The 234,810-nt window shown below is 39.6% G+C and overlaps 6 protein-coding genes across 15 annotated transcripts; 3 read left to right on the forward strand and 3 right to left on the reverse strand.

Annotated features, from left to right (window-relative positions):
* Nucleotides 1–276: 276 nt before the first annotated feature.
* OCIAD2 (OCIA domain containing 2) lies at nucleotides 277–14,777 on the reverse strand. Of its 4 annotated transcripts, none has more exons than XM_066185723.1 (8): nucleotides 14,671–14,777; nucleotides 10,974–11,108; nucleotides 8,544–8,634; nucleotides 7,681–7,734; nucleotides 5,825–5,872; nucleotides 5,053–5,158; nucleotides 3,759–3,846; nucleotides 277–1,348 (listed from the first exon to the last, which is right to left on the reverse strand). In XM_066185723.1, exons 2-7 carry the CDS (start codon nucleotides 11,031–11,033, stop codon nucleotides 3,765–3,767), a joined length of 441 nt encoding a protein of 146 aa, XP_066041820.1. In that variant the 5' UTR covers nucleotides 11,034–11,108; nucleotides 14,671–14,777; the 3' UTR covers nucleotides 277–1,348; nucleotides 3,759–3,764. The 4 variants fall into 4 exon arrangements, with proteins under 4 accessions (XP_066041820.1, XP_066041819.1, XP_066041822.1 ...); XM_066185722.1 differs by having other exon boundaries at nucleotides 10,974–11,111; nucleotides 14,671–14,773; XM_066185725.1 differs by lacking the exon at nucleotides 14,671–14,777 and adding an exon at nucleotides 14,326–14,416.
* Nucleotides 14,778–19,877: 5,100 nt separating this feature from the next.
* CWH43 (cell wall biogenesis 43 C-terminal homolog) lies at nucleotides 19,878–46,930 on the forward strand. 3 transcript variants are annotated; one of them, XM_066185728.1, is made up of 17 exons: nucleotides 19,878–19,984; nucleotides 20,809–21,000; nucleotides 24,114–24,234; nucleotides 24,330–24,484; nucleotides 25,827–26,028; nucleotides 27,018–27,106; nucleotides 28,404–28,658; nucleotides 31,416–31,541; nucleotides 33,645–33,724; nucleotides 34,677–34,782; nucleotides 37,524–37,659; nucleotides 38,851–39,000; nucleotides 41,255–41,399; nucleotides 42,015–42,076; nucleotides 43,124–43,279; nucleotides 44,772–44,896; nucleotides 45,356–46,930. In XM_066185728.1, the coding sequence occupies exons 1-16, from the start codon at nucleotides 19,942–19,944 to the stop codon at nucleotides 44,857–44,859; spliced, it is 2,106 nt and encodes a 701-aa protein (XP_066041825.1). In that variant the 5' UTR covers nucleotides 19,878–19,941; the 3' UTR covers nucleotides 44,860–44,896; nucleotides 45,356–46,930. The 3 variants fall into 3 exon arrangements, 2 of the variants coding, with proteins under 2 accessions (XP_066041825.1, XP_066041823.1); XR_010721426.1 differs by lacking the exons at nucleotides 44,772–44,896; nucleotides 45,356–46,930 and adding an exon at nucleotides 42,922–43,013 and having other exon boundaries at nucleotides 43,124–43,208; XM_066185726.1 differs by having other exon boundaries at nucleotides 44,772–46,906.
* A 5,791-nt stretch (nucleotides 46,931–52,721) lies between these two features.
* Nucleotides 52,722–94,611, forward strand: DCUN1D4 (defective in cullin neddylation 1 domain containing 4). Of its 5 annotated transcripts, XM_066185730.1 has the most exons (12): nucleotides 52,722–52,821; nucleotides 62,435–62,505; nucleotides 63,443–63,482; nucleotides 69,359–69,388; nucleotides 70,700–70,814; nucleotides 80,151–80,245; nucleotides 82,573–82,643; nucleotides 84,104–84,195; nucleotides 85,077–85,185; nucleotides 89,511–89,615; nucleotides 90,071–90,173; nucleotides 90,284–94,611. In XM_066185730.1, the coding sequence occupies exons 1-12, from the start codon at nucleotides 52,797–52,799 to the stop codon at nucleotides 90,337–90,339; spliced, it is 912 nt and encodes a 303-aa protein (XP_066041827.1). In that variant the 5' UTR covers nucleotides 52,722–52,796; the 3' UTR covers nucleotides 90,340–94,611. The 5 variants fall into 5 exon arrangements, with proteins under 5 accessions (XP_066041827.1, XP_066041828.1, XP_066041830.1 ...); XM_066185731.1 differs by lacking the exon at nucleotides 69,359–69,388; XM_066185733.1 differs by lacking the exons at nucleotides 52,722–52,821; nucleotides 69,359–69,388; nucleotides 70,700–70,814.
* Nucleotides 94,612–98,497: 3,886 nt separating this feature from the next.
* Nucleotides 98,498–106,603, reverse strand: LRRC66 (leucine rich repeat containing 66). The gene is made up of 4 exons (XM_066185735.1): nucleotides 106,108–106,603; nucleotides 103,563–103,732; nucleotides 102,705–103,035; nucleotides 98,498–101,300 (listed from the first exon to the last, which is right to left on the reverse strand). Exons 1-4 carry the CDS (start codon nucleotides 106,601–106,603, stop codon nucleotides 98,533–98,535), a joined length of 3,765 nt encoding a protein of 1,254 aa, XP_066041832.1. The 3' UTR covers nucleotides 98,498–98,532.
* Nucleotides 106,604–107,044: 441 nt separating this feature from the next.
* SGCB (sarcoglycan beta) lies at nucleotides 107,045–114,359 on the reverse strand. Its single transcript, XM_066185729.1, has 6 exons — nucleotides 114,311–114,359; nucleotides 112,627–112,836; nucleotides 111,659–111,844; nucleotides 111,366–111,557; nucleotides 110,724–110,855; nucleotides 107,045–109,855 (listed from the first exon to the last, which is right to left on the reverse strand). The coding sequence occupies exons 1-6, from the start codon at nucleotides 114,332–114,334 to the stop codon at nucleotides 109,652–109,654; spliced, it is 948 nt and encodes a 315-aa protein (XP_066041826.1). The 5' UTR covers nucleotides 114,335–114,359; the 3' UTR covers nucleotides 107,045–109,651.
* A 304-nt stretch (nucleotides 114,360–114,663) lies between these two features.
* SPATA18 (spermatogenesis associated 18) lies at nucleotides 114,664–126,539 on the forward strand. Its single transcript, XM_066185076.1, has 11 exons — nucleotides 114,664–114,750; nucleotides 116,678–116,783; nucleotides 116,896–116,957; nucleotides 118,381–118,499; nucleotides 120,328–120,462; nucleotides 121,102–121,522; nucleotides 122,514–122,675; nucleotides 123,030–123,205; nucleotides 125,071–125,194; nucleotides 125,545–125,610; nucleotides 126,432–126,539. The coding sequence occupies exons 1-11, from the start codon at nucleotides 114,664–114,666 to the stop codon at nucleotides 126,537–126,539; spliced, it is 1,566 nt and encodes a 521-aa protein (XP_066041173.1).
* The last annotated feature ends 108,271 nt before the right edge of the window (nucleotides 126,540–234,810 follow it).

The following is a 234,810-nucleotide window of genomic DNA, read 5'->3' on the forward strand; positions in this document are numbered from 1 at the left end:
CACAGCACTGCTGTGTATCCCTGACTCCAACTGAAAGCGCTGTGGAAAAGTACTGTAGAAAAGTAACAAGTGTAAAATTGAAGCCCCTTTTGAGACAGGGGTTCTTAGTAGCTCAAGAATTCAAGAGGCTAAACACCAAGAAGAAAAGTATAAAATCTTATAGAAAAGAATAGAGAGGCTCATCAGTCTAACCCTTCTCCTTCTGCCTGGTGGCTGCTTGGCTAAGAAAGGCCATCCAAGTGCTTTATCAGGGAATTGAGTATTCAGTCAAATCACTTTGTCAAATCCAGAATGTCTTTTGTGTTTATTAACCAATTAATAGTTACATGATACTTTTCCACACTATATATATTGCTTACAGAATTTCTTTGTGTCCAGGTAAAGATGCCCACAGAAGCTAATTCAAAAGAGGGGCACTAACCATAGGCATAGTATAAAAGCAAACAGAAAAAGCTCACGTAAGACAGTCTTCATCAACTGACAGCAAAGCCCAAACTTTTCAGTAGCTGTGCATTTATTTCCATGTGAAAGCCATCACTGTGTTCAGGGGAAGTGCCTGCTTTCGATTTCCTGACATGTTTCACGGAATATTGTGTGTTCTGCTGTTTGTAGAGAGCTTGTGCCATCTAGGTTTGGGGTTTTTTCAGCATCTGGTGGCCTCAGATTTCATGCAACCATAAACTGCTCCAAAATATTGTGTGTTCTTGTTCACACATTTTTGGTATCCCTGGCAAAGTGGACCTTTGTGTAAAACTGGCTTATGGGAAGTTGGTTCAGCACAGTAACTGCAATCTGACAAATACCCTGAATTTGGTACTTTTAAAGTACTCACTCCATAACCAAAGGGGTCAGCTCAGAGACTGAACAGCTCCTTCACTGTGCAAACCATTTCACAGCATTCACAGAAGGACTAGGTTGGAAGAGACCTTCAAGATCATCAAGTCCAACCCATGCCCTAACACCTCAACTAAACCATTTAAACATCCTCACACCCTTTGCATTTGGCATGGACACACATTCCAACATAAACCACTTTGTCTGCTACACAAAGTATTTCCAGCATCTAAATACACTAGACAAATGTAATTTTTCAGCACTAAGAGCTAAATTGCATTGAAGAGAAGAAAATAAACCAACATGTGCTGGAAAGAGAGGTGCATTTCAAAAATTACATTTCAAAAAACTGGTATTTATTACAAACAGAACTAAGTAATAATATGCAACTATTTCAAATAAGTGAACTTGTACCAAATCTAAGAAATAGTATCACAAAATTATTATTTCTAGTCTACAGGAAAGTGCCTTGAAAGAAGATGATCCATAAGGTTTTTATCATGTTCACCACATCCTGTAAACAGAATAAAAGAACCTGTTATTTATGTGAGTGCCACCTTGCTTTCCAGGCGAAACGTGGAGCTTCTTGGTGACCTCTCTGAGAACATTCCAGGGTCCCTGAGGATAAAAGACATTACCTTTGGACTCCTAAACATGAATACAATTTTATCTTGGTGGTCTTCCAAGGTACTGCCAGAGCTTGCACCATATGCTTCACATGGATAGTAGCAAGATGTGCTCAGCAGGGGCCTGCACATTTTTAGAGCACAGCATGCTAAATTAAGAATTTTTATTGAAACAGAAGAGGTTTAACAATACAGAAAACAACATAATGCTTACAGTACTTCTTTTCCTAAATTTCTAAAACCTGCCCATCATCAAAATTGATTTCTGGTAAATTCAAAATACTACACTGACCCAAATATAATGGCTTTTTCATTGCAGCAATTAAAACTTGAAAGAAATACACATATCTTACATTTGTTTTCAAACTAAGTTTCTGACTAAGCTTTCAAGCCCTTTTAAAAACCGAACAAGAAGACCTAAGCTGCTGGTAAAATGTGCAGCAATCAAGGTCTTCGATGAACATGTGAGCTGGAGGAGGGAACAGGTTCCACAACAGAAATTTTGGGACCCCTTACAGGGAAAAAGCAAGGAGAGGGGCCTGTGGCATCCTGTGTTCTTCCCCTCAAAAAGCTGCAAGGCTCCTTTGTATTTGAGACAATCTGGAATTTATTTAAAAGCTAATTAGTACTTGCACACCAGAAAACATATTGTCAGTTGACAGAGGAAGGCTGGAAAATAAAATGTGTTTGGATTGAAGGTTCAGCAAGCTGCAGCTCTGACAAACAGCAGAGGTAAATCCCACAATAAATATTTGATTCCCCTACACAGGTAATTGCTAGTAAGTGACCATTCTCAGTTAAATATGCTTTGGGGTCCTCATTTGAAATAAGTGAACCTACATAAGCATTTATTTAAGACAAAACCTTCAAAAGCAGTTAATCAGCACAGTATTGCAAGAGTTTAACTAAGCCCATAGGTGCTAATGGATTTAGAGTGTTATTCATTCAGAGTTATCTAAGTCTGGCTCACTCCCTCCTTCATGCTGTCACTAGCAAGAAACCCTTCAGAAACTTTTGGGGTTTTTTTTACCCCTGTCCTCGTACCAAACTAGAGCAGAGAGCTGGTCTGGAGAGCCAGCTCACCTCACAACCTCTATAGCTGGCACAAGAGAAGCACTGCTTCTTTTCGCACAACCCTATTAGGTGAGCCTAAGCCAAAGTGCATTTTCTGCCAGTGGCTGAGCACATAAAATGCTGAACCAGTGGCAAAGCTGATTAAAATCAGGACTTCATTCTAATGGCTTCTTTAGGGCTCTGAAAACTCTTTTCAATCCTCACTGCCACAATGTATTATTGCACAATAAAAGTCCATCAAAATCTCTCTTCTAAGCAAGTAAACAGGTTCTGATAGGATATTCCTCCTTATGGACTGGCTGTGGGCATGCACTTTAGAGTAAGAAAGGCACCATTACCAATATCCTTGTCTAAATTCCTACTTAATATATACTAGACTCAATCCAACAATTTCTGCATCAGACTTCTGTTCTTAGCTGTTTAAACTCCCATGGCAGGGTTTCAAACAGGCCCTCTGCTCTCCTCTCTTGCAGGCAGCCAAGCTATTTGCAAACACTTTCACACGTTCTCCTGCCTGTGAGAAATGTAGGCCAGCTTACCACAAGCAGAAAGTGTGAAAGCATTCTTAAAAAACCCAGCTGCTGGCCCATTTTTCATAGAGTGCAAGCCCTTTTAAACACTCCCCTACCTTCTACCCTGTAAACCCCCCTTTTTCACAGAGGGAACTTCCCCCTTTCTGGGGTGAGAACACCACATGAGCCCTGTCCCCCTGCCCCACCATGGCAGACTGCTCTTGCACCACTATTATGCTTCCCCACTAAGGCTCTACTCAAATTGTAGCACTGAATGCAAAAACCCACACCCAGCTGTGTCTGCTTTTAGTTCTCAATATTTCAATGCATTTCTAAATATCAACATAATCCCTAATTATTTTATTCTTAAGTAAAACAAGCTGGAAATTGAAAGAAGTTATATCTGTTTTAATCCAAGCAGTTGATCCAAATTAATTCCACTTAGGTCAACCAGCAATACTCAGCTACAGGTAAAGGAAAAATTCCTCAGAGATGGGGGATTTAAAATTAGCATGAAAGGTATGTAATGTAAAATTTATGAAATAAAATTAATCAGAAATTACAGATACAGAATATTTCCTTGAGTAATGACTGGATTTTAATCCATTATTAAAATCTGTGATTTTCACTATATTGTTCAAAAGAATACCATCCAACATGGAAAATAACATGAGATTTAAAAAAAAAACCCCAAAACTACAAGGTTGCCTACCTGGGACTAAGATGCTGAAGGAACTGAACCTTCTTTCTCATTCGATCCCAGTTTTGCTTTACATTCTTTGCAAACATGATGACAATGCCTACAGTATTGAAAGCAAATAAAACACTGAAGAATTTTGCTGGATTTCTTCTAATACAACCATATAGCATGATGGCAAAAGTTCTCGAAGAAGTAATCTCTTGCCTATATTCCCAAATGTTTTTAATATGGGATATAAACTGTAAAATATGACATCTAAATGTCTCAGCCAATAATGTCCGTTAATTAGTATTAAGTACTCCTTCTAGCAATTGACAAAATATAACAGCAGCAAAAGACAGTGCTTGCCATTGTACCTATGAGCAAACTGAGCTAGGAGTAAGATGTTTAACATTTTGTGTAATACCAAGTCTATACCTTGTTATGTGGGGGAAGAAAACAAGAGGAGAAATAGATGGACAACAAAGAAGCTTCCTATTATCAGTCAGGTATTTTTATAGGCAAAAAAACTCATGCTGGTCTTGGGGAAAGATGTGGAAAGACAAAGGAGAATGATTTTTTGGATAGGATTTTTGGAAATGTGTTTTGTGACTGAAAGGTTTATACTTTATTGAGTATAAAGCCATATTGAGAATGGAGAATATAAGAGACAGCTGAAGGAGGAGATGGGAAGCAAGTCAGAGTCTGACTGGATGTGAAGGAGTACTTTATGTGAAGTTGAGAAAACAATGACTAAAACATGGAGGTGCCAGGTGACAGAAGTCAACCATTGAGATCTTATGCTTACAGGTGCAAGGTGGAAAAAGCACCCTCTCAGTTTCTGCTCTTCATGGTTTGGTATGACAGCATGAGGTTGGGCAAAGCCATAGAGGAGAGGGAGGTTGGAATATGGGCTGAGATTGATGTTGTTGTTAAAACATGAGAACATTATAAAAAAAATCTGTAGCATATTTGCCCTGAGGTATGTTCCAAAGGAAGACTCAAAGGATCAAAGTGATAGCATGGACAATCTTAGCAGTATGATACTAGATGAAAAAAGAATGAGTAACTGTTGTTACATCACACCTAGAAGTAGAATAATTTCATTCAAATCATGGATATCCCAGTAACAGGTATTACAATGAGTTTAATTTGCATTTTCTGAAGAATGTGCAGTAGTTTCTAATACTACAATATATAGCCCAAGACCATGATTAGTACCGCAGGATCTAATCAAAGAATATAAATTCATAGTTTCGCTGCATATAATTTTTAGTGTGTTTTAGACTATTTTGACCTAGGCTTGATAATTTAAATAAGCACAGACCTTTTTCGCTGTGGAGCAAACGGTGCAATGCCAATTTTCTCAAACTTTTTCTGGCATTCTCCCATGTATGACATCTTTCCAATGGCAAAACCCAAGATACCAGCAACTATAGAGAAAGATAACAACATTGTTAATACAACAGCTTAAATCAGGAGTGTGCTATTGGCTCCATTTTAATCTTACAACAAATTGTGTACCACATCTTCCCAGAACAAACACGTGTGAAGTTATACAGAGTTTACAGGAGTGAATTCAATAACTACTGAAAACTGGTTACCTATCATGAGTGAGAGAGTAACTGGTCCAAAATATTTGACACAGAAAAAGGATATAATATTCCTGTGTACAGGAAAAGGATATAATATCAAGAGGAACAGATTATAGAAAATAAAATTAATTCACAATGCCAGCACTAATTGTTCTTGCCTTTGATTGCACACCATCATTTACTTCTAATGATTACACTTTTAACACAAACTTCTCTGGCCCTCTAAGAAGCTAGAACATCAGCCTGCCATACTGTTGCACTGTGGCTTTCATCCACTAGGGTCAGAATAGAAATTGCTACTGAAAATATTTACATTAGAAGAATCTTGTTTCATACATTTATTTTTAAACACATCAGAAATCCGATTTCCTAATCTGCTGGGTAACATAAATTCAAAAAAAAAAGGAGATTTTGGGAAGAAATTCAGAGAGATGCATCTAAGGTCTGCCTGTATATTGCCTGTAAAGAACCTTTTCTTCCCTTTTAGAATTGGGTACAACTTACTTGCCATCTTGGGGTATGGACCAAATCTTGGGCTTGCTGAGAAAATGCCTACAATAAAAGGAAACAGTCAGAAAGCTTATTCACTTGAGGAACTCACCAGCACTCAAAACCAGGGCACTAATTTTCCTACAGCTTTTGCATTTTTTAAGGTGAGGATGGTATGAAGTCCCCTAACTCAGATTTCAGTACATTAGGCTACTTTTTATTCCACTAGTTCTTAGTGCATGTGTTTTGGGGCAGTCCTAGAGTCATTGGAGGAAGAGAATGTGGACTTAGAAGAATTCAGCTTGGGCAGGAGTTCAGAGTGTAAACCAAAATGAAAGCAGCATGTCTGCCACTGGTGACACCTGCAGCACTGCAGAGGAAGTGATGGTGGCTTATGTTTCAGCACAAACCAACCCTGCATGTAAAATAGCAAAATTAAATCTCTTACACAGGAACCAGCTCCTTGTGCTGTGATAAGTAGGATGAAACAGCTCTTCGGGAGCTTTCTGAGGCTATTGATTAAAACTGTACCACTGGTATGTAGTCTTCTCCTCTGGAGAGGAAAGATCACACATTTTGGCCTTTAAGAGGAGAACGCAGCGTGGTAAAGAATAAAAGCAAAATATTATCTTTAGCTTTTCCACCACATTCTCCCAGTGAATCTCAGGAGGTGAAACCAGTATTCCTCTGAGAACTATGTGTCTGGCACAGGAATGCCATGCTGTGGAGGAGGGCTCCACACAGCAAGATTACCGTGGCAAAGGGAAGTGAACTCTGATTGCACTGTTACGTGCATTCAGACAGTAGTAATGAGGCTTAGAAGCTCCAGCATCTTCTAGAGGCAGGGTACTGTGTGCAGCCATCAGAAGAAAGTATTTCGACAGAGGAGTATTCAGCCTATGCTAAGCACCAGGGCCTTTGCCCACTGTTATCTATGCAATCTTACACTGGGTGTCTCAGGGGAAGGGAGGAACAAAATGTTGTTTGTTTCTAATCACCCCCTTCCAACTGTTGACACACAGTAATGATTATTTAATAAGGGCATTTTTTATTTCACAGCTGATCAGAAACATCCAAGTAGAATGAACAGAAACTGAGAAGAGTACCTGGTGCCAGCTGGTACCATGTCAGCTAAGGAGACAGCCCCAGTGCCCTTCCTATCACTGCTCACCATTTTTTGAATATGTAATCCTTCTCTGACACACTCCTTCCCTCCCTGTCTCCCTGCAAGCTCACAGGTCAAGGATGGAATAGGGAACACACATCAGCCTCTTGTGATATGGCTTAGCCAGCTTCAGGGTAGATGCCCCTCAGTCTTTCCCCAAAACACCATCCTCAACCTTATACATAGTCAAGACCCCCAGCAGGGAAACTGAAGGTGCCATGTGCAGAATCAGGCTCATCCACCACATAAACAGAATACAATTCTCTTTTGTGTTAGCCTGCAGACTGTGAGCCATCTCTACAGAAAGCTGTCTGTCTCCTCACTTTGGCAGTACTCCTTGTCCCTTTGCACCAAAGCTGTGGTCATACTGATACATGGTCACTGTAAAAACATTGCCAGCATTTTCAAATAAAACCACAGTTAGAGCTACAGTACCCAATTCTAATGCCCCTGCTCGGGTTGTACAATGCTCTGCCCTACGAGCTGCCCCAGTGAAGACCCTGCTCAAATACATGTGATCATGGTGACAAAATCCAGCCACCAGCCTTTGGATTTGAGAATTCTCTTTTCAGTTCATGTTCTTGCAAAAGGATGACTGTGGCAAGGCACACGTAATAATCAAATCACCACGGTGATGATGGTCATGAACGAGGAGAATATTGATCCTGCAAAATAGTACTTAATTGATGTATTTTTTTATCCTTACCTTTTGAGATTAGCCCCTGGGTGACAAGCATGCTCCCAAGAGATAAAGGAAGAGCTGTGAAAATGAAAAGGAGAATAGCTGGTATCAGCCAAAATTTTTAATGTATTTGGTAAATACTCTCTTATACTTTAAATGTTTTCTGTTTCTAATGTTAAACACATTATTTCTAAACATTACCTTTGCCTACTGTCTTAATCACCTATTACATCCACTCATTCAGATTACGTTCTCTTCAAGGCAAAGATGTCCTCACAAAGTGCCAGACATCAGCCATGCCATAACATCTGGAGCTAATGCAATACATATATATATTTATTAAATAATAACTTCCACAATCTGAATATGTCCTTTAACTACTGCAACACTTGTAATGACAGCAGCTCCAATGAAATGCTGAAACCCTTTTCAATCTTCTCCATTAAGGAAACATGTAATTTAGATACAAACTGAGAGGTACTAAGTAAAGGCACTAAAACACCAAGCACTAACCTTTTAGATGTCCTAACATATGAAGAATTTCACAAATCAAAGACACATAGCCATGCCTGGCTTCCATTCAAAGACAAGGATAAGTACATAACAAAGCAAAACATTCCTAAGGTGGTTGTAATAATGGACCTCAAGAATAGAACCAATTCTACAACAGCTAAAGTTCATATTAAACAAGACCTCAATTTAACCACCTTTACCTACAACAATTAAGCAAATAATTCAATTAAACCATTAAGAATACAAAGCTTAACATGACAGAGTTAACCCACAACAGTGATCCAACAAAAAAGCATTTTGCAGACAGTTTGTGCACATACATCAAGAAATCATTCCCTGTGTAAGTCTAGTAAGAATGACTTTGGATCACTCACCTCTGTACCAGAAACTTTCCTGTCTGCATTCTCTACGGATCCTTGCAATGTTTTTGTCTTGAATTTGGGAGATGGGACAAAATAACATTGGCTGAAAGCATAAACCTGGATTAGTTTACTGAATTTAATCCCACAGAAAGAAAAAGAATCAATTAAAAAAGATAGATTATTTTAAAAAAAACCCCAAATAAAATACAAAAAACTTTCAAGCAAAACTCTTTATTCTGTTGTTAGCAGTGTGATGAAATCTTGATAGCCCAATACAGAAACAGAAAGAACTACATAGGTTTTAAGCCACCCATCTTGCTTGTCTTTACTTTCCTAAAATTGCTCAGCTGCTGCTTACTCCAGAAGCATATTGCTTTATATTTGTTAGTCATTTCATTCTCATGAGCTACATTATATCTCCCAGAAAGAAATGACAGGAAATAAAGGCAGAGAGGGTGTTTTCAAGAATCAAGTTCTGCTCTGTACAGAAGTCAACTGAAGTTCAGTAAGAGCAGATTTTGCAAGTATTTAGAAGAGGGTCAACATAAACTCTGACAGATTCCCCACTAGAACTTTCTGAGCAATTTAAATATATCCATGGCATTAACTGAACTCAACGTACTGGCTTCACCCCAATACAAATCAGGCCTCCAACAGACTTCTTTAAGGTAGCTCTTTTTTCACCCACTGTGATTGTGAGGAAAAAGTGACAGTATTCTCCCTTGCATTCTACTATCCAGGGTATTGATATGTTAACGTAAGAAGATTATTTTTCGTCCTTTAAGAAAAGACTCAGTGTTAGCATTTGAAGTGTCAATTGTCTCAGACATCTGAGATAAATGGGTGTACTGGTTTCGACTAGACAAGAGTTTATTTTCTCCACAGTAACTGATATGGTGCTAGGTTTTGGATTCACGACCAAACCAGTCTACACAATACAGGGATATTTAACTACTGCTGAGTAGATGTTACACAGAGTCAAGGCCTTTTCTGTTTCTCAGGCTGCCCCACCAGCAGATCAGCTGGAGCTGCAGTAGAATGTGGTAGGGGACACAGCTGGGACAGCTGATCCAAGGGACATTCCAAGTCCATATGTGACATTGTGCTCAGCAAAAAAAGCCAAGGGAAAGGAGTTGTCGTTAAGTTAAAATTAATTGAAATTTTAACATTTTTTCTGTAAAAACACAACATCCAAACATATGTATTCTTGAAAGAAAACCCAGATATCACAGAACAAGCAATGCCTTGGAAAAAACAGTACATTCATCTATTACAGGATTCTATCTCCTTTTATGCCTGACTGATCCATGATTTTATAGCCATAAGAAGGAAATGTGGCCATAGCCACATATTTCACATTATAGGTAATTAATATCTCAGCCCTTCTTCAAGCACTGCTCCCACAGCAGTTAATGGTGGTGCTGCTTGGGTGAACAATACAGGATTGGCTCCACTCCTGACCACAGAGAACCACATCAAACTGGTTTCTGAGCAAGGTCATAGCAAATACAGTAAAATACAAACAGGCTGACTGAAAGATAAGGAAATTAGTGTCAGAGCCCCAAGTGCACCAACAGGCTTTGCAACCTTTCTGCCTTCAGACACACTCTGCCAGGTGTTTAGTTGCTTGGGCTCAGAGTCAGCTCTATCATGGCACAGTTGTGTAACACCGAGTTACACTGCTGTGAAAACATAAAAGCTCGGAGAAAGCATCAAGAAGCTCTGCCCAGGGCAAATGCTCCTGCCCTTCAGCTCAGGAGCCGTACATGAGCTCAGGCCCTTGCCTTAACTGTTGTAGGTATACCATGGAGATCCCTACCTTGCCTTGCTAAGCTGATTGCCTGGCTTAGCATCAGACTTGCCTGGCAATCACTGAAGTGACTGTAGGCTGACCAAGGTTAACATCACTGGATCTGCTCTGCTCCTCTTTTGTGGTACTGTGCTCCCTGTACCTGAGGCCTCAGCCCCTGCCACCTTGCTGTCACTTGTGCCCCTTTCTTGCAGATCAGCCCAATACTGCTGCCCTCTGATGGGGACTGTTTAGCAAAAAGTCATACCACATTTAAATTCCTCAATTTCTCCATCAGAGGAGAATGTTCATCTTCTGGAGAGTGCAGACCAGATTCTTGTGTCGTACTGTTCCCTTCTCCCCTTCTGAACGTGTGCATGCAGAACACGATGGGGACAGGTTGTACTGGACTTGTACTCAGACACCATGGCTATGCCAGTCTGTAACTCAGGACATAAATCAGAGCTTTAAGATTCACAATTCCTAGCCCTCTGAGCACAGTGAACCAGGAAAAATAACACACCGTCCTTCCCTCTCTTCATCTATATGCTTAAGCTAACAGACACCTATTTCTCTCTTCAATAAGAACAACTGAGACAAAATCCCAGTTATTCATTAGCAACAGCAAATATAAGGGAGGAAACCCAGCTTACCCATCCAGGTTGCCTGATTGGAGGTGTCTGACTTTCCTGTTGGACTGTTTCAGAAGACATTGTCTCTTTCCTTGTAGCCTCCTCTTGCTCTCGTTCAGCAGAAGCTATGCGCTTTATGCTTGGCTACGCCTCTTTCTGCTAGGTACAAAAGTAAAAAGTCAAGATATCTTACTGATACTCCCAGGTCCAATGTTCACCTAGAAAGGAAAATTACCAGGTAGAAAGCAGTGTCCAGTCCAACTGACACTCAGTTTACAGCACAGTTAGTCACTTATCAGCAACACAGGTAAGTGTTAAACAGGTAAGTCACTAACTACAATTAAATGCTGAACCATGACTTAGTACAGTGTGCTCAATCATAAAGGAAGGAAAATAGATATGAGCAAGTAATTGAAAACCTTTCTAATTTTCTAATATATTGCAGGTCCAAGAAATAGCCACTTTAGTGTGCTGTCCAGAATTACTGCACTGCTTCTACCCTCACTGCCAACCATCTGAAGCTTGGATTCCATGGGACCCACCAGGCATGCCTATCACAAACCACATCTGTATCTCCAAAAACCCAATTCAGTTACAAACATCCTTTAAAAATTAAACACCCCAAAGAACAAATAGATTCCAAAGAGTTTTACAGTTACAATCTTCCATGCTTGAGGGCTGTGCTGCTAGGGAAAAGCAAGAAGGAAACTCAGTTATTTCTAGAGTAATTCAAACACCTAAATTGTGATTTTTACCTAGCACTTTGCTGCATGCTCTGCCACTTTATTAACATAGAGGGCACCTCTGCTTTTCCAAAAGTACCCCCTGAGAATGGTGACACTGAGCATGGCCAAAGTGACTGCAAAGGGCAGAATTAAATAGAAAAGATATGCAACAATTTATTGACCTAAACTTTTTTTGGCATTCATAATATTACTGAATAAACCACTTCCTGCACTAATTTTGGGGTCAGTTACACAGCTATGAAGTTCAAGCAGTGTCTGCTTCACACACACTAGATATTCAGACAGCATATATTTTAAGTAATAGAAGCAACATAACCTCCTCTCCCCTTAGTACAAAAACTTAAATAAAACACTGCATTCACACCAATCTGCAATTTATTCTCAGACACTCGCAAAAATGACAATGATCACTGTGTCTTTGAAAAAATGTAAGTTTGAAAACAGTTCAGGAAAGGGAATGAAATCTTGAAATCAAGAGAAAAAGTCTAACAAACCCTCTGGAAAGGAGATATGATCAAATAAAATGCAATTGGAAAAAACCCAGAAAATTTGGAAATGGAGTGAGTATAACCAAATGGACTGAGATGAAATGAGGGGCAGTGAAAAGGACCAAAACTTGCCAAAGTTATTCCAATTGAAATTCTGAAATCAGTGAAGAAGGTAACCAAATAGAGAGGAGAAGAAACTAAAGAAATTAAATGTTCAGAAAAACAGGAAAAATTCTGAAACCAAGTGAAAACAGTAAAAGTGAATGGGATGACAAGAAGTGCAGGGAAATGGACCAAAGCTTGCCCAATTAATCCTCATGGAAACTGAAAGATTTGATTCCCATATAAGGAAAGCTCACAGCTTTACACCATCTTCCTCAACCTGAAAGCAATTTAATTTTCATCAGTCTCTTGTCACTTAATGCAAAAAAAGGACATAAAATATGAGAAAGATGCATAAAACTTTAAAGAGGTTTGTGTCAATCAAAAATGAATCAAATTTTCCTATTTTTATCTGCTTTCTTATTCTTATCTACTCATAAAGCCTACTTGTGCAGACGGCTGCATAAAAATAATCACTGGAAACAGTCTCTAACTGCTGCAACAGATTTAAAGTCCTTGTCTTTTTCATGATGATAAAACAGCTGAGTCACAGGAGGAAAACAAATAAAATAAAATGAAGGGAAAAGAATGGGTATAAATTAGGGTTATAAAGATTTGCCATTTGCCATTGGCCTCCTATATTGTCCTAAGTACACATTTCTCCTGAATTATAAGTTATTCAGCTATGCTACAACTTCAACATCATGAAGAAACCCAAAAATATTTAGTCATTTAAGCAGCCTCATGGTACATCTCCCACACGAGATGAAAGCTGAAAGCTACACCGGCAAAAATGAAACAAAGAGACAAAGTTGATGTCATCAAAATATTATGCAACTGAATTATTAATATTCATACCTAGCAGACATGCTGTCTCCTGTCTGAAGAATGTAAAAGTGTTCCTATATTTTAAGGCCCTGTGACTTGGAAAGACAACTATCATCCCAAAAAATAACTTTATTTCCATTAGCTGACTAGAGAAATGTAACTTTCTTGTAATGTTCTGTAATACCCATTGCTGTTTTCTCAACCTTACATGTAATTCTTAGTGTAACAATTAAGTGTATATTCTGGGAAGAATTCCCCAATTGTATTATTCTGTTTAAATGAAATACCTATATAATACAAGGTTAAATCAATGTGCTTTGCAAGGATCAAACATTCAAAAAACTTATTCATCTTCTAGAAGAAATGGTCTGGATAATTTATTTATCTACAGAAGAAAATACTAGTATTAGGCTCCTGCAAAAATCTCATGGTTTGAATACCTCTAACGGGATGATAAAGAAGTAGCATGCAAGAAGATAGGTAAGTTCTTCAAGTATGAGAGTTGTCAACTTCATATACTGTGTTTTCAATAAAAATCCTCCTTCTGAATAGGAATGGTGACCCCATAATTTCTAGGATTCCTTCGGGGAAGAAAGGGGGAGTCAAAAAGACATGTTTTAACTGGTCCACGCAGCCCAGGGCAGGCACCACTCATCAAAGACTTCAGAGAGGCACTTCAAGGACCATTTCGAGGAAGGTGGAAGGTGAGAAAACTCAACATGATGTTTCACATCCATCTGAACTGGATCTTTGTTTTAAACTCAGGCTCTTATTTCAAAGGTGGGTCTAAAGAGTAGCTGCACTAGATAGTCAATGAAAAGGTTCCCACCAACAACCTGACAGCAAGGGGCGGGGAAATGCCCCATGCCTGCTCAGCCCTGCAGCAGCTGCTCAGTGCCCCCACCCAGGGCAGTGCATGCCCGGCCAGCACTGAGTAATTCTCGCATAGAATCACAGAACCGATTAGGCTGGAAAAGGCCTCTAAGATCACCGAGTCCAACCTATGACCGAACACAACCACGTCAACTGAACCATGGCAAGAAGTGTCACGTCCGCTCCACTACCTCCCCTCCTGGGCGGTCCGTTCTAATGTCTAATCACCCTCTTGTGAAGAAATTCTTCCTGATGTTCAACCTGAACCTTCTCTGGCACAGCTTGAGCCTATGTCTTCTTGTCCTGTTATCAGTCGTCTGCGAAACCAATCCTCACCTCAACCTCCTTCCAGGCGGCTGCAGAGGGCAATAAGGTCTCCCCGAGCCTCCTTTTCTCCACGCTAAACACCCCCACCTCCCTCAGCCGCACCTAACAGGACTAATACGCCAGTTCTCGGGACACGCTCGAGCACCTCCGTGTGCTTCCTGAACTGACGGGCGACGGCCTCGTCGGGCTGTGGCAGCATACGCCCCACAGCAGCCGCCTGCGCCGGGCCGGCTGCCGGGAGCCGCGGCCCGACCCCCGCCTGGCCCCGCCGTGACGCCGGAGAAACGCGGCCCCGCGGAGCCCCTTGGCACGGAGGGGAGGAGTCTGACACTCACGGCCCCCAGCCGCCCTTACCTTCCGTGGGCGGCCCGAAGAAACGCAACGGGCCGCGCTGACCCGGCCGGCCCCGGAAGCGCACGCGTGGGCCAGCCCGCGCCGGGGCCGTGACTGGGCGGGGAGCGGCTGCGGCCCGTGCCCGCCCGCCGGGCTGAGCCGCGCTGGGGCGGGGCCGCCGGGCTCCATCGCCACCTGCCGGCCGCCGGGCGCACGGGCACCGGCGCAGCCGGCCCGCAGTGCCCGCCCGGTTCCCCTCGTGCCCCGGCTCCTCGCTCTTACGAGGACCACTGGAGCGGTCCTCGCCTCCCGGTGAGCTGGTGCGCTAGAAGAACAGCGAGCACGCCAAGAAAATTCCGCCCTCTCGGATTTCCCCACTGAAATTCAGAAGGCTTTTTTAGCAAGGGTATGTGTTAATGAAGGTAACAGGATTACAGAATCATTAGGGTTGGAAGGGCCCTCTGAAGGTCGTCTGGTCCAACCTCCCCTGCCAAGGCAGGGTCGCCTGGTGATACAGGTGACACAGAAACTCGTCCAGGTGGGTTTGGAATGCCCAGAGGAAGGGAGGCTTCATGCCCTCCCTGGGCAGCCTGTTCAGTGGTCTGCCACCCTCAATGGAAATATCGTCCTCAGGTTGAGGCTGAACTTCTTGTGTTTTATTTATGGCCACTGCTCCTCGTCCTGTCACTGGGCACCACCAAAAAGGGTCTGGCACCATCCTCTGACCTTCGAGATATTTATATGCACTCATGAGACCCCCTCTCAGTCTTCTCTTCCCTAGACTAAACAGGCCCAGCTCCTGCAGTCTGTCCTCAGAAGAGATGCTCCAGACCTCTGATCATCTTCGTGGCCTCCACTGGACCCTCTCCAGTAACTTCTTGTCTTTCTTATAGTGAGGAGCCCAGCATACAACATATGAGGTCTGCCCTGCAAATTGAAAATATTTTTTTCAGGAAATGAAATCTTGTTCTTTAAAAAAGAAACAACAAATTCTACTTTGACCATTTTGGAATGAAAAGCATTGCTTATCTACTTTGATTTTAATGCTACAATGCTTATGTAAGTAAATAAATACATTTTAGTATTAACAAGAATTAAACAAATAAGAAAGGCACTTTCATCAAGCAAAAATAATTTTGCAAGAAAAAGTTATCCTGAAAATGTCAGTTGGGTGTGGGAGGGGTTGTTCTAGGAATATTGAAAGAAATTGTTCCACTTTCTCTGAAATGATAAATGCAATGCCTTTCTTTAAGAATAAGTTTTCTAAAACAAAAAATATAAACATGATTCCTATTTTGCATTTTATTTTAATAAAAAAGGTCTCAGTTTCTATTTTGTTTTGCTTTGTTTTTTTCACAGCAAGACAATAGTTTTCAGTAGAGTGTCCTAAATGGTGATATGACACTTCAGTGCTTATCATAAAATGAATAGCCTGTGAGATCACCATTAAACTTCCTCTTTTTGCATGACCTTGGCATCTCAGTTTCATAAGAAACATGAATAGTAGTTAATTTTCTTAAGTCTAAAAAAAGCTTTCAGATTCCCTGAGTCTTGGCTACTTGGAGCCCCTTTCACCAGACTATTCTTCCACTCTTTCCTGCCAAAGCAGAGGATCAGACTTTGCTGCTGCAAAATGTGCTTTTCACGTGGAGGCTGGGCAAGGGTGTTGTCCAAAAACAAGTCTTGAAAGTGTATCTAATACCTCCTGGGATCTAAAATGTATTCTTGAAAAAATACATGGAAACTATTTAATAGCTACATGCTATTCTGAAAAATACAATACACAAGAGAATCCCGTGTGGAGTGAGTACTTAATAACCAATAACTTCTTAACTGGTCCAGCTAAAACTGAACACAAAATGAAAGGGCACTGGAATGACAATTTTCTCCTGGGGCACATGTGTGTCTGGGGATAGTGATTACCTAGAGATAGGACTGTTTGGATTCTTGCACCTTTCTGTGCAAAAGTGCCGATTAAAAATCAGTTTAAGCTTCTTTTAAATTGTAACTTTAAATGTAAAGTTGATTATCACAATTGCATATATTCTTCAAACACTCTTTCTTTCCAGGATTTACCTGAAAGTTCTTCACAGTTATAAAAATGGAGAGAAGGTAATAGACAGAAACCAGTAAATGTTAGTGATTTGGAAGGGTAAACACAAAGCAAAAGAGATTCTTACCCCTCCCGGAACAAAATGAACTGTACACGTCAAAGAAAAAGAAAAAACCAAACCCTGAGTGATGCCAAAAATAAAACAATCAATATGGAATTGAATGTTTGGCTAAGGAATTATCTGTTGTCAGAGTAGAAGGAGATCAAGGACTGAGATTTCACAAACTCAGGGAAGGTTTACATGCTCAGGCTGGTTGACTGAAGAACCTCTTAGAAAACACTGAAGGGTTGCCAGGGCCCTGAGGTTCACCACATTCACCAAAGCAAAGCCTTTCTGGTGTGCACATTTAACAGAAACACTCCACATATGTATGCAGTGCGTGCCAGAAGGAGGAACTATTACCACTTAGGATAAACATGGTTTATTTGTCTGTTACAAAATCAAACCCTGGTCATTGCTTAAAAATTCCCTGAGAAACAAAGCTCGACTCCCTTGCTTTGTTACCATAACAGAGCATGGAAAATGAAGTAAGAATTTCACGACAGGGTATTGTTCTTATGCTGATGAGAGTAGGAGTTAAAGGCAAATGAAAAGACATGAAAAGTCACAGCAGGAAACAGTCAACATACTTCTGACTAAAACACTAAACTGTCCTCACTACTTGCAAAGAATCATGTAAGTTCTCTGTGTCTTGGCTGATTCTTGGATGCACTTCTATTTTATACTTGGTCTGGGATATCTTTTAGAAGTGAATAGTTGGTAATTGTGAAATGTTCAAGATATAGGATTTCCTCTTTTCAGTGTGAAGAACCCAGTAAAGTGCTTGCAGAGAGCTGCACGTGTTCATGCTTCCGCTGAGGCTGTGACAGGTGCTTGACTGTAAACTCATCCACTCCTGCTTTTCTCCAGAGCTGCGGTTTTAATCCTAATCTGTGCTCATACCTTCATGCTTTTTTCCCCCATTTCTCTGGCACTTTCTTCTGCTTCTTCATCATTCCCATTCAGGCATCTCAGGCAATATGCAAGGACAACTTCTCATAGGGCTCTGATAGTTCTTTTAAATGCTGTGTGTTTACTTGGGTTTCAAAACACACTTGTGTTACAGTTTGAACCCAAATGAAGCATTGTTTTTTACAGTCACTAGCTTTAGGAAAGTTTACCCCTGTCAACCAATGTAATTATGGGGCTTTTAAATACAGATAATTTTTAATGTCTGCCTTAGGGTAGGAGTGTCTTAAATACTATTCTAGAATGAAAAGGCTTCCTGTTTTGTGAGTGGAAGCTCCTACTGTAGTGTTTTCTTGACTTTGCTGGTTTGACGTCATTGTATTCCTATAAAGATCAAATGCTTTTGCTTTGTTTTTTGTCAAGGATGCCTGTGGCACTCCAGGAATAAAAAAAAAAAAAAAAAAATCCAGTGAAAGGCATTGCTACACATATATATGTAACTAAGCACCTTGCAAGCATTGACTTTTGTATTTAAGGCATTACTTCTGAAAACTCTCTCCTCTTTTGCTCTGATGCCCATACATATATCAGCCTTATGGAGAGCACTAGAATGTAATTTTGTGACATGTGAAGCCAAACTTAATAGTTACTAAGAATCTCAGAGACAGTTCCCAGAATACAGTTGCTAAATTTGTCAGGATTTGCATTATTTTCATTGCATTATGACTTTGATGGAAGCCACACGAGTATATCAGGTTCACAATTCCAGTCATGCCTAGTTTTACTGGAACTCCACCTCTGAACCATAAAGCAAGATACTATAATTACAAAAAGTATCACAATTTTTTTTTCAAATATTTATTGGCTGAATACAAGCTGTGAGCCTCAAACTCCCGAAAACACAGCTCCAAAAGCAGCCATGTTCTGGGTTTATTCTGGCCAAAGATCTTGTCTTCCATTTGCATCACACCACAGCAAGATGAAATGGTGTCATCACTTACATAATCCTGATATCCAGTGATAAGTGAGCTTGGTGACTATTCTGGTGTGACTTTTCTTTAATGAAGAAAAAGAAAGATGCCTTTAATGACATGGAACTTGGAGAAAACACAAAAGCTCGTTAGATCTATGAGTCTCATTCTTCCCTCCCTAGTGAGGTCAACTTTTCCATCAAAATACTTTAATTCTTTTGTGGATGTTTAAAACACATTTCAGAATTTTAAAACACATTTTCAAATAGCAGATAAAATTAAACAGGTTTTTTTTTAATAGCCAAACCCCATCATAATGAAAGGTAAATGAATCACTTAACTTTGAGACTTCTAGGGCAAAATTTAGTACCATGTCGACTCAAATGTCTAGACCATACTTTATTGCTAATAATAGGTCATAGAGATGTTAGGTGTTATAAACACCTAACTTTTTTTTTTTTCTCCTATGGATTTAGAGTTTCACATACCATAAGGTTTATTTAGAATGGGACAGTAGTTTTAATGTAAATGAGAAGATACTGATGGCAGTGCTGTAGAATGCTGTATGAAGATTAATAAAACTTAAGATGATGATACATTCCAACAGCAAAATTACTTCTTAGTTTTTAGCTCATATTTACAATTTTACTTTTCATACCCATCAAAAAATTCTAAAATTAAGATTTTGCTTGTTTAATCCTTTTGCCAGAACTTGGCAGCTGTGATCACGGCTGGGTCGATTTAACTCATGATTTCTTCTAAAATTAACAAACGTGGTTACTCAAGAATCTCAGCAAACGAAATGCTTCTTTTGGTGCTTTTTGTAGACAGCATTGCTTATCGCAAGTCCTTACTCCGCTATAAAACAACACACATTTCACAAAGGTGAGCACATTACTAATCCGGACATCCCCGAACCCTGCCTAGTCAACCGTGCGTTTGTACAAGCTGCCAAACGGGTAAGCTCCTCTTTTCCCTCCAGCTTGTGCTATGACAACCTTTTGCGTTTCTTTTTCTGGCTGGCGGGACCGCTCAGGGGACAAACGCTCCTTTGCCGACACCCGAGTGGCGTGGCGAGCTCTCCTGGCCGTTCAGCGCGGCGGGGCTGTGGAGAACACGGAGAACACGGTCCGGCCGTGCGGGCTGCCCGCCCCTCCGTGAGGCGGGACGGGCGGTGGCGCCGCGCCCTCCCGGGCACTCGGGACTCGGCTCCCGGTGAGAGGGACGCAGCCGGCGCCGAGCCGGGCAGCGCCGGGGCGATGTTTCCCCTGTGGAAGGCCGTTCTCTCGGAGAGTCTCCTGGGTAGGTGGAGGCGGTGCCGCCCGACGGGGCTGGGGGCGAGGGCCCGCGGTTAAGGGCTCCGGGGGGCTCAGCCGGGACCGGCCGTAGCAGGGCAGGGTGTCGCGGGGCTCACCGTACGTGCAGGCGTGTCGCCGATGAACAGCTCCCCTCTGGAATGAGTAAATACCGCTCACATCTGAGTGCTCTTCTTTGGGTTCTTTTTTACCTCTAGTGCTGGAATGCTTTTTGTCTCCTGGATCGGCCTGGAATTTATTGCTGCTCCCGGCCAAGTGTTTGTGCAGGTGTTGCAGAGCCGGAGCTGTGCTGCCCTGCTCAAGGCAGGGCGGTCGCCAGACCCAGCACCCAGCATCTGCTCGGTGCATCTCCTGCAAAGCATGGAAACTCACGGCGCAGTGCTGCTGTGCCTGGATAAGGTGTCTCCAGGGGAGAACAGCACACGGATTTACTAGAATAATTCCTTTAGCCACCAGTCTGCCTTTGAGGAGCCCTGAGAATGTGGGTGGATAGCCTATTTAGCCAGCCCTCTGAACACTAATCCTTTCCGAAGTTGAGCACTTCACTGAGGTTCAAAGTAGGAACTGCTGTCTGAGTGGGGGAAGAGTTGTTTTATTCTCATTATTGTAATTCCTCAGAAAATGTGTTCATTTAACCCGAAATAACAAACATTTCTTCACAGAAGGTGGCTGTTTTTGCTTGAATTGCTTTCAAATACATTTGATAGTGTATATGCAAAAGTATTAAATGGTACTTTTAAAGTAATCTCCAGGAAATGTTGTTGGAAATATATGATGGGGTTTTCTTTTTCTGGTTTCTTCTTGTTCTAGGTTACATTTCTTGGTCTCTTTACCATGCACTGCCACCAATGATCTACTACTTCCCACTTCAGACACTGGCACTCACAGGCCTAGAAGTTTTTGCTGTTGCCTTCTTTTCCCCGATATTCTTGACAATTGGCTCTTTTTGGAGGTTGGCTAACAATGAGTATGTCCTAGCCTTTCTGAGGTTGGCTACGGTTGGTAAGTACACACTGCAGCGAGTTATAGGTTCCTTTTTGGTATCAATGCATAAGAATAAACATTCCAAATTGCCTTAAAATTCAAGGCAATTATAGAACAAGACAGGAATAAGAAGTTCTTGCTCTCCCCATACTCATGTTTTGTTGGGTTTTTTTCTCTCAAGCTTTTAGATATAGTCAGAGAAATATTGTTTGCAGCCATTGTATTGCTGCCATTGTATATAAATACAGAAAAATTTCATTTCACTTTAATTTCTAGGATCTTTTAATTTAGTAAGAGTGTTGTTCGATAGGAAAGGTGTTTTCAGTATCACTCAAATATCAGCTGAGCAGGTGTTTCTTGTATTGTGACAATGGATAGGGATGAGACATTACAGAACAGCTTGGGGATATTATAAAAGTAGTCTTCTATGGGTGAAACATTCTTTTTAGTTTCCGAGGCAGTTTTTTCTTCTAAGAATGTATTTTTTAGATTAAATTTATCTATCTACATGCTTGTAGAGGGGTTATAGGCTCATCCTAAATATGAAATAACTCTTATATGGTCAGTTGCACAGGATGAAAATTTGATCTTAAACTCAGGAAATAGACGCCCCGTTTCCCATTCCACAGGCTCCTCCTTAAATCAAGATTTGCTGTGATTCCCACTTTGGTCTTCAGCTAACTGGTGCAAATCTTTGCTCTTGTTGATTTTTTAAAAGTTTTTGGGGGAAGATCTAGAAGTTACAGCCACATTCAGAAGCAAGTTAATACTAAAGAGTTTGCCACACAAGATGAACTCAGAGGAGACAAGGTTCTCCATCTTGTATCCATCTCCATCGCCTCTGTAGAGGTGAAACTGCTGCTGCTGAGTGATGTGTTCCAGAAGCAGCAGATCCTAGCTCCTCATTTGTCAATATAAGAGAGATAATAACTTTCCTTATGGTTTTCCTCTTTTACTGTTAGAAGACAGAGTAAGATCATCTTATTTACTTTGGCTGTGTAGTTTTTAAAAAACGAACTCTTGTTCTTTATCTCTAGAAAAATACTAGAACTGAGCAATTTGTTGGTGTCATTGATTTTCATGAAGAATTATCTTACCATGTTCTTTTCTTTCTCATTATATCCATCCTCATACTTTTCTTGTTGTTTTGTAATAACCTTCTCAGTGAGCAGAATCTTCAGCTTCTTGCAGCAGTGCCTAGTGTATTGCTTTTTGCAAGATCTTCTAGTTTAGAAATTAGTAAGCATTTAAAATTGCACCTTACCTTCCTTCAGATGTGACAGTAACCCAAAATTTGCCATGTTTATTTAGGATTAGTCCTTCAGATCACCTTGCTGTGTTTACTAGTTCACTTTACCAAAAGAGATGGAAATCACTTTAAAGTGTGTAATTTTTGTTCTGCTAGATAAAAAGCAGTGACATAAAAGGCCTATGATAGTCTTTTATGTTAGTTCTGTCCCATCATACTGTGCTGCTCATTCTCCTGTTTCTCAGTTCTTCCTGCTTTTTTCCTCTTTCATACTGAGAGAATTTTATTCATTCTCCTTTTGATCATTTTTCCTTTTCAAAAAGGCCATGGCCTTCCTCTGGGACTTGTTGAACTGTCAGGCAGAACAATCTACCCCATGCACGCTCCACCCCATTCTACTCAGTCTTCAATTTCACGACCAAAAAAAAAAAAGACAATTCTTCCTGTTTCGCTAAGACCAGAATTATTTACGGGGAGGATATTTTTTTCTGTTCTGTTTCTTTCTGCCTTTTCAGGAAGCATTATTTTCCTTGCAACTTCTAATTTTTGTATCCTTTCATATTACTTGATTTTGTGTTCTATTCAAAAACAAACAAACAACAACAAAGTATCCTGTGATAACGTCTATTTGCGTCTGTGTCTTCAGACAACGTACGTTAAATTTGGATTGATATATTTAAGTCTTGGGTGTACTTGCCCAGCAACAAAAGGTGTGTCTGCTCTAACTTGGCAAACCCATGCTACCTTTAATCAGGGTAGTGCACATGATGAAATATTTAAAGAGGCAGGTTTATGGATTGCCAGCACAATTTAGTGACAGAAATCTGTGTGTACTGTACATGGAACCTCTGTTGAAGTCCATGCAAGTACACCTTCACTGCACATTGATCTTGTTTATCCTCTTGGCTCTAAGCTTAGCATCTTTTACTCTGAGCAGAATGAGCAGGTAAAAAGTTGGAGGATTCCTAGCATGTGTTGCCAGAATCTGCAGCTCCATTTCTGACATTACTTGCTTAACATCTCTTCAAGTTTGACTCATGCTCAGCAAATGGCTGGTATCATAACAGTGTTGCAGCTTGTCCTGCTGTTTGTCATTGGTCCTGGGCCAGACTTTGCCACACTGACTGAAGTTACGAGAATATATGTGGTCTATAGTCACTTGAATTGGAAACCTGTTAGCAGAGTTTAAAACTGCTGGTAATGTGGGGTCACTGTACCCTGGGAAATGGCAAAGATGGGTGCATGTGCTCTCCTTCAGTGGCTGGAAAAGTGGTAGTTTTCAGTAATAAAATGGTGCAGGCTGGTAGTGACCACTTCTGAGACCAGATACTGAGCCACAGAAAGCCTTGTTCACCCCTACTGAGGCAGTTAATTACTAATCCCTGTGCTATGTGTGGTGACTGCTCCTGTCTAATAAAGAACATGGCTTTTGCCATAGTGTACTTTTATAAGTGCACTGAGGCAAAAGCATATCCTTTTTAGAAAGGAGCAGTCACAGTACATAAAACTTTATGGCTTTTGAGTTATCTGAGTACATGGTTGAGGAATATCTGTATGCTTAGATATCTTATCCATATATCTTCTCTATGGAATCAATCACCGTAAGTACTTAAATAAAGGTAATCACTTGAATTGTTGGATAATTGCTTCATATAGTTTTTTTTTCCTTGGAAACTGTAACTGCTGTGAAGTCATGTATACCCAGTTTCTCTGCATACCTGCATTTCTTTGGTTTGTTTTAAAGTGCATAGTGTCACATGTTTTCAGATAAGTGGTATAGCCATTCAAATTACAGGCAACGTTGAACTAATGCACAGGAAATCCTTGTTACCTGGTCTCTATTGATCATTAGAGTAATGTCTGTGTGTGTATTTGTTTGTAGGAAGCTTAGCATCATACCATTCACCAAATGCTACAATTAGACTACTCATCTTGGCTGCTGGTGTTTCTTCTTCCTTGCTGGTTCAAACAGTAACATGGTGGTCAGGAAACGGTTTACAAAGGTATTTTCTTAAGCTGATGTTTCTTTATATTAAAAGCTGTTTTCTTTTTTTTAATGCCCCAAACGCCTCACTGTTTCAAAAACTGATTCTTACAGGTTCATCAGGATATGGGGCTTCATGCTAGGCAAGATAATGCTCCTTGTTCTTCGTATCCTGTACACATCACTTAATCCAGTCTGGAGCTCACAAGTTGCCAATACTGTCATACTGACAATTGGTTTTGTAGCAGCAGTGGAGCGAATTTATTCAGGTAAGCATATTACAGCAAAGATGGTGGTTATGAAAAGAACCTAAAGTATACCTAAAGAACCTAAGCTATGTGTCATTGGGTTTTGGTCCTTTGATTTTTTTTCCCCAACACAGTCTGGTTTTAGACGTGCTGCATGAGCATTGCAGGCTTTAGAAGTCATGGGGTACTTCCATCTGCCCATAATATGGCAGAACCGGTGTCACAATTCATATAAGCTGTAGTAAGTTGGTGCTGGAACTGCATCTTTTTCCTTATTGCAGTGGCAACCATATGACAGTAAGACAAAAAAAGGCATAAGATAGACCAATAAAACCAGAATGGATTATTGTTTCTCCAGCATGAAACACTTGTGGTGTTTTTGTTCTTATGTTAACTCAGTTTCCACTTTGAGTTTCTCTGCCAGTGCATATCTTTTAACAGAGAAGAGGAGACAGGACAAAGTTGGGGAACAGCTGATATGTGAAAATAAACAGAAAGAATTGGAGAAGTGGACAAATTGTCCTGGTTAAACTTTGCTGAAATTTTTGGAGTGTTTGCACAGAGTACACAACAGTGGGGGCTGGCATAGGCTAAACTGTGGAGGTGGTATTGCCAAGGAAGACAGTGAGGTTGGGTTGGTTAGTTAAGGCAGCTCATGTTAAATCCTCAGAATGTCCTTCCTTCTCAGTATAACCTTAATGAATTAATTGAAAGATAAAACCTTATCTATGTGTAAGTGGGTATAAATTAGCATCATGCATATTGTCTGTAAGCTTGCATTACATGATCTAAATTAAACCTGAACTTTCATCAGAATTTAGAAAGGGAATCTGCTGCAGGAGATTAGTAAGGAAATCTGTCTTGTTTGTGGATGACAAAATGATGTGTCTATGCAATTAAGGGTGCTGCTTTCTCCTTAGATGAGAGAGGTTCTAAAGGGCATGGAAAAAAGGAGAAGGAAGGGAGTTTATTTTTGGCTTATATGGAAGTATCAGGTTTTGTTCTTCTCAGAGTTTAGAGTTTCAGAGAACAGAAGCCTCTGAACAAATTCTAATAACTTTTCTGCTGATTTTCAAAGCCAATTTAAATATTTAAATTCCAGTATTGTGGAAAATAATCAGATGGGCAGGTTGGCATTTTGAACACTTATGGTGAGTATATTTTCTTGACAGCCCTAGGGTTGTTGGTAAAGATTTTTTTTTTTGCGTTATCAATTTCTGACAACACAATCCTAATCAGATAAATGCTTTTGTGCATGTAGTTTGTTCTAATAAATTTGTGATTTTGGCTATTTCTTTTTCTCAGTTACTCTTGCTAATAGGATTTGACAGTTTGCTCAGCTGTATTTCTATTCTTATTCTAGGTGGAGATAAGAGGAAACAAGAAACAAACAAAACTGGTAATGTGGTTAGAGAGACTGCTTCCAATCCTCATTGGTTTTTATCAGGGACTGCTTTTGGCAGCCTCATGTTCCTCACTCTATGGATATTTGGAGAGGTTTCATTAATTTCTAGATGGGCAGTAAGTGGACATCCCCATACAGGTCCAGATCCTAATCCATATGGGTAAGTGCATAATTCTTATTATCGTTACAAAATTGTAATAAAAATCCAGTGTTGTAGTGGGTGACGAATTAAAACTCAGGCTGATGATGGTATAAGAATTTAGACAGAAAAAAGTGGGTACAAGGTACTTCGCACAGAGGATTCATTCTCCCTTTGAGATATCTCTGAGCATTTTGTCCAGACCTTAAATTTTTCTGATACAGAATTATTTTTATGTCAACACTAAAATCTTGGTTTGACACATTTCAAAACAATTTTTAGATGAGGACTGAGATTCAAGGACTTACAAATGCAGTGCATCTATAATACGCAGTGAATTAGTCTAGCTGTTGGCTTCAGAGAAATGATCCGAGATGCATTCACAAAGTATAAATAAAGTAAACTGTGTGCAATATTAAAAGATATACTTCAGTAGAAGTTTTGATTAGTTAGAATGCAGTCTTAATGCTGTGTGTGGTTCATTTGGGTTCCAAAATCTAGAACAAGACCAAATTAGTTGGTCTGAGTTATATGTGATAGCAGGTGATAGAGTTTATAATTTGGAATTGGTATACGAGAGAACTCCCCAAAACTGAGAGCAAGATACTGTACACTGTACTGTAACACTCAAGACTGAGTGTTAGATACTGTAGGATTCCTTACTTGACATGAAGAAAATACTTCTGTTCGGGGCAAATTCTTCCCTCTTGTTTTCTCTGAGATGTCTTTCTTTTTGAACCAAGATTTCAGTGGACTGCTTTTGCTGCTGAACACAGCTCACTTATACATTACAGTAAATTGCCATTATTTTCAATTGGATGTTTTTTACATTCAATAAAGGGAAGGAAAATGTAGCCAGGTGTGAGCAAAATTTGGCTTTGTTTGACATAAAAGAATTATGATATATTACCAAGGACCCTCGTCTGTATATCTAGAAGTTTCTTTTTCAATGTCAGGTGTTTTTAAAACCATATTAGTGCATGTTTTCTGTTTTCTTATTGTTGTATCAGAGGTACAGTTCTGTTGGGCCTTGCTCATGGACTGATGCTTTCATTTTGGAGCTGGTCTTCTGTCATCAGTTTTGCCTTGTTTCTCATAGGTAGGTGCAAATCCTGAGGAGAATTTTTGTCTGTTACCTTATTCCCTTTACTGAAGTTCTCTGACCTGACACCACATCTCAAAAAAGTGTGGCTAAGCAAAGCCACACTCTTCTCTGCCACTGACCGTAGTACACATATGTCTGACCAGTTGACTAAGGGTTACAGGACAAATCTCCAGGCCATCGCTGAGCAGTGTTATTATCTTCAGAAGCCCTGTTCCTTTGAGCAGCATCTCAGTTCTGACCACCTGCATTGTCTAAGAGTTGGACTAGATGATCTTAGAGGTCTGTTCCAACCTTGGTGATTCCATGATAAGGTCACATCTAGAGTTATGGGGTTGAGATGACACAAGCCTCTCAATTTCACTGGAGGCAAAATAACTTGTAATTTAACAAGCAGTCTACCTAGAGAAAAGCTTATCTCTTGTCTCTTCATTTGCCAAGTTCTGCAGGCAGTAAAATAGTATGAGCAGGCAGGTTTTAGTGTTAAGAAATGTGTGGGCAGATTGTAATGTAAGCATGAACCTTTGATTTTTGAGGTGCACACATTGCTTATTTGAAACAAGCGCAGGAAGGTTCTTTAGTTGATTCAAGCGTTGTATTCTAAAATGCTCAGAACCTTGATGTATAAGAGTTAAATATTGAAAGTGTTTCTATACATTGGCTTTCATGGTGTTACAGTAAATATTCGTACCTACAATAATGTTTTAAAATGAAGTTATAGAGAGGTTCTGTGGTTGTTAATGTTCTGCTTAGGGTCAAATCTCCAAATCAAAGATAGCATGGTAAGTCAAGGATCTTGCAGTTAGTAAAAGATTTAATAGTTGCTTTCTTGCCCATTCTATGGTTATCTACAGGGAAAGATCAGGAAAAGATGTTTTCTCTTCATATTACTCTATTTGATTCCTTCTGTGTTATAGTAGAAGACTGACCTGTTACTAACTAAGAACTTAAGAACTCCTAAGAACTGCATCATTCCTCTGTTGTGCTGAAGAACTCTGTAAGAAAAACTGTTCAGTTTTGGCTCTTGATGATGTTTCTCTGTCCTCTTTTCACTGTACTGTTTTCAGCTGAATAGGCAATGATTAAAAGAATGAGATGTTGGGAAAAATAGAAGACTGTCTTTGACTGCTGTGAATAACTGTCCTTCTAGTGATACAGTTTTCATGGCTGGAAAGCACAGTTATATTTCCCAGACTCTACTTTTTTTTTTTTTTGCCAGCCAGGATACGAAAATGAATGTGGTGCATAATATACCTGACTGAGACTTATTCTATTCTTTTCTATCCCTTCACAGGTTTGGCATCTTCAGCTGGTCTCCTTTATTTACATACCTGGAGTGCTGCTGTTGCAGGCAACATTCTTGGTATCTTTACTATGTGTGTGTGGCCTCAACTAGCTGGACGCTTTGTTAGCTGTCTGCATCCTGGGAAAGCCATGAGTACAGCCATGTTTATCTATGTTCTTGAATTATTCTTCTGTGTGTGGTGTACAGCTTATAAATTTGTACCTGGAGGAGTTTACATTAGAGAAAGTTCCCATCTTCTTCTAGGTATGTTTGTGATAATGGACAAATACAAATATGCTTGCTTTAGCCTCAGGCAGATATGTGAAATGTATCTAGTGTATAGAGAGTCTTTTCAAATGCTCAGTTATTGTTTACTTACTTACTGTGGTAAGAGTTTCAGTGCAAAAATTAATGAGACATGCAAAAAATAATCCACTTGTTTCTTTACTGTTAGAAATAGTCTAAAATGTGGACAGAAAATGGAATTCAGGTAAGGGAAAATGACAAAGTGGAAAAATGTCTGATAACTAAAGGACACAGTGGAGGAAAAGATCTATTAGTCAGTCTAAAAATATGGCTGCAATCCAGGGTGTGAATGCTGGCTACCTAAGGTAGCAGTGCCTCAGGTAACAGGGTAGCTACTGGGACTGTAATGCAATTCAGTGCATTATTTAGCCCTGCTCTGCAGAGCAAAGCGCAGCATCCTGCTGATCTAGCTAGTCTGTATTGGAGACCTGAGCTTCTTTCCCATGTGGCTCTACCTTATGTTTTGTGGACACAGCAGCATGTTTGGGGGAATTCAGATGAGACTGAAGCGTCAGAAACAGGTGAACAGGACAGGCAAAAAAGAAATTGTCAAGTATTTGCAAATAAGGAAGAACTGAGTTGAGCAAATATAAAGGCTTCAGCAGGATGATCACTTGATGAGGGTGGAGAGATGGAAAGGAAACCAACCCTTCCTGGTTTTGTCTCCAGAAATATTTTCACAATAGGTACTAACATGTTTCATGGCATATTTCACTAACTGTATTTAAACAATGCCAAACATTGTCTTGGGCTAATTGTGTGGGGCATTTTTTAAAAATGTGACGCATTGGCCTATATTTTATTTGGAAAGGATTAATGAATGCTGTGCTTAACTTGTTGCTCCAAAGGTTTCAGATTTCATAAATGTCTTTGCCACCAGTTTGTGTCACACCAGTTTCTTACTCTCCACGTGTGTTTCTTAAATTACGGCATTCACGTGAGGGATTTCAGTTCATTATGTTTCGAGGAGAATTTCATTCCATTATTGCATTATTTTCTTTGTTCTGAAAGCACTCTGAGGAGTCTTTAGAAACAGTTACCTTAGCTAATTAAATTTAATTTTTTGAAGTTCTATGAAGAAAGCATGTGGTAGAGGAGTGTCAAATGCTTTCTTGAGTAATGCTTTCACAAAAGAAATATTTTTATTCCAAATTCCTCTCTGTTACTTCCCTTGAAATGCACACTTGTGATTAATTTACCTGGCATGATCACTGGGTAGTAATAGAGAAATGGCCTTAAATTTCTCTTTGGTAAAGAAAACTGTAAATGGAACACATCTCAGCTGATGGCACTTCATGAGTTTAAATTCCGTCTGAGAATCCAGTTTCTATCTTTTTTGATGCAGTCCCATAGCTTATCAAAGATTATACCGTGAGACTTTGTATTTGTTGCAGTGCTTTTACCCTCACAACTTGGTTTTCTGGCAAACTGCTTGTTTTCTTCTGGTTTCTTCCAGGTGCAAGTGCTATTTCTTGCTTTCTTCTCCTGTCCAATATCCTGCCTTTCTCTTGCTGCAGTTTGGGTAGGGAACTGCACCAGGAAAAGTGACAATGAAAGTAAGATCATTATATTCAAAACTTCTGTGCTGCTTCATTGTGATGTGATATAATGCTGAGGAGTCAGATTTCTGATCTGCAACTTTAACTGAGTCAGTCACCCTTTGAGAAAGGTTTTGTGTGTGCCCCTTCATTGCACACACACAATATGCAGTGTCCTGGTTTGCAAACTTTCACTACAACTAATGTAACAAGTAAGAGAAATAAAAAAATACTGAGTAATTGTTAGCTATTACTCTGCAGTAAACTATGGCTTCTATAATTAATTAACTATGTCACAAAGATATTAAGGGCATATATCTTCTCCAGCAGAGCTCTTATCCAGTTCATTATCCTCCCATGCTTTCTTTGAAAGTAATTGGATTCTTTATCTCTTTAGGGATTGGAAAAGACCTTGTGCCATTAGTCTGAGCTTTATTGAAAAGATACCATCCCCACGCATTGCAACAGTTAGCGCACTGAAGTTGCTTACTAGCTTTTAAAACATATCTGTAGGTGTGCTTAGTGTTCTGATCTTAAAAAGCAGAACTATTTCTGTTGGCTCTGGAGTTCCAGAATACAAGCTGCTGCCATGTTAATTTGTCCTTCCAACCTGCTGCAGTCTGCTTACGCTGTTTTATAACAAAGTGTTGAGAAATTGCTTTTGTAGTTCCTATATGAAAAATGTGTTACTTGTATCTTGGTGACAGAGCAGTTCATTGTCAAAGATAATTGATATGTGCAATCATCAATGTGCTTTTTTCATCATGCTGTTATTTTAAGGTTCTGCAATATGTAGGTGTAACTCAGTTGCTCTTGTCCAGGTTAATTTCAGTAAACTTTGAAAACAGTGGGCCTAGCTGAGAATTGCAGCCATCAGTAGGGCCTGGAAGGATTTTAGCATAATTTATCTGCTATGTGTTAGCCTTTTTGACATAATACCCTGGAACTGTACTGCAAATCAGACTTTACTTGAGAGTACTGTCAATAAATCTCATAGTTCCTGCATTGCTTCATTTGGCATAGCATTTTTCTGCATTTTGCTTTGAATCATCCTTGTTCTTGGAACCATAAGGTTGTGTTGTGGTACCACAGCTGAGAGTTTATAAAAGATGTGTTTATGAACAATGTTTAATATGTTAAATGTCTATGAAGAAACTAATTAATTATATTTTTACAGGTTTTATAATGTTATGTATTGGGGTAGATTTTCTAACAGGACCCAAGAAAGACCTTAGCTCTGTCTTTGAAGTGAAAAGCAATCAAAAACCATTCTTCAAAACGAGTAAAAACTGTATTAAACTACGTAAGTATAATTTTAGTTCCTTTTCTCCATGACTCTTGGAATACTGTCTGAGGAAAAAAAAAAGAACACTGTGGAGTATTTCCTCAGATGTTTTTCTGTACTAGTTTTAGAGATAGACTGGTAGTTGGTATTTCCCTGGTTCCAGGTTAATGATGACATAAACTACTGGAAGAGTTGGCTCACTGTTATTATGACTGACAGAGGCTATTCCTAATGGAATATGTTAAACAGGCAAGAAACTGGGCAAAAAACAAAATGTGAATATAGATTCAGCATCATTTGTGGTTTCATTTTAGTGGTTGAGGAGGAGGCCTCTCTGGATCTCGGGGTTTACACTGTGTGTACAAAAGCTTTGGATGATTTCCCAGCCGTTTGGTATGGCGATTTTGAGGTGGTTCAGTGTGGCAGCGCTGCTAGGGCTGTGTGAGCTGCCTGGCAGTGTGGTGGCACTTGGCTGGCCCAGAGCTGCTGTGCAGTGTGACACTCCTGCAAGGCCTGCTGTGGCTGCCATCACAGCACAAGGCTTGGGCCTGGCTGTGTGTCCAGCCCAGGCCTGTCCTCAGGAAGCCATTGTCATCTCCTGCCTGTCAGCTATGCCCAGGGATCACAGGTTTCTAGATTATATGTATGGAGTCTGCTTTTTGCCTTAGGTTTTGAAGAGAAATGAAAGTCAAATGTTTGAGGTTTTATCACTTTTTGGTTTTTAAACTGTACGAACATTTTCAACTATTTCTCTACAATCATTTGAGTCCCTGATTTGTTTTCATTGTCAACTTACTGTTTCTAAAGAAAAACGTCTGCAATAGCGTGAAGTTTGGTAGAGGAACAAAATGCTAGACATGAGGGTATGGTAACCCTACAGAGATCAGGGCGCTGAAGATTCCAATTCCTGCATCTTTTCTCCTGTGACTTTGGATCAAATCACTTGCCATTTTGCCTTTTGGCAAAAGGAGACAATAGTGCTTCACAGTTTTTCGGGGCTGTTTCTGGAATCTTTATGGAGGTCTTTACCCAGTATACTCAGGGGCCAAAAGAGTGTGGCCTGTGAGAGTTTGTGTCTCAGAGGCAACATGAGCACCATTTCAAGTGTTTTGAATATTACTGCTAAGAAACATTTCACAAAGGTAAATTAATATTTCAAAATACTACCTGTCACAAAGCACAGCCCTTTCTCAGCTGACCTTGTTATGTTGTAACAGTACCTCTTGTACTTCCTCATCATGCTCAGACTTATTCTGTTTCTCAGCTTCCACTCTAAGGACCTCTGTGTCTTACAGAGTATGAAATTGCTTGACACGTGCTAATATAAGTAGCATGTCTTTCTTTCTGACATCTTCCATTAGAAAATGTGTTTAAATTTTACACAAAACTATTCCAGAAAACTTGCATTGAAATAATTTCATATCTGTTTAAATATATAAAAGAATAAACTGGAGTTACTGAAATCATTGTAGACAGCACATGCCACTGTGTAAATGAAATAACTGCAGAGGGCTTTGCTCATCAAATTACATTGTGCTGAATGGTGAGAGCTCTTAAGCGCACACTGTGGTTATTTGTTATGCTACAGGAGCAAATAGAAAGCTCTGAATATGCTTTCTATGAAGCTGCACTGTCTTTCCAAGAGCGTGTCAAACAAATGGTCAGTCTGTAAGTCTGGCAGGAGTCACATCTTTCTGACATCTAAAGGCTTGCAAAGTAAACTAAATTTTATTCCACAATTGTATTAATACAAGACAAAAACTGTGTACTACAAATGCATACTTGCACACAGAGAGGAAAACACTGAAGGGTTTACATGATGCTCTTACTCATGTCCTATAATGCATTCTTCAGTAGGTGTAATTTCTACATAACTATTCCAAGGAGTTTTAATACATTTTATATGCTTAGCATGTTGTGTTTTGGAGACTGTATTTGCACAAATACACATATTCTGCATGCATAGATACTGCCTTGATCTGATGGTGTCATTTAAATGGACACATTTCTCATTCTGTGAATAGCACACCTTAGAATAACAGTGTCCTGTTTAACAGCAATAATAACATTATTTTTTCTTGAATTAAAAACGGGTTTTTTTCTGTGTTTTTCTATTTCAAGTATTGTGGCTGTTTGTTGGTGTTGGTTTGCTTGGATTGGGTTTACGTTATAGAACTTACCAGAAGAAGCTGGGCCAAGGGGTGAGTAGAGTGCTGGTGAGAATGGTAACTTTTAAATCTACAGTAAAATGTGTGTGTGATAGCTTAGGTGTGTTAATTGTTGCCGAAGAAATCTTTGTAACTGAGTATTCAGAAAAACTAATGCATAAATGAAGACGCAAAAGTTTAATTTGTAAATTCATGTCAAATTGAAATATCTGGGTCTTTGGAGATTTACAGTGATGCTATGAAGAAAAATATTTTGAAAATTTGAGATATTCTTGTTTTATATGTTCAGTTTGAACCTTACTTTTAGAAATTAGCTTATTTGGCCTATCCTCAAACTGGACAATGCTCTTAGCAGCCTGATCTCATGCAGGGGGAGTTTGAACAGATAACTTCCTGAGGTTTCCTCCAGGTGAAGGAGTTCTGTGGTTCTATATTGTATCATAACTCTGAACTGAAGCTCTCTGAAAAGTTGGTTGACATAGATTAGACTTAGACTAGCTATGGAAATTGGATAAAAATTTGGAGATTGCAGTTTTCTATCTTGCAAGAAAATAAGTATTGCAAAAGTAATAAATAACAAGATGGTTAACACTCATGGAGTTCAATGTTAGATTCACAAATGCACACAGATTTATATGGTTGGCCTTCTTTTTTCAATTAATTCAGGTTTGTAGTACCTTATTGTGTGGCAAAAAGTGGTCAGCTAACTATGTTCCTCTTAGTAAGATGAAAAAATGCATTGTCTCGTACCTCTTCATTTGTTTACTATTACTTGTAAAAATTCCTTTTAAGTATGATGACTTTTATTCCCTTGTTAATAGCAGATTTAGTCTTTTGTAATTCTGAGAGCTTTACTAGGAAAATCTATTGATTTAAACATCTCTTATATGTCTTTTATGGCACCGTGTGTCTGGTGTTGTTTACTGCAAAGCTATAATATGTAAAATTCAAATTTTATTTTATTTTTTCCCATTTATTTTTTGAGCTTCCAAAAAGAGATTTCTCTGCTATGATCTGGCCTTTTAGATTTGGATATGACAATGAAGGATGGTCTAATTTGGAAGGATCAGCTAATTTGCTTAATCAGACAGGTAACTTTTTTTTCCCTACTTCATTTATATTAGGGAGGATTCATCTGAAGAGGCAGAAGTGAAAACACCTGCTTGGTAACTGAGGCCATTTTTGCATTAACACAAGAACCTGTGTTTAGTGGTTTTCTCCTAAATTTATGAACTGTTCCAATACAATCACTTCAGTCAAAAATCCATTTGCAGAGGTGATAATTTGTTTAATATGTTTTAAAGAGGTTTCTGGTCAGAGGAAACATTTCATTTCTTTTTTTGATTTTTCTTCTCACATTGCAGATAAGTTACTTGTCTATAGAGAAATTCTTGCATAAATGAAATAATATGACTTTAGATAAAATATAATGGTATTTACAAAGGTAAATATACTTTTAGATAAAATAAATTTTTTAATAACTTCTCTGTGGGTTTTTTCAGATGTGAAGCATTATATAATTCCTAAAGGGTGTGAAATTCAAATGCCCTAAGCAGTGAATACAGAGAAGAAGCAGACAAGTCTGTTTCCATCACTGAACCAATGTATACAAGAAAAGTAGCTATTGTAGCTTGGTTGTCGTGATTTTATTGTAAAGAAGAGTGTCTAAACTGTTGTTCATGGGCAGGATTTTGGTTGGAAAATTACCTATAGGAAATGAAGAATTTGGAATAAAGATGAGTGCTGTTGCAGCGGGCATTGAAAGGAATTGGCCAGTAGTGCTTTTAGGTATTACTTTTTTCCTGAAATACCCATGAGATAGGGTAGACAGGGGACTGACAGTTCAAAATCTAAAGCAGTTCAGGGAATTAGGGAATGTCTATGCTGCCATTCGAGCATTTGTTGTTCTCCAGTCCACCACAGGATTTTCCTGAGCACCTCAGGCTTTGCAGACCCAAGCAATGAAAGGGCACTGACAGGTGCTCCTGTGCAAGTCTTGCTTTTGTGGCAGAGATACACAGGAGTTAGTGAAGAGTGAAGAGACTGATTTTAACCTTGTTTACTCCATTGTCCCACGACCAAAGGTTCAGAGAGCTGGGCTATGTTGAGTGTCTGGTGATATGAGAAAAAAAACAGGACATTTAATCAATTGAAATTTGGAGCATTCTTCTACACAAATGATTCCATAATTCATGTCTGGGTGGTTATTTAATCTTTGCAGATTTATTTGTGAATTTTAATGAATGTATTCATTTCTGGTACCTGTAGTTTAAATTAATGAATATTAGAAAAAGTGATTACCAGGTTGTGTCCATTGGCATTCCTTTAGAGTAAATGAAATATCACTTCTAAAAACGACAATTGGTAAGTCAAAAAGACAGAAAATTCCCAAATATAAATTAATGAATTGTAATTTCTAATAGGTGGAAACGGTATTCTGGAGTTTTATGTTACATATATATTGTTATATAAAGTACTGCATTAACATTGTCAATAAATGCATTCAGAGTTTGGCTAGAAATTTCTATAAGAAGAGTTCCTGATTTTGAGAGCCATAGAGGAATGAGTGGCTGTCTGCTTTAAGATAAGGGTTGTCTTTAAAGATGTCATGGTGTGTGTTCCTTGGGCTCACCTCTCTGTTGGAATAGTGAAGATGCAACATGTAATGGCTTTTGTGACTGGAATTTCTGTATGCCCTGGAGGGATCCAACATCAACTCTTAATGGTTTCAGTTACTGTTTCTGTGATCAGCATGTATGCTAATGATGTAGATGGAAAAACCTGGGAATCCACTTAAGAACTCTTGAGCTCCCATTTTCCCTGCTGACAAGGCTTTACACTGCTGCATATGATATTTTGAAAGCAAAAAATCTTCTGTGGTGCTGGATGATCATAATTCCTTGTGGAAGGGCTGTGGATGATTCAGTTTGCCTTCCTGTGTAGAACTCTGAAAGGAGCATGATTGCAGCAAGAAGGGAGCACTTGGAGCACTTGTTGCTGCTGCAGCTGTACTGACCTGCTGCTCAAACTGAGTCTGAGTGGTTCACCCATCCTGAGGGCAGCTTGCATAATCCCACCATCCTTCAAGCATGGGCAGGTGTTTCTTAGATGCCAATTCCTCAAGGGACTGTATAGTTCTTCCTCTATCCTGCAGTTAAAATATAAGGGGAACCCACAATGTTCCCCTGGCAAAACCATACCTCTGCATGTAAACAGGGAGGGACCACAGTGCTATGAGAAAGTGAGGTGGCTGCAGATGGTCAGCAATTCACTGGAGCTGCGAACCCTTCTGTTACCATGCCTTGGGGCTGATGCAAGGTTGCCCTGGGCTGAATAATTATTTTGGCAACAGCATCCAGCTGTGTCTCGCACAGGACCCTTTGAAGCACAATAGGATTTGGCAGATGAAGGGAAGTGCAGATGTGCTATGTAGTGTTTATTCATCAAATTGAAAGCAGTAGACTTGCTACTGTGCTGTTAACTTGTGCATGCACAGTATCTCTAATGCTTTTGAAATGGCACAAGGTCTGCACAGAATACAACTGTATTCTGTAGTCTCATGTATCTCTGGTTATGCACCAGGGATGAGCTATGGCAAGCAGACACTAAGTGCATCTTTATCAGAGTTTGTGTGGCCTGCAGTAGCCAAAAGTTTGGCCCTGACTTTGTTGCCAACATTGATTTATTTGCTTTGACTGATCCTTGAAGGGCTTGTGTCCATCCTCTTGTAATCAAAAGGGAAATAATGACATTATGTAGTTATTTATAAGTCCCATTTATAGGTAAAAGTTGTAATTGTGAAAATATTTTCTTTTTTGCCCTCCGATCTTAGAAGCAGATTTTATTACTATTATAGAGAGTGATGCCTCTAAACCATTCATTGGAAACCATGATCCAACAATGTGGCTGGGAGAAAGACTGGGATTTTATACAGATTTTGGTCCAAGCACAAGAGATCACACTTGGGGGTGAGTCATCTTTACATGCACAGTTACAGGAAATAGATGTAAATATATTGCCCAATACAAACTGCACTAATACAGAAGCAAAGAATAGTTGGAATAGTAATCACTATAATCACTTGTTGAAGCTTGTCCTTTAGGAACAGGCTTTGATTCATTAGCATTACCATGCAATGTGGATGGAGTTTTCTCATTGCTGAACCTGATCAGATTTGGTGCCTGCCCCTGTAAGCTACTTCCATTTTGGTGATGTAGAGAATAGCATCCTGCCCTTTAATGTACAGATTTGGAAGTTTAGCATTCCAAGTACTGTATCTGATGCCCTTTTCACGTTATTTTGTTTTGGGCTATGAGAATTTTGTATTTTAGACTTAAAACATGATAGCAGTTGGAAAATGTAGTGCATCAGGAGGTACGAGAAATTTTGAATTCATTAAATCTAGATTGGGCTGTATGATGGGAAATGGGAATAGAAAGATGCATGTCTGTTTGACCAGATATTTTCTGTCTACTTTTACCTTAATGCTTGACCACCTACCAATTGCATATCATTAAATATCTTTGTCCTCTTCAAAAATACTGGCATATAATGTGGCCTTTTTTTTTCAGGGGGATATACACATCTCTATGGCAGATGGAACTTCCTACTGATGTTGCAATGGCTGTTTAATTTTTTCCATATGTGAGGGGCATTTGGTAACTTTCTTCTTCCAGACCCTGACTGTTTAAGTCAGAATGGGGTAGAGAAGGCATTTTCTGAGAATTTACTAATGAAATACATTGAAAAACCTGATGCAAAATGTCCAAACAGTAGCCAAAAAAAGAAAAACCTCCCATTTTAAAGATGTATTTCTACCTACTTCTACTTTTAGTAAAATACCTTTTAATTTCTGGTAGTATAAAATTCTGTTTTGTCTGAAATACAGATCATGAAAAGCTCAGTGAAAGAATTCATATTTATGGAATGATATTTCTTAGTGTAGGAATTGATAATATATTTTTAGTCATGTAGTTAAGCAGTATTTTAGAGGGAAACTTTCTACATTCAGAAGAATCCCCTAGAGATGGTTTGTATTCTTGTCTTACAGTGTTTTTCAGTGACTGTTAGTCGTCTGCTCACATTTTCTGCTTTGTTCACTTTGATGTTTGTGATGCTTGTGAATCACAAAATGTAACTTTTTGCCTCTCCTCATGTAGGATTATGGCACTATCCAGGTATCCAATTGTAAAATCGACCCATCACCTCCTTCCATCTCCAGAGGGAGAGATTGCACCTGCCATCTCCCTGACTGTCAACTTCACAGGGAAGCTGGTTGATTTTGTTGTCGCTCACTTCGGGAATGAAGAGTGTGTATTTTACTTATTTTTACATAGAGTGTACAAAGTCATGTAATGTAATTTGAAAACTTCTAGGATTTCTTTTGTACCCTTTAAAATCTGCTGCTGTAATACTGGTTCTAGCAGGGCACATTTGAAGAAACACTGTGACAGCTTAAAATTGGTTAAACTACTGGTTTAAAATTTGGAAGCATTTTTTAAAGTAGTGCAAATCTGTCTTGCAAAACTCAGCTGAACCTACCATCTGAATTACTAGAGATTTAAAGATACAGTTCTCCAAAGTCACAACAAATGATAGAGCTACAGATGCATCTCAGTGCAGGATAGCATCCTTCTGACTTTTTGCATGTGGAATAGATGTATTGTATTCCACAAGGAGTGCAGATAGCTACTGTTAGAGACAGATAGCATTACTGGGAAAATGTTATTTTTTTAAAAAGTAACAAGTCTGAAACCTCCAAGAAAAGCCAGTGTTGAAACAGCAGCAAAAATATTCATCAGTGTCCTTCTGAGAGGATGCAAGTGGAAGTCTGATCTCTGAATTCAGAAAAGCAATATTATACCAATGAATCAAATGAGTGATGGAAAAGAATAAGGTATATATGTCCGTTCTTGAAAACAATGTTTTGATTACTTGTGTGTAATGAATATTAATCAGAGCTGGTTTTGTGAATGCTCCACATAGCTGTAATTTCTGTTATGTTTAATGGGATATCTAGTATGTTTGTGGCCATGTAGTAAGATTTGGAATAAAAAAAAAAAATGTTACAATTCATGGAGAGGCAAATTTATGGATAGGGTACAGAATATTATAATACAAAGAAGCTGCTCAGAAAGCCATAGAAATTCTCTGTATCCCGTTTCCTTCCCCTGAGTAGAAACTGCACCAAACCTGCAAATTGTTTATAGATTTCCCATATATTATACAAATACAGTTGTCAGAAATCACTCCCCATTTTTTAACTCTTGAAAGGAATTTAATTCTGTGCCTCACACCAATGATTAGACTTGCCTATCTGAGAAACTGTTTGTCAAAGTAGAAGAAAATAACACTGTATTATCCCCTCGCAAAGAAATGAGATAAAGATGAAGGGAAGAAAAGATGAGGAGACATATGGGAAATGAGTGCAAAGTAGATTGTGTTTTAGAGGGGAATGAATTTGTAACTAAATATGACACATAACTGCTTATTTTTAACGTTTTTTCTTCTGCTGCTTAGGTTGACATAGACTATAGAATACTGGATAACTAGGGTTGCTTTTAAATACAATTTTTTAAAATGTGGGACTATAACTGTGCCTGTGCCTTTAAAAGATCCCATCTTCTGGAGAGGTGCACTCTGGAAAGAGCAGCTAGCTGACCAGGCAACTTCACATATACCTAGGTCAGACTTCTACTTAAGTGTTTGGGGTTTTTTTGGTCTCCTGTCTGTGTGCTCCTTCTCCCTAATACAGTTGCTTCAGCCAGAAGTACCACTATTTGGAAAGCATAGCTGCACTTAAATTGTTGTCTTCTTTTGGGTTTACAGGTTCCAAAATCAGCTCTCTCTGTCAATGGTATTTAGTCCTGACTACCAAAATCTTGAAGACAACATCATTTACAAAACTGTTTAAAGTTGTTAACATGAAGAACCATAGAAAGAGAACTGCTTTTGCATTATTTTATGACAAATCCAAAGACAGGGAATGGGATCCGATGAAGTATTTTACCAGGCTCCACTCATGCTATCGCTTTTGATCATGTTGAAACTCTTGTGTAAATCTTGTTAAAGAGATGTGAAATACATGCCAAATATAATTAAGTAATGCTAATGGGATGATGTAACTCTAGTTACATTCCATAAATTATGGGACCCAGACTTTAAGACTTTATTTACTGTGATCTATCCATAAAAACATTTTTTTAGCTTGTAATTTCTTTGTCATGCATCACATCATGCTAGCACAGTTAAATTTTAAGTGCAAGCAGAGACAAAGCCTTAGATAATCAAAGCACTAACATTCACATTTCCTAGTGATCGTATCAGTATTAAAAACAAAACAGTAATAGAAAATGTTGTTCCTATAATGGATAGAAAGAGAATGTGGATTACATCTACCATGATCATGTGGCTTTTATCAAATGTAGTGATAATTTTGAATCAATGAGCTTTCTATGAGCTTTCATACTCTCTAATACTGAGCAACAGAAATGGTACCAGATTGATTTGTGGTTTACTAGGTCATTAGCTCACAAAGATTAAAGTCTTTTCCATTTCTTTCAGAGAGGACTTGGACAGAAAACTCCAAGCAATAGCTGTTTCAAACCTATTGAAGACTAGCTCTAAGCAAGTTGTATTTCTAGGATATGTCACTTCAGCTCCTGGATCCAGAGACTATACTGAATTAATAAAAAATGGAAATGTGCAGGTAATATAAAAATACTGCATCTTTAGAGAAAATATATATTGGAAACACTCAGCTTAATATTTCAAACTGGCAACTCAAATATAGACAGAGAAGAAAATGTATGCCCATTTTCAAGTACAATCTTTAGGTACCTCATGATATCTTGCAGAGAAGGTGGAGTCACAGTGAAAGAAAAGAGTCAATGGACAGCAGCTGCCTCAAGGGAAATGTCAGATAGAAGAAATAAAAAGTCGCAGGGTTGTCAAGGGTTAGAACAGGGGCCTGGTGAAGTTGTGAAACCTTCATCCTTGGAGATATTGAAAATTTAGCTGCATAAGGCCCTGAGCAATCTGTCTGAAGTGACTTTGACCAGGGTTAGGAGTAGGTGACCTCCAGACAGCCTCTAATTCTGTGATTCTTTTGTTTTAAAAGCAAGCTCTGTGTCAGGAGATATGAAAAAGTTGTCAGATTTGTCCATGTCTAACAGTGAGCTTTTTTTCTTTCTACCTCATTATAATGTTTTAGGCAAAATATTTTTCTGCAATGAGTTTACACATTGGTCCTGTTAGTGATTTAAAACTTACCCAGATGAACACTTACAGTATTTGTTTGACTTTTTTTCCCTTTTGCTTCTAGGATATTGACAGCACAGATCGGGACAGATGGTGTAGCTATATTATGTATCGCGGAGTAATAAGGTATGTTAAAGTGAATCACTTATTTGTAGGTTTAAATATCTTTATGGTTATCAGTTTTATAATCTTTTGTAAGTGATTGTGGAAGAGTCTTACATCCCTAAACAATTATTATGAGTAGTTGGAGCTATCATAAAATTATGTGAAACATTGATCTTAGGATCACAACAATTGGTGTATCTCTGAATATAATTTGCAAAGACACTATTACAGGTTTCATCATTCTGTGTCAAAAGCCTTCAGATCTACTCTGCTTTGGTAGCATAAAACTACATTTTTCCAAGGCTCTGGCCTTGCAACTTCATTCTAAAGTGTGAATGCTAAGACCTAATTTGTATGTGACACAGAAGATACAAATTTTGAACTATGATGTAGGGTTTGTTGAAGCAAAATGCTGATTTAATCCAGCCAGTCTTTGTGCTGGATTTAGTGGAAACTTGAACTGTGTAAGCCAATATTGAGGCACAGGACCAATGCACTCCTTATCTTTTAATACCAAATTGCTTGCAAATCATTCTCTTGGTGATGTTTGCACCAGAATGAAATGCAGCTTATTCTGAATAAACTATGCAAATTCTGCAGTGTTCACAAGTTGTAATCTTGTTAACATTATTGAGTAAAAAAGAAAAAAAGGCCACTATAAAAACTCAACTAAAAATCTATTTGCAATTTGAATTTTTCTCATTATTCATTCAATTGATGCTTGAGTTTCTTTCCTGGATATTGAAATCTTTTCAGTGAAAATTTGGTGAGCTTATACCTGCACTCATATTCTAAAGCTGTAATTTTAAAAAAAGGTTTTTAGATATAGAACTTATTTTTATTGTCAAACACTTATGGTTTTTCAGTTTTTATGCTTGTGATATGGTGTTATGATCCTGTTTATGGAGCACTTCCAGTTTTTTGAAGCTGAGATTCACAGAAATGGAAAATTGTGTTGGTAAGGTAAAGCGTAACTCTTGGAAAAAAAAAAAAAAGATGCATTCATTAAGCATGTGGTGAAATTATCTTGAGTTATTTTTTCAAACTAACTCTTCTCGTATTTGATAGGCTGGGTTATGCCCGCATATCTCATGCTGGTTTAAGTGATTCAGAAGTCCAGATGGCCAAATTTAGAATCCCAGATGACGTGAATAGCTATGTTGACAATGACAGAATTGTCACTGATCCCAGCCAAGTTCCTGAGGACATCCATTTCAATCCCAGGTCAGTGTGTCTCATACGAAATGAAGGGGATGATATACCTGGCATCTTGTAAAAGAGAAGTCTAGGAACAAAATTATTTCTAAAGTGAGAGGTACTGATTAGTACCCAACTGAGCAGAGGAATAGGAGTCAAGAACTTCTGATTTGTAATTCCATTTTTTTCAATTGATTTGGCATGTACCCTGGGAAAATCAGGCTGTTGTGTCATAGCATAAATTGCCAGTAATGCTCATTTCACCCAGGCAGTTTCTGAGATTGTTTGATAGGTATATTTGCCAAGTGGTGTGGTGACTCATTTGATAGATGATGTTTCTCAGCCCACTTCAGAGACTGGGCTTTTAATATACTGTTACTTAGAATATCAAATACAATATATACATTAAATACATTTTTCATGAGCATCTTAAAATGTACCATATAATTGGAGCAAAAATTAAAGAGAATACCTGAGGCAGTATGTTGCATGTGTCAAGAAGAGAAAAAAAGGACTAGGTTTAATGTAAAAGAGTTATTTATTTCTAAATTGATGTAATTTTTCCACTGGTATTTCATAAGGAAGAGATATATGGAGAAAGATATTTAGTCTAGTATTAATATCAGTGAGAGTCATGAAGTTCATGATAGATGTTGCCACAGAGAGATAATTCCCAGTAATGCCAGGTTTACTACTCGTAACATGCATAATGCAGAATATATTGCTTTCTCATATACATCTGACAGTTGAGCTTACTCACTTTTTATGTCCCACTCAGCCACTGGCTTCTTGTCTAAGCAGGAGTTTGCCCAGACTTTTCCACATGATGGAACATGCCTACAATTAGCATTTACGTTCAGATTTTTCTCAGTTGACTTCAGCACAGAATCTTGTCCTAATTTCTTTTGTCTGCCTATAACCAGAAAATGTTTACCCTATGGAACAGATTTAGCTTTTTCTGATTAATTGTACTTCTTTAGAAATACAATGGCAGTGCTCTTAAATATCACTTAGCACTGATATTTTGAATATGTACTCCATTTTAATTTTGCAAGTCTGTCTACCATAATAGTCAGTTGTCAAAAGTTTCATATTTAAATTTGGCATGAAGAATTACAATTTTCACCATAATTTTCAAAAGAAAGATGTACAATATTAATAACAAGATTGACTGTTTTGATACTATGAGTGTTTAAATTGTATCTCCACTGAAATCAGGACTAAAAACTTCACTTAGAATTTAGGTAGATAAATGCAATACTCAGCTTTTTCAGCTGGAGTTCCAATTATAGACTGCCTATACCATCAGCGGAATCAATGTAATTAATTGTCTCCGCTGCACTCAAAGACCTTTAGTAGGAGAAGGGTACATAGAACCTGATTTACGTTTAATAGAGTTGGGGCCTGTTTCTGAAATAAGTTGCCTAGAACATTCAGAAGTAGGGTAGTAATTGTATAATTTAATTGCATGGGTTAAATAATGTTGTAATAGTATTGCTCTGTTGAATATTTTTCTTAGGTTTGGATCTTACAAAGATGGACATAATTACATGCCTATTCATCACTTTCATATGAGCACACCTAAATATTTTAAACGGACAAATTAGAGCAAGAAAATAAAAATTATTGAGACCAACAAGAAAGGTTTGTAGCTTGAAACTGAATTGGCAGCTAATGTTTAAGGACGGGCAGCTCCCATGCTGCACAACACTGTGAATGTCTATGTAATTGGTGACTTTCTTCTTTAATGAGCTGTTATCACTGTGAGGGAGGGAAGATGCATGTATTTTGGTAAACTGGTATATACCTTGGCCAGAGACCTGCTTTGTATGCAACAAAGCAAGGGTGGGAACTTGCTTTGGCAACGACTTCTTCAGCTTTTGTGGAGGTATCATATATCATGAAGTTTCAGAGTGCTATTGCTGCTATTGCAATAAAAAGCTTGGCCTTAGGTTTTTCAAAATAGGAATGGAAGTAGTGTATTTTTTAATTGGGAGATATGCAGAAAGTATGTGTTTGAAGTGTGCGTGTTTTCGACTCAAACATTTACATCTGCTGCTATTCTACATTTTATTCTTATATGAGTTTTACAATAATTAGCAGATAATTGATGTTCATAATACTGCAGAAAAAAGAGGTTACTTTATAGACATCATTTTATTAACTGGACATTAGACACTTCGATGCTTTTACAAAGGGAAGAGTAGACTACCTCTGAATGAAGACAGTTATGAGACACCTACATGAACGCATTGATGAAGAATTAAAAACAATCATGCTCAACATAACAAGGTTTCTGAGAAGGGAGATAAGTTAGTTGTAATTTTTTAAAGGAACTATAATAAAGGAAAAAAAAAAAAAGCTTTGTTTCTTTGCTAGCCCTACACTTCAGTAGGACTAAATAGAGGTGTTACTTTTTTGACCTGGTCAGTGAGTTCGCTGTTAATGCAATGCACATGTGACACAATGTAAAATGTTGTGTCCTCTTGGGGTCTCTTGGCAACGTCTTTAATATTTAGCTCCTGATCCTTCAGTATACATTCAGACCTTCCCTTTAACAATGAGGACATCTTCATTGTTGTCCAAAGGATGTTTCCTACTTGTGAGAAACATGTTAGATCATCTAAGTGATGCATTCCGCTTGGAATCCACATTTGTGATGTTGATATTTAATACTGTGTGTTTTTCCAGTAATATCTAAGCATACCATAACTGAAAGGAATAGGATATGTTGCAGGAAAGAGGGTGGATGTTTTTTCTCCCTCTAATTCTTCATCATATACTTTTGAGAACAGCTTGAGTGTACTCAATTTTATTGTTTCTCTATGTAAGCAAATACAGGATGCATTTTTACCCAGTGTTTCTTGTTCTATGGAGTCAGGTAATTGTTGCCAGCACCATGTTTGTTGCTTTATTCTGGTCACCTATCATTTTGCTCCCTTTTTTTAAGAACTGTGTTTCTGAGAGTGAAACTTATCTCTGGTTTTTGTGGACAGAGGTATCTGAAAGGCATTTAAAAGTCTCAGTGGTTATGTATTCATCATCTCAGGTGTAACTGACAACGAGCCATTGTTGAACTAATTTCTCACCTATGGGTGCTTTGTGTGTCTTTACAAGCCCTCTGAACGTGTTCTTTGTGCGACTCTCCAGCAAGACAGGATAAATTAGGTTGTGGAGTGATACAAATTATTTTCTTGCACTTTTAGCAGTTTTCTTCTGCAAACACCAGTTGCCCTCATCTCTTCTATTCCCAGTTTGCAAAAGCAGCTGGCACTGGTACCAGCGTTGCACAGTGCTCTGAGTATCCTCATTTATTTTCAGCACACTCTCATGCTAGCTCTGAGGCACGTCCAGCCACAGGTTTGCCTTTTCAATCTGTAGAACATGTAACATTATCTTGCCACATTACTTAACATTCTCCACAGGCTGACTCTGCAAATACCTTGTAATGTGAGCCGTTTATTAACGTGAAATGCAAGAAATGATACGTATAAGTACAAAAAGCTTGAAAACTCCTAATTTTTTAACAATTAAAAAATAGGAAGAGGTTATTTTTTCAAGAAGCCAGACAGCATAACATGACTTGCATAACAGATCAGATTATAAATCGTATCTGCATGTAATCTTCAAAGTCTCTGAGCATATTTTGATGGATTTTTTTACAGGATTTAGACATGCTCACCCCATTAGAAAGGTTCATGTTGACCACATGTAGTGAAAAAATCTAAAGTTTGAATATTCTCTTCCTCTGAGTAGTTGTACAAAAGTAAACTGTTTGTCTACTACTTCTACTGCTGTGGTTAGAATTGGGAAACTAAAGCTAAACTTTATTTGTCCTTACATCTACACACTGATCTAATCCTTTGTTTCTCAGTGGTTTAGGAAAATGTGCATTCATATATCTAAGTCACAATCACTGCTTCAAACTATGACAGAAATGTGCTAGAACAGGTCCTGCTGCAGGGGTGTGTGACTAAACTTTTAGTTTTCTAATCGTACTCTCTTCTTCTCAGCTTTCATAAGAAAGCATGTTATGAAAGAAAACGTTTGTGGATATCTTTATGCATTCAGAGATGGAATGCAAAGAAAAATAGATAAAACAAGCAGTACTTACTAAAGGTTTGAAGTTTTGCTTCTGGTAAAAGGTCTAGATTACATATGTCTGATTTCTAAATAGTATGTATTCTGTTGTACTCCAAATCCCATCCTCTGAAATTCTCTGCAGGTCAGTTGAAATTTATAGGAATGTACAGGAAGAGACAGCAGTACCTCAGGGGCCTACCAGTGTGTATCTTGGAATAAAAAAGAACTCCAGGTAACAAAGATGAGAGCAACTTCTGAGAGTAATTGTACTGGATTCTTCAGCAGGGTGGAGACTCCAGTTTCCTCTTACATATATATTCCTGCCTCGACTCAGGCACAGTGACTCCGGTGTTGTTACAGAGCACTCTAAAACCTGGGAGCTGCAGTTCAAACCTCTTGGGCTAAGCAAAACCTGAAATTGTTATCTTCCATTTTCAAAAACAGTGTTGCAGCTACAAGCTGAGCAAAAGTTGGACACACCATTTGGTTTTGAACCAGAGTTGATGTTATTGAAACAAGTCATTGCAGCTTAAGTTTACAGGTAACCAGTTCCCACCCGTCTCATTCACACAGAACACTGAGAATGTTCATGGTACTCTGCTGATAGTGAGGGAGCTATGTGGCCCCAGAGAGAGAGGTGCTAGCTGTTTTGATGCACCCCCAGGGTTCAGGAAGAAATTCTTAGCTGCTCTCTAACTTGGCTGCTTGGAGTTGCCTCATGATGAATGAAGAGAATGTAAAATTTTAAGCTGAAGCTGAAAAAAACCCCTATAACTGGAATGCAAGAATTTAAGTATCAACAGCCCTGAAACATGATTTTTCTCATGTATGTAAAATGACATTTGTTTGCAGGATGTACAGAAGGACCTTTGGACCAAAGTAATATAGCCGTGGAGCAAGTGTTAGAGAACAGACCTTTTCACTTCAACAGGGAACATAGTATGGGTCCATGGGACCGGGAGATTAAAATGAGCTGAACTGTTTAATGAATAGTGCTTTGAAGCAGTTCGCATAATCTGCAGCTGCTGCTTTCTGCCACTTGAGGTCCTCTTTTTTCCCTTGGTATTAGTTTGCTAATACCAAGCAGGAATAACTCACAGGTGTTAGGTATTTTCACTGTAACTCTGAGAATGAAAAATCTTTTCAGAAGCATTACACAAAGTTCTGTTGACTTGGGTATCCGTTACCTCTTCATGTCTGCAAATGATTTAGAACTGTGATTGCTGGGCTTCTTGTAGGCACTTCGTTAATTTTCTTACCATACCCTGCACTGTGCTTTGTTGCTGCTCTAGCTGCTTTCTTAATGTTCAGCAAATTCTTCTTTGTAATGTTTTTCTTTTCAATACAATTCTCTTTCCCCTCCGACTTGTAAAACACATCATGGCTTGTGATTCTGGTGCCTAAAATTAACTTTCAAGCTTGTTTCTAAGCAAAGCAAGATGAATAAAAGTATTCAAAAGATACACTGGCTACAGCAATCTGCAGTCTTATATCCTTTGGAAATAGAGTTTCTTTTGGAAATTCTTTCACAAAGACGCATCTGCACTGTTTCTGATAGTGAAGAACATACAACTAAGTAAATGGCTCCCCTTTCTCATGTTATCCAGTATTTTTCACAGTCTATAATTCAGGGTTTTTAATGTGGTTGCCGTTTTAGCTATCAATTTAAAAAAGCAACGCAAACATTAAAAGAATAAACAATGGCAGTCTTTCTTCAGAAAAAAAGAAAAAAAGTCTGCAGTTTCAAGTTTGTTCTAACAGTGTGTAAACAGGCAGATGCATTTACTGCCACTCTCCACTTCCATGCTTTGTTATTCCTCTCCTTTCCATGCTTTGTTATTCCTCTCCTGTGCCACTGATGGGAGCACTTGCACATATGTGTAGTAAGCCAGATCTGGATATTCAGCTGGCTGGGAAAACAAGTAAATAAACAAAACTAAAAGAAGTGTCGAGGGGTTTGTTTTGTTTAGGGATTTTTTTGCTTTTTGGGAGCATTGAGGACAGACGTGCTCTTTGACCTACCTTGCTGTTTAGCTGTCCAAGTGATTAGACTGGCACAAAAGAAAGAATGCCAGGAGCGTTAATATTAAGACACTAATGGTGGAACGCCATTAGCTTAAATTGTCTCTGTCCATGTGGTGGTTCCACCCTGGCTAGATGCCAGATGCCCACCAAAGCCACTCTATCACTCCTCTGTGCAACTGGACAGGGGAGAGAAAATGTAATGAGATAAGAACAGGGAGAGATCACTCACCCGTTAGTGTCATGGGCAAAACAGACTTGACTTGAGGAGATTAACTGAATTTATTGCCAATCAAAATCAGAGCAGGACAATGAGAAGTAAAACAAATCTTAGGAGCACCTTTCCCCTACCCTTCCCTTGTTTCTGGGCTTAACTTTATTCCCGGTTTTCTACTCCTCCCACACAGTGGTGCAGGGAGATGGGGAATGGGGGTTATGGTCAGTTCGTCATATGTTGTTTCTGCTTCTGCTTCCTCCTCCGGGAGAGGAGTTCTTCAGCTGCTCCAGTGTGGGGTCCCTCCCATGGGAGACAGTCCTACACAAACTACTCCAACCTGAGTTCTTCCCATGAGTCGCAGTTCTTCATGAACTGCTCCAGCATGGGCCACTCTTCCAAAGGGTTCAGTCATTTTAGGAACAGGCTGCTCCAGCATGGATCTCCCTCAGGGCCACGAGTCCTGTCAGGACCCTGCTCCAGTGGGGGCTTCCCATGGGGCCACACCTCTCTTTTGGGCATCCACCTGCTGCAATGTGGGGTCCTCCACAGGCTGTGTAGGTGAACCCTGTGGAGCTCCACGGGCTTCACCAGAGTCTGCAGGGGAATATCAGTTCTGCCACCTGGAGCACCTCCTCCCCTTCCTTTACTGACCCTGGTGTCTGCAGAGCTGTTTCTCTCACCCTGGCGATGATTACATCTGTGCATTCCCTTTTTTCCTTCTTAAATATGTTACCATGAAGGCATTTTCCCCATCATTGATTTGCCTGTCTTGGAGCTGTCTGGCCTTGGCTCTGTCAGACATAGGGGAAGTTTCTGGCAGCTTCTCACAGAAGCCACTCCTGTAGTCCTTCTGCTATCAGAACCTTGCCAAGCGACCCAATACAATGATTGATCAGCCATGACCTGATTGATCTGCTCTATGTAAAATGAAGCATTTCTGCATTTTATAAACTTGGGCTTCGGAAAGGAAACACAGGCCTGACTTTGTAGCATCTGTTGGCTTGTTGTCCATAGTGGTTTACAGCTAGTGATAACAAAGGGGATTGTTTATAACTTCTTGAGGTTGGAATGGAAGTGCATGTTTTAATGGGCCTTGTTCTCCTGGGGCAGGGCTTTTCTGGCTGATGCATGAATCCCCTACTTAGCAGGCAGAAGCTAAGAAAACACAGTTTCTTTTATGTGTCCCTATGGATTTCTTTGCAGATCTCACTTTTAACGGTTAGGGATTATACTTGTGCATTCAAAAATAAATTGAAGTTTTGCTTGTCAAACCTATTTGCTTTACAATTTAGAATGGAAGTAGTTATAGAAGCTGTAGTCTAAGGAAATATTTTTAAGGCCAAGTAGTATCTTTAATTTCAGATTAATATAAATGGGGGGAAAGTACAAACCTTTCTGTTTTCAGATACAACCAAAATGGGCTTTTCTGTGCCCCCTTCCTTTATATCTGTATTAATTTACAACTTTGTAAGGCATGGAAGAAGTTCTCTTTTTGAACACATTTTTGTTTTGAACTAGCAGCCTGCATGCTTTTTATGGTCAAGTGAACAAACAGATACCCCTAAAGGAATTGTTCCTCTTAAACCAGAATTAGATCAGATGAACTGCTACTCAATGGTGCCCCTATTGGGTATAAGAACTTGGGATGACACATACTGATGTGAATGTCTGGCATGTGGGAGGTTATAGAACTACTAAAGAAGTGAAACCAAACCTAGTTTGCATTGCTTCATGATTTTTTTTTTTTTTCCTGTGTAAGTTTCACAGAATCACAGAATGTTCTGAACTGGAAGGGACTCACAAGAATCACCAGTCCCGGTCTCAAGTAAATGGTTCATACAGGGACTGGACTCCAACCTTAGGGTTATTAACACCAACCAACTGAGCTAAAGAAAAGATGGTGAAAATAGGAAAATATCCTGAGACAGAGGCAGGAAGTTCTATAGAAATGATTTCAACGAGTTCATGAGTATGGAAGAATTTCAAATAATGCAAGCTTTCATTGCTCTGATGTGAGTTTTAGTATATGACTTGAAAAGTGGATTCATTTTCTTGTGGACTGCATCATCTTGTCTGTAAAACAGGCAGTGGAAAACATAAGCAAAATAAATCATCAGTTAATTCGGGACTGTATGTTAATGCATTACTCCAAAGGGGCAATTATCTTAAATCTGGCACTACTTCAGTTTCATAATCCTTGACTTTCTTTTAACTTAACCTCTTAGCAGAAGGGTTTTTTTCATTACTCAGTTCTGTCTTTTTAATCCTTCACTGTGCACAGACGCTGCTCTAGCAGTCTCTTCGCATCTGTGTTTCAGCACCGAGTAGTGCCAGGGATGGAATTTATCCCCGAAACGACACGGGATGCTGAGCTCGCATGCTAAGCAGCAATGACCTGCAGGGTGTCTTCCTCTCCCTGCTCAGGGATGGCGACCTCTTTATGCAAGGAGGGGGAAAGGAGGGTGGCTCCCGCGCTAGATTTCTAGGATCGAGAACAATACCGAGGGACATGAACCGCTGTCATCGTCCCGCAAGGAGCACTCTTGGCCCCACGTTTCCCCACCGCTCATCCTGCCGCTGCTCTAACATTGACCTGACACTTGTGTGCTTTCGGCTGGCGTTGGCAGCTTGCTATTTGTTCTCCTTTGGAAGAGGGGGATGGAAGAAATAAGGACGGAAGAATAACTCTAGACTAGCCGGAGATTTGGCCACACCGCGTGGGGACCACGGAACAAGAAAGTGCCGCAATCCGGCCCCCCCCCCCGCCCCGGGCACTCCCCGCCCGCCCGCCCGTGGCCCCTGCAGGGCGGGGCAGCCCGGGGGCCACGCCCACTTCCCCAGCTCAGCCAATCTCATCAGTGCGTAGGCGCGGCCCTTGGTGCCCATAGCCAATCAGCGCCGCGGGTGACACAAAGTGGTATTCTTTGCACGCGCTTTAAAGGCCGGGAAAAACTGGCAGCGTCAGAGCCCATTCAGAGCGGAGGGAGGCGTGGCCGGCTCGGCCTTCTGCCCAATGGGAGACCGGGGAGATGGTGTGGGGCGGGCGGGGGGAGAGTGGCAGGAGTCTCACCCAGTAAGAGGGCGGGACTTGCCGCGTCCCCCGGCAGCCCGGACCAATGGGCGCGGGAGGTGGGCGGGGCGGGGGTGTCCGTGCCCAGGCTCTGGATTGGGAGCAGGGCAGGAGCCGGGCCGGGTCGGCAGCGTGTGCAGCGCTGCACGAAAATGCACTCGGATGCCGCCGCTGTCAGTGAGTAGCGCCGTGGCCGGGCCCGCCGCCCGCCGCACTGCCCGCCCGAAAGAACCGCCCGTCTGGGGGCGGCTTCTCTTGACCCTGACCCGTGAGGCTTGGCCGAAAGCGCCACCGGGACTCCCGATGCCGGGGAAGGGTTCAGGCCCGCGGGTGTGGGACTGCCGCGGAGCGGGGCGGTGTGCGCGCCTGGCGGTGGGGCCCCTGCGCGGACAGCGGGAGCTCCGCCGCCCTCGGCGCGCTCCCCCGGGGGTGGGGGCGGCAGCGGGCGGGGGCAGCCGCACCGGAGAGGGCCGGGGGCGCTCGGAGGGTGTGACGCAGTTTGCCCGACCCAGCTGGCGAGCGGGTGAGGCTGCGGCCGGGCCTCGTGGCCGGCTGTGAGAGAGCCGGGACTGCCGAGGGCAGCGTGGGCTGCGGAGCTGCGTGTGGAGGGGAAGACGAGCGGAGGTGAATTCGGGGGTTCCGCCGGGCCGGTGCGGGAGAACCAGGCTTCTTGTGCGGGGGACTTGAGCCGCGGCGCATGGTGGGAGGTGGAGTCCTTGCGATGGCGGCCCCGCGCAACGAGACGGCGGGAGGCGGCGTGGCGGACTACAACTCCCAGTGGGCCCTGCGGCGGCGCGGCGCGCTGCCCCCGCCCCGCGGACCCCCGGCCGGACCCGCCGTCCCTGCCCGCCCTGGGCAGCACAGGAGGATCGCGCCTCCTGTTTTGGAGGAGCGTAGCGAGGGCTTTGTCTTCGCAATAGGCTTCCTGGCTGTGCGTTCCGAGACCGCCTGCTGTAGACGGGTTGCGTGGTGCGGGGTGTCGCACATCTGCGTGGCCGTGGGGTGGCCGGGGTTCAGGGACAGGCACCGTCCGCTGGAGAGACCAAGCTGTCGTCCCGAGCACAACGCTGCCCTGCCACAACGACGTCCCTGTGAAATCTCCCAGGGACATGTTCTCACTGCGAAAGGAGTTGCAGCTCTGAGATGCTTTATTACTGTTGAACTCGCTTGTGGTAAAGATAATGAAAATTGAAGCTTTGGTCATGCCTTAATGAAGGCTGGTCCGACTTTTGGACAAAGTCCTGAAAGCAGTGGTGGAAAGAAATGCTGCATAATGCCTGGATTTTCTTGAATCCTTCTGTGTCTCTCTAAAATGAGATGTCGTACAGGGGCAGTCTGGTAAAGGCTCTAGCTCATAAGGTTATATCATTTTTTTAGTGTTTCTGGTTTATTTTACCTTTATATTTAGGGATCATTATGTGTTGGTGGTGAAGGCTGCCACTGAAGCAGAAATAATTGCCTCATATTAGAAATGGAAGGGTGATTATTCTAGAAAATGCCTTCTGTTCAGTGTCTTTTGTCATGTGCCCTATCCAAAAAAATGCAGGTCCTCATTATATACACATGTGAGTTACAGTTAAGATATTCCAGGGCCCCCTCACGTAGGATGTTTAGACTACACAGTAGTTTTAAATTGTTTTTAATTTTAACTTGTTTGCAGAAAATAGGAAAAGTACTCTTCCTTAGCCTTCAGCTGTTACTAGCTTTTCATTAAAAATGTGCTGTGGAGTGTTCAAATCTTACGCCTCAGTTTTTGTTTGTTTTTTTTTTTTTTTTGCTTGTAAATGTGTTATTTTAAATAGATATGGTTTCCTAAATCAGCTAATTTAACTATCTGTAGCTTCATAGTGGTTGGGTTTTTTTCATTCATCTAAATGCCTGAAGCAGGAAGTGTTCATAGCATAGCTTTGCACATACAGAAGCTAGCTTTTGGTAGTCTCTTGACCCAAAGTTCGTTTTGAGCCACCTTTTGATCCTTCTTAGATCCTTATTTAGTCTTATGATATAAACTTCATTAATACAATTTGCTCAGTTTTACTTTCTGAATACACACCTTTCATGTTATGTGAGGAAACCAGCTTTCCCTTTTTCTATTGAGGATGTTTGCTTAAAAGTTTCTTGTAGTTCCTGTAGCTATAATTGGAAAAGCCTCCTCTGTACGAGACCATGCAGTAGGTTGAATTAGGCAGGTAAAGTTTTGGTGTTTTTTTTTTTTTTTTTTACTGCTTCTCTTAATTCTGTTGCATCAGGGTGAGCTCTTATTTGTGTAATTGCAGCACTTAATTTAAATTTATTTTTGTCTGAGTACTTTTTGTGCTGTTAGTGAATTATTAATCCTGTGTTTTCTTTAATTCCCCTCCTCCCACACTTTCTTTGCAGGTATTGAAAGCAAAGACTTTGGGCTTTTTCAAAGCATTAGTTCCTAGTTTTGTGTCTTCAGACAAAAGAAGATAACTTGCTTAGTTTGTCTGTCTTGTGCTTGCCAAAAAGCATAGCACCAGGAGATACCGTACATCCTGTGAAAGTGTTCAAGTCTTGTATCCAATTTAAATATTAGAGCATTTAGTAATTGATTATTTCTTCTACAATAAGTGAGACTACTAACGGGGGCTTGAAGCAGAACCCTTAATTTAAATGTGCCAGCATTTTTGTTGTACTCACCAATTAAATTGTTTTATTCAGAATCGTGGTCTGATGTTAAACAGTATTTTTACTTTTGGCTCATAAAGAGATAGAAACAACTATCAATTCATTCAGTGGGGGGCGTGTGTATATACATAAAAAATTGTGTGTATATATATACATATATATATTTATACACTATATATATATAGTTAGAGCTGCAAGGCTTTAGCTTGTCCTGGGAACTGCCTGGTGTGAAACACTTGATGCAGATGTGTGTCTGCTAGACTGTGGGACTGGGTCTGCTGCAGCTGCTCATTACTGCTCATTAGCTGTAGATTACTGCTTCCCTTGTTCTGTTGGTAAAGTGGTTTGTAGGAGCACTCTCTAACCCACTCAGTCAAATGTATCTGGGTTAGCTCTTGCCACTTACTTAAGCTGTCTAAAGTGACAGGTTGATTTCTTGCCTGAAGTGGGTTAGAGAATGTGCCCGTAGCCTGTGCTGCTGGCAGAGCTGTGGGGTCAGTAAATTTTGGCAGGGAGGAAGAAGCAAGCAGCTGGGACAGTAATGATTTTGACTGGTATAGCTGTTCCTATGCAGTTGCAGCTCCATCGTGATGCATACCACATGTGCATAGTGCTGGATACTCTAGTAGTGTGTACTTGACAGGGTTGCATTTCTGCTGAATTAGCTAGAGCACAAGATACAGAGTTGGTATTAGCTGTATGCCCTTTGTAGGATGCCAGATGACACCTAGTATGAACTTAAGAGTAATGCTTGCAAACAGCTCTCAGGTCATGGCAGCCAGTGATGCAAAAGTAGCTCACTGACACTTGTTTGAGTTAATCTGATGGTGGAATAAGTGTTAGACTGGAAGAACACTTGTCATCAACAGAAGCAGATGTTTTGCAGCAGAAACCTACTTAGTGTTAGATCTCTGCCGTATAGCACAAAACACCCAACCAAAATCACCCCTTCCCAAGCAAACCCAAATTCTGCCATGGGCAAATTGTGCAGAGTATTTTATTCTATATGTTAGTATAGCAGAATTAGCCTAGCTCTTATTTGTTCAATCAATTTAAAGTAAATGGAAATGTATTCCAATTAAACTAGCACTTACACAAATTTTACACTGTTTAAATTGCTCTAAAATTCTCAATTAACTTTGAACTGCCGTAGTTCTTTTTGTAAACAAGCCCTCAGATTAGGGTCCTCCAAAAACAGATAGGTAGAATAAAGATTTGTTCCTGTGGGGACAAAAAGGAATTGCACTTTTTCCTATCCATGTAGCACATAATGATCTTAAAATACTTTGTTGCAGTGGTTGTTCTGAGTGGTAACACCAAATGTTAAGAGTTCAATGTGAATGTTTACCTTTTAATGATTTTTGTGTGTGTAGTAACTCCTACCATATTTTATTGCTTGGGTTTGGGTTTTCTGTAGGGTTTTTTATTTATTAGCTTAAGTCAGTCTGTGTTTTGCTTCAGAACATTTTAGGCTGTTCTGTTTGGAAAACGTGCAGAAATTTGCAGCTGTGGGTTTTGGATACCGCTGGTGTCAGCAGTAGCTCTGAGCTTGGTGCAGTTCTGGGTGCAGGCGGGCAGGAGAAACATTCTGCAGTATCGTGTCTTTAGCTTCAATGGCCAGGTCCTGATGCTCCTTAAGATAGGTTGAATCATCCCATCTAATTGCATGTCCTTACTTTCCAAGCTGGAATTCACTTCTGTTTTCCTTATTTCTGAATCATGCCCTTTATTTGACCACACCAAATCAAAGGAGACCCTGCTTTTCATGCCTGTTCTCTGCCTCCCTTGACCCAAGGCTTGTTGTCACATGGTGGACTGGGAGAAAGGATTCTTCTTCAGTTTGGCCCTGGTGTAGGGTGTCACTGCCTTCAAGGATACAGCTACAGACACATGAGAAATACATTCTTAATCCTGTCTTTGACAGGAATGCAGAGTCAGCTCCTAACTTCTCCCTGCTGCAGTTTGAGATTCTTAGTCTTCAGGTGTGTTGTTAAGTTTTAACACTTAACTACTTTAACTTAAGTTTTAAGTTGTAAATAAGACTGATGTACATTTTTCTTTTGCCTTCTGTATTTAGTAATGAATACAAAAATTTTGGTACCTGAACATGAGTGTTGAGGGCTTTCACCAAATGTAGGTGTCAGATCTGAACTTCTAAGTTCATTAATCAATTCATCATTCATCAATATAAATTGTATTGCTGTTTGGATAATTCTTTAAGTAGACTACAGAGCATAAAGTGATATATTTCACAGAAGATTAAATTATTCTTTTTTAAATGTGTAAAGTTTATTTAAAGCTAAGTAAGGCAACAGAACTTTGAACTATTACTGCCAGTACTACTACAAATTTTTTTCTAGTTCTATTAGTTGAAAGCAAGGAAAGTAATTAAATAAAAGCCTAAGCATGCTATTTTAATTTTTAGGAGTGAGTTTGCCTGATGTGTGTGTTCTGTTAATTTTTTTTCAGAGAAGTTTACAGGTGTGTCTTAGCAGTAATAAGAATTACTACCATGTTTTTACTACTGCTATTTCTGTATTTAAATTTTGTATATATGGTATCAATTAAGGATGAATATTTTTAGGCTTACTGTTGAAGTGAAATTTTGTTTAGGTGTTCTATTTGCTTAAAAAATTAGAAGCTTTTAAAGGAAAATTGGAGTCAGCTGATCACTTTTTTTTTTTACTACTATTGTTAATTTTTTACCAGGTTTTTAATAGATTGTACTGCACCCTGTAGTTGTGTTTTGTCCAAGCTTTAAATTTCCACAGCAGGAACTAAGTTAAAGGTTTTGTTTGGGCAGGTATGTTTGTTTTGTTTGGTTTTTTTTTTTAATAGTTGGGCAACACATTGCTCCTTCTTATAAATATTGGGATTTGGCCTTTAAAGTTTTTTCATTTCAGATAGGAAAGTAGAGGTTTTGAGTTCAGTTTACCTGTATGATTTGCTTTTATTTAAGATACATTGAAATTTTTGGTTTTCTTTATTGTATTTGATGTGTGCATTAATGGGAGGGTGTAGAATGTTTTTTCTCGACTTAGTTATGGAAGCAAGCCCAGCTAGCTCTTGTTTCTTTTACCTCTCTGTAACTCTCAGGTCTACAGCTTAAACCTTAATCTAAAATGTTCTAAAAATATTTTTAAAATATTTTCTTTTTAATTTTAAATTGTATATGATTGTAACTAACACTTTAACACTTAACTTTAGCCTTTAACACTTAACCTTGTGTTAATGACAAACTGCAGACAAGGTTTAAATTCCATGAAACTAGGTTGGCTCTGTCATTTCTTTCCATTCTGGGTTCTGGATTTGCAATTATTTTACTCAGATTTTTTTTTAAGCCATGACATTCTGAATTGCTGCAAAGTATTTAATACTATTTGGAATTTTCATTGCTTCAGACCTCACTGAAGATCTGCTACTTTCTGCATGAAAAATAATTTAATCAACAAAATACATATGCTTGTTTGACATACACCCCTAAAGGCATAGCAAGCTTTCCACATATCGTCTTTCACTATTTACAAAGCAAGCGGGTTTCCTTCTTCTGATTTGAGCTCAATAAACTGTGTGGTATGTCAGAATCTTAGAATGGCTTGAATTGGAAGGGACCTGAAAGATAATCTAGTTCCAGTGCCCCTGCCATGGGCACAGATACCTTGCACCAAGACCAGGCTGCTCAGAGCCCCATCCAGCCTCACTCTTCAGGCTTGTGGTGTCCACAGCTTCTTTGGAAAACCTGTGCCAAGGTCTCACCTTCTTTCTCACAGTAAAAAATTTCTTACTAATATCTAGTCTAAACCTACTCTCAGTTTGAAGCCATTCCTCCTTGTCCTGTCACTGTGCACTTCTGGAAAGTCCCTCTCCAGCTTTCTTGAAAGTTCCCTTAAAGTACTCTAAGTGCGCTTAAAGTGCTGTAAGATCTCCCTGGAGTCTTCTGTTCTCCCCACTGAACAACTCTATCTCTCAGCCTTTCTTCATAGGAGAGATGTTCCGTTCTTCCAGTTGTGTTTGTGATCTTGCTCCAACAGGTCGGTGTCTTTTGTCTGCTGAGGACCCCAGAGTTGGATACAGTTTCTGTAAGGGGAAAAAAAAAAACCAGGCCAGTTCATGTGCTTTGAAACTCTTGTCTTCAGGTGAAAAATCACACAAGATGGCATTATTTGTGTAAAGTTCGTACAGTAAGCTGTTGAGTGTGTAGCTTCACGTGATGCACTGCTCCTCTCACAGTGGCGCTGGGATGGATGGGTGGAGTAACCTAGCACATGGCTGCTGCCACAGGGGTCTGTCGTGCTCCCGCTTCAGAAGACCTTTCCTGTTTCTTCCTCTAACTCAACTGGTGTTGCAGCTCCTTGGTGATCTGATTCAGATCATTGGGCTGGCAAGGGTTTGTTTATTTATTTTGTGGATAAGATTCCAAGTGTAGTGGGCTGACCAAGGCCCAATTTGGAGGCTGCATCAGCACTTGTGGAAAGTTTGGGAGGTGGAGGGGATAGAGTGTGTTCCTGAAGAATACAGTTGCAGCCAGCTGTCCAATTGCTTGCCATCTTGACCACTGTTGATCATTGCTATTTTTGCTAATTTCCCAGATTGTGTTATTTGAGCATGGGAGTTGCTATTTTTTGGATTTTGTTTCTTAAAACTCCCCCCTTTTTTTTTTTTTTAATAGACTTTTTCACAGTGGCATAGGATACTTTGTGTATCATTCTTGAAATACAGATAAAGCAAACACTGACCCACTGACCAAGTAAGAGAATGACCTGAGCTGTAATTTAACTTCCCTAATTTAATGGGTGCTGCTTGTATTTGCTTTTGTAACTGTAAAAGAAACCTGTTTTCAGTTTTAGATAATATCCCTACACTGTGCAAGCTTCTCCTGTGAAAGAAAAAAAACTTTGGACTCTGGTTCTCCATATTCATATAATGTATGGTGTGATATTTCTTTTGTAAAAACTAGAAAATATATTGTATAACCCTGCTAAGTCCATCATAATTTATGTAATCTATTTTTGAAGCAGCAGCTTAAAACTGTATGGATATTTCCAGTGGACATGTAAAACATTCAGGCATGAACTATGTTTTGAAGTGCCTAGGAATGTTTTGTTTCAAAGGTAATACCTTTTTATATAATCCTAATTTTAGAATATCTTTTCAACCATTTTTAAGAGTGCTATCTAACGTTCATATTAGACTAGAATAAATAAATATTTGCTTAGTGTTCTCAGCTTCTTACCTCGAGATCTAGCTGGTTTCTCTAATGACTCATGTTCTTTGTAGATTTTAGGCTAAGCAGCAAGGGAAACTGTAAAATTCATATTCCAGAAAGTTTAGTCTGATCTGTCAGTTAACAAATCTAATCTTATCTTTTAATCTTGCCTTCCTCAGAATGGCTTTTATGTTCCCTGTCGTCCTCATCCCAGCTTGTCCCCCTTTCCTTTTGTTATTTCTTACTGCTTTACTTGAATTGAGGGTTGACTAAGAAACTCAGGATTATTTTTTTCTTGTGGAATGGTTCTGCTTAGTATTGTTTGACTAGCAAAAACAAGCACTTAATGCAGGAAAAACTCTAGCACCCTGTTCAAGGTTCAACACTTTCCTGTTGTAGCTTGGTAAGAAGATCTGGATTGTCTTTGACTTCGTATGGATAAGGTTAACTAAAGTTGGAAATTCTGCCTCTGGTACTTCTGACTTAGAGCAGTTGTATTGCTGTGGTGGATTGGGGACAGCATGTTAAGAAATAGGTAGCAATTAATTAAATGATACTCTGGCTAACATAATGAATGAAATATATGATTCCTAAAAGTATCTTTTGATTTTTTTTTTAACTTACTGTGACAAGAGAATTCCACAGTTGTTGATGTCTGTAACAACTACACTTAGAGCAGGCAGTTTCTTCAGTTCCACTTGGTAGCTTCATAGCAGTGTGGTTCACTGACTTGGCAGTCGGATGTTTAATGATGACTCTTGTTTATCTGGGTCATCTTAAATGTATCTTGAGAGCATTCCTTTGAAATGCTCTGGATGGAAATAAGAGAATCATGTTTTTTGACCTTACTTGCATCTTGCATCAGTTGCTGGGCAGGCAAAGCCAAATTGAATGTCTCATATTTGAAATGCTTTATTGCATTAGCTGGGTAGTGACAGTAGGCACATACAGAAGCTTTTCACTTATAGAAGAAGTTTGCTTGGAATACTTTGCTTATCATACAGTACATTTCTCTAGAGTGTTTTGGCACATGAGTTCTATTGGGGTAGCTAATTTATTTTTAGTTTAAATGGAGATACTCTATAGTAGTTGGCTGTCTTTAAGCCCTCCTGGCTGGTTTGTATTCAGCTTCTGAGATTCTTCTTGGTTTGCCTGCTGTCTGGCTGGATCTCAGCTGTTTTTTTGTAAATTACTTACTTTCCAGTTTTGTTCTTGCCACATTCCCAGCAAAAATAGGGAATTCAAAAGAATAGGGAAAAATTAATTTGTTGCTCTTTAGCAACTGAGCAAACTCAAGTGTTTTATATTTGTAGCATGGAAGCAAAATTAACTTATATGCTATGGCTTCTTCCAAGAAGTGTCAGAATATTTTATTATCACGTTTTTTGGCTCTTGTATTAACAGCTGCTGCATTGTGACCTTTGGTTTGTTATTAAAAAAGCCGTGTTTCAACTGTGCAAGTGTATTCTAGTCACTTGTTTTTGCAACGGAATTAGTATAAAGGCAAGCACATGAGTATTAATAAAATCAGTTTTTTAAAAAACTTAGATTTATATTAATGATTTTAGAATGTTACATGGTGCTTAACTTGGTTTGGGAATAGATGAAACAAAAGGACTGGGTAACGTGAAAGTTATAATGATTCCCAATGGAAAGGAAAAAAGGGTGTAATTTTTTTTAAATTCAGCCATGGTTAGCTGTACTTCTGTTCTGCTGAGGGTCATCCATGCCTTAAGAAAAATGCATATGTAGGATATTTTTTGCAGATTTCAGTTATTCTACTCAAGTGTCGAAAATGTCAGTGCTGAAAGTGTTGAGATGACTTTTATTTTATAGTTCTGTGATGATTTTATTTAATAGCCATAACATAGGATGATTGTGACTGCTGCATCTGGAAACCAGAAGTTAAAAACCATTTTTTTTTCCTCCCTCTAGATTTTCAACTGAATTCTCATCTATCAACTCTGGCAAATATTCACAAGATTTACCACACCCTCAATAGGCTGGTAATGACTTGCCATTTTCTCTTAGCAGAATAGCTAGGGCTTTGGTCCAGAATATTTCATGATTGAAATCATAAAGTGATTACACTTCTAGAAATTATAACTGCCTTGTTGTATGAAAAGCTGTTGGGTTTGAATTGGTGAAGAGATAAACAGTATTAGTAAAAGGTGAAACAATATACTCCAGAGGTCAGAGTGGAGTTTGAGCTTTGTTTGGACATTGGATTTAGATATTGCCTCCACACAAGAAGCTTTCTTGGATACATTAAGTGATGGTAATCATCATAGTTATCCAATTTCCTACAGTTCTTCTGGAAAACATACTGAATGAGCAAGCTGTCCTCTCATCCATGCAAAAAGTGAAACAAGGTTTTTTTGAAGGCTCTCCCTGCTTACATGTTCCGTATTTACGTTTGTTTTATTGCAACCATAGCTGGAAATGATGATACAGCTTCTGTGTGTACACTGAAAATTCAGTGGAAAAGACCCTGCCTGCAGAAGGGTAACTTGTTTCCAAGATTTCAGTTGTTTTTTAATCAGTTTCCTTTGGAACACATATGTATGTTTATCCTTAAGCAAAGACACTTCTGTGCTAAAGGGTAAATTCAGTCTTTCTAATGCTGCATTTATTGGTGGAATTGTTCAATACAATAATGCCAATTCCCCACCTAATGGGTGGTTATTTCTACTCTTGAAATAATTTGATAGTTTTTGACTGAAAAAAAATCAAAAGAATTTATCAAATTCAATTTACTTGAACTTTTTAGATAAATTTGTGAGGGTAACTTTAGGTAAATATGAGTGAAAACACAAAGACTACAGTCTTAGGTAGATGATCTTTAAGTAGTTAGGTTGAATGTTAATATCAAGTAAAAGTTAAAAATAGTACAGAAGAATGAAGATCACCATCGTTTAACTGCATCATTCCCGTTTCTTGCAGAATCTGACAGAGGACGTTGGTCAAGACGATCACCAGACAGGTATTTAATAGGGATGGAGTAAAAATAAATTGAAGCAATTTAAACACATGTTATTAAACAAGTCTCTCTGACACAACTAAAAACTGTTTTAGAGGGCTAAAGGAGTTTTGGGGAGCAAGTGCTAGGGTTCCTTAGGTTTTTTTTCAAAATAGGTGTTTGTGCTTTTAACTTATTGAATTGTGAGGGACTTGAAGAGGTTTCAGCAGTATCTGTAATTTTAGTATCTCTTAGTTTTTGAAAATTTAATGAAAAATTTCTCTCACTCCTGGGACTCAACCTTTTGGGCCACAGAATATCCATGTTCTCACAGTGTTTTGACTCTTGAAAGAGCATTAGTGAGAACAGAGCAGAAGCAAGACCTCTTCTGGCTGTTGTGATTCTTGTGACCGAGTTTAAATGCTGTGCTCCAAACAAACAGCTTTTTTCTTGACTGGTTCTGATGCAGGTTATTTCTGTTTCTTGTGCAGATTTTCAGTCAGTGCCTGAGTACTATCTATTTATAAGCTCATATCTGTGTTTTGTTTGATGAAATATCATTATTTTTGAGGCCTTCTTTTCAGTTGCCTGGTGCCAGCTTCCTGCCATTCTTGATTTGTCAGCATTTGAGCTTTGTGACTTGATGTTTTTGCAAGAGTTGTTACCTCCTTTTGCACTTTCTACTTGTGAGCTTGCAGTTTCCTTGATTTTTTTCTTTCCTTTCTGTGTTTCAGGTGTGATACCTGAGGAGGGAGGGAAATAACTTACTGGCTTCAAGCCCTGATCACTCACTCAGCAGAACTGTTCTTTAAAACTGGTCATGTCTGTCCCACCATCTAACTCAAAGCTTTTTCACTATCCTGAGGTTATGGCTATATTTGCTGATGTTACCTTGAGCATTTAGGAAAGTGGAGAGAGCTGTCAGCTCCTCCTGGAGATTTCTGGCACACACTTAGAAATTTAGCACAGTCATAGCCTAGAGCAATGAGAAAAGATGCACAGGACTGCATTGCTTGGGTTGGGCAGAGCTCACTTAGGGATTATGCACCCTCCTCTGTACAGCAGCAGGTGACTTTGTTTCATACTTGAGCTGGGTAAGACCCCAGCCACAAAAGGCTTCTCTGAAACACTTTCCTTCAGTGTGGTTAGTGATTTGGTACTTGAAATTAGCTCATCATGTAAAGGAAAAACGTCTGAAAAAGAGGTTGTGACAGATAGTTCAAGATAGTTAGACATTTTAATGTCCATATTTTAGAACTGATGTCCTCTCCCATCTCATGATGGAGACCTGGAATTTTCTCCTATGTGACCCGGGTGCTCTAAACAAAACAGCTGCATACTGATTTCATGTATGAAAGTGTGTTCTATAATCTTTATTTACTCTTGATCACCAAGACCTGTTGTAAAGCATTGAGGTAGTTCCCTTCTGTCACTAATCAGTAAGTGTTGATGTATTTGAGGTATTTGGAATTTGTCATACTTTGTGCCTCTCACTTCTGTCATAAAGTATAAGAAATTAGTCTTGGCACTCTCATTACCTCTATTAGAAAGTGCTTGAGCATGTTACTGGCTTTGATGAACAGTTTTATATTGACACTGATGGTATCCTATTGGCTGCATCGTGTTGTTTGAATTAAGTTGTTTCAAAAGTTTAAATGTGCCCGTTGAATGAGTTTGGGGCACAAAATCCCACTAATAAGGGTAATTTTTTACAATAGTTGTAAAAGAACCTTTTAAACCACAAATATGAAATGATAACCAAAGTAGAGGTTCATAATGCCAAGTTCCCCCCTTATCTTCAGATATTATTTCCACTATTTCTTATGCTTTTGCCATATTTTATGTCTCCTTGTAGGAAGAGATGAAGCCTAAATGTTTGCACAAGTTCCAGGCATGTTCACTTGAAATGTGTGTTTGATTTGACTCATGAGGACAAATACACATGCAAGGAGCTGTTTTGGCCATCGTGAATGTAGTACAGTGAGGTCTCCTGTTTCTGTTTTGTATGGGACTTAACACTTCTGAAACATTTACTTGGAGAGATTCATGTGAATCTATAAAGAGCTACTTTTGCAAATTGTTTGACTTCGAAGTGCCTGAACTATTGGAACTTCTGTTTCCCAGTAAGAAGTTGTCAAGACCTATTAATTTTGTTATACAATTTATAGAACTGCATAGGTGCTGTGAAATTAAGATTTTGTGTCTAGAACTCATTTGAAAGTAAGATCAAGAATTGTTGCAGAAGGTTTGAGTGTTACCCAACCCATATCAAGTTTTTTTATAGTTCTGACATTAACACCAAATCTTCTGGCCCAGGCCTTAGACTTAAATATTGCTGTTCGTTTTCTGCCATAAGTATCATGGTTGTTGTCATTACATTGTGGACTTTTTTTTGGGGATGACTTAATACATGCATATCTAAATTTGGTTGAGATTTCTAAAAGCTATTTAAAAAAAATCTTAGGTTAATATTTATTAGTAATAATAATATTAACTTTTAAATGCATATTACAGTTACTTCAAAGCGGTTGTTTCTAAGCTAACAAAAATGTATTTGACACTTAAATTGCTTGAAACAAATTGTATCTTTTCTAAGTGTTAGCCAGATTTCCTTTCTGAAACCAGGCCTTAAAACATCAATTCCTTCAGTGATTTGAGAGTTATGATGGATCTTGTTTCAAAATTCCAGTCCTCTACAATGATTAGTCTCATGTGCTATCGTTCAGTATGCATATCTATCTGAAAAATAACAGAGACTTCAAATGTCATGGGCCTTTGCCTTTTCACCTGTTTGTAGATGTAAGAAAGTAGGCGTTCAGATTCTGTAAACAATTTCTTTTTTTTTTTTTGTATGTATATGCATTAACTTGGAAAACTTGCATTTGAAATAATAGTTGTTTTTATGTTATAACTACAAATCCAGCAGCTTGTTAGTAGCTTAAAGTCATGATTTGATAATTAAATTGTGACTTACTTACCTAGACTAAAAGGTCCTTAAAAATTTGCTTCCTGTTGTCACCTGGCTTGTTTAAAACAGTGAGGAATTATCTTCAACAAAAAAGAAGGCTTCATTGCTGTTTTTGAAGCATTGGAGGGGGAGAAATTCCTTTGCCTCTGCTGGTTTTTTCTTTTGTTATATTAGAGAAGAAACCCCTCTTGAGTCCGGAGCAATTCTGTAGTGGGGAATTCAAGACAGAGAAGATGATTTTTCCTTTTGCAACAGGGTTGCAAGTTGTTTAATGTTTTAATGAGTATCTTAGTTTTCTCATCTTGTGTCTGAAAATTGATGGTTGTTAACTGTGCTTGTGATTACATTATTAAGTAAGCAGCTATATCTTCCCAATTGCTTCAGCATTCACAGTTTCTAATTATTTTTCCTCTGAAGCATCCTTCTACTGAAGCATCAGAAGAGCAGGATTCCTCACAGGCTTTATCTAGAGAAGGTGAAAATTCCATGCCTGTAAATCATTTCTGTAGGGACACAGCTTGTAGAGTTCTTCTTCATTGACTTTTTTTTTTTTTTTTTTTGTTTATTCTGGTTTTGTTGCTATTCTAGGACCATCCCTCCCTTGTGGGTTTTATTTTGTATATTGTTTTAAAGTTCCTAGGGTGAATTTTAGCTCTTGAATTGATACTTCCTTTTGGAAGCTTTGTCTCCTGTGAATTTGGAAGTATTGAACAGGATATTTGGCAAACAGCATTTAAACTCGGCAAGCTTTTGGCTGGTGGTGGTCTATTCAGCAGCCATTTGGAGGCTCTACCTTGCAAATGCTAGCTTCAAGTGTCAAAAAACCAGTGAGAACTAGGAGGGTTCTGCAAGTCTTGAGTTGAGGCCTAGGAGTGAGAAACTTTGAAGATAATCACATCAGTGAAGCTGCACTTGGTAAGTAAAATTCTGTCAAATTTGCATGTAGTCAGGGGAAGCTGCATGTTTGTTTGCAGGTGGTCAGACCTTTGGGAAGTAAAGTTAGTTGTGCACTGCTAGACCTAGAAATTACATTTAGAATTACAAAGCTCGCTATAGAAAAGGTTAATTTTGCAACTTAGTGAGCTGTATTGTAAATTAAGAAATTGCAGGAATTCAAACTAAAAAACCCAAACTGATAAGTTTTAGATTTATAAGAAATGAAAGAAATACTCTTCTGCTATTACAGAGAAATTCTAACTGCACTTCAAATTTAATACACCAATTTTAGCAGCTAAAGATATGCTTTGAAAGTAAAATCCTTACACTGTGTGTTTTAGTAGTTTAGAGATTATTCAACAGCTGAAGCCTAGTGAAGACTTGCTCCAAACCTCAGTTATTAAGATGTAAAGTCTCTGAAAGCATTTACAATGTGTTTGTCCACCTGCTGTCTGTGTGCTGTCAGTGTGTGAGGGCAGTGTATGTGTGCATTTAATAGCCACCTACCAATTTCTGAGCTGTCTCTTTTCTTCCCTTTTCTGTCAGTTTGAGAGCTGCAACTAGATACATTCAAACCAAAAAGGGTACAAGTTTTTCATGGGAGTCATTGGAGAAATAGGGTTGTGGTGAATTCTGTGATCAGTTTAAGCCTTTAAAACAAGTTCGCCAATCTTCTTAAAAATATCCTGTAGTTTAAGGAGGCGAAGAGTCCAAGCAGGAATTCTTGAGTTAAATTCTTTGGTTTGTATGGGGTTGCAGGTCTGACAAAATGATTTCTCTGTTCTATAACTGTTTTATTTTACTTCTGTTTATTTTATTTTTATCTTTTGCTGTGCTTCTTTTTTCATAGAGGCCTTGCATATTTCTTTTCACAAACAACTGACCAGTAAACTGCGTGAATTTGTGTGGGGTGAGGGGGATGTATTTTTTTTCTTGCATTTTACCAGCATCCAATGCCTGTTGCCATCACAAATGGATTTTTACTTTTTTAAAAGAAGGGTGCTTAGAAACAATCCATTTGCTCTCAAAGGAATGATAGCTACAGGTTATAGTCAAGTAAATGCATATTTTTCCAAAATATCTGTTCACTATGACATTTTCATTTTTTAAGTTCAATGTGTGTCTTAAGTCTGTTGACTCTTTCTAGCCATCTGTTAAGTCCTGCTGTCATCTTAAGTGTTTTAGTCTGTGTAGGCTTTCACTAATACTTACTGGCAGAGTCTTTAGAAAATTGATCTAAAAGATCAAGTATCACAGGTTCAATAACTTAGAATACAGTTTTTCAGTATCATTAATGTGCAGGCATAATCAGGTGGAACAAATGACATTCGGCAGGCCAGGTTCCTTAGTTTGTTTAATTTGTAAAATGCATTGGGTGTACTGTGAGTTTTTTATGGTCTCTGGCTTACCTGTTTCAAATATATCTGATATTGTTGAGAAGAAAATAAATACTGTTGTCATTAATTTCCTTTTGTAATGCATTCTGGACTGAGCTTCTAGAAGTATGTTCTTTTGACACAGCCATTGTTATTTTTGTGGTAATAGTTTATGGAGTATAATACTTGAAAGTTTTTTTGATGACTAGTTAAATTGTAATTTGAATTTACAATTCTCTTAATTCTCTTTCAAAAAGACAGTGTATGGCTATATTTTCCTGGGGCAATAATGGGATGGGAGCTTTAGGGTTAAAAAAAAAAAAAGACTATATAGGATGAATTTTTTGAATTGGAGAGTATTTCTTGAACTAGAGAGATGAATTTTCTTCTTAAGAGATAGAAATGAATGTAAAGACCAAAGAAGGCATGTTTAGTGCAAAAGCTTTATTAGTTGAAACCAGATTCATCTTGATGTAAAAATTGGGTTGAGCATCTTACATAATACTAGAGAAATACGTACTTTCTTACACGTAAGAGTTTCCATGCATGTTTGAAATAACGTACGTGTAGCAAAGCCTGTGAGGCTGTAAGGTTCCTTACATGTGTTTCTCCTATAACAGGAGAGAGCCTTTCAAAGATTCGAAGAATAGGTAAGCAAAAGATTGCTGTCAGTATTTGTTGGGAATTGGGCCTCTGATTTCAGTCTGTTCCCTTGGTGTCAAAAAGCAGTCAAAATGTCATTGCTTGCTTCTGTGCTGTGATGTAAGATAAAAGATTTTGCGGACATCTTAATTGAGCATAGCTAAACTTGGATGCTGTTGTAGCAAAGAGAAAGGTAGCTTAGAAATGCTGGAGTTCTTAATATTTTCTTGCAAATTTCTTTGGCATTGCTTTATGTCTGGATTTTTATACCTCACTTCTCTCTTCCTTTCCTTTTCAAATTCTCTTTGTAACACTTAGAGCTGTGAGAGCTCTTCAAGCTGCTCTTACACACACCTTTCTCAGGTGTTAGTGTGGTCTTCAGCATATGAAAGTAGGACAAAATTTTGCCTGGAGTGTTAGCCTACTGTTTTCATGAGACAGCAAAAGCAATTTGATGACATGCTGTGATCAGAAGGGTAGGTCCTGTGCTCTTTCTTGTGCTAATGTACAGAAAGTTGTTATTCTTTTTTTCTTTGGTTAATTATCTACAGGTTTGGTGAGCTGGATTGGTGCACTGAAGAGTTACCAGAGACATAGGAGCATGTAGCTGAGAGAAGGGGATGGAAAGACTTCTACCTTATTGGCATCAGTGTCTTGAATTGGCTATTTCCTACATGGGGACCCTCTTTTTTTTGAGAACCATTCAGTCCGAATAACACAGCCAGACACGCATTTTTTTCCCTGGTGGTTGCTGAATGTCTTTTCCTGTCCCTGCAAAACAACAACAACAACAACAAAAAAAAAAACTAACTCCCAAAAAAACAGATAAAAAACCTCTCACCAATAACAAACAAAACCTTTCCTACCTCTTGCTCTCTGTATCACAAAAAATTTGGGGCTTAAAAAGAAAGGGTTCTGTTTTCTAGAGGTAGGTGTTCACTCACATCTGTATTTCAAAAAGCAATGATCAAGTCTTAGAAGCTGAGATTTGAATAAATGACTAAAAATAAGGATGACCTTTTGAGGACTTAAATACTTCTTTAGAATAGTGTCAGTTCTTGACTGCTGTTAGACTGAAGTAATGCTAGTGCTACTGTACATTTTGGTATAGTACTTTTTACCTTAATGGAAATCTGGTCATAGGATACCATGTAAAAGTGAGATGGATTTTGCTATTGAAAGGAGACCATTTCTTTTATGATTTTTAAATCCCCTAATTTCCTTCCCTTTCCTTTTTAATATGCCTATTAGTGGACACAGTTTAACTGGTCTGCAACAGTTTCATTTCTTTGTGCTGGTGTTTTTAATTCCCTCTGTAGGAAGTCTTCGGTCTTGCAGTTCATCAGACTGCTTTAGTAAAGTGATGCCTCCAAGGAAAAAGAGGAGACCTGCAGCAGGAGATGATTTATCTGCTAAGAAAAGTAGACATGATGGGTATGTCATCTTACCATGGGCTAAGACTGATGGAATATCTAAAGTTGAATAGCTGATATATCGTGTGTTTAAATACTAATGGAAATTATATTGACATTTGCTTGGTTTCTCAATGTGGAACCACAGCTGATGATTGAACTGTGGGATATTGATAAGTATATGTAGGTTCAGTTTGCATCTCACCATTCTCTAGATGTACAAGAAACATGTAGAGAGCTTCTACTTGCTCTAGTTGCCAGCTGTCAAAATACATACTGCTTTGCTCAAAAACAACTTCTAAGAGATACAGTAGTAATTTCCCATATACATGCATAAGATCTGGATTGGGTATTAATCAATCTCTAGCCTGTCAAAAAAGTGAATGTAGTTATAGTCCACTCAGCTCTTGAAATCCTGCTAGTCTCTCCCTGTTATGTTGTGATTTGATAGTGAACATATAAGGGGGAGTGGCCCAGGTAGTGTGATAGCCAGTGGTTATTGAGTTATTGAGTGGTTCAGTGGTTATTGAGGTGCTTCTCACTGGAAAACAGAAGCCAAATAAGCTATAGAGTGTGCATGAGCAGTGTGTTCTTTTGGCATAGGTATTGGATAGCTGAGACCTCTGCAAGTGTTGGATTTCAGTATGTCTAGTGTGTTAAGTGAGTCATTTAGAAACCATTGAATGTTTTCCCCGTGTGCAAGAATCACTTTGTGGACTAAATTCAGAATTTGAGGCAGTACAGAACTGTACACTCCTGCATGATAGATGCAGGACTGTTCTAATGTTGAAAAGTGGCTGATACAGCTAGAAAGTTTGCTTGGCGCTGCATCAATCAGTAGAATTTGAGCTCTATTATATATTCATTTATTACTGGTGTCTCAGAAAACACATGCTTCCATAGCAAGTACCTTCAGGGAGGTTAAAAGAGGCATTTTTCTCCTAACTGTCAGCCTGAAATCATGCTGGGTACTCTCCTTTTTATACTCTAGCATGAGTAAGAAAAATACTGGTAGCCAAATTAAGCCTCTGGTCATGCCCCTATAACTCCATTGTGTTTAATGGGGTTGCACAACTGTAACTGCACTGGAATTTATTAAATGATCTGTTGGTGCAGAAGAAAGAGAGAGAGTTGAAATCTCTTTCATTGCTTTGTAACGCTAACTAGAACAAAAATGCAGTTCATGTTCCTAATATTTTTGTTGCTTTTCAGAAACAATGAAATATAAAAGCTAAATAGTTGATAGAGAACATTACAGCTTATTCAAAGATAGGTATACAGTGTGGAAACAATATGAGGACAGACCATTTCTAGAATATAGGGAGGTTCATAAAACTGAACTCCACCTACCTTAGCCAAGACACTGATGACAGAAAAAAAAGCAACCTCCTAAAAAGTAAGCTTGCCTGTAAGTAAGGAATACTGGTTTGTGTAATTACATAAGAAAATGATAAAAATCTGATTTTTTTTTGCTCTGTGAATACTAGATAGTTGTTTTTAAGAGCTTGTTGAAAATGTAACTTGGAGGATTTTTTTTATATCTGCCTCAGTTTATAAACCAATGGATATAGACTTCATTTGACTGCCATATGAGTGCTTATTGAAAGGAAGACCTCAGCCTGCTTTTAGAATTGGAGGAGAAAGCAGATCTGCTAGTCATGAACCACGGGGAAATATCCTCTGACTTCCTGTAAAGGTTTTTGAGCTTTCTCTGCTTCCTAGACCGTTTCTTTTGTTTTGGTCTTCAAGAAAACAGTTTTTTATTTCAGCATGACTGGCAATATGAAATTATATGCTGGATATTCAGCCCGGTCTTGAAGCTTTGTTTTCTTTCAAGGAAGGATTTTTACTCCTGTAATCTTCTGTGAACAGGTTAGTCAAAAACCTGTCTCCTACTTCCATGCTTGTTTTTGTCAGGTGGAGCTCATACCTGTCAAGCTTGGTTTTTGAATCAGACATCTCAGTTAGTCAAGCAGAAATTGGTGTGAAATTGGGAAACTCTACAGCAGTGTGCTGTAGCATACCTAGTTTGTAAAGCCAGTTCTACTTACACTGTGTGCAGGGAACGCCACATACGGTAAAAACAGTAGGGATAGTGGAATGCCAGTTTATAGAATAAGGGGCTCCTAGCCCCAGTTCTCAGCTTCTGGTTTAGAGACAGACTTCCTAGAAGCTGCATTCTTATTAACTCAGGATAAGCCTTCACACAGGGCTTTAATCTGTGTGCATTCTGTATGAAGTGAAGAAAGGCAGTCAGTGTTTGAAAACTTACACAGTCCTCTCCAGAAGAGACTGTATTTCCTAACAGAAGTGATTTGTCACCTCAAATACTTCATGGAATGACATAAATTTTTGTATGTTTCTCAGTTACAGTGGCATATTTATCGGGTTAACATTAACAAATTCAGTAATTGCAAGTCTCGTGTTCTCAGTGTGAAAATACTGGGTAGTAGTCCAAAGATTTTCAAGGGATGTCGTCGTTAATGGTGTTACTGCAGCTGAGACTGAATGTTGATGATTTCACCTGGTTGGTCCATTAAAAAATGTATTTTTTAAAATCTGTAATGGAGTATTTTGTTGGCTGATATTTTCAGTCTTCACTATTTTTGATTAATTCCTATAATCTCTTCAAATCTGATAGTAATATTTTTAGATATGCTTTCTTCCATAAAGTTTCTTTCAGCAGGTCTCTATGCTGAAAGAGAAGATTGTTTAAGTTTATGACTTCAAGAGCCTTAAGAAACTATGTCTTATACCCTTAATTCCAGGCTGTTAGGAATACAGCTTCATCCCAGAAGCATTAGTGAAATGCACAGGCAGTTGAGGAGAAACATTTATAGGAACAATTCTAGTTGTGGTGGAATTATTTGGAAATGCTGGTCTAGTGCATAGACTGATTATGGAAGACTCCAAACATGTTCATTAGTATTCCACCCTTACATAGTAAGAACTTGAATTCTCTTAATTAATCTGCATAGCATCACCATGGACCATGCATGAATGCAGTGTTTCAGTGGGAGGGAATTTTTGTACCAGATGATGTATGATAAAAAGAACTCAGTGTTTTATAGATAACAGTAAGATTTATCTTGCCTTAAAGAATTGCTATTGGAACTAAGCAGTTGAGCACTTGCTAACCTGAACGTAATGACTTGAAGATTTAGTTTGTATTTTCATCTCAGTATTACAGTCTTGACTTTATTGTACTTAAAACTGTCAAAGTATAGGGTATTCTCAAATTGGAGTTGAAATTATATTTTCTGTATGTTGTTCTTCCATCACTGTGTTAAGCATCTTCAGAAAGGAAACGCAAGATCTTTTAAAGATACTTGCGAGGTAAAATAGTCCTCACTGGGTAATTGCCTTATGCTGCTTATCTGTTACACAATATCTAGCCAAATAAGGAAAAATGAGCTGTATAATATAATGTCTTATATTTTGACAGTCTTATTTAAAAAATAATTCTACTCCTTATTCCAGAATGACACTGAGGGCAAAAGTCTTGCAGTAATGGGTATTGTCACCTTAGGAGGATAAAAACTAGGAATACTTAGCTGCTTCCCTGAAATTTGTTTTCAAACAATTAAAAAAAATGTTTTCAATAAATTTGCCCTCATGTGTGTAGGAACCACAAAAGGTCCTACTAACATGAAAAATAGATTTTCTTTATTGAGTAGTAAACTCCATACTCTGGATGGGAAAAATGTAATTTTTTGAAAACACAGTGTCATTAACATGGGGTGTACTAACTTTCAAAGTTTTCAAAACCTTTGGTGTTGAGACTTGGTTTGGTTTTTGTTCTGTTGTTGCTTACTAACTGGTTTGGTCGTGTCCCATGCAGACTGCCTGTGTTCCTGGCTGTCACAGATATGTAGATCTTTTGCCTTGAAGTAGGGATTTTCAGCTACACACAAGTATAATTTTTCATTTTTTTACAGCTTTTCAGTGCACTTCACTTAAACTGGACATGTGACTATCAGCATGTGTGTTGTTACACATGCTTGTTAAGTTAGGCTGATAAAGTTCCAAACATTTAACAGTTTAGAAATTATTGTAAGTCTTTAAACAGGGAGACATAAGGTATATTCATGCAAAAAATTTAACAGTCAAGTAAGTTGGTCCTGATGGTTGCTTTAAATGGTTTTTGTCATGTCTTGCAAATTACAAGACATGTCTTCTCCCACCCTTCTGTTTCTACCATAGTTTTCATGAAACTATTGCTAGAACCGTAATTATGAGTGAATAGATAAGGCTTTATTAAAATACTTTCATTGTGCTGCATTGATGAAAATTCTCAGCCAAAATTTTAAATTAATTTGTATTTATGGAAATAGTATGAGGCATCTTCTTCAATCAACAATTGGCATGTTTTGAAATACAAATAATCTGGAAGCAGTTAGTTACTCAGTTCAAAACTCAAACAAAATTCAGTAAAGATTTTGACTAAGTTCTGGTTGCTTAGAAACAAAGCTTCTGTTGATGAATTTCTTCATGTCTTCAATTCAGTAAGCACTGACCATCTGAAATAACCAGGCTGTAAATCTTCATGAGAGGTTGACTTTTGACTTACCATAATAAAATGTAGTTTTTTTACCCTTGACTTTTTCTTTTCTTTTTCCTCTTCAATGGATTGTTACCATCTTCCATCATGAAGAGAATGTTTTGTGTGACCTAACCTCCATATTTTCACTGATCTTGGTTTGAGTATTCTGGAACTACACAGCCCAAAGTTGCTGCAGTGGGAAGGGGTTGTTGGTGGAGCTTTAACCAACTCCAATACAGGTGAAACATGCTCAGAGCAGTAGATAACCCAGCTTTGAAGACTGCAGTGGGTTGAAGAGAATTGCCCTTACCTTGTTCTTTTTGCTGGCAGCAGCTATCAACTCCTACAATGACTTGCCTAGTCATCCCACAATAGCGGGATGGGATTTTCATGTTTGTGCTTTCCCACCAAATCAGTTAGGAAGAGAAGAAAATAATCGGGAAAAGATGTGGATGACCATGTATTCAGAGAAGCATGACATGCCTGGACCTTCCATTTTAATTTTTGTTCTTGTTGATGGTTGCCTATGGCACTTCCAGTTATATTTACATTATCTTACCTTTTTCCTGGTATATGACAATTCCCTAGCTCACATGAATATTTCAAATATAAGTTTAAACACGGATGTTATGAGTCACCTATTAGGTCATGATGGAGGTGCAAGCATCTCTGAGAAATTTATTACATTTTGATGTGGTTAAGTAACTGAAATCACTTTTACAGAATTTAGACAGGTTATCTCATGTTGCTTTTGCCCTGCCCTGTCCCACATTCTTTCCTGTCTCTAGCTGACGAAATGGCTGTTAGAAAGAGATAATTAAAAAAAAAAAAAAAAAAAACCAAACTAAATGCTCCTTACAGGGATATTTGTTACAAATAACTTGTATATTGCTGTCACTGTCCTGACAGTGTCATGCTAAACCAGAAGAATACAATTTTTCAAGTGAAGATTTTTCTGAGTTATAATACCTTCATGTGTTTCATCTGAGAGGCAAATACATACTTAGGCCTGTAGGTAATACTGTTTGTTTTTTTTCTTGCTGTTCCTGATGGATATCATGTCATGATTCAGAAATTGAAGGATAATTCTAAAAGCAAAAGTTCTGAGTTTGGTATTGTCTGGTAGTGACAGGCATGGCAGACACTCTGGGATAAAATTGTGCATGCACCTTTCTAACTGATGATGGAGAAAATGCCCTTTAGCAATCTTGTTTCAGTACCAACATTCCTTGACGTCATGCAAATTCTGGTACCAAAAATATCATATATATTAATTTGCTCTTCCTTTATGGAAGGCATCTTTTTGAGTTTTTTACTTTCCTCCTGTGGCCTTGCCCCCCACTGGCCCCTCCCCCCCCCCCTTTTATTTTTTTTTTCTTGAGCAGTGTGTTCTTTCACATCTGGGGTGTGACTGACACTGCAGTTTCCTCTTACATACCATCAGTATAGAAGCAAATTACCAAGCAGGACTTGGTTAGCATAATGGTTTTGCATCTGTTTGAAAGTACTGAAAGTACTGGTCATCTTGAGGAAGCTGTGAGCCATTGGGGACATGCTGTTCAAAACTCAGATCTATTTAGTACATGTTTGGTACTCCCAAAGTATTCAGATACCTACCCTGTGCACTCTGGCAGTGTGTTTTTCTGCATAGCAAGAGCTGCTGTCATTAGAACAAAGACGAGGCACATCATCTTGCAGTATACACTAAGAAATTCCACAGAGATGAGGAATACTGCAAGATATAAAATGGATGCCAGATGAGTCTGGAAGTTTGTGTTTTTCTCCTCTGCAAATACGGTTCTTGAGATAATCAAATCCGTATTAATCATAGTTCAGTGGATGTAGTTCTTGAAAATACCTTTACTCTGTCTCACCAGATTGAACCAAGTTGTCCTAGGCTGAGTAATCTCAGGTGCTTGTCTACTTACTTGTTTGCATCTCCCCATTCATCTTGATTCACTAGGCACTTCAGAAATTAGGAGTCTCTTGCTAATAGAAATAGCTGGCTTGGCTAAGCCAGGGTGAAAAACTCATTTAATATTTGGAGTAAGCAGGGAGAGAATAAAGTTTGTCTTTATACATGAGATCACTAATTTTGGCTGTGCATAGTCTGTTTTCATTATAAATGTGATACTGTGTCACCTGCACTGCTAATGCACGTCTGACAAATAAGCTTGTCAGCAAAGAGTGGGATAGTTCAAGATTATATCCCTTTTGACTTTATTTTCTGAATTTGTGAACTGGCACAAGCTGGAATGTCTGTAATCAGTTCCGATTTCTCAAAAATCAAACTCCAATGGTCAGCTTTTTGAACAATCATAAGTTTGAGGTGAGAGTATTTTCATCGGAGTTACCTTGGCCATATGTGGGGCGTGTGGGCTTAATAATTAGTATTGTTATTTCCTGCAGTTCCTAAACTGTGACCTTACCTTTAAACATAGGTGACTTTCCATCTCATATCAGTTGTCTGAAATTCTTCTGCTATGTGCAGATGCAGAGAATGTATAAAAATGGCTGTTTTTTTCTATTCTTGCTCACCATTCCTATTACACATACTGCTGGCACTGGTATCTAGTTTCAGGCGGCAGTATTTAGCTCTGCCATTTGTAGATGCAGGAAACCTTTTTTTGCTGAAATACCTGAATGACTTACTGCTCTGTCAATAAGTCTGTTTCTTGAGAGTTTCTTCTTGAATGCACTGTTCACATACTGAAAGCTTAACATGTTGATGGTTTACATGAACAAGCAGGGCAAGGCAATTGGTTTTCATCCCTTTGTTAGAAAAAGCATTGAGTCTTGTGATAAATATTTTTCTTTGTGAACCTCATTAGCTTTGCCATATCCTCAGTTCCAGGAGACTTCTTGAATAAAGAGAATAGAATAAAGATGTTGACTAGCTCCTGCTACAGTTTCCAACTTGGTATTCTACTTGGTGTTTGTCAAGTTTGTGACAAAAAAGGGGATACTGAATAATTAAGACTTTTGCCAAAGTGGCAGAATGCTTCCTTTCTTTGTCTTGATTGCTCTGAATTCAGAATAGCCTAAACCTTACTGGATAGTCTTTCATAATCACAATTCATTCTGCAGGTATGAAAATGTTATCAGACCTATTAAAAAAAGCTATTCCAACTCAGACTTATACCTTCTAGATTAGCTCTTTACGTACTGAGGAATGCTGTCAGCCTTTTCCTTTGCAACTTCAGTAAAGCTTATGCAAAATAGGTAATTCAAATAGGAAATGAGTGTTTTCAAAATGAAAAAAGAACCAAACCTAAAATTGTGGGTATATGAATGTGTTTGTCACACACATATGCCTGATATTTCTATGCAGTGTTCCAGTTTGTTGCAGATCAGTGTGTTTCAGTACAGTGTCAGTTTTTTGTAAGAAATTTCTTAAGAGCCTCATTTGTATTTGTCTTCCAATTAGCAATTTATCATTTTGTTCTGACTAGTATTACTTTTCTAAAGGTTAGCTGCTTTAAAGGAACTATGACAGTAAACATGAAATATTTCTTTGAATTCTTGTTGGAGTGATCTGTGTGCCATTAACTTCTAGCTACAGTTCCTCACAGCTCATTGCTGAGTTAGGTGGAGGATAGTGGGATCAGTGTACTCTAAGCTCATAAATCTAGGTTTCTTTTACATGTCTTTCTAAGAGTATGAAACAGTGATGAAATCAACTCCAAATTAATTTCATTATTCAAATGGTTTCAAAATTCTCCCTGAACCAGTTAGCCGCTTCATTGTCTTCCCCCAGCAGGATTTGACATTGTGAGAGGAAGCTCTGCACGCTTGGAAAACTTACAGAGCCGTTCTTGGCTACCTCCTCTAGACTAAACCATTTATTTGTTGCTCTTTTCAGCCTTTATGAGCCCAGGCTACTGAAGAGTGGTGGAAACGGATCAGAGAATGCATATGCAGCAGTGGATAACTACTTGGACTGCTGAGTCTCTTTCCTCTAACAGGCACAAATGACATTGTCCCTGTTTCAGGAGGTCTAACTGGGAGAGTAACCCTTCAAATTCTGTCATGTTTTCTGTGCTTTAGGTGTTTCAGATACTGAATTTGTTTCCATACAGTAGTTAAAATTCCTTATACTTCTTGTTGAAGGAGAAGAGCATTACCCTGCTGGTAGTCTCCGTGGAAGGGGGCCAGCATTTCAGATAGTTCTTTACTCCATGATGAATGACATTCCTTGAGTTACTGTCAATGAGGACTTCTAACCTTTTTTCCGTGGTTCTTTCGTGTTACCAACTTACTGGCTTTAGAATAATACAAGTGTAGATTTTGTCTCTTTTGGTCTTTATGCCTTTTCTAGAATCTTTTCAAGGTGACAAAAGGAGTATTTGCAGTTTTCTTTAGTTAATAATTCAAAGAGCACAAAGTAGGGGTGCACCTAGAGGCAGGACCTGTGTTTACTGTGACATGGAATTATTCTGGCCTTAGACCCACAGCTGGATTGCAGCCCAGTAATATTCATCAATTGACTGTGGTAACTGGTGGGGTAGGGCAAGGATTTACTGTGAACTTGCACAGAACAGTTTGGGGTTGAATTTGAACTAACCTGTATTCGTTTTAGGGGAAGGTCATTTACATGGGTAATGATTACAAATCAGTGGAAGTATGACAGAGTGAGCAAACAAAATATTTAGCTTCAGTGATGCTTAAGCAGTGTTCAGAATGACTGGATATGAGGACAGAATGTTGAGTAAACTGAAAGGAATAATGTTTCTGCTATGAGTGGCTGTTGACAAAGAGATTGCTTTTAAAAAATAGTGATGAAATAATTACTTGTTTCTCTTTCTTTTTTCTAAGTATGTATAGAAAATATGATTCAACTAGAATAAAAGCAGAGGAAGAAGAAGTCTTTTCAAGTAAGAGATGCTTAGAATGGTTCTATGAATATGCAGGTAAGTGTGAAATGCAAATTTCCTACCAATAACAATTTTATTTATATTGGAATATGAAATTGCATTAACTGAGTTTTCAAAAGACTGAATATAAAGGATTATTTGTAAAAGTCTTAGAGAAACTTTCCTTTATCCTGTGTGATGTGAGGTTGAAGAGTTCAAGGATAAGTTTTGTCTTTGTCTACATCCTATCAAAAGAATACAGAAGGTGTGTAATGTGAAATGTTTTGGAACATGTGTACTTTACTATTTAAATCTACATTTAAAGTTGTACTTCTGTTGAAAATGTTACCTCTCTGTCATCTGCCATGTTAGTGCTGCATAGTACAGAATTAGCCTCAGAAGTGGTGTGTCTTTAATTAAAAAAACCCACAGGGAGAGGGAGGTAGTAACACTACTTTTGTTCCTGCTGAATCTGGTGCTTAGCATTTCAAGCAAAAAAGTGAATGAATTCAAGTATCCCGTAGTAGTTTTACCAGATAGTTTGCCATCACAAGGTATAGGGAAGCTAGCCTGTATTATTTATTTTTGCCCTTGTATATGAGAACTTCCTTCAGTACTTTTAGGAATGTTAATTATGGTCTGTGGTCACAGAAGATGATCCTTTGTTAGTGAAGTTGGTTATTGTCTTTGTTTTACTGCACATGTTTTCTGAAAGGAAGAATTTGACCTATGGGGGCAAATGATCTCATGATGGTAAAGACCAAAGAGAAATGAAATAGATGTTTAATGTCATCTTGCAGTTTTCTGGTGCTGTCTTGGATAACATGTCTAACAGCTTGTTCTGTTTTGTCTACTTTTTAAACATAATGAACAGTGACTTAATTTGATGTAATAAACCATTTTTTTTCTCCTAATAAAATTATATAAATGAAATTAAGTACTTTGAGATCTCGCTTGTCTGTGGCAGTCTGTGAGAGGAGATTCAGACAAATTCAAGCCAAATCTAACCTGTTAGATTGTCTGCCTTTCTGACCAGCTTGATTTATTTTTTTACTCTAGCAACAGGCATGACTCATTTTTGTCAAGACTTTCATGGAAAGAAAGGATGAAAGGAAGGCTGTTTGTGAAAGAACTTTGGGGTTTCCACTGGATGCACACACCAAGATAAAACACAGAAAAGTGGAGAGTACGATTCTGTTCACAGTATTGAGTAACATTCTAAAAGTTGAATTTTCAAGGAATAATCTCTTGTGTTCTTGCTTCATAAGTCTTCTTTATGTATGCAGAGAGTTGACAACTGCATTTGGGGTTTTTTTCCCTCCCTTGGTGTGTTTTTTGCATTACAGAATGAGTCTTTTTAAAGGATGTTGTGTACACTCTTGAGAACAGAGAGGCTGTTATGAGAAGATGGGAAAAGACAGAATTAAACCTTGTTGTTTTTAGAATAGATCACCTAATAATAAAATACGTATTGATCTTCCCTTTATAAACCCTGTTTTTCTTAAACATGTGATCTTTAAATTGGAGGAAAGTAGGCATTTAAGCCTGTATTTTTTTTTTCAAACGGGCCCTTTTAAAGATGAGTTAAATAATTCTAACAAAATAGTTCAAGTACTTAAAGTGTATTTAAAAATAGAATAGCACAGTACCGTTTGTAATGCCTGTATAATTTTTTCAGGAGTATTATAGGAGTTACAGATATCTTGATTTAAGACTGTGTTTTATTGGTAGTGCATTTTAATAGCATTTATATTTTGAATCTTTTTCTCCATTTAAGTAGGCAAAGAAATAACTGTAATTCATTATTTCCTTCCCGTTGTAGTTACTATTAGTCAGATGATGTATGGCCATGGTGCAGCATGGTCATGGTGTATGAAAAAGCAAGATAACATTATATAAAGACAGTAAATGAGACAATGAGGAATGAGACTCTGGGAATGAGAATGTCCTGTGTCCTGTGGAGCTGTACATCATGTTTTTGTATGATTTGATCTTGTGATAACAGTAGAGGTTCCAGCCAGGGAATGAGTTTCACTAACCATTGTCCAGTCAGTTAAGTGTGGTAATATTATGTGGGTGTTCTGTTAGTCTTAAATGCATTATTAAAACTCTGACTAATTTAGACTTCCAAGATTATCTCAGTGAACAAGCAGAAAGATTGGCAGGAATGAAAAGTTGTTTTACAGTTTCTCTGTTTTCAAAGGTGATATAAAGATTTAAGTGTATTCTGTATTACTGGTAGCAAGTGTGAAAATATTTATTTCATGTCAAAACAAACAAACTGTATGAAAGTTAGGTTGCACTGTGTGATTGCACTTCTTTTGTGCTGTGAAGGACAGGCTATTTTAATTTTTAGAGATAAGTAAAATACATTTTGTTTGCAGGCACGGATGACATTGTAGGGCCAGAAGGTATGGAGAAATTTTGTGAAGACATTGGAGTTGAACCAGAAAATGTAAGTTCAGAATGCATTTGGAAAATGCCTCATTTGCTATGGTGTACATGAGTTAGTCTTACAGTTTTTGCTTTTACACCAAAAATTAAAAAATTCTTGAGAGTTCAAAAAAATTCAAGAAATATAAACCAGGGAGGTTTTGAAACACATTTGGGAACAGCTTGCCATTAGTTTAGACCCCAGACTGTCAACCTGTAAAACCTCAATTTGTTTTCACTGCTACCACTTCTCTTTCGCTTGAACACCACCAGCCTTCAGTCTTGGCAGTTAACTAACAAACAAGTCGTGTTTCCTTTGGGATTTCTAGGGCAAAGAGATTTCAAATATTATGGGCAGTAGTGCATTATACCATTTCAAAAAACAAATAAGGAATATAAATATATTTACAGATACATATTCGATATGTGAGGTGTGTATATTTATATAAATAAATAAATAAAATCTAAAAAATTATTGTGCATTTTACAGGCTTTTTCCTAGTGCCTATTTTTTTTCTTTAAACGCATTTGGAAGTCCTGTCTTTTGCAGAATTCATGGAGCATCATATAAGTAACTGAGAATTGTGGCTTTGAAAGATGTACTGGAAAATGAGATGTAATTTGCTAATTTCAGAGTTTAGGAGGATAATAAGTGTCGTGTTTTACGCAGATATTTGGATGTATAAGCTGGTATTCTGATTTGGCATTATAAGCTGTACAGAGCTGCACTAACCTTAGCTAGTTAATGGCTGAGTTGCACATGTAAATGTCTCGATTGTTTTCTCTTCAGGTTGGCAGGGTCAGTTATCCTGCAAGTTTTTCTTTCATGTATTTGTCAAAAGTGGTTTCTTAAGTTGATGAATAAGATAATAATCTTACGATATTGCTTTATCTAAACTCATTTTTTGCTTTGATCTTCTGTGTGAGATGTGAAAAATACTGTTTCCTTTTGGGCAAAACTGAAGTATTTATGTATCAGTCTATGTTTTGATGTGTATTGATATTAGTTCATCTAGGTTTACTTATCATCTGCTTGAATTGTGGGATCATTATTAGCTTTCAAATAATTGAATTTTATGGATTGCAACTGATGTTCGTTGAGATGAGGGTTTAACAAATGTCAGGTATAACTTGTCAAACTGATACTGAAATTTTGTAGTTCCTTCAGGAAACCTTTCCTGTAGCTTTTGCACCAACTAATCTTCTCCCCATTGTACTGCTCATGAGATGACTGATAACTTGGGTAGATGTTCACTCTATATATTTGCACTGTTACCTTCTCTTTGTTTGGATTGTGTACAAGTTTCTCACTTACAGGGTTTTTTTTAAGTTCTAAAATAATGTATCCTGTTTTCAGTTCAGGTCTGAACTTTGCACTCACACAAGTAAAAGCATTTGTAGCCTACTGAACCATGGTTATTTGTAAAATACATGGATCTCTTTGTTAAATTCTCAGTCTCCATTTTTTTCTCTTTAAAACAGGTAGTTATGCTTGTGCTAGCATGGAAGTTGGATGCACAAAACATGGGCTACTTTACATTACAGGAATGGTTAAAAGGAATGACATCACTACAGTAAGTGCCTTGAAAATTCTCTTAAGTTTGTTATAGTAAACACAGCTTTTCAGAAAAAACACACTTTACTGTTTCGACTCACAGCACCTAAAGCAAAGAGCTCTGCCATGGAGTAGAAGTCACAAGTTTTTGGTCTGATTTATGATGGTATGGTCACTTAGCAGCAACTTGAAACCTGACATTGCGCATTTAAATGCAGTTGGATTAAAAAGTCTGCAGTCTCAATAAGTGAGAAACGTCATGAGGTTTGACACACTTTTCTGTCCCCAAGGACACATATCCTTATTGCTGGATTGCATGTATCTTTTAGATATTGGTATGTTTGTTAGAGTGATTTAAAATGCTAAATAATTCAAACCCTTTCTGTAACTCAGCATTGTTCTTTCTAAGAGTGGCTTTCTCCAGTTAAGAGCTTTATTTTATGGCAAAATTAACATAAGTAAGAGTGAATAGTCATGTTCCATAGAGAGTTGGAGGAAGAAGGAAAGAACTGTTTTAACTTACCTTCCAGAAGAGAATTATTAAAATTGTTTAGGAAATTCTATAGTTTCAGCATGACTTTAGAAGTATTTTTCACTACTTTGATTTGCTGTTTGTTTGCCATGCATGGACAAGCTCTTAGTTTTGTCTGCTGGAGAGTGCATTTTTACAAAGCCAGTCAGTCCCGGTGTAAGCCTTTACTATTTTATCTAAATTTGTTTCATGTTATGGGTTTAATAATGCGTTTTATACAGAAATACTCAAAACCAAAAACATACCTCTGTACAGAGTGATGTGTTTTGAACAGGTTAATGGGGATACATGTTAGAGATTCTTTCCTAGAACATCAGACATCTCAATAAGAATGCAGACTCTAAACTTACTTGGTGCTTGTTTTGTAGGTGTGATACTACAGAAAAATTGAGAAATTCTCTGGATTACTTGAGATCTTTATTAAATGAGCCTACCAATTTTAAACTTATTTATAGATATGCCTTTGACTTTGCACGGGTAAGTACTGTGCATTTGAAATTACAAACTTTACTGTCATAAATAATAATTGAAAGACCTTATACTTCTAAGTTTGTTTCTTTGATGATCGCTTCAAGATTGCTTCTAACAAATGGAACCATTTGTGTTCTAAAACAGTGTATGCAAGATGTCAAAACTGGAAAAGAAAAGTATATAGGATGTGTAATGCTTAGTTGTTTAGTGACATTTTTTTTTTTCTCTGCTTCAAGCTATTTTATGACTTCAGGGAAATCATTTAGGCTGCATTCTGTTGTATGTTGGAGCTTTATTACTGTGTTCCCCTAACTTTATAATTACTGTGGCTTTTCTTACTCTTTCTAACTTTTCTTATTTTGTGAGCATAAACATATTTAAAACAGGAAGACACTTGACACATTTTAATAGCTGGTAATGGGTAACATGATAAAAGCTGGACATGATATCAGTACTAATTCAGAAGATTGTTGGAATGGCTTTAATGACGTTTTCAATATTTATGAAAGAATATCCTGATATCAATCTTCCTGCTATAAAACATGCTTTGCTGAATGGAACCTATATACATAAGACTATTCTTACTTAAAGGGAGTAATAAGAGACCTTTATCTTCTGAAATAACATTTTGAAATAGAATTTGGTCATCCATTTTGCTAATGTGATGGAATGTACAGAAGATTTAACATATAAAGGTAAAACTGAACCTCAGATTTCAGTGCAAAAGAACTAAAAACAATAAGAAAATTTGCACCAAGAAAAGTAGCCTGAGAAAATGAGAAAAATAAGAAGAAATTGAACTGATAGCAGTTCTGATAGTCTCTCATTAGCAACTCAGATTTTTGGTACCTCAGTGGTTTCTTCATCTCAGCATTCAGATTTCTGCTAGTTCACTTTTAAACAAGGAAACTTGCAGCTGAATATTGAAAAAAGCATGGGATTAGTTAGTGTGAGAGGAAAAGAAAAGCTGTATCAGCCTCTGAATTCCTTTTTTGCTGTATGAAGCGTTTTTCTGCCAGTTTTGCTCAATGTAAAATGCAAAGGCATTGCCTAAGAAGTTCAAGATACTGATGAAATATTTGGGATAGAGAGCAAACCTGTGCCAGCTGATGGCCTGTCAAAAGTAAGTGCAAATACTTAAAAGGTATACAGTGTGTGTGTTCTTTTCAAGAGGTACCAAAATGGTGTGGCAAACAGTGGTCTCAAAAAAGAATTTAAACATTGAGACACAGGTGCTGTGACTTCATTTGTGACAAAAAGCCCCTGCAGATTATAGAACTTGAAGTCATTGACATATAAACTGGGGAATATTTGGCTAATACGATTTTTGAACTTTCAATACTACAGACTTGGGGAAAGTCTACAGGAGAATGGCATCCATTAAGAATAGAAAAGAACAAAGGCAGATATATTTGTAGATGCCAGATTAAACTGGGCGTAATTTTTTTTCAGGATCATTGAAATGATTGATAGAAAAAAGCTGATGGTTTCACATTCTGGAGCTTGTATAATTTCTGCCTTAAGGATAATTCTTTCAGGGAAGTGCTCCGTGGCAAAAACCCACTTGTCTAAACTTCCTGAGTTTTAAGAGAAATTTCTTTGAAAAAGTCTGTTGATTTGGCATTTAAAGTTAGTTTGTGAATAAAAATGTGTCATCAAGGTTTTATGTGGCATGCACAATTTAAGTCAGCATAGATTTAAGGAAATAATTTAAAACACCATATGTTGATATTAAGCACAAATACATTCCTCAATCTATGTTTGCCCTTGTTATTGCCAAGTTTGAGAACATACAGATGCATGTATTACATGGCTTAAATAGATCTTTAATGTGAAATATTAGGGGGCAAAATCTCAGGAAGGCTGTCCATCATTAGTGTAAAACAAATACTCAGATAGAACAGAGTTTGTTAATAAATTCCTTCAACTGTGTCCAAGGAATGTAAGTGTCTAGAATGTATGCTAAGAATGCAGTTACATCATCTATCATGGCAGATGCGCCGTTCGGTGGTTGGAGGTGGGTAGAAAGGGCTTATCTGAACAATGTGTTCTGATCAGTAGTCAGAGAGAGAGAATGTAGAAATGTAATGATATAAGGCACGAAAAACCAGCATGGCCAAAGTAAAGGCAATAGAGCCTGATTTCATTAATACTTGAGTGTGTGGGAAGAATTCAGTGTATAAACAGTAGGTAAAATAAAATGTATTCTGACAGCAACATTATTTCTGCTTAGAGCTATTTGTGACAGAAGTGTAGATGGGCTTTGGAAAGAGAATTAGTTTTTAGAACTTTTTGAGTTTGGAAATAAGTGAAAGATTTATATCACACTAGTACAAAAATGCCTTTTCAGATTTGTTTTTCATCTTTATTACTAATTGAAAAGCTTTGTTCATCATGGAATTCACTTTCTTTTCTCTAAATCCCTCTTGGATATAATGCCCAGAATGCAAAATGGTTTCTCATGTTTTCAGAATTGCTGGTCTCCCCACTTTACCTTCAAAAAAAAAATCTGCATTAAATTCTGTCTACACAATTTTAGAAATGAAAAGTGTTTAGAATGAGATGAACATAACTTTGTGACTAGGACATTCAGTTGTTGACTGAGAACTGGGATCTTGCTGTGTCACATCCTTCCTGTGGGATAGAAGACAATTCAGTTATGATTAGAGCTTGGTTTTTAATAAAGATGTGTATTCTGTGACACACAGAACTGCATTTGTTCAGGTGAGACATAGGGTTCAATTCCCTTTGTTGTAGGCTGCTAGCTGTCTTGCAGTGATCTCTTAGACACTCCCTCCATCCAGAATATCCCTGTGTTGGATATGTCCTGGTGGACAACAAGCTCTCCATCAGTCAGCAGTGTGCTCCTGTGGCCAGGAAGGCCAATGGGATCCTGGGATGCATTAAGAAGAGCATTGCCAGGAGTTTGAGGGAGGTAATCCTGCCCCTCTACTCAGATGGGGTGAGGCCACATCAGGAGTGCTGTGTCCAGCTCTGGGCTCCTCAGAACAAGAGGGGCATGGGCTTCTGGAAGAGATCCAGTGGAGGGCAATGAGGTTGGTTAAAGGAGCAGGAAGGGTGTCAGAGAAAGGATCCAGGATCTTCTCAGTGGTGCCACAATAGGACAAGAGGCAGTGAGTTGAAAGTCATGCATAGGAAGTTCCACCTGAATATGGGGAAGAACTCCTTTGCTGTGCAGGTGACCACTGGAACAGAGTGCCCAGAGAGGTTGTGGAGTCTCCCTCACAGGAGATATTTAAGACCCATTTGGGTGCAATCCTGTGCCATATTCTTTAGGGTGACCCTGCTTGAGCAGGGGGGTTGGACCTGATGACCCACTGTGGTCCCTTCCACTTACCCATTCCATGATTCTGTGATACCCTGTGTTTTCTTAGTTTAGACTTTGCAGTTTGCTGTCATGAATACATATAGAGAACAAGGTCTATATTAACTAATATTGAAATGTATTTTTTGTGATTTCACTAACTTGTGAATTTGTAGCTGAGTGCTCTAACCAAGGCATAAAAGCGTGGGGGTTTGTCTCATCTGTCAGCAAAATTGGTTTCATTTTGTGATAACAAATGTAGATGAATCAACTACTTTAAAAAATGGAATCATACACATTTGTGTTACTCTGAGATGTGCAGAGGTTATGTTACTAAATATTTGCCACTGATTAACAAACCTGCTGAGTACAGATGCTGCTGCTTTTACTTAGCAGAAAAAAAAAAAAACCATGCAGCCCTTAAGCTTAAATATACTGTTACTACATTGAACTTTAACTGTACAGTCCAGAGAGGAGTCTCAATGTGCTAGTGTATTATGTTCTGTCTGCTCATTTGATAATTTAATCTGAATTTCGTGTAATCAGAATAACAGACCAAAGTTCCTCCCTTGGCTCAGTCTCACGTAGTGAAGGAGGTGTAAAGTAGCACTGAGTGTCTATTGACAGTCCAGGTAGTTGTAATGCTATGGCAGAGCATTGCTATTCTGAGAGGTGTGCCTGTGCAGAGGATATTTGCCAACATGGCTGGGGACCTGATGGCCATTGCTTGCTAGGGAGGTCAGAAGCCAAAAATGACCTTATGCCTCATTTGCCGTAACAGTGGTGTTTTATTGGGAACATCTATAAAAAACAGCATCTCTGTATAACAAGCCATTACCTATAAGGAAGGAAATGTTACTGGCAAGTTGTGTTTTATTAAAAAACACTATTAGATACTGTTGTGTATTATTTATTTGTTAATTTATTTTGTCCATGGGTGAGCTGAGAGGGAAATGGAAAAATCTGGAATTCATGTTCTGTTTTCCTTTTTGACCTTTTCATACAGGAAAAGGACCAGCGCAGCCTAGATATCAATACTGCCAAGTGTATGTTGGGCCTTCTTTTAGGAAAAGCATGGTCCCTTTTTCCAGTATTTCATCAGTTTCTAGAGGTATGAAATTTGAAACAGAATGATGGGGGTTTTTTAATCTGTCTTCCCTGATACTTTTAACTCGAGGTAGAATAAACAGCTAAGAATGCTGTGGTCTGATTAGGAAATAGTAACCACCAAAGCAGCACATGCAACTGGTTATCTCTCTTTTCTTCCTTTTTCCCAAATTCCTATGCTGTTAAGATTTGTGTAATGCAGAACAAACTATAGAATGTTATTTATTTGCTGCTGGACTTTATTTTATTGCTGTATGTTTGGCCTGTAAAAGATGTCTTAATCAGAAGCATGATTCAACACTGGTTTAAATACTTGCTGGTTTAATCCTTTTTAGTTTTAGATGGCATGTACAGATTAAAACAACAATGCATCACAAAGTTTAAAATTTTTGTAAGAAAATCTGAGTTTGAGACAGTTGAAAATACATTTCAGTAATTTCTGTTTCTTGCCTCAAGCAGCAATCAAAATACAAAGTTATCAATAAGGACCAATGGTGTAACGTTCTTGAATTCAGCAGAACAATTAACCTTGACCTCAGTAACTATGATGAAGATGGAGCCTGTAAGTACTACCATATGTTGATGTTCTAAAATAATTTATTTCTCTGAGCTTAATCATTCAGTGTCCTTTTACAAAATTTTGTAAAATACAGTTATTTGATCTCTCCACAGGGCCAGTGTTGTTGGATGAGTTTGTGGAATGGTATAAAGGAAAACAGATGACATAGGAGTTTAACTATGCACAGCCACTCGAGAGTCACTGTTACCACAGTTATGTCAACCATTAGCCATAAACTGCTATTTGTATCAAAGTGCATGCTGCTTTTCTTGCACTGCATCCCTTTGGCAGGGAACTTTCGATGTTTGCTATTTAACAAGCTAGCTATGCTTGCTGTTTAGCATTGTTCTCTTTGAAGGCTGCTTTGCATTTTGTATTTACACTACGAATTGGTGAACTTGCCAGAGTCTTCACTGTGATTATGTGTATATCGCTGTCTAAATTTTGTATATGTGTATAAACAAAGGCTTCACCTAGGAATTATTTCTGCAGAAATGTATTGTAAAAATAATTTTGTGGCATATTTCTAATCATCACTTACATGTCTATTGAAACTTTAGTTGTTTTGTTTTTCTTTTGGTCTCAAATGTAGCATTTCAGACTTTCTGGACATAATTATGTGAAGAACTATTTACAGTTTCAATGTTACTATCTGAGATGCCAATTTCTGAGAAGACGTGCTGTGATTTCCTTCACCAGAATTCGCCAAACCTGACCTAATGCTTTATAGGAATGAGACATTGGTGTCTTAAAAAAAAGATATATATACGTATAAATATTTAAACACTGTAATAGTTGTACATGCCACAGATGATTTCCATTCGAAGAAAAAAGTACTGACTTTCTAATGTTAAAACTGCAGTAGTCATTACAGGTACAAATGAACACATTAAAGTACCTTTTAAAAATGGGTTTTAGACTTTTGTAAATTGCCTTTGGCATACTCCTTTTAATTTTTGGTGTACCAAGAGTGTTTGGTCTATGTTGGGATCTAGTGACCCAATGACATTGAAAATTCTAGCTGAAATTAGTGGTTTGGGGAATGAAGTGTGCTAAGCCTTAGAACAGACATAATAAAGGTTTTGGGGATTTTTTTTTGTTTGTAAAACTACTCTTTCCAAGGGCCTCCAGCTTCGGGTTTCTAAGTACTTACAGCTACGATATTGAATAGTCAAAATACAATGTTTTCTTTCCTGTTGGGGATTAAAGTTTCCTGGCAGAATGTCCATTGCAGGCAATGGACATGTAAGACACCAGCATTAAATGACAGTACTTTTTAGTAGGGACCGCTGCCTGTTTCACTCATCTGTTTATTTGTATGGGATGGTTCTAGTGATTATTTTGGGGAAAAATGAGTGGATGGAATAATTTTTAAGTTCTGTAATTTTGTCACGTTGTCTTTGCCTTACCTTTCTTTATTAAGTAATGTTAGTGTTTATATTTATAAATAGGTCCTTAAAGTATCTGGTGCTATTAAACTTTGATCCCTAAGGATTTGCTAAAATGTCATCGGTTCATGGAGCATTTAACAACAAAGGGCCAACGGGTGTTTTGGAACAACAGATTTTCTGTAGAAATATTTTACAAAGTATTGGCAGTTTTGTTATTTCCCTAGAATGAGATCCAGAGGAACAGGAGGAAAGCATTTTATGTTAAAAGTGAAATTTTTTTCTGTGTTGAAGGTTCTATCCTTGCCATCAAGTCAGGAACAACTGTCATTGACTTTACTCCTTTCAGGATTAAGCCTCGTTTAGCAAAAGCTCATTAGTTTGCTGCCCTGGGCCAGGAGATTATAATTGTGGTGCTACAGGTGGTCAGTTGTGTTCAGATCTGTTTGTTGTTGTTCTTGGTTTTTGTTTTTCAAGCTCAGCTGCCAAAGACAAAAACTGCATGTCTGTTTGTGTATATTTGTATATACGTAAATATACAATATACATGCATATACAAAACCTAGAATTTCATGATACTAAGAAAAAAATACTACCTTTCCTGTGAAATAACTACTTTTGGATTTCTGTAAAACTAAATAGTGCATTTTAAAGTTAGTAGTGGTAAAATATACACAGTACTTTCTCATGTACTAATGCACATAACCTTAATTCCATGTTTGATGCCAGTTTGCACAAGAAACTAATTGAGTGGAGTGTGGTATTTAATGTTTACACTAAGCCTCTTAAGAAAACACACCTTTTATTAAGACTTCTGATATAAATGTGTATATTGCAATAGTATTACTGTAATGAAATACCGGTGGAGCTGCTGGTTTAGTTCTTCAAAGAATGAACTTAGAAGCAATATAACTTTTAACATTAGGCCAAATTGTGATTGCCAAGATTTTAAGTGAGATAGGTGTAATTGTTCTTTAAGCTAGCTGTTGACTCTAGGAAACTGTTCAGCACAAATTAGTGTGAATCTTGCAACAAATACAAGTTTATATAAAAGGTTTTGTATGTCACAAATAACTGAGCTTCCAATAATGGAAGCAAAAGCCAAAGACACTTTTAATCTCTTACTGTTACAGGTATAGCTTTCATATAACAGGGTTGACAGAAATCGGTTCAGCCAGGTGTTGGCAGTTTTGTAAATGTTTATCAAAATAAAAAGTTTAATTAAATGCAAAGAAACAGGGAAAGAAAGCTCAGAAAGTACTTGTGTTGTGTAAGCAAACAAACTTGTTTTTTTTTTTTTTTTAATTTGGGCAAAAGTAGTTGGGAGTGATGGGAAGGAAGAATGTGTTTGGAAATGAATCAGATGCTGCAAATTTTTTCTTCCATTTGAAACAGTATCAATTTGTAGCCATCAGCAGGTTTATAAACATGCATCTTCATAAAGTAAATCACAGATTCAATTACAGCTTGTAGAGACAGCTTTACTGACATTTATAGTGAACAAATAGACTAAATTGGACCTGTGTGGTTTGATGAGCTTCCCTGTGCTACCCATCCTGCTGGTTTTGCTATAAATGCTGATAAGCAGATCCTAACATTGCCTGCTCCTGTATACTGGAGAAACTTTTAATAGTTGTGAAAACTTAGCTAACCTAGTCAGTTAATCTTGTATTTAGTACAAGTGTAGCATTTGCTTTTTTTTGTTTATTGTGCCATGAAGTAGCTGATGTAGTTTTTTTGTTGTTGTTGTTTGATTGCGGGCTTCCCCGCCCTAACCCTTATGAAAAGTAATGTACTAAATATGCTGTTTTATGGGACAAGACACTAAGAGGTCATTCCTGAAAAAGTGTCATGGGTCTTGTGCTAATGTTTCTGGTGTACCGCTATTGAACTTTTAGCAGAAACTTGATGATCAATCTACAGTTCATTTTTGGTATTTGGGAGATGTAAATTGGGAAGACAGTTAGTGAAAGGAAAACAGTGTCCAGAGACTATAGCAGTTGATGTTGTTTGATAGATGACAAACATTTGGAGCTCTTTGAACTCAGTAATCTTAAGGATCTTTTCAACCTAAATGATTCTATTAATATTAGTAGCCAAAACAGTCCATGAATTAATTTCCTTCTAAAGCAAAGTGATACTAAGTATTTAAAGTACTAATATAATTCTCTATTACTGTTGTTTCTTCACTTTTTATCTTTTCCAAGGAAAGCAGGATGAAGAACATAGAAATTACTGAAATAATTTATGTACTTGACTTTTCAGTTAAAACCTCTTTAAGGTTATCTTTAAGCTACAATAAATACTTGGGTTACCTTTGTGTAGCCATTTCTAATTCTGTAGAGACTTCTCCTGTTTTACCAGAAACACGTGTGTTTTATTTTATCAGAAATAGGCTCACACAATCAAAAATAGCTACAGCTTATTGCTGCTTCATTAATGTTCCTAAGTTACTATTTTGAAGGACAAGAAATGGACTTCAGTTGTGTTAAGGTTTTCCCACATGTCCGTTGAGCTTTAGTCACAAGTCCAACAAATTGTGTGATACTCTTGCAATTTATATAGGCAGCTTTAAAGGTTAGCTTATGCCCTGGTTTTATTTATAGCTGCTAACACACCTCTTTCTAGGCCTTATATTTTGTCTTTTCATATTGCTCTAAAAGTATACAGAATCCATCCACAAACTGAATAGGTTGTTTTCTGTAAATGAGACCAAAATTCTGCACTTTGTTATTCGTTTGCTAGCTTTTATTTTTTAAATCTTCACCCACTCCCCCACTGTGTGTGTGTATGTGTACATGTGTCAAAATAGCACCTATTGACACTGCTGTTGCAGGAACAGCAGTTAACTTGTAACTGTGAATGCTTTATGTCTTAGTTATTTGGATATTACATAAATAAGGTGTGCAAAACTTCTGTAGCTCACAATATGATGAAAATACTATTATGCCACCTAACATGAGTTAATCCAGTTGATTTTTTTAGGTCTTTTCATGGTGTTGTAAAATGGTATCCCACAAATAAACAGTATTTGTGTTGGTTTCAGAATCTGACTTCAGATTTTTCTGTGATTTGTACTTCAGAAGTTCTCATATCTGAACATACATCAGCAGGCAGCCTTTATCAAATATCAGCAGAGAATTTGTGCATAGGATCTTGTCCCCCTTGTTTCTAATAGTAGAGCAAATCAGTATTTAACACTGTTGGGAACAGGTACTTGTTTCAAAAAGGTTATTGTTCAAATGCAATGTGTCAGTGTAAAACAGTACTGTAATACAAAAGTTTTCAACAATAAGTCAATTTGAGCAGAAATGTCTCAAGACAAAATTTTACAGAAGCGTAATTGTTACCCACTCATATTGGTCCAGCCTTTTGACCCACAAGGTCCTCCTAGAAAAGCTGTTGGTGTGTGGACTGAAAACTGAAAATTGTAGGGCCCAGAGAGTGGTGTTCTGCAGAACAGTCTGTTTGGAGACCAGTAACTAGTCCTGTACCCCCAGGATCAGAGCTGGGTCCAGTCCTGTTCAACAGCTTCATTACTGACCTGGGGGATGGGGCACAGTGTCTCCTCAGCAAGTTTGCTGATACGACAGAGCTGGAAGTAAAGGATGGTAAGCCAGAGGATCATACTGCCTTCCAGAGGGACTTCAGCATGCTTGAGAAATGGCTGACAGGAACTATGTGAGCTTCATCCAGGAGAAATGGAAAGTCCTGCAGCCAGGGAGGAACAACACCCTGCACCAGCATCTGCTGAGGGCCACCCAGCTGGAAAGCAGATTGGCAGTAAAGGAACTGGGGGTCCTGGTGGACACCAAGTCAGAGACGAGCCAGCAGCAAGTCCTTGCTGTGAAGAAGGTGAGTGGTTCCTGGTCTGGCTCAGACAAAGTATTGCCAGCAGGCTGAGTGATGATTATTCCCTCCTGCACAGCACTGGTGAGGCCACACTGAAGTACTGTGTCCAGTTCCGGGCTCCCCAGTACCAGAGACACTGTGACATTCTAGAGAGGGTCCAGTAAAGGGCTGTGAAGATAACGAAGGACTGGGAACTTCTCTCCTCTGAGGAGGGGCTTACAGCTGTTTCGCCTGGAGAAGAGAAGGTGCTGTGGAAAGTCTTACTAAAGTATTTAAATATCTGAAGGGAGGGTGTAAAGAAGACTAAGACTCTTCAGCTAGTGCCCAGTGACAGGATCAGAGGCAAGTGGGCATAAACTGAAACATAAGAGGCTCCATCTGAACATCAGGAAGTGCTCTATTTTTCTGTGAGGGTTGCCATGCATTGTTACAGAGTCAATCCTTAGAGATACTCAAAAGCCATCCAAACGTGGTCCTGAACAACGGGCTCTAGGTGGCTCTGCTTGATCAGGATCATTGGACTGGGTGACCTCCAGATATTGCTTCCAACTTTGACTTAAAATTACTTGAAATTAATGTATTTACATTGCAATTAGAATATTGTAATGCAGAACCCATCCTGAAGAAGTTTTTCATTGTGCTTATGTTTCTGATGAAGGTTGGGATTGGCTTTGCCAATTCTCCAAATGTAGGCTGTTGCTTTTCTGTATTTATCAGAGGGGGTGAGTCACAGTACCATGAAAAAATTTACTGCTACTATCCAAAAAAGTTTCTTTTGTTGATTATGCGTAGGTTAAATGTGCAAGTCTTCTCCCTATATTTTAGGGTTATTTTCCAGCCCAATTTTCAGTATATTCAGGAAAGATTGAAATGCTTTGTACCTACAGCAAATAACTTGATAATTATCAAACTGCTATAAGTATGTGTTTGAAAATGAGACTTTTGTTTCATTCTGATTACTGTATTTGAAGTTCTTGGTCTGCTTTTCTCTATTTTTCTCCTGTCCTGATTCACTGTATGAGAGATTCTGTGTCCTGTTGATTGTGAAGCTTGGCAGGCCATTGCCATGTGAGAAGAGTGTGTCCAGACTATTGCCAACATCCTCTTGGCTGATTCCTCATGCTTCATTTACAAATTCATACAGCGTACACTCAGGCACCTTTTTATTGAGCTTATTTTGTGACTTTGTCTGATTACCCACAGTCAACTGGGATAGTAGCAGCTGTGGGATTCCTACTAGTATAGGTGTCCTAGAAAATTCTTAGTGGCCAAATAAGCTAAATCAGTTTTCAGGGTGAACAAGAATGCAGTGGATGAATGTAAAGAAAAGTGAGGATACAATCTTAGGGTTGGTGTGTGTGGGACTGTGTAACTAATTATTTACAGAAGAGCATGCTAACATGGGGTGGGTAGGGAGGAGCAGAGTATGATGAATACTCTGTGGAAGTCACAGAAAATACAAAGGTTTTGTATTAATGAGCAATTGCTAATGAAATGAACTGATGTGAAGGAGAAGCAGCTGAGTGTTTGGATTTGAATGAAGATGTGATAGTAAGAATGGAGAGATGAGTAGCGAAGGACAGTGGCAAGATAAGGCACAGATACAAATGCATACTTCGCCACATGTTAAAATCCCACTATAAACGAGTGAATTTACTTTCTGACAAGGACAGAAACTTTTCCACAACTTTATGGCATAAAGGGAATCTTAGAAATCCTGCAGCATCTCACAAGTGGTGTACTGTCTGCCTCACCTCTGAAGCATTCTCATGGTCAGAAAAAAAAAGATGAGAAAATAATATTCCAGTATATATTTTGAAATCCTGAAATCCTGTTGGACTGTTGCACAAGCAAATGGCAAAACATTTCAGTAGATGAGATATCAATAGAGCACTAGAGTGGATTTTTTTGCCCATGATTCACTAAATTGCCTTGTCTGTATAGTTAGATTTCTTAACATGTTAACAGCTGCAACACCCAAAAGGTGATAGGCCTTGGAGAAGTGTTAATAGTGTTTGAAAATTCATAGATACCAAAAATACCAATGCTTTTTTCAGGCATTGCATTTTTAAAGCTGTTTTGACCACAAACTACTTGTGTGGATAATGAGCTTTACTGAAAGCTGGCAGTGGCTCTTGGTTCTTAGTTTTTTCTTTAAAGGTAGTTTCAGTGATGCAGTGTGCCATTGGACTTGCTTCTCTTGTGATGGAATTGAAATGTGTTCCTTGTGTTTGGAGTTTAGGAGTAAACTGTGTGTTTGAAAGAGTTTTCCCAGAGTTGTAGCCAGCTGCCTGCATTTTCCTAGAACTGGGTCTGCTCCCTTTCGTGATGACATTTCCCTTCAAGGACTGCTTCAGTGGTACTGAGTCTGTTGAAAGGGCCTTGGGCTAGATTCAGAGGTCATTTTACCTTACATTTCCTATCTTTTGGCTACTGATGTTCTAAAATAGCAGTTTTGAACTGCTCTTGATTTTCCCCCTTAATTAAAATTCTCAAGTGGGTGTAGGATCCTTTGTCTTTTTGTAAATTACCCTGCCTATGTTACGACATCTCCAAACTTCGGGTGATGTCCCATTATAGCTACATTTCTATAACTGATGTTTCTGCAAGAATTGAATTCTATTCTGTTTCTTTGAGAAAGGTGGTTTTCTCTCTTCTGCCAAGTTAAAAAGTAATTTTTGAAATGTAATTGGATACTGCTTGGACTTAACTTATCTTTGCAACACTGGGAATTCAGAGATAATCCACAAATCTGGCTCAAAAAGCAGAAGACAGTAGTATGTGCCATTTCACTGTAGAGGTTGAGTCCCACAAGAAAACACAATAATAGTATATAACGTAAATTTCCGTGTTGCATTTATTTTAGACAAAAAGTCAAAATAGTGAGCATCTGAAACAAATTCCAAGGGAAATTATACACTAATATCAACTGCCAATAATGAGAAAGTAAATATAATTCAGCAACAGCTTTATTAATATTCTAGAGTAGCTTTTTGTAAAGTCTGTTATTGGGTTTTTTACGAGCACCCTTCTAAACAGAAGTAATTTCACTTTTAAAATAATGTTTGCACATGCTGTAATGACACAAACACTGTGGGAGCTTAGTATTACCGTTTTGTCTTCTAACTGTTGAAGTTTGTTCTCCTGCTTTGCAAAATATTAACAAATCCATCAAATGCTCTTTTCTTCTTAACAAAAAACTGGTCCTGTCCTGAATTTGTCTGACTTTTTTGGCTGAGATTTTCAGTGGAATTTTGGAGGTGTTCTACAGTTGTATCAGAATGGTTCTCCAGTTCTGTCAAAGTAGTATGATCCTTCATCTTGCTGGAATCAGTGCTTTCAGAGATTGTATTTCCTGTAGGCTTTTGTGGGAAGGAACATGAACTGTATGGTGTACTTTCATTGAAGAAACCGTGTGGGATTGAGAAGGAATATCCATCCTCATCATCACTCTGATCCAACTGGAAGTGATCATCTGTTGTGAATTCTGACTGTGTTTTTCCAGAACTATGAAGATGCAGCAGAACTCCTGTAGGATTACAGGACTGCATTTCATCAGGCAGACTGCAATTGCTGGTATCCTGTAATTCTGTGAATCCATCAGAATTCTCATCAGAACCTCCTTGCATTTTATCTGCACGAGCCTGCTTCCCCTGTGGTAGCAAGTCATCTTGCTGTGTAACAGACATGAAATGTTTTTCAGCTGTGTGTTCAGGCAGCAATTGAAGAGATGATTCTTTGCTGGAATGCAGCAGTGATGTTTTTTTTACAACTTCATTCAAACCAGTATCAATGGGAACAAAAATAAAGCCATTGTCCTCAGGTGTACTCATGTTTCTTCTTAATGTAATGTCTGCTTCACCATGATTCTTTTCAGGGGAGTTCCTGGCTATGTCCTCATCTGTACTTTCTACTGGTGCATTTTCTTCTCTACTTTCTGCTGGTGCATTTTCTTCTCTACTTTCTACTGGTGCATTTTCTTCTCTACTTTCTGCTGGTGCATTTTCTTCTCTACTTTCTACTGGTGCATTTTCTTCTCTACTTTCTGCTGGTGCATTTTCTTCTCTACTTTCTGCTGGTGCATTTTCTTCTCTACTTTCTGCTGGTGCATTTTCTTCTCTACTTTCTGCTGGTGCATTTTCTTCTCTACTTTCTACTGGTGCATTTTCTTCTCTACTTTCTGCTGGTGCTTCTTCTTCTCTACTTTCTGCTGGTGCTTTTTCTTTCTGTTCTGTGTGACTGAAGCCGAGGGAATGCTGTGGTTCTCTAGGAAGTGGAGACAGCTGCAGTTCATCCTCTTCAGAAGTTTTCTCTGTGTCACGTGTGGGAAAATGTTTTAACTTAAGTACCGTGTTACTAAAATCTGTACTTTGACTGTGGATAGAATCAGAAATAGAGTTTTGTGCTGTTGACTCTACATTAGTAAAATAATCAAATGTATCTGGAATTTCTTGACTTGAAGAACTAACTGTATCTGGATCTGACACACTTTTGTGGCCAATGCGTTTATCTGAATAAGGGGATGCTGTTTCACGCATGGTGGTGTCTGATCCATAATTAATAGTGGTTTCAAAATAGGCACTGTTCTCTTCTTGATTTTTCCAAATCTGCTGAAGTTCAGCAGTAATGGTTGGAGACTCTGGTGGTGTTGCAAACTTCTCAGTTCCACTGTCTGTATTGGTTTCATCTAGCGACGACTGATAGACTGGCAGGTTGTCACTAACATCAGGTTGTTCCAGTTCAAAGTCTGCTAAAGAACTACAGTCACTCATTGTGAATGGAGTCCCTTCAGCTGAAGAGCTGTCACCAAATATATCAGCTGAAACATCTTTTTCATCTGAATGTATCCTTTTACAGTAATGCTTCGTAAGGGGAGAGTTTTCTATTATTTCATAGATGCTTAAATTCTCAATATCTGTATCTCTTCTGGAGCTTCTGGGTGAAATAAAATGTACAACATCACTAGGTAGATTTTCGTTGCCATTTAAACCAAGTTCTTCACAGCTTTGCATTCCCTGCCTAAATTTTCTAGTGTGCATGGGTTCATTATGTGGAACAGTACCTTTTCTTTCTGGAGAAGCTGGTGTAGCTTTTGTGATCTCAGACCGCAGCAGACCAGAGTTGTTTCTTACTTTCCTGTTTGGTGTTATTTCATTGCTGTTCTGGTAATCTGTCTTTACAAAAAATAGTCCAGTATCATAAATATTTGTACTTTCATTGTTGTCAGTATTAGTTCGGACTTTTGGAAACGCTGGTATTTTCTTCATGTTGATCTCAGTACTGCTTTTTTTCTGGTACTCTGCTTTGGGATTTGGTGAATGTACACCACTGCCAGTAAAATTTTGATACACAGTAGAAGTTTCTGTGGGAAAAATCTCTGTGTTTCTTAAAAAATTCTTATCACAAAGCAACGTATTACGCTGCGTATTTGTTGGCTTGCTTGCAGAAGGCTCTCTGCTCAAGGTTTCATCTGAAAAAGCTTGATTAGAATATGTCTGTTCTGAACCTGAATTTTTGTTCCTGCGCATGTATCTCCACAGTCTTTCCAAGTAGGGTCTAGCAAAAGCACCCAGACAAAATGCACAAACAAATGTAATGACCACAGAGAGGGAGACAGCCAGTGCAAAGTTTGGCTGTGTTTCTTCCTGTCTGAAGCCAGTGTTAATGTCCCTGGCTTTTCTAACCAAAAATGCTGAAACACCTTCCTTCACCTCTGTATTGTAAAGGAGATATTTCTCTTTTGTTGCGTTAAAAAGACACAAATATAATCCTTCTGCAGTTTTCTCAGCGTCATGTATCACTAAATTATTCATTTTATCCAGTGTCATATGAGGAAGACTGTGATTTTTTGAAATTCTGCCCTTAGGTGTCCACCAAGTGATTCCATTGCCTGAAATGAAGGAAAATACAAACTCAGTCTTTGTTAAAAGCACAGTATACTTGTTTTGCAGGGTCCAGTGATGTTATTTAGAATATACTCTGGACTATCTCTCATAATTTTACCAGTTTATTATATACCCCATTTTCCTTTTATCCATCCTAAGTAATTTTACATGGTACAAAGTCTGTTAAACTATATTGCAGGCCTTACCCCACTGCCTGCCATCTAAAAACACAGTACATGTGGGGTCTTAATTGCAGACTTTACAAGAAAAATGGTAGTGTGAGGGAGGAGGTCACTGAAACAATCTAAGCAAGTTCAGGGTTGTACTAGAAACATCTGCTGATCTTCCTTGTGGAAGAGATGTCTACAGCCAGCTGCTCTCCAGCCTGGGCATGGTCAGTGTGCAGCTCTGGGATAAAACATCACCTCTTACCTGTCAGTGTTTCAACCACTGTGATTTTCCCGTAGTTGCTGATCTGACTGCAGCAAAAAGTCTGTAAATCAAAGGTATTTGTACAGACTAAGCAATTGTTCCAAACTTGAACTAGTGTCGGCCATGGCTGGTTGTTGGCTTTTAGCAGTTTGTTTCAAGGTTGTATTTTTGGCTTTGTCTTTGGAAGAGCTCTTGTTCCCAGCTAAGTTTTGCTGCAATCCAGTGTGTTGATTTTTATCCAGGTTTTTGTGACTCTTCTTGTAAATAAACAAAGCAGGTGGCATTTCTGGTATGTCCTGCATATTTTCATTTGGGGATGAAGTATTCCCAGGGGAGAGCCTTACCACCTCCAAGTGGTATTAGTTATTTAGAGTGAAACCATTTTGCCTTATGGAACATGACAAATACATCTTCTGGTCTAAGTTTGGTCTTAGTTTTCTATCTGTATGGTAAGTCTTGGCTCTATAGGTTTTGTTGCTTATACCCTCAGTGTTCTCTATTAATTTTAAATGTAAGTAAGTGTGTGCTACAGTAGCTGTACTTTTTTAGAAGAAACAGAAATCTTTTTCCCTGCAAATAAACCTTCAATTCATTTTGCTGTAGCTGAATACTGAAAACTATTGCATCCTTCATGGTTTTCTACATGCCTTAGTGCCACCTCACTATTTTGTCCTGTGTTCAGTCCAAAATGAACCAATACATTTGCGATGCATTACTTCTTGAAACTTATTTGTATATAATTTGGCATCATTTCCTCCTTTAATGTAAGGAAGGAGGTGAAGACTCGGGAAGCCTAACTTTCAAATATTCTAAGCAGAATACTAGTTTCTAATGAAATATTTTTGCATGTTAAATTGTTACTCAGTAATTTTTAAACAGCGTCTTTAGAAATACACTTTTTAAAACCAGATTTATTTGATCATTCTGCATTCATTTGGATTTTAGCAGCACTTGTATGGAGTGCCTGATATACATACCTCTTATATTGTCCAAGTTGCAGGTCAGCACTGATGTGTTCCCTTTTGGGACTGTGGCCCTTTTTAGCAAAACTTTGTCCCTGCAGTTTAAATGGAAACTTGAAAGATACAGCAGAGGTTTCTGGGAGTTGCTGGCAGACTTACTGTATGAAAGGCTCCATTTTTTCCTTGTGGTGTCAAAGACAAAATGAAATAAATGTTTAAAAGCATTTAGCCTGCAGTTAAATATCCAGGCATTCTTTGACAAATACACTTCAAGTTGAAAAAAGTTCAAACTGACTAGTATCTGTGGTAGAGGGATTGTCAGAGCATTTTCACGGAGATCCAAAACCTATTTGAAAATAATTCAAAATTAATTTGATAAGGCTTACAAGTGGAATTCTTATTGCAACATATTACAACAGTGGTTAAGTGTACAGGCACTTCTGTTGTTCTGTGAACAGTACATCTGCTTAGGATTTCAATAATGTTATCTAAGCTTTTTAACTTAGATGAAAAGTTTAAATTGTGGTGTTTAGAATTCTCCCATTGTAGACTTACCTTTGTGTGAATAGGGAGCTGCAGGGCTCTTGCCATGGAAGGGATGGGGGTAGAAAGGGACATGTGTGTGTTTGAGGCAGTTGTGGATTGGTTTATGGCATAGAGAAATTGTGAATTTGTGGTTATATCTTGTACATTTCAGCATGTGTTTTCCTACATATAAAAAGTAAATACATAAAAATATTTTCACCATTTGCTCTAGTTTTGTAATTGTACACTAGTATTATAATCAGAACCATATAATCATGCTTAATAGTTGGTAAATAATACCTTTAATGATTAACATAAAATATTGCAACAGTTGTATTGCTTTACAACCTGTAATTTGTTGAGATCTCTGAAGACATCTGGATGAATTTTAGTTATCTTGTTGTTTCGCAGGTCAATGTCCTTCAGCTGTGAACAGTTTTGAAAATCCTTTGGGCCAATCTGTTGTATGGCATTGGATGACATATGGACAGTTTGTAAAGACTGCAGGAGGCCTAGTCCTAGGAAGAAAAAAACCTATTTTACATTTTATAGTTTTGTTTTCCCAATTGGATCAAGTGTCTTTATAAAATTCTTTGCAACAAAACTCCTTCCCATTCCACTATTGCAGTGAGAGGCTGCAGCCTTTGTGATATGCCTTTCCTGATCAGGGGTTGTCCCATTCTAAAAGCTGTGTAGCATCAAGGGCTGGCACATTAAAACATTCACAGTCAAGGAATGTCTTAAAAACTGACACGTTCATAAAAGCACTAGCATTTATTTGTGCTATCAAAATTATTCTGATTGTGACCTCTGTACTTTGAGCAAGCTTCTCTGGAGAACCAGAGGTAGGAAAGGAATGTGAAAAGGGTAAAATATATTGAGTTGACAAGATCTAAATATGTTAATTGTAAGTAAAAGATAAAGATGAAAAAGGTGATATAGTATCTCCTATCCGTTTGCATGGGCAGTTTCATGGGAGTTTTTCATATGTGGAATTATTTGAACTGTACTCTTAGGATGTAAAAGAAATGAAAACAAAATCACGCTGTTGCTTGTGCCCATCTGCCTGTGAATTATGAAGCTTGGCAGTATAATGTTCAGTGTATCCTAGTTACAAAAACATCCACCTTATATAAGAACACTTTTGATTGCTGGAGACACCTCATTTTTTTTGAGGTGTTGTGAAGGCAGCCCCTGAAGCTCCAGCCTGCAAGGTCCAGTGGAAAGGCAGGCACTTGAACACTCAGCATCCCTGCTGATGCTGTGTTCAACACCACAGTGTCACTCTGAAGTGATTTTTGATCATACAGCATTGTTGAGAAGCTACTAGTTCTTAACAATTTTGCCCTTGGTGTCACCTTGTTTATCAGAAACAGCTTTTCTCAGCCAGCAGCTCTGTTTGCTGAGTAACTGATCTTCGGGTTTATTGTGAAAAGCAGAGGGAATGATTCATTCCTGGTATAAAACTAGAGGTAGGTGATAGGAAAGGCATACAGAAGTTCTGTAAGTTCATAAATTCATCACTGCACCTGTGTGAAGAATTGTACTGTGGCTACTTCCCTGAATTTAAGCTTGTGCCAAAAATATGCACTGGTATGACAGCAGTGGGCAGCAGCCTCGCTCCTGGGGGAGGGGGTTGGGGAGCTGGGAGAAGGGCATCTCTATAGGAAACCTCTGCTGTAGAACTGCAGTTTTGGTTTCTTTCCAGAGCTTAAACCTCAGAATTTTAGTGAAGTATTCTGGGCAAGAATAAGGTTCTGAACATGTATTTAAATGAATACAGGATTAAAGTATAACTTGAAGTATGGTGGTACCATGCACAACAATTTGAACTTAAAAAATTGAGTCTCTTATAGAAGAGGATTAATCTGACTGACCCTCTGAGGCATCTTATAATGGGCAGTCATATTTATCTATCAAAACAGATCAAATCTTCATCAATGTATTTTATAATGTAAGTTTTGCTATACTGTCTATATAGATACCTTGTCTCTACAAACACTAGAAAATCATTAAGTGAAATGGGTTTCCTGTGTGCCAGAAATTATTTAATAGCATAATAGGAGAAGAACAGAACTTTTATGACCCTGTGTAGGGGCAAATATATTATCTTTGTGTGACTTTGTGGGATAAGTGGTATTTTTGTTTGTCCATCACTTGTCCTCCTGTATTTTCAAACTCTAATGAATCTGATGGTGTTATCAGACATCAATAAATTCAACATATTGTATAGGACAGCATTGCTCATCTGGTAGCTTCTGCTTCATTTAAACCATTTGGCCACTGTGAATCATCCCTGCATAAAGGCTAAGCTGCATAGTTCAGTGACCAGCAAAACCTTTCTCAGAGTCTCTTGAAACCTTACAGCCCTCTCCTGTTACACCAAGGTGTCACTGTGATTAAGCGGTACTGAGCAAAATTGTTTGGAATGAACAAAATATATTTTCCTGTCTTTGAAATACTGAAACTGCAGGAAGTTTTATTTCATAGTGTTGATTACCTTCTGAAGGGTAGTATGAAATTCATGAGCTGTAATTTTTTTGACCTTTAAGGTTCACAACTGGGATGTGGAGGCTGGTGTTTTTCCAAAGATCCTTACTCCTCATTTCTGTACAACAAGCAAGAATACTGCTTGGGCTCTAAAATGACAAATCTGGTTATATATGGCTACTATTAACAGAGTACAGTTGCTAAGACTGTATTAAAAAAACCTAACAAACTAAACAAGCAGCCGATTTACTTCCACCTCTGTATTTGCCAGTGGAACTTCCCCTTGCCTTAAGTATAATAAAACAAGAAAGCCACATTCTGGATTCAGTAAGGTATATGAATTATATCCAAAACCAACCTACCCCTTAGGAGTCAAGTCCTTAAAGATTTTTGAAATGCTTACCTCTTGGGACTGTATTAAGATTATTTCTTTCAACTGACAGTACTTTCAAAGCAGGCAGGAGACGATCAACAATGCTGTACTTTTTAGACCCTTGTGCAGGTGTAGGCATGTCCAGTGTGAGGGTGTGGATGGCATTACCATTGAGGTTTAGAGTTTCTAAAATGGGTAAATTTGTACAAGTAGTTAAAGTGAGTTCAGAAAGCAGGTTGTTACTGAGGTTCAGGTGTTTTAGCATCCACTCTTCATTTCTTCCATCAGAGCACACAAAAGTTTTAATATTATTGTAACTCAAATCAGCTGTTACTGTTGTTTGTGATATATCTTCTGGAATAGTAGATATTCTGGTAAAAGAGCAGTTCAGTAAGAACTGCCCATCCCACTGGCACTCTGAATGGTGATGTGTAGCAGGAAGAATACGCTGTGACTTGGTTCCCACTGATCCAGGAAGATTAAAGTAAAGGACCACAGCTATGACATGCAAGTGAAGGTTATCCATAGTATCGAGGTCTAAAATGTAGAATTATAGTTAAATTCAGCACAACAAGAACAGAAAGCAAATATAGTTTGACATTATAAAAAACCAACACCGAATAACCCCAGCATTACCAACTTTCTGCCTTAAACATTCAGTTTTGGAGTCTTATTTTCAAAAAGAACATTCATAAACTGGTAACCTCCCCCTCCCTCCATTTATCCCAAAAAACAATTAGAACCTTTTTTTTTTTTCCCAGCCTTTTGTCAAGAAACACAGCTTCTTGGGAGCTTGAGATCTAACAGCAGTGGAGACTTTTGAACTCTGCTTCAGGTATTGCACACAATTACACTGAGCAAAGTCCACCACATACAATCTATGACAAATGGGTGTGGAACAATTTTTATACTTTCAGTTTCTTACACATTCTTCACAGCTTTAAAAATAGCACTTCTGAACTGCAGCTGCATCTTAAAATTTATTGTTTTATTTCAAAACAAACATTTAAAATTCTACAGCCTTTCACCCATTGGAACAACCGCCACACGTACAGATGGTGAGAACTCTTCACATGCAAGTTGTTTCAGCGTACCCAGTATGGCATTTTACACAGGCATGTAGAATGCACTTTATACATACAGAATCTTCAGTGCGTTTGTGGGACTGAAATAAACAGTGTTCTACTCACTAGAACATACATATAGAAAAATGTACCTTAGGCAGTTAGAAGATAAATAAATGCTCAACAGAAGGCATGTGTGGTGCCAATATTTCTCAAACTGGTAATATAAATATAAAATATATTAACAATACATAGTGGCTAGCAAATTTGATAATTTATTTCATTTGGTATTTTTATGATTGGTTTTGCTACATTTTGACAAAAAAATCCACACTTCAAAAACAATTCTGCAGATCATGATTTAAGAGTACCTTTGTGACAAATCTTTCAGCTGTACATTGCACACAGTATTTTTAAAAGCAGTATTGATAATTACAGGAATCCAATACTAGCATACAGACGTGTCAGTATTAATCAGAGAAGAGCTTTAATACATATGTAATCTAGTTGACCAAGGCATTTTCAAGATGTACTTCAGCTTTGAGGACACTGCTCTTTATATTTTTAATATGTGTTTACATTTGTATACATAAAGTGACAAGCTGCCATTAGCATGAGAGTTAAAATTTGAAAAACATTAGTTTATTTCCTCCTCTTAACTGTAACAGATATTCAGGTACTGCTTAGAAGCAAAGATGGGTGTAAAGCAGCAAAATGTGTGTTAAAGTTATCTCTGCTAAAAGTATGAGGTCCATAAAGGCAGTATGCAAAATGTTAGTACTTCCCCATAATCTTCAGTGTGAGAACTCAAGTGTTTTTTGCTACATTATATTCTGCTTATTCTGATTTTGTCAGAACAGCTCCACTGCTGACCAGCCCCAAAACCACAACAACTACTGAGCGTTAAAATCTAGCATTGCCTTTGAGCAGTGAGAGAAATACAACTCCTCTGACCCTCCCCTGTGTTCTGTAATGCCTGACTTATGAATATCCCTCCAGAAATCACTTCCACCCATACACGTTCTGCATGAGCGTTTACTGCCTTCCACTAAGTTCAGAAATTGGGGCCGTAGAGTTGAATTTCTTGTTACAGCAGGACCTGATTCGTATTTCATGGAATTCTATGTACTTTAAGCACTGTAAAACAAGGGTAGATTGTTTACTTCATGTAACAAATAATCAATTCTGAAGTTAATGTGTAAAACTTGCACAACTTGAAGGTCAAGAAATGTGTGCTTGTCAAAAAACTTGTAAAAAAGCTGTTACAAACAGCTTTTTGAGACCTCCAATATTAAGGTTATTTGATGCTACTGCAAAACAAAGCTATTTTAAACTGAAGAAATACATGGGGTGGGGAAAGAAGGAAAGAAGAAATCTTATAAATAGCTGGTTTATTTTTAGCACAAAACACATCACTGCAAATGCCACTGGAAGGCTGTAATAGGCCCCAGTTCACCATAGTTTCACTGTTGACAAATTCTGATACACATGTGTTTACTCTGATGTCCTACCATCACATTTAGAATTAAAAACCTGCAGTTTAACTTCAGAACTTAATTCTGATATTCTCAGTAATGCATCAGTACTGAAATTTATGGGGAAGGAGAGATCTGACCTCAGACACTGCTCAACAGTTAAGCTTAGATTATTACCTATCGAGTAATGGACTCAGACACTGTTCATATTAGAGCACCCAGGAAAACACTATTTTGGGTAGTAAGCAAGTTGTAAGTACATCTTTAAAAATGTACTTCTAATATAAACACATTTTATAAGTACTTCACATAAATTAGGCAACTGCAAAATGCATTAACTGCACAGACAGAATGAAAGTTCAAGCAACACTTCAATAACTGCAAGACTACTTCAAAATTCAAGCTACATTTCCATACTCAGTATTACTTTGAAAATATTATTTATGATAGCACATTTTTTTTTAATAATATGAGAATAAATGGCAAAAATAATGCGATATTTTAAAGTGAATCTGGCATTACCCCTCTCAGTACACATCTGGTAAACCACAAGTACAAACCACCTAGGTTTGGGGTAAATCAATGCATCAACAAGAAAGAAAAGTCTGCCACTTCAGCCATCCTAGGAAAATCTATTTCTAACAAAAAATTGACATTCCTGTTGAAGTACTTCAGACTGCAGTTGTGTTCTCAGCAGTCTTCAAGGTCCTGAGACAGGACAAAAACCTCCTCAAGGGACAACTGTAGGCACTAGAGTTGTTGCCAAGATCATGTTCTTTACATATATTCTACTGATTCCAATTTGAGAAGGTACTTCAGTATGCATGTACACTGAAAGCCTACAGATTCAGTGCCAGTAGTGCAGCTAATAGGATGATGACCTAATACTGCTGACCGCAACAGCCTTTCCTTAAAAATACTGTGTAAGAAATGTTAGTATAAACTGCAGTAAAAAAAGAAACCCTTGAAGGCATGCAATTACTTCATACAAACACGTGTAAACACAAAGGAGACCTGTCCCAGCAGCAGTTTGTTTCAGTGTGTGGCTCCACATGGGTTGACAGAGGTCTGGCAGCCCATGTTGTGCCCTGTCACCTGAACCTTGAACAGCGTCCCGTCCGCACACATGCACAGCTTGAAGCGCAGCCAGTTGCCGTTATTGAACTGTTCCCCGTGAGAGGAACTTGGCAGTCGTGACGGGCTGACCATCACAGTTCCGTTCAGGATAATGCTGTTTTCCTAATAAGGAAAGAAAAAAAAAAAAAGAAAAAAAAAAAGAAAAAAAAAAAAAAAGAAAAAAAAAAAGAAGTTGTAGAATTACAGTGTAAATAAGGCAGATTGTTTTTGAGAAGGAAAAGCTGGTTTAATGGATAAATAACATCTCTAGGGTGGCTGTAGAATCAACAGTAATAAAAAAGGTACGTATGCAAATGTTTAATTTTTTAATGACAATTATAGCAATGCCTATGGATTTCTTGACTATGGTCAGCAATGTACTTTGCTATTCCAGTGCTAGATTGATATTGAGAAAGACAGCAGTAGGGTGACTTTCTACTTTACATTCTTATTAGCAAATCCAGTAAATATAAAATACCGACAGGAAACAGTGTTTGAATTCATACATGAAATTCATTCACACTTGAAAGTGCATATACCTTTCTTTTTATCCTTCTTTTCCATCATTCCATATATCTGCCATCTTAATCTCCAAAAATCTTAAAGGAATGCCAGTGAATCTTACAGCAGCAGCACAGAAGGTAATGCTCCAAACTATATGCTCTGCTCCTCTGGCAAAGGTTGCCAACCCTGGTTAAGCTTCCAAAGGAGATTAACTCCCTTTGGTATTCATGTCAGTACAGAGGCCAACATCTTAGCTTTAACTGCATTGTAGGTTTTTGGTGTCTTAATAGTAGTAAATCAATGTTACCTGGAGCCACTCAACCACTACTTAACAGCAAAGTAATAAACCATCTATTTAAATCCTACTGACTTCTGTGCATGAGTAATTTATATAAAATTTGAAATGATACAAAGCTACATCAGTTTACTATCAGCCTAAATTTGAAACGAAGCTGTTTAAAAAACTGCTTTAGTTTGAAATACTTACTGCTTTAAGTTCCATGTTTCCACCCATTCGAAACTCAATTGTCTTGCCTGTGATGAAAACACCTTCATTTCCCCGGACAATGGCACGACCATCAACCTTTATGTTTAGATCACTGGTTGCATTGCTGGTAATCTAAGAACATAACCAAAAAAACTGTATTACAGATCAGTGAAAATGTGCCCCTTGTGTTTGTCTGAGTAACTTTAATTACCTTAAGAGTAGTGCTGTGCAGTTTAATAAAAAACTGGATTGTTCATTTTGCCCTTCTGCCATTAGCTTCTGCTATTTGTTATTTCCCATGTTCAGTTTTAAAACAGGACTACTGAATTTTGGAAGGAATGTAAAATTAATTTTTTGTATAAAAAGAACAATTCATATGACAATTTTATGGGATACACAGCTAACACTTGTACCAAATACAGGCTTCCTGTTAAGACCGATTATGCAAACTTACTCCTCCGTTTTCACTTAATCTGTTCCTCCTGTGTATTAATAGTTGTGGATGGTTTTTCTGCAACAGGATTGCTCAGTGCTTCCAAAGGCACATTCACCCCACTATAAAACCACTAACCCTACTCTACTGTTACACAAACAAACAATGGGCTGTATTCTCATTACTTATAAAAAATAGAAGAGACATACCCTTTCTGTAGAGGCCTTTTGTACATTCAAGATTTTAACTCCATTTGGCAGATGAAATTCATGAGTTTCATAGTCGGTACTGAACAAAGTATTTTGTGTTCGTGGGTCAACAAATTCCATGCCAATATCGCTGGTAATAGAAGTTTTGTCTTTTTCCACACTAAGCTTGGTTGTTCCTTGCTGAAATACAATCTACAGAAACAAAGTCATGAACTTAATGATGTTTCAAATTAGCAATATGACTTTAATTCTCTAGTGTTGCTCACAAACTTTCAATTCATGGTAAAACTTACAGGCTGATTATTCCCAGTGATCACCAAGTCTTCATTCCGTCTCCCTCCTACAGTGCTTTTATATAAGGGATGTATAACACCCATGTCAGACACTTGCTTAAACCGCAGCAAGCCACTCTCATGGAATTCCATACTGTCACAACCATTGGGACCAATTCTTATCACTGCCCAGATAACCAGGGTAATCTGAAAGAGAAACACATATTCAACGATTACGTTCATTGTTCAGATCTTCCTACCACAATTATTGTATTAATTAGATGTTTTATTTGAACAATTATTAATGGCGGTGTTTAAGTAAGCTTTAAGTATGAGTTTACTTTAGTCTGTCTCTGTTGAAAACATCGTAACGCATTTAATTATGAAAAGCATTTTAAATTATTTTTAGACTTACTAGAAACAGTAATTAAAATTATTTCTATATATATAAGATATTAAATCACATTCATAGTTACATCTTTTTTCTGTTTAAGGGTAACCACTGACAGATTTCCTGAACAGTTCAGCTTGGTATATACTTAACGCTGAACTGCAAGAATGCATCCTCAGAGATGCATGTGCAATTATGAAAATTAATTTATTATTTCTTATTGACCAAGCAATAAAAATGTGGTTATTAGAACAATGAAGCTTTAAAGTGCAGTGCCTGGTTAATTCTGAATATTCACATAAAGCTCTGTAATGTAAAATATAACCATGTTTTATATGCTGTATATCCCGAATGCATATGTACTAGTAACACTTCTCATGGGGTGACGATGATAACTGAAATAACCATGCCTGAACCTACACCTTCTTCCACCTAATCTTGCTCAGACTACAGAAGAACTAAAAAGAAAGGAGAAAAACAAGAATCTCCTTCAGTACATTTTAAGTCCTCAGCCATACTGGAAAAGTTTTATTTTTTCAGTGAACTGTCAGAATGAAATACGACCCAATGTTACTTACACTATAGCTATTATACTCACAATCAGATTGATGACAGCCAAAATAAAAAGAACAACAATCACACATATGGCCAAGTTGCCTTTCCTGCCACGTAATCCTGTCTTATGGAGACGGTCTTCATCAATTGGAATGTATCCTGCTTTGAAGTTACTGTTGTGCTCCTTATTAACGTTCCTGCGTTCCACAGCCTTCTCTCGCATAGACTTCTTCACTGGGCCGTTAGAACTTTGCTGTAACACAAGGCATGGGTTAGCTTTAAAAGGCATGTAAATTAGCTACAATGACACACACATATGTATGCAAAAATGTAAACTGACTAGTGGAATGTATTGGATATTATGTTCAGTATTAGATTTCAGTCTGCCACCCTGCTGTCAGAATACACACTTAGAACCACAGCAACCTCTGCTAACATAATGACTAAATTTAAAATCCAGATGCTTCAAGACAATATATGACTTTATATCTCATTTTTATCATGGCAGATAGGAATTATTCCATTGTTACAGTTAAAAACCTAAAACCAGCTACCAAGAAATTAATCAAGTTTTTACCTCTCAGAGATGATACAGGACATAGTCCTGCAGGTCATCTGCCAGTACACATGATTTTAGTTCCCTCCATGCTCATGTGTGATAGACTCTCAGTGACTATTCAAAAAGAGCATGGTGGATACAGTTTTTAAATTAGTTGGACAGTACAGGGTTTGCATTCAACTCCTGTTGCTTGCATGCAGCACTGAGAAAGATAGTGTGAGGCTTCAAACCTGGCATGGGGAACTTGGCCAGAGTAGCTTTCATGTGATAATTTGAAGTTAGGAGATTGTAAGGGATATCCTGTCAATGTAACAAATTAATAGAGATAACGCTTGTACATATTCGTAGTGAAAATAAACCTTTAATGTATTTTTGTAGCTGTCCGAAATTTTTTTCCACTTCCCTTGAACGGAACGGTTTGTTATTTAGGAATTCACATCTTCACATCAAAGGAGAAGTTTGATCTTTTGGACGGAATTAAGTTTGTTCACTTGAATCCTAAAGCTACACCTTAACTGCACTTGCACAAGTCTACGCTGATGAAACAACACCGTGTTTTCCTTCTGCTGCTGAAGTGGTAAGAGATGGTGTTGAGAAAGATGCTTGACCTGGACAAGTTCACGGAGGGTTCTGCCCCTCGGAGATGTTCTGGACCCACTGTGACCCTGCAGGACACACACAAGCTGCGCGGCCCCGCAGGCACCCGCCGCCGCCTCCCGCCCCTCGCCAGTGCCAAGCGCCTCGACAGGCGCGGCGGCAGCGTCCCCGCAGCGCCCGAACGCCAGACGCCTGGCTGCCAGGGCACACGGAATTTCTGTCTGTCGCACACCCACGCCTGCGGGCAGGACGGCGCCGCTCCGAGCCGCCCCGCCCGGACAGCAGGCTCGGGCCGCCTCTCCCCGGCACGGCCGAGCCCGTCCTGCCCGGACACCGCCGGGCACGGGGCGGCAAGCGCCGCCCGAGCGCCGTTTCCCCCCTCCCCAGCCGGAGCGCTCCGGCGCCACACCAGCCTCGCCCACCGCGGCGAAAATGGCGCCCCCGCCCGAGCGCCCCCTCCGCGAGCAGCACCCCCGGCCGGACCGCCTGCTCCCCGCGGGCCCGGTCCCCCCTGATCCCGGCGGGGACGGCGCCGCCGCCTCCCCGTGCCCATGTCCCGTTGCGGTCGGACCTGCTCGGGGGCGGCCGCCGCCATCTTGCCCCGCCGCCGCTGCGCGGGGGCCGCGAGCGCCCCCTGGTGCCGCTCCGCGAGCCGGGTCCTGCGGCCCGCGCCCGCTGGCGTTACCCGGCAGCGTCACCTGGCGGTCGCGGGCCGCACCCGCTCCCCGGGCTGCCCCGCTCCCGTTACCGTGGCACCGCCGCCGCCGCGCCGGCCCTCGCATCACCATCGCGGCTGTAAGGGCCCAGGGCAGGGGCACCGGGCCGGCTGTGCCATCTCTATTACACCTGCGCCGCCCGAGGAGCGCTCCCGGAGCGACATAGAGTCAATGCAACACCCCCAAGAGCGAGCTTGAGTCTCTTGCCATGGCCAGAGTCTTAAAGAGTCTGGTGGGCGCGGGGAGCGCCCGGGAGCTGCAGGAGAAGTTGGAGAGCTGGAATCAGGAGTACGAGGTGTGTCCTGCCGCTCCTCGGGGCCGGAGGCGGCGGCCGCCGCTGGGCGTTGCAGCGGCCGGGATGGGCCACCGTCCCGCGCGCGCATGCAGTTAGCGCAGTTTAAACACCTTTTAAGCACCCAGCTTCGGTTAGTCGGCTTTTTGTTCATGGCAAGGTCCCCTGAAAACAAGGGTCGAAGGTTAAAAGTGAGGTTTGAGCCATACTGGCTATGTTTAGAACAGAAGAGAACGCTGGAGTAAAAGACCGGCAGGTGAAAGAACCTAGGGTGGGCTTGTGCTCAGAAGGAATCGGCTGTGGCCCAGAAAGGGTCAGGAGAACGTGAGGATAAAGGTTGCTGAAACGAAGAAGGGGTTATCCAGCATCCCAGCTCTTCTGGGTGGGGAAACCTGTTGGAGCTGAGAGGCTGCTGCAAGGCGGCGCGGCTGCCGAAGGGCTTCAGAAACGGGGCTGAGGGAAGAGTTTCGGGTGTGAGGAGAAGGCTGCAGAAGGAATGTAGTGGGATCCAAGGAGGAGTGACAGGAAACTGAGGAGGTGAAACAGTAGAAGAAGTAGAGAAGGTGTAAAATTAGGGAAAGATGAGGCGGAGAAACGTGAGACTTGACAGTTGTGACTTTGCTCAGAGATCGTAACAGAATTTTCACTCCTGCATCCCCAGGTTTCTGTACCTTCAGGATACAGGGAGTTGGTCAGGAGCCTGTAGCCACCTACTGTGTGCTGTGGTTGGTAAGAAAACAGATGCAGCGTTTTCAGGGGAAATCAGTTTTTTTCTTTTACTTCACGGTTAGATAGGAGTTACAGTTACATAGCCAGTGTAACTCTCTGCAGGATTCATGACAAAGGACAGTTTTAGGGAGTTTGAGAGTAGCTGGTACAGCTACCATAGAGGAGGAGCAGTGCCATGCATTTCAAAATCTTGCAAATGAATGGTGGGGGTAGACCTTAGAAGGGCTGAGCAGCAGTGGGGGCTGACCTCTCCATCATAAGTTGATTGGGAATAGTCTTTCAGATCTTGGGGAATGAACAGTTTCAGGCTGCTGTTGCAGAAAAAGAGGAGCTGGCAGATGGAAACACCATGTTATGTTGCTGTAATGAGCTGGAAAAATGCTCTTTTGTAGCTGTTCTTGTGGAGGTGAGCAGGTTGGCTGTGCTCCCCAAGGCCCGAGGAAAGCATATTGCAGCAATCAAAACACAAGCTGATGGGCGCATGGGTGGGAATTTCAGCTGTTTTGGAAGCTTGTAAAAACCATATGGAGTTATTAAAACCTGAAGACCTAGAGGGTGATCTATGTGGAAGGTGATACACAGGTTACAGATAAAGGTTAAGGAAGGAGGTTAAAAAGTGTGTTTTCTTCTGGCAGGTGTAGTAAAAATTGAAAAATCTTCAAAACTGCATTTGCTGAAAGTGATGTAGTTTTGCTGTTTCTTTGGTGTAATTCTGGGTTTTGCTCCTTCTGTGGTATATGTTTCAGTTTGTAACCCTTAAAAATCAGGTGAAATTGCGTGGAGGCTTCATGTGACTGCTGACAAAGCAAGAAAAGAGCCCGATATGTGTTATTTTAGCTAATATGGAAAACCAGATTTTTTTTTTAATCCAACAATCTGCTAGATTATTATTTTAATAACTGTTGAAAGATTTTAACCCAGATTCATAATTTCTATGATTCTTCTTTTAGAGATACTTGTGGTTGCGGCCTCTTTATAATTGAAAAAGACTATGTTTTCTCAAGTAGTGAATTAACTGGGTGATAGAAGTCCTGATGTCTTGTTCATTTGCCTATTAAAAATGTGAACCTTAAAAAATGTGCATTCTAATGCATCCAGTAAGGAAAGGTTGGGAAGATGTAACTGTAGGGGAGGAAATGCCATGATTGTAGCTTTAAGTAAGAAAGCCCACAGAGATGTAGTAATGCACATTAATTTACAGTTGAATACCAATGGTGAAAATCTGAGCCGATGCTGTGAATTATTAGAACTGAACACTGCAATTCAAAAACAGCTCTTCTCAATTCTCAACGAAACATCTCAACAAGGTAAATCAGTGTCTTGTCTAATTACTAACATGTTTCAGATAGGGCATTTTTTCCAACTCTGGCTCTTTCTGTAAGTGTTCTCACCATTTCTTAATGTATGTGGTTTTTTTAGATGAATGTCCAGCAGCAAAAAGCTGTCTCCTGGCAAAAATATGCTATTCTTCAGGAGGTCAGGTGTGTAAGAAACTTATTTTAAGGGAATAGAACTATGTGAATTGATACCAGCAGAAGAGTTTTAATAACTTTCTGTTAATATTAGCCTCTCTCTCAGATTTTACTTAATGAAAGATGTCCTTAGTTACCTGTGGACGAATTTGCTTTGTATAAGAAGTCTATGTTATTATACTTCTTTCCTTTTCTAGGTAAAGACTTGCTATTTACATTTACATTTACATTTGCAGAGACATCATAAAAATGCCATTTTTATGATGTCTCTGCAAATGTAAATATATTTTATGAGATATTTGTGCCATATCTCTTTTAGAAAAAATAACACTGTGAAAATACATGTGTAAACTGAAGGTGTGCATAAACTCTATGCATTAATTTGCGAGCTCCTTTTATTTTTTTTTAAGAAAAAAAACCTCTAAGAATATCTTAACACTATATTATTTCCTGAAGTGTTAAAAAAAAGAAGTGTTCATGTGTGTTATGATACCACCATGCTCCTGCCATGATATTTGAAGTTCATATGTATTTGGTATTTATTGAAGGGGTTGTAATACTAACAGTTTGGCAGAAAAGACAGGTCTGTTGTGGCTTTCTGCTTCGAAAGAAAATAAGAGAGTTGGCTAATTCAGGTTAGGGGAAGATCTTCAAGATCCTGAGACTTGACAGTGATGTCTCCATGTTCTTTGGTTTCTCATTTTTACACCTGCTCTGTCAAAACCTTTCACAATTAAAATAGGACAAATAAAATGTGATATCCTTTAAAAGTCAGAGTCTAGTAGTGGGGTTCTGCTAAAACCTCCCCAAAATATAAAATAATTATGTTATTAAATGACAGTACACCAGGCATACCAGTTACAGATTTGTCATTGCATGTGACATTCAAAATTTAAAGAAAACCCTGTTGCACAATTACTTATTTAATTCCAGTTCTAGGAGGCCATTCTATGGGTTGTTAAAGGCAGCTGTATGTATAGTATGTAGTGTGCTTTCTGGAATGATAATACTTGCCTCCTGTGTTCTAATACCTTTTTCTGTTGTTTTGTGTACATGAATTCCCAAAAAGTTTACTTGAGTTGGTGATGTAGTCAATCAGAAGTTGACTAACTGGAAAAAACCAACTGTGCAACACAACTGCAAAATGCTTTGTTCTTATGATTCAGGCAGTAAATCTGCATACGCAGACCTTCCATAATTTCTACCGCGAGGTATAAAATAAGTGAATATTTTTCCTTATATAATTGAGTCTTTGTTTGTTGTGCTTGAAAGAATGCAGAGAGAATACAATTGTTTTTGTTCTCAGTTTCTTTAGAAATGGTTGTTGCTGAAATATTTAGAAATACACATCTGCCCATAATACTATATAGTACTTTGCTGAGGGAATCTATAACGTAGAACATTCAAGCAGTGTGACTTCATTTCCTGGTAGAATCGAGCTGGGGGAGAACTACAGCTGAGAGATTTGGCCTCCAAACCTAAATGTCGACTGCGAGACCTGGAGGAAAAACTAGCTGAAACTCGCGTGGAGCTCTGCGAGATGGAAAAAGAGTAGGGAAATCAACTGCAGTTCTTTCTGTTTGCTTTTTTTTTTTTTTTTCCAGCAAGCCATGTTTTTCTCTTGACATCTAAATCTTGATGGAGATTTGTAAAATGTTTCAATTCTGGCCTAAAACCAGAGTTTCAAAATGCATCTAAGCTCTACATCATGTGCATGTATCCAGTGTGGGGTACAAAGGATACTGTCACACCCACATTCATAAATTGACTTGGTAGGTTTTGCTTCTGGTGGAGGTGCTGAAAAACATGCGAGTATTTTACATAAAAAGGTTTTGTATAGTCCATGACAATCCCATGTGGAGTTATAGTCAATGAAATGTTGCATGCTGAGCAAACCCTAAACAAAAAATCAGTTGAGTAGCTATAGTGTATATTGAGGAACCTACAACATGTCACAATTAATTACACAATGTAATTGATATGTAAATATCTGAGAAGATAAAAGCCACTGTCATAAGATGGAGGCAGAGGGTTGGATTTCCAGATAAGTGACTAGGCCTGAACAGCTTTTGCCTAGTTGCATAAAACATATTTTGTGGAGCACTATAATATAAAAATTACTAAATTGCTTCAGATACAAATTTGTGCATTATTACCAGTTCCAGGGCAATTTAAGAGGTAGCTGCAAGTGGCAGACACATTATCATGCATGCTATTAGCATGAGAACAATGACTGTTCACAAGTCTTGAGTCAGTTCATTAAGTGATATAAATTCATGTCCTTATTAAGTGATTCCAAGAATATCAGTTTGGATTTTTCCCATGCCTATTTCTAGAACTCATCTTCCCAAGTCTAATTTTCTTTCTCAGTTGTCCTTTCTAGTAGAATCCTTTACCCTCTTTAGCCCTACTATTCCTGCTAGAAGCCTTTCCTGAAGGAGGTGACTGAGGATGGAACTGGGCAGTCTTTCCTCTTAGCAGATGTTCCTGGCCTTATTACCTGTGGTCATCTCAGTCAGCCTGCTCCTTGAAAGGGTGGAACAAGAATCTTGTCAATTGATAAGTGTTGAAGCTTTTGTTGGTTCAGTTCCTCAAAAATCTCACCAGGGTCTTCCAGCAAAGAAAAGAAAAGACAGAGTGAATACCTTCAAAATAAATAGAAAACATCTTTTTTATTTTTTCCTTCCACTTTTGGTAAGAGGAAAGCAACAGTAATACAACAGTTGTGACAACAGTTTGGAGGGAAAACAGAGATGTTGGGATAGTTTTTAATATTAAGTAAGAGTAAAGGATAGAAGATAAATTGCTTCACTGGTTGTCTGCCAACCTTTAACAAACACTCCTTCTTTTGGGGACAGCAGGAGAGGAATTGTTGGCTTTGGTATTACTTGAATAACATCTGTGATATCCTTTGACTGAGTAATACATTACAGCAAAGAAAAGAGCCCAAGAATCTGATAGAAGAAAATAACTAAGTTCTTAATCTGTAGGAAAGAAAACCGAGCTGGTTTAGTTAACATCTTAAATATGAGAAAAAAATTAGTCTTTTAGACCTGATTGTCTGAGCTAGTGTAAGGACACCAAATGTTAACCAGTGGTTTTTCCTGTAGCTTGGAGTGCTATATCCACTCTCCTGCCACAATGCACTTATACAATTTAAAGTAAGATCATGGGTCTGTTTTGTTTAATTTGTTTTTAAACTCTTGATTTTTCCTGTATTTCAGGATAAGGAAAGCATGCTGAAATTATTCAGCAAGCATAAGGAGCTTGCTCAATAATTTTCCTCTTTTATCTGCTCCTGTTGTTTGATCATAAGGATTAATCGATAGTTTACATTGATAGAAGAACACCTTGTGTCTGACTGTTCTGTGTGATTAAGTCTGAAGCGTTCCTGTGCTCAAGACTGCAAAACCCTGAGGAAGTTAAAGAAACTGAATGACAATGAGCAAAAGCTTCAACTATTGCAGGATGAGATTTCTATCCTGGATTGCCAAAGGTCTGCTCTCCAGTGCAGGTAGAGGCCTTACTCAGAGAAGTCCCTGAATCATAGAAATTGGTCATGTTAGGTAGCATGAATTTCCTCCTCATTTGAAATGGAAGTATAAACAAAAGCTAAGCTTTTTTACTTTGTTATGAGGGAGCATAAACTCTTTAGATGATTTCTTCTAGTGCCCAAATATTTTATTTTAAAGCAACTATATTAAGTTTAAGACAAAACAGCAAATAATGCAGCTTTACAAAATACATAGAGAACAACTGTATGGAATAAAAAGAGAATTTTTTAGTTGATGAGTTCTGCCCTGTATTTGTACAGTGTTCAGTTTTCACTTGTTTGACTTCAGCAGGACGCTTCAGTGGTACTGAAAGAGGAGCAAATCTCCAAAATATTACTAGTTAAAAGTGTGCTTCCTAGGAACAAATTGCTTGGCTACACATGCTTCAGGAATTACTTTTATCATTTATTCTTTAGCCCATAAAACATATTGATGAGAATGTCTTCATATTAGACTAACCAGCTGCAGCTTCTTTAATTATGTTGGCTCAAAATCCCACCCTACCCTTGTAAAAATTAAATTGACAAAATAATCTGCCTTAGGGAAAAACATCTGAGTGTGGTAAAGTGACATGAAGCTTCTCTGCATGTGTGTTGTAGGCTTGCGCGGAGCTGCTCTCCTCGCCCATGCCGTGCGAGCAAGTGCTGCGTTTCCTGCGATCCCTGCGATCTCTGCATTCCCTGTGATCCCTGCGATCCCTGCAGTCCCTGCAATCCCTGCATTCCCTGTGATCCCTGCGGTCCCTGCAGTCCCTGCAAACCTTGCATTCCCTGCGATCCCTGCAATCCCTGCAAGCCCTGTGATCCCTACGATCCCTGCAAGCCCTGCAGCCCCTGCAGACTTCCTGTGAAGATCTGCTCACCTGCCCAGTGCAGGCGGACCAATGCTTCTCGTCGTGCCTGCCTCATAGCCCGCTTTAACTTCATTTATGCTAAAGATCGCCTGGATGCAGAGATCCTTTTGAAGAAATTAATCTGTGACATAGAGATGGTGCAGAGGGCAATATACATTGCAGTTCTGGTGAGAAAGAAATAGTATTTCTTATTTTACAGGCTGGAGAGTATGTTGTAAAACACTATGTCTGCATTGGGTTAAATGGTGGGTAAATTAGCATTTCTGTCAAGTGGAGAGAGGAAAAGCTTTCTTCCTTTTTTAATTTTGATTTTTCTTTCTTGCCTTCACACTTCTACTTTGAATTCTCAATGTAGTGTCCTACCTGACTTGTCCCAAGATTGGAACAGAGTCAGTGATTTATCGTACAGGTGCTAAAAGACAACTGATTTGGTCTGAAAAGTAGAAGCTGCCTGCAGTGATCAACATTGCCTTAGTTAGAAAAATTCTTTTGGGAATGCTGCATTAAATACTACAACATTGCAAAGCTAAAAATCTTCCCATATCATGCTTTCCTTATGCTTGTAGCGATATGCTGTTTTAATTTAATTGGGTCCCTTGAAACCACCTAGATACCCCACATTTACCATGAACTCAGTTTGAAGAAAATAGTTTTCATTTTTTCTGTATTGAATCTTTTTTTTCTATAAAAATGATGTAACACATACCTCTGTTAGAGAGGCAGCATCTCTTAATGTGTGTGATCTCCAGCTCATTTAACTTACTGAAGGTTTTTTTCTTTCAACAGTCATTCAGTTTACACTCTCCAATTCATCCTCTCTTCCCAACAAATGAGGTGTTCCTGTTTTACGTGTTAGGCTGTGGCACATAAAATGCTGCTGTTACTCATGATATCTTTGAATGTGATTATGTTGATCATGGGTGTGTGATGGAATCCTGTGCAAATATAAAAGGTTAGGTGGGGAGCTTTTCAAGCTTACCTTCTGCAAATTGCACTCAATCAGAGAATATGTTCCTGGTGAGTTACCTCTCTCCTTTACAGCTGTGTATTATATTCCTCCTTATTATGATGATAGTGGGTTAAATTAATTTTTGCAGATAACTGATAAAAATTAATCTTGGCCTCCTGTGCTTAACTAGATGTTCTTTATGTTTGCAGGAATCTTTCCGTGCAGCAAAGAAAACCTTCTGGAAGGTCAAAAAATGCGTAAAAGAGACTTTGGCTATAAATCACTGCGGGGGACCTGCATCGCTTGAAATTGCTGCCCTGGATTATATAGTTTGCCACAAGGATGTGTATGATGTTTGTTGCAGTGTCCAGGTAAGTCAAGGGCAGTGGGAAAGTGATGTGGTAATCTCTTTGAGGAGCTAGTAAATTCAGAATATGTAAACTGAAGGAGAAAAAAGTTACTGTATAGACTTTGTCTTGTAGCAGTTAACTTTCCAGAACAACATTGCTAGGACTAGTGTATGTGTGACTTAGTAAAAGCTTGTTTGTTTATAGCAGCACATTCTTTCTGAAGCTATTGTTTTCTGAAATAATCTAGGGCGACATGAGCTTTTTGTACTGATTTTTAAATGTAGAAAGCTGAGAGACATTTAGGGATGATTTCTATACTTGCTTGTGAATAAAATTGTTAGTGAGTGCAAATAACTCATGTTGTTTTATTTTCAGGAAGTCATTTGCTGCATGCACGTGAACCCAAAGCTTCCATGTCCAGAAAACGTTGATTTCAGTGTGATCAGCTGCTTCATTCGAGTTATGTGCTGTTTGGCTTTTTCAATGCAGACACTCTCTCCTCCTCTTGATGTTGCCTTTGGTGTTGATGGAGAACTTTTCAGTAGGAGAATGTAAGAAATCTTTATATTCAGTCAGACTCTTACCATTAAAGTTGTGTAGTCTACTTGCTTCCTAATTAATATTAAAGTTTAAGACTGCTAAACATTAATTTTGGGCAAAAACCCCTGGCCTGTAGTGAATTTGGTACATCTTTAAGGTTTAGGATAGTGTATAAATACCAGCATGTACACAAGTGTTAACAATTTTTTTAGTGAACAGCAGAGCAATTTTCTGCATAAACTTCAGTCTCAAGAGCATATTTAATTTATCATTGAAGAAGATAATGATCATCAGATTTCCCTGTTTAGTCTCTATCTGCCTTTCAAAAAATGTTTGCGTCCTTGTTCCTCCTTACTGGCCTGTTCTGTAAAAGTCCTATTTACTGAGATCTGGCAGTTGGCGTTACTGACATCATCAACATGTCTGCTGCAACCTCCAAGCTGTGGCTGCCGTACAACATACAAGTGTTAATATGCTCCCACCTCTTCTGGTTTAGAGCTGAGCAAAACCAAATCTGCCTTTTAAAAATGGGAATTCTGTTTTAAAAAAAAATCGCACCATGATATAGGGTTGGGTTTTTTTCTGTAAGGTCAAGCTGCTTTCTTAGCAGGCAGAGAACTGTAGGGTGCTTCCATGTTGTCTAGAAAATTAATGGGATTGATAGGTCATAAAAAACAGCTCTCAAAAGCAAAAAACATTACATCACTAAGGAGGTTTCCAGTAATATAATTTAGAATAGAATGGAACCCAGGTGGTGAAGAGCTTGAGAAGTCAAGGAAAGAAAGAGAGAAGATGAAAGTAGACTCTTGATAGGAGAGTGCAAAGTCATACAGGACTACTCAGTGATCCTATCCATATATGGGGAAGTTAGCTTTTGACACTGAAAGCTATTGGCTAAATTAAGAAGCACCAACACTGTAGTATAGTCTTGGGATGCTTTCTCCACCTATTTGGTGTGTATGGCCTTAAAAAACCACATGTAATATGTTTTTGTGTGCTGCTGTGGGAGACACATACTCCCATCTGTCTGTCTATCTGCCTAGATAAATGTGGCATATGTGTATGTTTACATGTATAGCATGTATATATGGTTCACAGAGATGGAACAAAACTTGTAAAAATCAAAATATCTCTGTTTATTATGTGTGATAGCATTCTATAAAGGGCCAGATAAACATCATTGTACCCTATGCCTTACTTCATACCTCAGGTTACAACACTGTTTTATGTAACTTGCTATTGTAATACATTACTAAAGTATAGATGCATGGCTTTTAAAAAATTTCTGTTATTTGGTGTTTGTTCTGAGTTTGAATCCATAAAGCCAGATGTGTTATTTAGCCAATATTCCAGACTTTAAAAAGTAGTATATATACCTTTGAATTAATTTTTCATAGCTAAACCATCACTGTTTCATTATCAATGTAAGAGGATCTTGCTAATCAAGTTGCCTCATGTCTCATAAGATACTTGGAAGTAACTTTATAGTTGAGTATTTCTGCAATAGGGGGCTTGTTTTAGCAAGATATTTCAGGAGGAGGGGATGACTCTGCCAAATTGCTGCTCAGAAGTTTTAATCTGTCAGCGGACACAGGGTTCCGGTTTGTGTAGGGCTTATGCAAAAACTAAGGTCTAGTGGCCTTCTGAAGTGTCAGATGGCTTTATTAGAATGTCTGTCAGTATAAGTAAACAGTATGTTCAGCTAAGTCTGTCTTCCAAGTCCATTTCTTTTACAGGATCACATAAAGAATATGTATTTTTGCGATGTGGAAAGATACTAGCACTGTAGCTACTTTTTATCAGCACTGATGATTTGAAACATATTTGTGTTTTGGCACTTGTATGCAGACATTTCTTGTACTGTTTGTTTCAACAGGTACTATCGTAGTTGTGACTCAGATTTCACAGCTCCCTTTGTGGCTTATCACGTCTGGCCTGCTCTGATGGAAAATAATACTGTACTTGTGAAGGGAGAAGTAGTCACTAGAAAAATGGTTCAGGTACGTATTTTGTTAAAGGAAAACGTTAAGGGAAGTCAGTGGATTTCAACACGGTTTTTAAAATTTAAAAAGATAAGTTTTTAACTGTTCCCTATATGGGTGGAGTAGTCTATCAAATATCAATTAGGTTTTAGTGCCTCATCCTGTACATAGGATGAATAGTTCCATTTTCTCTAATGTATTAATTATGCAGATGTATGGTTGTTGTCAGAGCCTGTTCTAAGGAGAAAGCTTACAGTGTTTCCTCTCTGTCTTCAAACCTTTTCTCCAGCATGGCAAGTCTGCTTGCAGAGTCTGTCTTTATTAAGCCTTCTCTCTCAGAAGAGGTTGTTCAAACTCTTCTCTTGTAGTGTTATTGCAGAAGCAAACTTAGAAGCGGAAGCTGCAGTTGTGGCCGTCGTCTCCTGCCTGGTCCAGTAATCCTCAGCTGAATGTTTGTAGTGTTAACAGCATCAAGTAGGTTTACTAGGAATGTAGGGGACCTGTTAAAAATGCTGATATGCCACATGTACATTTTAACACTGGGAATAAATGTCTTGCTTGATGGTCTCGAATAAGGTGAAGCTGAAGTGACAGATAGTTATTGCCTGGTACAATGATCAGTAGAGATGCTGTATGAAAAGCAGATCATAGTTAAATTCTCAAAAGTAACAACTGTGTATCTTGGAATGCTTTCCTCCTACCTCCCTTGTTTTAGTGCCCTTTCTGAATAAAATAATTTAATCATCTGGAAGTGTTTCAGTCATTTTGGAGTACATATACAACACATAGGTCCTGACTCCTGCAATTAGTAACCTAAATTTACTCCTAATTTTCTAAATGCATCAAAAGAGCGGAAAATAAGTGTAGGGTGAGCAGGCAGGGAAGGTGGTACAAATAAGCTATGTGAAACTTTAGCAGAGTTCTGCATATGGTATGGTTACACAACATTTTTAATTATTTCTGTAAAAAATGTTTATATTTTTCTAATTCTTTGCCCATCTTATTAAATGGACATAGGTGCCCTCAACTTAAAATGTGAATATTGGAAATGTGAGAGGCTTTGGGTAGGGCTCACTTTTTTGTGTGTGTGCAGGCTGTGAAAAAAACCCTAGAAAGTTGTAGAACTTGACTTTGTAACAGTAGAGCTGCACTGATAGATATGTGCAGATTTTCTGAATTTTGATAGGTCCCCAGGTGGCTTTCTTGGGTACAGTTCTTTAGCACACCTGATTTTCCTTTTCTGTTTGTCTTGCAGGTGACTCGAAGCCGCAGTCTTTCAACAGTGCCGTTCAAAACTTCATGTAAGTCAGTGTCTTGGTTCCTAGGGACTCATGGTATTGACATTAAGCCCTTGAACAATTGAACAAAGGAACAAAATAACACGTTGAACATTTTGATTCTAAAATACTTGCCCAAGTCTTGTTTTTAAATTGGGTAGCCCTTTTTCATATGTGGAAAAAGGCTGAGATTTCTGACTTGGAGAAGGACTCGTTTTTTCACTCTACTTGGACACTGTCATGATTTCTCTCTGGTGGTTGCCTTCACTGTGGCCAGTGCTGTAATAGTAAAACTTGCTTCCTTCCCTACACAAGAGACAGTTTGCTGCTGCACACCTGCTGGCTTCCTACCTTTCAAATTCCAAGGAGATGACTAAGCGGTGGCAGTGAAGTGAGGGATTTCAGACAGTACGAATATGTGCCTATCTTTAAGCCAACCCAGTTTAGAGATTTAGAAAATATAGTTGCACTGAACTGTACCTTTTTCTTCCATAGGCTGCTAACATGTTCCTCCAGTGCAGTGCCTCTTGGATTCAACAACTTTGCTGGTGCCTTTTCTCTTCAGAAATACCTCAAATCTCTCAATAATGTGACTGACAATTGTCAAATGGAGTTTGTGTTCAAGTGTGTTTTTTAAAATTATAGAAGGCTTATATATAATTCTAGAAACTAAACTCTTTTGATTTAAAGAAAAGTTCATGCAGGACAGGATCATTTGGCAATATTTGCAAAGCTCTCAGGAACCCATGATGTAATCTTGCAGGTGGAGATAGAATTACTGCATTTAGAATGTTTGCTTTCCACAGATTCCAAACGATGCAGTTTATCTTGATAGGATGCTTAATATAACCTAAATGGTGAATGTTGCAGAATATTGAGGTTAGCCATTACTTGAAAACAAGGTAATTAATTGGTGCTTATTTACAATTTTAGAAAATAGCTATAATCATAGGATGTGCCAGTCTCACACAGCAGCCTTTTAAATATATCCTTGTGATCAACTGATTTTTATAACTACAGTGCGGAAGTTGCACAGAACAGTCATAAACTGGCAATATTCCAGCGATCCCCTGGGCTTTATTGACGTTTATGTATGAATGCATACATGTCCTTTAGCAAGGCAGTAATGGTCCCTGTTTAAATACACTCTTACTTAGAAATTATTGTAGTAAAAAATTGTAGTTTGACACTAGAAGTATTTTGAAAGTGTGCCAATGAGTATTTGTGGGCTTAAAAGATTTGATTGAGGCCTCTTCAGTGTCACACTTAATGGGCTTTCATGCCATATTGATATGGCATGAAACAGTAATTGTTGTAAACACAGTGAAAAAATCCTGTCCAGTTAGCATGGGCATTTGTTGCACTTTAAGTGTAAAAACTGGAGACACCTGAAGAGATTTAGCAGTGATAAGTTGTGGTATGACATGCTGTCCCACTCATACCAGTTGGCTCTCCAAGCCAGAAAGTGATGGCCAGAGCCTGGAGAAGGTGTGTAGGTCAGTGGAGAACATGTGAAGGAACAGCACCAAAGAATTCCAGCCACTCCAGGCAGAAATTCAGCTTCACCAGGAGCACAGCTTAAATCCTCTATTCCAAAAAAAAGCAGGCAGGATGGGAAGGAAGTAAAAGGAGACACTAGAGACATGTGCAAGCTTGCAAGGCTATGACCTTATTGGCGTCCTGAGAAGTGGTGGGATGGCTCCTGTGTCTGGAGTGCTGGAATGGAAGGGCAGAGGCACCTCATGAGGGAAAGGCAGGGGAATAAATAGTGTTGCCCTCTCTGTTGACCAGCTGGAGTGCATGGATGAGGAGCTGATTGAGAGTTTATGGGTAAGGATTAAAGGGAGGGCAGGAACAGGTGTCATTATTAGTGGGGAACTGCTACAGGCCACCTGGTCAGAAAGACCAAGTCACTGAGACCCACTACAGACAAGTAGGAGCAGCCTCATGTTCACAAGCCCTGGTCCTCGTGAAGGACTTCAACCACCCTTATACCTGTTGAAGGGACAACACAGCAGGACACAGGCAGCTCAGGAGGTTCCAGAAATGCATTGATGATAACTTCCTTCTCAAGTGACAGAGGAGCTAAGGAGGGGAGGTGTATACTGGACTTCATTCTCACCAACAAGGGGCAGCTGGTGGGGAACGTGAAGCTCAAGGGCAGCCTGAGCTGCACTCACCACGAAATGGTGTAGTCTGAGATCCTTGAGTCAATGAGAAGAGTGTGAAGCAAGCTTGCGCTTCAGGAAAGCAGACTTTCGTCTCTTCAAGGATCTCCTTGATAGAGTCCTGTGGGATAGAGCCCTGGAGGGTATAGGGGCCCAAGAGGAGCTCCATGATATCCAAGGGTTGTCTCTCCAGGGTCAAAAACAATGTATTTCTACAAAGATGAAATCAGGGAAAAACACCAGGAGACCTGCATGGATGAACAAGGAGCTCCTGGACAAACTTAAACAGGTAGCTTACAGAGGGTGGAAACAGGGAAAGGTAGCCTGGGATAAACGCAGAGAAATTGTCCCAAAAACCAAGGATCTGTTTAGGAAAGCAGAAGCACCAGCAGAAGTAAATCTGGCCAAGGGCATCATGAGTAATAAAAAAAGCCCCTTCAGGTGCATCGGCAATAAAAGAAAGACTAGGGAAAAATGTGGGTCCTGTCAGGAACACAGGGGACCCAGTTACTCAGGAGGTGGAGAAGATTGAGGTATTCAATGACTTTTTTGCCTGTCTTCACCAGCAAGTGCTCCAGCCATATTGCCAAAGTTGAAGAAGGTGAAATCAAGGATTTGAAGAATGCAGAATGTCTGCTCTAGGAAGAGAATGAGTTTGAGAACATCTAAGGAGCCCGAATGTACACAAGTCTATGACATCTGATGAGTAACACCCACAGGAACTGGCGAAGGAAATGACTAAGCGACTATGCATCATATTTGAGAAATCATGGCAGTCCCATGAAGCTCACAGTGACTGGAAAAGAGGAAACATAACCCCCATTATTAAAAAGGGTATTAAAGAAGACCCACTGCTTGTGGAAAAACCAGATGCATCCTCATTGTTTTCACTCTACAGGACAGAGCACACTTTAAATGTAAAAATGTGTCTGGTGCTCTCTGGCTTGTGAAATGTTGTTTTGACTCTGCAGAAGCTGCAGAGGGAAAAAGCCATTAAAAAGAGAAGAGGCACAGAATCAGATAAAATGATCTGAAAATGTTGATGGGAGAAGCAGGTTAAGATGTGACTGGCAATTGTGTGAGTATGTGTGCGTAACGTGCAGCAGAGCTGATGACTTTCAGCATGGACTTGGTGAGGCTGGTCTTGCTGGACGAGGCAGAGTAGCACTGCTTGCAGATGGGCTGGGTGCTCTCCCTCCTGCCCATGGGACCCTCCTGGCAGGATGCAGGATTTATGCCCCCCTGGTGTGTACCCAAACAGGGGCTGTGGTTTGTAGAACACCTTGGAGCAGAGCAAAAACTTTATGAAACCTTACTATAGTGACTAGAAAGGGTTAGTGGGGATTCTAGATGGAAGATTATGTGTTAATCCGAGGGAGCCAACTTAGGGGAAAAAAAAAAATTACATCTCATTTTCTTGAGGAATTGTTTGCCTAAGAAAGGCTCCGGGCTCCTTTGCCCAGCGCAGGACATAAGGATGAATATTTCCCACGAGATGGCACTATTGCCTTAAGAACAGAAAAATCAGGCTTTCATTTCAACTGCAGTTAAAGCTATTGCCATAGTCAGGTTTGCCAGTAAATGCATAATAGTCACAGATCAGAGCAGTATCAACATGTGTCAAATGGAGAGTTAGCTTGCTGATTGAACTATTGAAGTTTGCTGCCTGATAAGAGTATGAAAATCCTGACATATGTAAGATGAACATCACCAGCAATATATTATTGGAGAAACTGTTTAGGTTTTTTTCCTATTGAGGGGTCAATTTTTCAAAATTATTGAGTCCTTCCAAAGCAAATGGTATTTATCTGGTTGTATTCTGACCAATCTTCTCAAAGAACATATATAAAAACAAATCCCAAACTGAAATTCAGATTGCAAATTAACTACTCTTAACATTTGTCATTTTAAAATTACTTCTAGTTCTTACCTAGCTCAAGAGAATGGCAGCTTGCAAAATTGTTATCTTCTGTGTGGTTTGTCAGTTGTGATGACTGACTGGCAAGTTGCTTCACTATTCTCTTTGTCTATGACTGAAATAGATGTTTTTCAAATGAAGTTTGCAAAGTCTTTGAATCAGGAATGTATTCCCTGCTTTTAGCTGCAGCTCTGTTCATTTTCTAACCAAAGACAGTCAATTACGCCTGCTGAATCTTCAGGATACAGCTGGACGGAACGCTGCTGTCACAGCAGCTGATTTGGATAATTATGTTCTTCAATTTATTAATTACTGTTTTAAAAGAAAGTTTGTTTAACACCATGCCCTATCTTCAACTGCAATGTTGCTTCAGAATATCATTTCTCTAATGCTTGGATGCTTTCTTCTGAATCCTGGCCAAATTTATTCATTTCCAAGTTATAACTCTTTGTTCTTCTGCCAGTGTGATAATCTTCAGAAGTCCTTGTTCCCCACCTTTGGTATTTTCCCTACTGATGAGAGCAATCATCTTTTCTCCTAGTTCTAGTTACTCTCAACTAACATCACCAAATATTTCCATCTCCTCTGAAAAGAGGTTTTTCATTGCCCTTATTATCCTTTGGGTGGCTCCGGGTATATTTCAGTTTCAGTCCATCTTTCTTGAGTACAAATGGCTAGAAATGGTGCCCAGTATTCAGGATAAGGCCTGACAAGGTTCTTATATCATACACTTACCAGCTTCTTTGCACCATTGTAGTGTGTCTCTGGGAAGTGGCTTAATATCTGTGATCAGTCAATAAACTTTATTATTCTCAGTTGTTTCAAATTGATGAGTCTTTTTTCCTCTAGAACTTAATTCATCCACAGATTTTTTGATGAACTCTTGATGTCTAAATGCTTTTCATATGAATGGCATGGTTTTTTTAGAAATGCTGAACTTTGAACATCCATTTGAACACAGACCATGACAATGGTGTCTGTGAATGCCATTGTGCATCATCGTGTGTTCCTCTATTGCTAAAACTTATTGCAGGGTGATGCTTTGCATTAGGGTGCCTGAACAGATTTTGATAACCAGCCTTACAAAGTTTCAAAGTAGCTACTTGGAGCTTGATGATGCAAAGGAAAATATCTTCCTTAACTCTATTTATGTACACTTTGCCAAGAGAAGAAATAAATGTGAAGAGTATCACTATAAACTTGTTGAAATATAGGAGACCATTCAGTGGACAGGTCTCTGTCAGTATTAACAGAATGAAATACTAGAATTCCTCAGTAAAAAATAGAAGTTATGAACCTGATTGTTTGCAGCAAGAGCTTTAAATAACAGTGAAATATTTTGTAAGTCATCTAACCTTGCCTTTTGATTTACTGACGACATGGCTCTCATTTCTTGAGACATGCTTTTTCTCTTAGTTGTATTTGCCTACCTCTTAAATTTGCCAAGTGCCTTCATAGACATCTCTACAATATATGTATGGCACTTGTCACAGATAAAATGCAGTTCTAAAAATATTTTCTGCCATGATTCTGGATTTGTGCTGTTTATCTGTAAGTTGTGGGTCATCCAGAGCTTTGAAGTCTCATCCCTTGTTGAATGGCACTTTTCCCAGGCTATTTGGTGCCATCCCTTCTTGTTCGAATCAAGCAACCAATAATAGGCAAGCAGTCGACATGTACAGGATTGCCTCTGTCACTGAAATACCCTGTTAATGTATCTAAATCTCTGTGCACCCACAGGGTGTGGTTATTGTTTTCATGGTTTTTCTTTCACTGTTCATCTACTGTGCGGCTTTCAGACTAAAAGCTTTTCTTTGGGTCAGGAACAGTTTCTTACCTTCTGTGCAGCAAGGCTGGATTTCACAGGTGATGTGTCTGCAAAGCAGATGCAGCCTTACCATTATCAGTGCAACGTGCTGCCCTAGTCCCATGAGTTGGCTCAGGACCCATCCACCCTCCTGCTGCACAGTATCAATCACTCTCTGTGCCTGAGTATTGTGTGCTTAGAACAGCTCCATCATCTAGTATAAATAAAAACAACCAGGCATCTGGATGAGTGTTTACATGCACAAATTCCTACGGGTAATAAAGGCAGAGAGTAAGGATCAGAGGGAATATGATCATAAGACAGATTGCTGTTGCAGTCTGGTCTGGTGGTGAAGGTGCCACAACCTTCCTCGCTTGAAAAGTCTTTAAAAAGACACCTAGATTGACGGAGGCACAGGCACTCTCTGGTGGAAGGTGATGTAGCCCTTTGTGCACTTTTAGGTGCAAAGTGATCAACTTTTAGGCGCAATATCAAGTGCAGTGATTTCCTTTTTAATGCGTGTGGCTGCCTGAGCAGCAGAGCCACCCCAGGCGATGCAGGAGTAAAAGCAGCAAGACAGGGTCTTTTCTGATCTCCAGGAGATCTTCCTTATTCCACCGAGTCCAGAGGGAAAGATACAAATGCTTCTGGGGGAGATGAATTATATGGGGTACCCAGGGGCAGGGTTTCACAACTTGACCAATGGGGAACAGAATTGGGAAAGGGACCAGGAAAGCACCAAAAAGAACCAATCAGGAGGGGTAAAAACCAGGAACAAGGGGAATAACCAATGGAGTATGAAACATTAACAAAACTGCAAATGCTCATGGGTTGAAGTATTTTTCTTACCTTGAGCCACAAGGAAAACTCTCAAAGGGACTTCTCAAAGGAGAGTCCCTGCAAACTGAGGCAGCCTAGGGGCTGCATGTGGGGGTCAAAGCATTTTGGCTCACCCTGACCTAAGGAGATCTCTCAGGGAGACTTCATGAATGGGAGGCACTGGTCACTGAGGAAGTGAACAGGGTATGCACTCTGTATGGGAATTGTCATGTGTGGATGGTCCATGGACCATCACAGCTTGCTTCTTACATTAAGAGCTTTTTTGTCACCCCTAAAATATATGGGCCTTTTAATGTTCTTGAAGGTAATTGTACGCTTTTTCCTGATTTTTGAATCGGCTTAAAGGTAACTTCCCGCTAATCTCCCTAAAGCATGGAGTGCGCACAGGGAACAAAGCTGCTTGGGAGATTTGGCTGGGCCAAGGAGAGGAGATTTTTCACAAGGTCAGCTCTCCCACCCTAGATGCTGTCTAGGAGGCTTCTCAAAATTTGGATAGATTGGCTGTACTTATAGGGTGGCTTTTGTTGCTGTTTTTTTTTTTTTTCCCCCCAGCCTTGGAATAATATCAGATAAATGAATACTTCAACAAATGGTGAAAGTTGCCTAAGAGAAATTGCTTTTGGCAACTGCTCCTCCTAATTAAAATGAAAGTCTGAAAAGCCTCAGTCTTTGGGAATGATTAATCAAATGCTGACACTAGAAAAGATACAGATACTGCTTTGTGCCTATTAGCTGCTTTCTACAATTAACATGTGTGTGTTCAGCCGAATGCAGCCTGCCCCTGATGTGGTGGGAAGGAGAGGTTTGGGTTGAATGGAGGGCAGCACCTGTCACTTGCCCTGCTGAGCCAACCAGTGCCTTCCCACCTTCCTGCTAACAGCAATAAGAACAATCAGTAGAAAGTACTGATTGTACTGTTTCAGTACTGAGAGACTCACAAACTGTCCACAGGACCCTGCAGTGGGCAGCAAGGGACCTTGTTCTGGTTGCTTAGATGCAGCAGCTACATCTCTGTAAGCATTTGGGTGGATGGCCAGACAGAAGAAGAGAAAGGAAAGAGAAATTCTCTTCTGCTGTAGTCCAAGGTACAAGTTTCCCTGCTAGGGACTAAAATGCTGATCTAGAATGGTCAAAGACAGGTGGGCAGGAACTCCAAGTTGTGTTTAGACCTACTTTTTTCTCAAACTGTTACATAATTAGCAGTTATCAAAATCCTGAGGAAATCTGTCCTCTTTGCCCCCTAGTGTGGCAGCCTCAAGGCCAGGACACTTATACAGAGTCAGGGCTCATTTAACCCCTGAAGAGGTCAGGACTAGCAGCTGATGGAGGTCCTGGGGGAGGCTCTGCACCCTCAGGGACCTCAGAGGTTGTTCCTGTCCTCTGTCCCAGCTTGAGAGGCCAAAAACATGTTGAGAAAGTGCTGAGCAGGAGCAGCAGACAAAGCCAGTGTGTGCATGTGAGCAGTGGTCAGGTGAATCCCCCAGAAAAAAGCGTGCAACCAGAGGTCTTGGGAGGCAATGCTGGATTTATGGCAGCCCAGCAGTAGGAGATGTGACCCCAAAACCTGAGGGATGGTGCTAGGCAGAAAAATGTGCAAGCAGGTACCTGGAGGAAGGCTGTGGAGGACAGCCATAGATCTGCACATGGGGAAGAGACATGCTGGAGCCTGTGGGACCCAGATGAGACAGAGCAAAGAAATGAAGTTTTGAGCCTATTATCTTCATATGGAGAATGTGTGAGTCAGGGCTGTGGGAGAGCTGAGGATCCACATGTGCACGCATGAAAGGAAGAGGGGCAGGGAGCAGCCAGCCTGCTTGGCTCAGAAACAGCTGAGACAGGCGCGCAAATGATGCCTCCAAAGTAAACCCAACTGTAAGGAGAGTTTCAGACAGCACAGAGTGAGAGCTGAAGATGACAGGGCATTGTCATCATTTCAGCTGGCCTCACCCGTGGTAGCTAAAGCGTGGAAATAGAGCACTTAAGAAAATAAAAGTACAATACAAGATAAAGGGGCTGGTTGACATATCCATTCTAAGCAGGGAAAAATGTTGCTATGCATAGGGCCATTTAAGTGTAGACAAGTACTATGTTCTGGGAAGGCAGCCCCATGGGAAGGCCTGAGCTAGACACAGAGGAGCTCAAGTGCCACGGGAAATCTTGCCTTGCCATCTGGGTTGTGGGCCAGGCAGATTTCCTCAACTGAGGCTCAGAGATGTGTAGAAAAACTCTGATTAAGCAAGCCACATGTAGGAAAGTATTCCCGGAGCTCGCTTTAGTCACTGCCACAACCTAGTGGTTTCAGAAATGTCTGCAAAATAGTAGTGCTGCTCCTCCACTGCTGGACTTAAATTCATGGGAGGGATTTATACTACAGCTCAGGGTGCCTGCATAAGCCTGTTTTCCTTCGCTTTGTGTGCAGGAATGAGGATTGTGAGTCTGGGCCCACGACTGCTCTCTGACTAGGCTTATTCCCAGGATAACTCCTCTCCCAGCCTACTCTGCCCCACAAGAAAAAAAATCTTTAACCAATGTATAAACACTGGCAGCCTTCAGGTTTTTGTTTCTTTCTGAGTCTAATTTAAATGAACAGCAGACATTTTATGGGCTTTTCCAAGAGAACCTACAGGGGCTTATTTGCTCAAGTCTGACTTTCTGACAGCTCTCTACCAGCCTAATCAAAACCAGACTTACTCTTATGTGAAGCAAAATAATATATATTAATGCAGCTACAAAGAACCAGGCTAAATGTAGTAAGTCATAAACCACTATTATGGCAGCAAGCATTCAATTGTGTGTGTACCACACTTGGATTTTGAAACAAGGGGTGCATTTGTTTTGTTCCCATTGTACAAGGAAGGTTGTAGTGATGAGGAGCCGAGAAAACATGCCTTGCACCTTGAAAATACCCCACTGTGCAACTTGGAGTTTGTAGCTACAACTCAAAGGGTATCTCTTCACTTCTGTCCTCACAGGTGGGAATGTGGAGTTGGTATCTCATGGTGGGGTGTACTCAGTTCCCTTAGGGAAGCTGTGGGCATGGAAGGCACTTCCTTGGAGGTGAGTAGGACAAATCCTAGGACCAGGCTGGATTTAAGGGAGATTTGTTTTTATCATCTTTTTAGATTTTTTTCTTCAATACAAAAAAACATATTTCTGAAATGTTCCCAAGTCTTTGTTTAGATGGATTCTGGATGGCATAGTTAGAGTGGGGATTTCTGTGGAGATATTAAATACTTAAAATGTTTTGACAGACAGCTCAACACTAATCTCTAAAAGAAGACCTTTTTTTTTCTATTTCTAATTATCCCATAGTGTTCTCATCACATAATATCACCTCTCTCTGTATAAGTTCACGTTCAGTTCCTGACATCTGGAAGAAATTTCTCCTTATCTGGCATGTGTATTTTCAAGTGAAATCATGCAAAGAGGTGCTGAACTGATAAAGTAGGGATGTACCGTAGGGCTGGACCAGATGATGAGGTACTGCAAGCAGAAGGCATTCTGCCCAAAACAAGGAGGAAGGGGAAGGAAATATCTAGGACTGGGCCAAGATGGAGGAATGGTAAAATCCTGTGCTCATCAGGAGGTGTCAGTCTGTTTAACCTTCCCCTCCTAACAGAGACCTTAAGTTTGTCTGAAGCTGGAGTGACATCAGGGGGCTTTAGATTTCCTGTCTAATTTAGACAGTTTCCAGTTTCTCTGTTGAACTATTGCGTGACTGAAAATCTTATCTCTTAGCAGACAGCCAGCATTGGCCACATTGTGTATAATACGGTCCACCTGGTTTCCTTTCCAGCCATTCTGTGCTGAAGCCACAGTTTAGCTCTTGCTGTATTGCCTTAGTGATTTCAGGGTGATGACAATTGCTTTTGTCTAAAAGTCCCGAATTACCTTTTGCAGTATGCCTGGAGGAGAGATTTCAGCCCATGGGCTAAGATTCCTTTGAGCACAGTTCCTGTCCAAAGGGACTATTGACATGGGGTTTTTTGACATCCCCTCTTTGTTGTCACCCGGTCATTTGGAAGGAAATGATTATTTCAAAACAAGCCTGAGTTCCAGCAGACTGATAGTTTTTTATTTCTAGTCAAATAAACATACTTGTGTCCATTACCATTGTGCAGAACACATCAATTTGTGCTCTTGGGATTCAGTGTTATTTGAGGTCCATCTGGAACACAATGCAGGACAGCATCTCCCACAAAAAGTTGTAACTAAGACCAAGACATAGAGTTACACAAAATCCTACATGGTCATGTTTGATAGCCGTAGAGTGATTTGGGAGGATGTCAAAGTGATACCAAATTTGTTTTTGTTTGTTCTTTCTTCTAGTGACTTTCACTGAATAAACAGTGACATTTTACTTCATCTGCATTGATTAGACTGTTTGGGTTTTTTTGTGGACATTTAGAGCATTCAGATCAGCAATTATGATTCAGGGTCTGTTTAACTGAGATTTTTTTGTGGGTTTTGTTGTTGTCTGCTTTATTCTTTTTTGTTTGTGCTCTTTACTTTGTACAAACCCAGCACCCAAGAAGGTATTAACTGCATGGGCCGTGTGTTTGATTTGATGACATTATTTTTCACTGCTCTCTGCAGAGCATTATCGCTGATTTTTTAGAATATGTTGTAGCTATTTGTTAGCTTTTCCAGGTTTCATGTCTCTCAGTATAATGCATTGCAGTATAACTTGCTTTTGGAAGGGTGGATGACTACAGATAAAACATTATTTGGCTTTAAAAGCATGGAGGACTTTTTTATTCTTGTTTTTATGAGTACTATCCATTTTTGGCATAACAACCGCCATGAAGTCAGTATAAATCAAATTCTTTTGGTTACTTACCTTTTCATCATTTTCTAAAAATGTGGGTGTGTTGACATTTCATAAAACCATCTTTAAAGTATTTTTGGATAGGTGATTTATACTGTGTCTTTTTTTAGGCTTTTGTTTTGATCTTTCAGCCTGTCCAGTTTTCTAGGTGTCGTGGTGACTCTTGGAAATGGGAATTTGTTTCTTTATGTTGCTGTTATAAACAGACAAAGTGATACTAATAGTTGGTTGAAAAACATCAGAATTTGGTAGAGTGTTTTTAACCTCTTTATGTAGAAGATGAAGCCATTGGAATCATCTGGGTGGCTTTTTAGCAAAACTACTTTTCACTGTGGACAGAAAATTTACTCGGACAGAATAAATAATGTTACTCTATTAGCACAAAGGCTTTTAAGGAGTGCCTGTTGCACTGGATTGGAATAAAATGTGGACACTTTTGTAGGAAGTGATTATTAAAAGGGTAGTCCTGCACTATGCATAAATTTGGTCCACATTTGAAGAGTGTCACCAGGGACTGGTTTGCAGCCTGGCTTATGGTGTTTTCCTGTTGCTCTAGAGGCCAGGGCAGTTCAGAGAGCAGAAGACATTTCTACATCTGAACACCAGATTTTGTATCATGCAGACTCATGGAATGGAAAAAGCCTGTAGTCAAAAAACCTATATGAAGAGAAAAGCCATTTTCCAGGAATGTTGAAAAAGTGACACTTGGTAGGCTATCCATAAAAGTGGGTACAAAGGAGAATATTCCCCACGTGGGTGCATCTGGCTTCATAGAAGACCCCACTGACTTGTGCCCTTTTGTTCTGTTAAGGGGAAACAAAATAGTGCATTCTAGGTAATTTCATACATAAAATAATTGAGTCAATCTTAAATTGCCTTTCAATGATAAATAAACTTTGCCTGTGCACTTTTATTAATGGTGAGTATTAAAGTTCTGTGTACGAATGAGGACGGGGCTTTTTTTCTAAAATTGAATGCCTTGTCTTGTGGCAGCATAGTGGAAACCATAGTGATAATATTAAATCAGGTAACATTGAAAAAAGCTGACCTATGTCATTTGGAGAGAGCAGGTTCATTAGTGGAGGACAGAGGCATAGTAATTCACCAGATCAAATTGGTAAAACCAGAACCTCCTGAGCTGTTCCCTTAGTAAGTTATTTCTCATGGGAAATCCAGATCCTGCAGAAGAGAGTGCAGCCACATGAATGAAGTGTGAGTCAGTTTGCCCCTTGCCAGCAACAGCAGTCATTTCTTTGTCTCATTTGTAGGTGATTTTTAGATCCTGTCTGGGTAGTTTTTTTCCTGGTTGTGTAAGTAGTCTTCTGCATTCCTGTTGTACCAAATCTGAGTTGCAATACCAAACTCCAAACCCAGTTTTCTTGCACGTGGTGCTGGCAGTCTTTTCCATGGCCCCTGATTACTTCTGGTGATGTAAATAGCACTGGGGTGCTAGATGTCATCAGCAAATCACAGCCTGGTGAGGACCTCATAGGTGAACCCTCTGACTGTACCTTTCATAAAAAGTTGGTTAATGAACAGTAAGAGAGAAGGATTTCTTCTGGACCCAGAGCATCAAAGTATGTGTTTTTTGGACCCTTTATGTAGACGTACTCCAGATGTGTTCCTTGATGCTTGGTAATCACTGCATTCCCCAGAAAACTCTGTGATAATGATAATATTAGCAAAATTCCAGTAATAGATGTACACAGGGGCTTTCAAGTATAAAAGAATTTCCTGCTTGAAAAGGAAATTTTTTTCTTTATTCAGGTATATATTTTCTTTATTATCGTACTAGGAGGATTGTCTTACACGTCTTTAAAAGGAGGAAAACAGTGGTACACACAGACTGTATTTTTGCTGCCTCTCTGATTGCTGGCAGATAAGAACAAAATGGTTTCACCACTGCCATGCTATTATTTTTACACCTGGATATTATGCCAAAGTTTTCCTTTTCCTTCTTTTTTTTTATTTTTTAACTATTTTTTTAAAGGTAGGGGAAAATTGAAGTTTACTGCTAAGTTACTGCTTGCCAAGCTTTTTCAGCTGCAGGATACAATGGAAGCCAAATTCCTTGGAACTTATTAAGACTGTCAGTATAATCAAGGGGAATTGCATGGTGATAAAATTATGGATCTATGCCATAGTACTCATGTGTAATGGATGGCTGTAGACATATATATGTTTCTTATGCCAGGGTGCTGTGGCATAGCTCCATATTTTTCTTCAAGTGCAATTCCTCTGGATTGTTGTATATGGGTGTACATACATATACACAGGAGAGAGAAAAAAAATTGTCTCCTCCTCTTGTGTTGTCTGAGTCTTTGAAGACAGCATCTGCTCATAATAATACAGTCATTGACAAGCAGATGTTCCAAAGCTGGGTTTAAGAGTAGCATAAATTGAGATTTCAGCAATTCCTTTAAATTTTGATGTGGCACTTTCAAAACACCATGTATTTTGAATTTATGAAGGACAGAAATATAAATGCTTTAATTTTGTCTCATACCTAAGCCCCAGTAGTGTTTTGGGTTTTTTTCAAATGGCGAATTCCTTTGTCAGGAGCCATGTTCTATGGCACACCCACAGTTCATAGTGGAAAATTTGAAAGAAGTAATTTGTTCAGAGCTGGGCTTGTTCAGGCTCTCTCTGCCTTGGCTGGTATGTGCAATGCATCAGCTTCCTTAGAGTAGTTCCCATCAGGATATTTAAGAAGATTTTTGTTTACCGAAGGAAGTCATGGCTTTCACTCAAATATAACATATAATGACTCTCACAGCCAGATCAGCTTTTATGAAAATAGTTTTAAAGGCCCTGCTTACAACGAAACATGTCAAGAAATGTATGTTTGAGTCAGAAAACCCAGCCTATGTTCTTATGCCTGTTGGCACAGGAGGGGAGAGAGGGGGCCAAGGCAAAATGTAAAGGGGTTGCAGGAGGATATTGCCTGTGTTATACCATCTTCCCTTTCCCAGTGGGAATCTTCCTCCGAGGATAGTACAAGCAGCAGGTTTGAGGCTGTGAAAAGTGAGAGATCCTCAACCATTGCTGTTTGCTACTGAGCCCTGCCCTGCATCAGCCAGCTGAGTCCTGGCTCCCTGTCTTCTTCAGCTTGCCTGTTGTGTACTTTTAGGGAAAACTCCTGTACACAGCTCACCTGGTGCTGGGGTGACATGTAGGATGGACACACAGACAGGCAGAAAACGTCTAAGGAGCAAATAATGTCCAGTGTTCCCAGAAAGCCTGTGCTTTAGCCCAGAAGCTCTCTGGACAGCTCCACAAAGCTGAGGTTAACTCAGAAGGACGTTATCTTGTGCAATTTCCAATGGATTTTGAAAGGATGCAGATGGCCAGCAGCTCCTTCTGCGGGACAGTCTGCTGGCCAAAGACACACTCTGGCCCAAGGAGATCATGCATTGCGTGGGATCTTAGACTCTAAAGTGAAGGAAGGCCAAAAGACTCCCCTCATTAAGATGATGTTTGGGGCACTCTTGGGTTTTGACCAAGGCTCAGAAAGTAACCCCTAACAAGGCAGGAGGTTTAATTGCAAGGCTGCAGGAATTTTCCAGGGTTACAAGATAAATAGGACACAGTGGTTATGTATTCTGTAGCTACACAGAACACATAGCAGGATTCAGCTGTGTGAGCTCCAAAGAGACAGTTTGTCTCTTATTGATAAGTATTTATCATAGACAGATGAAGGAAACCCTCAACAAATCCTGGTTAGGTTTTCAAGCTGGGAGTTTGTGCATAGTTAAACAGAAGATATTTATAGAAGCATTAGCTGGTTGAACAAAATACTTCAGAAATTTGTTTAGAAGTGATTGAAATCAGCTGTTGCTGAACTGAAAAACCAGCCACACAAGCTAAGTCTGCAGCCCTTTGTCTTTCTGTTGTCTGTTGTTGTAGTGCTTTCTTCTTCCAGCAACATTACTAACTCAGGGAAATCACATCCATCTCCTGTCTTTCGTTGGTGGGTATTAATAATTCAAGGATTAAACTCATCATTAAAGAGAGCAATTTAAGTGGGTTTTAATGAGAAACTGCTCCAGTTCTTATATTAAAATGTATTTAAAGTATTTTCATGTTTGAGAAATCAAGCAGTGAAGCATCAGGAAAACCAGTGCAGCCCCTAGCCAAAGCCCCCTTTGCCCGCAGTTGTAAACCTAGTCAAAAGTGAGTAATGTGGAAGATAACAGAGCGCCTTTCCCTTTCCGAGTCCTGCAGGTCAAAATCCACCACTGCAGTAAGCTACGATAAGGAAAATGCCGGTGTCAGTGTGATCCAGGCTGCTCTGTCCTCATCCAGCCCTGCTGGCTGCCCTGTACAAATGCTGATCCCTTTTGTTCTGACAACCCTTCTTCTTATCTCCCAGCAAGCTGTGGACCCAAGTACAGTGGCGTGTTTTGTACAAGCTGAGTAGAACAACAAAAAAAGGTCATTAGGGTAATGAACTGAACCTGTCTGATGTGAAAAGGAGCTTTCCAGATGATGCACTTCTCAAGGCAGCTATGCTCCACTGGTGCCCTTCCTCTAGGCCATTTCTGTAGTATTCTGCTAAACACGAGCATTGCTTTGACTCCTATAAGATACTCAAACAGATCACTGATTTCAGGGAATTAATCACTATGTTGATAAGCAGCAAGTTGCTGGTATATTTTTTTCTATTTGTTTTTCTTCCTACACATAAGTAAGTGCCATTAGTTAAATAGTGTGCTTAACTTGAAAATATTTAAATACCCTAGGACAACTCCTCTTATAAGATCCTCATTTATGTGACAGCAGTGATGCCTCCACAGCTCAACCAAACCTTGGCATTCCTTTCTAACACCTGCACAGCTCAGAGCTCTGCTCTTTCTTCACATATTCCCTGGTGGGAACATCACAGCCTTGACATGGGGTTGTCCTATGACTTGATGTCTCCCAATAGTGGATAGTTTTCTGGGGACATACTTCCTTGATGAATAGCATGAAAAATGCTTTCACAACAAAAAATGCCAGAGATGCCTTTAAAAGACTTCAGTGTAAGGGGACTGAATGTGAGGTAAAAGGAAAACTCTCCATATTTAATCTCTAAATTAGAAGTTTATTGCTGATGTTTACACAGATGTCATAGAGCTGGAGCCACTGCACATCTGGGAAATAGGTGGCTAAATTTGCCTTTGAATTTTTTACTGAAAACACAGTAAGAGGAGGCTGGCTGACAGCACGAATAAATCAATGTGCTGTCCACAGGAAATAAGGAGATGGCTGGAATGAAGCATAAATAATGTAATACTAACATGGAGAGATTATTTCATACATCTTTTTCAGAGGACTATAGTGAATGGCTTGCTGGAAAATTTCTGAGAGAGCTGCTCTAAATGCACAGTTATGAATGATCTTTTCACCTCCATGCAAAGGGCTGGATTAGCAGGAGTCCACATGGCCACAGAGGCAGGGAAAGAGGTGGGAGACAGAAGGCAAGATGGAAAGAAATTTTTATACATTCTATCCTATATTTGATAGGGGATTAAAAGAACAAAGACCTTTTGGTTTTAGCAACATGAAAAAGGTGATTTTGTAATAAAATTTCCCAAGATTAAAAGAGTGAAGAGGCATGCAGGTTTTTTTCCCCATAAAAAAAATCTCATGTCTTATCTTTGAGAAAAATAGAGTTGCCTGCTTAGTCAGAAAATTTAACCACCTATTCCTTCCCAGTATTATTCTTCGCTAGTCAAAAGTTCTGACCCCCCTCCATCTGCTTGCGCTTGGGCATGGAAGAAGAGGGACCAGCCCAAGGGCAGTGTTTGCAAAAAATCTGGGTTGACACAGAAAAACTTGGCTAATGTCAACAGAACAGGTGGTCTGGTGTAGCCAGGACTGCTACTCAGGGGATGTCTTAGCAGTCCTGTCAGTCATGGCTGGGTGCAATTTTGCCTTGTGCTCTCACTGGTACCTGCTTCATGCTGGGGTTACACTGCTCCCAGCCTTGAAGTCTGCAGAACATCTGGAAGCGCTCACTTGCCAGGCACTTTAGAAAGACTCATAGAAGCCTGGGAAGACGGTCACTGGAGAGCATGAGCTCCTAAGAAGACTGTTGTTTCCTAACATACTCTATCAAATTCCAGGAAATAAAATCATTCAGGTGATCCGATCTTGGTCCTTGCTGAGCCAGGAGAGGTCCTGGTTTTACCACTTTCCAAATCCATTGCAAGCCAGCTGTACAGGGATGTTGGTTGGACAGCTAAATCCCTGAGAAACACTATCACAGGAAGTTAAAACTCTCATTTGAATTCCAATGACTTCCCATTGAATTATGGGCACATTAGTAGGTTTCTGAGGAAAAAATTATTAGAGGAGAAAGAAATAGTGAGATTTTCTGCATCACTACAGTTGTATTTAATGCAAAGCATATGTATGGTCCAAGAGAGAATGCATGGAAGACCCCGGGATAGGCACAGCATCTATTAATGAGAATTTTGGCTGCTGGCAGGGTCTCTATTTCCCAATTTATGTGTTTGAAGCTTTCTTTCTGAAGTAGCTGTGATTGCTAGAAAACACCAGAGCTCTGCCAAGGATAATTTATATTCAGATACTTCTCATGGGAGATGTAATTGTTTATCTATGAGGTCTTAAATTATACTGTTATATTGCACCAGACCAGCATTATTTCATGGGGTATTTTTTGTGTACTTGTGTCATAATGCTGTGCCCAAACCATGTGCAGTAGCATCTCCGTCCAGCATTAGGAATTTCGAGATACAAGAAAACTAAGACAAAAGGGATCACAAAGGATTCTTAAAATTCCAGAAAATTTTCATTGCATTCAGGTGATCAGAGAAATATTCTTCTGTTTCCACTAGGTATGTGGAGTTTTTCCAGGATCCTGTAGTAGCTTCAAATGTACTTTCTGTCATACAGAACCCTACAAAACTCTGTACATCTATAAAGCTGGAAATTTGGCTTGTTTTGCAGTCTTACTTTTGTTAATGGAAGCTCCATCCTTGCTGATTATGCTTCTCTGTTGGTTTGGTTTTTTTTTTTAGCACGCAACATGTTGGAATTTACATTTAGCCAAGATGATTAGAAAAGTCTGCCAGCTTTTCCAAGATCATCTGTGTTCTACAAGCTGTTGCAACCACAGTCTTTTCTGTTGACTCAGACTCTGAGCTGTAGGCTTTCCCCCATCTTCTGGGTTCATTTGTCAATGCTTGTTTTTAAAACCCAGCACAGAAAAATAAGTGGGTCCACTCTTGCACACAAGGGTAACTTCTATGTGTGTGAAATATGATATTCCTTCACAGTGACTTTGGTAACTCCTCTGTGGCCAGATCTAGATGGTCTCTGATGTCTTTTTCTTTTGCTAAATGATGGCCAAAGTCTCTCAACAGTCTTTAATGGCTTGTAAGATGACTTCGTCCTTTGCAATTACCAAATAATGAGGTGGTTGTTTCTAGAGCCTCTTCCCTCTGCATCAGTCTGTTTTGGACTGATGCTCTATGATTGATAATTTCTGAGATAAGGAAAGTTCTTAAACAAAACATAACTTCAAGCTGTGTTGAAGGCATTAATTTAAGATCCACCCCACACTATACTGAACCGAACTGAATCCAAATAAATGCAGGGAGCTTCTAGCCTAGAATATTCCTAATTGTTTTATGTTTTTCAGAGTTACCATCTTCAAGATATAGACACCTTTTTGTTCATCTTCCCAACGATTTATGTGGCTCAATAACTGAAAGAAATAGGCTTCTTAGCAAATGGTCCTTCTAAACAGTGATTGTTTTCCTTATTTGAACTGAAACAATCTGAACAAAAACAATCTGAACTCTACTTCCTGAACCTGTGTAGGCTATAGAAAGGTTGTGAAATTCCTGTCGTAGCAAAGTTCTCTGGTGGGTCCAATTCTCACCCCAGGTGGTGATTTTGACTGAAGTCTCAACATCAGATTTTTTGTGGATCTAATGCCAATTACATCCATCATTTTATTGGCAGGTCTTTGCTGGCATATATACAGAGAAGCCCAGCAGACTGGCAATCTGAGGTCAAATTTGTGAAGAGAGAGACAGGGAGACCACCAGAGACTCAGGGACAGTGCAGGGACATGGTGCCCACTGAGTCTGAAGACCAGTGTTAGACCTTGCAGTAAAGGCTAAACAAAAACTTCAGTCAGTGGAGTCAGGAAACTCTGATCACAAAGGCATTTGGGCTGAAGCACAAAGATGAAAGATCAGAACAAAGAGATCATGTCTGGGTGGACAGAGAGATAAGAAGAAGATTCATTTGGCCATTGCTGGCTGTGAGCTGTTATTTTGTAGAAGATTACTCCTTGTAGGTAGAGAAATAGCTGCCTAAGGTAGCTCCAGCAACACTCATGGTTGCAACTTCCAGATCAGTTTAAAAGCTCCTGGCCTCTTTTGTTTCTTGAAAAGTCTGTTCCTCAAAAGTTTGGTCTTGCCAGTGGTTTGAATTTCTCCTGAAATGTGAGAGAAATGTCTACTCGCCTGACTGCTTTATCTGGTGAAATCCCTTTGTTTTTAAAGGGCCAAAGAAGCTTATTTGCTTTAACATGAAAGTAGTCAAAAAACAGATGACTGTTTATTTTCATGCAATCACAAGGCACATTTTCTAACACCTCTCCCAGAAAACTCTCCAGTGGCTTTCTCCCCATGTCACTCTGTGACTATGGCTGTGTTATTTTGGACAGGCTCAAGAAGTGGGTGCATAGAAACCTCATGAGATTTAGGAAGCCCAAGGGCAAGGTGCTGCATGTGGGTTCAGGGTGTGAGCCTCCTCATCTGCGTGCTTGGGGAAGAGTGGAAGACTGCAATGGCTTGATGAAACCAAGACCAGTCTGGCCTCCCTGTAACCATTCTTCCAGCAGCTGCTTAAGGGAGCATGGCAGAGGAGTGATTCTTCTCCCATATTCCCTTGCAGCCTTTGGGATCTGCTGTCCCAGAAGAGACAAAGCTTTGGGAAATCAGATCCTTCAGGCCCAAGAAAGGTAAAATTCACAGAATTTCCTACCAGCCCTCGTACTTCCATATTACTGATTTCTCAACCATGGTATGAGCCAACATCCTACAGGCTGTTTGGTGACCTTCAATTCATGTTCTTACTGAGTTGAAGTCAGACTCTTATTTGTGTTCAGGGTTGTGGTTTGGTATGGTTTCTATGAGTTAGTGACTATAATCCTGGTGATGAATTGGTTTCTGGTGGTTTCTTTTCTTGTGTTGACAGTCCTGCTCTTGCCCCATAAACGAACAATAGCTATACTTTATGTTAATTTGCTTTGAGGTATTAGCCACAGATAATAATTCTGCCCTCTCTAGGCCTTTGTTTCCTTTAGAAAACAGTTTTTAGATTGTGGTGTTCTTGGTCTGTTTTTGGCCAGATTCCAGCAAAACAAAGTCTAGCAGTTACACTGTAATTAAAACAGTCCTTACTGAGAGCTATCAAGCCATGAAGCATATCTATGTTTTCAACTCTGAACTTCCTTCCTGAAGACATTATGTGTTTTAATGAAAATGAACATGATTTCTTCAGCATTTTTTTCTCTTCATGAACCACAGAGATAAGGTCTGTCACATATGTTGTGTATCAGAGAAGCACTCAAACGGTTAAGAGAAAACGAAAATATTTCAGTCAGCCTGTATCATTGTGATGATTTTTTTATTTCTTTAGCAAAGGGGGAAAAAACTGACATTAGCTGCAGGCCCTGCCAAAATAGACATTTGTTTTCCATTAGCTGCACATATGCTTTTCTAAGGGCTTACTACGAATTGAGACGCAGCTCTGAGCATAGATCTGGTTTATGTAAGGCATTTTTTATTAAGATAAGTAAACTTCACCCTCAGAAGTTTTCTGTCTCTTCTTCTAATTCTACATTGATTATCTCTCTACTTAACACCCAAAGCCTGTCTCACCTAGGAGAGGTGTTGCAGAATAGGAGGGAGCGATGTAGTTAAGTGGCCTTCAAAGATCCTACAACAAATTAAAGAATAATAAGCTATTTAAAGCTTTGGTGTCATTCTCAAGGTTTAAAATAAGCTCTACCTAGTCTCAGGTGAGTCTTGTAGAGAAAGGCATAATTCTTCAGCACATCTAAGTAGCAATCTACAGCAAGAGGAGGAAAATTTTCTTCCAGACATTTTTTATTTTTAGCTGAAGTGTGAACTGGAAGCAATCCATTGGCCAGTCTGTTACCAGCAACCTAGTCCATGCATGAGTAATAACTTCTTTTGAAATCAGATTTTCACATGTTCCAGGTGCAAGAAGCAGTTCATGGATGACCACATGGATGCCAGAGGACTCCAGAAGTAGTTATTACTTATAGTTTTAGACTGAAAAATGTTTGAAAGTAAAATTCACCACAGACTTAATTTTCTACATTTTCTGTGGTATAGGCAATGCAAGTGCCGTGGGAGTTCACTGCCTTTCAAGAATCAGATCATTGATTCTTTGGATAGCACAAAATCCAATATAAACATCAAGAAGAGAAAGCAAAATACAGTGGTCTTCATTACCACAACCCCTGAATAAAAGTGAGTTGCTGGAAAGCTGAAACCCAAAAATACCTTGTCAGCTCCCAGGCTGTACTCTGTTCCCCATCATGAAGAGGTGGAGGAAACAGTAGGGTTTTCAGCCTTGTGTAACTGAGAGATCCATGTGAGTTGTGCCTTACCAGCAAATCCCTCCTGAGAAAGCCCCTGAGAGGCTCCTGCTGCTCTCTGGAAAGAGGACAGAGGAGAGTGGACAGGAAGCCAGTTAGTGCAGTTCAAGGTAAATAACGTGCTTGGCAGGGCATCTGGCTTTAATCACATCCCCAGCTGGAGGTTAGTAGACCAGTTTAGGTCTACCAGCTGTGCCTGGCATGGTAAGTGGAGGAAATGCTGCTGTTTCTGTGTGGTCCCTCCAGAGGGGTTTGGTCTTGGGTTGGAAGGGTGGACATCTGAAAATGAGGTGTGATACTCTGACTGAAGGGAGACAGGACATCATTATGGAAGTATTCTGTGCAGAAGATGAACATGGCCAGAAATGCCCTGCTCACTTCAGGAGATCCTCCACTGTGAGCAGACACATCAGCCTGTGGGCAGCCTTCAGGAATCTCCTCCATTCACAGAGTGTGAAGAAAATGCAGTGATTGAAATCAGAGTTAATTATTTTCCAGTCTTGAAGAGGAGACACCAGGAAGACATCAATGACCTCTGTGATGAAAGAAGAGATTAAATAGGAAAATCTTTATCCAGAAAAGTTAGCAATTTGTAGCTTAGGTTTCATTTTGACAGTACAATATGATGTAGGCAATGCTAGGGTTCTCTGCTGTTTAAAATGTTGATGTGGTTGATATTTTTCACGCTCATGCTGCATGGGGTATAGAGAATGACATAAGGTAATGTTATCACTGGGAGATCACAGTGGCTCCCAAAGCAGGAGAGATTCCTCCTCAATGATATTTTGATTTCTCATTGTTAGTTGGATTGATTATTTTAAATGATCATCACAGTGTGGAAACAAAAATTCATTCACCAATCTTAAAACCTGAAATTAAATGAGAATATAGTATTTTCCTAACTGTAATTTTTTTTCTTTCTCTATCATAAGGCCTGTTATAGTTATCAGAAATGATTCAGGCTGTGAGATAAATCAAGAGTTATATGTGACTGAAATAAAACAACTAATGTCTGACAACTTTTTTCTCCTGTAGAATGTCTGAGATTGAGAGGAGGATATATTCCTGTTTTTATTTGGTTTTGATTAAATCACTTTGGAAAAAATAAGATGTTAGTCCCATCTCATGAGTGGTCTTAACTATCTAAACAGGCCCCACTTAGACTGTGATGTCCATCAAGGACCTGTCTGCTCTGACCTGTTCTGCTGTCTGATTTGGCTGCTCTGGCAGTGGACCTTATCTCCTGTTCCATAGACTAGAGCCTATAGTGCTTTTCTCTGTGTGTACTGGGGCACCCTCCAGTGTCTCAGTGCAGGGAATAGATTCTGGGAGCTTACCACCAAACTAACCTCTGCTATTCCATGAGAAAATGTGGAGGGCATGTAGGGCAAACTGCAGTTCTCATGATGAGACTTATGGAGGGGGGAGATATTTCAGAGGCAAACTTGGGCAAGTATAACTCAACAGGATCCTCAGGTGAGTGGTCACAGCACCAAGCCTGACAGAGTTCAAGGAGTGTTCGAACAGTGCTCTCAGACACATGGGCTGACTCTTGAGGATGTCCCGTGCAGGGCCAGCAGTTGGACTTGATGAACTTTGAGGGTGCCTTCCAACTCAGCTTATCCTGTGATTGTGTGATTCTGGGATAAATGCCTTGGATATGCCTACCTGTTCAAAAGCAGCTGAAAAAGTGTTTGCTAAACAATGGCAAATGCTTTATTTGGGGATCCAGATAGGAACAAATCCCCCTTTTTTTCATGAAAGGGAGTATTATAAAGATATACTCAGTTTTCTTCAGTGTTTGTTTAAAAGCTTTAGTCAGCTATATGATTTTTGCCAAAAAAATTTATGGATAAAAATTCTCTAACATCTGAGTTCTTTTGGGTTAAGGAGTTTTATTTCATCTTTCAGTAGGATTTTTTGGCAAATTGTGTTTTCCACCTATATTCAGTAGCAAAGACTTTCTGCTTTCCAGGGCAGTAACTCACATAAGATGGTCCAAATGAGATCATGAAGTTTTTATCTACGCCTTTTTATTTTCTATTTTTCTAAAACATGTTCCTTCTGAGTAACTTATGGCAGCCCATCGTCTGGTCAAAATGAATATAGCAAAAACTATTTCAACATTATCACTTTCTAAAAAAAAAAAATAAAGCTTTTAGCTTACAGAAAAATGTACATTTTATAATTTTAAAAATGCATGTGGAGACTTCATTTGTACAAACTGGGACTTAAATCAAGTATTATTTTAGCTCAGCGCTGAGTTGTGCCTGTATTTCCATAAAGTGCATTTTCACCAGTGTCCCAGTGTTGGTGAGAGCACCGGGGCAGGAATCTTAGAGGCTATGTCTGGTGTTTGCTGTTTAGGTCACCTTCCTGAACATGTCCCAGGCTCCCACTGTTGTGTGTGGGGATGATGCTGTGGCCAGCTTGTCAGCCCTGTCATGTCCCCTTGCCAGCGTGGCAGGCATGACATGTAGCAACAATTTTGTGGGTGATGTGCTCCTAGGGACTGATGTTGTCAGAGGGAGAGCTGGCACAATGAGTGGTTTATCTGAATCAATACTGGGATCTCCTAAACCTGAAGGAAAGAGGTGCAACATTTTTAGAGAGACCACTGAGGATAGAGGCAAACCCAGATCGCAGTGCTAGCACCAGCTTTTGTTCTCAAGCTTGTACTAACATCCTTTCCCAGAATGAGCCCTTTTGCTTGAACACACAGCACTTGAGTCTGTTCATGGGCCTCAGGCTGCATACAGAAACTGCCTGTGTCTATCTGTAAGCCCATGTGGATGCTGCCAGGTCAGAATGGATGGTCTCTGTTGGGCAGCAAAGCTGGCACTCTTCAATGCTTCCCCATGGAGGAGAGCAATAGGCTGGCCTCCTACATGTGCCTGGGGAGAGGGCTGAGGAGCAGATGGAATATCTCAATACCCAGGATGACCTTCCTGCTGCAGAAGGGAGTCAAGATGACTGCTGCCCCGATGGAAAATGGGAATGGGCACCCTCAGGGATGTCTGCAGAGCAGTGTGCCTGGCGTGGGGTTAGCACACTCAGCAGCTTGTGGGTGCAGTGGGATTGCCAGCTACCGAGCTGATGATTCCCATGTCTTTGCCAAGCAGCCATCTGGGCAAGCTGGGCATCTTGCTGCCTGAGTTCACTGGCTCCTAAGCTGCTCCAACAGATTGATTTACCTTTAGCAGATGGATGGGGAAACATCTATGATGTTGTCTGCCTTTCTGGAGAATTATCTCCCAAGAAAATCCCTTGGCAATGGTGGATCTGGGTGGATGAGGAAGCTGCTGGATGTGGAGGCTAAGAAGAGTGGAACCTGACAGTGATTTTTTTTTCTTTGCTTTTGCCTTTGTGGGGTGGGCCATCACAGCCACAAATGTACATGCTGTGATGTCAGATTTGACAAATTGTGTGGTGAACCCCAGGGGACTGGTGCTAATTTTGTTATGCTGTGAATTCTGCAGAACACCTCAGGATGGGACACTGTGCCATCACCTTTTGGTCCTCATTGCCTTTAAATGCCAGATCACCACATAGGCTGTCCTTCTCAGGGTTGTCTTCCTGAGACTCATCTCATATGGACGTCCTTGAAGACTGACAGACTCGGAGGGGTTCCAGGAGCCCTCACCAGTGTGGGAGAGGTTTGTCTAAAAGCATGTACCCCTGGGACAGGCTCTCTCCAGCAGAGATAAGTGAGCTTGCTGTGAGCATATGTGCCCAGCTGTATAGACATCACCCCAGTGTCTAAATTTGCATCTAATCTGGCTTTGGATAAGTGTGACTCCAGCAAGGACTCCATGCCTTGAGCCCTGGCTCCAGTATACAGGACAAACAGTTTACCAGTAGCCCTGGTGCAAGGGCTGACACCTGATACTCATTTGCTTCCTGATCTCTGAGGCAGGTGGTCCCCATAGTGTTGGGAAGTGTAGAATGACTGCCTGGACTCATGCCTTGCCAGGAGCCTCTATGCAAGGCCTCTATGGCTGCTTTCATTTAGCAGCATAAAAAGGTGTTTGCAGCAGCCAGCATTAGATGTTTTTGTGGTTTAAGACACTCTGGGTGAGTTATCTAGGTGTGTTTAGATGTATTATGCCCTTATTGCCTATGGACTGCATGTGTTCAACTAACCTGTGTTCAGCCGCTGCATGGGCAGTATATTCACATCTCCAAGGGCAAATGGGTAGTCTGTGTGGGAAGCAGGCAGCCTCTGAGAGACTGGGGAATGAACTGGGAGGTTTGGGATTCAGAATAGCTGAGAGCTGGAACCTAACCCTTTGGCTACAGAGCCCCTTTGTTCTGGGATATTCCTGTTCAGATGAGGTGGGACAAAAACTGGGACTGCTTGCAGCAACCAATGAAGATCTAAAGGATGGAAATAGCATGTGAATGATCTGAAACTTTGCAAAAGTAGTTAAGGCTAGTACTGAAGAGTAGGCCTTCACAGGACTGAAGGAGCTTTGGGTTTTGGAGGATCCTCAGAAAGACCAGATAAATTACTTCCAGGCACAATAAAACCATTTATTTGTGAAGGAACAGTTGGCTAGATGAGAAGTGCAGTTGTGACACCTCTGGCTTACCAAGATGAACTGATGAAGTGATCAGTATCCTGGCTGCCACGGACAGGAAGCTTTTTTGGCAAAATATGATCAATTTGGCTCTGGCCAATTTGGAGCTTGTCAGCCAATGTGAACAAAGAGTACAAGAGCCAAAGCTACACACTGAAAGAGTCAAAGACTAAAGAAGAAACGTGTTCCGTGGACATGGAATTTAGCCAGCTAATGGACTTGGGTAAGACATGAAACTTTTCTATATTTCCTATTCTATTTATAACCTTGGGTGCTGCAGAGAGAAGAATTCATATAGTTACAGCTCATAACTCCTTAACAGGTTTTCTTAACTACAGTGCTAGAGCTCAAATAAATGTGTAGGAGGATGTTGATTTTTTGAGCAATTAATGTGGCTCATAGAAAGAGTCTACAGGAGAGCATGGCTCTGCAGAGGTGACCTCAGCTCTCCAAAGATAGGCAGAAATTTCCAGAACAAAAACGGGTTTTTGAGCTCACCACTCTGGGAGAGACTTCCTGGGAGGGATCTCCCAGGGGGCTGAGAAAAGTCTCAGGGACTCAATCCTGGATCACTGTGATTTCAAAATGTCAGCAAGACCGTTTTTGTGCTTTCTGAAACAACATCTCCTTTATGCGAGAAATTAATAAATTCAGGGTCTTCATTCCAGTTAGGGAGGAAAACTTAAAAGATGTTTTTAATTTCCAACAAACCAGAAATCTCATCCCTTATGCTACAGGACTGCTCATAAGGTACAAAACAAGCTCTTGTTTTGTCTTTTAAAGGTAACGGCACCACAGAACTGTGATTTTTCCTATTTGGTGTTCCAGACATGGATGGTTTTACTTGGTGTGCCACAGTTTCTACGGCAGTCCTATACCTTCAGCATGAGCATCACAGTTGTCCATCATTCACCTGTCACTACTGAGTGAACTACTAGTGAACTACTGTTCCTACACAGGCATAATCACCCTTGCACTGATAATTTTCAAAAGCTTTTTTTTCCCCTGAAATTATGGAAAAGAAATATAATGACAAGAGACAGCTGTGGTAGTTCTGGGACAAAGTCCCTACACCTGGTTTTCAGGTTGAGAGAACTAATGAATGAAGGAGACATCCCATTTCCAAATGTCTGTTATCAGCTAGCCTCCTTCACTTGACTTTTTCTAGCAGTTAACAGCATTGCAAGGCTGGGGATTTTGATTCAGCAAGCAGCTGAGCATGTTGGGGACTCCCTTAGTCCACCATAGTCATGCACCAGAATGATTTAATTAATGCAAAAATGGGGCGATAGAAGGCAGCTCCTAGCAAGGGTACCAGGGAAAGGACACTTTGCAGGATAAAGTTGTTATGTGTGTTTGAGTAGGGCTTCCACCTCCTAGGGGAAAAGAGTGTTCTGGAATGAGAAACTGTGGGATTAGGTATGCAAGTGAGCATAGATAACGTGAGAAGAGGGTTGATTAATTATGAGTAAGTATGGTGCTTAAGCCAATTTCTAAGAGAGAAAAGCAGTGGTTAGCCTGAGGTGGAGAGCAGTTGAGTGGCCTAAAAGATGAGGACTTGGTAGCTTCTTGTTGTGAGACAGAAGGACACTCCCAGTTTTGGTCATGGATTTAAGTATTTGAGGAGTTATGACAGTTCAGCTATTATTGTCCTGTGCTGTAGGAAGTGCTTGGAGAAAAACTAAAGAGACTAATTACTAAGGGGGTTGCTGGTGAGTAGAGTACTAAGAAGTGTTAGGGATGACATGCTGTGAAGCTCTGACCATTTCATCTCTCCAGTGCTTACAGATGTGGTAGAATCAAAAGGCAAAGAGGTGTGGTCATCCTGTCCTGCTCAGATCAGTGATATGAAGGAATTGATACTGGCTTTCTCTCTTGTGCCCCAAGTGAAACAGCACTTTAGAAGGGGAAAAAAGTGAACGGTCACCACACTTGTTAAGTAGGAAAATTGGAAGGGACCTTAAAGGTCCCCTAGTTCCAACCCCCCTTTCAAGGGCAGCGGCACCTTCCACTAGACCAGGTTGCTCAGAGCCTTGTCCAACCTGGCCATAAACATTTCCAGGAATGGGGTATCCACAGCTTCTCTTGGAAACCTGTGCCTATGCCTCACCACTCTCACAGTGAAGAAATTCTTCCTAATATCCCACTCAGACTTATTTGCTTTTGGTTTAAAGCCATCCCCTGTTGTCCTATCAGCACAACTTGTAAAGTGACCCTCTCTGGCTTCCTTATAAGTCCCCTTTAGGCACTGGAAGGTGTGTAGAAACTCCTTGTAGTCTCTTCTTCAGGCTGAACAGCCCCAGCTCTCTCATCCTGTTATCATAGGAGCAGTGCTCCAGTCCTCTGATAACTTTGTGGTCCTTCTCTGGGCACACTCCAGCAGGTTTACGTCCTTCTTATGTTGGAGGCCCCAAAGATGGGTGCACTATTCCAGATGGGGTTTCACCATAGCAGAGAGGGAGAACCTCTCTTGACCTGCTGGCCATGCTGCTTTGGATGCAGCCCAGGCTTTGTGGGCTTCAAGTGCACATTGCTGGGTCATGTCAAGCTTCTTGTCTGCGAACATCCATAAGTCTTTCTCCTCTGGAGTAATCTCAATCCATTCTACACACAGTCTGTATTTTTGTTTTTCCTGACCTGGTTGTAGGATTTTGTACTTGGTGATGTTCATGAGGTTTGCACCAGCTCACCTCTTAAGCCTGTCAAGGTTCTCTGCATGGCCTGTTTTCCTCCGGCATGATGACCATACCATATGGCTTGGTGTCATCAGCAAGCCTCCTGGGGGTGCACTCAATCCCACTGCCCTTATCTCCAGCATGAGAACGTGAGACTTCTCTGCCTCTTTGTCTTGGTTTGGGAAGACAGGTATCTGCCAGGTAATAAAAAAAACAACTGCCGTTTCCTTTGGGATGGAGGGTGTAAACCACCCCCCCATCCACCCCCTTTTTTTTCTTTTTCAATTATAAATTACAATCAGAGGCTCTTAGGCAAAGATTTGGGAAATAGGAATAGCAGTTCTTTACTAGTATGTATTACAAAGCAAACAAACACAAAAGAACCCCCCACCAAACAACTACAGCATTAATAACAAACAAAAACAGTACCAAGAACCTTGAGGGCTTTGTTTTACAAAACCCAGGGCAGTTTGGTTTCGGTGTCCCTGCAGGATCCTCAGAGCACCAAGCTGAAACAGTGGAAAAGTCCCGGGCTGGTAGCTGGGATGGCAGGGTGTCCCGGCAGGCAGGGGCAGGATGTCCCGGCAGCGCAGGGGGTGCAGGGTCACACTGTAGCAAGAGGAGCAGCGCCGAAGAAGCCGAAGGCGAGGCAGGGCTGGCCCAGCTCCTGCGGGTGGCAGAGAAAGCTCAGGATTCAGGCCGAACCGGTGATAGTAGATTTCCCAGGACTGGATCCCTTTGGCCACAGTGAAACTCTTCCAGCCAGCAACAGCTGTTCTCTCCCTCCTTGAACGCCGGAAAAAAAAGAGCCCACAGCTGCCTCAAGCTCTGTCTTTTACCTGCATTATCTCCCCCTTCCAACTTTGTCCACTTCTTTGTTTCGGTTAAGTACTCTGAAGTATTCAACACTTGGTCTCCTTGGTAACTTATGGGGAAAAAATTCTTCAGAGAAAGTAGGAACAAACCTAACCCCCAACACTCTTTGTGTTCTCAGACAAGACAAGGTGGCCTGATAGTGCCTTGTTTGCTTCGGATTTGTGAGCCCTTAGACTATGAACTGGATGGTGTGACTTGCTCGGGGGACCTGAGAGTACTTCTACACTATATACAGTGTCAGTTATAAGTCAAAATGGAAATATGGAACCAGCTGACAAAATCTGACACGGGTTCTTTGATCCTCGTGATGGTGTTCTGGAAGCTTATGTGTGGTGTGTAGCAGTCTGGCTTGGGCCCTTGCCAAACTTTTGCCCTTGAAGAAAATTTTAAATCAGTGAAAAGTAATTAGTTATTATTATGAAACTGAGTGTGCATACCTAATTTTTTTAAATCACCAAAGAGAAAAAATTTCCAGGACACTATTGAAACTCTTGTTATAATAATAATACATATTATTATTACTATTATTATTTTCTCTTTCCTATTTTTTGGCACAGATAATTTGGATTTCCATAGCATCTGGCATGCATTTCTCAGTGAAAAAAGAAATATAAAGGGCCTTATTTCCCTTAGGAACTCACATACAAATTAAGCTGGTACTAAGACACCTGATCTGAGCCAGATGAAATCAAAGCTTTGAGTCCATACACCTTAACTTTGAATGGCTTGAATTCTTGGGGAGTGGATCAATTTGAAAGATTCAGAAGCCAGCTGTGGCTCTTTAGAAGTTGTAAAAGGTGAAGAAAAGATATGATTTATGATGGTTGAACAAACCACAAACCGACATGGAGTTTGCCAACTGTCATCCATTTTTGAAGCTGTTTTCAAAGCACTGGTACATCTACCACTCTCCTTGCTCCTCTTTACGAGCCGTGAGTTTATCCTTACTATTGTCAATAACAATACTATGTTGTGATCATCATGTTCTTTAGGATGTATTGCTCCTTTAGTTCTCATTCTTAGTCTTTCAGACAGCTGGAGGCAGGAATATTTCTAGATGCTGCTATGCAAAAAGTTATGGTTTATCTAGTAGCACTTAGCATTCTTCTTTAAGTAGGGTTCAAAATTTCTCACAAACCTGAGGTTTTGAACTTTGAACTGTAACTCTAGTGAATAAAGTCTGCATAACTCCTTAGAGAAATAAACCTCTGCAGATTTATTTTGGCTAGGAACTGTTCCACAGTCACCTCTAACCACACCTGGACACCATTTGATCCTGAATAGCAGATGTGCCCATTACATTGTGCCACAGATTTAATCCAGTACTGGTGTAGAGTGACCTGCTGAACTGAGATTCAGATTCATCTCATCAGAGGGACAAGAATCAAATACTTTGGATGAGTTGCTTAAGGCAGGGTTGACCAAGCAAACTATGTTTTGTTGAGCTGAAAAAGTCTGAACACTACTCTGTCGGGCTGCCACAAAGTTTTGCTGCTGCTCCTCCAATGTGCAGGTAGGAAAGATTCACATGATGTCTTGCAGGTAACTTTAGAAAGCCTTAAGAGGAGTGATACTTGAAACACATTCACAGAGCATTTTCTGAATATTGTCCCCTTTGAAAGGACAAGATAGGCAGAAATATTGTCATAACATGGAACAGTTAATAATGATGCTGCATTTTAATTTGATATTAGAAGATAACAGGAAGAAAAAGTTATGAGAGGGCTTAAGAAATAAGATGGATAGTTTATTCTGTAGGTAGCAAAGCACATTGAAATGTAGTCCTGTTTAGGGACAGCTGCAGTAGTCTGACTTCAGCACACAAAGAGCATAAACCACACCAGGAATAGACCATTGGTTGTGTCAGACATTTTCTGTATGAAGGTGCATCACAGTACTCTGATTTTGAATTGCTTTTAAGAAATGGTTAGAGTAGAGGTTTGATAACAAAGTCTTCCATGCTCTGTCCTGCTCCTAATTTTCATGAAGTTGAAAGTTCTTTCACTTCAGAAAACCATTTTCATATACGTAAAATTGTAATAAAAATGAATATCTTAACCTTCCACATTGTGCGTATGCTTTGATATACAGATAATCATGGCAGTTCCTGAAGTCTAAGCTAACGATATCAAAAATCCATAATATTCAATATTTCATCTCTGGATCAAGCCAATACTAATGATTTACTGAAAACTGTTTGAAGAGCTGATGTGCATTATTTAATTCCATTTCGGTTTTTGGATTTAGCTTAAATCTCAAAATGAAGAATGTAATAGTGTCAAATATTTAATGGCTCTAACTAAATAAGTAATTAAAGGAAGCTTTGGCTCTTCATATAAATATCCAGCTTCTTGAATCTTGCTAATTGCTTGGCCACAAGTTCTGAAGCTGAATTATGCAATATATGAACCAGGCTTGTTTGTTTCTTTTCGAATTTTCATCATTTAACTTGACTGGAATGCCATTGGGTTCTTTTATTCACACATGTTCTTTAGCAACCCTCAGATAAGTAACCTAAAAGTTTACAAGAACACTTTTGATGCTATATCCCAAGCAGTATGTTGCACGTTAGATTGCAAACCTGCAGGGGTATTATGCTTAGAGTTGTTCATTTTGGGGATATGGGGGAGAGAGGATGTGATAAAGATCGAAGAAAGAGGAGAGGAGGGTTTGAAGCATACCTAGCGTGGAAGATTGTTTTGGAGCTATTCAGCTGGACTATATACTGGACCTGCTTTAATGCTTGTCTGTAACTACTGTGCTGCTTCTGCTTCCTAAGGGTCATACTTTGAGATGACAGGAAATGTCTCGTGGGGCTTCACTGGCAAGCCAAAATTTATCTTGTGTTTTGTCTCTTTAATGTTAGCAGGCACTGGCAGAAAGAAGGGGTGGTCATTATCTGTCAGGGTCTTGAAAGGCTGGCTCTGACTCTTCAGCTGATGATATTCAGATGGGCAGTCAAACTGCATGGAGATCCAAGGGAGATTTTGTGACTAATGAAGTTAATAAGCATGACATGCAAATTTAATCTGAAACAGCCTTCTCAGCTACTTGTTACTGCTTGATAATACTGAAGTGATTATATTCTATGAAATAGTTGATCTTCTGACAGCGTGGCTTTTGTTACATCTTCCTTTGTTAGATTCTGGGATTATTCTTGGCTTTGCAAAAGACAAGGTAATATTTCTTAAGCTGCAAGCATCTGTGAGTGAGCTCTGCTTCCCTGGGGACTGGTTCTCTTCAAGCTGTCTGCCTGACTTTCCCTCCTTTGGAAAAGGGAGGTTTCTGCTTAGTCCCGTTCCATTCCCGCCTGCCCTGTGGCTTCTGGCTAGAGCATGGCTCTGGTATCTGTGAAGAGCTTCTGGTTCTCATCAAAGGATGCAGCCTTTGTAAACAAATGAGGGGCACTTTCATTGTGAGTCTTTGGAATGATAAACTGAATCATGACTAACTTAATAGAAAAGTTAATTCTGATACAGCTCTCTAGGAGACTCCTGCAAACGTCTTGTACAAATCTCATCAAAAGCTGGAATTACAGGTCTCAGTTACTTTCCTGGGGCAAAGCAGAATCATAGTATTAATTTTCTTAGTCACAGGAGTCAAAACAAAGCACTAAAAATGGGGTATGGTAAGAAGAAAACGAAGTTATTAAACTGAAAGTGTCTTGGTTGATCAGTTGCTGCAAAGGGGAGAAACAAAACTGTGGAGCCACACAGAAAAATTATGCAATGTTATGAAACAGATGTGGAAGAACTGATTAAATGCACATATCCTTTGTACTTGAAAATTATTTCTGGAAGCTTCCAACCCTAGTCGTGACCCTGTGTAACCAATCCAACCCTATCTAAATATAGCGAGCCAGAATCTCGTGCTGCTGGATCAGTATCTAGAGATCAAAAACGACAAAGGACCTGCTGAGCATTAGGATACTCCTTTCTGCCTGCATCTTCTATCCAATGCCTTATCAATTACTTGTTTAATGATATTGAATCATTGATTAAGGTTATTTGAAAGCCTGCTTATATTGATGATATCTAGCCAACCTGCAAACGTATCTGGGTTTCAGATGTAGCTTGTAAAGTCTTAACATGTGGTTGCCCTGCATGAGGAATCACTAACAGTCTTGTCTGTGAAATGGCACCATCAGTTAAGGATCATGCACTTTGTTCTGTAGGAGGAAGAGTTCCCTTGTGTGAGCTGACTGTTTTCCAACACAGTCCCCGCTGCCGTTAAGATGCAGAGGCCCATATCCTGCTGGAAACTCCACTGGTTCAGGTGTAGTTTCATGACAGACCCCAGCACCCTATGAGACACTCCAGAAGCAGGAGGTTGTCAGATACAAAATTATTTCAGCTATCTAGGGTCTTCTACGACATACCTGTCCCCCCTAAGTAAGGATAGGGTGGGGAGAAGCTATTCAGTTGTGAGTTATTTGGCCTTGCAATAACAGCACTGAGGCGTCGTGCCTGAACCAGGTCACAGGCTTCTTCCCACTGGAAGGGTGAACAAATAGAGGACCTTAGTGCCCCTTTTTAAATACAAAGTATAGAGAGGAATGTAAGATTTTTTTTCTGGAGTGACGTATTTGTGGTTATACGAAAAAAGCAAGGGATTTTGCATGGTATCTCAATGTGTAGGGGATGGATCACCAAGGCTCCCCCTCATCTTAGGGTTATGGACAAACCATCCCCACAGCTGAAATGCTACAGACCCGCTGGTGTCTCTCTAAGACAAGATGTTGAGAGGTACTTATGACAGTATACAATATGGTACATTTAATGTGGAAAAAAGGCAAAATGAAAAGTCCTATGCCCCCCTGAATGTGTGGCCTCTTGGTGTATGAAATCGAGATATTGCCTTCTTGCCACAGTGGTTCTCAAGGCAATGAATATTGGATCTGCTTTGGCTTCTGCTTAGGCTGAAGGTGGGGAAACACTTTGTACTAAAGCACTTCATACTAGGGGCAGCTGGATGTCTGCCTGAAGCAGGAGAATTTCCACTTAAGTCCATCCTCTGTTTTGAATCTACAGCATTGAAATTTTTGCATAAATGGTTATTTTTCAGAAAAAAAGACTGCATTTAAAACTTATTCTTATGCAAACAGCAGTACTGACTGACCAAAAAGGATACTTAATAGGAGGTTTGCTGTTTGGGTTTTTTTTTTGTTTGTTTAGATTTTGTTGTTGATTTGTTTTTGTTTTTTAAGATGTTTGGATATTGAAGTCAAGCAAAGGCTGAGCCATAATAAATTTAATGGGGAAAAAAAAAATCAACCCCAAACCCTCAAAACCTTGGGAAAGACTGAACTTTTGAAATTGACTGGCTGAGGAGCAAGTTGGGCATGAGGAGTAGTGTGCTCTCACAACAGAGAGGGGCATCAGCATCCTGAGCTGCATTAACAGGAGCATAGCCTAATCCGGGAAGGTAATCATTCCCTCTGTTCAGCACTTGATTCACTAAATATGGGTACTACATCTAGGTTTGTTTTTCCATTCAACTCCCCAGCCAATACAGAAAAAAAATGTTAGTAAGCCGGAACAAGTCCAAGGGAGGGCGACCAAGCTGGTCATATGGGGGCACTTACGCTGTGAGAAGAGGCTGGCAGACAAGAGCCTGTTCAGCCTGGAGGAGAGGGAGTTTCAGGGGGAGCCATCTGCAGACCCACAGTCCCTGTGGGGAGGTTAGCTGAATGGATTCAAGACATCCCATGGGAACAGTAAAGGATTGGAGTGGGTCGACTCCATCACTGGATTTCTGAAAGCCCAACAGGATCAAGCTCTGAGCTGTTGTCTCTAAACTCACAGCTGGCTCTGCCTGAGCAGGGGGCTGGGCTAGAGCCTGTGGGTCCTTCCAACTCGAGTTGCCCCATGGTCATATGGTCAGCTTGTGTTTTATATTTATGACCTCCAAGTCAATGGCATCTGGATATTTTGCCGGATCTTTGCATGATGGATTTAAATCCTTTAGGTGTAGTATATTTCTTGGGATGATGGCAGTGCTGTCTCAGGTGACAAGTGAAAAGCCCATCTATCTACTCCCTAATCAGTGCTCCTAAATCAGGGAATCAGTGCTCCTAAAGTTAAAGAGCCATGAGGATATTCTTACAGACTAGCTCTCTCTATAAAGTCACCTTCAGTTGGAGACAAGTAACTACAGTGAGTGGGAGTAACTAGAGTATAGTATTGGCAGAAGGGATTGTGGTTTTTCCTTTTGATGTGAAAAGTTCTATTTGATCAAAGAAATTTGTACGTCTTAAATGGTTCAAACATGCAAGAAAAATCAAAGAAGACCTTGACTTAGAGAAGAAAAAACTTCAGTTTTCTGAAAGGCAGAAGCTGCTGTTAAAGTAGCTGCAATGATTGTAATCATATAATTTGTCAAGAGTTATAATACAGGCAAGAAGGAAGACAACCTCAGTGTAGTGTCAGCTTTATTAATGCAGCTCACCTTGGCTTTCATATCTGACATACCATTCTTACTCAGCTACCTCATTGCAAGGTTTTCTGAAAAAAGGGAAAGGGGCAAGAATTGAGATGACTTGTTTAGGTTGCAGTGTTTACAGTCCCAAGAGATACTGATGCCTTCATGAATGAGTACAACTAGTATTGTAGTAGTAAATAGTATTTAATATTTAATATAGTGTCAATATTTAATTAATAGTATTTATTATTTTTTAATTTAATATTGTGGACTCCATAAGTGATCATACACATAGTAACTCCTATTTTAAAAAACAAAACCCAACCCATAATAAAGTGTTGATGTTTCTGACTCTAGGCATATTACCAGTCTGATGAAGATACTTGGAGACTGCATGAAATCTCTCTGCCCAAATGGTCGCGTAGCAAAATGTTGGGGAACAAGGCATATAAAAGCACCTGATGTCCTAGTGGCAACTCACTTAGCTTCTGAATTAACCTGCCTTCATTAACTTAGGAAGTAACATAGGATAGAAAACCTTCAGCAGCTTTTGAGAGTGTGACTGGGTTTTTTTACTTGTCTTGTGCAGCTTGCTTTGACCATAGTTCAATGCCATTAACTTAAATTATGAACTTCTGTCCTGTCCATGCTGAATTGACTTTTAGTCTCTATATTTTTCTACTTACTTGTAATGTAAACAAAAGTAGTCTTGGTAGCCTAGCATATCTGCCAGGGCTCTGTCACTTCCTTGCCATTCACACTGTCTTTTAGGCTGTCATCAGATGTACAATGGATGCTTTCCCATGTTTTATAAACTATTTTTTTTCTTGATTGCACCAATATCAATACTATGGACATACAAAATCTCATTCTTGTTCACTGCATTTCCTTGCCATAGGTAAGAAAAATTTGCTTGCAGAACAATCCCCTGTGTCGCACATATGAGGTCTCCTTCATGTGGTTTTCTTCTGTGTATCCCAAGTTTGTCTTTGTAACTTGTTTTTCCTTCATTTGTAGAGTTTGTTTAAAAAGAAAACAAAGTACATGCACACACACATGCTTCCAAGCTCCAGCCAGTTTAACTAGTTATTTCAAATGCTTTCCTTAAGTTACCTGATGCCTTATCTCTCTTTGAGATATATCTGTGAACAAATTCTTGAATTTTACCAGCCCATTGCTCTTGTTCTAGGCAGGGTAGGTTCTCCTAATTATTATTCAGTCTCCTGCATATTCTCTATCAAATGCTGCTCTATCATTAACTGGTTTGTCTTCAGAAACAGAAATTTTATGTGTAGTGACCTTACAAATTTTAGACAAGTAACAGGATCTGACAACACGTCCTTGTTGACAGTTCCTGATGCTGTCAGTGGGCTGAGGTCACTGTTGGAACACTTCTGAGTGTTTCCAGTGCCATGCTTTTAGACAGCTTCTGTGGTTTACCACTGTCCATGGCAGTGTTCTTTTCACCTGGTGCTGTTGTGACTTAGTAATGTCCTCATCACCATGGGAAAGACATATAGCTGTTGAATACTTTTTTTTCCCCCTCTTCATCTGTCTGGGGACAGGAATCTGATTTTTCTGCTCCACTTTCTGCATCTTTGATTTATTTCTTTTCCAGTGTTCTGACTTTCTAACTTCACTTACCTGCAGGAATTTGTTCTCTTCTGCCATCCTGCTCAAGATTCAAGGCTTAAAAGTAAGGGAATATGAGACATTCAGATCACGTTCCTTCTTCTCTACTTTCTCAAGGCCTTCATTCAGATGTTCACATGTAGTCCTGGCTCTCTAGCTGGTCAGACATGTAGAAAAGTGTCAGGCCAATAAACAGAGATGAGTGTTATGGGAACATTGAAGGAAAGGACCAGTTTGATCTACCTATGGACTTTCTTTCACCCCTCACTCTGCTCTTCCTCCTCACTGCCTGCACACTACCCAGTGCCAGTGGGGTTGAAATAACAATAAAAAGGATACTGTTTATTTCATACCTTGCTTAGAAAAATAAAGGAGGAAATGGAGGGAATCTGATCTGCCTGGCTTCAGCCCTTGACATTTGCACTACTTCATTAGCTTTAGCTGTTAGGACTGAAGAGGGGACAGACACCAGACAGCCCCCTCCTCTTGGCTGTTGGGAAGCCATCACACAGACACATTACATCTCCCTGTGTGGATCTGCAGGGATGCCTGCCTTCTGCTCCCCTGGCAACACTTGGATTTGAGACACCCCCTGAGGGAGCCCTGGTTCTTCTGAGGAAGAGATCTAGCTCTCAGTTTACAGTAGGGAACTGTAAAATATGGCACATATCTGTCCTGATGGGAGCCAGTCCATGTGGTGGCGAGGCTGTTCTTTGTCTCTAGTGTGTTGTTCCACTGGTCACAGCACAGATTGCCCTCTTCAGCTAACCCAACAGTGAATTAAATCTGTCTCCCATCCTAGCTGCCCTGATCACCAGGACACAGTGAAGTGTTGCTTCAGGGGTCTGTCTGCCTTGGACTGATTTGCAAGTAGTTTCAGGCTAGAGACAAATGTCTTCAAGTAAGACAGCTAATGGATTTAGTCACCTCCACAATTGTGCAGAGACTTTTAATGACAGACCAGGCTGTCATTTAGGATGTTGACAAAAGTAACTAAAATCCATCCCATCATAATTGTTAGTTAGATGTCCTGAATCCTTCCCCATAAGCTTAAATTGGTGGGTACTACTGTTACGTTCAACAGCAATTCACCTAGCATTTAATTTTGTCAGCTATATTTGAGTTTGATGTATTTGTTCAGTTGCTACTACTTCTTTTAGATTGATGAATTTAATTTACAGGCAGCTTCAAGAGCTTCACTGCAAAGATGAAGAATTAATCCTATGCTTAAACAAAGAGGAAATAGTAATTATTAACCAACTGCTTTCAGTCTTGAAGTCCTGGTCAAATGTTGTGTATAAGAACTAAGCTGTAGCCTGAATAATTAACATTAATTTGACACTTTACCAGCTTCATCATTAGCAGAGAAAGTTAAATACAAATTCTTCAAGCTATTCTTGGCAGTGAAAAATGAGGTCATCCTGCCAGACAGCTATATCAAATGATAAACTACATAAGTCCCCCTCCTCCCATCTCTCGTCCATGACTAGACCATTAATGATAACCACCTAATTCTACCAAAGGGGATTTAGTTGTCAGCAAGCAATCCTGGTCAAGGCCGAAAACCTGCAAAACAAATGTAAATCTAATTTATCTCGTTTTCTTTCTGTCTGTCCCACAAACCCTCTAACTCCAGGCAGAAAAAGTTTGCCTGAATAGAAAGTAGGTAAGAGCACGGGCTTTCTTTCTACCACAATAAATATCTAACACTTTGATGCTTCTTCTAGTCTATCACAATTCTTTTTCCTCTCTGTTCTTTTGTGGCAACTACAAATTTTAGAACTGAAACTACAGGGAGAACTACAAATGTTTAGAACTACAGCCTGTTACCGTAAATCTGCAGGTAATAGTATATCAGGAATAATGTATTAATCCTTTAAGTTTGCAAGTGGTTTTACATTACAGAATTAGTTGGCTTGAAGTTATCCATCTTCATGGTCTTCCATCTCCCTGCTCAGCACAACTGAGAGTCTGGCCCTGTTTATTCTGCTTCTCCCTGTTTCCATGCTGTACTGAGTATGCAAAAGAGCTCTTCGGTTTGGTTGTTTTTTTTTTTTTTTTTCTCTCTTTTCTATTTACCGTTGAATTTACCTGCATTTGTATTGTGTCAGATCTACCAGTGTGCTCTGCTCTTGTGATGTGTTCAAAGTACTTCCATCACCCTGGATATTTCAGTGGCAGCTGCTGACTCTTGCCCTGTCTTATTAATTGTTATCAGGTGCCAGTTTTCTTTCAGTAAATATAATAAAAGGTAGAAGTCAGTCCCTCAGCTTGCTAGGGTCGCTTTAGAGTGGCCCAGGGGGAGTAAATTATTTGTTTCCAAAATGGCCTGCTGGTTGGTCCTTGATTGGTGTGCACCACGGACAGAGACAGCCTGAGAGAAGGATTTAAGAGAAGCTGAGCCTTTTCTGGGTCTGAACTTGCTTCTGGTAGCAAGTTGTTGCCAGTGAGACCACACATGTAAGAATCCATATACACTTCTGTCACCATTATGGACCTAAACCTGATTTTTTCAGGCTCACACACAGTTATTTCAGACTGTGACGTGGATCATTGTACAGCCCTAAGGTTTCTCTCAGCGACAGGTGTTCGGGTGTATATTTGGTCACAAACTTCTTTGTTGAGATCTTAACTGAGACTTACTGATTTTCTTCTGACAAAGAATTCTCTGAAATTCAAAGAATTCTCTGAAATTTAAAGAATTCTCTGAAATTAGAAACCAGAAATACTTCCAACAGTAGTGTTTCCCTATTGTTAGAAATCTGGATGTCTGAGCTGGTTTTTCATGATGAAAAGCATTTATATGAATTCTACTAGTCACAGTTACTGGTTGAATTGAGAAGAGAAATGTCTGGTCAGCAGTTTGCTAGGTTAAGATACAACCTTTGGAAACCATGAGATTTTTTCATTTTGTTAAATTTCTAATAACTTCTTATCTGTGCACAGTAAGAGCTTTTGTCTGGGTAGCTTCAGGAGACTGTGACAATCTGCAGAACGAAAATATTAAGGCATTGTTTCCAATATAAGTTGTACATTGTGGTAACATTTCTGGATTAACTAGTAGGATATGTGGTTGCAATCTTCCTTTTTATTGATGTGAGCAATCCAGACCTTGGGCATAGTTCTAAGTAATTTGAAGTAAATTAATTGATTATTAAAATGAACCTCTTCAAATGAAGGCCGTGCAACAAAAACAAGCTCAGAGTCTGTACTCATTTCAAGCTGCCACCAGATGACAGTGTTCCATCAGATTTTAAATCTATGACTTCAGTCTTAGTTGCCACTGAGAGACTGTTCTGCTGCATTGTATTCCTCCCTGTGCTGTCAATCATTTTGTGACAGAACATCTTAGTTAAGATTCCATTAAAATTTACACTGCAGTTCCCTTCGATAACACCTTGGTTTATTTTAAAAGAATTATAAACTGAAGAATATTTTAAGAGTAAGCTTGAAAAAACTGATTATCTTTAAGCTCTGCAGATCTGGAAAAAAACCCCTTTTTCTGCCCTATAAAAACTCAGGTTCTAAAGGCTAGGACTCCATGGTAATCTGAATGTGTCCTGTGTAAAATGTTTCTCAAGTTTAGAATCATAATGCTGCATTTCTAAATCTGAGATATATAACCAAGATTATTTCATTAAATATGTGTTTTTTGTGTTGCTGTTTTATCCAGAGATTCAATATAATCAATATAAGTAATAACTGTTCAAATACTTACAGCTCTACCAATGATATTGGTATCAGTCTTGAAAGCAGACTGTCTTGAAGATGATTGTCACAGGAAGAAACAATGGTGCCCCTGGATGCTGTTATTGGGAAGCTATTGGGAAATCTAGCAGTAGATACCCGGATAAATTGTGGATGCAGGTGCTGATCTTGCCCTATAGAAGGGGGGATTTCAGCTTCCTGAACGGCTTATCAAAAATATTTATACAAACACACACTAGTGTTACTTGAAATCGTTAATTTACAAACAGGATATCGGCACCAAGTTGGGAAAAAGTGTAGATGCTGTTGGTTTTGTCTTCATGCAAGAGCATGCATTAGACTAGAATTATGGTCTGCCATTCATGGGCTTGTGGCATGAATGAAGTATCAAAGGTGGTACATGAAAGCCTTGCCATGAATGCTTTGGTCATAATCTACCATTACAGAGGTGCACATTTGAGAGCACTCTAAAAATATTTGCATTAATTACATTTGTAATCTTACTTATAGGAATGAAAACATGACTGTAAAATAGCTTGTTAGTCTAAACTATGCAATGATCTTTCCTGAAAAATGTTAAACAATAATGTATGTCAATTTGATTGAATCAGTCAACTATTTGATTGATCATGCTCTCCCCAATCCAAAATGTCAGTCAATTCCCTTAAAAAATATATCAATGCCTTAGATGACCTCTAGAATCTTTTCTCATCTTTATTTTATTTGCCACTATGACAGTATTCATTAGTGAACAAGTATGAGCTAAAACACTAACAAGAATTAGTGGAAAGCCAAGATGCTAGAAATCAAACATAAGCTTACAAATATTTGTACTAACCTGATGATGAAACATCATTGCTATTATTTTTGCTCTCAGTACAGCATGCATGCTCTTATTTTTCTGAGCACCAGTCTAAAATAACACACTGAAAACCTTCAGTAAGCCCATTATGAAATGGGTAAAGATCCTGAGTCATAAATTTTAGTACAGTCTTTAGCACTGTTAAATGCTGCTTACCTTTCCTTTCTAAATGGGTAGATTACTGGCTTTAATTTTTTTATGCCCCCTTCATACTAGGCTATCAGCTGATGTCTACTGTAATTTACTGAGACAGGCTTGATATGCCTGGGTAACTATAGAATGACATATTCAACTCCCCATGTCTCTTCCTTCCTTCTTAGAGACCTAATTTACAGAAGGTTCCTGTTTCAGCTGAAAAGGCACTAGATATTTTTTAATGTTTTCCAGAGATTTGCCTAGCTTAAGGTCGATCACAACTGAGTCTAAAAAGACTAACATAAAGGCTGTGTATAAAGCATACTTTTATTAACAGAACCCTCCACCCCTTAGAGTACAAACCATGTAATGATGCCTGCAATATCAATTCACAGTGTCAAGGAAAAGTGGTTGGAGTAGCACTAACACAGACATTTATTTATAATCCTATCTTTAACAACCACCCAAACGAAAAATAATATAGTCCAGTAAATGACTCATGAGCATTAGAGGCAATGAATGACTTTTCCAGTGAAAGTAAGCTGTCCAGTGAGGGCATTTCTACTTTTCTCCAGGCGTTTTCCTCCTTTATTTTACCTACAGCAAATTCTCAATGACAAACTTACTTACAGATGGTTGAAACTCTCCAGGGGTAAACCAGCCTGAAGCACTAAAGACAAGCTCTCTGAGAATAGATGGCTAAAAAATATCAAAAGGTCTACGAGGAACACTTTGTCTCAGCTGACCAGAGCTGTCTAGCTACAGCTCAGATTTCTGTGCACAATGGTAACAGTGGACGTTGTCTTGTTACCCATTTCCTTGGCTTTAGACCACTGCCAGAAAAAGACTTAGGCATATCAGCAGCCATCTGCAACCTTCCCTTCCAGAATTTCCCCCTCTTAGGCTTTCATATGCTGTAAGAAGCTGTCACTATGCAATAGTTACAATTGTTGGACTGTTTTAGTTACCTACACCTGTCCTGGCTGCTGCTTGTGGGTACTACATTTTTCTCTAAACTAATCATGCAGTCTTTTTTACCCTCTGTAATCCCTTTTTGCCCTCAAAAATCTGACATTAAGTTGATTCTCGTTGTTGCCAACAGCTTTAATTTGGTACAAGGAAAGACTGATCCACAGCATCTGTATCCATCTCCAGAAACTTCACTAACAAAAGCTGAGGTACGGTTTTGGACCTAAACCATTAAATTTTGAATTATAAAAGTGAAAAAAAAATCGTTATTCTTGTGTGAGAAAGGCAAAGGAAACATAGATTTCTGTTGTCATAACAAATCACCTGTCCTCCTGCCTTTTTCTGCTTTGAGCCATCCCCACCATTTGCTGAGATAGAAAGGGTGGGCAGCTTTCTCTGACTCTCCCAGAGACTTACCAGTTTGATGAGATTTGATCTCTGGCAGCAGGAGAGCTTACAGTTAAAGGGCTGCAATATTTTATATTGGAATTGCTAAAATGAACTCTCCAGGCAGACAAAAGACAGTCAACAGCACTAATACATGTCTGAGTGTGAATAAATAAAACATCTTCCTTGCTTTCCTGTCTGCTTTCCTTCAAGGTCAATGTTTATGCCATCCCTTAGGTGATGGATCTTAAATATTCTTTGCCATGCTTGAAATAATTTGGGTAGGTGTGTGTTCCTCTAGGCATAAAAAAATTTTGAGTTTCCTGTTTATCTAAAGGTCTCACCATTTAGAAATCAGGATTGGAATGAAACCTTTATAGGACGACCAGTGACTGCTATCCTGCTGCTGCATGAAGTCAGTCCCCTGGAACAGAGCCAGCCAATATTTTTGGCAGCGTTCCTGAAACAGCAAGAGGACTTGCTGACCCTGACATCTGGTGCACCTCATGAAATCCAAGCAATTAATCGTGATCCGAGGTAGAATCTCTCTAGACTAGCTGAGAACGTCTGTTTAGCAGAAACCTTGTGGTATTCATTAAGACCCTTCCAGATAATTTCCAACAGGTAATTCTCCTAGTCTTGAGCAGCATTAAGTAATATGTTATCCAGAGCCAATTCTAACATTCATCTCTGGTTTTTTGGAAGGTAAAACTAGTGATTATTTACCAGGGGGTATGACTGACTGAAAACAAGACTGAGAATAGAAAACAATCTTTGTGCTATTGTCTAAGATGCCTTCAAGGTTAAAAGTGTTGTGCAACAATGTGGGTCTTAGTAACACTTTTCTGCTGGAAAATGTGTCTTGCCCTTCATTGTGAGTCACACTGGGTGTATGGTCACTGTAACGGTCATCAGTTTCCTGGGAATGGGCCATAGACATCTTTTCAGCATAACTATTTCTTCAACTTAGGTGGTAGCAGGTTTTGTTCTTGCTACAGATGAGCAAAAAAGGAGCAAATGCAAATTATATATCCTTGAGTGTGAATCTGCTTCCCTGCTCTACTGGAGAAGGGGAACAAACTGCTCAGGTCGCTGTATAATGCTCCAGCAAACCACTTATTTTGAAAGGACGTGGCATGCACACACATTTCTTAGAAATAAACAGGAACCCGCAGGGGAAATATAGCCCCATCGTAAGCAGACAACAACCCAGGTGAGGTTAAAGGAGTATATCTTATTTACACTAAAATTTGGTATACTGTCCCAGACCCACTACAAATGGTGTCATGTTGCAAGATATTGTCAAAACTTATAAATTTATAAATAGATTTATAATATTATTTAAATTATCTTACACTGGCACTGAGGTAAATTTGGTTTTTTGGCCAGTGTTTACAGGAATTTTTAAAAGGCATAAGTGGTTGAGTTTATACCTGTCTACATAAGACTTTTGATTCCTAACTCCCAGATGGCATTTACACCATTCAGAGATGGTGTAAATATGAAGTTTTAAATAATATCTGGCTCCTTAAAAGTAGGACCAGAACTAAGTGGAATTGATTATTGCACAGTTTGTGCTTCAAATAATTGTCAATATCCAAAAATTGAGCAAACCTTGCTCTGGTAAGGTTTGAAGATCTTGCAGTGCAGGTGCTTTCCTAACCCTATTGCTATGCTGGGAATCATGAAATCTCAGTTAGTGCGTGCAAAACCAACTCATCATGCAAAGAAAATTCCCAGTTAGTAATAAGGCATGGATTTTCCAGCATCTGAGTTTAAATTGTTCTCAGAAGGATACTAAAGAAAAGAAATGATTGGAAAAAGTGTTTCAATTTCCTGTCCATTTCAAATAGGTGTCATTTCATAGACCCAAGGTTAATGGAAGGCATATTTCTTGGCACTGTGCTTTTAGCAGTAAGGTGGGCTTTAAAGTTGCTTTCTCTTGCAGAGAGTGAGCTGATACTTTAGGGAAGAGCCAGGCATGAAATCTGAACACATTTAGATCCCATTCAGCCAAAGCAGCTAAGGGTACCCAACACTTGAAGGAATATTGCCTTGTACCTTACATAGTTTAGTACAGAACAGTGTCCTTTTTCATCCCTGTTCTCTTTGTACGGATAAAAATTCTTAATGTTTCTCTCCTATTACCACTTCCAGGCTGTGCCGTTCATTTGTTAATATATTTGCAAGTGACTTGGTTGGATATAATACTAGTAGAGACATAGAAGACCACAGCAATAGCCAATACAGTTTTGAAAATGGGGAGGAGGTAGCTCCCATTTTTCTGTTTGTATGTAAGGTACTTCAGTCACAGCTTGGGGCATAAATTAATTTACTGTAGCTAAGAACAGGGACAGCCACACTGGCTGGAGAAGGGTCCATGAAGATGTTCAAGCCCAAGTGATAACTGTGATTCTCATTGAAAGGAAGTTGAACTGGAGGAGCTGCAGGTTTGACAGATTTTTATTTTGAAGAAAAGTATTGCAGCTCTGATTTTGGAAACATCACTTTAACACCAAGGACTTCAGTTGAGGCACTCCTGCCTTGTGCTGTTACAAGCAGAATTGGGCCTTGTATGAAAAAACCCCAGGATGTTCCCTTCGGTATAACTGCAGGACTCATTACATGTTCTGTATTTAAGTGGTGTTGCAGACGTTCATGCAATACAGGCAATACATCTTTGTCAAGGTGACAGGTCTCTTCTGGAAGGGATATTTCTTCTTCTTCCCACTATGAAGTACTGTATGTTCTGTATTTAATGTGCACAACACTGTCTGAATTCTTGAGCTTTTAATTCCCTATGCACCCTCTGTACGTTTTGTTGGAGGATGGGGTGCTGGTGAAAACTCTCCTGTGCTTTGCGTCTGCCAAAATGGTACCTTTAAATCATCACCTCTTTAGAAAGAAGGTAACTCTTGGTACTCTGTCCTGTTGCAAGCCTCACATCAGCATTCCTCCTCTGAAAAATCTTTCTAATGGTGTAGTTGGTCTGTCACATTCCACAGTTGCACATGAGTGGAAGGTTCTTCCAGATGATAAAAGAGTTATGATGCAAACAGAATCTTTTTTAGGGGAAAATACCCCCTAATATTCATTTGTCGTGTATTTGTGTGTTGAGACAAAGAAAAAATTAAATGATGATTATGTGCAAAACTAGCAGCCAGCACCAGAAATGGAAGAAATTAGGGAGATTATTTAAAAGATAAGACTTTATTTCTACATATACATCTTGTAAATATGTGCCATTAACAATTCTGTTGACTACAGGCGGACTGCTTAAGAGACCCAGAATCTATTTTAATTCTGCCTAAAAACACTTAGTTTTGACTAATTACTCCTGAGTAATAGAGAAGCAGATTGCTTCTCTGTTTTGTTTTGTAAAGGAAGCTCGAAGTGAAGCTGGTAGAAAAGGTCAGGGAGAGAGGAATGGCAACTAGAAAGGCAGAGGTATGTGCCTGCCAAGGTCAGTGAGGAGTATAGGACAGAGGAGGCACAGCAAGGCTCAAGTGTATATAAAACTGGGCTATAGTTTTTCTCAGGGAACTCAAAGTCACAATTTATCTTACTACTTGGCAGTCGTGCATAATGAGGACCATCTTTCTGGTAATGTTCAGTCTCACAGTCACTTTTGCCTTTCAGTCTTTCTGTATGCACAGTGGTTTTTGGGGTTTTTCTGATGGAAGAAATGATTTTTCCTGTTGCTTCTGTTGAAGAGTTATGTCTTCAGTCGAATTTTTTTAATACATAGAATTTAAAGTATTTTACAGAGCAGGTCGATACAGAGGCAGAAGATAAAGCAGCTGCTAGTGCGTGACCAGAGACAGGAAATGCACAGGAGGAACATAGGTGGCTTACCCTCCTGGCATGTTACAAGCAGATGAGAGATGTTCAGGGAAGAAAAGTGCTCATGCATGAAGAAGCTAGAGTAAAATACATCTACATTACCATTTTAGCCTCAGAGTATGCAAACTGCGTCTCTTTGGGGAGAAGGAGCGGAAAAGTGTGCATGAGGGAAGCACTTCTTGCGCTGCAGAGCCACTGGTGGCTTTCCTGTCCATGCAGCTGGACTGCTAGACCTTCTCTGAGGTGGTCCCTGTTGAACTGGGATTATATGGATGTTGTATCCTTGGGACCAGCCATTTTGCTTTACACGTCTGTTTCTGTAGTGCAGCTTTACTCACTCATGTATACAAAGTCCCAGTGAAGTCACTGGGTTCAAACCATGAGAAATATGTGGAATACAGGATGTTAAATCTTATAGATGAAGAACATCTCTGTGGTCATTTTCACATTCCCTATGAAACTTCTGTTGATACAGTGAATTAATCCAAGAACTTCTAGAGGGTTGCGTTTCAATAGTTCATTTTTAAAAATGTCTGGGCAATTACTGAACTTTAGGAACGCAAGGAATAGTTACTATACTATTTTAAGGTGCTTGGTTACTGCCTTAAGATGTGCTTCCAGGAGAAAGGAAAATTCACTCAGCTTCTTTGCAACAATTGCACATTATTCGAAAGACTTAGAACTCACATGCAGCCAGTTCTGTGAAAGATTTATGTCTTTCTCTAAGCATCTAACAACAGCTGAGGAAAAGTTCTCCAGACAAATAGCACAATTTTTTAAGTGAGATGCTTGCAGAGACTAGCTGCAGCGTCTCTTAAAGATGGGAGGAGAAGCCCACAAGCCATGTTAGAGCTTGCATCTGGAAAGAAAGCATTCATAAGGCCTGCAGAGCTCTAATATCTTCTGGATTTGATGCTTTGCCTCATGGGTCTTCAGTACACGTTGTAGCAAATGTATTCTTTGCGGGAGGACATGGGGGCTGGCTAGGGTTTTCCTATACAATTTGCTTTTTTGAAGGCTTTGTACTCCCAAAAATTCCCAGGAGGAAGTAAATTATTTCTAAACTTTCCGTTAAGAAGAAAAAACTCCATAGTTACTTGCCACTAGATGTCAGAAAAACTACATGGTTCAGCTGGAGTAGAAGATCTAACTGAGAGGGTTTGTTGGCTGTTTAAGCACTTGCATAACACTTTGGAAGGGTCCCAAGGAAAACAATTAGACACTTGAATTTATTTTTGTTTGCATGAAATAGTAAATCTGCTGTTTGGTCAGACCCTCCTCTCATTTCCCCCAGAGAAAACTGGAAATAAACTTTTTGTCAAGAGTTATACCACCCTGGAAAATAGAACTGCTTTTAGTCTCGTCAACCAAGTATTCTCATCTAGAGTGCTGTGGTTTTCTATTTGTTGTATAAACCTGGTCTCTGAGTTTTAGGCAACCCTAGCAGAAATGTGGTGGAAGGTGAATGGCTTGGTCCTGATTCAGCAAAAATAAAAGCTGTTGTGGTTGGGATGCTTATGCATGTGGAGTAAACATCAAATGTGATGTTTCTCTCTATAGGAATATACTTAATTCTCAGTTCCCTAGGATAAAATTGGTGCAAACTGAAAGTATTTATTTTGAAGAATAATGCCTGAAGCCTCCTGTAATGAAATATATGCAGATTCATGTTAAACTGTGTCCCTAACTCCATAACATTGTTCAGCCTTAAGAAGACAGTTTGCCCTTTATGGCTACTGTTCTGCTGCTTTACTGATGCAGCTGCAAAGTGTGGTTTGTACATCCAGCTGCAATTCAATATGGAAATGAGTGGTCAAAATTAAATTTGTGAGTTGTCTATAATGTGAATAGACAGGTCGTTGTTTTGCACATAAATGCATATGTATCTGAATGCTTTAAAGGCTATAATCCACTTTGGAAACAGCACAGAAGTTCACACTCAGTGTATGGATTTTATATTCTAATGTGTGCATTTCTCTCTGGAAGAAAAAGCATGTTCCAAATGAAAAAACAGTATGGGTTGTCAAACATGAATATTTGTGAAGCAGTTCCATATTTCTAAGCTCTTGATGTTTACTAGACATACACAATGTTCAGTATTTAAGGATCAGACTGTATTCCTTTGAAGGAACATTGCCAGGAAAACTAGAAGGATATTGGGCCTAAAAGAAAGAGTCTGAGACATCCAATTTACTCAGTATTGATCTTCTATCTAAATGAAGAAATAGAGTAACCAGTGCTGAGGAGAAGTGTGAAGGCAGAGGATGCTGTCTTGCACCTTTCCTGCTGCAGCTGCCAACCAACAGGAGGGATGTGCATCTCAGACACTTCTTCAGGGACCCTTCTTTTCCCCAGGAGCCTGAAAACAGCAGTTGGCTGGCTGTAGTTTAGCACAGGAGAGCAAATAGCACTTCAAAAATTTAACCTAATGATTCTCACTGGGTCTGAAATTCAGGTAGCCACACACAAAATATGAACTGAATTGAAACCTACTTGGAGTTAATTCCCCAGGAGGCTTCTCCTTGGGCTTTCATTTCATCAGTGAAGAGCTGAGGTCAAGGCTCAGCCAACCTTAGGACAGTCTGACATTTATTCCTCCCTGAAAACTCTGTGTATGAGGCACTGTGTGGTATTTACACTCAGCTATTGTCTCATACACTGACATTTGTATCTGCATTTTAGGGCAGAAGAATTGTTTTTAAGCTACTGCCCCTCACTTTGAATTTTTTTTTTTTTCCTCATGTGCTCTGCTACCCTCTGTCTCTTGCACAGAAAGAGCAGGGAAACATGCTTTCTTATTCCACATGTACTTGCAGTGCATAGCTTTTCTCTCACTAGAAGCAGCAGCCAGACAATTACCTCATCTACTGCATAGCACGGAAAGACATTATCAACTTGGGCATCACACCCAGGTGTGACTGGGGTCATCTGTTGTGCATGCCACTGTTGGCTGAAGAAAAGAAATTGGTTGAGCTGTAGGTAGGTACATTGCTAAACCCAGGGCTGTTGCAGAAAGCTCTCAGATTGTAAGCAAATTTTGGATGCAGTGAATTTTCAGTCCAGCATATATAGAGTGTTGCTGTATGAAAAAAACCCTCACTGATGATTTACAGTGATTGCTTGATTCATTAATTTCTTTTTTGTTATGTCTTGCCTATGTTATTATTTTTTAAATTTAATTTTAATAAAACTGTCATTGTGGCTCCTCTGTTGTAACATTTGCTAGAAAGCTTTTTCCCACTCTTGTATGAATTTAAGGAGAAACCTGTGCTAATTTTGCAACATTATATTTAGAAATGCAGTTTTACACAGTGGCATTTGGGGATGGAATATACAATCAATTTTTAGCATCTAAGCATCTAATTGGAGTGCTCAGAAATACATCTCACCATTTGCACATTCAGACCTTCTACATTTTGAGTTTTGCCCAAAACCTGCAACAAAAAAGCCTTCCTTTGAGAACCACAAATGTATTATATGGTGAATACAGGAGGATGTTCTATACTGTTTAAATAAGAAAACTTCAAAACCTGTGTCACTGTAGCTTCCATGACAGAGTGGAACTGCTTCTATTCCTAAGAGCACTGATTTTCATCTGAAGATTTTTAATATTCCATGATGCTGTGGGAAACAAAGATTTTCATCTTTTGTGCCACTATACCCATTAAATCCTAAGCGGAAGCAGTGTTCTGGGTAGGAAATAAACTGTTGCATTTGGAGGTCCTTTGCACTAGAACAGATGTTTCTTCTTAGGAGTTTTTAGTTTGTTAGGACAGTGTTCCGAACCTATTATTAGTATCTAGATCCAGTTGGCAGATGGTTCTCTGAGGTCTCATTTTGAAAACCATCTTGTAGAAGTTAAGTGTCACATTTTTGGAGTATGAGTGCGCACATAGTTGTATATTAACACACACATCCACATGCATGCTTTTTTTTTGTACATAAAAACTGTTGTTTCTTCTAGTAAGCTCTTAATTGTGCAAAAGTGACCTGACTAAAGTAGAAATGAACTGTTCCCTTGCATTAAAATCCATAGGAAAAAAGAGGAAGTTTAGAGAAAGCTTTTGTGTGATACTTTTCTTCATTGAGGAGGTCTGTTGAGGATATCTAGAACGAACGTACTCCAGCCCTTGAGTTGCAAATTGGATTCTTGTCATGAACTTTAGTCTAAGGGCAGAATGGATGAAGAAAAGTGTAGTTTGAATCTTTAAGTCACCTGAATAGAATTTGAATGCATTGAGTAAACACTTCTTGTAAAAAGATGTCAGTAAAAAGGTGATCTCTTTCAAGACGAGAGGCACATATTGTGCATCTTTTTCCAAACCAACTCAGAGATGCCAAACTCACATAGATGGAAGATAATCACAGCAATCTGTAATGATCTTCAGGAGGAGGTTTTGGGAATGACAAACATGCCTAAATCCAAAGCCAGAAATGGTTGTTGATCTCCTCCATCATGTACAGTAAGAGTCTAAGATTTGCTAGTTGCAAGACTACCCCTGAATTCTTTTATGGGAGCTGGCTTCTAGTGGGTTCTCCCCTAAAATTTTCCACTGAGGGAATAAATAAATTCTTAGCTATACTCATAATAAATGAAATAAATGACATGATGTGCTGTCCAGAGACCACGCATGTCTTGTTTAGCACTAAACTTACTCTCTTCTGTGTCTTCTGATGTAGATGCACAATAGCCAGTGGTTGAATACAGATTCCTTAGTACAGTTATTCTTGTAAATTAATTATCAAAAATGGAAAACTAGTGCAAAATGGTGAGATTCATGCCCCAACTTCCTCTGAAGATGCTAATTAAAGGGATGGCAGAATTATAAAAGCATACCAAATCAGTCCAGGAAAATAATGATGCCAGTAGCTGTTCCTGTGCTATAATTCTAGACAGTCCCTGGAGATCGTAGAGAAAAAAAAATTCTGCTATGATTGCAAAAAGAAGAGTAACTGAATTAAACCAAGTGAATGCCACTTTCTTTCTATAGCTTATTTTGTATCCAAGTCAAAATTCTAAATTTCACCTTTATGTCTCTGTGTATAGAAGAGCATCTCACATAAATCTATTTTGGCAGCTACATAAAATTTATTCACAAGCTTTGTTCAACATATGAAATTTAATTAGATCCTGTAATATTTGTACTTGTTATAAATTCCATTATGCAGAACATTCGCTGAACTGTGTAGCTATAGGATTTAATTATGTCAGCTATTATTAAATTGTGGAATGGGAAAGGAAATCATAAAGATTTCCTGCATGTTTCAAAGAGGACCTGTGGTGATGAAGTTGCAAATTTTACCCCTGCAATGTCTTTGCATTATGTTGGCATGAAATGGAGTCAATAATTCCTGACAATGTTCAAAATACTTTTTCTTCAGACCTTACAATTCTATAGCCACAGGATTTTTGTGAATGAAGGAAACCTAGGAGAATTGAAGACATCTAATGCACTCATGCATCCTGCAGACGTTAAGAGGACTTGGTGTAACTGTGCCAGCTGTAACCTGAAACCCTATCTAGACAACAAATCATTCACTCATTTGATGAGGAAAAAAGAAAAAAAACCACTGTGCCTGAAGATGAAAGAGAGAAGTCAGCATGTAGGCTGGGGAACAGGAACAAATTAAAGAAGTGACCATGTCTATCAGATTCCCTGTAGTGGTTGTTCTGCACATTTTCTTCGATACATCTGTGATTGTGACTTCATGGGTGCTCTCAGACCCATGCTTCCAGACCGTGGCTGGAAGCAGCTCTCTTAGTCAACTTTTCTAGCCTGCCAGGAGAATGAATGAAACATTTCCTTCCAGTTGAGGTGGATAAGGTCTGTTGCCTTCCTGTCATACTTTTATAGATACTGTGGATGGCTTTTTGTCAGCCTTGACATATGTTTCTCCTTGCAGCTGCCTCCATTGGCTGCCAGTGCATTCAGGCTTATTTCATTTGGTTGTTCCATGCATTGAGATTAGGAGTGGAACTACCTGTGTGAACAGAAATGTAAATACAACTTCTCCAGCAGGTTCAGAAGACACCCCTTGCTAACAGGCTAGAACACCTTGTCAGCACTTGTTGGTGTGTTTCAGTAACACTCAATTGCTACTGCAAGTATGAAAAAATAGGTGCAGGAGACCTACTTAAAAAAGGAAGAAAAGAAAAGTGATAAACAGAAGGTAAGGGTAAAGAATGTACCTGAGTCCAGGAATGTAACACCAATGGAAAGGCTGGTACAAAGAAGGGTGGTTACATGTTGGAATTCAGCAAATTGCTAGCAAGTAAAATACATGATAATTATCTGGGATGCAAAGCAAAACACTATAATGAAGAACAAATTACTATAAATAATTTGCTTCTTCCCTTCTTTGCCAGGATAAGTAAACATGAACCAATATGCCAACTTGTTCCTGCCATATATTTTCACAAGTGCATTTCTGTTTGGTATGGAAGAGAGCCTTTTCCATAGTGTGATCTGATTTTTATATTAAATCATGTGACTTTAACCTAAGATCTGATTACTTCTTGGAAAAGGAAAATTCATTTACTGAACTGTGTCCTTTGTGGAAACAGAGAGGACACTGTTGTTGGGTTCTTCAATTGCTCCTATAAAGGGTCTTGCAAACCATTTGAGGTCTGCACCTTCCCTCTGCCACCCCTTGGAACTGTCCTGGTCATTGTTCATCCTTTTAAGTGGTGGAAGTGGTCTTTGGGCTCACATGAAAGATTGATCTATGTAGATCAAATGTTTCTGCTAGGCCTGTTTAGCTCATTGTAATAATAAACCACAAACGAGGTCCAAGAAAAAGTGCCTTGCCTTTCAATTTATTTTCTTTTATCATAACTTAAGAGATGAGAATGTAAGATGAAACCCAAATCTGCTTTTCTTGGCCTGTATCCTGGGTGTATTATGACAAGTGAATTATTGCAGGCTTTGTGGGAATACATTATGAGGTATATTATGGCCCTGAGAGTCTGTAGAGGTCTGGGGGAAGAAAGAAGTGTAGCTATTTATTCTATGAGTCGCGTCGGGACGCGCCGCTTGTGGTGTACAGTGTCTTCTGAGGGGAAGTGCAAGGACCTCAGTGACACATGAGCTCCTTCCTGGCCTCATGCTGCTGGCTTGAAATACTAGATTGCTGGAAATGAGAGCTGTCAGACAAGTCCTGGTGTCACCAGCATCTGCTGCTCTGCAGTGGGTGACTGTGGCCTCCCAAACCGATGCCTACTGGATGCACATGTCCCAGTCACTGTGCTGATGGGGGCCTGGAAGAGCAACCCTGTATGCACAGGTCACAGCTTGCACGGGCAGGGAAGCCTGTTGGGTTTGGGTGCAAGAGGAGCAGCGGCCCATGGCAGGGCAAGGTACAGCTACCCTGCCACTGTAACATTGGCTATTTCATTGTGATTTTAGGTGGGATGGCAGCCCTGTTACCCAAGCTGCATATTATTTCCCACAGTAAAACTCTGGCTTTTGTGTACCACAACATGTAAGAGATTTTTCCATGCCTTGGGCAGGTTTTTGTTTCTGAAAACATCAGTCAAAGCAGTTCTGCTGTTTATGAGAACAAAGGCAAAGGATAAACAATGCACTGGTTTCCAAAGTTAAAAAAGGTTAAGTAACCTTTTCCTTAGGAAGTTCAAGTGCCTTGGAGCTCTGCAGTAGAGGCTCTTGGTTTGGCACTGGAGCTGCCTTTCTGTCAGAGATGTGTTTTTCAATCCTTTAGGGGAAACCCAGTCATGCTTTGCCAAGTCATAAACAGTTGACAAATTTCAATTTATTCATACTCAGAAGAATCTAGCAATGAAAATCTTTGTGGTGTGTTGGAACGTCCACAGCTTCCTGCACTGGACAGACCTGTCATTGCATGCTTCAGGCTCAGGCTTCAGGGATGCTGCCAGAAGGATTTTGTGATGCCCATTTCTCACTTCTTGGTCTCTACATGGTCAACAGGGGTGGGCACACCTGTCTTTCTTGTGAGTCCTCTGTTCTTTGCACCCAGGCAGGCTGGAAGAACTATGGTATAGTTAGAGGGACTGAAATCAGATGGGGAGGCTGACTTGCTGGGATGTAGGGTGAGAAAGGGTCTAGATGGACATGGTGATTAAGATGAAATGGTGGAGAGGGGAGGGTGCTGAGGAGGTTCTGGATCTTGAAGTCAGGTGCAAGGGTGTGTGTCTGTGGGAGATGTCTACTTGTACTATGGTGCAGATACATTTTTTCAGGAGAGCAAACTGTACTAATTTATATTCCTTCCAGAAGTTCATGTTCCTGTTTGATGTTAGCTTGAAAAGCATTATCTAGATGATACTGCATTATTATTTTTGTTATTAAGTATTTTTATTCTCCTACTACTGGTAGTCCATAAGTATTCCTGAAGGTACAGCAGCCAAAAATATTTTTTTTTATTACTGTTTCTATCATTGACACATACGTGACTTATATGACAGACATAAGAATCTTTCTTGTTTTGGCCCCTTTTGGAAGTGTGAGATTACATTCATTCAATACTTACTTGGCTTATAATTAACCTCTGACAATATCCACTGCTGTGAGAGCATCACCAAAGAGCAAGGTTAACATGTAGAGTGTATGGGATCTGTATTTCAGATTTCCACAGGCACACGTTGCAAGAGGGAGAATGGGTAAGACACTGCACATGCTTTGCAAATAGTTTTGTGTATTTATAGCAACATGGATTCTCCTCCCACCCCCACATTTAATCAGAACACCTGCACACTGCTGTGCTAATTTTGTGTAGGCGCTAAAAGCTCCAACTCATTGCTCAGTGTTGTGTTTCACAGGACTGTCCTAGCAATCCCTAGACTTTGGTCTTTGGAAAGACATCTCCAGGCTTTTCTGTTCTGCTTTGCCATCATCTTATAGCTCTTAATGTCTGTTTGTCAGCCTGCTCTTGGCTACTAGAAACCCACACTGCCAGCTCTGGGCAATGCTCTGCTGGTTTGGCAAGGCTTCCCTCAGGGCTGATGGGGCCCTGTGGGAGAAGCAATGGCTGGCTGCTGGGGAGCAGGAGCAGACCCAGGCGGGAAGTGCTGACATCAATGGCACCGAGGGAAGCTGGCTGTGGGCAAACTGAACTGGCACGTTGCTGACAAGTCTGTGGGGCCATGTTCAGACAAAACAGAGCCTCTGCCAAACTGCTAATTTTAGTCTATTTTCTTGCCTCCTGCCTTCACAGGTTAGGAATGGAAGTTAATCCCTTTGCAGAGAGCCCTGCTACAGCCTTCCTGTAGCTCTGGGGGGACTCTAATCTGCTACCACTTCCTGTGGTGCATGGCTGGCTGTCTGACAGTTTTCAGCATCACTTTTAAAGACATTTTTCTTTCTTCCAAATGCTTCTCTTACCTTGGCCTGACATATGTTTTTGCTTTAAGAGCAAAATCGTTTCCATAGGCAGCTGGTGAGGTCCCTGAACACATGTTCCTCCAAAACACAAACCCCTAGATCTCAATTCCCAGTAGAAAGGTTACTTACATACAGCTGCAGAGCACTGCTCAAAAATTTTTGGAAAATAATATTGTAGTCAGCTGACATCATTTAGTCACTTTGATTAGTTTCTTGTGCCTGATTACCAAATGACCTGAATAATGACAAATGAGGCTCCTTCGATAATCACATCTATATGCACTTTAGTAATAACCAGAAAATAAATCATAATTTTTTTTAGAGCTATAACCAGGGAAAATGGCCCCAGGATATAACCAGATTAGCTGGGCAGTATTTAAAACAAATGTAATTACAAAATACATGTATTGTAGCCAAAAGTATTGTTTGAAAAGAAGATTCTTCTATGCTTTCCAGTCTTAAGTAACACAGGGAAAATGTTCTTTCTGAAAAGGAAATAAGGGAATTAAAGAGACAAAGGCCAGTTTAGGAAACAAAACCACATCCATTCACCCACAAGTTTTCTCTTTTTTGAGTGCATGTGGAAGAATGGGCAGGTTGTAAAATCAGAAGAAAAGGAAGAGTTTTTCCTGAGAACAGGCACTGGAAATAGGTAGACTGGTCCAATTTCTGGGTCTATAGACAGAAACTCACTCTTTTCTTTAGGAGCACTATGGCTTTGTCTTGCACCCTGCCCAGCAGTAGAGTCCTTTAGCCCCATAGCACACGTTGTGCTTTGCCAGACATGGTGCTGAGTTTCAGCAGTAGAGGGTGGAGGGGCAAATACCAGCCCTTGCTCTGGCACTTGGCATGGGACATCTTGGCAGCATGCTTTGGGATTCTTTCTGTAAGGGAATATCTGACTTGGCTATTTAAAAACCTCTATTTTTCATTCTTTGCCTGCATTAAATAGAGCCATTCACAACAGTCTACTCACATGCTGTGTCTTTCCTGTCCCAATTGTATGTTTAAGTAACTACCTGGGCCAGTCAGCACTGTTCCTTTTTAAGTGTACGACTTCTGGTTTTCTGTTCAGTTGCTTGTGGTCTTTAATGTTTGCACTCACAGTATAGACCTGAGTCCCTAACTAGAGTCATAAACAAAAGGAAAGAAAATAAGAGAAGTCTTCCCTGGATTGCAGTCCACTCAGAGAGCACCCTAAAGGACAGAAGGACAGGAGGCCACTCTACTAGTGGCTACTCTTCCTGGTGCAGGTTTCATGTAACTTATAATAACCTAAATTTCCACTTTGGCAAAGCAGGTCAGACCAACAAATTAGTCAGAGTTCTTGTGAAATGGTTTCATGACAGCATGATTTGATCCTTTCTTTTCTCCTGCACTCTCTGGTGCTGGAGAATGAGGGTGGCACGTGGCTGTGCTTTCATGGTCAGTCACAGTCAGTACAGCAGCAACTGCTTTGGGCCATCAGGAAATGTAGGACCGCCATGCTTGGCACCCTCACTTCTCACTTCTTTTCCTCTTTTCTGTGCTACCCTGAATGGAATCAGAAATCATTCATAAGTTATTGTGTTTGAATTTCTGTCCCAGTCTCTCCAGGGTCTTCTCAGCTTGACAAGCAACAGCAAAGCCGTGCCTAATTTTTTGAATCATGGGCTTTTCCACCTATTTTTTTCTTTCAGGTTACTGCTGGTGGGAAGACCGAGAGTAGCTCTAGATTGGATCAGAACTACACTGGGACGATATTGTCAGTCTGTGATGGAAACTATAACCTAGATATCTACACACTCAAATGTGAGAACTCATGAATGCTTGTTCATACCATCGGGATAATACCTTATGCTTGAAGTTAGAGGTTTTGTTCAAGGGGCTGTGCTCATTGATAGAAACAAGTGGTTAGGAGTGTCTATAAAGGTATCATTGCAACTTACTATTTTTTATTACGCTATGGCTGATTTAGATTTAAAAAGAAGCTATGAGAAAGCAGGATAGGATTTTTCTTAGCCTTCCATACTGAGCTTCATTTTCTTTAAAGCATTCCTTTGAAATCAACAGAATGTGGGTTTGTTCTATCTGAATATAATTTAGGAGTATTAGTAAAGATTTCCTTGGTATTTTGATATTAGCAATTCGGTATTAAATTGCATGAGGTCATTTTACTTTTAATGCCAAAGTTCATGTATTTAACATATCTACAAGCTGGATAGTAATTTTTGCCATGGGTACAGGCAACATGTCAACAGCCCAATGATCCGTTTCAGAAAAACAGATTTTCTGCCCTTATTTTAGCAAGAATATGGATCTGCTCAACTCCTTCTATTAAACAGAAGCCAAAGCTGTGGAGGAAATAGCTAGCAGTTTAGTATTCTAAAATAGATTTTGCTAATCCAGTGTCAGTTTACCTTAAAATAGGAATACGTCACAACATATCTTTTTGACAAAATGGCAGATCCTGATTAATTCTAGAGTACTGTTTCTCCTCAGTGGTATCAAACCTAGGTTCCTTAAGTCTCTTATTGAAAGCACTGAGACATGTAAAGAAAAATAACAGGTTAAATGCACCAGTTTCTCAAAATGAAAATCTCCAAAGAATGGCTCAATGGCTTTTCAAACTTCTGTAAGGAAAAACTGCCAGCCACTCTGGGCTGAATACTTGTGTTTTAAACTTATAAATGGGATTGTAGGGTGGTAAAATCTGCGGGATGATTTTCAGACAGGAAGCTGAAATTCTTGCATCTGAAGTGCTAAAATGTGACAACCGTTGCATGTATTTTTAAAACAGGTGTGAAAAATCACAGCTATCTGCTTTCAGTGAAGAAAGAGCAGGAAATCCACAATAAAGCAATAAAACCATAAACCTTAAAATATGCACGTGCAGCAGGTGCTGATATGTACAACAATATTTGAATGCAATAAAATGTCTCACTATTGTCCAGAAAGAACTGCTGCCAAGATATGGCATTTGGCTGTATTCTGCCCTTGACTAGAATTAGTTCAGATATCCAAAGCTAGCATGTGTTAGATAAAGAGAGGAAATTTTTTCAGAAAAGACAATGGGAAGCTTTTTCTGGTTCAAGTCACTTGCTTTACTCTGTTCAAAGGTTTCCTTTTTGTTTTGTTTTGTTTTGTTTTGTTTTTTCCTGATTGATATTCACCTGAAATGTTAATTTTTCACCCTTTCATTCCCAAAAATTTTTATGACAATGATTAGCTCCTAGAACTGCTAGTGAAGTGAGGGCTGTATGCATCACACCCACCATACAAAGCAATGGAAGCAAACAGGCTTTGGTTTCCTTGTCTGTGTGAGCTCTTTCTACCCTGCTCCTCTTAAGAGCTTGTCTGCTTTCCTGGCATCAGTAGCAATTGAGTACAGAGCTTGGCAAATCTTCTGGCCACCATTTTTTGGGACAGAGAATGAGTGGTGTGAGAGCACAGAGACCCACCCAGTGAGCATCCAGGTTAGTGACCAGGCAGCTGCTGAGAGCTGGGCTTGGAGGAATGAAGATCTGAACCCTCCTTGCATCTCTCTCTGAATTTGGATTTGTATGTAGCTGAAAGGAGTATGTTATGGGCACTGAATAACACCTAAGGGAAGACTGAAAAAGGAGTCTCTTGCTATCCAGGCTGATTAATCACCACACAAACACTGTTAAAAGTGTGACTGCAATCTTCAAATTGTCCTTGGTACTTTTTCTTCATGGCACTTGTCATTGTAAAACAAGTTCTTTGCCCACACCCAAATTTTCTGGTCTGACTGTGAAAACCTCTGAAAATGCTTTTGGTTTTAGAAATAATGCTGGTGTCAATCAGATGTTCTCTAGCAAATCTCTAATCTAGACTGCTCAATTCCTCAGATTTACCAACTGATGCAAAGTTCAGATGAATAGCAAGATTTACCAAGGATCAGATCAAAGGTTGGTACAATGTGCAGCTCTCTACATGGGGTGGGAGCAGTTGCAAAGTTTCTGTTTGTAGATTTATTTGGATTTACTGTATATTTACCTTTAAAAACCTCAGTTACATTTTTGCTGTGGAATCATCTAGATCCCCTAGACATAGCTATGTGTCCACCCCTTTCTCTGTAACTCATTCTGCATTCCTAGGCTTGCCTTCTGGGCTGTAGCATGGGGGGATACCATCACCTCAAGTATAACCAGACACTGTAAAAAAGTCAGATTTTATAGCCCCTTGGTCTTGGGTGAAGCAACAACCTACTCATGATCACCGGTGTAATTCCTGATGGAGGCAGTGCCAAAATATTCACACGAGTACTTCAGTATGTGTCCCACCTGCACGTGAAACTCCACCCTGTTTGTCTTTCTGTACCTGCATCCTTCATTTTCCTTGACCCTGAGTAAAACAGGGCTTTCAGAACCCTTTGCATGAAATTGTTTCAGTGGCATGTGGATAAAGCAGTTTATATGGATGCAGCTGTAACAGGTCTTAGGCCTTCTCACAGTTTCTGGTGGGATGCCGTGCTCGTCTGAGCACTAGTACTGTGATAGAACAGCATCTACACTGGAAATTTTTGCCAGCATAATTATGCAAGGCAACAGGACCTCTCTGGTGCATGCTATAAATAAGACTCATTATAAACAGATTGCGAACCACCACAGACTTCTCCCCTCCCATGGATTTATTCATTGTTTCTCCACTACAACTGCCAAACCACTGACTGTAAAACTTCCTTCAGGCCCTGCTTTATTTTCATGGTGGGCCCCACAGCCTTATCAACATGTGTGATATGCAAAATGGCAGTCACTACTACTTTTTTTGCCATCCCCTAATCTTCTGCTACTGAAATCCAGGAGCGTTCCCCTACAGGAGCAGATCTGTGTTTTTTTCCAATCAGTGAAAAGCAAGGATTTTTAATGAGAAAAATCTGTGTGAGAAGGGAAGGGATGTGACACCTTATTTTAAAAAGTGCTTGAGCTGAGAACAAAAGTCTCAAATTTCTATTATTCCTTAAATACATCCCAAACAGTTGACACTAGCTTTGTCAGCAGTGAAACATCACTCATTAGGTTGGACTCCTCTCCAAAGGCTGCAACAAATTTGTTTTCTTTTTCCTTTAAAATGTTAATGTAACTGATGCTTTATTTTACAAGAGTTAGAGTGGCATTGCTGTTTCAGAGCAACAAGTTGGGATGTGCAATGGTGTGAAGCAACAGTCAGTGCCTCTGCTGTGGGGTGGGTTTTGGATAGGGGGTGTGATGCACGTCTGGTCTGCAGCTCCTCTCTGGGAACAATTCTAGTCACACTTTTTGCACTTGGCTGTGTTGACTTTGAAGCTCATTTGACATGCACATTTGAAAGACAACACTGATGAAAAGGGCAGGGCACACTTTATATTAAAAAAAAAATACAAAAACCAAACCAAAAAACAGAAGGGAGATTTTTGCCTATTTTTTTTCAATACATTGTGAAAGAACATGTATGTTGGCTGACCAATTTGAAATACAAGCATTAGGAAAGCTGATGCAGTACAAATCAGTGAAGGTAATAGCAGATCATATTCATAGCTTTCCAAAATCAGCAAGGACAGGTGATACATTTTCAGAAAACCGTTCTATGATGTTCACATCTCATTTTCCATATTTTCTTTCTTTGTCTTCTATCATTCCTGGAATTCTAGTTTTGACACCTCTTTAATTTCTTCCCACAGACACCTGCTGCTTTCTATGATATTTTTGTAGCAAATTTCCTACATGTATAGCTCTCATAAAATAAAGGTTTACTCTTTGGCATAGAGGAGCAGTCTTCCCTCGGTTACAAACTGGAACGTTCCCACTTCAATGGATACTGAGAAAGTGTTTAAAGTTCTTGGTCTATAATGTTAGAGACTGGCAAACCTATGTTCATCTAAATAACACCACTGAGGGTGCAAGACACTTGTTTTACATATAAGCTTTCCTTTATTCTCCTCTTTTTTTTTTTTTTTTTTTTTTTTGGCTGGGGAAGAGAGATTTTTTAAAAAAGAAGTTGTAGGTTGTTTGAGTAAGTTTGGGGAAAATGAATTGCACAAAGTGCTGCTCTATTGCTCTCTGAAAAAGGAGGGAACCCTATTCCTTTCTCTCAAAGAAGAGGGACACAGACAAAATTCTAGGTGTTACTGTATGCATGGTTATTGAGAAGCTGAATTTAAAAGAAAACACTGGGTTTTCACTCTCAGCTTCACTGTCAGCCTTTATTCATGGCAGTAAGTCCTAAGTCCTATTCATTGAATAGCCTTTCTGGCCTTGCTGACTGCTCACCCTGGGGAGAGGCTATTTGTTATAGAGCCACTGAATTACTAGATTTGTTTTGCAAAATATATAAGAGGTGCTGAGTTCACACATGGTATTATTTTAGAGGACACCACCTTTTCATGTGGCTAATTTTGCCCATACATGTGGTGGGGCATTGCAGCAATGACTGCATAATGGAACTCTGAGGATGGTTTCTGGCTTGCTTCTGACACTTTGAAGCTTTTTGGTCGGTCTCAAGAAATAATTCACCATGGTGGCCTGTTCTAGGTGAAAAGGAGGAAAGAATCTGCTGTACAAGTGCAGCTTTCTTTACTCCCTATACTATTCTTAGTATTTCTCAGTGGTCTCTTTGGCATATTTCCCCAGGAACACTTGTGATGAATACTGAGAGGATGAGTTTTGTCTGCTGGCTTAATTTTAGTCAAAATTAATCTCTCCATCCCATTTGCCTTGTTCAGCTTCCCATGTCACAGCCAATTTTCTCCTCTCCGACATATGGGAGCTATTGTTGCAGCTTTTTATTCTTTCTCTGGGGTCTGTGTGTGTATGTGTGTGTATGTGTGCGTATGTGGTGTGTTTCCTTCCAACCCACCTTTTCTCTTTAAAAGATAGAAATTTGGTCTCCTCCCTCTTACTGGCAGCCATCCTTCCAAAACTTCATTCTTCTCATTTTAGTTACATTACATTACAGGAATGGTGAATGAGGCTTTGCAGATTGAAAGCCGTTTGAATCCCACTTCACATGCCTCTGCATGACCTTTGTCTTTGAATGTTGTGTGGTGACAACCAAAACCCTTTGCTTGGTGTGGCACTCTCCTGGCCACTCCTTGCTCCTTTGTGACTCTGCTTCTGTAAAGTTCAGTTTTGTTTCCTTTCCAAGTTGTCCATTTGTATTGGATTTGCATGGTAGTCTTGATAGTGGGGCGGGGTACAGGCTTCTCTAAAAAACTGCCAGAAACTTCCCCCATGTACAACAGAGGCAATGCCTGAGGGCTCCAAGACAGACTTCCCAAGGCCAAGGCTGAGCCCATCAGTGATGGTAGTAGCACCTCTGGGGTAATGTATTTAAGAAGGAGGAAAATGTTATTGTGTTGAAGGATTTGCACTGAGAGAAGCAACTTTGCAGACACCAAGGTCAGTACAGAAGGAGGGGAAGGAGGTGCCCTTGACCAAATCATTGGTCATGATTTCAGTGGGATTATGCTAAGTCTGTAGCAGGAATATGCATCAGCACACTCCTATAGATGAAGACTTGAGAAACCCTGCAACATGAAAAAAATTCAGTCTGACTGAGCAGAGACGTCAGAAAACCCATAAGGGTGAGAAATTTAAAGAGCTGGTTTATCTGCTGATTTTTAAGAATGATTCTCTAGCATGTTCTAAAATGTAAACCCTGATTTGAAGATGTTAGAGGTTAGACTGATTATAATCATCTTCTTGTCTTGGGATGCTCCAGGTTATTTTGGGGGTCGTCCTTATACAGCATTCATTTTTCTCTTTGTAAGAGCTCAGAGAGGGATTTCATCCTATGGTTGGCTTCCCCCACCCAACAGCTGCTGACAACACCATTCTTGTACTGGCTAACAAGGTCAAATTGATTGGTATAAGATAAGGCGGAAGAGTTACCTCATAGAAACAGATACACAGACAAGCTGACAGAATTCCTAAGGAAAGTAGGATGAAAGAATGACCTGGAATGACAATAAAGAGACTTATCTCCAGCACTTTGATTTGTGCGCAATTGTTTTGTGTGCTGTCTTCTTAGCATAAACTTCTTGGAACAGAAATGTCCATGTATAATTCCACAGAGCACAGCAGAATCTTTGCATTCATTTAACAAACGGAAATATAGCAAAGTTAAAAATTGGTGATTTTCAAGTATGAGGATTTCCACTTAAATGAGGGACACCAAACATTTTAAGGGCAAAACCAATATAAAATCCTTTTATTATTACTATTTTAGAATTACATTTGTGTTGCATATGAGTTTCTAATTCTGTGCTCCAGATCTTGGACTTGGAACAACTTACTTTGATCAGTGACCAATGTTATTTCAAAACATATTTTGTCCACTTTCTCCTCTGTCAATGTTATCAAGTCTTTAGGTCTCATAAATGATGGGCTTGATATCTTCAAATCAAAAATGCTTTAAACGCCAGGTATAGTAGCAAGAAATGCACAGCCATTCAACAGGTATGGTGAATATTGAATATTCAGAAACTCTAACTTTCAATCTTTAATAACCTAAAAATATCTGCTTAGTGAAATGAATGATGGTCCTTGTCTGAGAAAGTGTATCATGTCTCATACCCACTGAGTTCAAAATATTACAGCCAGCTATCTCCCAGCTAGACGAGGCCTTGAACAATAGTGGAATAAATAATGGGAAAAGCCCAGCTTTTCTGCAGGATTTTCAAAGGTGCTTTTTTCCTTGTGCAGGATTAAGAAGCAGGTTGTGGGGCCAGGCTGTACTTGACTGAGTGGCAGGATTGCATCCTGCAGGCCAATTGCATTTCTCATTGCAAAGGGTCATTCTCCTTATTTGAACTTGGTTCTGTGTGGGTTTCAAATGCGCAATGTAGCTGGTGACAGAGGTTCCTTCTGTAAAATATTTCTTTCTATGGAACATTGGGAAGGAGAGGAAACAATTTCCTAATGACTGCATTAAGTAAATGAAAACTTTGAAGAGCATGGGTCCTGATGGAAGGAAATCACAACATAGTCATCAAATCTAATGGTCATTTTAGGAATCTACTGAAAAGAAAAGCCTTAAAAAATTTATGTCATAATGGTCATTATATATACTAACATGTCAGATGCTGTTTTATGTGATGGACAAAAACCTAGTCAAATTTTGCTTGCTTTGTAAACAGTTTATATCACTGGGATATAAACTAAGAGAAGTATAGGGGAAAACTGCCTTGCACTATAATTCATGTCTTAAAATTGTATTTGGGGGACTTTGCTTTTGAAGGAAAGGCACAAAATTGTTTACTTTCACTTAAGAGTAGTTCTTTACATAAATTACAAAGAAACAGAATTGCAGTGTTCTTCTGCTTCCAAATTCTGATATAAACAGCAAGTAGCTGAACTTTTTTTCAGGCATGCAGCCAGGTAAATAAGAACAGCATAGTTTCACTCCTCTGTTCGGTCATTGTTAGACATACAGCCATCTTTTTGTATTGATTTGTAATACATCCTTGTATGCAACACTACTACTGGCCTGAATCTAAGGGTCTGGATTCTTATTTCAGGCTTAAAGTATTCTTGTGTTAATCTAAGTTTACTTAGATTTACTTTCCTGGGCTTTAAGCCTAAGGTTGCTACAACTCTCTTATGATCATGTAATTTTGAGAAAATCAATTGATAAAGCAATAGCTATTGATTAGACAATTGCAAATGAAAATGATGAAATGAAAAGTCATAACTTCTACTTGAATTCTGTATCATTTGCATAGGCAAATTGTCCCCATTTTTTTCCCGTGCATTGTCCTACCAAAACTACAGATGAAAATATATACAACTTAAATAATAAAACTGTGAGCCTTATGCAACTAAGTCTATACAGCATTATTACATGGCATCAAATTGTCTAAGTAAACCTACCAATAAAAATCTGTGCCACTATAAACTACCACTATGGAGTTGTGCAAGTTTCTTGTTCCTAACAATCCAGGGGAAAAGTTATATGGGGGGTCAGACAGGTACACAAATGAGATTGTGTCTGAATTAAGTGATTAGTACTTTTGTCACTAACTTTACCTGCCCTGAAACATCAGCCTGTCAGATCTTGTCTTTGAATTCTGATCTGCAGGCACAAAATGGATACTTCCTCTCCAAATAAATCCTTTTACATTCAAACAAACTGGAGCCTGAATGAGGAGATACAATCAGGGCTCTTTCAACAATAAAACCATTAGCCCTGCCATGCTTCTGCTGTCTCAACAAACAGCTGATTGAGATTTATTTGCTGGCAGATGGAGGTGACTAATGATATAAGCAGAACTTTTTTGCATGGGCAAGTTCAGCTAAATGATGCCTAGCAGGAAAGGCAAGAGGCATCAGATCCACATGTTAAAAAGTACCATTCTTTCTGATTTAGTGCTTTGCTCAGTGATTTGTTTTATGGGTTTTTTTTCAATTTTTGTTTTAGTCTTTTTTCTTTATTGATTTTGGGGGGTGGTTGGCTTTTTTGTTTGTTTGTTTGTTTTGGGTGTTTTGTTTAGTTGTCCCATTTTTGTTCATTTGCTTTGGGGGTCTTGTGTTTGATTGGGTTTGGTTTTTTGAGGAGGTAGGGGGGGAGTTGACTCGGACCTAGACACACCTCTTTAGGAAAAGTGTCTGCTTAATACAAATTCAGTGGCATGTATCCATCCCCAGTAAAGCTTTATGCAGTTACTCAGTTTGAGAACAAAAGGGAGAGTGTTCTGATGAAATAGCTCTTACTTGGTATGGCTAAAAGGTCCAGAATACATTACAGAGACCACCAAGTTTTATTGACTGTACTAATCCTGCTCAATTCAACCCCTTGCATGAGACTGGCATCACAAAATTTGTGAATGTGTCAATCAAAACAGAACAAAATGAGGCTTTGTGTGGTGATCAGACATGCACACAGAACTTGAAACCTCTAAAGTGAGTCGATCTCCATGTGCTGCTTGAACCAACTTCGAAGACCCCACAGCCTTCTTATCTGGTATTTGATTCTGAGGCTTGAGCTGGTTCTGCTTTATAGTTATTTTTGGAGACTGGTAGCTTTTAGTCTTTTATCCAGAACTTTTATTCCTTCTGTCAGCAGATGCCAAGCACTTTCCTCAAACATGTCCCATTTTCTCACATGATCAAACCACCCTTTGAATGTTGGCCTGGAGAAACCCATTCTCCTGAGATACTGCCCAGATCCTCTGGAAGAGCATGTTGCTGTTCTTCAAAGGTGCAGTTGATTTGTCACTCTTCAAAGACCATGTCACTGAAATCATTCCAGGGGCATGCAAGGCACCTCTCCATTCCTGCCTGTGGGAATCTGCAGTACTGGGATGGTGGGAATGAGAGCACCAGGAATACAGTTCTGCGGCAAGTTGTGGCTCATCATTTTCTGGTAGTGGTCAGCCACCCTGCTCTGTACACTGACCAGTGTAATAACCCATAAATTTATATGGATTTTAGACACAGAAAAATTGTTTCAAATCTGAGGTGTAACTGTGTATTGTATACTTGCTTACTGTGGTGATTATAAGAACTGCAAATAATTTCAGTAGGACTGAGATTAATTGTGCACATGTACTTTATTTCTGCCCTTACTTCTTGAATGTGAGCAGAATGTCTTCTACTGATTCTTCACAGACATTTCAAACTTTTCTCAAACCTTCTTTAGTTTCCTCATTTTTGAGCTTTCCTTTTATAAGGATGAAGGTTTAAGATAGCTGTAATCAGTTTGATTAACATGTTTGATTAACATGTTGAAACCACTTATAATACAGTGAGTTTTGCTTTGTGGCTCAATTCCTGTGTGTCCTGAACTCACTTTTGTGAGCATTGCTGATGTAACAGCTGCTCTGTGGGATGATCCCCGTATTTTCAGCACCTATGTGTGCAGCTGAAACTGTGCTTTGATATTCTTGGATGTTGTGCTCTCAGTCTTTCCTTGATTAGGAGATTAGGGAACATAAATCTACAGGCATATTTGTATATTTGTCACATCTTTATGAGGGAAATAAATCCTTCCTACTTTGACTGATGGTAGATTTTTAAAATATCACTCTGTTCTTCCTCCTCATACCATTTATCAGGATGCCTGTCATCATGATGTCTCTGTCATCGTTAGACATTTTATTCTATGAATTTTAATTTATTATTTGAATTTTCTTTGAAGAATAATTTGGCAAATTATTTTTAACTGTTTCTTGTTCATTTTGAACTGGGATTCATATCAGTCTAATTTTTTGTTCCCAAATCACACTTAAATTTAGCCATGTACCTTCCCCTCCTCAGTTCACCTTGACACATTATTTGTAGTGTCCCTTAATCACTGACTAAAGAGTCTTAGTTGAGGTGAAACAGCATCAGTCATTTTGTTTGGCGTTTTTTTGCTATATACTTTTCTGTCCTTAAGTTGTCTCTCAATTTCTGCAGAAATTCTGTCCTGAAATGATGGAAGAACTTTGTTTGATTATACAAATTTGCATTCTTATCTAGAAAAAATACACAGGTATTTGAAGTGCATTGAATTTGATACGTATCTTTCCATTTCCATGCATTTTTGCATTTGTGAGACATAGATGGGAATCTTTGAAGTTAATTTCAATAATTTCCCCATGTATCTGCATTTACTCTTTAGGCTTATAAACCTGTACCCTTCCTGAAGAAAATAAGGTCATATCGGTGTATTTTTTTACTTGAGGGAATAGTTGAAAACATTTAATTTTTTTATAGCTCTTCCTCAAAATCTGACCCTGTCATGAGTCATCTGAAAAGAAACCCTTTCTAAAACAAATGCCCCAAGTGATGACTTTAGAGAAATAAGCACATGGTGACACAATGAGAATTCCACAAATTTTATTTACCCTGAAAAGCATATTATTGACAAATCAGAATCCTCCTTCCCAATTTATTTCTTTAGATATTTGTGGTATTCCTAGAATGACACTATTTGATAAACCCTTTAACTTTCTTCCTCGAAGTCAGGCCAGTGGGCTTGAATTAGAACAAAATCCAGGCTATTTGAACTGAGCACAGCCCAGTCAGCAGATGTGACACTCACCAGCCTTTCAGTTTAGCCCTGGGCTGTTACCTCTCTAGCTCTGGCTCTGCTGAGAGGAGAGCCCCTCAGTCTCCCATAGTGATGCTCTCTCAGGAAAGATTTCTTATTGACAAGGCAGAGGACAGCACTGTGTCCTCTTCCAGGGAACACTGCAATGGGTGTAAGTGTAACTTATTAGGCAGTCAGGGCACTACACAAGGACAGAAAATACCCCATGCAATTTGTTGGAAGCAACATTTTGCTGCACTGCTAGACTTGTTTAGCTTTCTATCTGGTGTGAGTGCAGTGTTTTCTTCTTTTGTTTCAAGGAAAATGGAAAAGCACCACTGGGCAAGTGCGTGGTACTCTAATAATAGTCTAATTTCATTTTTACGTGAAATCTTCAGCTGGTTCCAATGATATTATTGGCCCCAACCCTAAATTTCTTGTAAAAATTAAATGGAGAGAGAACAATTCAAGCAGCCTTTCTTCCAGTGCAGAGCTTCAAGTATCCTGAAGGTCCTGAGAGCAGCAGGACTAACTCAGTGAGTGAGGCGAGAGGCACACTGGCAGATCTGATGCGTCTGGGGAAGAGCTCCATAGCTCCAGCGCTTCCGAAACATAAAAATGCACATTTTGCTCTGTGTAGTGTTTTGGAGTAGAGAGATGGGCTGAAATCCCTGCTGTGCCCAATTAACCTAAATCTGGTTAATTGGCTTTGTCTCAGGCCTGTGTCAAATAAATAACCCTGAAGGTGCAGAAATACTACAGGGCAATTGTAATCTGTGTCTGCTGCTTGTTTGCAAATGCACAAAGGAAGGACAGGAGTGCAATGAGGCAGACCAGAGCAGGAAGGGCAGGGGTTCTTTACAGCCCTGAAACTGTTTTGTTAAGAGAGAAGAGTGACTCAGAGCCAAGTCCTCAGCTGGAGAAAGACTGTGAGACCCATGTTGTTGCAGGGGAGTGGAATGACCATTGATGCCAACAAGACTGCCTGGCCCAAATGGCATGTGTCCAGCTCTGCTGCTGTCTCCAGCCACAAGTACAGCTTTGATTAATGCCATGGGCCCCAAAATAATTTGGTTTGGTTCCCTATCACTTGGAATCAGTGATATCTCATATTCATTTGATTCTACAGAAAGAAGGTAAAAACAGTGGCTCAGAATATATGGCTGAATAAAATGAGGATAAAACTTGCCTGAGTTTGGGCCTCAGGTAAACATTTTAAGACCCAAGGGCCCAAATAACAGAGTTACAGATATAGGTTTGCATGAGGATTTAGAATCTTCAGCGTTAAAGTAGAAGACATCCATGACAACAAAAAAGAAAACCAACACTTATTTAGTGGATACTGTCAAAATATAAGGAATGGTTCCTCAGTTTGTATTGATTCTACCACTTTTCTATTGCAGATTGCAAATGCAGGTCTAAATGCCTTTGCTGTATCACATATGCTCAATGTTCAGAGATGCTGGGTTTTTGTGGTTGCTGTCCCAGTCACTGTATTGTCAGGAATTTCTAGATATATTTGTCATGTTTTGCAGTTTGAGGAGCTTATACATACATGTGGGATTTAAGGGCTTTGTTTAAAACCTTCAGTGTAATTTAAACAAAGGCCTTGTACACTAAAAAGTATAAACAGCATAATTTTTGAGCTCCAGGTGTTTCCTGAGGGAGGTAGTGGGAACCTAACAATGTGAGACTGCACACACCTACGAAACCCAGTATTGCATCTCGGTATGGTTTCTACATGATGGTAAGTATATTTTAATTCTGTTTTAAAATCCATCCTTCGTAGAGGCTTCTTATTCTGAACAGATGCCTGGTCTTACTTTTGAAAAGTAGTGCTGGGGTGATGCATAATAAACACACTAATTGGTGAAGTGAGTGTTCAATAACAGGCGTACAGAAATAGAGGAAGAGCTGATATAGATAAGAAAAGAACCCCAACAGTTATAGATCTCATCACAGAGTATGTTAGAAGACCTGAACCATGGTCATTTGGAACATACAAGTTGTCAATAGAAATTAATAAAACTAAACCACCAAAAATAAAGTTACTAAATTCACTGATTAAACCACATAAACCCGAATATTGTAATGGGTCTGCCTTATAAAATTGTAACAGACTCCTGCATAGGAGCTAAATATTTGAAATTTTTGAACCTCCAGAAGTGGTTGTCAATGTTTTCGTGCTGACTGTAGGCCCTTGCTCTATGTTCATGACTAAACTAAAACTTTAGGGCAGAAATCACAAAGTGTCCAGCCCCAAATCAATATTTTCCCTTCTCACCTGTGGGAAGTAGACCTGTGGAGGGGTTAGGTCACTTGGCCAGGATCTCAGAGGTCTCAACAGCATTGTTAGGAATAGAAATGAGATCTTCAGGTTCTACTCATTTTTATAGGTTTCTGTGTGGTTGTTTTAGAAGAGGTTGAGCGATGTCTTTACTGTTTTTATAGCAGGGGAATGTGCTGAGAGAACAGCCAACGCAACTTTATCCCACAGCAGCTCTTAGCTTTGGTGCACCTGTGTTAAACCCATATAAAACTGAAAAGAGTAAAACCTAAATTTTGAGTGCTTGATCTGAGATGCATCAGTACTTTGTTGCCTTTATGAGCCTGTAAGTGTCCCAACTTGTGCACCCAAAGGGAAAACTGTAAAGTGTTTGGGAAATGGTGCAGAATGAAGTCCTATCACCTGCAGCTAGAGCATTTACAAGCCAAATTTCATGACTACTTTTTCACATTTGATGAATTGTAGTGTTGGTGAGTAGGATAACAAAAGCTAATTTCACGATTCTAAGCTAGGAAAACTCTAGTGAGGCATGGAGTTGAAAGCAATGGTATATACCAGCGTTAAAGATTAAGGTTTATTAAAACCAGTTTTTTATGCTAATCAGAATTAAGCAGTGGATCTGCCATGTTTACTTATGTGTGACAAGCTGTAGCTGAGCTGAAGACCCTTGAACACTGTACAAAAGAATAATTGATACTTTTGTTTAAAGAAAAAAATAGTCCAAATCTGAACTCTTTGGGGATCCAATGCCTGTTTTGAAAAGGGGTTGAAGAGGTTTCCCCCCAACCTTGTCCCCTGCAGGTTGGGACAGGAGATGAAAACAGGAAGTTTTATTCATCCTAGTTTCTCATGTTTCCAAATTATAGTCTCCAGCTGTTTCCATCAACTTTGTTTCCTGAAAAAAAAAAAACCCTAAAAGCAAAAAAACCCCCTCAAAACAACAAAACAAAGAAAAAACCAACAAAACACCCCCCCCCCACCAAACCAAAAAAACCCCTACCCAAAACCCCCCCAAAAAAGCCCCACCGAAAAACCAGAGAGAGAGAGAAAAGACTTCTATGGAAGTCTTCTTTAGCTATCTTTAAGTGACTCTTCATTGAAACCTGCATTGCATTTTTCAATAATTCCAGAGTCATTTTTTTCTTCTTTTTCCAAAACAAACATCTCTTACCCAGCTTCTCCTCAGCCTGAAAAAAGAGAAATAAAAGAAAAATAAAAGCAGCAGGCAAGGGGTGAAGGGAGAGGAATGGTGTCTACAGCAAAGAACACGGCCATGCAAATTCAGACATCAAGTTTGTCGCAGGGGATGAGTGAAAACCTAACTGGGGGCAAACAGCAAAGGTGCCTTCCACTTTGCCAAAAACCAACAACATTCTACGTAACATTTCCAGATAAAGGCTGGCCATAGCATTTAGCAGGTAGGGACTGATGGGCCGGTATTTCAAGTTGCACTCATCACATACTCTGCATCCCACTTGAAGGACAAGTTTTCCCAAGTATTTCCACTCCCAGAAGTGCATTATCCTGCACGGACTGTAACATATAGGAACCGGCTGCTCTCAATCCTTGACCCCTTTTATATGGGAGCAAGGCCAGACACCCCTGTAAATGCTGGGGATCACTTAGCCATCCTTGATGAGGTGGGTGAACTAAGTGACTGCTGTTGCTTTCTCTCTTTCTCTGCAGCTCAGGGAGGTGAAACTGTTGGGTGTTTTTCAGAAGGTATCTGTAAGTAACTGTCTGGCCTGGAGGGGGGTGCTCTGCAGAGGTGCCTTTTAGTTTTGCAAGTCCAGCACAGGTGTTGAGGCCATGTGGCAGTAGGCAAAGGAGCAAATCATATTTATAGGCAACTGACATTCCAGTGCTAAGATCAAATTATAAATAGCTTTGGATAAAAAATTTAATACAGTATTTAATGTTTTGTCTTGTTTGATTGTCTTCTGTTTGTTTTTTAATGCTTCATATTAGTGTGACTATCATCCATACAGGGTGAGATATAATGCCAGGTTTTATACAACCAACTTTGATTCATTTTAGAGACAGACCTCTTCTTCTCACCTGAAACATTTCCTGGTTTTCAGGAATTTTGTGGAACATTTACCATTTCAATGATGAACATCTGCTTTAGTCATATTTCTCCTGGAAAATTTCTGTAAAATTTTCAGATGTTGCTAAGAATGAAACAATGGGAAAATAGTCTTTTGTTGATTAATGATTTTCTAAAGGAAAAGTGATGAGTTTCAAATCAAAGTCTAGAACAAGAGCCTGAAGGGAAAAATTATGTATGATTGAATGGTCTGTAGGTCTGAATTGGGTACTATATATATATGAGAAGAAATGAGACTTGCCAAAGGGTCAGAAAGGACTTAACAGGACTGACAGAATAAGAAGAGGCTGGTAGAGAAATGAGCCAGGCATCAGCATGTATGTTCCAACTCCCTGGTAGTGGTATCTGACACCTATCACCGTCTCCTGCCATGCCATTAGCCAAACTATGCAGTGCCTTTTAAAGGCTCCATGTACCTCCTGGTAGCCCTTGTGAGTGGCAGGACAATGTCAAATATGGGGATTTGTTCCAGTTTTTGAGAAACAAAAAAAATAGATGCCAATTGATTAAAGTACTATCAAGGATGAAAACTTTGGTATTCTTGTGTTTATGCAAGTTTTCTTTCATGACAAGGTTGGTCCTATAATCAGGACAGAGAGTTCCAGGAACTGAACATAGTTAAAGACACCATAAGACCTGTTCCCATTTTACTGGTCCCAGAAATGGGAAAGAGTATAGAGAATGAGACAGAATTTAGCAAGAGAACATATGGCAAGGGGGTGATGTTCTACTCTGGAGAATTGGATACTCTCCCTTTTTCTGTCAAACAGCTCCCATGTGGTGATAGCTGAGTCACTCGAGCCAATCTTTTCAGAAGCTGTCAATAACTTTACATTGCTTTTATTCTTAGTGCAGGAGTTGTAGGCGTGCTGAACTTTCTCAGCTGCAGCTGAAGTCAGGGAAGTCACGCTCCAAACACAAAGTAGTAGACAAAAAATCTGGCTTTGGGAATCTTGTCCAACATGGTAATGTTTGGCCTTACCCTTCCTGGGACTCACCAGTTTTCAAGAGGAAGGGATATGGCCAAGCCCTCTCACTTTGAAGTGATACTGTGCAGGAAGTTCACTATGAAGCTCTGTTATGGCAGTGAGGGATACTGTCTTCAGAGCAGATTTTGAACATTGTGCAGGAAACAAGGCAAGCGTGAGTTATGTTGAGCTGCAAGAAGAAAACAACCTGCTCATCTCACTAGCATGCCATCTTTTCTGCACAGTGTAGGTACACCAAAGACATGTCTGTATATAGGATTTGCTGAGTCCTGCGCATGGGTCATAGCAACTCCTGCTGCACTACAATCTTGGGGGAGTGTCTGGAAAGCTGCCCAGCAGAAAAGGACTTGGGGGTGCTGGTGACAGCGCCTGAACATGAGCCAGCTGTGCCCAGGTGGCCAAGAAGGCAAATGACATCCTGGCCTGTGTTAGCAATGGTGTGGCCAGCAGGACCAGGGCAGGGATTGTCCCCCTGTACCGGGCACTGGTAAGGCCACGTCTGGAGTGCTGTGTTCAGTTCTGGGCCACTCACATCAGGAAAGACATTGAGGTGCTGGTTTGAGTCCACAGAAGGGCATTGAAGATGTGAGGGGTTGTTTAGCCTGGAGAAGACTCAGGGAAGAACTTACCACTTTCTACAACTGCCTGAAAGGAGGTTCCAGCCAGGTGGGACTTGGTCTCTTCTCCTGGTTAACAAGTGACAGGATGAGAGGAAACCTTGTGCCAGATTTATATTGGATATCAGGAAAAATTCCTCCACCAAAAGGATTGTCAAGCATTGGAACAGGCTGTCCAGGGAAGTGGTGGAAGTCATCAACCCCGGAAGTATTTAAATGATGTGTTGATATGGCACTTGAGGACATGGTTTAATGGTAAACACATCAAACATATTAAAACATTGTGGTGCTGGGTTGATGGTTGGAATTAATGATCTTAAAGGTCCTTCCTTATTAAGGAAATTTATGTTTCCTTATAACTTATCAGTTATTCTATGATAGTATGTGTTGCCATCTACAAATTACTCCAAATTTTCATCTCACTAAATGGATTCCATGAACATTTAGTAGATTAGAAGGAATGTAATTGAGGAAATAGAGAGTGTCCCGAGTTTAGTCAATTTCCTGAATGGGAAGACATTTCTCACTTGCATTTTGAAAAATCAGACTGTCAGTATTAGGACAAGTGATCTCAGTCCTTTTCTAGGTCTGACCGTGCCTCAGGACCCATTTTGACAAAAAATAAGGCAAGTGTAAGATGAGAAAGAAGCCCCTGTAAAACATACCCACCAGCACTCTGCCCTGCACTGTTGACTCCTGTCCCATTATGTGACCACTTCATAAGCTTGTCTGAAACCCTCCCGAATTGCAGCTCTTTCAGTGTAACAGCAGTGGGCATGTTAGAAATATAACTGACTGACTGACTGCTGAGCTGGGTGTGCTGTTTTAAGGGTAAATAGAGCAATAACATTGCTTTCCAAGGTGAATGTGTGTAAACTTATGTGAGCGGGTAAAAAATTTAAATAAAACCCCTGGGTCATAGGAGGCTCCAGCCAGGAGAAATTTATGTTTTCTGAAATGAGGTTTCTCTGATGCAATCCAATTTAATTGCAAAGAAAGTACAAAGCCCTCTTTTTCTTCACACAGCAAGAATTGCAGAAAAGGCATGGCTTGTGTTTACAGCTCAAGTCTATTTTCCATTAAACACTCTAAAAGCTCTTTTTTCTTTTTGGTCTTAGCTTTTCTCAGAGGCATATTCCTGGCCCTTGTTATGTCTGTGTTGTTGGCTTTTTCCTTGCCACCATCTGTCTCTTCCTTTGATCTTTTTTGTCTCTCTCTCAGAGACACCCTGATCACAAAACAATGTCCAGTAAAACTCTTCCACCCATGTGTCTCGCAGGTGCTCTTTTTTCGGACAAGGACGTGTCCTGGAGGTTGGAAGGAAATCTATCATACTTCCAGCTATCTGCTCCCATAATGAACTTAACTGCTTCTTACAACTGATCATTATGTAGGTTACATCACCCTGATTTTGAGAGGTTTTACCCCAAGGGTTTATGAAACTGTTGATGAGAAATCAGACTTTCTCAGCAGCATTGAGAAACATTGAAAGCACAGCACTTAGGGCTGTACCAGAGAGAACAAAGGTTCTTTCATCTTCTTCTGGTTACAGTCTCTGTGCTTCATCTGCTTATAAACTTGATGCTTTTTCTCAAAGCTGTTCTGACTTAAAAGTTTGAAGAAATGCACTTCATGCTTTTAAGCATTACCATACTTCTTTTTCATTCATTGCAAACTTAAATGTCACTTGTTTGCATAATTATGAGTTGTCTGAGAAAATAGTATCTTGGTATAATATATTGTTTCTCATCAGTACTACTTTTCCTAGGTGACTCCTGAAGTTTATCCAGCGAATTATGGAATCATAGAACTGCTGGTTAGAACTTCTTCTGGGGTTCTCTGGTTCAACCTCATACTCACAGCAGGTATGTTGCTGAAGTGAAAGCAGGTCAGCCACTGGTTTGTCTGCTGAGCTTTAAAGACTGTCAAGTAAAGAGAATCCTTAGCTACCCTGGGCAGCCTTTCCCAGGGCTGCTCTGCCCTCCTCCTGGTGTAGGTTCTCCTAAGTTCCTGCCCAGTGCAGCAGGCCCCATGTCCCCAGGTGCCCTTGCACAGTAGGTGTGAGGCTCTGCAACTGGGACTGAGCAACGGCAAGGATGATGGCTCATAGTGCATGGAAGTGTCGCTGAGGTTAAGGAGGTTCATCAGAACCACTTCCACAGGAAAAGACAGGTCATTGTCAGAGGAGACTCTCTTAAGGGAAACAGAAGGCTCAGTATGCAGATCTTACCTACTTAATGAAGTCTCTTTACCCGCTGGGGCCCGTGTTGAGGATGTGAAGAGAAAGCTTCCTACCCTGGTATGGCCCTCAGAATTTAGTGATTTCTCAGGTAGGCAACGATGAAGTAGCAACAAGGAATCTGAGGGCAAAGGAGACTTGAGAGCCTAGGGTTGTCTATAGGTAATGTGATTGTTGTGTATAGGTAATCTTTGAAAAGTTTCTTGCTGGGCTAAGCAGAAAGTAGCCTGCACATGGCACTGTTTCATTGATTTTTACAATACAGATAAGAAATGATCAGCTCATTCTAGCACTGGTCATGAGTGAGGACAAGTACAGAATGAAGAGAAGTCTTGTATAAAGCTCATTAAAGTATTTTGTTGAAACATTCTAAAGATTTAAATATTTTCTAAAGTAAAAAAAGGAAAATGTTAGATCTTCTCAAAGAAAAGACAGATAAAACTCATTCTATTGCAGCACAGGACAAATTATTAACCTGAAAAGAAAGTCTGTATTCTCTGTTTGAAGAGCATGCAGCAATAACCAAAATTAAGACTTTTTCGCCTCCTCAAAATAGAAAAACCAGACTGTAAATAATTAGATTTTTCTTTGGACTAGCACAGGATCCCATACTGTCATCCCAGATTTAGCAGATTCTTTCTTTCCATTTAAGTTTCAAAGTTTCAGCAGGCTTAGTTTCTTATTTGAGACCAAAGCACTCCTGGCATTCATTTGCTTAACATAAGAATCTTTTCTTTGATTGGAAAGAGCAAAACAAAACATAGATGTGAAGAAGATTTCAAGACATCTCTTTCAAATAAGGGGTTTAATCCCACCAAGAGCTGGTTCTTCATGTACAAATGGAGTAAGAGTTCTTCAGTACCCTTTTGCAAGCTCAGGGCTTAGGGCTTTGCTGGGTGTTGGGCCAAACTCAGGGAGTTCTAGGGCATAACTGGTTTTATGGTTTTTCTGGTTTAGAAAATTTGACTTTTGAAGTCTACACTTTTCAAAATGAACATTGTCAAATTGGAAGTTTCTTGGAAGAAAAATGCAAGAATGATTCAGTCTGTAAAGTTTTTCTTATACTGAGGGATTGAAGAAAAAGTTAACAGATTTCTATCTTGGTCTCAAAATACTTATGTAAGGAAATTATTTTTTTCTGGGAATAGATGACAAGTTATAAAACAGTAGAATGAGATTTCAGCTCTGGAATCCAATCCTAGAGAGGATTTTGCTGGGAAAATGGTACGTGTTTTTGATAGCAACATTCATATGCTGATTTCCTATTACTGGTGCCTTAGACATCAAGAATTAATGTATTTTCAACCATTGCACATAAGCAGCCATGGGTAGGGCCAGGTGTAGGAATGACTGGCAGAGACTTTGGCCAGACAATCAAACAAATAAGGTAGCTGCTGACAGCTTTTGCAGACTGACTTTCCTGCTGCTGCCTTGTCTTGTCCTTCTTCTTGCTTCCTTACTTCCTATTTTGTCTCCTTCCAGCTCTATTTGCTGCCTCTTGCACTGCTTCCTTGGCAACGCCATCCTTCGCTTCTGTTCTGGCTTTGTCTGCTCATCTCCCACACTCAGTATCCCCATGACTGCCTCTGAGCAACCCCACTGGCTTCCATGAGTTTGTGTGCTACTCTGTAATGCTCCTTGAGCTGCAGTGTGAGATGTCCCACCAGGCAGGCACAGACATTGCTGGCAGGAGCAGACAGCTCAGTTTATCTCAAACAAGCTCTTCCCTGTCAATCTGAAGGCACAGAACAGTCCTCATGGCAGGATTTAAACCACATCATCACTCCCTGTAGCTCTTTTCTACCATCAGTTTCAGACTGCATCTGAACAGCATGCAGAAAAAACTCTTATTTGGTTTTGAGTTCGATATGAACAATTTATGGGCATGTGTGGATTTGATGGATAGATAGCAACAGTGGCAGAAGATCAATGGAGGGGGTTTAAGGTTTTGGCTGTATTTCCCAGCTGTCCGCAGCCATCTAGAAAATGCCGCAAAATTACTCTTCAGAAATCTCTTTATGGAAAATAGGAGGGGTATCCAGGCACAGAAACATAATATGTTCTGCCACATCTAGTGCAAAGTAAGGCTTTCTTCCACTATTATTTTATGCAATGAAACACTGAAAACAAATCAGTGAGGAGAAACAATACCCTCTATGAGGTTTCAGCTTTGTTAAATGACATTACAAAATCCAGGTTTTTCACCATATAGTGAGATCTGATACACATTCAACATTTTCACTGGTTTTTTTAGACAAAAAAAAAAATCAAGAATTAAGGCCTCGAGAATACAAATACGTGACTGAAAATATGTATGTTATTAGCATAAGAGTGCTTTTGGCAAGCATGTTTTTAGTATGCCTGCTCTGGTGCTTTACTAGATCTCTGCTGCTGTAAACAAATTTGAAAGGGGAGGAGAATTTAGAAGGTAACTAGTGAGTGTGAATGCTGCAGAAAGGAAAAGAAGATCAATGGCTATTGACCCTGTTCTCCCTTATTAGACAGCAATTAATTTTTCAGTTGATAAAACTGTTTCATCCTATCTGATCCCCATGGTAGAACTGGGCAGTTAATACTTGGGGGACCGTGTTCCCAAATAATACCCACAGGGCAAGTGTTTTCCAGCCATCCTGGAGCATTGTCTGGCTTTCTCCATCTTGGATTCCTCTGCTGTGGTCTTAGGATTAGCTTTCCTCTTAAATTGCTCATCTGGGTGACATTGAAGGATGTTGGCATTTTTGTAGGCTCTGTGCAATTTTGAGATAAAGTGGAAGGCTGTGTCTTGGAGCCAAAATTATATGAAGTGGATTTTCACCTCCAGAACAGCATTGCAACTGATTTCCACTATATAATGTAGTGCATTCACAACTGTTGTGTATGCTTTGTCTGGAGCTGATTATCCAGCTGTTGAAACAGTATCTTTTTTTCATTAAATTAAACCAAACTGTAGCCAGCATCAACATCAAGCTCCAAAAATGTAATGCTTAGGTCTTTAGACCAGGTGCTGATCTCTGAAACACTGGTGTGAGTCTAGAGGAATTACAGTTTTACACTGATGCATGTGAGATCAACAAGCTTATTTTGGACCAGAGACCTGCTTTCACAGGTGTGCCTTATTTTAAGATGCCATCAAAGTAACTTCTCCCCATCATTCCAAAGCTGTTGAAGATTAAAGATAAGCTTTACTGGTAAACAGAGAAACAAAGAAAAAGATGTGGAACAAAGGTTTGCTTTCTGTCTCAGTTAAATGCTAGTTAAGGAAAAAAAAAATTCTGGAATTCTTCCTTTTTGTCAATCGTAGCAAAATCAAAATAAGCTGGCAGAGTACAACTACAAGTGCTGTTTCTTAAACAGAAAAACATTCACACAAATTTAATGATAAAAACTTAAAGAACTGTGTTATGTTCACTTTTTTTTTTCCCCCATCATGTGTAATCTTCAGATTTTATTGAAGACAACTGATGTAAGATTTGTTCCATTGCATTCCCTGTTATCTTAGCTTGGCTTTGCTATGTGAAGTCCTTGGGGGACTTGGTGAGAAACTATTGTTCTGGTGTTTTGTTTTTTCTTTTTTTGTCACAGATACTCAGCAACTGAGGGGAGAGAAATGGAATTAAATTGAAAAATGTGTATATGAGCATGGGAGGAGTGGAGGGTGTAGTTTTACACTGCTATACCTCAAAAACAGCTGAAGGGAGTTTTCCAACAATTTCCACATACCATGCACAGTTCATCCCTGAACTGGGACCAAACACATAAAGGATCATACCCCAAAGGAGAATTTGGGAGGGTGGGGCATTTAAATAAAAAGGAGAGTGATAATGGAAATTTGCCCATAAACAGAACTTATGCATCCTATGTTGAAAGACATACTGCCTTAAGAAGTGTTTTTTCAGTATGCAGTAGCATTTAAAGTGAAGTAGCCAGGCAGCCCTGTGCCTGCCTAATGTCTTCTGTGTTTGCACCAAGCCCAAAGTTCCCACAGGCATGGGCTTGGCACATTTGGAGCTGCACCAACCCAGTTGTGATTTCCAGACGTCCTGGCTGCTGGAAGCATCCTGGGGAGGCATGTCTGAAGCGTGATACAGCACCATGAAAAAACCCTGTTTTACAGCCTTGGCTTGCATTCACCACTCAGGCTGTAGATTGCTGGCCAAGAGTTTGACCCCCTCCTTGCTGTCCAAGATCATGCTCAGGCTCTGCATCTGGCAACACTGATGCTCCCAGTGATCATCACTTTTTGCAACAGGCATTTCAAGCTTTATTGCCAGTTTACCAAAGCTTGAAGAAAAGAGCATAAGTCCCATGCACAAATTTTCTTAGCTGAGTACTGAGCTAAGAAAAGTATATTCATTTGTCCACAGTCTGAAAATAAATTGATCCATTTCAGCTGGGGAGGCTTGGGAAAAAATAAAAATACCTTCTTATGTTCCTTATAGGAAAAAAAAATCCCCTGTTTTCCTGCTAGATTTTCATCACTACAGTGACATAACATGATTATGTATTTATGCATCAGCTTTTCCATTTTGTGTAATTTCAATAAAAACAAGCAAACAATGGAATCACTGAAGCCTTTAGAATTTGTAATTTAGTAACTCTTCCAGACAAGTCCCTGCATGCTGCGAGACAGTTTCATGTTTTGACTTGATGGTTTCTTTTACTTCTTAAATGGTGTGAATTTTATCTGTTTCATAACATGAGAAAAAGAGGAATTCACATCCCTCCTCATTTCTTTCCACCCCAAAATCTTTTCTTACCTTTTAATTTAGCAACATGATATGAAATACATTAGTCTTGAATCCGTGTGAAAGCACAGTCTCATTGCTTTTAGCATGCATAATGCATTGCAGGTTTATATGTATAAATAGCAATACTAAAACCAAATCGCTTTCTGAGCCAAAACCCTTTAAGCAACAGAATGAATATGGCGGTCATAAAACAGTCCAGAATAACATGATATTAGAAATTCAAGCTGAAATGCCCTTCCGTGTATGTTAAAAAAATTTACTTGTTAAAATAAATGACTCGCTATGTCATCTTTATTCTGTTTTATTACCTTTCTAGTAATGCTGTAAATAGATACCTTGGCTGACCTCATTCTTGTTTCATAGAGATTCACATGCCAAGAAGACCTGGCTCACAGTAAATTCTGCACAGCAACTTACCCTCATTGATGGGAAGAGCTGGCTGACTAGTGATCTCCATGATTCATGTGGAAATGTCAGTGGCTCTGCCTGGGCCCAGTGCTCTGTTTGCAGTATTCTTTTGTTGCATATTTTCATACAGAATCCCTCTTGCCTGGGATAGACAGACACAACAGTACGCTCCAGAAGCAATAGGAAGCCCAAACTGAAGAATGAGACTGCACATAAAACAAACTCTAATGGAAAGTAACACGTCAAGGTAGTCTTTTTAATTAAAAAATTTATGATGTATTTGTATTGTTGCATTGTTTAAAGGCCAGGGCTACTTTGTGCTAACCATTATTCAGGCTTTAAAAAGTGCCTAAGCTTGAAAGGCAGGCCTATCTGGATCTACATTTACATTTACTGGTTTTATTTTGCTCATTTGACTTCAGATTATCAAAGCTTTAGAGGAAATCTCATCCACTTCCCTTTCTTTCAGACCTGAAATGCCAAGACCTCAAATTAAAATCTTTCCCTGTAAATTTATTACTTATTAAATGAGACACAGGAAAGGATTATAACTCAGGCTGCAAAATTCTACCTTCAAAAGTGGTGAAATGCCAGGTTAAATATGTAATAGCAATTCAATTCTCTTAGGTATTATGAACATTATGATATAAGGTGTAATTTTTCCTTTCCCCTGACAACCTTGCCTCACTCACTGCTGGCAAATGAAGCAATAAGCCATGACTCAATATTGCCTCTGATTAAGATGGCTGAGTGTATGTCATATGCCCCCTTCATTGCATGCTAGTCAATGTCCTAGGTGAAAACTGGATGTTTTCCTGTTTTCTGAGGTGCTTCTTGAACATTTCAAAGTTGGTTTTGTTTTTGTTTTGTTTTGCTTTCAGAAAATCCCTTTTTTGCATTTCAGGCAAAAAAATGATATGTGCGCTGGAACACTGCTCTTGCCAGATATGTAAAGAGTAGTTACTTTCATCAGAGAAATAGGAATATTGGGGAAACTGAGGTAGCTTTCCAGGATCTGAAAGCAAGTATGCCCTCAGAGGACATGCTTCTTTCTCGTCCATGAAGCTTCTTCACCAGTCTTCTTGAATTTCAGTTTTAACCCACCTTCCTCTCTTTGTTTCCCCCATCTTCCTTCACCAGGCATTTCATGATGGTACAAGCACCTTTGATTTTTAAATTTTCTTCTCTCAGCTTACAATCCAGGTGTCAAATCATCCTCCTCACCACCCAGTCTCTCTCTGCCCCGTTGTCATGGCTGTAATTGACATCTACCAGAAAAAAAATGTGAGTGGAATTTTGACAGGAGTGTTCCAGTGCTTTGAGGGCTGCACCCAACTTTCCTTGCCTTTAAAACCGAGGTCTGGGGCTGAAAGAGTAGTTTATTGGCATTCAACTAACACTCCAGGATAGGAGTGGCCTTCTTGCAGGTATTCTTTCCTCCTTGTAAAACTCCCACCTTTTCTGAGGAATGCCTGAGAACAAAATGTCAAAGAACAAGCTGTCAACACTCTTCAGTGTTGTAAGATAAGTATTTCCTTGCCCTAAACCACTTTACAGAATTATATCAGGGCCTAGTCCGAGTTTTGAAAAAAAAAAAAAAAAAAAAGAAAGAAAAAAAAAGACAGTTTTCTAGATTATTGCATAAGAGAGACCCATCATCTGTGTTTGGAAGTGTTTCAGTGTGTGGTCATCTGCAGGTGTTGCTGTGAGATACTAACTTGCCGGTGCCATTTTCACAGTTAGAAATATCAATGAGGTAGGATATACAATAGAGGAACAGCAGTGGGAAGTCTGCCAGGGGGACTGTCCACCTGAGCACGCTGTAGCTCTAGTTGCAATCCACCACTAAGATTTTTTTTTTTTAATCTAGAAAAACCTTCACACAATCAAGTTACAGATGAAAATAGTGTTGCATTTAGAGCTACAATTGCACCCAGATTTTCAGTGCTACCTGTATCTTCTACAGGACAGACTGGCTCAACAGTGCTTTGTAATCCATGTAACAGAGAAGGTATCAAAATGAGCGTTTAAATAAACACAAATCTTGTTGTGGAGTCACCCAGATCTTCATGCAAGTCCTTGTTAAAGAAGTGCAGAGAACAAGTGGCACCTGAAGCAAATGTGGGGGAATGAACCAGCAGGGTGCTGGGGTTGTGGCTGCCCTGAGGTGGTCTCTTCTGCATCTCAGTGTCCACTGGGTGCACCTGGGTGACGTGACTCCAAGCAACATCATGGGCTGGCCAGAGGAGAGAGAGAACTCACATTGGGTCCGCAGGTGTTCAGGCAGATACTCTCAGTACATTCACAGTTTGGAAAAGTGTTTGAGAAACATCACTGAAGTCTCCGCTCTGCTCTGGCTAGAGGTTAGTTACTGCAGAAAGACTGCATTTTTAGAAAGAGGTGGCTGACCCAGGAGACGCAGCACACTACTATTGCTAAAGATAAAAGTGTTGCAAACTGAACTTCTTGGATTCACTTATATGCTACACTAAAAACATTTGAAACCATTGCAATTGTGACACAGGTTTTTATAAGAAAGGCTAAGACCCTACATGTCCCTTGGCTGCTGTGCATTCTCCTTTTCCAGATCCCTACACAGGACCAACATCACCCTGTTGCCCCACACCAACACAGCACGAGTAGATTCCCACACAGGGGAAACTTCAGAGTTGTTTCACAGCGATCCGGGTTACAAACCCTATGGTTTGTTTGCCCTGCCTGCGTGGCTGCGCTCCAGCCGTGGGGTTTTCCCCCGGCATGTCTTGGTGCTCGCTGCGAGCAGCCTTACTGTGTCTCCGCAGCCCTCCCCGAGCCTGTGACAGCAGAGGGCAGCAAGAGGCAGAGAAGATCGCCTCATGAATTGGGTCAAATTCCATTCTCTGACATTTGCCCTCGGAACACGGTGCCTGCAAAGGCTGCCTGCGGTTCCTGGGCTGAACGCCGCTCGGGGCGGCAGCGGGCTCGGGGCTTGGCTCCGGGGCCGAGCCGGGCAGGGCGATGTGCTGCTCCACCGGGCCATCGCAAGCAGGGACGCGGCCTCGCATGTGTGCACCTCACCAAGTGGGTTAGAAAGGGAATCGAGCCGATTTTGGAGACTTTGCCCAGTTACAAGAGCACCATATGGCATTTTATCATGCTCGTGTGGAAAAGCTATAAAAATCTGAAATTAGCTATGCTTAGCTTTCACCACACAGCAAAATGTAGCACTTACTTTAACTATGAATAAATAATTTCTTATATAATGATGCGAGCTGCTGGACTGCATTTCCTTCCCCCTATACTCTGCAAATCTCTAAAGAGAGGTATATATTTGGAAAATGGAGGACAAAGCAAAAGGGTCGTTGTTACCATGTGATTTTTAACAAATGCTATTTTTTCCACTGCAGGCTCATAGAAATACCCTTTTTTTTTTGCTTTCTTAGATAGTGTTCAGGTAAAAAAACTCTTCAGTAATGCAACTTTCCCACTCTTCTGCAAGTATGTACCCAAACCAGGTGGTTTTGGTGCAGAGTTGAAACCCAGCTGCAGGTGTCTTCTTAGGTGACAGCAGGAACAAACCTGGCAGCCAGGTTCCCTGGAGGTGAGACTAGCTGCCAGCAAATGTAGGAACTGAAGCTGCTGCCACAGTTGGTCTTCATGCCCACCTGTAAATCCCCATGCAGGTAACTTGTAAACATACTGTAGATGACTTTAGGCAGGTACAAATGAGCAAGTAGTTCCTCTGCTTGCTTGCCCCTAGCACAACAGCAAGAATATATCCAGCTTTGCAGAATCACAGAATAAGGCAGAGTTGGAAGGGACCCTCAAAGATCACCAAGCCCAACTCCTGTCCCTGCACAGCACCATCTCCAGCTCGTATACTGTCTTCAGTAATGGTCTCATTAATAAAGAAGTGACTGGCCTTAAGCTCTCCACATCGTTAAGCTTCTCAGAACAGATGATTTATTTTCATGATGAACAAACATTTGCAAAATTCAGCAGAATCTGCATGTTAGATAAATTTCTTACATCAGCAGAATAATGGTGGACGTTTCCTCCTACACAGTGAAAAGAGCAGCTGGGCTCACAGCCTTCAAAAATCTCTGTTTATCCAGTGTAGGGACAGAGATGTTAAAAAAACATGGCAAGTGGTTTGGATGGATTTGGGAACTCTGCATGCTGGGTAATAGGAGACAGAATATAAAGAGCAATCTGGAGGCACCTTCTATTTTAATAAAAATATATTTCAGAAGAGGATAGCATTTAGATGTGGTTGTAGTTTTAATTTCTTTTCAATATTGTAAACTGAAACAGGACACTGCCTTGTAAGCATGTGTCAGAATGAAGCTGTCTGGTTTAGTTTCACTGAAACTTCAAGAAGTTCATCCTAGTCCAGATTCTCATTAATCTACTTAATGTTGTTCCCACTGAGTAATCATAAGTGTGGTATAGTACCTGTTTTACTTTTTACATCTGCTGTCAAGAAGTGTGCACCTCTGCCAAGCAGGGGCCCAAACCCTGGCATTTCTTCCTTGCTGTCACTGGCCAGCAAAGTGATGAGAGAACTCAGCGTGGCAGACCACATTTTGATGTTATACAGCAAATAAAACAGACCTCCAGATTCATGCAGTTAACCTATTCTTATGTTCTTATGTAATGTATTCCCAAAACTTATTTTTTCCTTTTGCTTAAACGTCTTCCATTTGGACCATTTTCCACATTAATTCCATATTCCAATGTTAAATTAAATTTTCTGAAAAAAAATTATTGTATTCAGTGCTTCTATAATCTGAGAGCAATATGAAAGAGGGTTGGTTCCGCCTAAATGAATTCTACTTTTTTTTTTTTTTTTCAATTCGAAAGGAGCAAAATTTGAGCCTAAAATTCAGGGCAGTCTCCATGTTGAAGTCAAAGCAATGGCAATCTTTTTATAAACATGCTGTGATTGCTTATATTCCACAGTAATGAACAACATACAAAAAATCACGGATGGACACATCTTTAGGAGGCAAAAATAATGAAACTCTCTGTGACAAACACTGCTCTGCTATGCAGAGCAGCCCATTATTTCCCTCTAGGGGCTCTTCTTCACAAATTTTTACATAATGGTCTAAGAAATTCCCTTTATGCTGATTTTTTTTACTTCAATGATGCTGTCAACTGAGAACTTTTCAAGAGGATTTTAGAAGCACTCCATCATCTAAGGAAAAAACCCAATATAGGGTTTGCTGACCAAAACCCCACATCATGGAAGCACATTCCACTTTACATTATTTAATTTGGTTGTGATTTTTCAAAGAATTTTAGGATCTAAAATATACAGTTGAAATTAAATGTAGTTTTAAATGAGAAAGGTTCCAACACTTAAAAGTTCTAACATAAAACAGCTAATACTGAAATTTCTATTCCCTTATTTTTGACAGTGGAAAGTGAATGCTCCTCATAAATTTGGAAAAAAAGTTTGTGGGTTAAATTACACGCCTGGTGAACAAAACACATGCAAAGACCCTAAAGATGAAAATTTCATTCTTTGTCCCTGTCCTGCTACAGATCAGAAATCTGGCCTTCAATGAATTTTCATGGAATTCAACCCACTCTAATGTTTTGTAGAAAGCCATGAAAAACACTGCAGAATATATTTTGCCAAAGTGACATATTTCTCTGTTGGTATTTTCCTTGATTTTTTTCATCCCTGTTTCCTCCTTGGAGTAGTAGCTGCATAGAGAAAGCTCCTATAATCAGCTTGTTAGTGAGCTGGAAGAAGTGCTGGGTACCTTTGCCTTTAGGCATTGTGCTGTAACACCACCTGATACAATTAACTGCTTTAAAAAATGTTTCTATCTCTCACTGTTCACGACACATATTATGGATTACTTGCTGAAATTTGTCTTCTCACCTAGGGCAGGAATCTGCTGCATGGCAAATTTCCAGAACACATCACCCAGGCATCCAGATAGGCTTACACTCCTTAGCATGAAAAATCCTTCTCCCCACCTGGAATTTGCCAGTGATTGATTTCCTGCAAAGCACCTCACTCCAAAGTGAATTCAGGATTGGACTCGCTTCCTCCCTGCTTCAGAAACCAGGAGCATTTCAGTAGCCAAATTCTTGTGCTAAGCGAAGTTTCTCCCATAAGTCTCAGGCTGAGTCCACTGGACATGATGGCATTGGGGAGGGATGGCCATGAGTTCTACTTTTAATCCTTTGCTCACTCACACACACTATGTGGGCTTGATCAAATAATTTGAGGCAACGTTTTAAAATTTTCTTTCATTTTGACATTTCCTACAACTGACATTTACTTACATTTGCTTTTCTTCTTTGCTCCTGCTGCTCTGTGCAGAGCTGTTTCCAGAGGTGGTCAGTGAATCTTGTAGGTATCAATAAACAACTCTGTAAATCAAGTTGCAATTCATTGCTAATCTCCCATTCTAAGCAAGGCTGGAAGTCTCTTCCAATTTTCTAACCTCAGCAGCCCAATCAGTGGGTTTTTTCCCAAAGCTGTAATCTGTCTCCTAGCAAATTAAGTTGATTTCTTCAATAAAACTGCCCAAGTGTTGTGTTTTTCTGCAATCCGTTGCCACCATGAGAAAAGACATTTCCAAACATTTGTTGGAGATACACATTCTTCTTATAACTATTTAGCTAAGACAAATGAATGGCCTCTCCTAGATTTATTTTGTTAATGATGTCTAGTTACAGTGCTCTTGGGTACATTGGAAATTACCCTCAATAGAAATGGCCTGGAGAACTCATTTGGAAGAAACCTGAAATCTACTGAATGTTTTACAGACGCAGGTATCATCACAAACTCTTCTTATTTCAAGTACAAAGCATTTTGCATCTGGCTTAATACCTTTATGATACATTTCAGCCTGATTTTGTTAAAAAGCAAAGAAAATGCCTGAAGAAAACTTTACAGGGGAAATTATTTAATGCATTTACTTATTTTAGAAGGTAATTTAGGGATTTGATGCCTAAGAACACACATGTAAATGGCATAGGAGGGGCAATTAGTATGACAGTCTGGCACATGGGATAGGTGTACAGTGTTTGAAAAGCATTCCCAGAACCTCAGTGTTATAAAATTCTTTTTTGACCCCAGTGCCTAACCAATAACACAAATCCCATAAGATGTTCCTCTTGTCAGGGAGAAGACAGTGTGGGATGTAGACACTTTCTTTGATGCAGAATTTACGAACTGAGCATCGGACAGGTCAAATAGGGAAATATTTCTTTATGGAGAAAAGTTTCTGGTCAAAGAGTTCAAAGAGTGATAGAAACTCATCTGGTCAGCCGTGTCTTGGGGCTGAACTGTGGATCTATCCCTTTCTATGCTACAATTCTTTGTCCCAGCAGACACCAAATGGGCTTCTTATACCTTTCCAGCATTCTCCCAAGTCATTCCTGTTTGCCCACTTTTGTCTACACACTTGTTCACAATTTATTGCCTTTGTGACACAAATGTTTCTAAATCAGGTTTTTATTTTAACAGCCTGAGGACATTAAGGATCTAGACAAAATATTTACCTGCAGGTCCAGCCCCATTTTTCTCAAAACATGAGATTAAACTGTTACCCTTAGCAGTGAAAATCAGCTTCAGCAAAGGCCTTGTCTGGTGATCTGGCAGTCAGTCACCGTCTTACCAGGGCACAATTTTTTCTTTCTGTCCTCCCTCTTTATTTCTTCTGTGGGAACAGGAAATTGTCAGAGTTCCTGTGTGTCTACAGTACTGATTCAGTACTGGGTTGTGTAGTTTTTCATCACATTTCTTTGGTGCTACAGAACAGCCTGAAGCTATTTCACGAGCAGCATCATCTAAAAAACCTGACTGTAGAAATACATTGACATTCACAAATCAATCACAGCTAGCTCTTAATCCTAAAGACTTCTGTCAGCATTTATACCAGATAGCACACTGCATCTGTTTGTATCTGATGTATCTTTCCTGCCTTCCTTCTCTGGTATTTCTGACTCTTATTATGAACACCTGAAACTGTTTAGAAGTAGGGCCATGAGTTTTCCTTGGGACACCCATGCCTGCCCTGTGCATTTTGGGGAATGCTGATACATGCCTGGTTTTGGTAAACTCCTGTTGTTTCAGCTGCCTGGTTTTGAAACGGAGTTTCATGACACTTAGAAATTCTTGTATTTATTATTGTTATTATACTACTAGTGCCTCCTATAATGAGATCTCTTTCCCTCTTTCCATATCCTATCTCCTCTTAGATGAGCAGATTTGAATTGAAGGGCTCAGAGCTGAGGGTTACAAGCAAGGCTTTGTCTGTTTTACAGTCAACAGTGCAGAGTTCAGCACTGTGGCTGTAGTTTTTGGATATCCCCTAAACTGGGTTGTTTAATCACTACAGCGTGCCCTAAATTTCACTGACACAAAATGGGACTGCAAGGTTTGCCATCTGTTGTTCTGCTAGCATCTCAAAGAAGCCAGAAATTAGAAAGAGAAAGGTACTAGGACAACATACTTTTCATGCATTAAACATAGGCAATTCCCATTGCATGTTGCATTGAAAAGAATTTTTTATAAATATTTTGAAAATCCTAAAGATTAGGTATTAGATACTGAATTTTCTCTTTCTTCCCTACCTCTGGGAATACATATTGCATTCTACCTCATTCTAACACAAAAGTCCTCAGAGCTGAGAATCAGTGTGCTCCTTGGGATGCAAAACTGTGTTTGGGGGAAATAAAACACTGGGGCAATTCACAAAGCATTTAAACAAGGCTGTTTGGCTCCCACATGGCATTCCAGTGCAGCAGTGAGCTGTGGGGAGCATACCAGGTAATTCATACGCAAAAGAATTCAAAAGGGAGGCATAAAAATCTATTTTTCTGGGGAGCAGAAATTCTAATCCTAAAATAAAAGAAGGAAATTACGCAAACAGGATTTGGCCATAAGAAAAGCACATGCCTTGGGCATGCTGAGGGATTTGTCCCATGGCCCATATGCATTATAAGGCTGTGTAATGCCCAGATTGTGGCATGCATTCACAGGCCTTTTCAGAACAAATGTGCTTGATGCTGTAACAATGAGACAATTGCACAGATACACCTCTCACTGTTCCATGCCATTTGGGTGAAGCTAATCCTTTTACAGTCAAGACTGTAAATAGCTTCCAACCAAAAGCCTAATTTAGGTATCAACATTTCATTCTGTGTTTATATAGAGCCTGGTACAATGAGATCCTAATTCTTGACTGGGCTTCTTTAGCAACACTGCAATAAGATTAACAGATCTTTCCTTTTGTGCCAAGAGTGCTATGGGGCCAAAGGAAAATAAGGGAAAAAAGAGGAATCCAGAGTATGCCTACTCTTTGTGGTCTAGTGATTAGATTTCTACTGATATCAGTGGTATTGAATTAAGCAGTTGTGGTCGGTGGTCGGTGGTCGACATGAAAAACCACAGAGAGATGAAAATCATTGTTTTAAAATCCCAGATGGTCATGTTGCAAGATGTTTTCTTCATGTTTATGCATTTCTGAATTCATGAAGGAAAGTTCTCCTTTCAGATATGAACTTCAAAACTTGGCACTTGGGCTGATGAAATCTTGATTTCCATTCTGCAGGTAGTCCTACTGCACCAAGTGGATTCCCTTTTGAGTGTAGAGATAAATTGCACTGGACTGTGTGAAAATCTCTACACTTAGTAAGTAGTGCTCCAGGTTAACAGTTGTTAATCTGTCCTTTCCACATCCAGTGTCCTCTCCACTGAAAATTCAGAAGTATTTATTCATTTGCTTTGAATCCTGGGTGCACACATGGCTCGTATTATTCTTTTTGTAGTTTTAGACTTTGAATTGCATTTGGCTCTCCTGCCTTTTTTCAATCTCAATTCTCTTATGCTTCATGAATTTACTGATTCCATAGAGAATGAAGTGAAGAAGAAAGAGTAGTTTAGCAGTTTATTTATACTCCCTTTATAAAAGGAACTTCAAAAATTTCACATTTTTGTTCTCGTTTTGGTCTGAAGACTTTAGACTGAAGCTTTTAAGATGTTACAGATGAAATCACATACCTGAAGATGAAAGCAGATGAGATCTCTGATCCTTGTTAGTATAAGCTGAAGAAAATTCATTTTTGATCCCAAATCTCACACAACTGCACTCTGAGCAGATAACTAAAACATACAGCAGGTTTTATCAGCCAGTGGTGCTTTGTCACAGCCTTTGGGGTGAGGGGAGAAAGTCTGACACACTGAGTCGTGTTCATGCATTTTCAGTCCGTCTGTACCATGTCTATTGTGGTGAGATCCTGGTCCACATCTGGGTCTCTTTATGAAGTGGCTCTATCATTGTCCACCACAAAATCACCTTCCTGAGCTCCCCATGAGGTGAAGGAGGCCCTGAACTTTGGGGTCTGATTTTGACTACTATTAGAGTATAGCATTGAGTGTGAGAGGAATACTGTGGGTATGCCCAAGATGGGTACAGGGAGGGGATCTGTAACAGAGGGAATCCTGGCCACATAGGAGAGAGGCTCGGTGAGTGCACTGACCATCCAGCATTCACCACTGTCCACTGGGGTTCTCTCCTCAGAGCAGATTATCCTAGTCCTCCAGAGCAGTGTCTGATCTCACATGGAACCCTGTTAAGGTGAGGTCCCACAGGAGGTGTCCTTGGGAATCTGGGACAGGCAGAGTCCTGACTGTTCCCTGATTGCTGTGGCTGCAGGACATCAGAGTCCTCCATGCCATCTGGAGACCTGGCTGAATGCCCTGGGGCATCTCAAGATACTACTTACTACCTGTTTTTGGGAATCTGATTTGTGCATTGATGATAAGTTCCTTCTTACAGGCTGTTTCCAAGTATAAACAGTCACATATATCTAACCTTAACTCACAAACCTTGTTTTTTCCAGCATGAATAAACCTGTACTCTGCTTCCCTCTAGACGACCATAAATCTTTTTTATGGTGTGTCATGTCTCTTTGAGAAGCTGGATAAGTTACAAACACTTTCTGTGCTCCCTCTTGTATTCCACATCCTCCTCAATGTATAAGCTCAGCAAAAGAATGAATTTAACAATTTGTTCAATTTTAGGCTGTGCACAGGGCCAGGTTCCCTTTGCTACCTCTCTTCATCATTTCTCTCTGTATTTACTGAAGGTTTATGGCAGTCTTTAGTGGTAGTATTTACAGTTACTTTCAACAATGTGTGAGCTGTGGCTGTTATCACAAGTCTGTGGCCATCACCGGTGTCCCTGACTCCCAGGTGCAGGTTGGATGGTGACCGACTTACCTCGCAATTCAGATAACTCCCCCTCTGCAGTCTGCTATTCAGTTATTTTTATTGTAATTTGTTTCTTCTACCTGATTTCTACTTTTATTGCTGTTACCTAAGAAAGTATCAGCTTGGAGGTAACTGGGCTAACGTTCCAGTTCTTTGGGTATAAATGCCCGTATATTTCAATAAAGTATACAGAAGGTTTCAGTATAGGTCAGTGAGCCAAATTCCACTTACATAACATTGTCTCCTGGAGACTTGCAGTCTGGACCATTACTCAGTTGACAATTAAAATTCCAGCGGGGCTGTGGACTCCTATTCTTAGGATTTTGCCCATAATATATTATTGTGTGTCTTTTTGAAGACGACCTTTGAAATGAAAAGAAGCTTTATCCTAAGCAGATCTGAAGATTTTAGCCCAGAAGATATAAAACCAATGATGATATGTCTTGGTTTTTCTAATACAATTACCATCTATTTTTGTCTCAGATAGAATTTGCATAGAAACAATGTAAGTGAAGGAAAATGGTGTCAAAGAATCAAACAGAAGGTAGTTTTACTGGTGAGACCCCAAACCTATTTATCAACAGTTTACACAGTAAGCAATTCCCTAGAATGCTTTTTGTTTCTTTTTTATACCTATTTCTTTAGGGTGGCATTTAATCAAGCACAGCAAAACATTGTGGTAGGCTAGATCCCGTTTCTCTTCATCTCAGAGCTGGAGAAGCTCAGCCAAAAGAGCTATTGCTAAAAATTGATATATCTCTCTCTTTTCAGAGTCACTCTTCACAATTTGTAATTCACAGAGAATCCTCCTTTATGCTCATACTTCAGGGCCTAAAGAACATGGATGTGTTGTCAGGGGGGGCTGCAGGGATGACCACTGCAGCTCCCTCAGAGAGAGGCTCTCACCGTGGGGCACAGCAGCTGCCCAGACCAGGGAGGGTGGTGTCAGGAGAGGTGCTGGGGGACGTCATGGGCACAGCTGCCTTGTGGTGCCTCCACAGAGATGGGGAGAGATTGGTCTAACCACCTGTGCAGCACCATCACAGGCTGGGGAGAGACCCAAGAGCCTCTTTACAGGTGCCAGTGGAACTTGGAGAATTGTGTCACCTGGCAGAAAAACAGCCTGCCCACCCCATGTACCAGGGGTAAACCACTCCAACCATCAAGATACTGAGGAACTACTGTAAAATTACAGAAGATTGTGATAGGCGAAAAAAGGGTGGAAGTTAGAAACTGAAATATAAGACTGAGAGGGATTTTTGCCTTTGTTTACACAATGCCATTAAAATAAATTGGCAGGTTAAGTCATTCTTGCAAAGAATAGTTAACAAAGATTTCAGACTCTGAAGAAAGCATTTATCAACACCTTTACTAAGAGGTTGTTTGCCCAATCTTCCGCTACATTTTGTTGCTGCATTCCTTGCAGTCACTCAGTAGTTTCACAGCGATAAGCCACTGCTGCCAGTGAAGACTAAGGCAGCACAAGAAATTTAGTGATAACTGTGCCTACAGACTGCACAGGCAACTTGGTTTCCTAAAGCTCCTATGAGGTCTGTGGAAAACCCTATGTTTGGTATGCCAGCCTTGAAATTTTGTGCCCTGTTTGCTCTTAAGAGATTCTACTGCTTCCTTACCCATGAGGCTTTTCATAATGCCAGTAGTGGCATCCTGGAGATGTTTACTTACCTAACTGGTAATAGAATCATATAGAACTTAGAAACCAGAACAACTATACTGCTTCCCTAGCTGGAACAAAAAGAATTAACCAGATAAATGCTGCAGACAGCATATTTAGCAGTGTGAGCAAATGCAAAGAGCTCCCCTTGGCATTCTGGCTTGACCAACTCGTTTTGGCTAGCGGAAACTGTGTGTCAGATGACAAATGTGGCAAAACATAGTGCTGTTCGCTCTGGGCTGTGCATTTCCTGGATATGATTACATGTCTGTGGGAAGCAGGTTCCTTCAGCCTTCCTGGCCAATTATGGGAGAACACAGGATGTTGAATGCTATTTGTACCATGAGGTTGCTGGTTCAAATATCATCCCAAATGGCTTATAACTAAATATCATTGCAATTCGATTAGAGCTCTGTCTTTAATACCAATTAGCCAGTAAAAAAGGAACTTCTGGTTTTACCTTGATTATAAGTAGGCAAATACCCATATCATATCAACTGATCCCTGTGCAGCTCACCTGGAGTGGACAAGGGTGGCATTTGGGAAAGCAGCTGACCATAATCCTGGGAAAAACCTTAAATGATTATAGAGTTGCTGTACCCTTCATGGCAGAATATTTTACTTTCCAGTTCTTTTTGCTTTCACGTCTCCTAACCAAGTGATTAGGATCACTTCTCTTTAATTACTTGATTCTAATTAAGAATGGAAAGAGAACACCATCATAGTAAGAGACCCATCCATCATACATTTAAGGACAAATCCTTCTCCAGAATAAATTGACATTGCTCTAATGACTTAAGGGGAGCTTCAGTCAACTGAAAGTCTTCCCCAGTAATCTGGACAAATTAAGCCCATGAGCCTATTGTGGTCCACAGTAAAGATTAGCATGCAAAAACTACTGGCTTTGGCCTCTTGGAAATCAAGTTTGATTTAATTATTTGAAGACAAAGTTCAGGGAATGGAGGTCAATCATAAATAAGAACAAGTGCAAATTCAGTTCCCTGGGTATTCTCTTACAGCTGTACCACAGCCTCCTACTGAGGAAAAAAATGTCCTATTTTAACTTGGGTGATGAGATAATAATGTGAAAAATAATTCCCGAGAAAACTTTATTTTCTCTGCCTTGCCTCATATAATCCTCAGCTGCATAGCAGGAATGCTGTGATCAGAGAGGTACTGCCTTGAACCAAATGCTATATAAATTGAGTTTAAAAGGAATACAAGGAAGATGGGAGCCTTCCCCCATAATGTTAATCCATAATTTTCCCTTATAAGTGGATGGTGTTTCTTGCCCTCACCTTGGGTGAGAGACCACCTCCAAAATGCTGAGTTGAACAGTCTCCTGAGCTGCAAACATCAAAGAACACAGTGGAACTTTTGGAATATTTACTCATATGTTTCAGATTCATGATGTAGATTAGAAGCTGACAGGAAGAAAAAAAAACCCCACAGAACCCAAACCACTCACTTAGTAGCTGGTTGCAGCAAAACCCATCAAAGCTTATTTTTATCCAGTCTCAAACGTCTTTAGTCAGAGTCCCTAAAGTCACTTTATGTTCTGCAGAGAAATATGATTGTACAAACATGGGGAGAAATCTTTCTCTTCATAAGTAGAAAAATATGGCCTTTTATAAATGTTGACTTTTCTTTAAAAGGTAGTATTTTCTTTCATTAGGTAGTCTATGTTATTTTAATGTTGATAACAAAAATAAATGAAATCCAGTACAAAGAGCAAGTGGGTGGTCTGGGAAAAAAACCAGTATGGATTGATCAACATTTTTTGTGGAGTCTGTGACAGAGTAAGACTCTGTGACACATTTTAGCTACATGACAGTTTGACTTTTTACCTCTCTGATTATTCAGTATAAGATAGTAATAATAGTTACAGTATCTTTGAAACCTTTGCTGCCTAAAAAGCTCTGAGACATCCCATTAAACTCAATTTTCCAGTGTTTATAAGAACACCAAACATATTTATGGAAATGGGCCAATTGTAATACAGGAAAAGATATAGGAGGTTTTTGAAGACATGCTGAAGATTTTGGAGATAGAGGAAAGTTTTACTATGGTTTTCCATTTTGCATATTTGAGGAAAACTCACAAGAGCTATGACTGTACTAGTAGAAAAAGTGAAGTATGAATCAAACAAGACACAAATGAAAATTAATTACTTGGAAGTGTTGATCGCGATTAACAAAAGTGGAGAGAGAAGGAAGGGGAAATAGCTTATCTGTAATTAGGTAATTCCAAGGGGTTCATCTTGCTAGAAGTGATAATGCTGCAGCTGGGAAAATGACACTGGAGAAGTTCACAGGGCAACCTGAAGGGACTTGAGCAGCTACTGCATCTCAGACCCCTCCCAGTGGCCCTGGGGGACGTTACTCATTAAAAAAAAAAAGCAGCACATGTTTATTTGTTTGTTTGTTTGTTTTTACCCCAGAGAAATGGTCAGGGAAATGTAATGTACTCATAAGAGAAATAGAAAGGTAATTCTTCCCCAGCCTAGGAATATTTGAATAACAAAGGTTGCATAATCTATGCATTCTTTCTTACAGTTCATTGAGGAACTGCCTGAACTTTAGGCTGCTGAACTTTACAGTGTAGGGAGTGGGAAGCAACAAAAAGTAGTGGTATCCAGCAACTGCCTGTCCTATTAAAAAAAAACCAAATGTGTACCAAAACACTCTCTGGTAGACAAAACTGTTGTTTGATTAATAAATATTAGACTGTTCAATAAAATGCTTGATATATAATTTAATGAATGGTGTAAAAAAATTAAACGTCCTTTCCCTCTTCATTATTTATGCCCAATGTGTTATTCAAATACGATGAAACAATTTGTTGAGTGATAGGTTCAGTGCTGACATTTCTTTGTTGGAGCTGGATCCATAAAGATAAACTCAGCTAAGCATTAGTCAGAGTTTGCTGACGTTAATGAACAGGGAAGATCTATATATGAATAAACTCATGGACACCTGCCTGATTAGTCACATGAGCCAAATTCACACAGAATCAGTCTGTATTTTGTAAGGAACCTTGAATCAGATGATGGATGCTCGTGATCTACTGTGTATTTCGGACATAGGCTGGGACACACTAAATCTGAAGACTCTTGAGAAGAATATTTTAGTGTTTGAACACAGGCCTTCATGTAAATATCATACTTGGCCATGACACCGTGGTTACAGCTGGGGCCAAAATCTTAATCTATCAGACTTCCCCAGAGGTGAAGAGGAAATTAAAATCCAGCTATGCTTGTAAAGGTCAGGTTCATCTGTAAAATAAACACCAAGTACAACTTAAATGACAGCAGATCACGAATCCTGAGCAAACAAACTAGCACATCTAGTGTTATAAAGCCACCATTTATTGCCAGGTGTTGAAGACCAGTGCAAAGACAGGGTTATACCTGCAGGGGAGCATCTTATAACCCTATTAATCACCTTCCCCCTATATCCAGACTCCAAAAGACTAAACACACTCTGCAGCCACATGCATGGCTGGAGACAACTCCATCTCAGATGTTTTTGGTTTTTTTCTCCGTCCCAGCTCTTGCTAAATGAGTCACATTTCCATACATTTGCAAAGCAGTGATCAGAACATTGCCAGTGGTACAGCTGCTCTTGATAAAGTCTACCATGACAAGAAAATGTACGCATGGAGGCATGAGAGGCAGCACCTTTTTGCAAGTGGATGAGGAGGAACAATTGACCTGGTAAGTGAGGAATGGTGCCAAGTCCTCTCAAAACAGGTAGGCACTGTGTGTCTCAGGGGCAGCTTTTGTTGGCTGATTGAGGTACAGCTCAGTCATTGCCTTTTCCAACTCAGTCATCAGAGTTGGTGCACTGATGTCCTTTGCACCCCTCTCTAATTTTGCAAAAGTGAACCAAGATGTTGATATTTGCTGTGATTTAACACCTCCATTCAGCAAGAAGAGACTCATCTATTCAACCTAAAATCTTCAGGCTTCAGTTCAGGAAGAAAATGTGGGGATTCTCCCTGAGCCCTTAATATTGTCCACAGTATAATAAAAAACTCCAGTAGAACCATGGGAATCAAAAATTTAGTTCTCATTTTCACTTCATTTTATAGGGACACCAGGAACTGAGTTAGCTGGACAAAAATGTAGACCTTGGAAAAAAGCAGGATGGTTACATAAATCCCCAAAATTTCAGTAATAAAAATGAAGTTAGAGTGTTAGGCAGATGCCAACAGCTGCCTTTTGAGGAAGCTTAACAAACCGCATAGGTTTTTTTTTAGTCCCTTTATGTTTTATTTGAATGCTGAGTAAACATCTGAGCTCTACTATACATGTAGGCTGTGTGAAAGATTAATGTGCAAAAAATAAGCCACATTCATGTGCATCTGGAAATAATTGTTGCACACTTAACAGCAGGTATAAATATTGTCATAATTCCAACCAGGAAAGCACAGGAAGCATGGGAGCTCATTAGATTTTCCCCTTTAAAGAGACAGGTTCAAAACTTGTTTTCCAGAAGGAATGCAACGAGGTCTGTTATTCTTGTTTATTTACCATATGCTTGAGTAGTCTCATAACCTGAGAGTATCTTATTCTGATAATTTGGGAGATACATCCCACCTCCTTTCTTGCAGTTTCCTGCTCACTCTTGCAGCCCTTCCGTCCATCACACCAGTGAGCTGGCACCCTGCAGTCTGCAAGGGCAGAGTGCACAGGCTGGCTGACTGGCTGCCCTCAGCTCAAAGCCACAGCAGGAGGCTTCTCTTGGAACTGGGGCAAGGTTCAGTGACTGAAACTGTGACCTGAGTGCTGTAGTTCGGAATTTCTGAGCAAAGCCTCAATCCACTGCCCTGCTGCCATGTACCTCTGGGGAGCTGGTGGAGCAGTGGTGGGAGGGAGGTGGCACAGCTCGGGGAGTGCTGTGAGGGCTGACCCTGACTTCAAAGTTTGCATGACAGCTCTCAGAGAAGAGATCTGCACAACATCTTGGTTATAGGATCATAGAATGCTTGGATTGGAAAGGACCTTGAAGATCACCTAGTTCCAACCCCCCTGCCACAGGCAAGGACACCTTTCACGAGACCAGATTACTCAAAACCCCTTGAATGTTTCAAAGGGTGGAGCATCCACAGCTTCTCTGTGCAACCTGTCCCAGTGCCTCACCACCTTCACAATAAAGATGTTCTTCCTAATCTTATCTTAGCCTACTCTCTTTCATCATGGAAGTAGCAGGGGTAAAAAGAATGGCTGCATTTTGAACAAGAGAGATTGACAACCCAAAGGTATGCTCTTTTTGTTTCCCACCAGTGATGAAGTAAGTGGACACGGAAACATCTGTAACATTTCCAATATTTTAGGACAGTCAAAGATAGTGCTGGCAGCAGATTTCAGAAATTGGTAAGAAAAGCACTATTGACATAGTCAGAGCAGCATATGGTCTCCTTGCTACCCAGTCATTCCATCCTGAGTACACCCTTCTGCACAAACAGTGCTGTAAATGAACACTTTGTAGTGATTATGGAGTAGGTGGCTTAGAACAAGTTGGTTCAAAGGGTGTGTTCTGCATTTAAACTGCACTTGACATGACAAATCTTCCTCTTGTTTTCAAATGCAACACCAGCAAGGACACGTTTTGCCCTCATTTATTTCCCTCAAGAAGCAAAAGTAAAATGTGGAAATTTCTCGATCCTGCTGCAATCCATCAAAAACAACAATTATGCCCGTGGTCTTTCAGGAGGAGACTTGAATGTTTCCCCCTTGAGGCATCTAAAATGTTGGATCAAATTTAAAATTACAAGGATGCTATCTCATGAAATAAAATAAAACACCAGGAAAGACACAAGGAGGGGTTAAGTGGCAGGGTCAGAAGTAAAATGAGAGCCAATGTATTGATTTCATGACAACAAAATTATGGGTTTCACAGCAAGGATTTATTACTCTGCACTTCACAGTCTCAGACAATAAAGGCTCGACTTTAATCTTAGTTACAAAATTAAGATATTAATTCATAATTTCCCTTCCCTCTCCCCCAGAGTTGTTTACTTTAGGCTGAACTTTGATTTATCCTGTAGCAGAAATGGAATCTGGCATCAAAATTTGGATCTTGACCCAAATGTACTACAGAGCTGGGCCATATTGAAACAAGACAAGGTTGTGATACTCTGGCCTCATACTCTGGGGTCAGCTTTTCGATTACATGTGAAAACTGGGAACAGATCTTTCTGTATGCTGGTTTGCAATACGTCACAAAATAAGAGAGTGGTCATTTGATCACATACAGACAATCTCAAATGTCTAAACTGCAAAATCCCACTCTGACCTCCCAGCCCTCTGTACTTCATTATGTTAAAGTTCACCTGGCCATACATATAGAAAATAAATTTTTATTCATATAATGTATGTGTCTATGCACAAAGATGTTGTTTATTCGTCTCCTTCAGCTACTCCAACTATTGCATATGGTGAAGAAATATCTCCTGAACCTTCCTTTGCTGAGATCCCAAATTTTCGCCTTTAATTTTTAGACTGAGAAGAGCTGGTAACTGTGCCCTTGCCAAAAAAAATAACTCCTGGTTATTTTTATGACATGTATGGGATGAATATTTGTTAATCTTCTGAAGGAGCAAGGAGCACAAAGAGGATAAGATGGAGCTCCAGAGAAAAGTGACATGAGGGCCATGATTTCACCACTAGAGAGTGTAATTCTACTACATAATTTGACCTCTTCTGCTCCCAGGGAAAAACAGATCCAAGACAATTAACTTAGAAGTATGTGATATGTTGACTAGGATTGCCTGAAGTACTTTCTTTAGATCTTTTATCAAAATGAAAATCAAATGTTTGGAAGATAAATGCATTACTTCCTCTGTGCACTACTTAGCATGAGTATCAGGTGGCATTTTGCAAAGTAAGATGTATGTAAATTGGAATAAGAGCTTATATCAAACTTATCCTTGAGGCAGATGGTTATGCATTCAAATTTAAATTTCAAGCATTTTAATAAATTTAGTCAGCCAAAATGCATTTATATGTATTTTTAAAATTTGTTTTCAAGTCTCTGTGTTCTATCACTATGCATTCCCCTTGGGCTGATGGTGCAATTTTTACTTCAAAGACAGTTTTAAAAATATTCTGCCTATGCTTCTGCTGGTGTGATTCCCAAACTGCACTGTGAAAGTCACTGCTGTCCCATGGCTTAATAATAAGCAAACCAGGCATGCAATGGTTAAAGAAATAGGCGAAATGAACCTCTCACTTACATGTGATGCCACTTCTTTCTATGTGTGCATAACTTTGTCATGAGGCTCACATGGGGATTCTTCACTGAATGCTGCAGTCTGCCTGTGGTGGCATCCACATGCAGCTTTAGATCTTTTTCAGTGGTCACAGTCAGGCCTCAGGTCACATCTCACTTGTTAATGCCTGGGATTTCTCTGCCTTGCTGCAGCCTCACTCCTCACTGCACTGGGGCATGGGTCTAGCCACAGACTCATGCTGGCAGAGAAAATGAGGATTCTTAGCTCATCTCCTGTGGCCACTGTTAGATGATGTGAGGAGCCTGTGAAATGCAGAGTCACATCTGCCAGGGCCATGGATGAGGAAAACATGCAGCTTGGCATCAGGCCTGTGGACAGCCTTAGCAGCCCTTGCTCAAACCAACCTCCAGCTAAGTTAGAATGACCAGAAGGATCACTGTACCTGAGCAAGAATAAGGCTACTGCATATACCCCAGTAGTCCATGGATTAAGGGATCATTAATGGCTCCTCTGTGCGTGCACAAATGTGTGCACAAAAAAAATACAGCACTTGTATCTGCAATCTGGCAGGTTTAAGAACAAGCTGACTGAATTTTGTATGCATAGAGTCTGTTCCATGCCACTCATCTCCCATAGAGTATATTGAGAAAGAGTTTGTATGACAGGTTCCAGTATGCACTTCAGTGCTGTGCTCAGGAACCTGAGAAGGAGTCATCATATGTGCTGAGATCTGTGAATGTGGCTACACCTCCAACAATGTCCTTAAATACATATCTGAGCCCTGAAGCTAGTGAAACTATTATTTTTGAGTGTAACTGCATTTATTTCAGCTGAGTTTGCTGTTGGAGTGAATCTGATTAAGTTTTTCTCTGCTGGAATTCTAAAACTTTGCAGTGAATTGAGATATATGTAACCCAGGCCATCTTTTAGTGTTTCAAGAGTTTTTCTTCATTCTCTTTTCAAAACAAAGCTGGTATAAACTTACAGCTCACATACACTAAATGCAGCAATTAACTCAGTTCCAAAGGACATGTTGTTCTGTGAATGACCATCGAAATACCAAACTAATTAAGCTCAATTCATGTATCATTTAGGCAACACAAAGCATTTAAGAAAGCATGGATATTTTAAGTGAGTTTTGTATAGTTTCCATGGCGATTGTTCTAAAAGAAACGACAATAGTCTTAAATACGTTTTCATTTAAAGTATCTTGAAAAGAACTTGTTTGGTTCTGACATGCTCTGTTTATACTGTGTTTATGCTATAATTTGTTCCAAATCACCAATTATTAAAAAAAGGAGATAAATTGGTGTGGCAGTATTGTTCAAACACTAACAGAGCACCAAAATAGTTCAAAGCTTGTTGCTCAATATTTTTATCCCAGCTGACATGAACATTAAAGTGTGGAAAAGGTTCCAAAAGGCAGTAACATTATGATTTAAATACAGTGCCACAGTTTTGCATTAGGCCATCTTCCAGAGTACATTTTGCTCTTGCTGTTTTATTATAGAATTCAGGAGCTTATAAGAGACAGCTAAACTTTGTTGGCAGCTTCTCAGGAACACACAGCAGTTCAAAACTGAGAGTGTTTGCATAGCAGTGCGGGGTAGGGGGAACAACTGTTATGCAGATTGCACTGATAGCTCTTACTTTGGCCTTTCTTTTAAAAATACAGAAACCATGACTTCCTTGAGCCCACCTGCAGCAAAAAGCATAAAGGAATGGTGTGATATGGCAATGAGCATGAAGTGAGGCACAAGGATCTGGGGGGGGATTTTTGCATTAGATAATTTCATCTTGAATATCACAGCCTCCTGACTTCAAGCAATTATTTCAGTTACTACTAACTAACTACGGGATGGAAGCTTCTTGAAAGGATCTACTGCCTCTTGAAGCAAGGAAAGGGAGCCAGTACTTGTTTTGCCTGCTGGGTTCAGCCAGCAGAGATATATGTTCAAAGCTCTTCTTTCATTTAAGTGTAGTGATACTATAGTGTTTGTTTCCTGAATTGGGAGCAGCATACTGGTGAAAGTTGTACTTTGGGCTAATATTGTCCTTCTCTCACTTTCAGGTGACCAAAACTAATAAAGTCTCTCTGAGAGGATCTGCTGCCTCCACTGAGCTTGGAAACAGCAAGTGCAAATCATTTAGAAAAGAATGGTAATTCCCTAAAGCCGCAAATTGTTCTCTGTTTCTGAATTATTCTCTGGCAGTGCTAATACTTTCCATGTTGGGGGGTGGCAGCCTAAGGAAGTGCATCTTTCTGAGCTCACTCTTCAGTAAAGGGATGGAAACAAGCTCCCCCAGAAGGCAGCCAGGAGCATCCAAAGGTTTCTGTACTGGATGGCCCTGCAGAGGTGCCCATCTGACTCCAGATATGAGAGATGCTGTGAAGACCAGGCTTACCATGCTAAAGGCAGTGTTTATAACCACCACCCCTCCACCCACACATGCTTCAAACTCTATCCAGAGCTAAGTCTCTGGGCTTTAGATGAAGAGGGGAGCAAGGTACCTCTGAAAAATGAATTGGGGTGAGTATTAAACAAGCAGTCTTGGCCTCTCAGCTGAGGAATGAGGTGGGTTTAGGCTTTCGAAGCTTTGGCTTTCATTAACTTGTGTTGGGTGGCAGCATGCACTTAAAATCCTTGTATACTTTTTAAAAGTCAGTCAAGACTAAGTTATGATGTTTTTCTGTGAATTATAAATGCTGCAGCCACAGTTAGCTTCCAAGACAAGGATCAAGCTGAATGACATCTGCACTCTGAGGTAACCTTAGATGAAAATGTTCCTCCTGTGTTCAACTCAGTCTTCTTGGAAGCTGCTCCTCCATAAATGTTTAATAATGCACAGTAACTGCAGATACTGGCCAGATGGGACATGGATGCTTTTGTTCATATGCAACTACTTTGAAAAAATGAGATAATGCTAGGAATACAACAGTGCCTGAGCTGAGAAATATTTATGGTTATTTATCCTCAACTTCCGCTTCCATATTTGAATTTTGGCTGTCTTTCCTCAAGTCGGCATGGAAATCTGCACTTTCCAAAAAGGCTGAGTACAACTGTGTATAATCATGTGCAAATGCACAAATGGATGGTGGTTCAGGAAAATGTGTGCCTGTGTTCTGAGACGGCACGAGAGGAAGCAGAACCAACCATTATTACTGCAGTACCAACTTCTTGCTGGAAGGAAGTTTACGTTTAGGGAAGATAGGAATACAATACTGCTGTTCCAAAGCTGTATCTCCTTTGAAGCACCTTAACTCAGTGTCCTCCAGAGAGAAACATAACCTTACTTTTGCATGAGATGTTGGATTTTAGCTGATGTGCTTCAGCTGATCATGAGGGTATTTTGTAAGCAGAGACTTCAGCTCACACAGGAGGCTTGAAACTTGCTGCAGAGAATGCACTGCTTTTACTGGGTGCAATTGTCCATCCAGCCTTGTAGAGGCAAACGGCGAAATCAGATGATTTTTGCCATAATTCCCTCTCCTCCCCCTCCCCTTTCCCTTTCCCTTTCCCTTTCCCTTTCCCTTTCCCTTTCCCTTTCCCTTTCCCTTTCCCTTTCCCTTTCCCTTTCCCTTTCCCTTTTCCTTGTAAAAGGAAGCAATGATCACAGTGATTTCAAGTCATTTCTAGTTTTCTGTAGCTCCCTGGCCTTGGCCACAGGTTCTGCATAAAATACCCACATCTTGGCTCAGGTTTTCCAGGCAGTACATTCTGCCTTTAGACAAAGTCCACCACTCTTTTTGCACCTAGGTCAAAGTAGGAATTTTAGCAAAATTACTGGAGGGAGCTGTTGAGGGAAAAAAAGAAACCCAACTGACTAGATTTTCTCACTTAAAAGGATCTCATGTTTCCCTTTAGCAGCCTGTGCATCAGGGAAAAATGGCTTCAGTTTGGGATAGATTTGAGTCAGATCAACATGCAGTGGCTCTAGGAGTTACACCTATGAGCAAAGCACAAAAATTATCAAGACAACAGTCTACTAAGTATCAGAGGGTTGCAGTGACCCAAATGAGAGCTTGTACTATTAACAACGGGCTCAGCTGAGAAGTGTCTGAGGACTTAAAAAATAGCCTATTTTTCATTTATAGCAGGAAGAAAAAGGAAACCTGTTATACTTCAAGGGCTGCTCTGTGTGTGTGTGGTCTTTTCCTCACAAAATACAACTTCT

This window comes from Chamaea fasciata, unplaced genomic scaffold (assembly GCF_029207755.1).
Source record: "Chamaea fasciata isolate MVZ Bird 193981 ecotype frontalis unplaced genomic scaffold, bChaFas1.0.hap1 SCAF_6, whole genome shotgun sequence".
NCBI lineage: Eukaryota > Metazoa > Chordata > Aves > Passeriformes > Sylviidae > Chamaea > Chamaea fasciata.

Coding starts and splice junctions, on each gene's coding strand:
- OCIAD2 (XM_066185723.1), bottom strand. CDS start 11,033: ATGTCTTCTGAAACAGTCCAACAGGAAAGTCAGACACCTCCAATCAGG. Junction 8,635..10,973: donor CAATCAGGCAACCTGGATGG/GTAAGCTGGGTT, acceptor TTATGCTTTCAG/CCAATGTTATTTTGTCCCAT. Junction 5,873..7,680: donor CCAGGGGCTAATCTCAAAAG/GTAAGGATAAAA, acceptor CTTTTATTGTAG/GCATTTTCTCAGCAAGCCCA.
- CWH43 (XM_066185728.1), top strand. CDS start 19,942: ATGTTTCCCCTGTGGAAGGCCGTTCTCTCGGAGAGTCTCCTGG. Junction 26,029..27,017: donor CCAGATCCTAATCCATATGG/GTAAGTGCATAA, acceptor TTGTTGTATCAG/AGGTACAGTTCTGTTGGGCC. Junction 42,077..43,123: donor ATGTATCGCGGAGTAATAAG/GTATGTTAAAGT, acceptor CGTATTTGATAG/GCTGGGTTATGCCCGCATAT.
- DCUN1D4 (XM_066185730.1), top strand. CDS start 52,797: ATGCACTCGGATGCCGCCGCTGTCA. Junction 52,822..62,434: donor CTCGGATGCCGCCGCTGTCA/GTGAGTAGCGCC, acceptor TCCTCCCTCTAG/ATTTTCAACTGAATTCTCAT. Junction 82,644..84,103: donor TTGGAGTTGAACCAGAAAAT/GTAAGTTCAGAA, acceptor TCTTTAAAACAG/GTAGTTATGCTTGTGCTAGC.
- LRRC66 (XM_066185735.1), bottom strand. CDS start 106,603: ATGGATAACCTTCACTTGCATGTCATAGCTGTGGTCCTTTACTTTAAT. Junction 103,733..106,107: donor TCTTAATACAGTCCCAAGAG/GTAAGCATTTCA, acceptor TTTTCTTCCTAG/GACTAGGCCTCCTGCAGTCT. Junction 103,036..103,562: donor GAGATCTCAACAAATTACAG/GTTGTAAAGCAA, acceptor ATTTTCAAATAG/GTTTTGGATCTCCGTGAAAA.
- SGCB (XM_066185729.1), bottom strand. CDS start 114,334: ATGGCGGCGGCCGCCCCCGAGCAG. Junction 112,837..114,310: donor CGGCGGCCGCCCCCGAGCAG/GTCCGACCGCAA, acceptor CTTGTGTTACAG/CAAAGTTCTAACGGCCCAGT. Junction 111,845..112,626: donor TGGCTGTCATCAATCTGATT/GTGAGTATAATA, acceptor TTTCTCTTTCAG/ATTACCCTGGTTATCTGGGC.
- SPATA18 (XM_066185076.1), top strand. CDS start 114,664: ATGGCCAGAGTCTTAAAGAGTCTGGTGGGCGCGGGGAGCGCCCGGGAG. Junction 122,676..123,029: donor ATGTTTGTTGCAGTGTCCAG/GTAAGTCAAGGG, acceptor TTTTATTTTCAG/GAAGTCATTTGCTGCATGCA. Junction 125,195..125,544: donor TCACTAGAAAAATGGTTCAG/GTACGTATTTTG, acceptor CTTCTCTTGTAG/TGTTATTGCAGAAGCAAACT.